Source organism: Molothrus ater, chromosome 4 (assembly GCF_012460135.2).
Source record: "Molothrus ater isolate BHLD 08-10-18 breed brown headed cowbird chromosome 4, BPBGC_Mater_1.1, whole genome shotgun sequence".
Lineage (NCBI taxonomy): Eukaryota > Metazoa > Chordata > Aves > Passeriformes > Icteridae > Molothrus > Molothrus ater.
This window is the reverse complement of record NC_050481.2, coordinates 10,346,716-10,623,385: the sequence shown is the minus strand read 5'-3', so window position 1 is coordinate 10,623,385 and position 276,670 is coordinate 10,346,716. Positions and strand designations below refer to the sequence as shown.

Sequence of the window (276,670 nt, the reverse complement as noted above, 5' to 3'; positions counted from 1 at the left end):
GAGTGTATCCTCATAGCTGAGGGGATCCTTAAATGAAAGCTATGCCTTGGCAAACCTTCACTCTGCCCAAGTTGATGTGCACCACTTACCTGTGAGGATCTTGGTGGATTTGAGATAATTACAGATGGCTCCAAGGAGATTGGCTGTGCTTGATCTGTGTTATATGGAATTTCTCTGCGTTTTATGCCTCTAGTCTCAGTCCCACGATAGAGCAGTGCTTGCCTCTGAGCAGCTGCCTGCCTGCTGGATAACTTGGTCCCCTTGTGGAGCTTATTCCTTTGCCAGCCATGAAAACATCTTCTCTCACACATCCTGGCGAAGTGTTCCTGTGTTCCTTCTGCTGTGTGTGTAAAGGACTGCTTGCTGCCTCTCTTGTTACAAATGCCCATTGTTCCAGTGGACAGGTTGAAATGCAGCATAATCCTCAAATGTTCTGCAGATTTGACACATACCTGGAGCTCTCTGAGCATACAGCTCTGCCAGACACTGTGTTGGGATGAAGAACTTGAGAAGAAGTAGCAGCTAGGGCAAGTCTGGCTCTGGAACTGATGTGGGGGGAATGCACCAAACACAGAGTTAATAGTAGGTTTTGGATCAAGTCCTTGGAATTGTGTGTAAGTCCAAAGAGAATTTTATTATTAGAGGATTTGCTTAATTAGCATCTGGAACATAGCCACTAATATAGGTTTGTGTGTAGAAAGATGGTTGGTACTTTGCTTTAGGAATTGTTGCTTTCTACGTGTAGGTGTTCAAACAATAGTTAGGGTTAATAAAACTTAGCAACAGCCAAAAGGAAAATATTTTTCTCTTGCTTATGTCCTTGTGCTGTACATTTAGACACTGTTCTCATTGTTGGGGTTTTTTGTTGGGTTTTTTTTTTGGTTTGTTTTTTTTTTTTTTTTTTTTGTTTGTTTTTTTTTTTTGTTTGGGCTATGTGTGTCCCTTTTTCTAGGGCAGAAAGAAAATTGTTCACCAACAAAAGCTAAGCTTATGGAAACTACCAGTTGGCTGAAGGTTCAGGGGCTGGAAGCATCTGAACCTGCTGACATGAGGGGACTTGGGAGTCTCACTGGAGCCTCCAAAGCCCTTGCAGTGAGGGAGGAAGGAGGAGAAGGGTGACTGTGTACAGACTGTGTACTGTGCTTTAGTAACAGCCATTGGTGAAGGGGGATGTGGGGAGGTTTTTCCATATGCAGCTGCTTATGCCAGTTTTGCATCTGCCTTTATTTGCATTATTAGGATTACACTAATAAATCTGCTCTAAACCTTTTTGAAATCCCTGATGCTGTGACGCTGCTGTTTGCCAGCACTGTGCATGCTGCCCCTTGCCAGCATCCAGCCCTGGGGTGGAAGCTGTGCTCACACAGCTCAGGAGGCTGCTGCATCCACCCAGCTGTGGCCTCACTGACTTTACAATAAAATCCTGCCTGCACCAATGACATTTTTAATTTTCTTCCCCAGGAATTGCTGCCCCAGTTATAGATGTGTTTGGAAAAGAGGAACCTGCAAAAGAACCTTGCCACATAAGCCTGGTGTTGGGTGTTATTGCTCATAATTGAGGGGAAGATTCTTCCCCAGTGTGTGGAGTTCCCAGGCTCATCTCCTGTGGAAAAACCCTTTTCTTGTAGGGTGATGGTGCTGCCTGAGCTGCCTTGGGAGGCCACCCTGGGCTTTGGATTTCCTTGCTGTTGTTTGCAGGGGAGGCTGGGGATGTGTTCTGGAAAGGACATCCATGGTAAGCTGCTGGAAGGAGTTGGGCTGTGCTGTGTCAGAGACCTTGGTGGCCTGTGCTGGGGCCTTGTTCTGTCACGTCCTTCACACTGGGTTACTTTGTCACCAGCAGCTGGAATGCAAGGAAAGCTTTAGCTCTTGGGGGGGTTGGGCCAGGAGCAAGATAAACTCCAGAACATAGGTGTGGAGCAGCGTGGGACTCCTGATACTTCTGGGACTTGGTTTAAATCTCTGGAATGAAAGGTTTATCTCTGCTTCAGCTCAAAAACTGGAGCTGTCAAGCTAATCCTTGGATTCCTTGTGAGTAGAGAGTTAATCCTTCTGGTGCTGTAAATGTTTGTTTAGCTATGCATTTATGGAGTTCAGACACTTTGGAGTGTATGTTGGGCAACTGCTGGTGTCCTGTCCGGGGACTCTTTATGGCTTAGAGCATCACCAGGATTGTAGTGGCCATCACACCCCTTTGTGGTCCTGCCCCTTAGCAAGTGATGGATATGGAGAGGGCTGTGGGAACATTCCTGGCTGAGGGCTGCATGTGAGAAATCTGTTTTGTCCTGCAGTGTCTATCGACTCCAGAAATGTGAAGCTTCTGTAGCAGTTATCAGTGCAGCAAAACACAAGGAGGATAAAAAACCTGATGTAGGGTGACCTTCTAGTCCCATCTCCTAACAATCCCAGTGTTATGGCTGTGCTGCAGGCCTAGATCAGATGTCCTTTTCTCTGGAGAAACTCTAGCCAAGGAGGTTTTTTGGAAAGACAAAACATGGTCTTTCAAGGTAACCACAAAAATTTGGAGTTAGTGCAGTAGAGGGAAGGAAGTAATTCAGTTGAAATATAGAATTGCTCCTATTCATAAAAATTTTAGTGTTGGCTTTCCCTGTTTAGGGCAGGAAAACCAGGACTTGCTGAAGGCAAGTGGGGAACTTTATTGCTTTGAGGTAGTTGAGAGCTCCAAGTCTATGGACTAGTATTTCCAAAATTGTGGGCCAAATAATTGAGTAAACCTTCACCTTTTCCTCCACATGCAGATTCAGTCTAACTTAATTCCCCTTTCTTCTTGCTGAAGATGAAAAACTGTGTGCTAAGGCAAGCAGTATTTGTGATTTTCAATATTTATTGATTGCTGACCTTTTCTTATTCACGTTGAAGGATTTCTGTGGCGCCTTGGAAGAGCTCTGTGTGCCATGAGGGACTCAGTGTGTTCTGTTTCTCTTTTCAAAACAGATGTGAGGGCTGTGACTCAACACTCAGCATATTAGGCTGTGCCATGAATTCATTCAAAGCCGGTTCTTTTGCTTTGTTGTTTTCTGGTTACTTGGTCAGTATCACACTCGAGTGTGCCTGTTGCTAGTGAGGATGATACACTGGGCTTGGCTAGACACAGGATGTTTTCTCTGGTCTTTTACTTAACAACCTTAGTGCAATATATGCACATACATGTTGCATATGAATTTAAGAAGAGCTGGTCTGAGCCAACTCCTTTCAGTCCAGTTGGTGCTGGATTGACACTTCCTTGGTAATGCTGGACCAGTAAAGTTTGCCTGGGGAATTCCTGTGTGTATCTAGCACTTTTTTTGGGCTCTACAAGCCTTGGTAGGGATTTGTCAAGGAACTGGGTGATGATTAGTTTGATGTTAGGACTGGTTTATACTTGCTGCTGTGGTACCTGGGCATGGGATAAGCCTTGTATGTATGTACATCTGTGTTAGCTCAGGATTTAGGTGTGGGGACAGCTGCTGTGATAGATCTGAGCTCTTTAGTCCAGAATGAAGAGAAGTGGTAAATAAATGATCTGAAGCTGTGTGCATTGGTAGGCACAGCTCCTGTGCCCTGCCTGGGAGCTGTGTCTGTGCAGACACTGGCAGTGTGTCCATGTGCCAGGCAGCTGCAGTGTCCCCCACCTGCCCCTGAGCAGGCCAGCAGGGCACAGTATTAACATGGATCCTGCTTCTGAGTCCCAGGGATCATTCATTATCCAGAGCACGATCTGGGGCACCTTCCAGTCCTGCAGCTTGTTGAATGGGAGCTGACAAAATGTGCTCCTGATGTGTGGCTGCAGCTTTTCAGGAAGGAGCACATGGGGTTAAGGAACTAAGATGCAGCCCTGCTGGGTTGTGCCTTTGCCACCTCAAGGAACGCTGCTGCTTTTTGTGTCCCAGGGGCCCCTAATGTGAGTTAGGTATTAGAACAGTGCTGCCTTGTTACAGCCTTGTAAGCAAGCCCTTTGGGCTGCTTTCTCAAAATCCTTCCTCTGCTCTGGTTGTGCTCACAACCCTAACTGGACTGGAGTTGGTAGAAGGTTGGAGGAAAACCTGGCAATGGGGTCAGGTGCTCTGTTGCCAGGTTTGTCTTAATTCTGCCTTTTTGTGCCTGGGGGCAGTGTCCCAGAGAGCTCCCTCCTCTCTGTGGGTGTAACTGGAATCTTGCTGAGTTCATGTATCACCCTTCCCTCTATGGCGGGTCCCATGTTGGGCTGTGCCTCCAGCTTTGAGCAAAGTATAGATCCAATGACTTAATGGCCCGTGGTGCAGCTGTTTCAAGGCTATTTTAAGAGCATGACAGTGAAATACTTAAGGAAATGGCTGTTGGATTTTCCCTCTCTGCTGCCTTGCTGGACTGTATCTGTGGTGGTGCGGCACTGTGCAGCCAGAAGGGCTGGAAAAGGGCAAAGGACTGGAAGAGAGAGAAGTGTTTCTAATGGCCATATAGCAATGTGCCTTCCTGCTGTCTCCCAGCTGGCTTCTGTCCTTCTGATGGGAGTTGTTTTTCACTCTTAAGGTGGCAGGTTCTCAAGTCTAGCAAAAACTGGGCCTTCTCTGGTCCTGGCTGGTGTCAGCTGGCCTGGAGTCACAGCCTGACTCGTGTGTTATGTCACTGTGCAGTGCTTCAGGGCTCATGTGAAGGAGCCTGCAGCTCTCTGTGCTGTGCCTGGCTGAGGGAATGGTGGGGATGCTCCAAGGGGTAGGTTTGCCCTTCCCTGTGTGTGGCACTGCAGCAGCCTGAGGGCAGGGGCACCGCAATTGAAGCAGGAAGAGAGCAGTGGGTCGGCAGGGGCAGCTGGCAGGAGCAGCAGCTCCCATTTTATCCCTCAGCCCGGCACAGGCGGGCAGAGAGGGAATGTTGCACGTCGTCCTCCTGTCAGGAGAGAGATTGGCCAGAGAGGCACAGAGCATCTGGTTCTCATTGGGCTTTGCCTTTGGATGGTCTTCATTCTTGTTTGTCACATTGTCTTTTTTTTTTTTTTCCCCTTCCTTCCTCTCTCCCTTTTTTTTTTTCCCTTCAGCGAGTTTACAAGCCTTGCTGGAATGCACATATGGTCCTTATCATCCCCAAGTCCAGCTTTTTTTTTCTTTTGCTGGTTAGCAGTTTGTGACATCAGGGGCTGTTAGAAGCATTAGTCAATTTGCCTCCAAATAGAAAGGTCCGTGGTTTTTGGAAACCTATGGAGGAAAATGTCTTTTATGTCAGTCCTTGGCATACATGGAGCTGTGAGTGCTCTGAGCTTGTGCTGACCTTTAGCCAAACTTTTTGCCTGAAGACAAATGCTCGTTCCCACTCTCTGCTGCCCCTCCTGAGTGGTCGGATTTTGCTGACTTCCCTCTTTCCAGAAGAATGCAACTGTATCCTTTTCCCTCCATGCTCCTGCCGAGTTCCAGCCGCTTGCCAATATAAGCAGCTCCCCTCGCTTCCCCGCCGGCGTGCCCGGAGGCGTGGGGCTGGATGGGCCGCGGGAAGCGTGTCCTTGCCGTGTGACAGGGGTAGCTCTCGAAGCTGTGAGCGCTGCAAACCAGGACATTTGGTGCTGCGTGTTCGGGAGGTGGGCCCTGTGCTTCCCACCCCCTGTGGCATCTGTGCTGGGAGAGCTTGGAGCTGCTTGGGCTGGGGCACGCTGGCTCTGTGTGTGTGGGCTGCGCCTAAGCAGGGACCAGCTTGTGGTGCCTGCTCGTTGTCCCCTCTGCCATCCTGCCCCTCGTTCAGGGGGTCAGCCCTGGAGAGAGCATTGCTCCCCTGTGTTACTGCCTGTGGAAGTGTGTCCAGCATCACCAGAGCCTCTGGGGGCATCTGCTCAGGGGAACCCCTTACTTGGTCTCAGTGGCAGCCTCCTCTGGCTGGAAGTTCTGCAGTTCCATGAGATTTTATCTGTAGAGCATTATTTTCTGTAAGGAGGGCAGCATGAGTCCCACACCTGATCTTCCCCATCTGCTGCTGCCCAGTGCTCTGTTGGTCAAGTTGCTTCCAGCCTTCCTTCCACAAAATAACCTTTTCTGCCATCCTGATTCTTTGGGATTAAAAGCAAAATCAGGGAGAGCCTTTTTGTATTCCCTGTGACCTCCCTGTTTAATGAGCAAGGGAGCCAAGTGTGGTGTAGCTCTGCTGACAGCATTCCCTGTTCCTGGGAGCAGAGACCTGGCTCCTTGCTGTTGTGGTTGATGTTGCTGGAGGGCTGGGGCAGGGGCCTGGTGAGGAGCTGTGTGTCCCTGGGCAGCTGCAGCTGGTGCCAGCTTTTATCCAGGAAGATCAAGATGGTTTCCTGCAGTCCATCCCTCAGGGACAATAGCTGCAGCAGTGAGTCACTGGTGGCTTGGTGGAAGGCAGGGAGGCACGGATCTTCATGGCTTGACTGACACATTAATGTACAGAATGAGAGCATGCCTTCCACAGGGGTCTGCTCTCCCTGTTGAGAGAAAAGGGGGGGGGGGGGGGGGGAAAGAAAGCAAGGGGGAAAAAAAACAACCAAGGACCTCCCAGACTTGAGTTACTTGTGCAGACATTTGCCCGAGCCTGCAGCCAGCCAGCAGCAGCAGTGTGGAGCCAGGAACTCCCCCTCCTCTGCTGGTGACACTGATGGTTATCTTACCCTGAAACAACAGCCAAGAAGTCCTTCCTCTCCTTCTGAACTGATTAACTGATTGATTGCTATCAGCCCTCTTCTTCTGGCATCCCTGCATGCCTAGGAGGGGAAGGGAGTTGTTCTTGCTTTCCATGTTCTCCCCGTGCTATTCATAAATCCATTTGTCCAACAGTTAAGGGTTTGGCTGTCCCTTAACTCTGTGTAAGGAAGGGGAGTGGAGTTATGGGTGCTGTTGGGAGGAACAGGGAGCTTGACTCTGGCTTAGACACTGGGAATACTTGGTACCTTCCTGGCAGGGACATCAGCTCTTGGATTTAACTCTGGGAGGGGGATAGATCTTTGTCCTCCTGACTACTCCTTGCTTCTGTGTTCCTGCTCTTGCCTGAGCTGCTTTTTTATCTGAGACTAAACTATCCCTGAGGTCCCTGGCTGTGGATGTAGCGTCTAAGATGATTTGACCTAGTAATGAGTCAAAAATGTTGCTGGTCTGAGCTGCTGACAATAGTAAAAGCTTTTAGAATTTCTTAAAGGTGCCTCCTAAGTCGTGTGGCCTCAAATAACTAAACACTTGCTTCATATTTGGTGTTGAGCTCAATATTTTGCATACCAGCCTTGTTCCCCTCTTGAATTTGAGGCTGGTTTTTGTTTTCTTTAACTCTTGGGAGGCCGTGTGAAGCTGACCCCCAGCCTCCAGCAGCAGTGGGCCGGGAGGGGCCCAAGGGGAATGTTTTGCCAGCAGCCTTAAAGCAAAAGGGGCTCAGCCAGGAGCTTGCTTGGACTGGGGAACAGCCACCATCATGGTTGAGTCCTGAGCGAGGGCACAATAGATGTCCTTGTGGAACTTTCCCTTTGGCCTTTTGGGAGTGGGACTTTTTTCCTGCCTAGGAGAGGAGCAACTTTGCTTTGTTTCCAATCAACTGCCAGGCACTTTTGGAAGCATAAGGACTCAGCTCTGCTTTGTGCTGCCTCTGGAGGAGTGACATGGGACCCACCTTTACCTCCAGCTCCCCATTCACACAGAGATGTGCTGTTCCTGACTCCAGGGAGGAGAAAAAACTTTATTCCTGCTGGCCCTGCCAAGCTGTTGTGGCTTGAGAGGAATGAGCTGACTTGCCTTGCACGTGCCTCATCAGCTGAATTGTTTTATAGGGCTTCACTGATTCCTGTCCAGCCAAACCCACTGTTTGCCACAGACCATCCATTAGAACATTGCCTGACCCGTGAAACCATTTCCACCAGGAGTTTTGTGTTAAGAAAAAGATATCTAAAAGAGCCTTGAGAGGGTTCTGAGACTGCAAACCCATTCTTGTCTTTTGCAGGGCTTTTTTACCCCCTTAAAATTAAGAGCAGTGGGATGTGAGTGCCTGACAATCAATCTTTTTATATAAAGTGATGGGAGGTAGTATTTGCTGTGCCTCTGGGGGCCTGTCTCTGCTCAACTTACCCCTTCCCTTCCCCTGCTGCAGTTAAAGCCAGCAGCTGTGATAACAGCAGCTCCAAGATCATTGTTGATCCAAGAAATATCAACTGTGGGATGCCTTGTAGGGCTTTCTGCAAAGAGAAGTCAGGTGATCAGCATCTTTTCCCAAGAAACAAGCATTTATTTGTTCATGTCACTCCCTAGTTTTTGTAGGGGTTAGCACATAGCTCTGGCTGTTCAGAATCCTTTCTGCTCATGGATGGTATGGGAAGAGGGAGGGAAACAGTGCCCTGTAATGCAGGGTTCAGTACAAGAGACGTGACTGCCTTGAGGAAGAGTTTAAAAATACAGACTGCTTTTGGGATGTCTTAAGCTCTCCAATGTGTGAGAACATCCAGACACCCAAGTCACCCAAGTCTAGCAGCACATCTGGTGCAAGCTGGCTAGTGTCTGCAGGAGTCTGTGGAGCTGCTGTTTCACCCATGCTCATCTTGTCCATGGATCCTGAAGCTGGGAGCAAGGGAGCAGAACACCTGTGGGTTTGATTATGACCCATGGAGCAAATTACCAGCTTTGTGTGAGGACCTGGAAGCTGCAGAAGTTTAAGTAGTGTAATAATAAAATTATCACTGGGTGAAAGGGTGGATTTTGGCGTTTTTTTGGAATGGGGGGTTTTTGGGAACAAGATTGAAGGTCTTGGGCGTGTCCAGCCTTTCTTCTTCTTCTTCTCTGCCTCCATCTTCTGCTGTGATGCTGGCACTTTGGGGTTGGTTTAGAATAGAAGTTCACTGTCTAAGATAGGTGATAGGTATTGGAAAGTCATTGTAAACATGTTATATGTAGTTCATAGTATAAAGAGCCAGCACTGCCCCAAGGGTGGTCAGAGTGCTGCTGGCTGTCCTGCTGAGCAGACCTCGGCTGGACAGGAGAAAATTTTTATAGATAAGATATAATAAACAACTCTGAGACTGAAAACTGAAGAACTCCAACTCATTCTTTGGACACATGGGCCAAAATAGAGATTTTTCACGTATCTTGGGGCTGCAATAACCGGCAAACTCCCGAGAGGTGCACACAGGGCTCTGGGGTGGAGCAGGAGCCATGTCAGCCTTTGACTGCTCTTCAGCCCGAAGTGCCTAGTTCCCAGAGGGGTGGCTCAGCTGGGATCAAACCCAGCCCACTGACTGTGCTCAGGAGCTTGTCATGGCAGTTCACAGCTGGAGAGGCAGGGCCATCTGACTGAGCATCCCCTTGTTGGTACAACAGTTCTGCTCTGCCAGACCTAAAGCGTGAATCGCTTGCCTGCTCTGCTGCTGATACCCTGAGCAATCAGGCTTGTTGCTCTCCAGCAGAGACTTCCTTTCCTTGTGGATGAAGCTATATCCCCTTGAAGGGGTGAAAGCAGGAGCAGAGACCTGGCTGCAGTGGGAAGTGGTTATGCAGCGTGTGCACCTCTTTCCTCTGGGGAAAAGCAGCCTGCAGCTCCCCCCAAAAATGTGTTAGCTTTCCAAGGGCATCTGCCTGCTGCAGAACTGGTTCTGTTTGTGTGTGGAGGAGATATCTAGAAATGTAGTTCCTTTGGCTCTCCTGCCTCCTCCAGAATGTGTATCTGTGGGCCTTGTGCAGAATTGCAGCTATTTTCTGTGTCTGCTTTGCTCAGGGAGATGCGCTGCATCCTGGGAACACTGAGGGAGGTGAATGCTGGGGTTTGTGTTTCATCTCTGCCTGTGCCTCAGGCCTCAGATCTTTTCTTTTGATGTTTTGAGCAGATAGCAGGCTACTCCTGTCTCCTGTTGTGCAGCACAGCCTGTGAAAAATACTTGGCATTGCAAAGTGCTGAGTTAGTTTTTGTTTATTCCATTGTTGATGTTTGCCACTTGCAGATGAAAAAAAAATGGAGAAGGTCTCCAGCAAAAATAACTGACACAGATGCAAGAGATGAGTCTAACTCCTGTTCCTGCTGAGCAACTGATGATAGGCAGTACTTGCTTTCCCAAAATATATCAGGGAAAGAGAATACTGGTGCTGTGCTGAGGGATGTTCAACACCCACTACTTTCTGTGAAGCCTGTGAGTCATGGGCACTTTTTGCTTTTGGGATCTGCTCCACGCTCCCTTCACTTATCATAAACCCAAGCCCACCAATTTTTTTAGAAATACTAATGTTACAAATATTTAATTTCACCCATTCATGTAATACATCAATCCCAAGACCTTTTCCAGGGAAATCCCTGTTGGGGGTGAATGAGATGATGGTCTTTCTGGGTGGTTATTCTTTACCCAGCCTGAGTGAAGGAGATACCATCTCTTAATCACCTTAAGCTTCTGTGGTGTGGTGCTGGTGAGTAGCTCCCAGCTTATAGAGGGATGGAGGTGAGCAGGCTGGTAAATTGGCATTTAGCCGTGGACAAGCCTGGTTTAGATGCTGAGAGAAGGCTCAGGTGCCTAGCACAGGTGCCAGGCTCTGTGTGCCAGCATGGCAGAAAGGATCCCTTTGCCCAGGCTCCTGGCACAGACTGAGGCATTTTCACTTGGAGATGTCGCTTTTCTCAGAGAGTTTTGGTATTTCTTTAGGTCTGAGTTTATTTTCATGACATTCAACCCAAATGTAACTCATTTCTCCCTGCAATTGATGCCTGGTCCATTGTGTTCTGAGGAGAGAAGTGGAGCTGCCCAGCAATTTTGCAGAGAATGGGAAGTCCTCCTCTGCTTTTGATTCTTAACAACCAAAGAGTTGTCTATGTCTAGTCCAAAACCCACTTTGTGGAAAGAAGCTGGAGTTTGCCAGTATCTTTAAACTAGGCTGAGCCTGCCCACGACTGTAATTTATTGTGGCCTTGGGGGAGTGACTCCATTGGAAGGGTTTGGAGAAAGGTTCCAAATTAAGGACAACTAACTTTAGGAGAAAAATGTTGTGAAATAACAGCAGAACTGCTCCAGGTCTACCAACTTGGTGGGGTTTTTTTGCTTGCTTGTTTTACTGGGGACCTTGGCATAACCGTGACTTGCCAGGGAAGGAGGTAACTGGGCCAGGTTGCTTTTCCAAGCCTCTCTGTGGAATGCCATACAGCTGCTGTGGGAAGGGCCCAAACACAAACTGGGGGTTGTGTCAAACCTCCCTTCTGCAAGGTTTGTGCTGCTCCCTTGCCCTCCACAGAGCAGCTTTGGGGTGTTGGATGTTGTCATCTCAAGCCCCGAGGAGGAGAGTGGATCATGAGGGGTGACTGGCACCTCTGGGCTGCCTGGCCTGACTTCTTTTCCTGCTGAGGATGTGCACAGGCAGCACCGGGGGCTCTGTAGGTCACACAGGAAACACTGGGAACGGTGCCCTGCTTCCTCACCTCGTGTCAGATCAGGTTATTTGTAAACCAAGGCATGGCAGAGCAGCTTGCTCATTTTATTCCTGTTCTGTAAAAGCCTGGAAAAGCTGGAAAGAATTTTAGCTGGCTCTGGTGGCACAGTTGCTATCTGAGCTGTGTCCTGCTGTGGCCATGCTGAAGGGTTGCAGGAAAGGGCCAAGAATGTTGGCATTTCCCTTGAAGTTCTGGGAGGACAGAGCAGTGTGAGAGCTGCTCCTTCCCTTTGGCACACTGAGCCAAGCAGAGCACCACCTTGGCTCTCAGCTCGCCTACACAGGTATCTGTCAGGAATAGCTTTTGGAGCTGCAAGCAGTGCCATATCACAACCTGTGTCACTCCTCAGTGTGCTTCTTGAGGGAGCCAGCCTCACTGGGAAGTTTGGGGAGTTTCCCATGCTGCTGGGGAAATTCTGAAGTGGAAGTTGGCTGGTTTCTGCTGTGTAGCTGTGTAGTGGACACGAAGGAGGCAGCCTCAGCTGCTTCACCAGCTGAACAGGAACTGGTCAGCTCACAGCTCTGTGTTCCACTCTGTTTTCCAGGTGTCTGCCAAAATAATATTAGGGTAAAGAATCTGGTTTATTGGTGACAAGCACGGAGAACCAGTGTGGTGATGTTTGGTTTGGGGATGTTTTAGTTCCTGAGCCCCACAGCAGAGATGGATAGAAGGAAAAGGAGAGTGTGTTTGGGAGGGACACCCACACAGATCCTGTGTCCCAAATGCCTCTGTGTCCTTAATGCAGTTCTGACAGGACCTATTCCCTGCCAGGGGTGTTGCAACCCTGCTGAATGCTTTTCTGCTTTTCTCCTGGCTCTTTCAGAACGATGACCTCAGGAACCTGTCCCTGTCCGGCCACGTGGGCTTCGACAGCCTCCCAGACCAGCTGGTCAACAAGTCAACATCACAGGGCTTCTGCTTCAACATCCTGTGTGTGGGTAGGTCACCTACTGGGCCCTCAGGGACCGCAGCCCCACACTCACACCTTCTCCCCCTGCCCAGGGCAGGGCTGAGCCCCTGCAGGCTGTGCTTGTCTTCCCAGAGCTGCTCCATGGTGAAATGGGGTGTTCCTCTTTCCCCTTTCTCTGCCCTGTCCCCTGAGTCAGAGCATGGCAAGTGCTAGCTGTTAAAATCTATCCCTCTGATCATCCAGTGGTTCTGCTTTCCCCAAAGGCTGCCTGTAAGGAAACTGAAGTTGGGAACTAAATGTATTTTTAAAAGGATACTCACTTAAATCTGCTTTTCTCTGGATTGAATGTGGAGGGTGTTTCTCAACAAATTGCATTCCTTCCCTTCCAGGGTTTGCCTGTATCCTTACATTCTTAGTTTCTCCACTTGGAAATGATGCCATTTTTAGTCTCCTAATGATATACTGGAGAACAAAGCTTGTCACCTGTCCTCTGCTGTATTTAATGTGGAAGCTGCTTTTCCCAAATTGTTCAGAGGGTGAAATACAAGGAGGCAGCAACTTCTCTTGGGTGTGGGGAGGTAGCTGCTCTCTTGGTACGCTGTGGCTGCTCCACAGCTGGAAATCCATTGCTCAGCCCCGGGAGCTGTGAGCCAAGCCAGCTTTGGCTTGTCAGTGAACCCAGAATCTGGTTCTGCAAAGAGACAAAACTGCTGGGTTTTTCACTTAGCTTGGCAGTGCAGGCTGCAAACATCATCTTTCCATTCATTGTTCATTCAAGCCTCCAAGAGGGGAGTATTGTCCCTTCTAATTAGTTACATTAATTAGCTGGAAAAACCCCACAACCCTCTGACTGTGATTTTTCTACAGCAAATTGAGAATTTCTGTGAGCTGCCTGAAAAGAAATCTAGCAAACTTGACTCCTCTCTGTAGCTCTGTGTGTGAAAGGAGGAGATAAGAGAGTAGTTGCACTTGTGCACACTCGAGCTCCCAGCCCTCACGTGACTCTCATAGCAGCATGAAACCATTTCAATCCAGCAGGGAACAGCCTGATTAGCAGGCCAGCTCTTTGATCAAAATGGCATAAATTAATTGCCTTTCTCTCTTGAAGTAAATATGCCTTTCTTAGCGTGACTTAATATGTCTCCATTAGCAATTTGATCCACCTCTTTTTTCCCTTGTGAAATGTGCCCATCCACCGATTTTCACCCCATATTAACGTTCCACACAAACTGCTGCAGTTGGCCAAGGAACAGAAATCTCAGCCTTGAAAAAAATTACTGTTAAAAATTGTGATTTGAGAGAGGACACTATTTCACTGTTGTAATGTGAGACTTCTAATTGGGATGTGAAATGCTGCAGAGCTTATCTGGCATAGAACACAGCAGTTCACAGTTAGGAGCTCCCTAAAATTTGCAGCTTCAGCCACAGGCAGTCTGTACCATCAGTTTAGGACTTGGCTTTCTGTGTGAGTTGCCTCAGCTCACCCCTGCTCACAGCATGGGTAGCAATAGCTGTTTGAGAGTGTAATTGCTAAACAAACAGTTTTGACTGAAAAATGGGATTTAGGCTAATACTTTCATCCATGTTGCTAATTGCACTGGGGATTAGTGAAACTGTAATAGTTTTAAAAGTTGGTATTTAACCAGTGTGCCTTTTTCTTCAAGAACTCTGGATATATTTCTCTGTATCAGATTTTTATTGTCTTAAGTTGCACTATGGGTATTGGATGATCTTCTTGAGACAATAAAACTGCCTGAAAAACACTGAAACAAAATGAGGGAATCAGGTGTGGAGTTGAGAGAATTGGCAATTTGATACCATTAAGAAAGTTCCTGGGTCAGTCCTGGGGCAGTGGTCAAGAAGGGGACTGTCTCTGAAGACATCTGTTCCTGCAGGGATTATCTTGCTTAGCGATGTGCATGTAGCCTAATTCCACTGCTGCCCAAGTGGAATAACTCCTTAACCTGGGGAACGTGCCAGAGAAAGAGGTGAGGGAGACCCTGTCCTGACACTTCTGTCACTTCTGTGTGCTCAGGTGAAACTGGCATTGGCAAGTCGACACTGATGGACACACTGTTCAACACCAAGTTCGAGAGCGAGCCTGCCACGCACAACGAGCCTGGCGTCAGGTTGAAAGCGCGCAGTTATGAGCTCCAGGAGAGCAACGTGCGCCTCAAGCTGACCATCGTGGACACCGTGGGCTTTGGTGATCAGATCAACAAGGATGACAGGTAATCTGAGTTCTGCTGGGACACACATCCCCCTGCTGGTGCCCTCTGAGGTGGGCAGCAGGTTCTGGGGGTGTTTCCCATCCCAGATGCTGTTTCTGCCTAACCCCGTGGAGAGAGGGGTGGGCAGCAGGGCTTAGGGAGAGCTTTTGTTCTCCTGCTGTGTCCTGGCACATACGACTGTGGTGGGTGTGATTCCCTCTGTCCTCCAGTTTGAGGCTTCCCAGTCGTCCTTTGCTCTGCTTTTTTTACAGGGTTTTCGCTAACATTTCTCCCAGTGTGAGGCCTTACTGCTTTCTCTGCGCATGTCTCTGAGGTTTTTGGTGTCTCATGGTCAGAGGCAGAATTTCCATAAGCCAGGAAACCAGAGAGACAATCATTTTACAAACCCACCTAGTGATGTCCATGAAGCTGCCCTTGGTGGAGGGGGAACACATGGAGCAATTTTCTTTCCAGAAGCACAAACAGTTAATTTGAATAAGGACATGTTATGCTGCATGAGCTGCCTTTTCTCCAACAAAATGGTCCCACCAATGTCCATGAATGATGCAGTTGTCTTCTGAGCTTTGCTCATAGGCTTTAGTTCCTGACAAGTCCCTCTTATCTTGTGACTCTCCCTTCCCTCTTTTAAGATGATGAGATTTTGGACAAGCTAGAGGGTAGGTCATGTATTCATGATTAAGTTTTTTTGTTAGATGATTTTCAGTGAGATTGGCAGAGCAGCAGCTCAGACTTGAATTGGACTGCCAAAGGCATTGTTCTTCAGGTTAGCAGTCTTGTGTGGTTTCCATGCACCTGAAATTGAGGGCTGTCATATCTGTTGTGCTTTGCCTGTGCACCAAGTGGAAACACACCCTTGTGAAGGAGGGACTGTAGGTTGGTGGGGAGTATCCTAAAGCAGTGCTTGTCCTGTGCCATACAGAGCTCCTGAGTGTCCATCAGTGGCCTGTGTGGTCCCAGCTCCAATTCCCTGCTTTTCTCTGTGCCTTCTCTCCCCAGCTACAAGCCCATAGTGGAATACATCGACGCCCAGTTTGAAGCCTACCTGCAGGAAGAGCTGAAGATCAAGCGGTCCCTGTTCAACTACCACGACACGCGGATCCACGCCTGCCTCTACTTCATTGCTCCTACTGGACACTCGCTCAAGTCCCTGGATCTGGTCACCATGAAGAAGCTGGACAGTAAGGTACTGGCTGCCTGGGTCACCACGGCCCTGTAGTGCTTTCATTATCTTGCCATCTGCTTGGGAAAATCATGTCAGGGTTTAGTAGTGGAGAACTGCAGACAAAAAGTGTGAGAGGTGTACCTGGGGCAAGCTGCTACAATGGGTCATTATTCTGCTTCACATGCTGCACAGATTTATTGAGAGTTTGGACTCCTGCTCTTTTCCAGCTCTACTTTGGGTGGGGAGCTTGGCCACATGCTCCCCAGCTCATCCTTAAAGTCAATAAAGACAGTTGAGGTTGTCTTTCTAGTCAGTTAAAAACAAATGGAGGTGCTGTATCTGCTTGCTCTGACCTCATCCAGCTAGACAAAAACAGTGATTTGATCTGCTATGGCAAATGTAGTGGTGTTCTAGCTGTAAAGTCATAAACAAGAATCTGAATAAATATGTTAGTTGGCATCTTCCTGGTACCCTCTACCTGGCTCTTCCAGGTACCCTCATGGGCTTGGTTTAAACCATGGTTCAAAAGAGATTGCCCCTCTTCTAGGAAAAATAACTGAGGTACAAATGTAGAGCCTGAGTAGCTAAACTGAGCCTTCTCTGTGCTCCTTTCCATCATGATTAAGCAATTTAAATCAGTCCACTGTGCACCTCATTGGCTCCTGATTCTGCAGGACATCAATGATGACAGTGGTTCTTTGTTTCCTAGAGAGGCCAATCGATTGGGTTTTATGTGGGGAGGGAGAAAGTTCCTTGCCTTCTTCAACTGAAAATAAGGTTACGGAGATTTATCCCAAGTGAGCTAATTGACATTCCTGGTCTGTCTTTTGGCCAAGGGGGATTTAATAGCTCCAAACAGAATTAAGTGACGTACTAGAAGAGGATTTTTAAGTACTATAGTTAAGATTCCTCCATATGGGTCGATATTACTGTTATCCTCAGTACAGTTTCTGTCTGCTGTTGCAGGGAAAAGCAAACCTGCAAGATCAAAAGCAGAAACTGTCCCTCTGAAGGGAGGAGACAGGGAAAGAAAGCAGGATCTTTATCCTTGCCAACAGCCTGCCTAGGGAAGAGAGGCAGTAACTCATCTTTCATCTCAGAGCTGTGCAGGGAGGAGTGATCCCTGGTTCTGCAGGGTCCAGGGGCACATAAGGGCACACAGGTGGGGGAAGTGTGCCTGTGTTACTGCCAGCCCCTGTCCTGTGTGTTCCAGGGCTGGATAGGCACCATCTGCTTCCACCTCCTGTGGGGTGACAGCAGCTCTGCTGCCCCTCTGGTGTCTCTGGTGACATTCCCCAAGTGGGGGTCTGTGACAGGCTGTTGTCTGAGCATGGCTCCAGCTGAAATCCAGCCAGCTGCAGTACCAGGGGATGTGCAGATATGGTCATTTCCTTTCTCTTTTTTTTTTTGGAGCAGTTCATAATAATCTATGACAACATTTCCTGTCCAGCCAATTCAGATGAGGAGGGGAGTATGACAGGACAGGAAATAGCATGTTGCCAAATTGCATTTGACTTCTTTCTAAGGCCACCACTGCTGCCTGGAAATCCTGCCTGAGGTGGTGCTGCTGGCAGCAGCAGCCCCAGGGAAGTTCATCTGCTGGGGGTGCTGGCTGGTGGCACTTCAGGGCTGTCACTGTGTGTCCTGCTCTGTCCTCTCCCAGAGACGCAACCTGTGCTGTCCTGTCTTGCAGGTGAACATCATCCCCATCATTGCCAAGGCCGACACCATCGCAAAGAACGAGTTGCACAAGTTCAAGAGCAAAATCATGAGCGAGCTGGTCAGCAACGGCGTCCAGATCTACCAGTTCCCCACCGATGAGGAGACAGTGGCCGAGATCAATGCCACCATGAGTGTATGTTATCTGGGGAGGTGCCTGCCCTTGCCTTGCTTGGTCCTGTCCTTGATGGCCCTGCTGGGTCTTGCTTGGCTTCAAAACTGCAATTTAAGCACGGACATCAGCCTGGCCAGAAGGCTTTTGGGAGCTGGCAGTACCTGGTCTGATACGTTTCCTTGTGTGACAAACCACTTCTCCCCCATTGCAGTTCTCACATCCTTCCCCTGTTGCAGTATTCCCGTCTCAGGAAAGGAAGAGGATGGGAGGCAGGGCCTAAGTGTGGTCAGGGCAGAGAGCTGAGGTTTGGCTTTCCTGTCCCAAACGACCACTGGCTGCTTCGTGGGGGTGATTCATTCGCTGCCGCCTTTGTTTCGGTTTCCGCTGGGAGTGGGGCACCGGCACTGATGTTCCAGCTCTCCACAGCCCATCAGTGGCTCTGGCTGTTGCCTCCTCTAGAGGCAGTGTCCTCCCCTGCCTCTGGACACTGGGTGGGAGGGCACTAAGGGCTAGACTGGACCTAACATTTTAGGGGGGGGTTACCAAGGGAAGCAGCTCTTTGCCAAGGGCCTGACTCAGGGTGCAAAGGGAGAATCTGAGCTCAGGGTTGCTGGCAGTGAGGTGTTGATTGGCCCCAAGAGGATGTGCCAGTCTTAAAGCAAATGCACTCACATTGAGCTATTTCTTTGCTACTTGAAGGCTGCTGTGAGTTTTGCTGCTCAAGGGCTTGTAGATGGGCATTATCTCATCCAGCTGAATGTTAGACCCTCTCCAAAGCTCCTTATTGCCTCTCTTGCTGTTTTGAGCAGGGAGAAGCTGGCACAGAGAAGGCATGTTGTTCTACCAGCGTGCATTGTGTGCAGAGCTCTGCCTTCCTCAGGTGCAGCCTGGCTGCTGGGAAACCCCTTTGCCAAATAATCCCATGTCCTCTGCCCTGACATCTTCCCCTCCCACCCAGGCTGTGACCACAGCTTGGCTGACACAGCTCCCGCTCCCAGAGCTTGCACCCAGCCCCTTTGGATGCTGTTAAGGCAGGGAGAGTTCCGCTGGGCTGGGCTGGGCTGGCAGCTGAGGCGGGCTCCCTCCTGGCAGCAGCCACACTTCTGGGAATAGATCCCAGATTGCTGCCACCACACCCACAGAGAGACCTGGACGGAGCAGAGCTCCATGACTCAGATGTGTCAGCTGGGGGCTGGGTCAGCTCCGCTCTTCCCCTTGCTCACAGCTTTGCCCTGTGTAAGAGGAAGCATTAGCAGTTCTTTGTAGCAGCAAAATCCCCCTGAATTTTGTCTTCCTTGAGAGGATCTAGTGTATTTTCTTTTTTATTGTTTCATGGTTCTTTTTTCTCGGTGTTCAAATTCAGTTCCAGTTTGTAAGACTTGTTCTGTGCTTAAGACAGTAGTGCTTTGTAATTAAATGGAAAACAATGTATGTATCTTGTGTTTTTACGACTTCAGAATTTTGGGCTTTAAGTCTGATCAAGTTTCTCATCCAGATTGTCCTGTTGCTCTTCCTGTAACACCAGACAAATTGTAAAGGCGTTTAAACAACTTAAATTTAGCAGAGCTGCCCCAGTAAACAGCTTTCTTGAGAAACAATCTCTGGCAAGGCAGCAAAGGAAACCCCCGGCCTCATTGTCCCTTTCCTTTTGTAGGTCCACCTTCCTTTTGCCGTGGTTGGCAGCACTGAGGAAGTGAAGATTGGCAACAAGATGGCGAAAGCCAGGCAGTACCCCTGGGGTGTTGTGCAGGGTACGTTACCAAGGGCACGAGCCAGGCCTTCTCACCCTGTCCCCTTCTGATCCAAGAATAACCAGTTCTGTTACTTCCATTTCTGGATGTCCCTTACCAAAATCTGAGAGAGCACAGCTTAGATCTGAGCATGGGCATCTGGACATGCAGCCAAAAGCTCCTTCCTGCAGGAGGGCAGAGTTTGGCCAGGACACTGTTTTCAGCCCAGGCTTTACTGAAGCTGCCAAAAATCCAGAGCTGATCCTTGCTTTCCAACTAGCACTGAGAAGTACAGGATTGAGATGGTGATGGTCTCCTTGTGGCTTCGGTTGTGTATCCCATTGGAGAATGGCCCAGGAAGCTGCAGGGGAGCATTCACAGTGCAGTTCTGTACAACTCTCTGGTTTCTCAGTAATACCAGCTGCCCCTGAAGCAGCTTCAGAGACCTCAGCTGTGTTTACCAGAGGATGGTACTGGGAAAAACAGTTAGGAGAGAAGCTGATGTATTTGGGAGGTCTTGGACTTGACCTGTATACTTCTGGGTTCTTGCTGTTCCCGGAAAACTAGGACCAGATAGCTGGAGATTGAGTTTAGACTTGGCCTCTGCAAGCCCCTGTGAGTGCTAAGATTTTGAGTGGGTTTGGGTGGGAAGTGAAATCCTGTGAGCAAACAGATCATCACCTTGCTGGTGGCAAAATGGGTGGGGAGGTGGGAGCCCTGTGACGGATGGGCAATGCACAGATCTTGCAAATCTTGCAAATCCAGTGCAGGCCTTGAACTCGGGCCCGTGCTGGCGTGGGATGGCTTCAGCCCCAGTTCAGCAGGGCGTTTTGGTGCGAGCTGACGTGGAGTTGTGCTTGTGTGCCTGAAGAGCTCTGAGGTTTGCTGCACTGGGGCCCAGATCCAGGGAAGGGGGGAGCCCAGCTCCCGGGTTTCACATTCTCCCTGTGGATATTGTGTCGTTTTTGCAGTTGAAAATGAAAACCACTGTGACTTTGTGAAGCTGCGGGAGATGCTGATCCGAGTGAACATGGAGGACTTGCGGGAGCAGACGCACACCCGGCACTACGAGCTGTACAGGCGCTGCAAGCTGGAAGAGATGGGCTTCAAGGACACAGATCCAGACAGCAAACCTTTCAGGTAGGGATGTGCAATCCAGGCACTGCTGTGCTCTTTAGTCTGCTTGCTCTGCTGCTGCTCAGGGCTGCCTGAAATTCTGGTTAGGAAAAGTGCAGCCATGTCTGTGTGACAGCAAGGTGGCCCATGTTCTGGGGACATCCTGGGGTAAATGATCTTTTGACCCTCCTGGAGCTCTTCACAGCTGGCCCAAGGTGAGCTATGAAGAGGGTGCCACAGTCTCATGCCTGAGGTTTGGCTGATTACTGAACACATAGTTCATTCTGTCAGACAGCTTTATTGGTCTGCAGCCCAAGCCATTAGCCAGGGACAGCAGCTGTGTGAGAATTTGGGAGGGAGTGTTTGTTTTCTCCCTTTATTTCCTGTTTCCCATTCCTCCCCAGCTTTTCCCCATTAATTGCATCCCCTGCCTCACAGTGTTCCATGTTCCTCTCTGCCTCCTGGGGAAGGCAGTCAGAATTCCAGTGCACCGGTGGAGGCCTGCCCCTGTAACACACATGTGTGTCAGGGGCTGGCATTGGTTTGGGGTCTTGTTTCTGACTTAGTGAGTCGATGCAGCTGCACTTCTTCTGCAGCAGAAGCCTGGCTGGAATCAGTCAAGCCCAGTTCTGTTACTAAGCCCAAGTGTGAAGCTTTATTGGATTTCCTTTCTGGAGAGCAATGGCTTAAGATGGGCTCAGCCCTTCCTTTGGAGGAATCTGAGGAATTTCCATTGCTTCCTGTACATGAGGCCTCTTTTGACCAAGCTATAAGTAGAAAGGAAATGAAAATGTACAGAATTCCTCCATCTGGTACGTGCTAGTTCAGAGCAGCTCACTCTGGGTGCTTTTTCCCTCCAATAAACAAACAAAACCTATGATCCCAAGCTGTTTGGCTCAGGCTGATGTATATCTGAAATGAGGGAGACAATATCTCTGAGCTCAGGGATCAAAAGGATGCTTTTCCCTGCATTTTGGCCCCAGGAGCCACAGGAACTGCTGCCCTTCAGCCAGCTTGCATCAGCCAGGGGCAGGGAGCCTTTGGCAAATCTCAGGGGGAGCAGAGCAGGAGGTCCCAGCAAAGCCTTGGTGCTGTGTAGGAGCTTCTGTGAGGTGTGGAAAAGGGGCACTGGTCATGTCTGAGACCCCCACCTTGCTTGGCCAGGCTGCAAGAGGTCGGGAGGGAGCCCCAGGATCCCAACAGGCATCAGCTCCATGAAATGAGGTCTCTTTGCACAGAGACCCTTCTGCTGTCCTCTGTCTGTTGTGGGCTGGATTCTTTGCTGTTCTGGTTGAGCTTTTCAAAATACTCCTTTTTCAAATAATATTATTTGCCAGGGCATCCTTCAGTGTGTGGGGGCGTGTTGGGAAATCAAGTTACTCTTGTAGTTTAGGTTCATATGGTTGTGTACTTAAAAACCAATTCCCTTGTCATCTTTGCCTGTGAGAAGCAGCAGGGATCCCAGTTGGTTTGGACTGTTATTCCTTAGGGCTGTAATTGTTTTTTTCACATGCAGCCTGGGAGTTGCCAGGCCTGTTTCTCTGAGAACTTGGCTCCTCTGGAAGTCAGAGTCACTGCGGCAGAGAATGAAGCTTTGAACCTGGGACAATTTAACAGGAAGCCCCTGCCCCTCTCGCTCCTGCCAGGCTTTTCCTGCTTGCCCATCACCCAGCACGGTGTTTTTGGAAGTGAGCTTTGGAAGGAGTGGTTTGCAGTCCATGATCCTATGAGCTGCATGCAGAGCTTTCTGTTTCACTCTCTGAGGCTCTGCTGCTCCCTAGGACAGCGTGGCACTAATTGCAGATTCAGTTTGTGCTCACTGAGCAGCCAAGGCTCACCTGCCCTCAGGCTTTGCCACATCCTTCACAAGGAATTGAAGTTTCGGTGTCTACAGTCAAAGCATTAAATCCAGCACTGAATTTTAGGGAGGTTTTGTTTTGAGTCTCCTGAAGACTGTATGCTGTGAGAGGTCTGGTTCTGCATGTAGCTAAAAATCCAAAGATAGCTCTTGCCCTGCTCTCCCACAAAAGGATTTTTGTAGTTTTTAGAATCAGTATTTTTGCTTCCATGTGTAGGAAGCTGGTGTGGTCATGTGGAATGGTGTGATTTCTCTGGGGCGGCCAGTGCTGTGCCAGAACAGCTCTGGGCATCCTGTCTGGAGGGTATTTTAGGAAGTAACTGAAGTGCCTATTAATTAGCAGAGTTAAATACAAGGCTTGAGATAAACTGACAAGTTGTGTTCCCCAGCTCAATATTGCATCCCCTAAAAAAACCCCAACCAATAAAAAAGCCATCAAACCCCCCAACACTGCTAGGAAAAGTAAAAGTTTAACTTTGTTGGAATTAGGATGTTCCACTGGCCCAAGAGTTAATGTGTTCCTTAGGCACATGGATGCAACGTGTCTGTGTGACTTCAGTGGAGTTTTCATTTTAAAAATGCTTTTTCAGAAAAGCCTCTTGGGGGAAATAGTTATCATTCCCACACTATCATTATGGCTGGGCTATCCAAATCCATTTAAGGAATAAAACAAAAGAGGAATTTGGCATCCAGAGTTCCTAAGAGGCTTTAAAAATCTCAGAGGTACATGGACAACGTATTTCATGTCCCAAGTCTTCACTGCCTATCTCAGTGCTGGGGAAGGAATGCCAAGGAGTGGAGGGGGAATGAAGGAATCCAGTCATGTGGTTATTTGGAGTAGGAAGGCTGCTGATGGTTTGCAAAGGCCAAAGGAGAAAGGGAGGTCTCCCAGGATGGTGTTATCTAAATCAAGCTCCCGATGTGACTCTATTAGCAATGAGTAGTGAAAATGAATTCTGCTCTGTGTCAGTGTCGTGCCTAACGAGCTACACAGGGGCAGATTTCTCCCGGTTTGCTACACAAACCTTGCATTTGGAACGCAGAGACTTGGCCCAGACAGAGGGAGAAGGGAGGCGGTGTGGGTCCGAGGGATCATCGGCCTCGTGGGCATCGGGGATTGCTGCAGGCACTTGTGTAGAGGCTGCTTCTCTTCCAGGACAGCCGCCTTGCCTGCTGAGTGATGCACGGGAAGCTGTGCAGGGAGCTCGGCTCCTCCTTTCCATTCGCCTCCCACTGCTGCCACCTAGCAAGCTGGGATGGCTTTCACGGGGGTGATGCTGCCTCTGCTGGAGCCTCTGCCGTGTTTTGTGACACGACAGCCCAAGTGCTGAGGTCTCCGAGGGCTGGAAGCTCCTGGCTGTGCTTGAAACACTGTTCTGACTGGGTTTTGTGTGCTTTTAACAGTCTCCAAGAGACTTATGAAGCAAAGAGGAATGAATTCCTGGGCGAACTCCAGAAGAAGGAGGATGAAATGAGGCAGATGTTTGTCATGCGAGTGAAGGAGAAGGAAGCAGAGTTGAAGGAAGCAGAGAAGGACGTGAGTATATTGTAACTGTGAGGGCAGGGCTGTTAGAGAACATGTCCTGCTGGGGCAGGAAGCTGCTCCTCAGGCCTTGTGCTGCTGCAGAGGTGCAGACAAGAGTACAGCCCTCAGTGCCCAAGTTCCCTTGCTCTGCATGAACCTGATAGAGTACCAAGGTACCAAGCACTGAGGAATGGAATATGGAGGTGTGCAAGTGTCCAGAGGCCTGCTGCTGTGGGAATTCCTGCTCTCTTGAGTGTCAGTGAGTGTTACCTGCAGGGCTTTTCTCACGAGTCAGGCAGACTGGGGACAGGCTCATGGCCTGCAGGCAGTGCAGGGAGGCCTCAGTGCCAGCAGGAACACCTGGGGCATCATTGCCAGTAAATCAGGGTGGAGCATTCCTTCCTCTCTTCCCAGCCAATTCTCACTGTCTCTGTCCCGGCAGCTTCACGAAAAGTTTGACCATCTAAAGAGGACTCACCAAGAAGAGAAGAAAAAGGTGGAAGACAAAAAGAAGGAACTTGAGGAAGAGCTGAACAACTTTCAAAAGAAGAAGGCAGCAGCTCAGCTATTACAGTCACAGGCTCAGCAGGCAGGTTCTCAACAAACCAAGAAAGACAAGGACAAGAAAAAGTAAGCGGATGTCACCCACACCCTTTGTAGAGTTTGTTATCAGTTTTGGGAGGTTGTTTTTTTCTCTCTTGCTGCATGTCTGTATTTGCTTTTCCCCATTACCAGACTGGAAACAGGCCTTTTCTCAGCCTGATCAAATAAAATATTTTTTTTTCTAAAGGGTGGGCCAGGGACATGATCTTAATTTTTCGCTAGAAGAGTACCTTCAAATTTTATCTTCAAGTCTGACTGGTGTGGGAGAGCAATTGGATGGTGGAGTTTTGATTTGTGATCTGTTCAGCATCTTCTGGAACTATGGGATGTTCTGGACTCAGATTTATCTGCCTGAGCCAGAAGTATTAAGGGAGTTGCTACCCTTCCTTTCTTTCACCGGTAGTCTCCAGATCCCATTCCTTAAGGTTGTAGTTGTAAGTAGAAGTAAATTAGAAACCAAAACCACCATGTTTTTTTTACATGGGGAATGCTAGTGCCAAAAGTGATGACTTGGAAGCTTGCTTTAAAGACAAGAAGCTTTTTGGTTTTGTATTTTTTTAGAAAAACAAACTACTACGGTACTGTAATTGCAGTTAAATGGCGTTTGTGGTTGTATCAATTTGACATAATAAGCTAAGAAACCCTTACCTTTTAGTCAAGATCATGGCACTGTTTTTTACTATTTTATATTCGTATCCTAGGAGTGTGATCCTTTGCCCTCCCCTGGCTTTTTCCATTCCTAGTAAAAGGGTGCTCATGCAACTCCTTAGTGAGTCACCTGTGCTAAGGGGGCTTAGTTGGTACTGCCATTGGGAAGGCTGGGGATGCAGCAAATCTCATTGGAAAACACTTGGTTAACCCACACACAAAAACGAAAGTTCCACGCTGCTTTCACTGCCCAGGAGAGAATGGGGTGTTCCTTAGAGTAACCGGGGTGGTGTCACCCCTGGCAGAGCCAAGTGCCAGCAGAGCTGTGCCTCAGACACTTGTGTCTCCTGTGCCAGCCTGGGAGCTGCAGCCTGGCCTGAGCTGTATGGCAGCAGCTGTGCAGCAGATGCCCTGGGGTTTCACAGCTTTCAGCCTCACTGCATGGCCCCTGTCTCCAGTTCTGTGCCTGGCGTTGGTCACTGCTGCCTGGGGCAGGTGGGCAGGGCCCAGGGCCGGCTCCTCAGCTGCTGTAAATTGATGTAGCTCCTATGGAGCCGTGCTGCTCGGTGCTGCCTGAGGACCTGGCCCTGGGCCCTGCCAGGATCCGTGGAGTGCTGCATGCTGCACACTCTGCTCGGGGAGAAATCCTTACAAACCAGACCCAGGGGTGTTGGGCTGAGCACTGGAACCGGCCAGTGTCGGCAGCTAAGGCCCAGGCATGCTGAAACCCCCTGCTGCAGGTAGCTGGGACACTCATCTTCTCTCACCTGAGATCTCAGACATGGTGATGCATTCCCTAAAGAGAATAGAAAGTTTTGAAGACCCTTTTCCTTATCTCTCAGAGTTAGCCTAGTATTTTTAAGAACTGTGCAGTCAGATTTTTTTGTCTCTCAGCTGTAGGACCAGTGCAGTACAGAACGGCCTGGGGAGTTCTGTCCCTTTGGGTGGTCAGTGTGAGCTCCTGTTTGGTTCCAGCCTCATGGGTGAGACAGGGCTGTTCCCAGGGACCGTGACAAACACAGGTTCTGCTTTGCTGCTGCGTTCACAGAAATCCAGCCTCGAGGAACATGCCCGTGTTTTAGTGTGTCCTTTGTGTTGCTCCACACCAGGTGCTGTACCTGCTGCAGGTGTTCTCTAGTGTCAGAGTTACTAACAGAGGCTTTAAAGGGAAATGCTGATGCTCCTGCCTTGTAGCTCGCCTTGGTTTTCTGAAGGCTTTCAGTTTCTCCTTGCACTCTAATGTGGAGCTGCAGTTTGGGTAGTTAAGGCTTCCAACCTCTCTCTCTGCTGCCATGGCCTGTGGTGCTTCTTGTGCAGTTGCCAGAGGAAAGCCTTGCCATGCCTGACCCTTACAGCCTCCCCACAAAGTAATTAATGGGAATGCTTGATTTTTCTCAAGGTGGGATTGGATTTCTCTGATTTAGACAAGAGAGATTTCCCAGTGTGCTGTGCATGCTGGAGGGAAGGCTCAGGGTGAAATCTGCTGCTGGCCTGACTCCATGAGGGAAAGCTCAGCCTTCTTGATTTCCAGACTATTCCTCCAAAAATTCTCTAGCTTGTACTCTTTTTTTATCTAAAAAGTTTGGGGCTGTGGCCTGACAGCAGCAGTGTTTGGGGACAGCACACCTGTGTCCCTCAGGCACCGAAGGGGTGGCTGCAGAGCAGACTCTGGCACTTGCCTGGACGTGGGGCTGAGCCCCTGCTGTAAGGGACTGTGCTTCCAACCTGACCAGTCTGGAGAGAGCTCTTGGCAGCAGGGCCAGTGGGAGAGGCAAGCAGCCTTCTGGTGCTGGCCTGCTGCTGGCTGGATGGCCACATGCCTCAACATGTGCCGTTGTTGCTGCTCATCCGCAGCCCCCCAGGAGCCAGGACCATCTGCTTGGCTTCTGTCTCCAGTTATTAAAAGCTGTCTCTGAAAGCCAAGTGTAAAACCTTTTTTTTTTTTTTTTCCCAGTTCCTTTCCACTTAAGTTTCCAGTCCAATGTGCCTGGTCTGGCCACCAGGGACCATGCTAGTCCCAAAGCAGTCCCTGAGCTACAACACCCCTGTCAGGGCCTGGCCCAACACCCTGTAAAAAGAGGGGTTTGGTGGTGCCTGAAGGATCTGAGCTGACTGTGAAAGCCCTAGTGCTTGGAGACATCATGGTATCCAGGTGTGAGATACCTGAGCTATCCTGCTAGGATGTCCATGGGAAGTACCCCAAGCTGGCCACCTGCACCCGTGTCCCAGCTGGGAACAAATGAGCCCCAAAGCCACCGAGCTCTGTGGTGACAGGCTGTCACCTGGGCTGGCTTACAGGGTTGGTTGGTCAGTACTTCTGTCTCTGCAGTTTTTCTTTTTACTTTTGCTCGTCATAGGCCAGAGTAGAGCCCAGCCTTGAGGTTGAATATCTTTGTAATTCCATAATCCATCTGCATGCCCACCCACCGGAGCGGGTTGCTGGTGTTGGCTCTCCTGGCTTTCTTTAATTTTTTTGCATTTTGAGTTCAATTAGTGCTAACTTTTTTGTTTTTTGTTCTGTTTTTTTAACTTGCAGTGCAAGCTTCACATAAAGCCTGTCGAGCCAAGGATGTTCCTGCATTCACCTGCTTTTGCAGTAATGTGTCTCTGCCATCTGTTTTCTTTTTATATTTTTTTCCATTTTTTAACATGAATAACTATTAACTCATCTAATAACATAGTGGGAACAAGAAAGAAGAGGGATTGGGTGCAGGACTGTGTGCGAGTGGAAGTTCAGGGGTGGGTGGAGGGACGAGGTAATCATGATGACACCGTGCATTTTTCTCACCAAAACCATCAGCAGTAAATTATTTTTGGCCCCCAGTCTGAACCAAGACTCAGAGTTGGCTGTCAGCAGCTCAGGTATTGGCTGGCTCAGGTGCCCTCAGTGCTGCTGGCTGTGCTGTGGGATCCCCAGGGAATGAGTGATTCAGGAATGTCCCAGCCAGCCCAGGCCATGGCTGGAGCTGGAGTTTGGCCTGACCCACGTTCCTTGAGGAGCTGATGTGTTCAGCAGCCCCAGTCCCATCGGGCAGAGGGAGGGGGGTGTGTGTAGATAACCAAGTGTAACTGACCCTGCATGCCGTGACATTTGCATGATAATTTGTGTAGCTCCTGTTGCTTGCTCTCCGCCCTGGCCTGGTTTCCAGCCTCCCTTCCAGCTCAGCCGTCTCGGGGAAGGACCATTCCCAGCACTGTTCCCCCTGCACCATTGCCTCAAACCTTTGGAGCCTCCCTTAAAATCCTGCCTGCTTTCCAAGGGGCAGGATCTTAACAAGGCTTAGCAGCCCTCATGGAATCAAATGCCTGGGCAGGGGGAAGATAGAGCCTTCAGCATCCTCTTGGAGCTTCCAGGAGCATGTGGGATCCACAGTTCCAGGTTAAGGGAGAGAAGGTGCCTGGACACAGTCTCTGTGCTGCCCCCAAGCCCTCCTGCAGCAGGAATAATGTCCCATTCAGGTGTTCCTAGGACATGACAAGGAGCTGTAGGATAAGCCAGGCCCTGCTCTCTGGCCAGCACACAGTGGAAATGGGGCTGTTTCAAGTGTTTTTTCCATGCCATTGCTTGCAGACAGTGTTATTCCCTTCCTTCCCAAGGAGTGGCAAGCCGTGCTTACCCTGTGACTCCTGGATTTCTTCCTCTGCCAGTGCACAGCCAGCACTTCCTAGCTATGCAGTCTCTTAAAAGCCTTCTTTAAACCCTTCTTACACAAAGCTCTTCCTACCTGAGTCTCCCAATGCAGCTGTTTGCCTGCTTCTGGATGGAATTTCTCTGGGGAGAAAAGAAAAGGCAGACTTCTCACTTCTTTTAATCACTTTTTCCTCAGGTGTTGGATTGGGAAGTGCTTGGAGGTTAGCTTATGGGTTGTCCTGCTTTTTAACCCTCACCGCTTAAACATGGCTTTAGGAAGAGAATATCTATGAACCATGTCTTGGTAGACAGCAAAAATGGATAAATAAGCTGGAAATAAAGCAGTTATCCTTTTAAAAATTTTATATTTTTTTTTTTTTAGATTTTTTAAAGTAGTTTTTAAAATTATTATTCTGTTGTTGTTGTTGTTGTTGTTGTTTGGGTTTCATTTTTTTTCCCTCCTGGAGTTGCCAACTATGCACTTTTCATCAGGTTAAATAGGTTTGCTGCGGGGTTAGTTGGAAAAATGAAATTCTGGTTCTTGTGGCTTCTGGCAAACCCAGCTTTAAAATCTTGAGTTATGAAGGAAGAAGTTTGAGTTGTTTGCATGAGTTTTTTAAGTCACATCACATGCCCATCACCGAGTGCTCATGGCAATATGCTTTGCTTCAGCTGCCTCTGTGCATGTCATCTTTTTAATTACCAGTGTTTTGTGCCAAGTAGAAAACTTAATTTTAACATTTATTTCTCCTGCTTCATTTAACAGCCCTTCAAGGGATGTTTAGCAGGGGAAATCAGCTGAGCTGAGCTTTTCCTTTTTGACAGAAAGCTGTGGCCAAGTGCATTAGTGTCTTTTTGGTTGAGTTTTTCTCCAGCAGAAAACCAGCTGTGTTGGAGAAACTGGGAATAAACCACAAACTTGAAGATGTCAAAGGTACTGTTTTGGTTTTTTGCCAAAGGAGATGGAAACTACTTTTTTCCCCATCTTGAACCCCTGGGCCATGTTTAGCTTGTTCCTGCTGCTCTTGTTGCTTTTCCTTTCCCCGTGCCTTTTTTCCAGTAGCCCCTGATGTGCATGGAGTGAATGATAGACTCAGGTCTGGCTGAATGTGCTTTCACCTCTGCATGTAAGTACAGCAGGAAGAGACTGACCCTTCCTGCCTCGCTCCTGATGGGAGAGCAGCTGTGCTTTTCTGGGAGATGCTCCAAGTCCACTTACTTGCAAGTGGGGTGGTTAACACCCCTCTAAAACTGCATGTTCCTCACAAGGTGGATTTCAGTCCTTAGGCTAATACAGAGGAGCATGTCAGCACGCTGAAACGTGCTTTTTCTGGGACGGGGATGTTCCCAGGGCACGAAGCAAACCCCCAGAATGGAAAAGCAAAGACAGTGCAGGTCTCTATGAGGGGCTGTGGCTGCTCTGTAGAGAGGGGGCACACGTGGGTCTGGCAGGCAGTGGGAGAGGAGGAGATGGATTAAGGGTTTGCTCCCCCAGAACCTTCTGGGGATGACACTGTTCCTTGCAGGGAGGGCAGTGAGTAGGAAGGTGCCCTTGGAGCTCGTGGTTGTGAAATGCATCATCTTGAGATGCATCTCCTGTGGTGCTCCAGGAGCCACAGGGGAAAGCAGGCGCTGGCACCCACCCCAGGCTCCTCTCCAGCTGGAGAGCTGCCACTCCTGTCACCCCTCCGCGTGCTTCTGACAGCTTGAAATCCCAGCAGGGAGCTGCGTGTCTCCCTGGAAGACATCCATGTTAAACAGGGCTGATGGTTCTGCAGGCAGCTCTCCTCTGCTTTTCCCAACCCCTCCCAGTGCAGATGGAAGTGTCTTTTTGTGTGTGACCACCTCAGCTGTGTCCGTGTGACTCCAGTCCCCTTCTGTGTCCCTTCTCCCCGGGCCTGGGCTGCATGTGCAGGGTGTGAGATCTGTGGTGCTCTCGCCAGCGTGTGCCAGCACAGAGCTCTACAAATATGAAGGGTTTTTTAATTAATGGGAAACAAAGCTGTGAACAGCAGTAGAAATCTTGTATTTTTAATATCCTGATTGCCTTAAACCATAGATGTAGGACTTTATTACCTTGCTATTGGAAAATAACCCATGTTTGTAACTAAACAATTGTGTAACCTACATACAGTGTTAATGCAAATGATATGTATGCATCTGTTAGATATTGTCACTTTATTTGATGTTAAAATATTTCAGTTTTTGAATTACAGATGGAATAATAACCTTCTAGCATAAGCTCAGTTATTTCTTGTATATGCTTCAAGTCTTGTATAGGCTGCAGATCCACATAGTGCCAACACTTGAAGTGGCGAGAGGAAATATATTTTTACCCAAAGCTTTGGTCTTTGCGTGGCCTCTGTGACATTTGCTGTTGCCGTTCTGTGGCGGGGTGACAGGAGGGTCACCTGTCAGCCTCTGCCTCCCCAGCAGGTTATTCTGTGCCTCTGAGGTGCCTCTGTAGGTTCGTGCTGGTGTTTGTCAGTCGCTTCTTGTGGTGGTCATGAGCCTGGTCCCCACCCCAGCTGGTGTCCCGGGGCGCTCAGGCCGGAGTTGATGTGTGTGACACCTGTCCAGTACATGCCCTCCCCCATGACTGATATTAAAATGTTGTTCCTCCTTTGTTCCACCCTCACTTTTTCATTTCAATTCTGAATCTCTGTTTCTTTTCTCTTCTGTTTTTCTCTTTTTTTTTCTGTAGCTTCTTCTTTATGTAACCGTCACCTTGCCAAAGCCCCCGTACCCTCTCTCCCAGTGGACCATAGGGCACTGGAAGAGCTGCGGATCTGGGCACCCCTGCCAGGAGAAGAGCCATCTCATTCCTCCATCACGTCTGCCCTCCTCTCCTTCCCCCTTTGTTTCCACCCGTGCGTCTGAGGGTGTGCTGTGCTGTGTGTCTGTGCGGGATCTGCCCGCTCCGGCGCGCCTCCAACACCGTCCAGGCTTCCAGCACTGCCAGAGGGAATGGCCGCCGGAGGGAGCTCGGCTGCACTGTGCCTCGTTGCTCTGGGTTAGTTGGATTTTTTTGCCTCCCCCCCCGCTTTCTTTTGCCATATCGTGAACACGCTGCTGGTGACACACACAGTGACAGACTGGGGGGTGAGTGTGCATAGCTGGAGGATTTAATTTCTGCCTCAAGCCTGGCTGCTTTGGACACCACAACTTCATCTCAAGAGCGTCCTGTGCTCCTCTGGCATGGCTGGAAATCTCTCCATAGACCTGTGATGTTCTCAGTGTGTCACCATCTCAGTGTGACGGTGGATGTCCCATCCTGTGGCACTGATGAAGCCTGTCCTGGACAGTCAAGGCCTTATTTTCTGGCTGTGCCTCACTATGGGCAGAGCGGGATTCTGGTTTTGTACAGCTGAGCTGCACTGGCTCGCACGTAGATCCAGGGCTTCATTTTGTTTTCATGAGGCCTAATTAGCGATTATTTTTTTAACAGTCCTGAATGTGGGCAAGTTGTTAAAATTTCTATCTGGTTTACTTTCGAAGTGAACTCAACTGAAAAGTTTGACAAGTGCCAAAGGATTGCTTGAAGGTAAAAACAAAACCTGTAAATGTGTGTAGTGACCTCCAGCTGGTTTGGGATGGAGGGAAGGAGGCAGCCTGAGCCTCTTGGGATGTTGGTTTGTGTAGAGTGATGCACTTTGATTTTTAACCGAATACTAGTGATTTATTCTTTGCATCTGTGAACCTTAATCAAGGACTTCCCCTCCTTTAGCCTGCCAAGGTAAAGCTGCCCTGAGTTGGTCCAGGGCACTCAGTGTGTGACAAGCCAGCTGCTGAGGGGCTCTGCTGAAATCTGCTGGGGTTTTTTTCACAAGCACAGTGTTTTGCAGCACTCTTCAGTGACAAGGGTCAGCTCCCTGCTTGTCCTGGAAACCTCTGCAACCAAATAAGTGACTTTATAGATACACTCAGAAAGGTTATTGAGTGTTGGCCTTGTGTGTGCTGTACCCTGGTATGTAGCTGGACTTGCTGGCTGTTGCCCAGCCTGAAGGGCTGTGAATATTTGCACAAGTGTAGCTTGGGACAGGACTTGCAGTGATACCAAAACCAGAGCCTGCCCTGCTCTCGAGGCAGGTGGTACCCAGTGCCTCCCACCAGATAGCCAGGTTAGAAACCTGTTTAATTCAGCTTTAACTGAGTACAAAGCAGGGTTGAGACCATTGCTGGATTAAACCTTGGCTGTGTCTGTCTCTGTCTTGCTCTGCAGAGCTCTGTGAGTGTTTGTCTTAACTGGGAAGCACAACTTGCAGGATGGCATCCCTGTGTGTCCTGGGCCACCATCCCTACCAAAAAGCCATGGCCTGGGTTCTCTGCACACAAAGCTGCTCACTGTTGACTGAGAACATACTTTGCCCATTAAATGCCCAGTTTAGGCTGGCTTTTCTTCCAGTGGTGGCACCAGTGTGCCAGTCTGCAGTGCCAGTGACCACTGCTGGGGGCCCAAGGCCGTGGCTGTGCAGCCATGACAGCCTGCAGCTTGCCCAGGTACCCTGGTCACTACTTGCCCAGCAGCCACCCCAAGTGCTGGCTGCCTCCTGCAGGCTCTTGTGAGACCTCTTCCAGGGAGGGAATCCTCTCCTTATATTCCCCTCTGTCCTCACACCTCTTTGTTGCTCCTTCTAAACTCCAGATGGAATATTTTAAAAGCCTAATATAAGGAGAAGCAGCTGGGCACACCCTGGATGCCAGTACTAACACGGACTGCCTTTATTTTGTAGCTCTGTAGAGTTGTGCTGTGCTGGTGCCTTGAGTCCTGCTGGCCGCTCTGGAGCTCGTGTCTGCGGGAGGACATAGCGGAGTTAGAGAAAGGCACTAAAGGGAATTGGGATGGAGCAGCAGCGTGCCAGGTGAGGCGGCTCCCTTTGGAGAGCGAAAGGCAGAGGTGAGGGACGATCCAGCCCTGCTGCGAGCTGGAGGTGGCAGCACATGGCCTCTAGAGGTCCCCTGCAGCCCAAACTTATTTGTGACTGTTTCAAAGCTCGATGGCGGTGCGTGCCGAGCTGCTGCTCACCAAATCCTCACAAACTGAACTCAACTCGAAGGGAATGGGCTCAAAACATGGAGTAGCTTTCTTACCGAGCAGGTACTAAACTTCTGGGCTTTTTTTGCCCCAGGTTGTTGAGGTGGACGGTGTCAGCAGAAGGTTTTGGGGTTGGTTGAGGGTTTTTTAAGGGTAGATTCAGGGAGAACATGTCCAGAAGGAAATCAGTCCCACTCCGTTGGTGGTGGATACCGGGCGGAGGGAAGGGAGCGGAAGGCAGAGACGCTGCCAGCAGTGTCTGTGGAACGAAGGGCGGAGCTGCCAGAGGCTGGTGGAAGCTTTCCCACACCCCAGGGCTGGGACAAGGGGTGGGACGTGACGTTCAGCTGCTTCTTGCATGGCTGCAGCTACTGGGGAAGAGGTGTCAGCGAGGGGAGGGGGCGGCTCGGGGAGGTTATTTGTCACCAATTATCCCTCAGCAGAGCTGGGAAAGCCACTTCATCCATTCCCAGTTGAAAAGTTTTGCTTCGTGGTTAACCCTTGTGTGGCTGCTGCAGAGCATCCATGCTCTCATGTCTGGAGGGCAAATCCTTCAGGGGTGCTGGGGAGAGCAGCACCGTGTGTGAGGGTGAGCTGGGATGGCAGCTGCAGGCTTGGGGAACAAGCAGCAGTGCTCTGGTGGGGTGTGGCTGCTGTGCCTGGGGAGCTGCCTGGGCTTGGGGCACTGAGCAAGTGCTTGGACTTGGGAATGCAGTGGTTTTATCCCACTGCTCCTGTGGGAGATGCCGGGCTCTTGGCCTGCACTGCTCTGCTGCTCCACGGGGCACAGACCCCGTGTTGGCATCTTGGGCTGGTCCATGACATGAAGCACTGGGGTGCTGTGAGGTTTGTGGGAAGGTCATGGATGTGAGGAGTGAAGGGCATGAGGGAATGTTTTTCTGTGGGAAACAAGGAGCCCTGGCAGTGCTCCAGTGCAGCCCTGTGCTCCAGGAGTGGGAGCAGCATGGCAACCAGCCTGCTGCTGAAGGTGGTGGGGGCCATGCAGGGTGGAGTTGGAGGGGGCAGCTGCTGCACCTGCTCCAGGGAAGAGCAAAAACAACGAGATGCTGTCAGGTGCCACAGCCAGAGAGGTGCCAAGCATCCAGGGCCCATGCCAGGACAGCAGGACACTGCAGAGATGGCTCATCTGAACCAGGATCAGGGTTTGTGCACAGCACCAAGGAAATAAAACGTGTCTGTCTGTCTCTGCAGCCCACTGGGGCTGGGGCATGCCTGTGTTTGGGACTGGGGAGAGGGAAAGCTGCCTCAGCAGCCAGGGACACTTGAGTCCTGCTTCCCTGGGCTGGCCAAGTCAGCACTGTGGCTTGGCCGGCGCCAGGCAGCACAAGGAGGCCAGGAATGGTTTGGGGCAGTTTTGGGAGAGCCACAGTGATGCTCTTAATTGGGTGTGTTTTGGAAGGCAGAGTCTGCCCTCAAGGCTGGCATGAGCTGGGGCAGTGCATGACCTGCTCCTGTCCTGTGGCTTTGGGAGTGGGAAACAGTGATAAGGACACATTTACCTTCCCAGAGTGACACACAGCCATGGCTGCCACTCACCTGGGACAGCAAACTGCCCCAGAGGCACCCAAATACCTCCTGAGGCCCAGCTCCCGTCCTTGCTGTTCCAACCAGGCCCCTGCCAGCTGGCACGGGCTCCCTGCTCCCACCCTCATGCCAACTCCTCTCCCTGTGTGCATCTGAGTGCCTGTGTGCTGGTGCTGAGAGTGGGGAATGCAGGAACATGCCCTGAAACCTGGGGTGGAAAGAGCATGGGCAGGGGAGAAGCCAATGTAATTTAACTGGGAAAGATGTGTAACATGCCGTGAGCTGGAAGCAGGGAGCCGAGAACTGGGGATAGCCTGCACTGTGCTTTGCTTGGGGGTGTGCTTGTGACACCTTGAGCCTGCTCAGCAGCCTGGCTTTGGAAAACTGAGCCGTGGGATGAGAAGGTCAGGGACTGAAAATTCTGTAAGGATGGCTGGAAGGGCTGGAAGGGACGGAAGACACACACCCTGCTGAGAAATGTGGGCTTGAGGGGGAATTTTTGAGCCATGGCAGGAAAAAGCCAGACCCAAGAGAAGGTATCACAGTGGACTGCTGCAATAAGATGGCACCTTGGAAGGCAAGGAGCAGGAAGGGCTCCAGGACAGGGGACATGGATCAGTGTCCCAGCCAGGCACTCAGCCTGGAATGAGGAGCACCAGAGCCAGGGCCAAAGCTGGAACAGCAGGAGAGGCAGTGAGTTCATGCTGGGTGACTCCCCTGGCTGCCCAGCACCTCTCATGTCACCTTTCCAGGGGTCTGGCACAGAGCAGCTCCCTGGCAACCTCCAGGTAAAGCCAAGCCAGGTCTTGGGTGAAAAGCACAACACCAGAGTGGGAATCCAGGACAACTTTCTTTATTGCTACCAGAAGGCTTTCATCAGTACAATGGCTCTGGTTACAATACCTTCCTCAGGGCTGTGGAGAGAGCTTACAGTCGGGACAGGGTGTTCTGAGAACAGGATGTCACACGGAGGAGACGCGTTACAGCGCAGGCTCTTGGTTAGAAGTTACATGAACACAAAACTCAAGGGTTGGGGTGTTTTGTTTTGGTTCTGTGCCTGATGATGACACACATTCCAAACCTCAGGTGTCCATGGCTGCCCCAGCACCTCACCCAACAGTGCTGGGGAATGTGCAGGGAGAACCGGGCTCTGCACAATTCAAGGGTTACATCTGATGGAGAGAACCAAGCCTTGGTGAGAATCCACACTCAGTGCTACACAGCAAGAAAAAAATGGTTTCATTCTAGCAATGCATAACCCAGTAACTGCTTTCTGTGTTGGGATAGACAAAATGGTTTAACAGGGAGAAGTCTCTGTGCAAGGCACAGAGCACCCTCACGCTCTCTGTGGGAATTACTGAAGTGTGGAGCAGCTTGCAAGCATTGGTTTGGGTTTTTTCCCTGCCTAATCTTTTGTTTAAATCCAGTTTTTCAATATTACCACATTTAAACACCCAGATATTAACGAAAGAGGTTTTCTGTTTAGAAGGGCAAAAGAAAGCTGTGGTGGAGGTGGGGCAGGACAGAATGTCATGCACAAGACTGGCTGAGAACTAAAAGAGGAGCAGGCAGAAAGAGAGCAAGGAGTGGGTGGGAATGGGATCAGAGAGGCATTAGTTGGCTTGGAAACCTGGAACAGCTCCGCAGGGCTGATGTGTGAGCTCTCGGATGTGAAGAATGGGTTACAACACACAGGAGCAGAAAAACAGTGGAACCGACAACACTAGAAAGGAACAGGTTTTTGCTACTTTTTTTGTTCGGTTTTTGGGTCTTTTTTAAAATTTTTATACTTTTTTGTGTTTTTAAGTGCTTAAATAGTGGAACTATAATTAGCCGCACAAGAAATAAAATTCAAAAAAGGGTTGGGATTTTTTTTTTCCTGGTTTTCTTTTGGCTCCCTTCAGTTCAGCCTGACAAGGTACGGCCCCTTCTCGCCCCGCTGAGGCCACAGGTTGCCAGGTCCCGTGGCGGCACCGGCAGCTACATGACAGACACTGGCTGCAGAGGGGGACAGGGGGACACGCTGCCCTCCTGCCGCGAGACGTCAGCGCTGCAAACGGAGCCCATGTTCTCCAGGGCCACTGCCTCCGGAGCCAGCTCTTCATTGTACAGGCGCTTGATGCCATCATAGAAGTCGTCCACTTCCATCTCTTCCACCTTGCGCTTGGCGGAACCTGCCTTGCAGCCGCCGGCGGGGGCGGGCAGGCGCGGGCAGAGCGTGGCTGTAGCTGTGACGGGCGCTTCTGGCCGGCCGTTGTCCTGGGAGAAACCCGGCCCTGGGACAGAGGAGGGCTGGCGGTGGAACGCTCCTCTGTTACAGGTCACCAGGGTCTGCTGGAGGGGACTGTAGACATATACAGAGTTGGGCAGCAGAGAAGGCTGCAGAGTGGAAAGGTGATGTGCCACCAGCTCCCGGCAGTGGATCAGCTGCGAGCTGTCCATCTGGGAAGACAAGCAAAGGTACCGCTGCTGTGGGATCACTGGCAGGGTGAGGAGAAGACATGGGCTCCCATCACCCTGGCCACCTGTGTGCCTCACTTGCCAACTACCACAGTGACATCCCAAGATACACCCCCTGCTCCTTCCTGCACCTTGTGGGACTCGTGGGGAGAGCAGGCACAACTTTGAGATACTGAAGGATTTCACTGCCTCTTGTTAGCAGCTGGAGTGTGCTCCCAACCGGCAACATTCCCTGTATGCTCTGAATGAATGGAAGAGCCACTAACAAGTGGAATTGTTCCCCGATGTGTTTTCTCCCTGGTGCAGTAATGGCCTGTGTGTATCAGGGCACATGGCTCCTGCCCCTGTCACACAGTGGAGGTGGTCAGGACTGAGACCTGGTAGCGCTGTCCCTCCAGGCTAAGGCCCAGCCATCCCCACAGGAGAGGAACAGCAGGCAGCCATCGGCAGCAAGGAACCACAAAGCCCCAGCTAGCCTGGAGCACCGAGCAGGATGTGGCCCTGGTCCCTCCCCGCTCCGTGTGCACTGCCCTCCTCACCTGTGCCTTCTGGAGCAGCTCGATGATGAGAGCCAGCCAGTCGGGGAGCAGCTTCTCCAGCTCCAGGCTGACGATGGCCAGCGCCAGCATGGAGCCCTTGAACTGCAGCAGCTGGAAACAGGCCATGCAGTGCAGCAGCTGCTTGGTCAGTGCCGCCACGTGCTGCGAGGGGCTGGGCGTGGGCAGCAGGGCCAGGAGCTGCGGCCTGCTGGACACCGCCACGGCGTGGAACTGCGGGACACAAGCACAGGGGGCAGCTGGCAGCGCTGGCCAGGCCATGGCACACCTGGAGAACAGTCTGCACACACAGGGATCCTCCAGCCTGATCCTGGAGCCAACTTCTGCCCCATGGAGAAAAACCCAATGTGCCAACCCACCAAAGCTTGGTGCAGCCTTTCTGGTGGGACCTGCCTGGGCACCAGGCTCTAGGGCTCTGCAAAAGGCCTTCCCATACACCCTTCTCTCTCCAGTGCACATGTGGCATTCAGGGGTCCTAGACAAACTCCTCAGGGAAGGAGTGAGGATAAAATTCCACAGAGAACCTCAGGACCTCCCTTGATCTCCTCTCATGCGTGGATCTGGCTCTCGGCCGTGCAGATCTGCAGCAGGCATGGATCCACACTCGCAGCCCACCCTTGGGGCTGTCTCCATGGCTGTACTCCTTGTTTCCCTGCTGCCTGGTGTTTAGCTTTGAGGAAAACCAGTGGCAGTGAAGAGTTAGGGGCACAATTTCCAGGAGCTGTGAATCTGTGGCTGAACACACCCCAGACCAAGACCCAAGGGTCAGACAGCAGGCTAACATTTTGGATATTGCATTTCAAGAGTGACAAGTCTCCTCTGGAATTCTCTGGCAAGGCATTTTCTTTCAGAAACTACAGGTACAGAGGAATTTCAAATATACTCCAAACTCTTTGTTCCCCTACAGGTATAATTTTTGTCTTGGTTCTTCTTGACATATTACCTGCACTGACAGACACCAGGAAGAACACTAATAGCCCTTTACTTACAATATGAAGGAAATCCAGTGGCGTTGCCATGTGAAGATCCCAGTTCAGTTTATCCAGGATGATCTTCTCCATTCTGCGAATTTCAGCTGGAGAACAACCACAAAAGCTATCCCGAGCCAACACCTTCAGTACTGGAATCCTCTGCAAAAGCCAAGGCAAAAAAACAAACAAGAGAACCAGTCATTAGAGAAATCAAACCAAATGCTTGTTCCTGTCCTGGCAAGTGGCAGCTACCAGGAGCAAGCAAAGGCAGGGATAGGAGGGCACAGTCCAACAATGCCACGGTAGGAAGAACAGAGTTACCTCATCTTCCTCAATGGTCTTTGCAGCGAGGAAGAAGCAGCTGATTGCAATACAGTTCAGGTACTTGGGACGGGCCTGTGGGACAGGAGAGCAGAGAGGGCTCTGTGTCAGTGTGATGCAGCAATGATGCCCTGATCCTTCTGCTGGGGCATCCAAAGCCCCAGGTCTCCTTCTGGATGTGCAGGCTGACCTCTGGCTACGCCCTGGCAGTGGTAATCTGTGCCAAGCACAAATCCCAGCTCTGTGACGTCAGGCAGGGCAGAGATCTGCCAGCCCTGTGATCTGAGTGGGCAGCACTGGACTGGAAAGAGCTCGGGTTTAGGCACTGCAGCACAGCAGGCAAAGAGAAAATCCTGAGGGGAGCTCATCCCCTCACAGAAAAGCCACTTCCCCTGCTGCAGCAGAGCTCTGCTCCGAGTGCTGCCGAGGGTCACACACGGAATGGGAAGGGAAATGTGAATTGGAAAACACTATCTTTGCCTGGGAAAGTATAACTCAGGAAAACTTTTTAAAAAACCCTTGTGAAATTACCTCTTGTAATTTCACACTACAGTTCCCAAAACTGTGGCCCAGGGATTAGTGAGGGAGAGCTGGTCCTTTCCACAAGGAGATGTTATTTAGACAAGGTAAGAGGAATTTGGAGGGGAAGGGGGAATTTTTTGTGAGCTTTGTACATGTGACCACCTTGACAAAGAGCTTCACTCCCACTGGCAGTGTAACAACCACTGGCCATGGCCACATCCTCCAGAGTGGCGGGGGCTGGAAAGGCAGAGGCTGTTGCTAAACCCTGGCACAGCTGCAGAGCCATAAGCAGCTCCTGGCAGCTGAGCTCTCCTGCCTGTGGTCAGAGATGCTCAAGGCAAAGGGAAATGAAAATCCTGCACTCGCACCCTGCACTTGTGCATGCAGGTGTCCAAGGGAATGAATTCCCTAAGGGCAGGACTGGGACTGGGCCCTGCCAAGGGTGCTGTGCAGTGAGATACACCAACACTGCTGGCTCTGGTGAACAGCCAGTCCCTGCAATCCCCAAGTCTGTTCCTGGGGAAGGGACTGGTGTTCATAATAACATCCCACAGAGAGGCCCCTGGTGAAACACCAGGAGTTCAGCTGCATCAGAGGAATGAGCTTCGTGGGAGAGGAAAACTGGGGAGGGAACACAAAGCCCCAGAGCTCACCAGGCCAAGCCCCTTTCCCACTTCCCACTCACTGCCCAAAGGACACAGTGGGCTCTGGACTCACAGTCCCACGCTTTCTGTACAGACTCCTTGGCTGCTCCAACTTGCTGGAAGAAAACCTGCACTTGAGGCCATTGGCTCCTGAGTGATCTAAATATTTGCCATCTCAGCATTTCAGTAAATCAGCTTCTTTGGATTCTTAAAAATAATAACTTCCATGGCTTGCATGAAAACACAATCAATATTTATTAATATTTAAGGGCTGAGTTAATGACTGATGTCACTTGTGTTCTACCAAAGTCTCTCACACGGGAAAGCAAGGGCACAGGCTTGGAATGCATCCTCCAGCTGCCACCTCCTGGGGGATATTGCTTACCCAGCAGGGTGGTGGTGTGGGGTGAGACACGTCCAGATGAGACCATGGATTGCTGAGCATGGAATGTAACTCAGCAAACTTGGTAAGACAGAAACTTCCAGAGCCTGACTTCACCGCTGCAGGCCAGGGCTTCCAGCTTGGAGCACACTGTGTTTGGTCACTTGGCAGGTGCAAAGCACAGCCCAGCTAAGGGGGCAGAGGGGCAGCAAGGCCCACTTGCAGAGATCCCAAATGTTTTTCCCCCTTTTTAAAGCAGTTTCTATGGAGGAACAACCTGAAACCCAAAGGGGCTCATCCATTCCAGCTGGGTTCAGCACAGCAGGAGGGCACAGCTGTCACATGGACGCTTGCACCTGTGTCTGCTTCCCTTTTTCCTTCCCACGTCTCAGACATCAGTCCAAGATGGAGTCCATCAGGCTGTAGAGCAGCTTGGTAGGGAACTACTCCTCTGAAAGCCATTGTCTGTATTTCAACCTTCTTCAGCCATTCCCCGCCCCCCCCCCCCCCGCAGTTCCCTGCACCACCCTCCTTGGCAGGCTCAAACCTTTCAGTTTTTTTCCCAGCTGGTTTCCTGCTAGCAGGTCCCTCAGCATTTTGGGGTGGTACAAAGGGGAGGAATGCAGACATGGAGGTGAACAGGGCCTGTCCATGGTGCTGCTGGCCTGGGGCTTGTGGCACTGCCTTTGCCTTCCCAAGGCAGCCCAGGCACTCTGGGGCAGGGACTGCTCTCTGGGTGCCCAAACCCCCCCCAGCTGTGGCTCCAGAGCAGAGCAGGTGCTGCCCACCCACGTGTGAGCAGGGCGGGGGCCAGGGGAAGGAAGCGCTTCCGTCGGGCCACACCGCTCGGACTGCAAACACCAACCATGCGCCGCGTCTGTTCCTGTCCGTGGAGCTGCAAATATTTACCTTTACTGCTGCTAAAAACCTGTCCAAGAGGCTGATGGCCAGGGCGAGCGTTTCTGGGTAAAGGTGGAACTGGTACTTGAGCTTGGCCAGCCACTGGATGACCTCATCCCTCTGCCTTGGAGAAATGGCTACATCCTGGGGGAGAGAAAGGATCAAAGGTTTTACCTCTGCAGGAGTGACTCAGCGCAGAAACAAAGCCTCCTTTGCAAAGGGGGAGCCTGGAGCGAGCCCCAGTCACCACTCTGTCCCTGCAGTTACTTATCCCATCCCAAAAACCTGCCCAGGAAAAGACAACTTTCCTTACAGCAATCTCAAACCTCACTCCAGTGTCACTGTCCTCTCTTCTGGGGAAAAGAGAATGGGTGACTTGTAGTTTGTCAAGCACTGGCAGCCTCAGCTTCAGAGTAGTTCCCAAAACTTTATTATTTATTTATTGTTTTTTAACCTGCTCAGAACCATGTGGGTGCACAGCAACCACAGCTGGAACAAAGCTGCCCTTGCCAGCAGCAGAGTGGAGGGACTCTGTTGGGGTTTTGTGGGGAAAGGTTTATTTTTTTCTTCAAATCATGGGGATTTTTTTAGCTCAGTACTTGTTATAATAAAGAAAACTGCAAACAGCTAACACAAGGCTCTCAGGGAACTGGGAAGGGGGAGGCAGCAGCTACAGCCTCACCTGCAGTTTGGGTTTGGTGTTTGGTTTGGGTGTTTGGCCCATGTCTCCCCATTGATCTATTTGGACAGCAGCTAAATTTCAACCACATGCACAGCTCAGTCACTGACACCAAATCCTTCCCCGTGACCCAGTTCAGAAATATCTCCAGCTTTCCTAGAGCCTTTCACATCACCCAAGAAACTGTCTGGGCTCGCTCACAGCCCAGATGTGTCCAGAAGCACAAAAAGCTGGGCTGTAACTGCCCTCAGTAATGCCATGAGGGCAAAGCAGCAGGAATTTAGGAAAAAACCACCCCAACACTGATACTAAATAAATACTTCAGGCTACATCTGCCACTGGAACACCTATGTGTACCTTCCACCAACAGTAAGAGTGCCCGTGTTCTGCCCTGAGTCCCAGCAGTGCCCCGTGTCGCTGGCACTGTCTGCTGCTGCTCCACATGGGCCCCTGCTCTCAGCTCTGCTCAGCTACAGCCTGGCCCTTGAGGAAGAAGTACCTGCTCTTTTCTCCAAGGAACACTGGTTCTTCCTGATATCACTGATGCAGTTCCAGGGTGAAATGTGAGCCCCCCTGGGGGCAGGAGGGCCCAGGAGCACAATGAACACACCACACACCAGGAGAGTTATTGAACGCTCTGCTGAAGGTGCTCCCGAGAGTGGGAAGGGACCTGGGCTGTACCTGGGGGGAGGAAAGGGGGAATGCTCGAGGAGGGGGTGGAAATGGCACCTGTGGTGTTCCTGCTGGGGAGGGAGGGCTCTGCCTCAGCAGCCTGGGGGGATTCCAACACCACCACCCCCCCCAGTCCTTCTATCCCTGGTAAATCCCATTGCTGCTCGATCCCACCTGAACAGGCAGCAGCTTCCACAGCTCCCAGTGGCCTCTGTCCTGGCTGGGTGCTGTTTCCCTGTGCCTGCCAAGGCTAAAGGTGAGGTCTTCTCCTAAAAACAGCATGGCTGGGAAGAGTTAAGACTCTCTCTCTATGCTGCCTCTCCTCCCTAGCCCTCCAAGACCTGGCCTTGGATCCTGCTGCCCTTTGTGGGCAGCCAAAAGGCACCATTTCACTTAGGGAGCACACAGTGCCTGCAGGGCCCAGCCTTCTGTGGGAAGAGAAGAGCGTTTGACCCAAACCCAGAGCATAGCTGGGATGGGAATTAAACCAAGCACAGCCCCATAGTGCCTGGGGGAGCAAGGAGCAACTGCAAAGCACCCTCAGCTCGGTGCGTGCCCAGCACAAGGCTGGCTCCAAAATTCACCTGGCTCCTTAAGAACTATCTGGGGAAGCAAAGGAAAGGAAGGGAATCTCCATCTCTTTTTGGAACCCTACAAGAGGGGTGTCTAGTTCAGACCCTAGGTGCAGATAAAGGAGCAGGAGGATGGGAGCAGAATCCCCTCACAGGTGAGTTTAAGCACCAGGAGAGGTTGTTACAGCCTGGTTCAGGGAACAGGCAGCAGGAGTGAGAACTGGTCCCCCTGCCCCCACAAACCCTGCTGCTGCTGCTCCACGCAGGGCGAGGAGCTTCCCACACAAACACCAGGCTCTATCCCTGTCTCTCAGAGGTGTGACACCTGTGACACCCTCAGAACACAAATAACAAAATGCAGCACAGGAAAATTAATTAAGCAGCGAGGTCACTGATCCTTAGTTAATTGAAACTAAAAGCAAAACTGAGACACTCTGGGGGCTGAAAGTGAGGAAGTCCCTTTGGGTGGAAAGCGAAGGTTCCTCCTTGGGGCAGAAGTACTTTCTGTGTGTCATCCCTGCTCCAGACAGGAGAACCAGGGGCCAAAACATGGGTGCTCCTGGAGAGCAAGCACAGAGCAAATCATCTCTAGGGATGCTGATCTCTCCCATACCTTGAAACTTATGGAATATGTAGGCTAAAATAAATATTATCTGTGAACTCAAACATGACTCTGTTTTACTGCTGCCTAATTGAGAGAAAACACCTCAGCTGATAATCTTCTCCTTCACGTCTCCTGTCCCAGACAGGTGTTCTGCCCTTTCCCCATGTCTGTTGCTGCCTGGTCCCTGTGGGTCCCTGGGGGCTCCTGGGCAGTGAGCAGGTGACCTTTATTAGGACTGGAAATAAACTGAGCTCTCTGGATTCCTCAGGAGGTACAGAGAACAAACGGGGAGACAGAGTGAGCCAAAACAGGAAAGAAAGGAGGCATGACACAAGTGACACTCTCTTTCTATAAAACATAAATTCAAAAATCTTCACTGACACCCCTCTCAGCCACAAAGTTACTCTGTAACAGGCAAAAATCAACCTTTGACCAGTCTTTATGGCTCCATTTCTCAAGGCTTAATCCCAAGAACACCCTGAATGTCACCTGCATCTCATATAACACATGGGGGAGGGGGGGGAAGGCAAGGGGAACCAGAAGGGAGAAAATCCAATTCCATTCAGAAGCAGGAGGTTCCAGACTCAGCCCACTGGTTTTTTATGCTGAAAAGACCTTTGTGACATCTGGCTTTGGTATGTTGCACATACCCAGAACACTGGCCTGCATTTAATGGAGGGAGTAGGAATTTTTAGACAAGTACAAACAAAACAGAGGAATCAGGTACATTAAATCACCAGGAACCAAGTCCCCAACAGATTCTGCACCCCATCCTAAAATAGAAAGTCTTCCTGCTTCTTCAACTGTGGGTTTCTTTCCTCCTGTCAAAGACCTCACTGTCACATATTTAGAAACTGAGTTTGTTCCGGCTTTAAACACCAGAACCAAAAATGTTTCCTAAAGAGTCAAAACAGAAAGTTTACTCCCCAAAAATACCTCCCTTGAGTCTCCAGTCAGATAACTGGATGTCTGCAGTGGACTCAACGTTTTGCCACTGGCAAAGCAGGTGAGTCCATTAAACCTCCGTGAAGCTGATGAACCCTTAGAGCAGGGAATGGAAAGTTCCACACTCTGGCTCCGGTGTGCCAGATCTGATCCACAGAAGGATGCAGATGTCCCGATTGCCACGGGAAATAAACAACACTGTCATGAAAGGGAGGTTTTAGGCTGCTGCAGCTGCTTTCAGAAGGAGGCAGTGGATGGTAGGGAATGTGACCTTCTCCCAGATATACAGAAAACAGGACAATTCACATTGCACATCAGTGCCTGCACCATGGCCAAAGTGAAGGCTGGGGGAACACGGGACAGTTGGACAAGCTGGGTGTCCTGAACCACAGGAACAGAGGGAAATGTGTGGTTACAGACAGGAGTGATCTCAGCTGCTCCGTGGCCTCCCAAGTCCGGGTTTCCCCCCAGCAGGCAGCTGTGTTTATGCTCTCCTCTCCCTCTGACCTTCCTACACCTCACACTCACACACACAGCTTCCACTCCCAGTTAGTGATCCCGTACTGCTAGAAAACATTTAGTGGCGCAGCACTGATAATGTCAGTGTCTGAGCTGGCATGCAGGAAAACAGAAAGGAAAAGGTTAAATCAAGACAAGAGTTTTGGGGATGGAAATTCAAGGAGCAAGGACAAGCACAGAGGAGGAATTGCTGGGAAGTCTGCCTGAGGCAGGTGGTGGTTTCTGAGCCACCAGAACCAACTTCACCAAGGAAGAAAGGCAGGTGCCTCACCCCTGTGAAATCCTCACCCATCAATCTGGTTTGGTTACACTCGAGTCCCTACCCTATCTTGTTATCCTGTAATCTTATCTCCCTGCAGTATAATCACCCCAGGATTACAGCCAGCAGGGAATGACAGGCTGGTTTACCATAAGCCAGAGTCTTAAGCTGTTCGTGCCTCAAGACAGCCACAGCTACAACACACTCCACACCTCTGACAGCCAGATCACTTGTTTGGAAATCGAAACAGGGATTAACCAAACTAATACTGAGGCCCTTAAAATGTATGTTCTCCTGCCCAGCAGCAGCAGCAGCTCCTTGTTAGCCAGACAGAGAAAACAAACACGACAGGGATTAGGTCTGATGGCAGCTGACTTACCTGTGTGAATATCTCATGTGGTGCAACAACAGCAAGCCTGGATCCCGGCCCTCAGTGTGATTATTTCAGCCCAACCCGGCAACAAATGGCCAGAATTTCTGTGACCATGAGCTCACATTCCACATTTTGTTTCAGACAGAACTTTGTGGTGTGCACAGGTGTTTATGAGTGCTCAGGTGAAACAGAGCCTCCTCCCAAAGGAGCACAAACCCACTTTGGGCTGGGTGAGGCCATGAGCAGCCTGGTCCAACCTCTCTGCAGGCCAAGAGGGAGCCTGGACTATGAGCCCCAGTGGGCTCTTCCAGCCTGAATTTTCCTCTGGTCCTGTGAGAACATTCCTCACTGCAACAGGCCAGTGCCTGGCTCTGCTCCCTTGACATGAGCTTGCACCCTGCTCTATAAATAGCCCTGCTGGACTCAGTGGGGGTCTTCCTGGAGCAGGCATCAGATCAATGCTGCCATTAGAGAATTACTCCAAGAAAATGAAGCTGCTTTTAGGAACTGTTGCAGAGTTGGTGCCCAGCAGACAGAGGCGCTAATAATCCACACAGTTTGCAAAATGAATTTAATCAGGACTATGTGTGTGTGTGTGTGCTGCCACAAACCTGGCAGAGACCTAACCCCATGTGCTGTGCAGTGTGCTCTGCACCCCTGGGCCAGGTGTGTCCATCAAGTAAAGAGGGAATCACTTCTTTCAGAGGCTGATTCCCCAGGTGTCAGGAAATCCAACTGCTCCTGAACACCTCCAGTTACTCCCACACCACCCCTCCATGGACAGTCTCCTGCCTCTGCTAGCATGGATGATGTGAAGGACAGACATTACCTGATTGGGCTGAATTTTCGGCACATGTGCTTTCCACATTTGAGCTTCCCTAGAGATTGCCATCTCCAGAAGGAGAGACAACCTCTGGCTCTCCAGGGGTCCTGAAAACTTCATGGTGACCCTTGGATCCACCTGCCACCCAGCTGGATACAGCTACCTGCAAAACCAAAGACAGCCTGGTGAAACACTGGGCTGTGCCTGTCCAGGCAAAAGGCAGTGAGAGGGGAATAAAGCTGCAGGAAATGGAACTGTTCCCCTGGCCTTGGCACAGCCTCCCTCACAGGAACAGCCTGTCAAAAACCTTGTCCATTACACATGGAAACCAAAGCAGAGACAAGGCTTTTGTCCTTTATTTCTTTAAAGACAACAGATTGCACCACCTGCTCTCAGATGGAGAGGATGATCTGATGAAAAGGTTATTTAGGTAGTAGCTTTGAGACTGCCTACCAGCACTATGGCTGCAGATTTTTGACAGTGTTAACTCACTTAGGCAAAACAGGGAAATGGTAAATGAAGGGTAAATCCATGGGAAAGTTATTGAAACTTCTGATTCTTTGCAGGAGACCTTGTGCAATCCCCCCAAGGTGGATACTGGCCAAACACTAACCAGGCATTTTCATGTGAATACAACCGTCCAGGCTGTACTTACAGGAAATAAGCAAGGTCCTGACTCTGAAAAAATAAACAGAATCCACAGGGAAAACAATCCCTTATTATAAATAACAACAAAAGCAGCTCTGAGCAAATGAAAATTCAAGGTGCCTTCCCAGAGCTAAAGGAAACCTTAAAGATCAAGACTGACAGAGAACAAAAGCTATTCTTTATTCACACAAGCTGCACCAGGTATAAACCACACTCCAGTCCCACTAAAGAGCCCAGAAAGTTTCAAGTGGCAAATAAATGTCAGGGCCCTCTGTCCTGAACAGGGACCCTTCCATATTAGATTTTCATATAACAAATCCTGCTCCATTAACAAGGGACAGCCTGTACTGGCTTGGAGATGTCCAAGTGTCACTGAACAGGCAGAACACTTTGGAACCAGGAGAGCTGAAAAGGACCCCTAAAGCTCCGTGGCATGTCTCTTCTCATCAGCCCCCAAACAGCCACTGTGGGCTGGAAAATCCCTATTAAAAGTTCCTCTCTTGCCCAGAGGGAGACTCTGCCTGGGGAAGTGAAACTCCAGAACCTCCAACCACAGCTTCTTTACATGCATTTACTCAATTTTGCATGTGTTTTTTAAACCTGGGGCTGATCCTGAGGACACTCACTGTAAATGGGGCTGAAGGGGAAACAGGGACACAGAGTCACAGCCTCCCCTCCAGCTCCTGCCCTTGGAGGCTTCATTAGCATCTCGTGAGCCTCCCATCAGAGCCACAGTTTTCCCTGTGGCCAGTTCCCAAAGGCTGGATCCCTCACCACCTCATGGCCAAGCTGTGCCAGGCACTGCACCAGCTGGGCTGTGGCAAAGGTGGGAGCAGACCCACGGCAGAGGCTGAGGCTGGGAGCAGTGCTGAGAGCAGGGGGACCGGGAGCAGCTCACTCCACACTCATCAGGAAAAAAGCAGGAGCTTTATTTAGCCCGGCCATGTCTCCTCCTATGAAATATTGATGGTCCTTCCTTGGTTTTGCTGGAAGGAGAGAGTAATTAGCCAACCCCCAAATCACTGGAGACAACACAGGGAAAAATTTTCCGTTTTCTTCTGTTGTGACTGATAAACATTCCCACCATGTTTACAATACAAATGGGTTTCAGAGCCTCTGGAAGCAGACAAGAGCTCTTAGTTACCTTGATCCCCTCTGAGGTGCTTGTCCCTGTGCTGCCTGGGCTGGACAGCGGTCCCAGCAGAGAGCTCGGGTGTCCCTGGAGCCAGGACACACCCAGGGCCTTGCAAGGGGCATCTTTAGTGAGCGCTGCTGCCAACTGCTCTCCGGTTGCCAAGGGCAAAAGAGAGGGGAAAATAACCTTTCCTTTGTGAACTAGGGACCTCATTCAATTGAGGGCTGAGGCACAATAACCTTTATAAGGGAAAAAAGAAGAGGAATGACGTGCTTGAAAGTTTCCCTTGGAGCAAGAGGGTGCAGTTTTCCAGCAGAGAGCACAGCCGGGAGCCTGGCCAAGCACCCCGGGGCTGAATCCAGTTTGCATTTCCATTTCCATAGCTCTCCATCAGATAAATGCTGCCTTTGGAAAAAAAAACGCCAGCAGGACTGTGTGCAGCCTTCCCAAAACACAAGGGAGCTCAGGCAGAGCAGGCTCTGAGAGCATGAGGAACAGCAGGGCTGGCACAGCTTCCCAAAATCCAGCACAGGGAGCTCCATGGGCTCTGCTCTCCGCCCAGCTCAGGACTTGAGCAGCCCAGAAAAGCGGCGGCAGCTGAACTGGAGAACCCTTCGGTGGGGCAGGACCAGCAAGAGGCCTGAGCCTGCTCCCACACCAAACATTTCCTCCTGCCAGAAACTTCCCGCGTTTTCCTGAAACCCAGCCCGAGTCACCCACAGCTGCAGGAACTGCCCAAGACGGGACAGTAACCATGAACTAACTCACCCCAGCCTCCTGCTTCTTTCCCTGATTTACAATTAACCTTTAGCTCCAGGGTGCTGGATTTTTGGGTCTGGGGCCTTTTCCCTTGTGGTTACTTTGGGAGTTTTTCAACCACTGTTCAAACAGTTCCTAAAGTTCCTGATCTTCACTGGAAGGTCATCTGGCTGAGCTGAAACCTCTTAAAGTTTAACAGTTGGGGAGCTAATAAAGGAGAAGTGAGCCCAGTAAAGGGACTGGCTTTGACGCCTCCTGTGAGGAGCTGCAAGTCAGATCTTGCTCCGAAATTAGAGAGTCAAAACCTTGCTGTGAGGTTTTCACTTGTGAGAGGCATCAAAAAGCACCTCCTTATTCACGGTAAACACCGAGCTGGTCCATAAAATAAAGATCTCTCATCTCCTAAAGATCTCACTTTGGTCCAAGTTTATAGCTACCTTGACTCAAAGAAATGCTTTTCAGTTTCCCAGGGGAGATTTTAGGCTGCCAAGTGCTGCAGGCTACAGTTTCCAAAAGCAGTTTCTGCAGGAATAGGGGCAGATAAGTCCCTGACCAAGTAACACTTCATGGTTTGGGGGGTGCATTTGTGTGGGATGCAAAAGAGAGGTTTTTTATTTTTAGGCTTTGTACTCACTCACAGTGCCTATAAAAAGTGCCTCCTGCACACAAAAGATGATGCTCCAGGAACACACCATCCACTAGAAGAACAAGCTCCTAACACAGCTCCTGATTTTCCTGCCCCCAGTTGCAATTTAACCGTCCTCATACAACTGAATTACAAACAAGATCACTGAAATAATTCAGTAACAAAAACCTCCTTGGTTCTGATTGTGGCTTGTTGTCTTTTTGCTGTATGGGGGTTTGTTTGTTTGCTTTTTTTGCACAGCTCATTTTGTAAACAATGAACAAGACTTCTAGGGCTAGAGACAGGCCAAACCCCACTATGTTTGTTTTGCACATCAATCCAGGTGGGTGCTCTGAACAAGGGGAGTAATTCCCGTAGAGCTGGAGCACCACACAAATTTCTGCAGACCTCGTATTTTCAGGGACCAGCAGCCAAATCTGCTTCAGCTTCAGCAAGCAGCAATAAAGCCTCACAGATGACCTGCACACAGATTTTTCTGGGCAGTGAGGGGAAGGCGAAGCAGAAGGAAGAGAGGAGGAGACTGAATTCCTTGGAGCTCCAGCCAGCCATCTGTGATTTCAAAGGATCCAAGCCTACTGCTAGCAGATATGTCTAACTGCAAGTTGTGATTAGAAATTTCAAAGCTGTGGCCGGGGGCTGGGATGGATGTTAATTTTAGTACCTGGGGCTTTCTCTCAGCTTAACTCTTTCCTCATGCCCTGGCAATGAGGCAGTCTGGGACTCCGTGCTGGCCAGAGGGAAATGCCAAAGCACAGCCTGAGGCGACAGCAATAAATGAGCAGATGACCAGTGTGGGTTCAAATCAACTGGTTTGGGATGTACAAAACAGATGGCCAATGAAAACAGCTCGACAGTGTTGTGAGACAACAACAATTATTCAGGCTGAATGGCTGGGAAAAGTAGGTTTGGGAATATAATTCCAAACGTTAACACCTAAGTGAGCAAGTCAGTTTGAAGGAACAAACTGCCTTCTGGTCAAATAGCAAAAGCAGTCAGAATTCTCCCCACGAGCAGCGTCAGTGGCTGAGGGCCTGCAGGTGATCTCACACCTTTAACCAGCAGCTCCTCTGAGCCGTGCCCAAGCCCAAATTGCGAAAGACGGCAATTTTCTGGAGGCTGGCAGAGGAACAGGGCCCTTGCCACTGTGACTCAGCCCGAGCTGCCTCCCACAACCTGGTACAAAGGCAAGGCTCTGAGGTATTCTGGCAGCATCGTTCAGGCGGGCTCTGTACATCACACGCTCGCCACTGCTTCTCCTCCAACCAGATTTTTCCTGGGAGTGCAAATAAAGCTGACCTCATTTTAGTGCCGGTTTTCCAAACAGATGAATTTTTCCAAACATTTTAAAGGAACCTGCCAGCTAAAACCACGGGTCAAACAGGGAATGCAGAGCAGTGTTTTGATGGGAGGAAGGGGAGGGGTTTTTATGTCTTGTTTTGAAACAGAAATCCCAGGGTCCATTTAGCAGCTAGGAAGGAGGAGCCCTCTGGAAAGGTGCTGCTCCATAAACGGGACCACTTCTAAGAGATCTCTGCTCCCCTTCACTCCCCCAGCCTTGTGACTGACATCAGGGGTTTGCTGTTCACAGGAAACTTAAAATGATATTTCCAAAGTAGGAACTTTTAAAAAACAAGGCAGAAGATGAACTCCTGACTGAACTTTCAGACAATGGCACCATTCTTCCCTCCTGTGAGATGGGTGTGCTACCAGACCCATGCCCACCCCACGCCCTGTGCTAATGGCTCTGGTAGGAAGGGCCAGAGGAGGGTGAGGAGGATGAGGAGGATGAGGTTTGCATTTCCTCTTTTGTCTGGCTACTGCCAAGATGAGCCCATTCAAGCAGCCTTTGCCCAGAAAGGTCTTTGGTCAGTAACAGCTTAAATATTTCATGTCACAGCTTTCAGGTGTGTAAACAGGCTGCTTTAATCCCAGCTCTTTTCCCTGCTGTGGCAGCAACAGACCAAGCAAACTGAGGATAAAAGGGAAACTCAGGATTCAGCCCTAGGAGAACAGTTCCAGCTGCAGAATGTATGTGTTGATACAAAAAAAGGAGATGAAACTCTATAAATTTCTGTGAGTTCAGCTCTGAGATTTTGGTTTATTTGAACCTAAAAATTAACGAAGATGTAAATTCCTCAGAAGGTTTACAGAAATCAGCCATGGGATAGATTTCAGAAGGAATGGGCCCTGCTATTGTTTGGCAGCAGAGTTTGTCCCAAGGCTCAGGAACAGGTCCGGAGTGTGATCCTTTACTGTGTGAACTGGGGTGTCACATCAAGGACAGTCAGCCCTCTCTTGGGACAATCACAAGGGTCACATGGCAAAAAAAGATGGTGCCATCTTCTTGTTCAGAACTGAAGCACCAGACAGAATAAAGCAAAGAGAAAGTAGTGTTTGCTGAAATGACCCCCATTAATTTCATGCTTTTTCCACTGTAAATGACAGATAAATCTGAGACAGCAATGGCTGAGCCTTGTACAAATTCCCTGTGCACCACTGGCAAAGGAATGAGCAGCTCACACAGGCAACTGACCAAGGTTTGCTTGGCAGCCTCTGGGTTCTGCTCAGGGACTCTGGATCTTTTGGGGACAAGGTTCAGGACTACTGGGGAACACCTGTGAACCTCTGAGGAACTTGAGGGTGCTGCTGTTGCTGAGCAACTAAACCGGGGGGCTGAAGGAACCCCAGCAGCTTCCAAGGAGCATCACCAGCTGCCCCGCATTAGGGAGAGCCAAGCACCCTCTAAGCGGCGCCTGGGCTAAGTCTGTGTAAGAGAGCTGAGGCAGCAGCAGCAGCACCTTTTGCCAGAGCTGCTGTGGAGCTGGGCTGCTGTGAAGGGGCAGCCCTGCTCCAGGATAACCAGTCTCAGGCATGGTGGTGGCACCTCACGGGGCCATTTCCCCCCAGGGAGTGCCCAGGGACTTGGTCCTGCAGAAGGTTTGGCTGCCTTGGAAGAGCCATGGTGCTGACTGAAGGAGTTTTGGGAGGAAGTGAGCAGGCTGCACAACATCAGAGTTTCATGGGATACAGACAGGATTTTCTCTGGGACTGGCAGCTTGCAGAGCCTCAGCCCCATCTGCAACAGAGAAGCAGGCAGTGCCCACCCCCAGCATGGAGTTAAGTGAAGTGTCTGGGGACAAGGGGAAGGGTGGAAGTGGGTCATTGCTGGCACTGAAAGGAAACTTTCTGCCCCAGCTCAAGGTTTGTCACTACAAAATAAGTTCAAAGTGCGTGGGGTGAGATGACAGGAAGGCATCAATAAATAACAACAAATGCTGCCTAAGCGGGGTCCCTATCAGCATTTGCATGTAAGCATGGCCATGTCTAAGAGTTTCCATTCTGGAGAAATCCCCCACACGCTTTCTGGTAGGGAGAAAGCACTGAGGTGTGAGTCTGCTTATGAATGGTGTGGGGAGCTAACAAGGGGAGCTGTGTGCAGCTGAAAGAACGCAGGCTTGGATCCAGAGCTGTGGTGGGATGGCTCCCATGACCTGCAAGTGCTGCAGAAGAGGGATACAGGCTCCATTGCAAAGAGCAGATGCTGGTGCCCTGGTCCCTGGTGCCCTGACTCCCCATGACTGTGAGGTGTGCAGGCAGAACAGTGTGGCAGAGCACAGGGAGCCCAGGAGCACCCTGGATACAGGGGTTCCACAGGACCCCCACCCTCCTACAAAGAGGGACTTGTTGGGACTTGTGAGGGTCAGAGGCTGCCTTGGCTGCAGTGACCATGACATAGTGGAGGCAGCTGGGGATGAAGTCACACGACAGCCAAAGCCCAGCTGAATTGTGTCTGGCAAGCTATGGGAGAGACTAAAGGGGCTTGAGTACTTGGGTAGCAAGAGGAAGGCCAAGGAAAGTCTGGGCAGGCTGCTGGCTGGAAGCAGGGTCTGGATAAGCAGACAGTGAGGTGGATTGCAAAGTGGCTGCATGATTGTGTCCAGAGGGTGGCAATCAGTGACCTTTGTTTACTGTGAGGGTGATAGAGCTTTGGCTGGGTGGCTCAGGGAGGCTGTGGAGTTTCCATCCTTGGAGGCATTGAAAGAGTGCTTGGACATGGTGCAGAACAACTGGTTTAAGGAGGCCCTGCTCAAGCTGGAGTATCAGATAAATTGACTTTGAGAGGTACTTTGCAGCCTCAAGCACTTGGGGATCCCAAGGGCTAAAGGCTCAAAGCAGCCCAGAGCAGCTTGTCTGTTCTTCAGGCAGCAGGAAGGCTTTAAAATTTAAAAAAAAAGGGGCAAACCAAATCTGGCATTATGTAATGTCTCACTGGTAGTCTCCTCAAAGCAATACATGCAGGGCATGATTCACTTCTCCCACCACCAATGTAACTTGGTATAAATCACCAGTGACTTGAAGGAAGTCACTCCAAGGAAAACCAGGCTCACAAAGTAGGAGGGAGAGCAGTAGTTTCATAAAATAGGGCCAGAGGCTTTCAAGCCCATAAAAACTAACTCTCTAGAGGCAAGGGCCAACAGGCATTCAGAATTTAAAGCATCGTGCAGCACCTTTTGAGTAATATAATCCCCTGAAACCAAATAAACACAATGCCTCTGTGGGCAGAAACACAGAGCCAGGATTCAGCAGTACCTCTTTCTGTCTGTCGGCAGCAGTCAGTCAGTCATTAACATCAATGAACAGTGATAAAACCAAACAAGTTTATACCCAGTTCAACAGCCACATCCAAAAAATGTCTGACTACCATGGCTTGATTCCTCTTGACAACAACAAAAGAGAATTTCGTCTGAAAGCCTAAGTGCTCACCAAGGCCAATATTTTGCTTTGTAGATTCTGACTGGCTTCAGGATAAATTAGTGATTACAGCTAATATCAGGATACAGTGTGAGGCAGTAAAAAGAGATAATTATGAGGAAATGAGGAATTATCTGCTGTTGAAACAATAGATCAATTACAAGGTACAGCACAGTAGCTGCAGAGCAGCATTCTTGTGCTCTGAGGGTACTGCCTCCTCTTTCTCATCAACCAAGGAGAACCCACAGTTGTAAAGCTTAATTATCCTCCAGGAGCTCGAGCTTGCTGACTAATTAGCCTCTTGTTGAGACAATGCAGGAAAGGATACAATTCCAATTGTCCGCTAAAATGGCACGGCACAGGCACAGTCCTGGCTCTTCCCTGCCTCTTCATCTCTCCTGTCCTATGAGAGCCTTGATATAACCACAGTCCTGGACAACCTAAAACCAGTCCTGAGCCTAAAATAAACTAAAGCCAGACAGGGGAGCTCTGAGAGGGGGATATGGATGAAGGGGAAGGAAGCAGAGTGTCTGAGGCAGGGTGTACGGCAGCTGGAGTTGTGTGAATCCCGCTTTGTTCCTGGCACTGTGTGCATGGACACCCTCACAGGGCTCCCACAAATGGGGACTCAGCTGAGCTTGATGGGTCAGCTGCATGGCTGCAGTTAGGAGAATGTCAACACCAAGATCTACAGTCAGAATTATTTAAAAACCTGAAGGTTTTAGGAGCCAAGTTCTTGCCTAACAGACCGCTGTAGTCAAGTCACCCCAGCCAAGAAACAGGGTCTTGCTGTGTGCAGTGAAAAACCACCAAAAAGGACCAAAAGCCTCTGGCAGATGGGTTCATCCAGCAGCTCCCAGCACTCTGGTAAAGGTGTTTGGTGTCTGGGCTGCTGAGCAATATGGAATATCTGCAGCAACATGTTATTTATGAGTGAGCTTTTAGAGGAGTTTATGGCACAGCAAGTGCAAATACCCACTGTGGTTAATGAATGCGTGTTGATAATATTCGCAGTCAGCAAACACACAGGAAGGGAAAATGTCACACCACATCTGCTTGGTACAGACACTGGAGACACCTGAGATTTCCTTCCATCTCAATGACTTCACTGTGCTTCTCTGGCTTTTCAGAATAGTTTCTTTGAGAATGCAGTGCAATAATAGCTATTCTCAATGTAGCAGAATCCCCCTTAACATCCACTTCCCTGATGGCCAGCTGGCTTTCCTGCTGCTTCCCTGGAGTGTGCTGCTGAAAAGGCTTTTGGTCAGGAGCTCCTCGAGCCCCACAAAGTGATGGGAGCAGAGGAAAAAAGGCAAATACAGGCAGGTTCCTGGGCAAGTCAGTACTGCAGGGGGGGAATTCTGATCCCACAGCTGTGTTACACTCTATCTGGAGATGTAGGTCTTGTTCACTCACAGTCTGGTCCAGGCTCAGGTAGTTGAGTCCTAAGGTTATCTTTGGCACTCAAAATATGATGTTCAGTTTTCCTGAGGCCACTGGTCCAGCCTGACCTTTTTAAAATCCCTCAGTGTGGCATAAACTGCAGATGTTTTAATCTATCCTTCCCATCACCCAGTGCAAATGGATAATTTACACTGGTGTGCTGCTCAACTTTATTTCCTAAATATAAAAAGTGCCTCGTAAAATCATAGTGATTAGACCTGTGCATACAAATGTTCCCCAAAGTTCAGTTCAGCATCAGGTCAGGACTAATTAGTGCTTTAACCATTGCATGGCTGCAGGTGTGCACAGCAAAGAGTCTTCCAGCAGGCCCTGTGGGAAGGCACCATCCACCACAGGGATGCTGCGGGAGGTCTCATTTCAGTCCCTGCATGAGAGGTGCTGAGGCAGGTGAGCACAGAAAGGCTGAGAATGGAAAATCAAAGGGGCAGTAATTACAGGGGAGATGCTCAAAGCTTTACAAAGCTGTAAACACTTGGACAAAAAGCTTCTCGCAGGGCAGTAAAAGGAGCAAAGACAGCAGCACTGAGCAGTGTCCTGCTTGGACTGACCCCTGATTAAACTGATACATGTAGGTAGATATTACCAGAACCACCTGAAAACAGGAAAACAACTCATTCACTCACAGATAATGACTGCACCCAAGGGTCACTATAAGATGGAAGACAGGTCTGGAACCAGGGAAGCACAGCTCCCCAGAGCCAGGCAGAGCAGAGCAGTGCAGCTCCTGCTCCCAGCACGGGCTGCAGCCCTGTGACACCCCAAACATGGAGCAGCAGCACAGCCTGGCCCCGGCTGGCATCCAGGAAGGAGGGCCTTGTGTGGAAGGGACCTCCACAGAGCAGGGCTCTCACCAGAGCCACTATCAGTGTTTTTAGCCAGGGTCCCTGAGCAAATCAAGTGCAGGGCTTGGGAATGCAGAACAGACACAGCAAAAGCAGCAGCTAGGATCAGTCCTGCCACATCAAAATGGGCCTAAATTCTACAGAGGGGTGAAGGATAATTAAAACTCCGTGTGTGTGTATCTATATACACACACCCCCCCATGTGAAAGTTCAGTTCCTGCTGGGGAGAAGCCAAAAAATCAGCTTCCCACACCCCACGCCGAGGTCTGTGTAGGCACTGATGAGAACAAGCCCTCCTCCTGCCCCACGAGCCAGCCAAACTACTTGAAAACCAAATCTGAATTGTGTGCAGGGATCCAAAATCCAACCCTGGAGACAAGGAAAAGATGCCACGATTTGGTTTTTGAGAGGCAGCCTCACCTTGCCTGACCTGGGCTCCAGGCGCATCTACAGTGGGGCAGAGGTGGGGGGCACAGCTGCCACCCCTGCAGCAAAAGGGGAGATGGTCCCCTTTCCCAATTGCGTCATGCATCTTGCTCAGTTTAAACATTTTATTAAAAAAAACCTCACCCTTCTGTCTTTAAAAAGGGCTGTACCATATACGTGCTGGTGCAGCACACCACAGAAAGCAATGTCTAGGAGCAGACAAAGGCTGCTGCTGAAATAATTTTTAAATTCAGGCTTGAATCAGCCTGCCATGTAAGATCCTTACTTTTAAGAGTGGTAAAATTAGGGATTGTTTCTTTTTCCCTCTTTCACAGGAGAGCAGGTTTTTTCTGTGTTCAATGGACAAGTTTTCATTGGAATTTTTTCTGTCACTCTGCTTTCTACCATAGGCACAAAAACCCACCGCAATCTCACTCCCTCCAGTTCCCCCCGCTGAAGATGGATTCAGAGGACACAATGCTGCTCTTCCTTCAAGGAAACTTCATCCATCGCAGCCGGGAGAGCTAAGAGGAAAGCGGGGAGAGAGTGCAGCCCATCTCTGCAAATGAACTACACGGAGACAAGACAACAAAATCCAGAACCAGGAGGCCTACAGGGAAGCAGGAGAGAAACTCTTCTTCAGGTACTGTACTGATACGACAAGGAGTAATGGGTGCAGATTGAAAGAGGGTTAATTTACGTTCGGTATTCTGAAGAAACTCTGTACTATGAGGGTGGTGTGACACTGGAACAGGTTGCCCAAGGGAGGCTGTGAATGTCCGAACCCTGAGAGTTCCAAACCAGGTTGGACAGGGCTTGGAAGAATCTGGTCACCTGGAGGTGTCCTGCCCACGGCATAGGGGCTGCGAATACGTCATCTTTAAGGTGCATTCCGACACCTTAACAATCTCTGATTGTAAATGCCGTGCTTCGCGCTGTGACCAGAGTCACACCTGGGGCAGAGATGCGCTGCTGAGCCCCTGGAGGGGACGGGACAGGGACCCGCCGGGCACCGCACCCGGACGGGCACACCAAGCACCGCTGGCAGGATGCTTCGAGCGCGTTTACTTTGCGCCTGTATAATCATAGCGTTTGCAACTACGGCGTCGCCCAACACATCCCCCACACCCCCGATCCCCCCCGTCCCCTTCCCGGCTCTCACCTCCCCTGCGCGGCGGCGGGGTGCCCGGCGGGGCCCGGCCATCAGCACCCCATGGCGGGGCGGCGGCGCCGGGGCTCCTCGGCGGCGCTTCAGCACCGTGCGGGGCCCATGCCCGGGGCGGCGGCGGCCGGCGGGCTCCTCATGTCGCCATGACGGGAGCGGGAAGGGTGAGGGGGGGGGGGGGGGGGGGGGGGGTTAGGCCGCCGCCGCCGCGCGGGAGGGAGGGAGGGGGGGTTAAATTAAAATAAAATAAAATAAAAACGAAAAGGGAGGGGAGGGGAGCGAGAGGCAGCCCGCAGCCAGCCGCTTCCCGGGGGGTTCGGGGAGGGGAAGGGGGGGGGGGAAAGAAAGAAGCGCCGGTGAGGCGGCGCGAGCACCCCTCAGCGTGTAACCGCCGCGCCGTCGGCCGCGGACAAAGCCCCGCGTCAGGGATGCGGGAGGCCAGCGGCGGCTGAAGGCGGCTCTTCTTTCCCCGTTCTCCCCTCCCGGTTCACCCCTCCCGGTTCTACCCCCGGCCTGGTGGCTGTTAGGGGGAACGGGAGGGCGGGGGGAGGATGGGACAACGGGGACTCTTTTCCCTGGCGGAAGCATCGCGCGGCAGTGTCGGCTCGCGTGTGGGGGGGTCTGCGGCGCGTGCGCGGCTCCATGAGGGCGCTGGGAGGGGGCGGGGGCGCTTCGGGCGGGGCCGGGGGAGGGTCGGTAAAGTGGCGTTTAAAACAGCGGCAAAGCGACGGCAAAAGGTGTTTGTTTATAAATTAATTGCAAGCAAGCCCCGAGTTGTGCCGATCCTCGGCGAAAGTGTCATGGTCTCGCCTGTTCCTTGCGCATGCCGTGTCTCCCAGCCTGTGTGTGCTAGAACAGAGCTGCCTGTGTTATCCCTGGTGATCTCTTGTTTACTGAGCTGCAAAATGTAAATAGGGATTTGCCCTGGACTTCATTTACTTCCTTAGGCCTTCCCCGGCACAGAGGCCTGCAGCACTGTCCTTTTCCTTGTCATTTCCAACCTGAATTCCCGCTGACAGCACAAGATGCCCGAAGTGTGTGGAAGCTGAGCCGTTGTCTCACAGCTCCGTTTATTCCCTGAGACCTGGATAAGCTTTTGAGTGTTTAAATCCTTTTGTAACCTTAGCCTTTTTTTTTTTTTTTAATGGGTTTGGGGCTGTGTTACAATACTGCACAGCAAAGACCAGGAAAAGAATAAATACTTGTCATGCAAATCCTAGTACGGTGATGAGTGTCAGAATCTTGCCGCACCACCAGCGGTTGAAATGAGGAGATAAAAGCAAGAAGTTCAGAGCAAAGGCAAATAGTTTTCTTTAAACTCCTTCCAGTATCTGTAGTTATTGGCTGTTCAGACAGCGCACAAAGGAGGATTTCCTCCCGAGATAATAAGCACAGTGACATAAATCATTGAAAGAGAACATAGATTTTTTTTTCTATTCATTTTCCAGCAAATTAACTCTGAAGCAGTTCGCTAAAAATTCATCCATCTCGATCTTTTTTTAACCCCTTCCCTAGTAACATATAAGACTGAAATTAGAGTGTATTTTTGCTGCAGGAGCTCCTCTATGCTCAGGGTAAACTGTTCTTCACATCCAAGCCTGCCATGTGCTGCTCCCTTCCATTTTTATTAATTTTTATCTTGCAACAGACTATGACTTTTAGAAGGTATAGAGAAGGGCAAGTCCTGGTGGAATTTTATCTCACTTTCATAATCCCATTCTAGGTCTTCTGGGTCTTGTTGCCTAAGAGTCAGTGTTTCAGAAGTCTGTAAAGCGGTGGCAGCTTTCCCAAATCCCAGTGGTAGTTTGTGGCAGTGACCACAACCAAGGGATTCAGCAGCACTGCTGGGAAGGAGATGGAGCATGAACTCCATGTGTTTGCAAGGAGAGATGGAAAGAGGCAATAGGGCTTCGTGCTGACAACAAAGGCAAGGGTTAGATGGGATTTTAGAAGGAATCCTGTGAGGGTGCTGAGGCCCTGGCACAGGTTACCCAGAGCAGCTGTGGCTGCCCCTGGATCCCTGGCAGTGCCCAAGGCCAGGCTGGACAGGGCTTGGAGCAGCCTGGGACAGTGGAAGGTGTCCCTGCCCATGGCAGGGGGTAGGACTGGAATGATCTGTAAGGTCCCTGCCAACAAGGGATGCAAAGGTGATTTTCATACCTACCCAACCTAGGTGCACTCAAAGTTCAGCTCAGGGAGTTCAAATCACACAGCAGCCTCAGAGCAAGGGGAAACTCACCTTGGTGCCAGGCGGGTTGTGAGGCTACATTAAAATAGTTTAAGCTCCAAGAAATGAAGGAGCCATTTGAATATCCCAAGGGGCTGGAAGCATGCAGGCTTACAAAAATAACTTGTAAAAAAATAAAAATAACAGCTGAACTGTTTGGGTTCAGCTGGTCAAGTTCCCTCTGTGACGGAGCACGTCCAGTGATCCTTGCAGTTACCACTGTGTCTGTGCTCTGACTCCAGCCATTACGTAACTTATCTATATTTATTGCCAACCTGTGATCCTTCAAGTAGCAAGCAGGCTTTGATCAGCCCAGAGGAGACAGTTTTGATGTTGGTTTAAGAAACAAAGCCTTAAAAAAAAAAATAAGGGAAACAGACTCTGAGGATTTCTTGATTTTCCAGAAAGAAAGTTAAACTCTGTTTTCTTTGTGAGAGGGACAGCTTGCAAATGTGGAATGCTGGGGAAAGCAGCAGAAGGCAACGAGGAGAACCCTAAAGACATGGTTTGTGGTGAAATTACCTGACAAGGCTTTGCTCAGCTTCCAGGGAGTAAGTGCTTGTCAAGGAAAAATTATCAGCACAGAGGAATTCTCCCAGGGGAATGAAATGGGGCTTGAGCACTGAACTGTCTCGTCTCTGTGAAAACTGAACTATACAAAATCACTAGTAGTTTTTGCAAAACGTTCACTTTTTTTTTTTTTTTTGTGCAATGAATCAATTGATGGAATGCTGATTTTCCAAGTAAGCAGTGTGAAAATCAGTATATACAAATTATTAGGCTCTTCCACCTCATGAGTACATCAGCTGTTCTTGTTCCTACAGGCAATAATTAGCTGCTCTTTGGGGAAAAAAAAAATTAAACCCCCCAAAACTGGTATTCCTGAAGAATGTGGCAAAGGAAAAAAGGAAACTAGATGCAGGCTCCTTCATTTCTTGGAGCTCAAACTTAGCTTTCCAGCACAGCTGTTAAGGAAGGCTGTTGGCCTTGGAAAGCACCATCAGTGGAATGACAGGAGTGTCAGCTCCAGTGGAACATCTCCACAAAGGCCCCTCAGGACTTTGTGTAGCTGTTCCCACCCTGCTCTTCCTACCAGCAGGAATTTAAATTATTTACTCGGAAAACAAACCCTTCTATTTGAGCTGCACAAGATTCTCTTCCTATCTGTTCCCAGCATGAAGCTCCTCAAAACACCAGGACACAGTTCTGCTTTCATCCAGAACAGTCAAATATGTGCTCACATTTAGCAAATGAAGCACCTCTTTCACCTCACTCAGTGATTAATTCTGAGAGGGGAGCTGCAGACACTAAATTAACCATTTTACCTGATTTAGTTTTACTAAATAAACAGCCCCATAATGTAATTTTCTCAACCAGAGCTGCTATTTTCTGCCATTTGCTTTGCTATTTGGAACGTGTTCTGTTCCAGCTCTATTTCATTTAACTTGGTGACAGTGATATCTTCAGACTGTCCCCTTCACCCTGGGGATGCCACCAGTAAATCCATCATTCTTCCTAGAAAATAGATTATTAACTGGAAACACATGTCAGAACATGCAAGAATACCAACAGTGACACAAATGTGCCTCCTCCTTACAGCATTCCCAGTTTTACCTTTTTAGTATTTGCAGAGTGGTGCCATTGAATACAGCTTTTATTCCATTTTTCCCTTCCAAAACATAAAAATTCCTTGATTTTGTCAGTTTTTAAAAGGCAGTTCATGTTAATTACCTGGTTGTAGCTATGCTTTCCTGTCGAGATCAATATTTATAACTGGATGTTTTGTGTCCTGGGGAGTTGATAACCTTACAAAAAGATTAGTGTTGCTGTGATGGGTGTAGATGTGCCTTTCCCAATGGGTAATTTGCACTTCTCTGCGTGGATTAGGATCACGTTTGCTGTTGGTGCCTCTGAGAAAGTCTGTCTGGATGATTTCTTCTGGCAGGGAGCAGCAATATGTGAGTGAGACATGCCTGGATGCAGTATCCTGACACAGAGCTATGCTGGCAATGTTCCTGCAGCTGTTCCTTGGGAAACATCTGTGGGGCTGGGTTGGAGCTTTGTGCATCTCCCTTCACCCCTCTCAGAGCAGCTTGTCTTTGGAAAGCAAGGGGGAAATGGGATATTCCTTACTGGCACAGGGATAAGGGCAGCAGAGTCCTTAAGACTTGCAGAATTCCAGTGCCTGTTATTTCAGTAGGAACAACTGATCCACCTGACTGAAACTTTTCACATTTACAGCTGGGAAAACCCTTCCATCTGTGATAGTCTGTGTTTGTGTTGGCTGATAAAGAGAATTATGTACTGGCTGATGCCATCTCATAATTAGTTATTATCTCTGTGCCAAGTATAGAAGACATTGTCCCAAGATCTCAACTTTAGCAAAGGACATACAAGAATTTAAGACAGCCTGGGAAAGGAGAGAAAGGAGTATTTTGTGAGATAATTAAGGGCTTCTCATCTTTTATGGAAAATGGAAGGTTAAATTAGAAAATAAGTGTAAAATCATAAAATAAATTTACAATACCCAGTCCTTAGAGCTGAATGCTTCCTAGCAGATCATTTTACTCAGCAGTTGCCTAGTTCTACAGGCAGGAAGGTGACTGCCTCTATTTTTTTCCCTGGTTTAACTTTTAATGACTAATTTAAATTCCATTTATGCAGAATCGCTGTGATTTTGAAAACGCCTCCTGAAATTATGCAGAACCACCTTTCTAAAAAAAAAAAAAAAAGCAAAACTTTCCAAAGCCTTAAGTACAACACTGCCTAGAATTACCCTGTCAATTAAATAAAAGAACCCACTTAAAGTAAGTGACAAAAATACACAGTGAATTAAATGCACCTTCCAGTAACAAATGGTTATTAAGGAGGCCTCTGAGCCAACTGCTGGTTCTGTGGTCATGCTTCCACAAGCAGCAGGCTGTTGAAACACACAGCTGCCTTTTAGACAATTGAACTTGCACTGAAGGCAGATTATTGCCATTTGATGGCATTCCCTGGGCTCCTGGAAGGTTCCCTGTGTAGGACTGGGGCTACAGCTCAGATGCAGCTGGAGCAATGAGCTACAAAAGGCAGGAAGTTGGATTTTGTTAGGCCTGGAGATGCAGAGTGGGTTTCTGACAGGAGCTGGAGTGGGAGCCAGCAGGACTAAGACAAAGGGTGCTACCTGTATTCACCTCCCACAGAAATCATCACTAATTGCACTCACTGGGCAAGTCCTGAAATGTGTCACAGATTTGGAGATTTGGAGTCTTTCCTGCTCCCTTCCTGTTTCTCAGTGACCATAGAGTGAGGTTTGAACAAGGTGGGGCAGCCATGGCTCTGCTGAAGTCACCAGGAGTGCCTCCCTTTGTGTTGTCTTTATGTGAGGGTTTCCACTTGGGGCAAGGCTCCTCCTTCCTCTTCTCGTGCCAGAGCCATTTCTAACCCTCTCAAATGAGATTTGATGATCCTAAAAAAATTAGGTTGTGCTGGACTCATGCTGTGTTTGCTCCTGGGCACTTTCTGGATCTTTCCAGCTCTGTGTGTGGAGAGAGGCCTCCATGACAACACAGGCAGAGCATGGGGTTCAGCACACAGCCAGCTCACTCTGCAGCCTTTTCCTCCTGCTCTGCTGGTGTCAGGGATCATGGAATTCTCTGCTTCCCAACATGGTATACATGGGCTCGCTCAGAGCTGTGAAATAATAGCCAGGGCCCTGTCCCTGGTGTTATTTCTGGAACAGAATCCTTTTGTGTCAGTGAAAATTCTCAGTGAAGACTTGGAATTTCCTTCAAGAATCAGGGTTTTAGCACTGCGTGCAATTTAGCTTTTAGCTGTGCTTTACAAGTTTTATGCCAGCTACTGGGAATAAAAACATTTTCCAAGAAAGAAACTGTTTCCCAGTAGATTTTTGGACTTCTCTCTTTTAGGAAACTCTTCCTGGGAGTCTTGTCCCAGGACTGTGTTGCAGCTGTGCTGGTACAGGGGTTCTTATATAAATAAGGCAGTTATTGTCAGTAAACAAACTATGTGCTATCAGTGCATGGTAGATTTATTTAAATTATAACAGAGATTCTGTCTAAAACTTACTAAGTTATCACAGATTTGCATTTGGGTCTTGTCAGCTCAAAATACTTTGTGCTCTGAATTTTCTGAGCAAACAGGCTGGGTTTCTCTTTTCTGCCCCCTCCCTTCCTTTTTCCAGCAGCTGCTTGGAACTTGGGGTGTGGTCTCTGGGAGAGGCACTGTCACTGCTCCTCTCTGGGTTTGTCCAGTGAATCTCTTCCCTAACACCAAGCTCCATTTCATCTCTTATTGGGATGCCTTGCTCTCCTTTGGTCTTGTAGGCAGCAAGCAATAAATCGGAATAAATTAATTTCTTTATGAATGCTGAACTCGATTTCCAGGAGCACCAGGTGAGAGGTGTGGAATTACACTCCTCTGGGCAGACAGGAGCTGGATCAGAGGGAACACCGCTCCCATGGCTACTGGAGGATCAAATGCCACTTTCCCTCAGGGGCTGCTGTCTGGGGAACAATGTTTAAACTCTGACAGATTTATGAATCATTTCATCTCCTAGACTTGTTCCTTCCCAAGGGCCTGGTGAGGGGAAGCCCATGCCAAGGTTTTGATAGCTTTTATCCCCTAGGCACTGATCCCATTGCTCTTGAAGAAACAGCATCTGTGAATTGTTTCTCAGTGTGTGTACAGGTGGAGCCTTGATGGGTGTTTTCTAATATGTGTGTTTTGTATAAAAACACCACTCTGAGACTCCTGCCTTCCAGGTGTCAGCAGTGCTGCTGTCCTCCATACCGGAATAATGGGGTATGGAGCATTATAAGGGACACTTGGCTTAATTAGAGGCTGTAAATCGGTGGAGCTCTTTGCATAAGTGCCTCAAGGGAGCTGTTGTTTCAAGTGACCCCTGTTTTTCCTCCGTGGGTGTCCAGAGTGGGCAGACAATGGCTGTGTCTGGAGTGTTAATTACTCTGTGTCCCTTAATCACCACGGTTTGTAATCCTATTTCAGTGTGGAAATCCACATGCTACAGGGTCCAATCAACACCTCTGTATCATCGCCTGCCACTCAATACACAGCTCTTAGCCACCCAGAACCATTCCTGGGGAGCTGCTTTGGGCATGCCTCGACAAGTTTTGCCAGGCCCTATTGGAAGATAGTTTAGCCAGGCTGGTCACAACAATCCCTGTTCAATAGGATGTGCATCTTTGGGTTCCCAAAGAATGTCAGGAAGGAATTGCTGCTCTGTAAAGCACATTACAGAAGAGGTAAATTGTGTTTCCTCAGAATGCTGGAAACACTTCTTGTTCTCCCCCCACATTCTCACTCCCCTGAATCCCAAATAAATGCCACATTGAAAGAAAATTATTCCTTGCATAAGGGAAAAAATAGAAAAGAACAACAGATTTTGTTCGCTGACCTCAGCATGACTCCTCCTTTGCTTACAACACTCCATTGTTCTGCCAGGTCCAGACAGCACAGGGAGCAGACTCATTTTCCCTGTTTTTAGTCCCAAAGGTGCAGTCCATCACTTATATTAAGGATCCTTGGGGTTTGGTTGTTTTGTTTTCTGGTTGTTTGTTTTTTTTTTTTTTCCCCTTGATCCTACTGAGCTGTTTTCAACAAGTGAGTTAATACTGAGGAACAAAGATGGGGCAGGAATCCCTCTCTCCTAACCTGGGAAATGATCCATGGTCTGATAAGAGATTCCCCCCTTAGGCTACATGAGATATGAGGGATAATTTTTCAGAGTGTTCTATGAGGTTTAAATTAGTAAAGGGAAAGGAATGTATGTGTTCAAGCAGGTATCTGGACTGGTACTTTTGGAGCTGTCATGCTCTGTGCTTACAAAATGAACCCTTTTTGTCCTTTTAGGTAAACTGGAACAAGTGGTGCTTTCCTACAGCAGCTGGAGAAGGAAGAACATCCCTACTCCATCTCTGTGACAGCAAGATACACTTTGGAATGTGGAGAAGAAAAGAAGGGGGCAACTGCTAAGGGGATTTTAATACCAGAGACTAGAGCTGAGACACTCATCCCATAAATATTACCTGAATGATGTCACTGCATGCAGCTGGCTGGAAGTCGGTTCCATTAGCAGCAATTGTTCAATCTGGAGCAGGTCCGTGTCTCAAACAGCTTTTATCCTCCCCAGAAATCAGTCTGTGTGATGGGAGGGATGGTCAGGTAATCTCCTGGTAGCTACAGGAACTCCAGCCCACGTCAGGAACATCCTAAGGAAAAGTCGAGCATGTTTACAGCGATGTCGGAGTCGTTGGCATCAGAATAAACTTGACAGAAGTGTTGGCCGTCATCACTGGCACTGCAGACAGGGACTGTGCCTTGAAATAGAGCTTGGCAGAGCCCAGCACTGCTGATGGCTCGGTGGAGAAGGCGGATTTACTTTTCCAGCCTGTGACATTTCATAAACATTTTCTGTTTGTTGGAACTGTGGAACCTCACCAGGTCAAACCCAGCACTAATCTGTCAGAGTTACCACCCCAGACTTTTGTCTCCAGTGTGTATACACATCCAATTGCTGCACTTTGGGATTGTCCCGGGACATTTATCCCTTTGTGTTTATCCATGAGCACGTTGGAACAGCCCCACAAAGCCTCCAGACGATATTTATTTTGTTTTTTCTGGTCCTGAGGACTCCATTAAGCGGAGAAGCCCTTTGATGCAGCCTTTGACATAGGGGGTTGATCCACCACCTCCTTCCTCACCCACCGGGGCTTCGATTCTTTCCACAGGAAGGGAGGTTTGGAAGTGCACATCCCAAAACCACTGCAACACCGGGCTGCACAGAAATCTGTCGGTCTGAAGTAGGACACGGAGGGGTTTGAAATCCAGACGGGTCTTTGGGAACCCTCAAGGAACAACATGAGGAGAGTCCCACAGAGTTACACGGAGAGTTTGATCCATGAGGGCTGAGCATCCTCAGGCTGCTCCAGTCAGGTCAGTGTTCATCTTTATCTTGTATCAGGACACGGGAGCGCCGTGGGACAGGCGCTGTGGGGACACGGGAGCGCTGTGGGACTGAGGGTGAGCGGTGCCCCCCCCATCGTCTCAGGGCGCGCGCGCGCGGGCTCGTCGCGGTTGCCAGGGCTCGGAGCACTGGGCGGGGTGGAGGCAGAACTCGGCTGGCCAATCAGGACAGACCCGGCCTCAGTCGGTGGCCAATCGCCGCCGGTAAACAACACTCCCCTCCGCGAGGCGGGGAAGGGGCGGGGCGAGCGGCTCCGCCGGCCCATCAGAGGCCGGGAAACGCGGGCCAATCCAAGCGCGGGAGGATTTGGGCGGTCTTTTCAAAACTGATGAGGCGCCGCTGGTGTCCCTTTAAAGGCGTGATACGTCCCTCGCCGTGTTCCTCCGCGCGGCCTCCCCGCCCCGCCGCAGCAGCGCGGTGCCGCTCCGATCCCCGATGTGCTGGAGCTCCGCGGTCCGGCCGCGCCCTTTTCCGGACCTCGGGGAGCAGTTGGGGCGCGCTCGGGCCGCGTGAGTGTGGGGTGGACTATTTGACTTCCGTGTGCCGCCTCACCGGCGGGGATCGCTCCGCGCGGGACAACAGAAGCCGTGGGCGGGGACGCGGCGTCGCCATCTTGCAGCGGGGCCGGGGCCGAGGCGGAGGGGAGCGGCTGGGGATGGTGCCGTGACAGTGCCGTGACTGTGCCGTGACTCCCCGCGGGGGTCCAGGCCGCCCTGCCTGGATGCGGGGTCAGCGGCCGAGCCCACCCCCGTCCGCGCGGTGACGGGAGCCGGGCTCGCCTCCCCCTCCCCGAGCGGTGAAGGGCTGCGGGGGGGGCCCGGTGTCCCCTCGCCCCCGGCCTGCGGGGCCCCTTTGTTTCCCTGCTGCGGAGGGGAAGGAGGCGAAGGGAAGGGAAGATGAGCAGCGAGGCGCTGTGGCTTTTCAAGCAGCTGAACCTTCATCTGGAGCTGGAGGGGAGGTTCCAGCCCCGCGAGAAGGGACTCAGCCTCATCGAGGGGACCGCCGAGGTGGGTGAGGGTGTCGGGGGGCTCCTCTGGGCAGAACGAAAATTTCAGAGAAAATTCCGGCTAATGGAATTTAAAGCGCGCTAACTGCAGAAAGTTAATTATTTTCTCTGTATGCGCCGCTTGCCTTTTGTTTTAATTCTGTATTCGTCTGTAGGTATTAACGTTACCTTATCCAAGCGCTACGACTTGCAGGGCAAGGCGTTTAGTACTTTAGGTGTTTAGTATTTATTGTTTAAACTTGGAGTGAGCACGGGAGCGAGAGGTTGTGTATTGTTTCCATCAGGGGAGCTTCCTGCCGCTGCAGAGGAGGTGGGATGTAACAAACAGGGAAACCACTGGCTTTTCATTGGCCCTGTCTGGGGAAATGAACCCAGAACCGTTCAATGCTGAGCAGCAAAATGTAAATAGACCATAAACATCTCCGCGTTAACGACCAAAGTTCCTTACTGAGTTTGGGGCAGGCTTATTATGTGCCTTCGGGTGCTTATGAGTTCTTTGGGAATAGCCTTAATATTTAACAAAAAAAAAAAATCCCTGAGATAAGTCTGCTTATTTGTTGTGAAAGCAGAGCTGTTGCTTAAATATTGACATGCAAGGAAGAGAGCTGTGTGGTCATTTTTAAGGGCGGGAGTCACTGTGCATGCCTGCAGTTGGTGACTTATTTAAGTCTTAAATGTGTCTTAAAAGAAGCAAGTGGAGAGCAGGAGATGTGGTTGTGCTGGCTGTAGCACCAGTGAGACTCAGGACCTGGCTGTAATCTCTGAACCGTGGGTGTGATTTGAGTCCTAAGTGTCTAAATTTATTTTCTTTTCAATTCAAGTGAAATAGAGTATTTAAGGAAAAATTTGCTCCTGTTTGAGCTAAATAAAAGGGTATTTAGGGAGTGAGGCACGGCAATTGCTGCTGCCACAGAGTAATTCTGAGTTTGCCTCTCTTGCCATAGAATGAGAACACTCTGTGTCCAAGACAAAGGAATGCCAAGGTGGAAGATCTTTGGAGTCTGACCAACTTCTTTGGATTTGCAACGGAAACGTTTGTTTTGGCTGTCAACATTCTGGACAGATTCTTGGCTCTTATGAAGGTATGAGTGTGGCTCTTGATTCAGCAGCAGCTCCAAGGTCTCCTTTGTGAACCTGGAGTTGAGTGCAGTTCCTTTCACCCCTAAAGACAAGTAGCAGCTTGATTTACTTCCTCTAATAAATCTGTAACCATCACCATATAGGTGTCTGAGAAAGGAGGAATTAAGGGAAACAAACCAGTAAGTGTTAGAGGCTGTCTCTGGGCACTCTGCTAAAGCTTAGCTTAGCCTTGGGACCAACACCAAGTGATCATTTCCTGGTTGTTTGTGCTGCTTTAAGGCAGGAAGCTTGGACTGAAACCAGTTCCTCATTATTAGATCAGCAGAAAAAACGAAGTTGCATCACTTCTCTGGTCGGACTGGCCTTGAAGTGTCATGGAATGTACAACGGTAGAGGGGAGAGAAGAGCAGGGGCAGGAACAAGCTGTGGAGGGATGGGGCTGCCCAGAACAGGCTCAGACTGGATTTGTGTGGGCTGGGCGAGCACTGCCGCTCGGAGGAGCAGGGAATTGCAGTTCCCACCGCGATTTATTTGTGTCCCGGTGGGGAACAACCTGAGGAGAGGCTGCTCAGCTGTGTGACTTCAGTTCCTCAGCCCCAGCGGATTGGTGCTGCCTCGTGGCGTTTGCTCCAGCTCAAGTGAGGGGACTGCTTATGGCTGGGGGAGGAGCAGGAGCTGGCCAGCACCAGGTTTGGTGGAGATGATTCCAAACACACTTGGTGTTGAAGCCCAGTGTTGCTGGGGGTGATGCACTCATGGCTCTTACTCTGGTTTTTAGGTGAAACCCAAGCATTTGTCTTGCATTGGAGTTTGCTGCATGCAGCTGGCCGCCCGCGTGGTGGAGGAGGAATGCAATATCCCGTCTGCTCACGAGATCATCCGGATCAGCCAATGTAAATGCACTGTGTCCGACCTGAAACGGATGGAAAAGATAATTTCAGAAAAGTTGCACTTTGAATTTAAAGCTACTACTGCCTTAACCTTCTTGCACTTGTACCATACTATTGTACTCTGTCATACCTCAGAAAGGTGAGCTGGTGGTGTTTGCTGAGCCCCTGTTAATCCCCTCTGAGATGATTGCAGCCTTGGCTGTAGAGGAGGCAGCTCCTCAGTTCTTGCTTCTTGGTGAGGGAATGCTTGTTCATGCAGACCCTTCCTTCTTCTCTTGGATGTCTCACAGGAAAGAAGTGTTGAATCTGGACAAGTTGGAAGCACAGCTAAAAGCTTGCAACTGCCGTCTAGTGTTCTCTAAAGCAAAAGTGAGTAGAAGCAGTTGTTTGTAGCTGCTGAGTGGGTTTGTGGTGGTTGTGGTGCTGAGTGCTGTTTCCTGGTCCTTTCAGCCATCTGTCCTGGCCTTGTGCCTTCTCACTCTGGAAGTTCAGACTCTGAAATCTGTTGAGCTGTTGGAGATCCTTCTGCGTGTTCAAAAGCATTCGAAGGTGAGTGTTCTCAGTGGGTTGTTTGAGCTGACACTGTTAATGATGGGTGATGTTACATTTAGGGGTCCCTTAAATGCATCCCTAAATGTGTCCTTACAGGTTCTGTTTGGCTGAAAGAAGCAATTAAAAAATAAGCTTAAATGTATAAAATCAGAGGAACTGCTGACCCAGTGTGTATTCAATGCATGCTTTAACAGGCAGCTGATGAAACTTCTACAGCTCTGGCTGTGTGGTCTGGGGAAACTTGAGGTCTGTTCTGGGACTGCTGGGCTGCTTATTCTTTTTGCCTGAATAATTAAACCTGGGGGTATTATTATTATTATATTTATTTATTTATTATTATTATTTATTTATTTATTTATTTATTTATTTATTTATTTATTTATTTATTATCACCTAAGGGTCTTCTCCCTGGATGGAGGTCAGGCACTGAACAGGTTTCCCCCCCAGGGAATGGGCACAGCATGAGCCTGGCACAGCTCAAGGAGCATTTGGACAATGCCCTTGGGTACAGGGTGGAATTGGTGGGTTTGTCCTGTGCAGGGCCAGGAGTTGAACTCCATAATGCTTGTGGATCCCTTCCAGCTCAGGATATCCTATGAACTAAAATGGGATTCATGGCCTCTAGCTGTGTGCTGCCTCCCTTGATGGCCTAGAAGCAGCTTTTTACTCTTGCAGTCAGATGGAACAACCCCAGTTTCTAAACGGATACAAGTAGTTCCTTAAAGTACTATATTATTCTATTTTAAAATGATGGTTTAAAGTTTTTTCTTCTATTTTAAAGCAGTTTAAAAAACTTCACTTTGATTTGAAAATGGAATTTTAAAAAAGTTTTATTCCATTTTAAAATAGAATAACCTTTGTTTCATTTTTCCTTTGGAAGTGATAAAGAAAACGGTAACAAGGACTGGCAGGCAAACTGTCAGCCTAACTCCACCTTGAACAGGGGCTTGTCTGGAAGGTGTGTAGGAGTTGGTAGCTCACCTTTAGAAGCAACTTTGACAAAGGTATCACAGTTATGACTCACTTCTGTCTTGACTGATATTTTTTCCCAAGAAGTTAAAATGGAGGCAGGAGTTATCCTTAGAGCCTGTGTGTTATGGACTAACTAACTTCTGGGTTTTGGGTTTTTATTTTCAGATAAGTGATAGTGACCTACTTTACTGGAGGGAGCTGGTCTCTAAATGCCTGGCAGATTATTCTTCTCCTGAATGCTGCAAGCCTGATCACAAAAAACTGGTTTGGATTGTTTCGAGGCGCACAGCCCAAAACCTACAAAACAGTTACTACAGTGTTCCTGAGTTGCCAACGATCCCAGAGGGTGGATGTTTCAATGGAAGTGAGAGGTGGGTAACACTTGGCGGCTTCGTTTGTGGGGAATTCTCCTTTTCCTCTGTATAACTATGGCTTAATCGCTGCTGCTTGGGAAAAAAAAAAGTGCTAGCTCTGACAATATTGCTGAACTTGGAATATGCCTTCAGCGCATGGCGAGAAGGGGGAGCTGTTGTTGTTCAGCAGTTCTTGGCCAGGTGGGGGGAGGCACTGTTGGGTTTAAGGAAGGCTTGCAAAGGTTTTCAGTCTCCTGAAGGAATTGATGCTTGCTGCCTGGAAGACTGGCTTCTTGATCAGTAGGGTGTTGTTGGCATCAGGAGGATTGTGCCTTGTTAGGATTTCAGCTTTAGGAGCCCTAAGGAGCTTTAGGCTGAGCAGCATTTAGATGCAGGATGTTGCTGCTAGCAACACAAAGTGTGCAAGAAACGCCAGGATTGAGGAGTGCTTTTCCACTTTGAAGGGGCTGTGCTTTGTTAAAATTACCTTTCCCACTGTTCCTTCTAGTGAAGACTCCTGTGAAGACATGAGCAGCGGGGAAGAAAGCCTTAGCAGTTCTCCTCCGAGTGATCTGGAAGGCACCTTCTTCTTTGAACTCAAACCTAAACCCAAGTGGCAAACTCTCAGCTGTTGCTCTTAGCACTGAGTCTGGATTGTATTAGGCTGAAGTGTTGAATGCACCATAGAGTCTTTTGGCAATAATAAATGAGGTGGTGATCTGTAAACTGTATTAAGGCAAAACTTGCTGTGGTATATCAATGCTTTGAATGCCTGCCTTGGTTTTTTGTTGTTGTAATTTCAAGGAATTAAAAAAAAAAAAATTCAGGTCCCCAGATCAGCAAAAAAAGAAAAAAAAGTTGTTGTACAGTTCTGTTGTCAACAGCCATGAATGTAGTTCTGTACCTAGTGGTCCAAAACCCTCAGCAGCTCAACACCTGAGCTGATTTCAGGGTCTTGTCTGAGAAGCATGGAGCAAGAGTGAGAAACTTTCCTGAAGGTTAAATGGGAAGCGGAAGCACTTGGTTAATGGAAGAAACTTGCTCCATGGGTGCAGTCAAGCAAGGGAGGGGCCCAAGAGGAACTGTGCAGTTGTTGTCCTGGGATGTTCTCAGGATTCCACATGACAGAATCCCAAGCTTGGCTTGATTTCAGTGTTGACCCTGCTTGGAGCAGGAGATTGGACTGCAGTCCCTCTCGAGGGCACCTCCACTCCTGGAAGTGGTGTTCTGGGATTAGATCCAAGTGGCTGGGTGGGTTACATGGAGCATGTATGTGTGTACATAGTGCCAGGCTGGAATGGTTTACTCTCCAATGGGCCCAACACTGAAACTGCTTTTCCTTTTCAGCAGGGTCTTGAGTTGTGTACTCTAAGTAGCAATTTTTGAAGCTTGGCTTTTATAAACTTCAGGGATCCCTATTTCACACCAGGAGTATGTGTGGTAAGCAGGAGGTTTCTAGTCAATATAGTTTTCACTTTGAGATAGTATAAATTGTGTGGCCAGGAGTAATTCCATGTTTTCTTTAGTACGGATGTTTTTACACTGAAATTCACATAGTATACTTCAGTGTGTTTCAAATCCTAACATGTCAATCCATGCTATTAGCTTAGACTTCTTAACTTGGTAAGCCTTGCTAAGTCTACATTCCTTTGAATATTTAACCCTTGTAGTTGTTTTTCAGTATATTCATGTTATTGATTGAGTCATAATCAGACTTGTTTGCATGCTGATGTAAAGCAGTTAGTGCAGGAGAAGTGGAAATTACGCCGTAAAGTATCAGGTAAATGTGATGGTGAAGTAATTAATGTAATGGTTTTTCTTCTGAACTTTGTTATCAAAGCACAAATTCCAGTCTAATTGTGTTTCTCCCTGGTGAGGACATGGCTAAAGCAGACTAAAGTAGCTCAGATTAACAGTGTGAGGTGTGGTGGTGCCAAAGTAGAAATGAAGGAGCAAACAAGCTAAAAGCTGTTTCCTAGGTGCCAGCGTTGCTTTAGAAAGGTAAGAGTGATGCTGTAAGTCCATAACGGTTACGTGGTTTCAGTTTTCTAAAAACACACAAAAGTTTACAAAGAGTGTATATGAAAATGTAAATTAAAAAAAATGTACAGAAAAAAAATTTAAAACAAAAAAACGAGCAGAAAATACTGTATTTTTTTACATTGTATGTAACTTTTTGTAGGTCTGTGTCATGTAGATAGTAATTTATTGTGTACTCTGTATGATACAAATACTGTACCTCTGAAGACTTCTTGACTTCTTGCTGCAAGTCTCTGCTCACTTCAGGAGTGCTTGGGTAAGGAATCTACTGAGTCTTGTTTCAGTTGAGAATAAAAATAAACCAAGTGCTCTATTTGTTACCTGCTGTGAGTGGCAGTCGATTCCTTGAAGCTTTTGGCTTCCTCCTTTTTTTTTTTTTTTTTTTTTTTTTGGGGAGACTGCAAAGCACTGGATGGAAATCTCACCTCAGCATGAGAAGCTGGGCTGAGGTATCCCATGCTCATTAGCACGTCCAGAGCCCCTGCCAGGGGTTAAGGGTCATTCCAGCTGGATTCTTCTGGGTTCTGCAGGAATTGTCCTTGCTGCTGTGTTTGTGGTGAAGCCTGGTTACCACATCTTGAGGTGCCACTTGGGTTCCCCTCAGCACGGCACCCTCCTGGCTCGGGAGTCAGCCAGAGGGAGTGCACTGTGTGGGTGAGCTCGGGGCAAGGTGGGAAGCCACGGGCTGTGTCCTGGGCTTGCACAGTTTGGGTGTGCCATCCAGCCCCTTTCAAGTCTGTTCCACATGGAGAAATGGGCTTGGGAGAAGGCTGTGGGCTTCACTTCTGTGGTTGGAATGATGTAGGCTCACCTTTGATTCTGCCAGGTCAGGTGGCTGTGGATCTTCCTGAGGAGGTTTGCCTGGCTTCCCCCAGAGAGCGGGGATTTTGGTGGTTGGCTTGTTTAGCAGAGGTGTGCATGGCTTTTAGGTGCTGTTTGGGGCTTGTGGTCACGGGGGTTTAAATGCCTGCTCCTTTTCAGAACTGCTCTGTCAGTAAGACTGGTTTGGGTGGGGGCTGAGGGGGCTCAAAGGCAATAGTTTTGTGGGGAAGCCATCCCCTGAAACCAACTCCTGGCTGTGTCCACTTCCTGGGATGTTGCTTCCTGTGCTGCTGAACCTATTGGAAACATAATGCTGAAAGTTCACACAGGTTTCTGAGAGCATCTTGAAATGTCATCCTGCTGCTCTCCTCCAGCTGGACTGGGCCACAAGGGTTCTGTAGTGGAAGCACTTCTGTTCCTGGTGAGTTGTCATTGCATAATTAAAGAGTTATAACAATGGCCTTTTAAACAGGAAACTTGACTTCCCCACCACTTGATGGCATGTGACAAGTGACATGTAGCAATAAAGCATTCAGAATAAATCAGTGCGTTCAGACCCTGGTCCTTAACAGCTCCCCCTTTTTTTCCTGATGGAATAAGAAGAATATTCCTGTCAGAGCTTAGAGCACTCTGAATTTAGAGCAGCATGCACTAAAGAGCTGAATGGTCTTAGGCCATCTCTTTGCTTGGACTAACAGGTGAGTGAGTTATTCTTGTGATTTCACTTGTCTGTCAGGGCTTTGGAGCTCAGCAAAATGAGAATCAGTAAATGTTTGGCACATATATAGTGTTATTTATCTTAAAATACATGTTGCAGCTGTGAGGTGTCACATGGCTATGCTTTGTGGTGTAAGCCTGTGGCTGGTGTAGTGCATCTCCTGAAAGCAGAAAGTTGCCATAACAACTGAATGAAATCAATTAGAGTAATAAGCAATTAAAATCTCATCCTTAATGTTGCATAAACATGGCATTTCGCTCATGAATTATTAGCGCTCTTGCCTCTAGACCTGTTCTGGTTCTGATTTGCAATCTTGACCATTTTGAATTAATGAAGCATTTAATTTCTCCTTCAAAGAGTGTTGGTGGGGTTTTTTTTGGCCATGGCAAGTAGGTGGTTCATCAGGGATGTGAACACTGTTAAACTCCTAAATGGAGGAAATGTTTGTGATGGGATTTCTGGACTGCTCAGCACTGGCTTTGTTTCCACCCAGTGAAGTCAAGAAGGAGAAGAGTAGCCTGTGGTCTAGAGAAATTTAGGTCCTGGGCCTATGTGGGGGAATAGAATGTAAGAAAATAAAGATAGTGCAGAAGGTAGTCTCACGCCTGAGGAGTTGCAGCTGTACTAATCACCAAAGGTTAGGAACAGGCCTGCCCTTAACAGGCCACAGCTGTGTCCAATGAGAAGACGAGTGCTACAAAAGGGTGGGTGAGCTGGGTGAGGGGAGAGTTGGAGTTTATTGGCTGTGCTGTGAGGAGCTGCCCATGAGAAATCACTGAGAAGGTATGGGACTTTTGGAATAAGATGACAACAGGCCTAGGAAGGCAAAGGCAGATCCTTCTTCTGTTTCCCACTTCCTCCTTGACCTTCTGTGTATTCCTGAGCCTCTTGCTTCCTTTGTTCCCCTTGTAGAACAAAGCTAGGAATAGCCCCTTGCTGTAGTGCTCAGTTGTCAAGGATAAATCAGCTCAAACCAGGGAATGGCAGAGCTGTTGTGGAAAGGTGGGATGTGTGAGGGCCTGTGGGGAAGCAGGGTTTGCTGACTGTTGGCTTTGCAAGGGCCTGTAGGCTTGTTCTGCAAGAATTTGTTGTGGCTGGGGGTCAGATGTTTCAAAGGTCAGAGGGCAGTTTATAATCCAGAGTCTCCAAGGAACTTTGGAAAACATGTCTGCAGTCTAAATAGCGGTCCTGTCATGTGCAGTGGCTGAGTCAGGGATTTAGGAAGACTTTGACATCCAGAGCTCAATTATTAACTGGTAGGGAGCAAAAGCACTGGAGATGATCCCTGGCTTTCTCCTGGCAGGATGACAGAAGCCAAGGCCAGTGGTCTGAGGGTTTGTGCCACAGATGATCTGAAGGTAGGTGTGGCGTCTGTGCCAGCTTCTTGCCCAAGATACTGGCACAGTACATCCACAGGTTATCTGTGTGGTGCCTTGTGCTTTCCTCAGCTTTTATTGTTCCATTAAATGTAATCCTGCCACCTTTATCCTGCCTCGGCAATCAGGAAAGGGCCCACACTGAGTGCTGTAAATGCAGTGTGAGCTGAGAAATTAAACAGGGCCTCCTTGAAGGAATTTGGGTTTTTTCTGGTCCCACGATGTGCACTTGGATTGGTTACCTCCATAGCTTCCAACTGGCACTGGAATAGCTGTTGGAGTATTCTTACAAGCCCAGGCTGGGATTCACTCTTGCGCTGTCTGATTCCCTGTTAGTTTTCAGCATGTTTTCTTTAACCCCAAGCAGGTGATGATGTGTTCTCCTCTGATCCATGTGCAGGGAGACTCCGTGGCTCCTGCTGCCTGTGAAAACACGGATTTATGCTCCAGTGGGAAAAACCTGTGCACTTACTGTGCCAGGCAGTGAGGAGGGCACAGCCATACAATGTGTCCAGTTCTTTTTCCGTAGTTAGCTGACAGCTGTTTTTCCATAGTTAGTGCTGGACAGCTGTTGCAGCTGTAACTAGTGTGTAATTCTCAATGTAAGAGATTGGGATGCTTTGGATTTCAGTAAGAAGCAGCTGAAGGCTTGCTTGACTGTTAAATCAAGTCCTATTTAGGCTCTATTGAGGTACGTTTTAGTGGTGTTCATCTGGAAATCTGCAGTACTGCCCCACTTGTTGGGGAGAGACTTTGTGGAGAATTCACTGACTGTCCTACTCTGTTTAACAGCCTTTGCCCACGGTTGCCATGGAAGCCTTGCCTTCTGTCTCTCCTTGGGATTCATCCCTGAACAAAAGGTCCACCTGGAGTCACAGGGCTGCACTCTTCCTATAAAGCCTTGCCTCCTCAGAGGCTGAGAGCCCTGCTGGCTCTGGTCATAAATCATTTTCTGCTTCACTGGGGTCAAAGCTTTTATGTTCCTCTTCCTTCAGATCCTTCCAGGCCCATCTTTCAGATGCTGCAGCTTGTGGGGCATTTCAGTCTGCACTGGCCACGGCTCAATATTGCTGCTCTGGGATCAGTTTATTTCTTTTGACAGCAGGGAACAACTTATTTTAATAGGCAATAGTAGGTGACAGTACTCTGTCACTCCTCAACTGAATCCCTGAGTGCCTTGTTACATAAAAGGCAGATAAAATGCTTTGTGAAATGTCTTGCTCCTCGGAGGTGTTGGGTCCTCAGCCCTGAGGATCAAAGTCCTTTTTCAAGTGACTGACATCAGCATGCACTTTTGTGTCCTTCCTCTTGTCCCTGCCTCAAGAGAAGTGTGTGTCTGCCATGGAAATTCACCCAGCTCAATAAAGCTGTTTTCCCACCCGCTTGGAAATCCCCTCACACCTGCATGCCAAGTTAGGCCTGGTCATTTGCCAGGCTCAGTCTAGTGCTGTCACCTTGGTTATGGAACAGGGAAAGGGCTGGATTAGTCCTTCTGTTGTTGGGTCACTCAGGGGATAGCAGGCTTCACTTTTTCTGGAAAGGCTGAGATAGGGAGCTACACAGGCAGGCTTTTGCCACAGATCTTTCAACACATTCACACTAAATCTTTAGTCTGGACCACATCCATTCTGTGCTCCAGCTGCCAGTCCACCTCCTGGGATCCTGGAAACACTTCATCCAGGCTGGCTGGTCATCTGTCACCTCCACCAGTAACCTAGGCTGGGGTCCAGTTGTACAGTTGCAGTTGGAGCAGGGATTGCTCCTTCAACAAGATGCATGCAGGTATGGAATTCCTTGAAAAGTACTGCTCAGGTAAGACTGATGAAGTTCCCAGCATAGGGCATTTAGGGAGGCTGTTTGGATGGCCAGACTGGAGCACCATTTTTCCTCCTATGTGCAGAGAGGGTGATATTTCCAGTCACTGCACACCTCCACCTAGCTCTACTTTCTGAAGAGATTTATGAGCTCCAAAATTCATGTCTTGCACATCTTTAGGTAATCCCAAAGGGAAGGCTTTGGATGTGAAATACCTAATCAACACCTGGGTTTTGAAAATGGTAGCTTGAGCAAGTTCTCTTTAGTAACAGGTTTATGGAAACAAGCAATCAAAGCTGTCCTGCCTTCTTATGAAATGAAAATTAAGTCAGAATGCTCCTGAACTTCAGGAAGTCTCAAATTCAAATCTGCACTTGCAGCCTGGGCCTGTGTCTTGATTTCCATTTCAGAAGTGGAAATACCCTGCTGTAGATTGAGCCAGAAGTAATTGGCCAGACCTTGTGTCTTAACAGAAAGTTTTAAGCAGACAAGATAGAAGGAAAGATCACAGAGTGTGAGATGGGGGATCTCTGACCATTTTATCTCTAGTCACAAGCATTTTTAGAGCTGACTGGCAGTGCTGGTTGTACGTGCAGGGAGGAGGATCTAGGCTGGAGCATGATTTCCAGGGAATGGGGGATTAGGAGAAACCACCTCCTCTGCCTTACCAAAGGCAGAGAAAGATAGATTCTCTGAGTGTAGGATTTTCTCATTAAAAGCCTGAAAAGAAACTATTCCAAACACGTTTGGAAAGGTACCTGAGCGTGATGGCTTCTTTGAACCTTGTGAGAGCATTTCCATGCCCTCCTGGGGAAAAGGAACCTCCCTGCCAGATAAATCATCTGGGACAGAGGTTTTCAAGTGCAGCCTGCAGGGTGCTGGAGGTTTGACAAGCCTCTACATGCAGCCTGTCAGGGGATTTGTTTTAAACCAAGGCATTGTATTTATCTGGGGTATTTATGGCACTGTGGGTGGGGGAGATGTGGCCCAGGCCTGGCAGCCCCCTGATGGAGAGGGGGACTGTGAATGGCGACTGTGAATTCTGTGGGAAGGCTTTTCCTAGCAAGAACCTGCTACAACTTTCTTTAGGTGTGAATAAGGACAGGTTGAATATTTCTCAGTGCCTACTGAGAGTCATAATGACATTTCTGAACTCTGTTTCTGGCTGCATCTGTCCTGGGGAACTGCCTCAAAGTGGCTGGAATAGAAAGGAACCCCCTCTTTTGCAGTGTGCATCCTGTTTATCATGGTTAAAGAAAAACAAGCTCGGAGCTGCATCTGTGTGCAAATATGAACAACTCGAAAAAGTCTGGCTGCAGAGCCCCTTCCACCCTCAGGGCTGTGTAAAATGGGTCACTGGAAGTGTGGAAGCAGAATGAAAGGAAAGTAAAGCCTGTTAATCCTGGGATTTTTGGCTCCTTGGGCACAAATTTAATGTTAAAGTGTTTTCTGACTTCAGGGATTGGCATGTGCTGAAAAGCTTTGCTACAAAGAGAGGAGAGAGCAGCAAGGCAGAAATGAAAGGGTACTCCTGTGCCTCTGAAAGCAGCAGTGATTTAGTGATTTTACTAAAACATTTGAGAAAGCATGTCAGAAGCCTCTAGGAAAGGACTCTGAGGCTAAAATGTCAGTAACTTGTCTTCTCATTAGCTCAAATCATTTCCACCTGCCTCCTATCACCAGGTAGTTGAGGAGGGCAGGGAAAGAAGATTGTTCTCAGGTGGGGATGGTTTGCAAGGAATTGGGCAGCATGGTCATTCCCAGCTGCCCTTGCTGTGAGCTTCCTGCTGCTTGTGGGAGCCCCAGGGAGCACAACCACCTCTGTCAGCAGAGAGGCCTGGGGGGCACAGTGTGGCTCCAGAGGTGACAGGGCTCCTCCTCCACTGCTCCTCTCACAGCTGCTGACGTGGCCACACTTCTCTCTGTAAGTACACATGGTTTTTCTAACTGTTTTGCTGTGGTATCTGGTGGCTCCTGTTGAATTGCAACAGGAATTTGTTTGTTTATAGCAATATGTGCCTTGGCCTCACCTTGTTTCAGGGGCAGGCAGCAGTCTCTGTGTGCACAGTGTTTCTCCTGGCCAGGTGTTGTCAGGCAGTGCTTGGAAAAACACATGCTGGTTGGTGTCAGTGCCACTTCTCATGGAAGCAGTTGAGTTGGAATTCACTCTTTGTTAGAGTTCTGTGCCAAGCAGTTTTCCAAATGGTTGAAAAGGTGGTCTTAAGGGAAGGGTTTGTTTTCTCTAATGGATTTGGAATGTGGAGAGCAGTTGTTAACCTGTTGTGAACAGCCTTTTGGGTTTCTTGTGTCTTGTTTTTTCTGGTTTGTTCTTTCTGGGGAGTGGTGTAAGATTTTGTGTGCCTGACCAGTCTTGTCATGCTGGAAGTAGAAGGATAATGAGAGAATGAGTGGAGGAAGGAGCAGCGCCAGGATTCTGCTTTTTCCATGCAAACTTTCCCTTTGTGTTTTTGGAATAGCCTGCCTTTCTCAGTGAAACACTGTCTGCAGAACAGAGGGTTAGGACAGCATTTTTATTTCCATTTTAAATACTTGTAACTTGCTGTGGCTACCTCATCCCTGGAAATGTGCAAAGCTAGGTTGGATGGGGCCTGGAGCTACCTGGGATAGTGGAAGGTGTCCCTGCCCACGGCAGGGGGTGGAAGTGGATGGTGTTTTAAGTCCCTTCCCACACAAACCAGTCTGTGATTCTATGTGCAAGTGGCTGCAGTTGGCCTGCAGTGACCCTGAAACGCAAGAATTTACTCTGGTTACGTGCGCCTCAAGAGAAGGTTTTTTCTGTAGGTGTGGCAGAAATGTGGACTTGAGGCTGGGCAGGAGGGTGACTAACCTTAGGAGAGGCTGGGGAGGGAAGGGGGTGAGTGTGCTGCTGTTCATGCAAACACCCTGATAGCCGAGCACTGAGAAAAGAGTGTAGAAAGGGAGGAAATAGCATCAGGGAATAGCAGCTGGGCAGGGCAGATAGCTGTGGTGTTCCGAGCGAGGAGGAGGGGCTGCTGGCTCGGGAGCTGGCACGGAGGCGGGATTGGATGCGCACCCTCACCTGGATTGCCCCGGTCTCAGGGAGGGGAGGTGGGCAGGGCTGGGAGGACGTGTCAGGAGATTTGCGGGGACTGTGACCTCCTGCACGTCTTCACGTGTCTGGTGGCTTCAAGGCAGGACGCAGCAGCCTTCCTCTCCCTGCCTACAGCTGGAGTAGCAAAAATATCTCGATGGCATTTAGCACCGTGACCTTTGAACACTTCCACAGGCTGACCCAAGAGAGAGACAACGCTTTGGGTGAGGCAGGGCTCGATGGAAATGTGCTGTGAATCACCCTCTTGTGTTGCTGTTGGTCTCTCACTCCCAGGCAGGTGAATTTGGGGCAGATAAACATGATTTCCTTTAGCATGACGAATTTAGCTGGGGAGGGCCCATTGCTGTTGCCTCCAAAGGCTGGATAAGTGTTGAAGCAGTGGGATAGACTTAAAGCATTGGTTTACATTGGCTGTAGTTTCCCAAATATAAAAATTCCCAGCTTTTGAAGGTGTTTGGTTTGGAAATGCATTTTATCCACACTCCCTGCAGAGCTCTGCACTCCCTGGGGAGCAGCTGAATGCCCTCCAGTCCCATGGGATGGCTTTCCCAGTATCACTCCCCTCCAGCTGGAATGATAACCAGTCATACCAGGCAGGAAAAACCAGGCTCAGGGTGGCTGGGACATAACTGTCAGACAGGCTGCTATATCTGCCACTCTCCAGGGCATACGTGAAGCCTGGGGGAAGTGCTCCCCCTTTGCCCAGGCTCTCCATCCTTCATCTTTCCTCTCTGGAGCTCTGACACTGCAGGCTGGCACCCATGTTACCTCTTGGTGTGCGGGGCTGAGTGTGTCTATGGGATACAAAACCCCAGGAAAAATAGCAAAGATGTTTGCCCTGCACTGCCCTAAACTTGGATCCTACTGTTGCTCCTCTTTGGGATTCAGTGGAGAGATCCCAACTGTGTGCTTTGCCAGGATTTAACCACAAACAGAGTGGGATCACAGCCTCACGAGATAGAAGAAGGCAGCCTGTACCCTGCTTGTCCAGCTGCTCCCAGTGGGAAGCACCAGCGGTTGTGTTTGTGGGTTTGTGTGGCACTTAGCAGCTTCCAGCTGTTCCCAGGTGTGCAGCTGGACAGTGTCAAGCTCCTGTCTCAGCTTATCATTGCTTAACCTCCAGCTTTCCAGCTGGGAATAGGGCCAGGGTGCACAGGCTGGAAAGGTACAGCACATCAGCCTGCATCCTCATGCCTCTGGCAAAACTCTAGGTATGCTAACAACTTGTCTCTGACCTTGGGAAAGCAGGAGTGATGTGGATTTCATGCAGTCCCCAGCCATGCAGGAGGAAGCAGGCAGCTCTCTGTGCTCCTCAGCTCTGAGGGTGATCCGTGCAGCAATCTTCCTCAAGGTCCCTTAACATTGCTGCAGGGTCTGCGGGGTCTAACCTGCATTTCTGGATTTCCAGCATGCCTCTCCCCACCCAAAAAACTCCCCTAAACTCTGCTTTGCTGCAGAACATCAAGACAAGCCAGTTCTGCTACTGCTCTTGCCTGGGAATTGAGCAAAGAGCACCAGCCTGTGTGTTTTGGGAGAGGAGGAGGCCCTTCTTTGACTTCAGGTCTTGCCTCGTCTGTCCTTCCCCTGGTCTGTGTTCTGGTGGTTCAGAAATGCTTCTGAAAGCTGCCTTTCGGGAAAAAAAAAAAAAAAAGCCCTCTGAGATGAGAGCGGGCAGGTGTAGCACCTACAAAGATGTTAGTTCCTTTTTTCTGTAGTCAGTTAACTTGGGTTGTGATCCTCTGCCGGGATCTGGGTGCTTGGGCAGATCCAGTTTTTCCTTGCTCGGCTGCTCTCTGTGACAGTGGTGTCTGCTGCTCCCTAGTGGTCCCAGCTCTGAGCCTGCATGCACTGCAAAATGAGAACCTAGCTGGTGTTTTTATATATATATATACGTATATAAATAAATAAAAATGTACATATAAAATATATGTATATATAAATAAAAATGTGTATATATATATATGTATGTATGTTTTAGATTTATTTTTACACAGTATCCTCCTGCCACAGCAAGTCTAAACCTTGTAACATCCACAATACCAGCATTTAAGCTGCCCTCGTTCCCCCAGCCCTAACCTAGAGGCAAGAGGAAAGTCCCTCATTTTGTTGTGCTTAGGTTATATTGGGGAACATCTTTCCAAGTACCTTCCTTGTACTCCACATGGCCAGAACTGCTGGGTGAAATGCTCACTCCTGGCTGCCTCAAAGACCACGGGAATGTGGGGTATGGAAGGGGAGATACCCAAACAGCCTCAGCAATGTTCTGTATCTAAGCCAAGGCTGTGCCCTGGGACAGATCTGAGTCTTGAGGCCTTGCTGGTTTTCAGGGTGTGTGTGGTAGGTGACAGGCGAGATAAAAGCTGAGCAAAGATCAAAGCGGGTTTCATGGGTTTCATGGCTTGGTGCTTCTTGGTTTCACTTTCATGTGTCTCCCGGAGCCTTTCTTCTCTCCCTTTCATCTCCCTCCGTGTTTCCACCTGGCAGGGCGGAGCTTGGTGACTTCCCAGCCTGGGACACGCTCAAGCCACCTTTCTTGCAGCCCCAAAATCTGGGCAATGCTGGATGATTTTTGCCCAAGATGACTCCTTTCAGTATCGGTTCTTTCAGCTGCTGAGATTTACATCTTTTGCAGAAGTTGGGCTGGAGTTTCTCGGTCTCTTCTGGCAGCATCTCTGGGTGTGAGTGCTGATTCAGGGGTGCTGGTTCCAAGAGAAAAGTTGACAAGGGGCTTTCCAAAGGGAGGGCTGCTCATTTCATTGGTATTGTAGCTTCCTTTGCAGTGAAGACCTGGATTTCCCCTCCTTGCTGTGTGCACTTCTACTTGCTGCTGGAGAACAGCATCTCTTGGCTTGTTTGGGGTTTTTCCTAATAGAAAAATCTCTACTCCTATGGTGGCTTGTTGGTGAAATCTTCCCCAAGGAAAAAAAGTGGGGAGGCACTTGGCAAGAAGAGATGGGGCCTCAAAACATTAAGTGGACATTAATGAAAATAACAACCCTAGGTGTAAGCCCAGGATGCATGGTCAAGTTTGGGTCCATTCCTGGTGTGTTTTTACCTTATGTGTGGTTGAAGAGAGAAGCACTGTTTTTTGTGGATGGGCTGCTGTCTTCTGACTTAACCAGTAGAAAATGGGTCAAGGCCATGTTAAGCTCTACCAGATATAATAGTTACGGGTTATTCTGCAAGTAATGTGGAGACAACTAAATTATGGGCTCAACTAAAATGGAAACCACAAATAATTGGAAAAATATAAAATGCTGAACTGGACTCTAACCAAACTTGTAGCTGCATTTATCAAGATGTCAGGCTTCAAGGGGAAGGGGAGGAGACTTTGCCATAACACTCCTGGAGAGCTTGGAGAGCCAGGGCTGTTGCCAAGTGTTTGCCTGAATGTGCTGTCCAATAGGAATAACTCAGCTCTAGCAATTGCAGCCTTTGAGTTCAGCGGAAACTTCCCAGCTCGTGAAGCACGGGCTGGATGTAGCTGGAGGAGTTTTGGTTTTGTGAATAGACCTGGAAAGCTTCTTCACTAGCCCCAGAAGGAAGCGCTCAAAGCCAGAGACCTTCCTCCATCCAGTGGGGATGTGTAGAACACCACATCGTGCCATTGACATGAGGGCAGAAAGGCCAAGTTGCCAGGCACAGCTCACTTAGAACACCCTCAGCTGCTGTTCCTTGGCTCCCTCCTGGCCCAGGATGAAGTTTTCCCTCCTCATCCCCTTGCTCCATGGTTGAGCCCTCGCTGTCCCAAGGTGCCCTGATACAAATGGCCAACGGCGCCTGCAGGCTCAGCGGCACCTGCGGTGTCTAGACTGGTTCCTGCGCCCACATGCAAATTGTGACGAGCCAGCCAGGCCATGTGGCCCTGGTGACATTTTCTGGGAAAGTCCTTGGCTGCCATTCCTGCCTGACATCCTCTGTGCCAGGCAGAAGTGGCACTGAGGAATAATGGTGCTCCTGTGCTCAGTTTTGGGTTCGTTTCAGAGTGACTTGGACAGGAAACCAGTGGAGAGCTCTGGAGCAGCATGGGGGTGATGGGGAGTTCCTCATGGTGCTTTTCTAGCAGCAAGGATGGGCTGCCACAGAGGTCTGGGGGTTTTCTCCTGTGCTTACTCGGTGCCATTTTTGTGTCAAGGGTGGCCAGGACTTCCCAGAAGCTGTCCCCTTGGGTCTGTGCATCCCTAGTTTTGTATTTCTGTTCCTTCAGGAGAAAGCTGCTCCCCAGAGGTCCCCAAGATGGACTGGGGAGGCAGTTTATTCTTAAGTGTTCTGTAATTTCTCTTGTTCTTGCTCCTAGCCTTGCTCCATCTTCCTTATCCAATCCCTTTTGAAGCTCCCTCTTACCATATCCCCCTCTTTAGCCCTCAGCACACCAAATACTTGGAAAGATGCCGGAGCACGTTTCTCACCTGCTTGCAGTGGTGTCATGACACCACTCTGCTGTCTCCAAAAATGGCCCAAACTCACAATTTTGTCCCCTTGCATCAGCAGCAAGTTGTGCATCTTCACTTGAAGGCAGCAAGTAAGAGTGAGCTCAATGTGTTGTTCACCCAATCTAATTTTGGACTGATTTCGTTAGGTTTTGGCTAATTCTGGTGCTCTCGCGTTGACACTGAAATATGTGTGGGTTTCAGGTTTCTCAGGTTTTGGCAGGAAGCATCTTTATCTTTGAAGCAGGTGATGGACCACAAACCACAGTGGTGAAGATTCACTGCAGTTGGGGTTTTTGGGGGATAATTAAAAAAAAACCCCACAGGTTGGGTTTTTTTTTTCTCTCCTGCAAGGAGCCCTGAGTGAGTTGTGGGCAAAGGAGGAGTAAACTGAAAAATCACTTTCTCTAAAGTGATTCTCTTTGAGAGGTTTGTTTACTGCAGATGTTTGTGATGCAGCCTCTTGTGAGTCCTCCCTGAAGGGCTTGAGAGCTGCATCTCCTTGGCACTGATGTCAGGGTTGGGTTTCTGCCCATCTTGGTAAACATGGAAAAGGTTTTCATGTGGCATTTAGGTGCTGTTTGCACCACTTTTTTGGAGGGCTCTGATTTAGGAAGGATTAAAAAGTATTACAGGTGTAAAAAATATTACAAAAATCCAATAAGAATTAGATAAAAAATTACTAAAATCAAAGTCTTGCCTGCACAGGGGCAGCTGCTGCAGAAAACAGAGAAGCTGTGAGGGTGCTTTGGATGTGTTTCAGTTGAGGCTGGCCTGGATGACGCCACACATCCCTACTTGAGGGCCACTCTTCTGAATTCCTGGCATCCAGGAAGCACTCAGCTTAAATGCAGACATGGCTCACATCCTCCCCCTGCTTCTCCCTTTGCAGAATTACCACTTGTGCAGAAATATCTGCCACCACCACGGCTGTGGCGTTTCCTTCTGAGAAACCAGCCCAGTGCTCATCACTTACACCTTTCTCATCCAGCACAGCACTGTGCCTGCTGCCCTGCCCATTCACACACCCTCCCGAAATCCATCCAGCTGATGCTTCTGGAGCTCCTGCTTCTTTCCAGGGCAGGCAGGAGGTGGACACCTGCCCTGTGGCCACAAATCAGGGGCAGGATCTGGCTCATCTTGCTCTGTCAGTTGCATATGTCCAAGGATAATTTTCTTCTTGTACCAATTTCATTAAGCACTGCCAGGAATGCTGCTGGATTCCTCCAGTGCTGGAAGTGCAGCAGCTGAATGCTCCAGCTCCATCTTTTCTGGGGAAAGTTGCTTTCACTTCTCTTGTTTTTTCCCAGTTCTAAAAAGCAGGATAATTTTGTTCTCAGGAACTTCAGAAAGATTTTCAGATGTCTTTTATGCCTTCATAGCAGTTTGCATAGGTGACCAGTCATCTCTCTGCTAAGTTGCTGCCTTTCCCACCATTTTTTCTAAGAGACTCCTGCCACAACCCAGCAAAACCAGTTCTTGGTTGTGTTCCTTCTAATAAGTCTCTGCAAGGAAATTGAAAACTCTGGAAGGGTTAAAGAAAAGCAGTTTTAAGGTCATCTCCTCTTCCACTGCTGTGACAGCAAGGCACCCATTCTTTCTATAGGATTTTGGGAATAGCTCATGGAAATTGTCCCTGGCCTCTCTGTGACGCTGGTGTACAGGGAGTTAAACTTCCCACTCATCTCTTGCACTTCACAAAACTTTTGGACCTATCTCAGAGGAAAAACCCAAGATTTTCAAAGAGAGATGTGTAGCTTGAATGAAAGACTTTTAAAAAAATATTTACTATTTTGGTCACAGCTATATAAAATGCTGATGTGATTTGAAAGCTCCAAATTACAACATTATCACACAACCACATCTCTTTTCTTCTGCCCTCTTCCTTCCTCCTCGCCTCGCCACATATCCCCTTCCCCTTTTGCTTCCCAACTTCACTGAATTTGTTTAGGGCAAAGCTCCCATCCCACCAACACCTGAGGGCACAGGGTGCTCCTGTGGCCATCCTGGGTGAGTTACTTGCCCAGCCAAGTGTGAAATTTGAAGGATTTGAGTGCAAGCATAGAGCAGGGAGATCATGATTGTTTTTCCTTGGCACGACGTGAGGCGTTTTTGCTGATGAGAGAGGCAGCAAAAATAGCATGGGGAAAATATAGCCCCAAGAAAGAAATATGTAAATGTCTGAGTACGATAAAATCCCCCCTGCTTAGTCAGGGGCCTGGGCTCTGCTTTCATTCTGGGCTTTTTTTTTGTGGCTGAGGGGTAAATGCTCAAGGGAGTGAAGGGTCATGTGGGGGAGATGTGTGGGGAATCCAAACGTTGCACTGCGTCCCAATGGCTGGTTTCAGTCCAAAATATTGATCACGGAGCTTCTGGGCTGTCTGTGGGGAGCATCTGAGAAATGACATCACCTCTGTGTGTCTCTGCTGGCCGGGTGTGACTGCTGAGGTGTGAACTCTGTGCCCGTGTCAGGGCGTGACCCTCCCTGATAAATAGGGCTGTTTGTGCTCCTGCAGATCATCTGTGGGGCTGAGCCTTCCCTGAGGATGGGAGCCCCCCTGCTCCCCTGGCTGCTGCTGCTGCTGCTGCTGGTGTCCCACTCTGCCCACACAGGTGAGCTCAGAGTGCCTTTGCTGGCATCATCCTGCACCCAGAGCCATTGGGGAGCTTGAGATCCTCCTGCCTGTTTGGTGAGGGCTTGCCTTGTTGTTTGCCAGGGAAAAAGCAGCACCATCCTTTGCAGGGCTCTGGTTCAGCTTTTGGGAGCGGTGTGGGAGCAGGGAACCGAGCAGGTGCAGGTGGCAGCCTCGCACTGTGGTCCCTGCAGTGAAAACATGGGAAGGAGAACTTTCTTTGGCTCCTGGAGTCGCTGCATCCCTGTCAGCCTGTCTGTGCCTGTAGCTGCCACCTTCTCTGTCTCTCAGCCATCCTGGAGGTGAACGGAAACCTGAGCTGTAGGTGTGCCAAGACAACCTTGGAATACATCAGTCCCAAGAAGTACGAGAGCATTGAGATAAGGCCCGTGGGCAGCAGCTGCAGGCGCACGGAGATCATGTAAGTGCTGGGGGCTCCTCTGCTGCCACCATCCTGCTTCTGGAATCTAAACCTTTCCAAAAGCGCCACCTGCTTCCTCGCTGAAAAATGTCAGAGGCAGAAATGCAGATCCCCAGGGCTTAAAGGAATCTCTCTCCAGCAGGGGAAAGTGTGGTTTCCTCGAGCTGGAGCAGGGGTGTTTGCAGCCTGGAGGATGCACTTCCTCAGACACTGAGGCACCATAAGCCATAACAAGTTTTCCCAGATTTTTCTAGCTGCTTGGTGTTGATACATTTGTAAATCTACAGAAAAAATTCTTTGAGCAATGTTCTGGGCTTCAAGTGTCTGCTCCACCTAGGAATGTGTTGCGTCTTGCTTGTTCCCAGCCATGCTGTGGCTTTCTCTGTCTCTGGCAGCTTTCTACAATTTTTGGTGCTGTGAGCAAAATCTGACTCTTCCCCATCAGCTCTGGCTGCTTGAATCCCTGCTTTTGGAGGGGACAGGAATGCTCAGGAACTCTCCTTGCATTTCAGCATTAAGTTAAGAACCTCAGGGAAGGTGTGTGTGAATCCTGAAGCCCCCTGGGTGAAGAAGCTGCTGAAGCGCATTGCCAGCACGTAAGTTGTTGGATGGAAACTCCTTTGGCTCAGGTGTCCCTGGACAGCATCCCAGTACATCCACAGTTCTGGGAAGCTCTCGTGGGCCCAGGAGCTCTGGGAGAGCTGCTACTGTCCAGCTGAAACTTCCAAAGCAATGAGGGGCAACACTTTACTGTGCAAAGCAGTGTTCAGCCCAACACGACCTATCTGTGGGTCGTGCTACCCCTGGCTTACACACTGCAAGTGCTGCACTTAGATTTGGGGGAGCAGCACGAGGGGAGCAGTGGCAGGAGCAGGGTTTGCTTGTGGCAGGTGCAGCAGTGTGATGATGCTGGGAAAGTTGCCCTGCTGTGTGGTGCCTGTGCTGGGTTTGTGGCCATCCTGGCGAGCAATGCCTGCCCTGGGGAAACAGCAGCGACTTCCCTCGGCTGGGGCAGGAGCTTCCTCTCCCAGACCCCATTTTCTCTGTGTTCACACGTTTCTCCTTGTTCTGCTTTTCACAGGAAGAAAAAATAGGTTTCCTGCTAAGGAAGTTGGTGCCCAGAGCCCTGAGACAGGTTGGCAGATGATGCCCAGGTGTGCAGACCTGGCTGCTCCTCACTTCGCCCTGTCTTCCTCCCCTTCCTAAAAGCCCCACATCTGGCTCTGGTGGCAGTGGCTGTGGGGATGGTGCCTCACTGCTGGCCCCAGCCCCGTGGCAGGTTTGGGGGGGGGATTCTTCCCTGCTTTTGGTCCCTGGATCAGCGTGAATATGAATGCTTCATTTATTTACTTGCCTGTGGACTGTGAAACTGTTCCCTGTCAGGGGCTGCTCCTGCTTCTTTATGAATGACTTTGTGACTTCCTCCATGTGAAGTACTCGGCAACAGAGTGTGTGTCTGAGGGTTGTGTGGCACAGCGTGGCATGTCCTGTTCCAGAAGCTCAAGTCCAATAAAATGCAGGATTTTTTTTTCTCTTGTATTTTCCCTGGATCTCCTAGCTTTGAAGCCATGTATGACATAGAATCATAGGGCAGCTTGGTTTAGAAGTTACCTCAAAGCCCATCCAGTCCCACCTCCTGCCATGGACAGGGCCATCTTCCACTATCACAGGTTGTTTCAGGTCCTGTCCAACCTGGTGTTAGACACTTCCAGGGATCCAGGGGCAGCCACAGCTTGTCTGGGCACCCTGTGCCAGGGCCTCCCCACCCTCACAGGGAAGATTTTCCCCCACTATCCCATCTAACCCTGCCCTCTGGCATTGTGAAGCTATCCCATCTTGTCAGGGGTCCCTCCCATCATAACCTGTTATCTCCCCTGGTGGTGATTTGAGGGTACAATGTTGGTAGTAGGGTGATGGGACAATCCAGCCGAAGTGCCCCACATCCAAGTGATGGAGCTGGGATTTATAGGTGGCTGTTTTAAAAACCAGTCCAGGCCAATAAGGAAATATGTCAGGAGTGGGAGTGAGGTGTCTTGGCAGAGTTTTGGGGTAAAAAAAATTAAAAGCAAATGTCACCAGGGCACTGCTGAATTGTGCCTTGTAGGAGGACAAGATGGCTGTAGGAGAAATGAGTAATACCTGATCGTGCAGGATAGAAAAGCACCCCAGAAAGCCTCCAGGCTGGTGGGGCTGTGTGTGCTAAGAACAAAGTTGGAGGAAACGACCAAGAAAGGAAGGGGAAAGCAGAGCCGGTTTCGGGAAGCCGGGCCCCCTGCCAAGCCCCAAGCCACTTTTATCGGCAGTTGCAAACTCAGCGACCGCCGTCGGCAGCGACCCTGGGGCCTCCCGTGCCCTTTTACTTCTCCTATTTCCCAGCTCAAATAGAGGGATGCTGCGGGGCCCAGGGCTTGGGCCGGCATGGCTGTGTGGGCAGCCCTGCTGCTGGCTGTGCTGCTGCTGTCCCACCGCCCTGGGGACACAGGTGAGCCTCCCCTGCCCCCACGGGTGGCCCTGGGCGTTGTTGGGGCTGTGAGGCTGTCCGAGTTTGGGGTGGGTGATGCTGGTGGTACATGGCAGGAGATGCATTGCCCAGGGAGGCTTTTGGGGTTTTGTGTGAGCCATGGCCGTGTGCCCCTCCAGCAATCCTGGAAGCCAACAGCAACCTGAGCTGCCGCTGCCTCAAGAGCACTCGAGCCTTCATCCCTCCCGAGAGTTACAGTAGCATCGAGGTGTGGCCCGTGGGGAGCAGCTGCCGGCGCCCCGAGGTGGTGTAAGTGCTCCCAGGGCTGTGTGCCCTCTGCCCTGCCTGTCCTCCCTGACCTGCTGTGGTTTGGTGCTCATTGTCCTTGTGACAGGGGTGGGAGGCTTGGCTGTCTGCATGAGGGGAAGTGTAGTGTCTGAAAGGCCGTGTGTTTTCTAGGATTAAGCTCAAGAGCCTGAAGAGGGTCTGTGTGGATCCTGACACGCCGTGGATGAGGAAACTCTTGCAGGACCTCCCTCACCTGTAAGCTCCCCTTTCCCCCTAAGCACCAGGGGCATCCCGTGGGAACCTGTCTTCACACATTGCTCCCCCTTCTGCTTTTGGCAGGAGGAAGAAAAAGACTCCCCACTGAGGAACCTGCCACGAGAGGCATGGCCAGATGTGCTGGGCTCAAAACTGCCTCCCTTCCCCATCCTGCTGTTGCCTTACCCCAGTCCAGAGGGAAGCATGCTGCTGCCTGAGCCCCTTTTAATGCCTTTAAACCCTTAAAAATGCCCATCCCTGCTTCCAGTCTCTCCCATCCTGTAGCCATGCGCTGGGAGTCCCTTTTGGGCATGACCCAGCAGGCCCAATAAAGGTGGCAGCCCTCTGTCACTGTCCCTTGCCTCCCTTCGTGTGGCATGCCAGGGGTTGGGGTGCTCGGGGTGGGAGGCACGGGGGGCAGCAGCCTTTGGCCAAAACCACGGCAGGTTTGAGGAGGTGGCCGCGGCATTTTCTGCTTTTTGTGGCAGGGAGGCAGCACGGGCCACGTGTAGCAGGGGGAAGCGACAGGCAGGGAAGTTGAGGCGTGGAGCTGTCCCTTTGTCCTCCCCCTCCTCCGGCCTTCCCAGCCCCAGAGGGGGTTGTGAAATCCCCCCTGGGGCGAGGGGCTGGCTATAAAGCAGCCCTGGCACAGCTCGGGGTGGGCAGTGAGGATGCAGCTGCTGCCAGCCCTGGCGCTGGCCCTGCTCCTGCTCCTGAGCAGCTCGGTGCCAGTGGGCGGTGAGTCCCTTTGGTGTCTGTCCATCCATGGCCCCTCCAAACGCCTGGACAGGGGCACTGGGTGTCCCAGATGGGGCTGAGTGTGGGTTTTATCTACTAAGCTTTCAGTTTTGGTTCTTGCCTATCTTTGAGCTTGTCTTTTAAACCCTGTGGCTAAGCTGGAGGGGGGTACTGGGGGTGGAGAGGGGGGGTTTGCCTTCTGGGTTTAAACTGCTTCTCTTTCAGACCCCCACAAAATTCGAGTGCTTGGTGGGTGGGCAGTGGGTTTATTTCATAAAATGCTGGCTAAGTTTTCCAACCCTGCAGCTAAACCCCTTCCATATACAGGACAAGAAGCTCTGAGGCTGTGCTGGGAGGGATTAGCCCTGCTGGGTGTCAGGGATGGGATGGGATGGGATGGGATACTGGGGAAGGGGGATAGTGTCCCCACGTGCCTCCCCCTCGGGGGGCCGAGACCTGGTGTGGGCTGCCCTGGGGCACAGGTCTGTCGCTGGAGAGCCTGCTGACCAACATGAGGTGCAAGTGCATCAAATCCACCGCCCACGTCATCAACCTGGGGCTGATCCTCACCATCCACGTTACCCCGCCGGGCATTTACTGCAGGAGGAAGGAGGTCATGTAAGTGCAAAGCCTGGGAACCAATCCCTGCCAATTGCTCCTTTGTGTACTGGTGCAGAAGTATGTGGAGGGGGGAAGCCCATAAATGTTGGGTTGACTCTTGGTCCCAATTTCAATCGTGTCCCTCCCTGCGTGGCTCAGGGTCATCAGGTCAAGGCCCCAAAATGTTCATGCCGAGGGAGGAGGGGGGTTTTCTCTGTGGGTTAGAAAAGCTTTGGGGAAAGAACATGCATGGGGCTGAGGGGCCTCATGGCCTTGCAGCCTCACCCTGAAGAAGAACAGGCAGGTGTGCGTGACCCCTGAGGCGCCCTGGATCCAGCTGCTCATCCACAAACTGATGCAGAGGTAGGCGATGCCCAGAGGCTGGAAAACACATACCCAACACCTTTGCAGGACTATCCCTTTCCCCTGACCCTCCTGGTTTCCTTTCTTTCCCTCCACAAAATCTCCAGGAATGGCATCAAAAAAGCACTGCCACGGCTGCGGCGTGAGGCACCATGCTGCCGGACCCCTTGGAGACCCCCCACCCCATCCCTCCCACTGGCCACATCCCAGGAATCCATGGTTATGAATCCCTCGTGGGACAGGAATGACACAGCCCCTCTGCCCTGAGGCACACTGGGTTGAGTGCCACAACGCTGGCCCTCCTCTGCTCCTGGGTTTTGGCAGAGCAGGAGCCTTTCCCTGCTTTCCGCTCAGGCACCCTCTGCTTCCTTCCCTTTCGGGTGCCTGTGCTGTTCCCGCACAAAATCACAGCCCATCCCGGTGGCAGCAATAAAAGGCTGAATGTGCTCCCTCTCCCTGGCTGTGGTGGCTCTTTCTGCCTGGATTTGGGTATAAATTGGGATTTTTGGGGTGAGGAGTTAGTCTGGACTGTGGCACCGTGAAGCCTTTGGCTGCCCTGCTGAGGACACTTCCTGTGCTCCAGGAGTTGGTGCCTTTTCCTGACAGCTCCTGGCAGGAGCAGGTAATTGCAGGAGTTGGATAGGGTCTGCTGCTGGCTCCTGGCTGTGGAAACACAGCAGTGGGAAAATTTCCCAGTGACTGGCTGAGGCTTTCTGTGGAGTCCCATTTCCCAGCCTGGCACAGCAATCAGTGTGCCTTGGCCACACACACTGAGGTGACACAGGTGTGACTTGTGATCTGTGCAGAATTATCCCTGTTTGCAATCTGGCTTGGCCATTCTGGGAGGAGGTGTGTAAGGTCTGCAAGAATCAAGTTTGTGTTGCCCACCCACCCCCACTTGATGCCAGTAATGTGTCCCTGGGCAGTGGCAAGCTGGGAAACACCCACCCAAGCTCTGTATCCCCCTTCTTCCTGCCCTGTGCTTCTCAGGAACCACAGCAGGGATAAGAATGGTTGCAAAAGGGCTGTTTGTTGACTCCAGAAGGATGTGGAAGTTCACAGGTGGGAAGAAACCGGTGGATGTTTAGCCTTATCCAATGTGAGTGAGCAAAATCCCATCTGCACAGTGAGCAAATAAAAAAAAAGTAATTTTTAAAGGGAAGAAAAATGTAGCAGTTCAGGGCTTTGATGACCTCCCTTTCCCCAGCTGCCCGAAGGTCCAGGGCAAGCAGTGTTTCCTCCTGCCAGAGCCCCCCAGGCCCCCAAAGCTGCTGAAGCAAAGCTGCTATTCCCATGAGGCAGGGTGTAAATCCCCCCAGAACTGTAGTGTGTAAGCATGCCCGGGAGTGACCCTGCAGCTGCCCCTGCTCCATGTGCACTTCCACCTTCTCAGGGATGGGACCTCCCGCCTGCAAAGGCAGCACACAAGAAAAAAATCTGACTTAAAACCCCCTGAGCTCTCAAAGTAACCACTGCAAGGTGGTGTGGGAGCCTCCAAAGAGGATGGATGGACCCCAAGCACTGGGATCACTCTCACCTTCAGCATTCCCACAGGGAGGGGTTGTGCCAAACCTGGATCTCGAGGTTTATGATCTCCACCTAAAATTATTTCTAATTGAAGTGAATTCTTGGCTGATGCTTGGCAGAGAGAATTAATATGTGAGTGGTTCCCACCAGGTTCTCTTGGGATCTGGGTCACCTTGGAACACCAAAGGGTGAGGAAGTGTGTGTGACCAAACTTGTGTAAGGCTCAATCTCCTTGCAGTGAAAGAAGGAAGCAGAAATATTCAGCTGCATTGTACAAAATTCTCTTTTTTTTATATATATGTATATATATACACACACAAACCCCCGTAATCGGACAGATTCACCAGATTGAGATTTTTTTAAAAAGTTGCTTGTAGAAGGGTGTTGGATTTTGTTTTCTCTGCTGGCTTTAGGCAGTGCTGTTGCTGGGGAGTGGACACCAGGCACTGTGTTTTGGGAAGTAAATGGAGGCAGTGAGCAGCAGGGAAGGGCTTGGAGCCTTTTTTCCAGGTATTGCCTGCAACATGCTGGGAACCGAGGCTGGGAAAAAAAGCACCATCCCCTCACTGCTCCTGCTGGGAAGGGAAAACCAGGAGGGAGCCACACAGGAGAGGCAGGCAAACATATGCATTGACTGAAACATGAACAAAACTCGTTTTTTTTGTGCAATGTCTGTTAAAAAACCATTTTTGTGTGTTAAAAACCATGCGGTGTGACTAGCGTAGGCAAGTGTAGCAGAGAAAATCCAGTGGAACGCCTTGGTGCAACGGAACACTTCCATGGCTAGAAACCCAAGGGAAATCCAGCTGGAGCAGCTTACAACGTTTGCCAAGGTTTGGGTTTTCCCATCCCCATCCTCTCCCACCCCCACACTACAAAACATTGGTGCTGGGTTTGGATTTTTATTACTAAATGGGCTCCTCTGCAGTTCATAGACAGTCACGGGCGAATCAGAAATTCCATTTTGTACAAACAGCTCCAAAAATATTGGGAGTGAAGTATGGTTAGGAAACACTGCTCACGCTGGGACCACCGTGCCTGGAGGAACAGGGGGACCAGAGCATCCCCCCCTCCCCAGAAAACATACAGCAGCTGAATACAGAAAGGTAATGTCCACAGAATTAAGTTTTTCATGCTATTCTACTTTCCAGTGCTCTCCAATCCATGTGCCATGGCCAGGTAGGGAATGCTGAGGTATATTCCAACAGAGATACCTGCAGCCAGAGGAAAATCCATCTCTGGAAAGGGATTTTTTTCCCCCCTTTTTGTTTGGTTTTGGTTTTTTTTTGTGGGGTTTTTTTTTTTTTTTGGTTTTTGTTTTGTTTTGTTTAGTTTTGGTTCTGCACAAAGCAAGTGCTATGCAGGACTTTCCCCCAGCTCCCATTGCTTCCAATTGATCCCAGGCCATAGATGACACCCCCATTTTTTAGGCACTTTTCCAAGGGAGTTGTCACTTTGCTGAAACCATTTTTGCCTTCTGGCCCACTCCACCCCCTCCCTGGCTCCTAGTCAGAGTCAGGGAATAGTTTCTCCTCTAAGTCCAATTGATTTTTTTTTCCCCCCTATGGAAAATTTCTTGTGTATAAAATGACAAAGGAAATGTTTAATTAAAGAGGAACAGCCTGACTTGGCAGTTTTGCAAGACAGAAGATGGCTCTTTTGTATTTAAAACTAATTTCACAATTCAAATTGGACTTTTTTTTGAAGTATACGAATGAGACATAAATATAGGCTTATCAATCTGCTTAAAAATTTCATTCACATCATGGAAAATGCTTTTCATTTATTAAAAATATCACATTTGGAGACTAGAAACAGTAAAGTGCATGAAAAGTTTCAAATAGAAATTCAAGAAAATCTTGTAGCAGCAAAAAAGCAGAATAAAGAAAAACTTAAAAACACAGACACGACCTTTTCCTATCACTGTGCCTTTTTTTTTTAAACATTAAGCAGCCAAACAACTTGGTTTTTTTTGTTTTTTTTTTTTTTTTCTCCAGAAAATTGCATCATGTTTAATGCCTCTTGAGGCACAAGGTTTTGAACTGGCCACCCAGAGCATTAAAAGGAAAGAAAACAAGGATTTCCAACACATCCAAAGAGCATTAACATTTGGGAAGGAACCAGCAGCTTTTTACTTCAGCCCTGACTGACAACAGCTCCCAAACAAATTGGAACCAGGAGGATACAGAGCTTGAATTTGATCACAGATACTTGGCTATCTTTGGTTTTCTGATAGTACTGAGATGAGGGGCAGGGCCATGCTGCCAATTGTTTATAGTCAGGTAATTAAGTGCTTTGCTAATGTGCAAAATTTATATTGGATGCAGAGTTGAGTCTCCATTTTGGATTGGAACAAACAGTATTTCTAACATTCTTCCTACAATACAAGCATCTCTAGTTTTGTTTTTCTTTCTCCTAAAAGGTTGGCTCAATTTGCCACGTTCTGGAAAAAAGCATTACCTTGAAATATGTTAAATGCAAGTTTTTTACATCTCTTTTGTCCATTTAGAAGTGCAGCTTCCTACTGAAAAGAAAAAGCCAGTTTAAAGTAAAATAAAAAAAAAACAAAACACAAACAAAAATTAAATTAAAAACCTGGAAAGGGGAATAATACTTTGGTTCCAGCCCTAGTGCCAAATGATACCGATATGCACCAAAATGTGCAAAAATCTCTTCTCAAACACGTAAAGAAAGGAGCTCGAAGAAGCAGCTGAAGGTTGGCCATACTTCACTCCTATCTAGAGGGATTTACAAGTGTACAGGTCCGTGGGGTGGGTGGGAGCTGCACTCACTACCTGCGGGAGGGCAGGTGCACGCCGTTCACCAGCGGCAGCAGCGGCGGCTGCAGCTCCAGCTGCGTCAGCAGCGAGAAGTGGTCCGAGGGGATGTGCGGGTGCGGGCACCCTGTGATGTTGTTGTCCACCAGCCACTGAGGGTCCAAAGGGCCCAGCACTCCCAGCACGTTCATGTGAGTGTTGGAGTAGAAAATGTAGTCAATCACACCCTGCGGAAAGAGGGAGGGAGAGAGCGTGGTGAGGGCAGGACAGGGCCCACCCTCGTTAACCCCGGGGCAGCCGAGGTCAGGGAACCGAGCGGGAATCGGGGCTTACTTTGAAGTCAAAAGTGTAATTGGTGTAAGGCATCAGGTTGTTCTCGTAGGCGCTCTTGAGCTGGAAGCCGTGCGTGATCCTGCCCTCCGAGGCTCCGTTCTTGCCGTTGCCACTGAAGTTCATCAGACACTCGTTGTAACGCAGCTCCTTGAAGTCCTTGTGGTTGTCAGCTACGATGCCATTGCTCAGGTATTCCACTACACCTGTGGGCAAGGGGAAGGGTTTAGGGAGCTGCTTTGAAAGACAGCTTTGGGATATTAAAAACCAGAAGGCCACCAAGGCACCATGAGTTCAGAGTTAGCAAAGCAACCTAAACCCCTCTCCTTAGAAAGCTTTAATCAGGAACTCACTTTCCTACTTCTTATTGCTGCTTCAGGCATGGGTGTTTATGTAATGATTTATTTAAGATCTAACTGTGCCTTTCTACACTTTTGCAGGTGCAGCCAGCTCTCCTGAAGTGTCTAGCTGAGCATGAAGACCAGGTGACTCAGTCGGAGGACTCACAGTCTCTTCAGCCAGATTTCCAAAGGCAGCAGTTCATCCATGCCTTCCCTGGGCAGTGCAAACAACCCCCTCACCTTCAGAGCAGAAAGCGGACCTGAACGTTCTAAGAAGGTAAGTTAAAAGTCAGGCCTAAAAGCCAGCCTTACCTGAGTCAGGCAGTGAGTTGAGATCCGCACACAGCACCAGAGGGATAGAGTTGGGATCTGCTGTTGGGCTACTGGGCCTGCTCGAGGCTTTCTCCAGGATGTTTTTCAGTTCTGAGACGAACATCATGGTCTGGATGAGTTTCACATCTGAGTATTCGGGGTCCCAGTGCATGTGGGCATTGGCCACAATGAGCAGCTGCTTGTCCACGTGAAGCGATTTCATACCTGGACAAACAATGTTAGCAGTGAGAGGTTCTGTGTTCCTGCTTGTTCATACTCGGGGTGTAGCTCCTCAGGGCTCAGACACAGCAGCAGGTGGGTGTGTTTTTGTTGCTTAAACCTGCTGAAATGCCTGTAAATAGCCCAGGGAGCTCCTTCCAGCCTCCTCTGAAGCCATGAAAACCCCAGCCATGGAGACAGAGCAGGATGACAGAGCCATGGAGACCAAGCAGCTACCTGTGTTGGAATTGTCTGCTGCATCTAATCAAATTAATGAAAATGTGACAGTCAGTCAATCAAAAGAGAGGAAAAGATACCCGATAATCTCCCTCTTCCACATCAGTACATTAGCACTGACATCTAATCACTGGGGAGGGTGGAAGGAGTCAATCCAAGGGAGGAAAAGAGAGTTGAAAATAGAAGTTGAACATTGTTGCCAACTACTGGTAAGAGCAAATGTGTGTAAACACAGTGACCTTGGGAAAGCTGAGCTGCTCAAGCAGAAAGTAACAGAGTAAGTAAGCAGGGATAGAAGCCTGAAAGGAGAAAAGCAAATGCTGGGCCTCTTGCTGTGAGCACAACAGACCATGTCATCTCTGCCTGTCTGAGCCACCCATGGGCTGTGTTTGGCTGCACTACCAATGGGAACAGCATGGATTACCTAGGAATAACTCGTGCCTGTCTCTGGAGCTGAGTAGCAGTGAGGACACCACAGTCATACTCACTTGCTCCAAATAATTCCTTGTGCACCTCCAACACCACGGCGACCCCGATGTTGTCCTTGGTCATCACTCTGTTCAACATGGCTTCTGAGCCCTCCGAGTTGGCCATGGCCACCTGGTTGAACTCCACCGTGTGCTTCTGCACCAGAGTGAACCTGGGCAAGGAGGGGAGAAGCACAGTGAGCAACTGTGACACAGTCCCTGTGGCAGTGTCCCCATCTGAAAACCATCCCTATCTGCTCCCACAGGCTCCCTCTCTTCCAAACCACCGGACACAACCTGAGAGCTGCATTTTTCTTTTGCAGTGAAAACTCTGAGAGGCGGCTCAGGCTTTGGGAAGCTTCCATCCTAATGACTGGGAGCTGTTCTGAGGTTTAAGTGTGAATTTTGGAAGCTGCTGCTGCCCCTTACTTTTCTGTTTTGAAGAATATGGCGCAGCCATCCACATGCTTTTTCTCCTGCTCCGACATGATTTTGGCACGTGACTTTGGAGAAAAGAATCCGTCGTATCCCCGTTCTTTCAGGGCTGGCAGGAAAAGGGTGAAGTATTGCTCCGTTTCTACTTCCTGCAATTGTACACAAACACCTCAGGCTAAAGAAGTGAAGGAAACCCTTCCTTGTTACTGCCCAGGCTTGCAGGCAGAAAAGCTGCACAATCCATGTCCCTTCCTAGACCAATGGCCTGCTGGGAATGGATGTGCATTCCTGCATTTCCTGGAATCCCTCCCACAGGCAAAGTGCGAGGTGTATTTTGGATAGCAGCAGACCACACCTGGTGTGTTTTACACTGGAATATGGATATACAGCTTGCATTGGGAAGACCTGGAATTTGCTATTGAGCAGGTGACTATGGTGCTCCCAAGGGAACATTTAATCCTAAAGGTGGAGGTTCATGTTTGCTGTTTCTGATGGAAAATGCAGTTATGTTTTACTACCTGAAGACTGATGATGTCTGCATCACAGTTGACGATTTCTTCCATGATTCCCTTTTTCCTGTACTCCCAATTGAGTGCCCAGGACGGGCAGTAGCCATAGAGCTGCCGGGTGGCGTATTTATCACACAACACATTGTAACACATGACTGTAAATGAAGCTGCAAGGAGAGAGAGAGAAAAGGAAACGTTGTCAGCCTCTGGAGATTGTCTCTTTGGCTTGGACAAAGCCCAACGTGGAAAAGAAATGCCCGGCATCCCATTCAAATGGCAAAAATGGTATTTACAGCACAGCCATATGGTAATTTTTCTAGTACAAATGAACAAATTGCTGTTTTCACTCTGATCCAGGAAAATTAAGCCCAAGGTAAGTTTCCCAGTGTGTCACCTTGTGAACACAGATTTACCTGAGGGCAGAATTTGGTCTCGTTCTTTTAAAGTAATCCATGGCCTTGGAGGCAGCTGCTCTGGGTGAACTGCAAAAAATTAAACCAGTGATTAATTCAGAGTTTCTATTTGTAAGTTACAGTTCCTAAGTCAAAGTGATGACTGAACAATAATGTGTTTTGCATCCCCAACTCCCTGAGTCTTCAGGGGAGGCAAAAATCAAAAAATCATTTAAATGAGTAGCTCTAGTAAGAGAAAAAATGTCATTTGTAAGATTGGTGACTATTTCTGTCTCTTCTTCTCAGATTTAGAAGCACCACCGAAATGCTCCTGCACATTGAATAATCTGCTGAAGAAGGAGGGTAAATTCTGGCATGGTTCAGCCATCCCTTCTCCAAGAACCTTGCCCTGCATCCATCATTCCTGCAGTGCCTGAACCTGGGAGACATCAAGTGGCAAAGCAGAAGGCTCAGTTACAGAACCACAAAGCAGGACTCAGGTCAGGTACATGTTCTTAATGGCTTCCATGTTTCTTGGGCTAAATTTGACATTCTGCTTGCATTCAAATGATTATTTCTGGTGGGGAGAACCAAAATGGCTTCAGCAAGGCAGACTTTGCCCTTGGCTGGTAATTGAAGGGTTTCAAACAGAACAGAGACATCGTTTGGCTGTAACACAGGAGACCCTTAGACACTACAATCAGCCTCTTCCACTGGGGATGAGGGTGTGTTTTGGGATATGACTGGAGCCACCTGACAAAAACACTGTGTCAGGGAAGGAATAGTCTCCCTGCAGTGGTTCAGAGTCTTGTTTTAACAGCAAATGCTACTTTTAAATCCTTTTTGCACCAGATCCCTCGGGCTGTACCTGCTAGATTGTCAAGCATGTAGTTCAGTAGCTTTCGGGTTCCGTCTGGATCCTGGTAGAGGCTGAGAATATCTTGGGATAAAGGATTGCCTGTCAACAGCACAAAACAACAGCAGGGGGATCAGCTGCCTGCCTTTCTTGAGGCTTTCCACCCAAAGAAAATCTCCCAGAATGAGAACAGACAAATTAACTCAGCAGGTTGAAGGGTTTATTTCCCTGACTGCAGATTTGAAATGAGCTCCTAAGGAAGTTTAGCAGCATTAAGAAAGAGGAGCATTGTCCTCCCAACTCCCTGGTCATTTTTGCTACCAACTTAATGCTTAAAATAACCTGTAAGAAAACCTTGAGGTAACAGAGGAAGGTTTTGAGGCCAGCCCCCCTCAGGATTCCCAAGAACTCGTAGGAATATCGAATTGGGAAGAGCTTACCTTTCAAACCCAGGGTTTGCAGCTGGAAGAGCCGTCCAAGTTCATAAGGCAAAACCCGTAACAGATTGTTATTTAAAAGCAATTCCCTGCAGCAAATGCAAAAACACTCTGGGTGAGGATTACTGCAAAACAAACTCCTAAGTGCTGTACACTGCTCGTCCTCAAAGAGAACACTTTTCACCCTGAATTTTATTATGGAAAGATATGCCAATCTTCCCATGTCAAAGATTCATTGGGGGGGAAAAGCCACAAAGCCCAAGATGCAACCAGGGATGGAAACAGTCACATATCAACAATCAGTGAACCCAAAAGTAATTATTAGAACCAAAGCTCTGCACTAGCCTGGAGTTTTTCAGGATTATATGAAATAACAGGCACAGGAAACAAACTGAAACTCTCGGTCCCAATCCCACACCAGAGATTTGCTGGGAAGTGAACCAGAATAATTCCCCTCACCTGAGAGACACCATGTTTCCTAGTTCTGCTGGTAAACTTCTGAGTTTGTTGGATGACAGATCCAGGTAAACCAGATTGTGAAGCTTGGCAATATCAGGTGGAATGCGAGTAAGGTTGTTGTCATTGAGGTGCAGAGCAGTCAGGTGTGTCAGCGACCACAGCGATGTGCTTAAGCTCCGCACTCTCCCTGGAAGAGCAAAGCAAAGAGCTTAAACACCTCTTCAGTCTGGACCCCCTCTGGATCTGGAGTGGCCTGGGCACCAGCTGTGCTGGAATTTAAACCCCAACCAACTCACCCGAGATCTCTAGTTCAGCCCAGTGCGACTTCTTCCCGTTGGCCACCTCTTCCGCCGACATGATGGTGTAAATTCTGCGAGGATCTGGAGGATCATATTTTTCCTTTGGCATCCCTGTTAGTCTGAAACACCATCACAACTGTTACTGCACAGCATTCCTTCCTTTCTGTCCTGCCATGAGCTGACCTTTCCCAGGATAGCCTGCAACACCACAGGGTTTATGCACAATACCAGAGTTTATACCAGTTTACCAATAGCAATAGTAAATACCAGAGTTTATGCACAATAACCGTGGGGCTGCCAAGCAGTGCTCACACCTGGGCAGAATTCCAGGATGGAGAAGAGCATTTCATCCTAGGAAGTTGGGGTTTCTGCAGTCACCTGCTGGGTTTCCCAGTTTATCCCCCATAACCCACAGAGTTTTTTGCTGTGTGCAGAGCCTGCAGACAAGATCAGAAGCATTCTGCTGTTCCTGGATTGCTCCCTCCTGTAGCTTCCACAGGGAACCAAGGATTGAAGGGAAGGCTCTTAACTTCAGCTTACAAAGTCCCACTTCTCCACTGCACTGCACTCTAGTTCACTGCTCGAAATTGCAGTCTGAGGGGGAATTAGCTCAATTTTCCCATTAACTCTCCAGCTTTTGTGTTCTGTGCTTTTTCATCCTCGGGACCAGTGAAGACCTTTGTATTCCTAATGGCCCAGGAGCCACAAAAAGACCTCAGGTAAAGCTCTCATTTAGCTGTTCTGGGGCACAAAGGGCTCCAGCCCAGTGCAAAATGTGAATATCAGAAGCCTAAGGAAGAGCCTGGGCACGCCAAATTCATCCAACTGTCCTGACTGTCAGACAGGAGCTCTGATGTCCCATTTAAGAACCATCCACTTGCCAGGGGACACAGGGAGAGGTTTTATTCTATGCCTCCCTACGCTGTTGTGCTGAGCAGGACTCTGTGTGTGATTTAAAAACACCAGTTTGCTGTTGGCTGACCTTTTCCTCCCGAGACACACAAAATCCACGAGCCTTGATTTCATACAATTCCAAAGCAGCTGCTCCAGAGGATGCAGCTCTTCCCTCATACAGACTCTCCTCCAGCCAGCTGCAGTAGCTGTGAAGCTCTTCAAACAGCTCCAACTTGAATCTGAGGTAACAAGCTGAGGATTCTGTTCAACAAGTCCAGCTAACCCAAGATGCCACTTTTCCTCTCTGGGGTTCAAGTCCTGCAGTGTTCTCCAGCTGATGCTGACAGCCAGACCAGTGTTCTGGCACGGGGCAGGAGCTGGCAGGGCTGTCCCCTGCCAAGGGTCTCACTTACAGGGCTGCTGCTTCCTTCCCTGACCAGGGCCCAAGGGAACTGCAGGGTCATATGTGAGCCCCACATCTATTTATAGCCCCCTGTGATGTCCAGGTGAAGTCACACGGCCAGCAGAGCTATGGGATAAGAGGATTCTGTGCTCACACTGCCTGGCACGGGGCCATGAAGGGAACCAGTTACTTAAGCACAAGGGATTACACCTGGAATCCTTCTATCTTTGCTCCAGAACCCCAAAATCACAACAGCCTTTCACCCCCCCACATGAGCAGGCTGCGCTTTGGGATGCCAAATCTCTGGTGCTTGCATTTTGCTGGATTTATCTTTGCTCTCCAACTGCTGGTGTGAAAGTGGGGAGCACTCAAACAGACTCCTCGCAGCCACAAGAGCCCTATTCCACCTGCCCTTGCTGCTTCATCTGTCAGATCTCAAACTGATCTGTATCTCTACGGCACCTGGACCCAAGACACGGAAAACTTTGCTGTCCAAACCCAGGATTTGGGTGAGTGCTCTGTGATGAAGTCCTTAAAACCATGGTGCTGAGACCACCACCTGAGCCACCCCCTGCCCATCCACACCAGCCCAGAGATGCCTACTGACACCATCTGAAAGCTCCAGGAGTGCTCCCTGGCAGGGCACCCAAAGAAATGATGCTGAAATACAGAAGTGCTCTGCCATTGCAGAGCGATGTGTGGCCATCAGGGGCCTGCAGAGGAGTGAGCCCTGAGCTGGGAGGCAAAGGACATCACATTTTTCAGCTGTTAGTCACTTGAATATTGCTTTGAAATCGTGGTGAGTCAAACAGGCAGCAGTGTCATTGCCACAGTTACAGAAAGGGGAAAACAAACCTAAATCAAATGCACTTTTTTCTCCTCCTTCTTCATCACAGCAACATTGAGCAAGACTTGAAAGTCACCATGTGTAATTTTGTTCTTAGGCAAAAAATGGATTCTGCCCAACTCCTGCCATTCCTATCTCCCACTCTGCTTGTCCTGGAACTGAAACAATATCCAGAAATCCCAACCTGGTTTTGCTCAGTCTTCAGGGAGCTGCACTGAGTTCCCTGGATCTGTTAACTCCAAAATCCAATGTGCATCAGTGCAAATTTTGGCAGGCCTTTCTCCTAAAGGCTCCCCTTGGAAAACTTCTGAAGCTACTAAAACTTGCTCTCTGCTACTGATCCAGCCCCGATTTTGTGTAAATTAAACACAGAATCTCTTCCTCATTTTGTGTAAATTACAGAAAACCTGGAGATGAGGACATCAGTGCATTAGTAAGAACAATATTTATAAACTCTGGGGGTTCCTAATGGAACTCTGTGGGTCCAAAAAAACCCAGAGGGGACTGGCAGAGCAAGATTATTCAGTTGCAACCCTAAGTGTGGTCCTGGGTGAGCCTAAGCTGCTCTCTGAGGTGGATATAAAAAGGGCCAGGGGCAGGTACTGTGTTCCCACCAGTAGGTCTGTGCCTGCCTTTTCCTTGGACTTTTGGGGTTTTATGCTGTTTTATTTGCTGGGCTGTTTTTTAATGTATGTATGAGGCAGGCATGCAAATGACTATCATTTAATGTCTGGAGAAAAGAAATGAGTACTGGAACACTACTGAAGGTGTGAGGAGTGTCAGAGAGCAAAGGCTGAGTTACTGGGTTGCAGCAGAGGCTTTAATATGAAGAAATGTTTATTGGGCAGCAAACAACAGGAACTTCTGGGTTTCAGACACACAGTCCCTTCCCCAAAGGGTGCAGAAGATGCATTTGTTAAATTACAGTGCCCATAAGGTGTTTTGTTCAAGTTGTTTGATACCTCAGTGCCTAAGAGAGGAGGCAAGTGGAGAAAGAGCTGTGCCTGCCTCCTGCTGCAGCCCTGTGTTCATGGATGCTGGGCACAGCTCCACCCTCACCTGCAGCCCAGTGACATCCTTTGTGACTCCTTCCTTTTTCCCCCAGCCTCTGTACATGGGTGAGTCAAGCTGCCAAAGCATTTTGGAAGCAATCCAGCAGGCAGGCCTGAGTGGCTCTTCCTTCCTGTGAGCACAGCTGAGTGTCCATGCCCTCCCATCTGCTGATCCCTCCCAGCAATGAGCCACGCTGTCGGCTGGCAGGCATGCACGTGTGTACACACACATTGTCCAAGGCTGGGCAGCTGGGCTGGAAGCTGGGAACAGCACCCTTTGGATCTCTTCATCCCCATGGCCATTTTTGTGCTTGGGAATCAGGCCTGAGTGGCTGCAAAGGCTGCTTGTCTGCACTGCTCTGCTTTTAGGGGAGTGTGACCAAAGTCTCCCCATTTTGGCCTCCCCAAGGAGAAGAGAAGCACAGCCAATACCACAAACACAAAAACTGGATTTCCTCCTCTCTGGGGCAGGAAAACCAGGTGATTGTTCAAGGGTATGGGAAGGGGATTCAAAGAGACCTGCCAATACTGGGGTATGTACAGATGTGTCAGCTTAAGGTAAACTATTTGCTATATCCCTATATACAGCACCTAGTGTGTATAAATCAGCAAGAAAATATGGGAGAATGGGGAATTCTCATGGTCTTTGGTGTGGATCTGAGCTTTTGTCATGGTGCTTTCCTGCAGGACTGTGTCCAACCATCTCTGTGTACACTGCCTCTCCCAGGAATTCAAAGAGCACCCTGAGTCTGCCCTCCTAGGTACCGTGTCTTTCCAGCTCCTTAATCCAAATACCCTGACTGGGGATAGAGATTAGCAGGGAATCAAATGTAAATGCCTCATCATGTTTTTTTAATTGTAAAAACCCAAACAATTAAAAAAAAACATGTTTGAGGAGATCTGAAAGAATCCCTGAAGGAAATGTGACACAGAGCACAAGGAAATTCAAGTTGAGACTAGGGAAAGGTAAGAGGTAAGCAGGAACCTGCAGCTGGCAGTAAATTTAGTGGTGCTGAGGTCCTAGGGGGTTCCCAGGTTATCCCTCTGAGCCCAGAGAAGCACAGACAAGTCATAGAAGCAAACAGCAAAAGCCAAGGGGAGGAGTGGGAAGGGAGGGAACAAGCCGTATTTGATTAATTCCAGAGCCAACTGGCACTCACTTGATGGAAATGCTAATTGTCCCACTGACATACACCCACTAGTTATTCCCCTCATCTCCTCTAAATGAAGCAGTCTTTTCTTAAATCACAGGTAACACAAGCACATCCAGGTTTCCACCCTTCCTTTTCCTCCATGTCACACCCCCACTTACAGGACTAGCTGAACTATTTACTGCATGGAAATCCTACACAGCATTACACAGCTGCTTTTTATTGCTGTGCTTGGTTAAGAGTCAGTCCTCCCTCCAAAGGAACAGTTCCTCCCTGTTGGAAGCAGCCTGTTACTCTCAGGGTGTGCATGACAACTCCTTGAACACACATCAGATCTGCAGGTGCCTTTTACACTTGGTGCTTCCAGAGCAGCTCTTGGAGCAAGCACAGGGCAGGCTGCTCCCCAAAATAAGGCTCTGCTTACCAGAAATGCATGCAAGGGGCCACTGTAGGGCAAGAAGTGTTCCCAGCAGCCAGCCTGTAAATAAATGTCATCAGAAGCCCCCAAAGGGCTGCTTTAAGCAGTGTGCTTGTTTATTTACACAACTATCTTGCACTGTTTCAGAGAAATGACCCATTTGCAATGTTGCTCCATCCCCTGGGGAGTGCCGGGCTTCTAATGAGATCCAGGACAGAGTGGCTTAAAGGATTAGGAGCTGAAGTCACCAGGAGTCTGGGGAAGGAAGAAGCCAGTGCTGGATCAAGACAAAACACCATCCTGGGCTGTGGGCATGGCAGAGAAGCAGCCAAGGATGGCTGCAGCTCAAAGCAGGAGGTTTTCCTGGGACTGGGGAGACAGAAAACCCCAAAGAGCACGAGCACAGTGAGCTGGCAGTGCCTGGTGTGCCAGTGTCCCTCTGAGCCAGGAGGGGAAGGCTGCTCTACTGACAAGGCTGATCTGACACCCATGCAGTCACTCAAAATGATACAGAGCCTGCTCAGGCTGTGCTGAGAGCCAGCACTGTGCCTCACTCAACTCCTCAGGATCAATACCTGGAGAGGAGTCAGCTATTGACCTGGGTTTTGAGCAAAACTCCACAGGAATTATGAATCCATGCACACTGAGGTCTTCTCAATGAACCAAGCTTAAAATACAGCTGGAATCATCAATACCCTTTCATCCTTCAAAGCAAAGTTTGCGCTAGGAGAAAAGGAATGACATTATTTCCACGGCCAAGGTGTCATCTTCCCTTTTCAGTGGGAGACTACCAGCACTTCCACAAAATAAGCAAAGCCCAGCAACACTTCAGTTACTCTCCCTCAACAATCCAAAGAAAATGTGCCACCAAAAAAACTCAATTCAAACAGCTTTAGGGTTACAAGGCTTGCCTTGTTAAACCACAGGTAAGTCTGGATGAGTCAAAGCTCAAGATTTTAAAAGGAAGGAGCAGAAAAAGGGAAAAAAAAGCCAAAGGAAAAAGCACACACTGATAGTGGAAACTGTTTTGCAATCACTGGCACAATAAATGAGCCTTTTCAGACTGAACAGGCCCCAGGATGCTGCACAGTGCTCAGAGTAGCTGGGCTTGTATGCTCAGAGAAGAGAGAAGGGATCTGTTAAACCCCCACCCCCCCCAGTTTATAGGAATAAACCCTCTTCTCCAGAGGGTGTGTTTAAATGTACTTTGCATTTTTTAAAAAAGTTTGCCTAACAGCCTGAACAAAGCATATTATTTGAATATTGAAAGATAGTGCTTCTGTATCTGATTATCCCAGTCTTTCCCATGAGCATTTCCAACTTAAACTTCCAACCAGAATCCCACACTGGTTTGGGTTGGAAGGGACCTTTAAGCTCATCCAGTTCCACCTCTGCCATGGGCAGGGACACCTTCCACTGTCCCAGGCTGCTCCAGGCCCTGTCCAGCCTGGTCTTGGGCACTGCCAGGGATCCAGGGGCAGGCACAGCTTCCCTGGGTAACCTGCTCCTCAGCTTGTGTGGGCTCTGTTCAGCCATATTAAGGGATTTCACCTAAAGCCAGGGAATACCTTTGGCAAGTTTCGCTGTAGTTTTTCAAACAGGTTGGTTTTCTGGCATTTCTTAACATACTGGCAGGTGAGAGGTTAATTACAGAGCTCTCTGAAAGGAAGCTGAAGAAGACAAATGCAGTCCAAGGCCTGGTGCTACCTCCCCTGCTGTACAGAAGTGGAGAGTAAAGGAAGAGCACAGACACAGTGGGTAGGTCAGGAGGCAGGTAAGGATTCAGGAATGCTGGAGCCTTGTTGACAGCCTGAGGTTTTCAAGCAGGTAATTTTCCAGGCAGAAAATACTTGTGAGTTATGATCATCTCCCCACGTCCAGGGTTGTTTTGTTCAGACCTGCAGCTGCCATGAAATAAATGGCCAATGACTTAAAACTGAATTATTCCCCCTTTACCTGCACAGGAAGCACCTGGGGGTTCCTAGAGCAGGCAGAAAAACACCTAGTCTCAAACCTCCTGGTCTGTCCACAGGTCTCAAAATACCCCATAGATGTGCTTCTCTCATGCACTCCAAACATTCCTAGTTCTCTGGTGCACTCCACTGCTTCCCTGTCTTTTGCTCCAGACTGAGGAGGAGGAGGGGGAAGAGGCTCCTTGCACAGGTACAAACATGTCCCTGGAGACTGACCTGTTCCCAGTGGCAAGATGTGACTTGGATGGAGGAAAAAAAAAGGTAAGCCCAGCTCTTCCTGGCACCTGGGAATGTTCTGGTATGTGAGAAGTCATCTGGCCCTGCTTTCCTTTTGCTTTCTTAACCTTCCAGAACAAAAAGGGATTCAAGGAAAGGCGTTCACAAGTGGGAATTTTGCCTGGGCAGCCGTTCATCCTGTGCTAGCTCCTTCCCACTGCCAGGGCCAGTTGTAAATTAATGCAACACAAGAAGTAGAAATTGAATTTTGAGCTATAGGGGAAGCAGGAAGAGCAAAGGATATTCTCCACATGTCGAGGCTGACTCAGGATAAAGGACTTTTTTTTGGTCTCATACACCCCCCTTGTGATCTCACACAGGATGGGGATACCCAGCAAAGTATACAAAGTATGCTTTCTGCTTTCCCCTTTTCTCAGTTTTCCTGGGAGCATCCTATGGAGAAAAAAGAGCTACAAATCTGCAGAAGGAAGGCTTCAGCCCTCTCTTTAGATGGTCCATAATCCAGAGCCTTTTGAAAGTGCCTTTAGATTGATTTCTTAGGAAGGGAAAAAAAAACAAAAACCAAAACTAATTTGTGATTAGAAGGCACAAAGATGTTCACTCAGATGGAAGCATTCCTGAAAAGCAAGGGGAAAACCACCAAAAGCAATTCATTGAGCTGCCCTAAAGGGTAAACAGCAAACTTGAACACCAGCCACAAATCCTGATTATTATTAACAGCTTGACCAAAAGCTTATGGGTTTTGTACTTTCTTTTGTACTCCTGGAATCTGATGAACTTAAAAAAAATGTGTTTGACACCAGAGCAAGGAGGAGGCTGCCTCTGCAGCAACACAAGGCTAAACATTCCTCCCTCTCCTGCAGCCTGACGAGCTGCCTCAGCCCAGGAACTTTTTCTGCCTTTAAAAAATCATGTAAAATGTTTAATTGGGCCTTCACTTCCAGGCCATTGGAAGCAGCAGTGTGGAGAGCTGTTGACCTGGAGAGCTGATTGTGGAAGGGCCAGGATCAAGGAGCTTTGCTTTGCATTCCTGTTCCCAACACAGCCTCTGCAGAGTACAGGTGGGTGCAGAACCTGGGAAGGGGAAAGGCCCACGGGACAAGAGCTGCCTCCATAAAAATTCCTGCTGCTTCTGGCTGGGGGCACAAGAGGTTTCTCTTTATGCTTTGTTTAGGGTGTAAGGAATAATCCAAATTCAAATCAACAGGGATGGTGGCAGGGTGTTCTGAAGGATTTGTCTCTTCATGTCTGAAATTTCCCAACCCTCCAGCTGCAAGTGGGGGAACCCAAAACCAAACTCCTGCTAAAGGGAAAATTTTAATTTAGAACATGCACTTACACCCCAGCCTTCATAGCCTGCAAATCTGCATTTGGCGTCTCACAGCCCTTTTATTCACATTTTTTCTATCTTTCTCAGAAAAACTACCAAGCTCCTCCCCAGCCAGGCAAGCAGAATAGGGAAGACAGCACACCCCACCCAGGTGAATGCTGAGCATAAATGGTGCTGTGCAGTCCTAAACAGCACTAATGACTGCCCTCAGGAAATGCCAGAGCAGGGGTGAGCACACACCACCTACAAACTGTAGTTAAATTACTCCCAACAGCTCACTGGGCTTCTCTTCTCTCCCCTGGTGTGGGTACAGCTCCCAAAACCCCTGTGCTGGCTCACTGCACCTGACTTGGAGCTACAATTGCTTGGAGCTGCTTTTTGTTGGTCCTGGAGCATTTTTCTAAGTGCTGGTTGAACATCTCCCCCTCCAAGGGATAAAATGTGTTCCTCGTAAGACAGGACACAGAGCACTTCTGCCTGTCTTCAATTCTGTTTGCCATGACCACCTGCCCAGTTGCTTCCTGGTGGCAGCTGAACACTCCTAAAGCTACATCTCTGTAAGGAGATGTCCAAGAGACTGCAAAAATTGTTCTCCTAAACAGGATTGCAGGAAGATTTTCTTCCAGTGCTCCCTTTTACTCAGAGTAACTTCAGTTTGGTTTTTGTTTTGGGCGGAGTGTAGATTTTTTTTTTCTCCTTTTCAACTTGGAGAGAGGAATTTTCTCCCAAATAGCAGCCCCCCAGTCGGGCTCAGCACCTTGCCATTGGAGGTGGGTGTCACGTAGCCCTTTTGTGAATTTACTGAGCTGCCAGCAGAGCCAGTCAGCAAGTTCAGCTAAAGGCCTTCCACGGTGCTCTCCTCATCCAGCCCCGAGATCTGAAGGCACAAATGGGACCAGAAAATCCTCCGCATGTCAAGTTCTTTTTGCCCTTTCCTGCCAGACACTTCAGTTTACTTTAATTTGAACTTTTTGGGGTGGTCTTGTAGTGGGAAGTTTGATGACAGCCCCGAGGTGCACAAAAGACAGGAAAGGAGAGCAGCAGAATTCCAGAAATATTGTCACCACCTAGGGATCTTGATAAATAAACCTCCTTTTTTTGTTGTTTTTTGTTTTTAAATCATTACAGGTGAGATGGAGAAACTGCACAGACAAATCACTGGAAACCCAAAGAATTAATCAGAAGGTGAGATTACACCACACTGTCGCTGTAACAAGCACCCAAGCCTTGATTACAGCCTGCCATCAAGAGAACCACAGAATCTGGACAAAAAAAAATATTACAAGAGGCTTAGCATTTAATGCTCTAAAGCACAAAATCCGCAGCAAATCCTCCTGAATCTAAATATGCCTAAGACATATTTTAACTTATTTTTTTAAAGTTTTCACAAATGCCATCTTATGCTCCCAAAAAACTAAGCTCCACTGTTACTTTTGCTTTCTCAGTAGTCTGCAAATCAGGTTACAGTCCCATGCCTCGAGTGCCCTTTTGGCACTCCCCAAACCTCTTTCCACTAAACAGTAAGCAAGTAAAAAGTAAGCACTTATTTGGATTTATCTCCCCTTTTAAGCCCAAGTAACCCACAAGTGTCCAGCAGATTAGAGCTGATAAAAGCAGAATTTTTGGGGGTGATTCAAGAAAGTTTGCCTGGAAATTATGCAAGTTACTGATGGATAATTTTATCACCTAAAACCTTGGGGAGGGTTTTAATAAGAAGAAACACATCCCTCCATATGTGCACATTGGCTCAAACAAAAAAGCCAGTGGCTGCTGTGATCTACCTAACTCTAAGTTTTAATTCTTGGTGGTTTAGATTTAAATTAAGTAGAGGCTTACCCAGTGTGGAAATTAATTAATTTTTCTCCACTGGTGCTTTTTCATTCTCCTAATAGAGTCCACACACATACCTTGGGATTGCTTTCTGGCTTTTTTTCTCCCCGGACTGGTGTGAAAGCTAAACTTGGTCAAAACCACGGCTGTTAATGGGAAAAAACAAAATGCTCCTAGTTTCTCCCACGGAATGGAAGTTTTATCCCATGGAAAGAGAACAGCCAATAAGAGAGTTCCCACTGCAAATGTGATGGGGCTCCTACAGATTCTGGATGGGAAGAGGATGGTAAATACACCTGGAGCAGCCTTCCATTTCTCTTTCCTTCCTAGGCAGGCAGATCCATGCCAGAGCAGCTCCATCCCTGGAAGGAGCAGTGCTCCCAGGGCTGGGGAGAAGCACCCTCGAGGCAAGGCAAACAAGCTCTATCAGTGAGAGTGCACTTGTGCAGATAACTATGCTCCTCCTGCAGCTGGGCTGCTGCTGGCACAGCTCTGGCAGTCACGGGTCACACTCCGGCACGGCACACACAGAGCTGTGCCAGCAGGAGCTCGTCCTGCTGGGTGGGAAACTCCACAGCCACTGCAAAGTTCTGCCTTCTCCATGCTGCAGCCAGGGTGAGTTTGTCCAGAAGGCTGCTGGTGGGGAGTCTCAGACCTGACACATTAGGGACTGGCCCTCCAAGGGTGCCACAAAACTAAACTTTGCACAGGAACACCTATGGGCTGCTTACACTGAGTTTTGTCCTTCAGTTAAATGCACAAATGAAAGGAGAAAGAGTCCCTGTAGGAAGAGATAAAACGGAATAAATTAAATCGTGCTGTACTTCAGCACTCAGAGCAGCCCCCGCTTTTAATAGTAAGAAGGGAAGAAAACTGAAAGTGTTTAGCAGGGTTTGTTTAGCAGACAGCAGAGCACTGCAGAATTTCCACTGCTCTGTGAAATCCTACAGGCACACTGCAATGGGGCTTTTGGAGTCACCTCCAGTCACCTCGGGAGGAGATTTGGTGTCTGGGCTGGAGCTCAAACACAAGTTGTGTTGTGTTTGACACGATCCTGCAGGTTGGATCACTGTTCCAGAGCACGGAGCAGTGAGGTGCCAGCAGTGCACGCTATCCATCTGCTCCAGAGCCAAATTCTGCAGTCAGGCTGGAAACACCTCCCTTGGTGGGCAGGGAGCAGGGCTCCATTCAGGACACCAGGTCAGGCTGTGGCACAAAGCAAAATTCAGTGTCCTGCCAGCCTGGATCTGCTGGGAGGCACCACAGCCATGTCCATGGATGCTGCCCTCCGGGACAGGGAGTGTGGCAGGACCATTTCCCCGTTTTTCACAGAAATGAAATCCCTGGCAGGCCGTGCTCTGCCTTCACCAGAGCTCTCTGGCCCTCCAAACCGGGATACAGGATGATACAATGATTCTAGGAATTCCCTGGGTTGTGAGGAATAACGTGCAATTTTTTTTTTCTTTTTAAAAATAAGCACGTTGCCATAATTTTCATTATCAGCCATGTCTACACACCATGAACAACTCCTGGGTGGGTGTTTGCCCCTCTGGGTTAGCTCTGAGTTTTGTGGGGGAGCGTCACATTTTAATTGTAAAAAATTCCCTGCTTAACCAAGGCCGTGTAAAATCTTTATCAGCACGGCAACTCAGGAGAAGTTGTACCTCCCCAAAACAAATACTCAGCCAATTCAAAGTTTCCAAAAGGGCCTGATAAAAGCCACTGGTCTAAAGATTTCCAGAAGGTCAGATAAAATGTGGCATGGCTGGGAGCAACAGAGCCCTCCACCACCACATTGAGCAGGAGCACTTCAGTTTAACAAGGGAGCCCCAGACTGGAACCGAACGTTCAAGTGCGTGCTTTCATTTGCGAGCACCACGCCTGGGCTGGCAGCCCAGGTTTTACTGCAGGTGACACTCCTGTCACCCTCCTCCTCCCACGGAACTGCTGCGGACCACGGGGAAAAGGTGGCGAGACCAGCATCTCCCCAAAACACCCTAAGCCCTAAAGTACCCTCACCCCAAAGACACCGTCACCCCAAACACGCTGGCGGTCACCCACAGTGCCAGGCCGAGATGCCATCACGGCACGTGGTGGGGATTGGGGCCAAGCCTTGGCCCCGTGGCCGGGATTCGCTCCACGGCCACGCACCACCCTCCAGCCCCGGTCTCCTCATGGCTGGGATTAGTCCCGGGGCTGAGGTTCACCTCCAGGCTGGGATTCACCCCATAGCTGGGGCTCACCCCATGGCCGGGATTCACCCCATAGCTGGGGCTCACCCCATGGCCGGGGTTTACCCCGTGGCTGGGGCTCATCCCACGGCCGGGATCTGCCCCACGGCTGGGGTTCGTCCCACGGCTGGGGCTCACCTCACGGCCAGGGTTCACACCGGGGCCCGGCTTCACCCCACGACCGGGATTTGCCCCAGGGCCACGGCTCACCCCACGGCCGGGATCCGTCCCCCCGTGCCGGGAATCGGCCCCACGAGTACGGCTCTCCCCACGGCCGCCCCCCGCGGCTCCGAGGCGACCGCGGCATCCCCTCGGGCAGCTCCGGCTCCGGCCGCAGCGCGGCCGCGGCCTCCGGGGCTGCTCGGCGGTGCCGATCGCCATCTCCCCGCGGCGGGGGCTGCGCCCGCACCCCCCGCACCCGCGGCCTGGCCGCGCCGCTGCCAGCGGGGCCCGACATGGCGGCGGGGCCGCTCCCGCCCGCTCTCACCTGCATGCGGCGCGGCGGGGCGGCGGGGCCGGCGGCGGCGCGGCGGGGCGGGCGCACACGACATGCGGGCGGCGGCCCGCGGGCAGCGGGGACGGAGCCGCGGGGCCCGGGCGGCAGCGGCGGAGGCGAGGAGGAGGAAGGAGAGGAGGAGGAGCGGCGGCCGGGCCGCGCAGGGCGGAGGAGACGGGGGCGGGCGCGGGGAGGCGGCGGCGGGCGGTGCCGGGGCCGCGGCGGGGGGAGCGCGGGCACTCGCGGGGCCGTGTCAGCGATCACGGAGCGGCTCCGGCGGGGGCACGAAGGAACCCGCCGCCCCCTTTACCCCTTCCTTTCCCCCTGTTGTTCCCCCTTCGGTTTCACAGCCGCGGTGGGAGAAGGAAGGGACGCCTGGGAATGCGGGGCGAACGGCGGGGATTTGAGTGTGCGGGCATCTGCTCGGTGTCTGACCCCTCTGTTTCTCCTCCTCCAGGCAGTGGGGTTTTATTGGGCGCCCAAGTGTCGGTGGCACGGATCCTCGTGGGCAGCCGGAGCAGGGAAGTGCAGGTAAAAAAAAAAAAAATAGAAAGCACCAGGGAGTATCTGAGGAAGCAACAAGCGGTCGGGGGGAGCACAGGGAGGGACAAGAGATCAGGCTCTGGGGCTTTTAATTGGAATTTGCTTTCTGCTGCAGCTGCCCGAGGTCATGGTGGACCCAAGAAGTTCATTGATGGCCGGAGAGGGGGAAGGGCCTCAGCGACGGATCAGGGGCTGTTGGTAGGAAACAGACTTTGGGGAGAGTGAGGTGTTTGGGATGGGTGAACATTATCTGCGAGCCCGTGTTTCTCCAGAAATCCGTGCTCCATCCATGCTCCAGGCAGAGACCTGCTGGGTAAAAGGCCAGAGGCTCACAGGGGACTGAGGGACAGGGGACAATGCCAAGTGCCTGTCCAAAATAATTTCATTTTACCCCTGGAGCCTTAAAAAATGGCTGTCACTCCTCAGCTGAGGCATTTTAGCCGAGGAGCGTTCCTTTTCCTCCTGTCGCCCTCCCTCCTCCCCATGTCCATCCTTTCCCAGGACACTGAGCCAGGTGTTGGATTGGATGAACACAGTTTTGTTACAGTTTGTTTTAGACAGCCACCCTTGTCTGGTTTAATAATCCTTGCACACAGATCCATTGGGGAGTTTTAGGCAGCCACATATCCCTGATGTAAAAACACTTGGACACACACTGATTGGGGAAGACTAGGGGGTTGGAATGTTTTTAATCAAAAGCACATCAGTGTGGAATAGAAGCCCCCTTTAACCCTTACAGTTTGTGGTGTGGATCTGAACAGCTCAGGAGATGCAAGTGGATGTTTGTAAGTGGATGCTGCTCCAGGACAATGAATTAGGTGTCTCTTTTCCCACCCAATCCACAAGGGAGTAGGGGTGAGATGGCAGCCACAAAATCTCTTTTTGGAATTACACGTGGCTTGCAGCAGGCAATGTTCTCGCACACAGCCGTGGCTGAACAGGTGTCAACGCCCCCATGGCTGAGGGCCACGGCTCTGACTGCCCTCAGGAGCTGCCGCCATGTTGCTTCAGGGAAGGGGGACCAGTTCGGCCAGCAGCGCTACGAGATAACCCCGGGTTCCCCCTGAGGCCCCTCTGAGGCCGCTGAAGAAGCGAGCTGGAGGCTTTTGACCAGCCCTGGGCAATGGGCACCTCTCTCGGGGCAGCGGAACCCGCGCACCCGCGGAACGGCAAGCCCGGGCGCGGCGGGTTGGGGGGACGGCGCTAGATGGCACACCGCTAAAGAACCCGGGCCTGCGGGCCGCCGGAACGCTTCTTTTCGGCCCCGGGGAGAGAGTTCCGCAGGGAACAGTTCCGGTGGCGCACCAGGGCGGCTCGGCAAAATGGCGGCGCCCAGCGCCTGCTGTCTGTGGCGAGGTGAGGGGGCCGCGCTGAGGGAGCTGCGGGCGCTGCCGTGCTCTGCCGCGGCCCTGAGGGGCTGCAGGGGGGCCTGTCCGGGCGGGTCGGGGGTGCGGGCCGCCGCGGCGCATGTCTGAGGTGATGTTTGCTCTCTCCCCGCAGCGCTGGCCCCGCGGTGCGGCTGGGTCCTCCCCGGGCTGGAGCAGCGCCTCGCCGTCCCCGCCGCGGTGAGCCCCGCCACCGCCCGGCCCTACGCAGCCGCAGCAGCCAAGTAAGTGCGGGTCCGGCGTCCCGGGAGGTGTTGGGGGCTGTTTGGCGCGTTTGGTGTCCGGCGCGTTTGGTGTCCGCAGGGGTGGTCCGACAGCCAGCTGACCCTCAGAGGCTCCCGGAGAACAGCCTGCACTCGCAGGGAGTGTTTTCTGTGCTGATGGCACAGGGAAAGCTTGAGGCTGTGGTTTTGGGCTGTGCTTTTGCGGGGTGTTACAGGGTTGCATGTCAGAGTGAAAGCTGGTGAGCTTCTGGAGTTGGTTTGAAACCCTTCCCGTCTTTTAATTGGCTTTTTGTTGTTTAGTTTCCCATCTCTATAATAACACAGCGTGGCTGGGAGAAGCAAGAGTAGACAGGAGAATCAAGTGTTCTCAAGTGCTGCAGACTCTTTACAGAGGGATGGAGGGTCCAGTTATTATTTTAATATTGTTTTCCTTACCTGGAGACCCTCTGAAAATAGGGAGGAAAATGAGAATTGGGTGTTCAACTGAATGCAAAATGCCACGGAAGAGGAAGGAGAAAACCTTGCTTTATAAAATCAGAGTGCTGTGAAAATAAGATAACTGATGACCTCACAACGTGCCTGGGGTTTTTTTTGGTCTTAGAGCTGCCAAAAAAGATGCCAAGAGGAGCAGGCAGGAGAAGGCGAAGGAGGCAGCCAAGGAGAAGCCCCTCCCTCGGAGGCGGCCGCTGATGAGCAAGCCCGTGGACGACGTGTACCTGACGTGGCTCTACAGGAGACCCTCCTATGGGCTGGAGCAGGCCGTGGGCATGCTCAAGAGGTTCCAGGAGCTGGACTTCACCCACCCCAAGCAGTTTGTGTACATCAACGTCTTCCTGGACATGGCGCTGCAGAAGAAGGTGGGGAGGCAGTTCTGGCACTCCTGAAGGCTTTGGGGCTGCTCAGACTGAGGGCAGTCCCTCACCTTTGTTTGCATTTTCTTTTTTTCATTTTTAGGGAACCAACTCCCTGTGGTGATGTAATTTACACTCAAGTCATAATTTCTGTTTGTTTGCTTTAATATTTTTTATTCCTTTGCCAGAAAAAAGTGGATCCTTTCTCCAGCGGTGTTGCTCTCCCCCATCGCTTTACGGATGAGGTGAACAAGGTCTTGGTGTTCACAGAGGTGGGTGAGCCAGAATTCTTTAATTTTCATGGGGTTTTGATGCTCACAGAAGTGGGTGAACCAGAATTCCTTCGTTTTCATGGGGTTTTGGGGTTCCCAGAGGTGGGTGAGGCAGGGTTCCTTCACTTTCATGGGTTTCTGTGCTCACAGAAGTGGGTGAGCCAGAATTCCATAATTTTCACGGGGTTTTGTGCTCACAGAGGTGTTTAAGCCAGGGTTCCTCTGTTTTCATGGGGTTTTGGTGCTCACAGAGGTGGGTGAGCCAGGGTTCCTGTGCTTTAATGGGATTTTTGGTGTTCACAGAGGCGAGTGAGGCAGATTTCCTTCATTTCCATGGGTTTTGGTGTTCAGCACACTCTTGCAGCTGTCCTTTGCCAATTAATCATTTTATCTCTGTGAGATGATCCCAGAGGGCTGCCATGGGTTTATTTGGTGGCTCTTTGGACTGAATTCTTTGGAATTCTCTCCCTGAGCTCCACTGGCAGCAGACCAGCAGCAGCCTAATTGGCAGTCCAGCTGTTTTTAATTAATTTTTTCTCTCGACAGAATGAGCAGGAAGCTGAGGTAGCTCGAGAGCATGGGGCTGCCATCGTGGGAGGAGTTGAATTAATCAAATGGGTATGTATTTTTCTTAAAGAATTACAGAAAAATCCTAATTTAAATTGGAGACTGGAGGGGAGGAAGCATGATGTCCAGTGAGCTCTGGACTGGGAGGCAGAAGGCAGGGAGATGTGTTTCTGTGCTTGTACCCTTTTATAAACCAGCTTGAATGCAAGGAGTGGAACTGTGCTTGTTGCAGATCCTGGAGGATGAAATCCAGGCTGATTTCTACGTGGCTGTCCCTGCCATCATCCCCAAGTTAATCCCCCTGAGGAACAAGCTGAAAAAGAAGTACCCCAGCACCAGGAGAAGTAAGGAGCAGTTCTTGCTTACAACTGTTAGCAATTCCTGAGGGAGCTGGAGCCCTGGGGGTGCCCCTGGAATGGTTTTTGTCAGGATGTGCGGTTACTTTGGGAGTTAGGTTGTGGCTGCACCACTTGTCTTAGTCAAGGGAACTTTAGGGATCCATTTTTTCCTGCAACAGGCAAACCTGGGATAAGAACCCAGATGCATTTGGCTGCTAAGTGCCCTTATGCTTATTAATCCTGCTGAGTGGGGAAGGAGGGAACAGATTGTTTCTGTGATCTCCGTGAGGGCACCATTGTCCTGTCTGTGAAACTGCATTTTGGACTGGTGTTTGCTTTAATTAACAGATTGAACGATCTCTTTCCTGGTGTCACACCCATCTGTGCCAATAAGCATTGCTCAGACAGCTTCTTTTATTTTGTTTTTTAACAGATTCCCTGGGCAGTGACATTCCCAAAATGGTGCAGTTCTTCAGGGAATGTCACGAGTACTCGGTGGAGGATGAGAGTGTCATCAAGACAAGGATAGCCAGAGTAAGTTGTGTGTAGAGCTCTTACATTTTCTGCCCTGAGCAGAACTGTAGTATTCAAAAAGGGGAAAAAACCATCTCGTCAACTTCTTTCTCAAAGTTTTTCACCATTTTTTCACTAACCTCTGGAGAAAATACAACTCTTTGTTGTGTGACGTCTTCAGCTGGTTTTAACTTTTTGGGTTGTTGTTTTTGGGTTTTTTTTTGGTAAGGAATAAACTATGGGTTTGTAAGTCCATGGTCAAGATGCAGGAGAGTCAAAAAGTCTTTGCTTTAACCAAATAATTAAAGACTTCTAATTTTGATAACTGTAGTTCTGGACTAGAGTAGGAAGCAAGAACTGTTTGTGTTACCTGAAATAGAACATTAATTTTGGCTTATTTATTCATTTTTTGTGCCCTAAGCTCTGGTGGTTTTTTTTTTGTTTTCCTTCTGGTTTGCATCTTTGTAATCCTGCCTGATGTTTGGTGTTGCTCTAACTGAGGGTGGCACAGGTAGGAAGGGTAGGAAATGCCTGAAGCTTTGCCTGGCAGTGCTGGAGATAGATGAGTTTATTAATTCTCATTAGCTGCTCTGAGCTGTGCATGGGCATTCCAGGGGCTTCCTTGCCTGTATTTTTGTGGGTAGCTGGAATTCTGGACCTTGCTGTTGGAGGAGTCTGACTTAGTTAAGAAATAAGAAGGGAACTAAAGGATTTACTGTGGGAAGCTGCTTTGGAAGCTGGCAACTTCATTTGGGAGCCATTTTGGAGTGCTTGGAACCCTCTGAGTATGACCTGTCCTTGTCATGGAGCTGATGAGTTGGTTCTTTTGATGGATTTCATTCTGTTCAAGCTCCTGATGCCTCCAGTTCTAGGTGCTGATGCATTTTGTGGCCTTTGACAGCTCCTTCATTTTAATGAGGTTTTTGCAGAAGCACTTGTGTATATGTTGTTTTTTTAAGAGTTTTCAGCCCTTAAAGCTACATTGTTACGCAGCCCTGCGAATTTCATGTCCTGAGTGGAACTAGGGAGAAGAGTGAGCAAATCAGCATTTGGATAAGGCTGTTAATGGGATTTGTCACTCCTTCACAGGGAACGCACACAAAGGAAACCTACCCAAATGTAGAATAAACATCAACACCAGTGCTTTCAGATCCATTCACCTGGGCTCCAGGCATCATCACCATGACTAACTTGGCATTGTCCTTTTGCAGCTGGATATGCCCACTGAGCACATCATTGCCAACCTGAAAACAATTATCCAGGATATCTGCACCTTCAAGCCATCCAATTTTGGTAAGGTTTGTTCAGGCTGCAGCAAACCCAAGTGGGAGATGGGTGTTCTTTACTGGGTAGTCATGCAGTTATCTTGCTGCTCTCCAAGTATCTCTAAAGTTCCTGCTCCTCCACGGGAAAAGTTGATTCTTTGTTTCCTTTTTTTTTTAATGTTAATTCCTTAGCCGAAGGAATAATCAAGTCAGCTTTAAGCAGAGGGCATCTGCTTAGCTGGAGAGGAAATGGTGATTCATGAAATAATTTTAGGCAAGGAGCTTTGTGTAAGCTAAAATCCCATTTTTTTGTGTTGATACTTGCTTAATGTCTGCCAGAAGAATGATCTTGCTTCTCTCCCAGTGATGCTGCTCACAGTAGCTGCAGAGACCAGACCATAAAAAGCCTTGAGAAGCCCAAATAAAAACTATAAGGGGTTGCCTGACTTGAAATATAAAGTAGGTGCAGAAAGGAATGCTTTGGTTTTATTATTTTTTAAATGAATTTAAATCGATGTACATCAGCCCAGTTTAGTGAGGATTAGCTTTTCTGCTCTGAGCAGCTTTTCTACTGATTTGGAGTGTTAAGCCTGATTCTGGTGGTGTTTGTTTACTGCCTTGATGGCAAGGGGTGGAGTGACCAGTTGGGTGGTGCCTCTTGTGTTCCTAGATCCCATTGTGCAGAGGCTGGTTATCAGATCCTCCACCAGTGAAGGCTTGCTGCTGAGCCTCGATGGAATCCTACCTCAGGTGGAGAAAGCAGAGGAAAAAGAAGAAGAAGAAGATGCAGCTGATAAGGATGAGCAAAAACCTGTCCAGGAATCCATTAGTACCTGATGTCTTCTCCTTGTGGGCATGGTGCTCCAGCTGGAGAAGCAGACGTGAAGTATCACTCAAATCATGCTCTGTGAGAACAAAAAATAAATGCAGCTTGTGGGTTTCATGTCAAAATTGGGTGTGACGTTGTCATGAGCAGGAGCCTGTTGTCAGAACCCAGCAAATGTTTTCCCCTAAGGAAGAATCTGACGTGTTTTGTGAGGGGAGTGAGCATGCACCTTGCTCCCGTGTTTTCTGGAATACCAGCTGCGGACCCGGCTCTTTCCCGCTATTTTCCGCTTTCTTTCCAGGAGGTGGCGCTCCCGCCCTTCCCTCCTGTGCAGGCGTTGGAATTTCCTGGAATTTCTCCTGAAGTGTTTTTTTTGGGGCGGGTTCTGTTGCTGAACGCGCGTTCGTAAAGCTGCACTCCGAAATGTAAGATGGTCCCAGAAAGGATTGGCTGTTTACCACAGGGATGAGCTGGTCCAGATCTGGAAAGGTTTAAATCATTCCTATTACTGGAGGTAGGCCTCCTTTTTCCAAGAGCTTACTGGGATCTGGCTGTATGGGAGTTCCTTTAGCTCCCATCGGAAGCATTTGGCTGCTGTCAGTCAGGGTGACCAATTCCTGCCAGGCCACGCTCATTATTTTTGGTTGTGTGGGGTGCTTTGCTCAGAGTTTGATCCAAAAATTCCCTTTGAGGAGTGTATAGGAAGGTTTCACACTGACTTAATAGACTTTGCATGTTGCAAGTGGGAAAAGCAATGCCACTGCCCTGGGATATCTTTATTGCTTAGGAATTACACATGTAAGGGATATTATGAGGCATTCCAGTGGTTGTGTGTTGTTTGTGACCCAAAATTTGAATGTGAGTTACCTGTTGGTGTAGAAAAGCAAAGCCTGTGGTATTATCTGAATAGATTTCTCTTTTCTCTGTTCTTCTGGCTTATTTCGAAGACTTCACTTGTCCATTTTGGGAAAAGATAAAAGGCCTGCTGTCTTTGATGGGTGGATTTAAAAAAAACCCGATGCTTAAGCATAAATGCACAGGTGAGCTTAAATCAGAAGCTCTCAGACTGCTGAGTGTGCTCTCAGAGAATAAAAGCATGGAATAACAAAGGTTCCTGCAGGGATCTGCACTTGGAAAATCCCAGATTTCCCAAGCAATCTGGGCCTCTGGAGGTCAGGTGGGCAAGAGAAGGAGCTGGTGGGCTCAGCAAGTGTTCAGGTGCAGTTCTGAACTCGTGCTACTGATTGCTGAAGGAATAATGCCCCTGGTGTGTGCCATGCTGAAACAGTGCCGTACAAGCTGTTGAGTGCCTTGGGACTTCTTTTTATCCTGGAATGCTGGATTGGCACAGGGAGGGGAGAGATGGAAGGGATGATCAACATGAGATGGTTCCTCTGTAATGAGCAGAGTCCCCAGCCAGGCAGAGTGGGACTTGTACATGTGGTTCTTGGGCCAAGGTGCCTTAGAAATCCCTTTATTGTCACACTGAGCGCGACTGCAGTGGCACTACTGGCTTCTGGAAGTGACTGTGGGATGGAGGGAGGCAGTGCTGCAGCACCTTTAGCATCTGCAGGCAGATGATGTATGATGGCTTTTAGGTTTGTTTTATCTGGACCTGCTGTTAGTTTAACTAAGGAGAAGAGCTGGGATTCAAGCTTAGTGAAACAGAAACATTTGCCCAAAGAAGGAAGAAGTTGTCCTGGGAGCCTGTGTGCAGCTGTGGGGAGTGCAGGGCTGACACTCAGCCTCAACCTGGACTTGTAGGGAATTAGTGGCACTCCAAAAAACCTGGAATCCCTGTGGGTCAAGCTGAGTTCATGGGAGTTGTGCCACGGCTGGAGGAGCAGGGCAGGGATGTTCCAGCTGCCACCAGGGCTGACAGGTTTTTAGTGCTGAGATGGGTGTTCTGAGTGATTAAATAGGATTTTGTTATCCATGTTCTGCAATACCACTGGTCTTGCCAGACTCTGGGAGAGAGGCTAATGCTGTAGCCAAAACTCTGTCCATGTGGGAATAGTTGGATTGACTGAAATAGGACAGAGGAGGGAAAAAAGCTTTTGAGGCTGACAGAAAACACTGTTAGGGATAAACATAATTCTCCAAGCAGTTATTTCTGTCGATACCTCAGCTTGCAGGTGTCTAGAGGCTTCATCCCACCAGGACACGAAGGCAGAAGTGTCAGCATGTCTCCTGCTTGGAAAACAAGAGGAAAATGCCAGTCTTCCCAAATTGCCAGGTACTGGGAGATGCTGGGTGAAGGTCACATGTGGTAACACTGCCATGCTGCGTTGTTTTTGTGGGCTAATCTCATGGATTTTAAAAAGGATTATTAATAAAATTGTAAAAAACCCAGTTAAAAGCTGGAAAAACATTTTAGTGTCAGGGATTCTGGAAGTGGGGAATGCACATGACAACAACTTCACTTGGCAGAGATGGATCCTTCTCAGAGCCATGTTTGTCCAGCTGTTCTGTGCAAGTCTGAGCCAGCACGTGGCCAACTCTCTGGGAACACAAGGTATGTCTGGCTCCAATCTCTTCAGCCAGGGATTTGCTAAGTGGAGGAATGGCTCTTTCACACCAACTTGCAGAAAACTGACCTCTGCCTAGAGATTTGGTAAAAGGGAGGCTAAAAGAGGTTAATTTCTACAACCCTAGTGACTTTTTGTGCCATCATTTCAAAGATCTGTGGCAGCAGCTGACAGCTGCATCAGTGCTTTGCAAGTTGTACCCTTCATACCCTTCAAGCTTTCAGCCTTTGAACTATCTCATATTTCTCCTGAGAGAGTCTGAAGCTTATTTGATAATTTTATTTGCTGCTAATGTGTAAGACTCAAAACAGAAGTGCTGCTTTTGTGTTCAATAGGATGTGAAGGACAAAACTTTAGCAAACTTTGAATTTGTGAAAATTTCGAGTCTTTTGCACTGAGTGTTAAACTTAAGAAATGCTGGAAATGAGTGTTTGCTAGAGGGAAAATCTGAAAAATCTAAGTTATGGGTCTGGAGCTCTCCTGACTTTTAAGAGGGTCTTTGGAGTAGTGTTCTGGGAAAAGTAGGAAGGAAGGTAGAAATAGGGAGGAGTAAGCAGTAGCTGAACTAGGGAAACAAGTTGTCAAAGCCTAAAGATTAAGAACAAAAATGGTTAAAAAATGGACTGGACACATTTATATGAAATTCTTGAACTCTATTCTTGGCTTTAATTATTTTTACCTGTTCTATATGAAGTTGTTGAACACTCTGTGTGCTTGATTTTAATTATTTGCACCTGTTCTTTCTTGCTGGTGTTTCTTTGAGTTTGGTCAAGTTGTCCAGAGTTTCACCTGAGGAATTAGAAGGGATCTGGGGCTTGTGTGTTTTTTGCTGTGGGAATTCCGGCACAGTGATTAAAGGCATACAGTCCTGAGGAGGAAAAAAAACCCCAAAAAATCATTAGGAAGTGAATCAAAAGTGAGCAGATGGAGTGACCGTGGGGAATTGTTATCAAATTGAGCTGCCATCGCTGCATTTAATCAGGTAAGCAGGAGATGAAGGCAGCAGCAGCAGCCCAGCCCTGTGCAACCGACTGCTGTGTGGGAACTGGGGTACTGCTATGAAGCAGGAGCACTGAAATTGGCAGGGGGAAAAAAAAAACCAACAACATTTCATTCACAGACTAGTAAAACTCACTTTCCGAGTTCATTTTAATTTGGGGCTTGGAATGGCTGTAACTTCAAATTAGGACTCTTTTTCTTTATCCTGTGACTTGTAGGAGCCAAATGTTCATTTGGAAACGTTGGCTCTGAGATGTGTTGAGTGTGCAGTGCTGGAGGAAGCTTTTCTGAATGGACGTGGTACTGTGTGTGTGCAAGCCAAGAAGAAATGGACATGGAAATAGACCAGGCTTTGCTATTTCTTGTTATAATCCTACAACCCAAACTGACACCCAAAACACAGCAAATCAGAAGCTTCCAACCCGGGTGAGAGGGTGACCTCTCCCTTCCAGCCACCGGGATGGATCGAGTCACTGGGGTCAGGTCCAACACAAACACGTTTGCCTTGCCTAATCCTGGCACTGCTGCGGCTGGGACGGGCTGCGGGATCACCGGGGACTGCTCCATCCCCAGGTAGCCGGTGTGAGGGGGAGGAGAAGCCGGAATCCTCTGCCCCCCCGGCACCTTGTGCCGGGGAGTAGGAAGGGGAGGAGGAGGAGAGGCTCGGGTGCCGGGAGGAAGGAGGGCGCAGCGCTGCCCGGGGCGGGGCGGGGGGCGGGCGGGCTGCGGCGCGGAGCTGCCCCTTTGTCTGCGGGCGAAGTTTGGCGGCGGGGCGGGGGCCGAGGCGCTGCCCCGGCACCTGCCGCGGGCCCAGCGGGCACTCCCCGCTCGCTGCTCGCCGCCAGGGGCCATGGGCGCCCCGAGCGCCGCCGGGGCCACCGTGCTGCTGCTGCTGCTCCGAGCCGCTCTGGCCGATGCCGCCTCAGGTGAGTCCCGCGCCGAGCGCGTCCCGGTCCCGCGGGCGGGGGATCCCTGAGGGGAAAGCCAGCTCTGGGCGCCTTTTCCCCTGGCACACGGGACGGCTCTGCCTCCCTGCCTCCCTGATCGCGCTGCCGGCCCGGGCGGGGGTCCGCCTCCTCCCCCCGCCATTTTGGCGGCTCCTCCACAGGCGAGGTGAGGGGCACCGGGCGAAGCCGTGCTCGGCTGGCGGGCACGGGGGAACGCCAGTCCCGCTCCGGGCTGCCCCTCACGGCGGGCGGGAGGGAAGGCGGCGGCGCTCGGCCGTGCCCAGGTGAGGGGGGATGCAGGGTGTGAGGGCCGGGGCGGGCAGTGGCAGCCGCAGCCCTCAGGCAGCCCGCGGGTGGCGGGGCCGTGGGGAGCGGAGCGCTCGGGAATGCGGCGCTGGGAGCCGGGAAGGGCCGGGAAAGCGTGAGGGGAGCCGGCAGCAGCCCTGCTCCGCTCATTGCGGCTGGAGCCAACTTGGGAGCGCTCGGGGACGCACACCGGGATTTGTCTCGGGGTGCTGGACTCGTGGCTAGCGCAAGGTTGTGCCGTGCTGATGTTTGGAGTTTGGGGGTGCGGGTTGGACGCGTTCGTGCTCCTGGGTGGTTTTCCAGCCTGTCCTTTGGCTGTAGGTTGTTTGTTTCTGAAGTGGCAGTCTCCCCGAGTCCTGCTCCCACCGTAATTCCCGATTTTAAGTGCTGCTATTCCTAGTGAACAGCAGCGGTTCAAACCAGCGATTTGCGTGCGAGCTGAGGCGCTGCTAGGTGTGGGTTTGGACATTTGCTACCCAGTGGTAACTCGTTGGGTAGCTCCGACGGACCTCACTTTTTCTGATTTGAGAGCTTTTATTTTTGGTAAATTACGCTACCAACAACTTGCATCCAAGATGTCCCCCACAAAAATACCACAGCAATAAGTCTGGGGGTTTCCTTCTTGGGTGCTTCAGTATGTGCAAGTCATAATTTGCAGAATGCTTTTCGGTTGTGCTTTGCAACAGGTGGTGATCACACCTGGGGCTTTGAGTTTCATGGAAAATCAGGGTCACTGTTGCATGGCAACCTTAATTAATTAATGTGTGTGGTGTGTTTGGCTCACCCATAACTGGGGACAAAAGTAAAATTTATTTGTAACTAAGGATTGTCCAAGTCCTGCTGAGCTGGGTTGTATCTTAGTCTCCCTTGGTAACTTGTCAAGGAGGGAGCTGTGTCTTTGCCCTTTGTGGCGAAGAAGGATCAGAGTTGGTGAATTTGCTTTATATTCCTACATGGTCCCTATTCCCTGCTCTTGCCCCAGAGGGGATGAGCACACTGGTATTTTAAGGAACTCTAGCTGTCAGTGAGCTAAAAATGAAAGGCAGCCAGCCCTGGAGGGGTAAAACAGATAGGTTGTGCTGGTCTTAACTAAATGATGTTAAATTTTTGGGGTTTTTCCCCCCCCCCACCCCATGCCTCCCAATAATGTGTGACCTTGTGTTTTGCACTGAATTTTGAGGTGGAGCTGGATGATGAACCTTGAAATTATTTTCTCTTGCCAAAAGAACAGCTATTTGCTGAATTTGAGAGAAATGTGGCTGGGCTCCTGTGGCTCATCTTCTTGGCAAGGGAAAATAATTCCCGGGGGTGCCTCCACAGCCACTTGCAGCTGAGCTGAAGACGAGCTCAAAGGAGGAGCTTTTGATTCCAAGAAGTGTAGCTCCCAGGTTTTCTGTACAGATTGGTCTAATCTGCATTTCTCAGAAAACTCCACTCTTTGGCAGGAAAATTCTGACTTTTCTGGGTGGTCCCTCGAGGCAGCCTTTCCGTGGTCTCTTTCCCTTTCATCCCGGAGCTCCTTGGGTTGTTTCGGATTGTGCATTCCCCTCACTCTTTTGGGAGACAGATCATGTGCAGTTGCTCTAGGGCGACCATTTCCCAGAAAATTGATAGAAGAGCTGTCATTCAGCTTATTCCTGGTTTTACTTCCTAACCTCTTATTTGATTATTGGGGTGAAATATGTGAATATATTTGAATATATTGGTTGGGCCCCTGTCCCTGCCTGGGACAAGCTTTCTCTCAGTCAGCAAGGCCAGGACAGCTGAAGCAGGAGGAGCCCTGTGAGCCTGTCCTATTGTCCATGCAGGAGTGGTTTAGGAATGAGGATTCACACTGGCTCTTCTCACACTGTTATTTTGGCAGGTCCCCTCTTTTCTCCCTGCCTTTTTGAGATGGCCAGAGGTCCTTCCCTTACCCAGAGGTTGCCCAGCTGCCCCAAAACTGTATTTTTTTGTGGCTGCCCAGTTCAGAGCAGGCTCACTGGAGGATGTATTGCTGCTCTTACTCATTCCTAACCTGATTTTTTTTTTCCTGCTCCCTCAGGTGCCTGTGTTTCCCACGGCTTCTTATTTGAGGTAGGTGAGCTCGAACGTGTCATGCTGGGGAAGGGTTGGAGAGGGTGCTGTTCAATGAACTTGACTCCAATTCCTGCTTTTTGTCACCCCTGTGTAGGCTGCAGGTCTGGCAGCTTCCAGTCTGCTGGGGAACACACATCCCTCTCCTTGGAGAGGTTGGGAATTCTCCCTGTGCCTTTGGACCCAGCCAGTCTAACTGGGTGAAAAGATGTGAGAGATTTCTGGGGTGTTGGAAGCCACAGATGTGCAGTGCTGGGCAGGATGGAGGTGGTGCTTTGTAAAACATGAGTGAAATGCCAGGATATGTTCTTTCTATGTATTTCTTTCCCTGAATTAATGAGCTGTAATGACAGCAGCTTAACACTTTTTGCCCTCAGCTGGTCACGGTGAGTCTGGTGTACCCTGACTGATCCTTACAAACCCAACACATTTTCTTTTCTGGTGCCTCTAGAAATGTAATCCGTGAGTGACTCGGTACAAGAATCGGAGTTTTTAAGTATTCATGAACAGTGTTTCGCTCGGTAACACTGGTCTGCCTTGCTCTGGCACTACTCTGGGCTAAAAGGAGGTGCCTGAGCTACTTTGTGTCTCTGGAATGCTTCTAAATGTGTTTGTTCCTCTTCCTGATGCACTGTGGAGGGTCCTGGCAGCCCCCAGTAGAAACCTGTAGTGACTTTTTATTGTGTTTTAAACGGTGGTTGGAAACACTGTTTCCTTCCAGTGTCTGGTTAGGATTTTTGTCCGTGTCTGGCGCAGAGGAGGATGATGAGAGGGATGGAGCACCCATTCCATGGGGAGAGGCTGAGAGAGTTGGGATTGTCCAGCCTGGAGAGGAGAAGCCTTGGGGTCGCCCTTACCTGAAAGGAGCATGAAGGAGAGATGGAGAGAGGCTGTTTCAAAGGGATGGGGTGACAGGACAGAGGGGAATGAATGGATTCAAACCAACAGAGAGGGGGGGTTCGGATTGGATATTGGGAAGGAATTCTTGGCTGTGGGGGGGTGAGGCCCTGGCACAGGCTGCCCAGAGAAGCTGTGGCTGCCCCTGGATCCTGGAAGTGTCCAAGGCCAGGAGCTTAAAGCACCCTGGGGTTGGGGGAGGTGTCCCTGCCCATGGCAGGAGTGGCATTGGATGAGCTTTAGGCGCCTGCCAAGCCATTGTGTGATTGCATGTGGAAGTGGCCGTTGGTGAGCTGCTCTTGGGTGATTGTGGGAATGCTGTTTGCTGCAGAAGTCTCTGAAGTCACCTGGAAAACCCTTGGTGCATAAATCAAACCTTGAAGTGCAGCGATGCAGGCACTGCAGGGTTGCTGCAATTGTTAATGCTGCACAAGTCCTGCCTCTTGCTTGGCTGACTTAGCTCCAGGGTCAGCTGGTGTTTGTGGCTTTGCTCTGAGGGAAAACACTTCCCTGAGCATGATTCCCAGCTGAGCTGCTTGGTGTTCCTCCCTCTGGCTTCCCCTGTCAGCGAGCTTTCAGCTCCCTTTACTTAGAAAGAGGAAAATCCACTTTATTTGTTCTTAGCTGCAGGCCATGAGGAGACACACTGATGTCACTCTGGAAGTCAGGGTGTGTGGGAGGTGTGGAGCAAATCCAAAAAGCTGGAGTCTTTCTGCCAGCTAGTTTGTGCCAAGGGGGAGGGGAAGGACAGGGCTGTGCCTTGAGGTGATTTGAATGGTGAGTGTGACTTGAAAAATGAGTTTGTGTCTGGTAGAGGTTGCAGCACAGAAGGACAAGTCCAGCTGAGCAACATCAATTTCTATTTTGTCCTCTTTAAAACATGGATGTTATCTGTGGCACCAGCTGCTGGTAGTGCACCTAGGGATGGGTTTCTGGGCTGGATTGTTTTGGAAGTTTCCTGAGACACAAATGGGCTGCTTGGTTTTAACACCAGAAAGCACTAAAGAAGCATTTTTTTGAAAGAAAATGTTTGTAGTCTTTGGGTCAAAAATTGTGAAGAGAATAAAAAGCCTTAGCTTAATTGTACTTGTGCTTCTACCAAAAATTTTGCTTTCTTTTGTAACATCTCTGTGCATTTTGTTGTCAGAAGTTTAAACAAATCCTGATTTTATGCTTTTTAAATCAGATTTCTGTTTCTAGCAGTAGTTTGTGCTGGACAGAATGAGAGTGGAAAGGTAATAAATAAAAAATGCTGGGGGTCTCTTCTCCCCCAAATTTCCAATCTCCTATTCCAGAGAGCTTCTACTCCGAATAAATTCAGTGACCTTTAAAATAAATGTTAGTCAGTGCAAAGCACTTCTGGTTAGGGAATATGTCAAATTAGCAGTGGAAAATGGGCTTCATTTTAATTTCTTTAGAAAGGTAAGAAGTTACTACTGAAAAATGAGATCAGAATTGAATATTTCAGTTGAAAGGTTTGCTTGTTAACTCTTACAATGGTGAAGATATTTTTGTTTATAAATTATGTGATTTAAATGGCACTACTTAGCCTGGGGCTGCATCCTCTGGATGTACATGAATGTTTTGCAGTTAAGATTTATGAATACAGTAATGCAATGCCTCTCATGGAGCAAATCCCATCTGCTTGTGGGTTTCAGAAAGCTGGGATCAACTGAGGGTGAAAAATAAAAGTGATTTTTGAATCAAGTCTGTGCTCTATGTGTGTCCCTTCTTTGTGTTCCTTGAAAACAGCAGTGAAATACAGAGGGATGGGCATAGGCTCTTGATTTCATGGTATGAGGTAAAAGAACCTTAGATGTAAGAGTTTTCCTCTGAGGATGAAGTGAGGTTTTCCCTTCATCAGCAAATGAAGGGGACAGAGGAAGACATTTTCATACAAAATAATATTTCTGTTTTATCTTAGTGGGTCTAAATGTCACCTCCTTGCCCAACCAAATGCACCCTCATGCAGCAGCAGCATCTCTCCATTCCCCCTGAGCCTGGAGCTGGGCAGGGGTTCAGATCCACAGCCCTGCTGTCTGGGAGCAGCAGTGGAACCTGGAGAGCCACATCCCTTTTCCATGAGGTGTCTAGGCAGGGCTGAGGCCCTTCCCTGCACCAGGCACACTTGCCCTGCTGCCAGAGGAGCATCCAGCCACTGTCTGCTCACCCTGAGGTGATTTATCTCACCAGGTATTCCACAGTGGGCTGCAGGTGCATGGGATTCATCACCCCCTTCCCTCCCCTCCAACCTCTCTGAGCATCTGGACGTGTCTGTGTTTTTTCTTAGTTCCTTCACTGCTCACAAGTTGTTCTTTCTCCTTCTTTTTCTTCTTTTTGGATCTTGTATTCCAGTAGTCCGGAGCCCAGCAGTGAGGTTGTGCCCCTCTTCAGTTGTCTGTGCATGTCTTTGGCCCCCCCTGCCAGGTACAGGCAAGGTTTTTTTTGGCAAGAAGGGACTTTTAAAAAGACTCCTCTTTGCTTTGGATAGGAGGAATTCATAAATCTGGAGAAATTCATAAACTGCAGAAGAATTCTGGGAGTTGTGGGGCTTTTGAGCTTTAATCTGACACTATGGTCTGTTCTCCTTGGAGCTCTGAGTGTCTGCTAGCTGTGATGTTCTCCTCCAGAGGCCTTTCTTCTCCATCCTGCTGGGTGCAAGACTCATATGCCTTAATCTTCTCTGTGTTGGTTGTGGGAGTCATCTGGCATCAGCTTTATTTGGAGATCAGGGTCTGTACAAGAGCTGCCTTCTTCCACCTTTTCCATCTGTCTTGGTTTGGAAAGACAGGAGTCTGCTAAGGAAGGCAGAAGCCTCCCCTGAAATGGAGAATGTAAACCCTCCCCACCCTTCTGAATTGCTGTAAATTTTAAATTAAGGGGCTCTCAGGCAAAAATATGGGAGCAGGAAATAACAGTTCTTTAATAGGGAAGAAAAAAATAAAAGGATAAAATAAACAATGCAGTACACTAGAACAACGCTGCCAGAGTCAGAACCCAACCTGACACCCTGTGGGGTGTTGGTGGCAGTCCCATTGGAATTGTGGCTGCAGCCCTCCTGGAGTGTCAGGTGTGGTTCTGCTGGAGCAGGGGGTCCTGTAGAGAAGGATGTGTTCTTCCTCCGAAGATCCAGTGGAAGAAGAGGCAGCTGCTCTTCCTCTGGGGAATCCAGTGGAGAAGGCTGTGCTGGTGTCTCAAAACCTCTGGATTCTATCTGGGTAGCAATGCTTGGCTCCTCCCTCTGGGCGGAGCATCTCACAATGGGATGTTATAGTTCTTATCAGTCATGCAGTGACATTCAATAGTCTGTTATCAGCAGATGTCCTCTCCCGAGGGAGCAGTGATTGTGGTCACTCAGAGAGAGAGATAAAGCAAACTGTCCTCTTGACAAAAGACAACTGCCATACAGATGGTAATAGGATGCATCTTGCCTTGCAATCTGGAACACCATCCCAGTGAGCTCCTGGGACAGCAGCTGTTGGTGCACGGGCACTGACTGAAGTAGATGATGCACATTTAATAGCACAGTGCTGGGAGCTGTGGGCCAGAGCCTTGGCAGGAGATAGCAGCTTTCCCGTGGTTTCATTCAGCAAGACAAGAATTCAGCAAGTACCCAGCATTTAGACTTTTTCCAAGTCATTGTGCTTTCCATCTTTCAGGATCCATTTGAGCAGCTCTGTTTATCACACCTTATAATTCATCATTTACTTCTTCTTCTTAATTCCCCACCATACAAAATGCCTTTTTCCTTTGCAGGGTCTCTTCCTCATTCCTTCCCTTTCCTCAACCCCTTCAAAACCTTGGTCAGGATTCCCATTAGCATCTTCTCATTAGAGGAGGGGTTGCAGTGTCCAACTAATTGGTAAGAGAAATTTTAGAACTTTGCTGTACATTTTCAGTGACTTCCAAAGAGCTTAGGGACACTGCAACATGGCTGAGGGAAGTGGATGCAACATGGCTGAGGGAAGTGGATGCCCACTTGGCTGACAAATTGAACATCTGGAGTGAAGAAATTAAAAGGAACTGAATGTCTTCTCAGGCTTTTGAAATAGATTGTTGGTGGTTTAATCCATCGTAAACCTTAGGCAAAACTGGACTACTGTGTCTGGACAGTGGTCCCATGTGGAATTTCTCATCTCTAGGGTGGTTTCATTGTGTTCCTGTTTCCCTTTCTTTTTTCCCCTTGAATAATCCCCATCAAAAATGCCATGATAGTTAAATTAGCTCGTTCAGTGTTGTCCAGGATAAATCATTCCCTGTGCCTTTTCAGCAGACATTACCTCTCCATTGTTGCTGTTTTAACCACTGAATTCACCTGAGGTACTCCTTGACACTTTCAGGAAGACAAAAACTCCCAAATCTGAAGTTATTCCCAGCTGGGTGCATTGATTTTATGTCAGCCACACAGTGCTCTGAGGTTGGTGATGCCAGGATGCCAATATTTCTGCCAGGTATATTGAATAGCTCCCAGTAGGAATGCAGGCAGCAGGCTTGCCTGGGAAGGCTGCTGTATTTCTCCTTGTGCTGTGGTTTATTGCTCAGCCACAGATTAAGGAGGCCCTTTAGGAAAAAAGACTTGATTTTGTAATCTTTGTATCTACTCCAGAGTCATTCTGTAATGAATCCTCTCACTAACCCCAGGAGCACAGCAGCCAAAGGATCTTAATATTACCAGCTGCTGTGCTGCAGCTAAGGAGAGTCCCAGGATCTGTGTTTCTGAGGATCAGCCAGGGGGAAAAAATCCTCTCCCTCCTCCCCCAAAAGATAAATCCTGAACATGATTTATCTTCTTCCCAGATTAATTTGAATAATTTAAAGCCAGATGTTTTGTTACTCAAAAAAAAAAAAAAGTTTCCTAACCTGCTTTGCTCGTGTTTTATGGAGATGAAAATGAAACTTCTTGCAGGCTGAAAACTGGGAAATTTTAGTTTAAGTATAATACAGTTTTGGAGACATCTACAGGAGCTGAAAGATTGCAAAGATAAGAAACTTTGAACCCTTTGGTTATCAAACTAGAAATCTTGTTTCTAACAGAATGGCTCTCCTTGAAAATCTGAAACTTTTCCTTTCCTGGGACTTCACCTGTTGTCCTGCCTGAATAGATTTGGTTATGGTCATGTGGGATTAATTCCTGTTGGGTGCTCAGCCAGCTCAAGACTGACATGCCATACATCAGGTGTCGTGGTTCATGGCTATTTATGTGTTCAGAGGAAACACAGGGTTGGTTGTTTAATTGTGAAAAGCTCCTGCTGCTGGAGACACAGTTGTCATTACTGACATGCCAGGAGACAGTTCTGAGTTAGTGGATGCTGTAAATCCTTTTATGCATCGAGCCTGGAAAAGTGGTTCCAGGGGAAAACATGAGCAAACTTGTTAGCAATTTCTTTCCCACATTTTTTTGCACTTTTATGGATTCTTCTGTGTATGTGAAAAGCCTGATTTTCTTGAGTGCCTAAGGAATTCTCAGTGTTGCAGAGTAGAAGTAACTTGCTATGCTTTTATTGCAGTGGGTTAAATTTTTGTTGTTATTTTAAAAAATCAGAATTCTAAGAGTGTTCCATTTTGAAATCCCGGGTTTGGTTTTAAATTGAAGGCACTTAAAAATTGCATTTACTCTTTTCTGTCTTGATTTCTCTGTGAAATTGTGAGACCATTGTGGTTATGGAAAGGGAACCCTCAAAGTGTCTCAATCTGCTGTTAAATGGAAATATTCCAAACCAAAGACGAATTATGTGCTTCCATGGAGTGACATGATTTATTTAAAACAAAAATTCCCTCAATGAAACAATAAACTTAATGAAAACCTGTTTAAATTTTAATGAAATCCTTAGGACAAAGCAAAGTCGAATATGTTACTTCCAAGGACGTTGGGAGACTTCATATTAGATAAAGTGGAACCAATTGAGATACAGTTGATTAAAAATTGAGGAGAATTTGTCCCAGAATTTAGGCTTTAAAGCCTTGTTACCTAAGAGGAGTCTGGCCATGACTGCAGGGCAGTGTTTTGCAGTATTCTTTTTTTATTTCCATGTTGTAATTTTACTTTCTGAGAGGTTTTTGGAGGCTTGAATGCAATCCAGGGAGGGATGCTATGGATGTGTGGTGTGTGATTAACAGGTGTATCTGTGGTGGCACAGGATAACTGAGACCCATCAGCATGGGAAAAGCAGAATGGATTTTAAAGCCATTTACCTCTGTAACGTTGGGGGTTCCTTTTCTGTCTGGTCCCTTAATACTTTGATTTTTCTGAGCAGACTTAATTAATTAAACAGTGGTCCTGCTGTTTGTTTTGGAAGGTGATGTGGCTTTAACCACCATGTGTACATCCTGCTGTGCACCTCAGAGTTCCTCTAGTCACAGGATCCTTTGCAGGGGGCTTCAGAAGGATTTGCTGGCTTTAGAAGAGTGGTAAGGCTTCACTCTTTGGAGAGGAGTGTGCTGGAGTTACCACAGATCCTTTCCTCTCCTCTGACCTCGTTTTGTGGGGGAAGATCTAAGCTCACAAGATATAAGACTGTCAGTTCTTCTTCTTGCTTCAGGCAGAGAAATATCTATCTGTGAGATCAGAGGCAAACCTCTTGAAATCCCTAGGAAAAGGCATGATCCATGATACACTGCAGCCTAGGAGGGAGCTGTGCAGTTCAGCTGCTTGTTCTGCTGGGATCAGCAGCCTGTGTTGCCCACTTATCCCCTTGGATGGCATTTCTGTCTGGGCAGAGCTACCTGTGGGCACCTGGTGTGTCCAGGCTGCCAGGAGCACTGATTTGTGACATGGAGCCCTCTCATCACCAGTTTGTGAATGATTATGGTGATGCTGATTTCCCTCATTAAAATAGGAAGTATTAGTAGCAAGAATAAACTGGGTATGATGCTCTCTAAGCAAAATGTTTTTGCTGGTCTTTCACTGCTTATCAGGAAGCAGTGCTTGATGCTGTTGAGCCTGTGGCTTTGTGAAGAAAATGCAGGATTGGAATCTAGCACAGGGAACCTGCAGTTTGTTCACGTGTGATGGTTTCCCTCCTTTTAGTTTAGCATGGGAACAGGCATTTTGTTCTGCAGGTCTACCTGATGTGATCTTCAAGGTCAAATCTTCTCCTCAGCATCCTGTTTATACAGATGCCTTCATTAGCTTCTGCAAATAGCTGCTAAATCCACATGTTCAGGCCGAGGAGATGATAATTCCTCATCTGGCAGCCTCAGTAAGTAACCTTCTTGTTAAAATCAGCTGTAGGGCTACGTAAAAGGTTCTGTGAGGTCTCTACACTCAATATTTTTAGTGCATTCTGCATGGTGCCAGCGTGTTTCTAACCTTACTGAAGTCATTTCATGCTTCTGTAATTCATTGGGTTTTTAGTTTATTTATAGATGCTATTTTATCAAGCGCTGCAGTAGAAATGATGAGAGCATCTGGTGAAATCCATCACATCTCATGCAACAACCTCTGAAAAAATAACCTTGGTAATCAAGCCTTTCCCCCTTTGGATGGTTCCACTAATGTTTTAAAGGCTTTAGATATTTAATGTCACTGGGGTGCCCTAAGTGTCACTTTCTGTGACATCAGCTAGCAGTGACACCTGAAACAGCAGAGCCACCTTTCAGCTGGCATCCAGACCCTCAACTATGACCATGTGGAAACCACAAAGCTCTGATTTGCTGGGATTCCTCTTGGGAAACCTCCCTGAGGTGGTGTTGGCAGCAGCATCTGTGTGGGGTGATAGAGCAGGGTTGTGCCAGGAGTGTTGGGCAGGCCAGAGAAATGAGAAATATTCCCCTGTGCTGGCAGGGAGAGCTGTTCCCCTGCTGCATCTTCCAGTCTCTGGAAAGTGATGCCTGAGTTATTTAGGTGGGGATTGCAGCCCTGCCAGCCTGCAGCCTTGCAGAGAAGCTGGAGGGGAGGCTCATGGAAACATGATCAACACGTTTCTATTTGGGGAGCCCGCATTCCTGGGCTCCTGTGAGTGCTGCAGCTGCTTTGATGTCAGTGGAGCTGGGCACTTTCCCAGCTGAGCACTTGACCCTGGTGCTGGCAGTCAGCCTTCCAGGCACTGAGCTCATTTCATGAAGCAGGGCTGCAGGCTGGCCACAGCCTTGCCAGTTGGTGTTTTCCAGAGAGAGCATGGATTTGCCTTCTCATTTCCTTTCAAGGGATTTGCAGCAAGCCCAGCTGTGCCCTGTCTCTTTTTCGTACCTTGTCTTGGCCCTATATGTGAAATTTTGGCTCTTGTGAGCCAAGCTCTCACCTACACACATAAAAAATGATTTGGCCTTGGATCTGGAAGTTTACAGAGGAAGCTGGCTTTGGGGGATGAGGTAAAGGTGGGATGGAGATTCCCTTCACATGGCTGCCTTTAGACACCCTAATGCTCAGCTGCCCTGGATGGGAATGCAGTTCCTTGTGTGCAGTTCCTCCTGTGCTTCTGGACCACTTCTGTGAGGGGCAGCGTGCTCTGGCATCCAGAGGCTGCAGTCCAGGCTGGAATACCAGAGGTGTTGGGGGGTTGGCAAGGTCTTTGCTGCACCCATTGTGGCGTCCTGGGTGTGGCTACAGTGTCCAGGTGATGTTCTCATGGCTGAGCTGGGCAGTAGGGGCTGTGCTTTGTGCTCTGTGCATGTTCCTGCAGTAATTCCAGCAGAGTTACTCTTACTCCAGTCAAACAGGATTATCCTTGCCCTCCCAGGCACTTGGAGTGCTGGAAATCCATCCCTGCTTTGCCTCTGGCTTCCCTGGGAGCAGCTCCCGGCTGTAGTTTGTGTTCCTGTCTCTGTTTCCTGGCAAGGCTCTTGCTGTGGCTGCTGAGAAGTCAAATGGGGTTTTTTTTCCCCTCTTTGCACAGTCAGTTTGGTCACTGTGAAGGTGATGATCCCTACGTGTCTGAAGGAGTTGCAAAATGGTATTGTAGGATTCCAACCAAAACTGCGTTTCTCTCTTGCCTCCCCTCATTTCCCCTTTCTCCTAGTCACCACTTGACACAGACTTCCAGAGGGTTTTCTGATGAGCTTTTGGCCGCCTTGTGTTCCAAATGCTGCTTTATTGACCCTGTTGTCAATGTGGGGACCTCAAAATGAGAGCAGTGCAGTGGGACTGGTGTGCAGGAATCTTTTGGTATCCTCTACACAGAGAGTAAATTTTCAATTTTATCAGTGACAAGGGTTCTTTCTATAGAGTGTTTTCCCTGGCATTTCAATGTGAGCATGTTAATGAATAAATAAAAGTTCCTGCAGGCATCTTACTTTTTTTTTCTTTTCTTTTTTTTTTTTTTTTTGCATTGTACTTTTAAATAGCTGCACTTACAGGAGCCTGTTTCCAATTTCATCTGATTTTTTACAGGCCTAGGGAAAGAAAAAACCTTTCCTGTGGACTTTACACTTCCAGAGTTTAAGTCCTGTAGGCCAAGATCAGCAAGGGGCAACCACCCTGGCCCTTTGAAGTGTTAAAAGCAGGTGTGCACCTCCTGTATCCAACTTTGGGCAAGGTGTACCCTTAAAAAAAATGGCAACTTGGAAGCTGAACTAAGCAGTGGTTGATTGTATTTCTGTGCCCTTGGGTTTGCTGGAGGTTTGTTTTCTGCCAGATGTTTTGCTGTTTATTTTGTGCATACTACATCTGAAGGGTCGCTGTAGGTAAGGCAGTATTTTGGGTAGTTCCTTGGAATAGCATTAAAAAAAAAAAAACCAACCAAAAAAACCTGCAGAATCTACCAAGCAGAAGAGGCTGTGCATCAAGGGGTTTGTTTGTTTTCAAAATACGTTTTTTTGAAAGTTTTTGATTCAGGATTTAGGGCAGCTGTGATAAACCTGTAAACCTGTCACCTTTGCTGGGGTTTTAGATGAAGGTATTTGGGAGGGAAAAAAGCCCTTCTGGTGTGTCTTGGATCTTAATTTTCCATCTTAATTTCCTCGGAGCAGGACATGTCCCAGCCCCAAGGAGAGGAAGAGGTTCAGAAGCTCAGGACTTGCTCCTCGTTGTCTGTCTATACCAGATTTGTGCACAAAACAAACACAAAGCTGGATTTGCTTTGGGAAGCAGTGATTTATGGTGTGGAGTCACTAAACATGTTTGCACATGAGTCCTTTGGGCATGCATAACAGCTTAGCTGGGGAACCTACCACAGAAGCATTCATTCCTTCTTATCTTGCCCTAGAGGCCAGGGCCAGTGCTGTTTTTGTTTCTGGTCCCAAAGAACTGGCTGCGGGCAGGGGTGAATTAGAGGGGAGTCTCCAGGCTTTCTGAAAGGGGGAAAAAGAGCTACACTTCAGTATTTTTTACAACCCCCCGCCCCCACATTATGATATATTACATCTGAATACAAGATACAAATATCCTGGCTTGTACTGGAAATAATGGAACAGCAGGACCAGAGCAGGGACTGTCCCTGTGTGCTGGCCACTGGTGAGGCACCACCTTGCACCCTTGGGGACAATTTTGGGCTCCTGGCTCCAAGGAAGACACAGAGGGGCTGGGACATGTCCAGGGAACAGAATGGATCTTGGAGCACAGGTCTGATGAGGAGCAGTTGAGGGGGAAAATAGGAGGTTCAGGGGGGACCTTCTTGGTCCTACAACTCCCTGACAGGAGGTGAGAATGACAGGACAAGAGTAAATAGCCTCAAATTGTACCAGGGGTGTTTCCATTGAATTTTAGGGGAAATTTCTTCAGTGAAACAGTGGCCAGTCATGGAAACAACCTGCCCAGTGCAGTGGAGGAGTCCCCATCGTGGAGGGGTTTAAAAGCCCTATGGATGTGGCACCTGGGGACTTGGGTTAGTGGTGGCCTTGGCAGAGCTGGGTTGATGGTTGGACTCCATGGTCTTGAAGGTCTTTTCCACCCTGAGGGATTCCATGGTTCTGTGATTCTGGGAAGCATTCGGGGGCTCCTGGTGTGTTCAGACTTGAGTGTTAAGGTGTGATAAAATTCCTCTGTGAGTATTAGGGGCTTACAGTTCAGGGGGAGCAGTGTTACATGAGCTGGGTGTTTGGCACTGCTGTCACAGCTGGTAGAACATTAGTCTGATTTTTCACTATTCATTTGTGCTGAGCTGTGGGGGGGATGCACAGGGATGGAAGAGATCCAGAAGAGGGTCATGATTCCTCATTACAAAGGACTTGAGCTCTGTCTGCACCAGTTCTCAAAGGGAAAGTTAAGGAGTAATTTGTAGAATGCTACAGAGGGAACAGAAATTATTATAAATAAACCTCTTCTATCCATAAGAGAATGGAGGAGCCAGAAAATGAAAGCTAGATTAATTCAGCCTAGGAACTAGGTAGACTTTTAATGTGGAGATTGGAAATCGTTGGAACTGTTTCCTGGTGTGTGCTATGAATTATTCTGTATCACTAGAAATCTTTAAATCATGGTTGGCTTTTTTCCCCCCCTGAAAGTTACTCTTTTGTTAAATTGCAGTTTTTGGCCCAGAGTCAAGAACTAATTTATTTATTGGCAGAGTCAAGCAGCACAGCCCCCCTGCATTGCAAACCAGGCAGTTTTGGGGTGGGATCTGTGGAAGTGCAGTGGCACAGGGACAGCCTTGTGGGGAAGGTGCAGTGTTCATCTCTCCTGCCTTTTTTTCACATCACAACTAAGTGGAAGCTGAGGGAACTCTGTCTTGCTCCATTGATACTCCTTGTGTGTGAGTGGAAGGTAAAGCCCCCTCCTGCCCCAGGATTAAAAGCTGTGTCTTGCTTGCACGTAACTCTTGCTGAATAACAGCAATATGCACAGAAATGGCGAAATCACTGTGTGCTACTTTATTCCTTGCTCTGGGAAAAGGGAAAGGAAGGAGGCAAAGGCGTCCTTCCCACCTGCTGGTAACATCCAGCTGATTTACACCCTGTCCCTGTGGCTCTTGTTCTCCGCCAGCTGGGCTGAGTGGCCAAATGAATGCCTGGGAGTTATGATGGCATAAAACTGATGGGAGACCGGAATTATGGAGGGCATAAGCCTGTTCCACATTAGAAACCAAGGCTGCAGGAACAAGCTGTGCAGCGCCCTGGCTCCTGGGAGGATTAATTACAGATGGTGGCTGTGGCAGCTAAATCAAGTGCCTCTAATTTTGTGTAAACTTCATTAAACAAATGCTGAAGCAGGGCTGTAATCTGTGCCAAATGGGATAGGATGACGAGAGTAGAAAAGGAAAATACTCTGTGGGAAGTTAAAAACAAGAATCCTCAGTGTCTAAATCCACTGAAGCAATTTCTTCTACCTCTTGTGCTTTAGTGGTAGAATTTTAAACCACAAGCTTTTAAACTTATTATCTGGTAAAGCCTTGGTAGCTTGAATTAATAACAACTTTCTGCTAATGCCTTGCTGAATTCCTCTTAGTCAGCAAATCCTGGTTTATCTGATACGCTCAATCCTTCCTGATATTCTGCCACCACGTGCATTTGGCCATTTCTTTTCCAATTGTGGCAATGGCAGAGGAGGAAGCACTGACCACCAGCTTGGCTGTGGCCGCTGTGGTTGCTGGACTGATGTGGTGCAGGGATTATGGGAGCCCTGGATTCTCATTTTGGCTGCAGGTTTGTGTTTTAATCTGAAAGTTAAGAGCTTCTGCATGTTGATGTAATATTCCAAGCAATGTTATCTGATTTAAAGTCCGAGAAATGCAAGTTCATCCAGCTGTCACCTGTGATGTGCACAGTTTCATTCTGCTCTGAATCGCAGGGACTCGTGTGCTGCTGCAGAAAGGGGTGCTGGCATTCCCCTGCCTCCCTCAGAGGAGGCAGCAGCCTGGATCAGGGAAAGGTGAATAAATCTCTGCTGACTTAGCAAGTGAAAATCTGCTCAGCAGAGAGCCCCACGGATGGCAGCGCTGGGGCTGGGAATCAGGGCATGGAGGAGGGCTGCTCTGGGGAAAGAGTCCATGACATAATCCCACAGTGGGATTAATTCATTGGCAACCTGTGATTTCACCCCTGGCAGCTCAGGTATTGACGTGGTGAGGGACTGAAAGGCCACTTAAATGAACTGAGCTTTTCCAGACAGGGAGAATTGACTGGGGAGGAAAAGCCAAGAGTCTACTTTGAAGTGCTTTTGGTGGCCAGTGACAGAGTTTTTGTGCTTGTTTAGTTCAGCTGTTTGTTTGAAGTTGGACAGTTGGGGTTGTGTTAGACATTTGTCACTACAGACACTCTCAGTGTGACCCTGTGCCTGGCTGAACAATCAAGTGGATAGTAGCTTGTCCTTAAAGGAACTACAGGAGATCTAATACCCAAGGGAGTGCTTTTTTAAACTATTATTTTCTCTCAAAATAATATTTTTTGAATTATTTCCCCTGCTGTCTCTCTATCCTCTCCCAGATCCCTGTCCATGTAGGGTGCTTTAAGGTGACTTGGGCAGCTCCTTCAAGATCAGGAGCCTAAAGTCAGGCTGTGGATTTAGAGATCCTGCCTGTGATTTGATTCTTTCCTCTGCTGTTTTAGTTGTGTGGTGGCTCCACAGGACTTGTGAATGGTCAGCTGAACACGGGACTTTTGGAGAGGAGCACTGAACACTTTGATGCATAAATTTAGGCTGAGGAGCTTGACTTAGCTGGTTTGGAAAATGCTGACTTGAAAATGTAATCTTTCTCTTGCAGTTTAGGGGGGCTTAAAAGGAAACCAGTCTTGCCCAGTGTCTCTTTTTGATGTAGGAAGCAAGTTAAAAAGTTGTACCATTTAAATGAAGGTAGATTTCAAGCAGCAAAAATATTTCAACTTTTATGTTGGCATTAAGTCAGTTTTGGTTTTGAAATGCATTTTTAAGTCTTCTCTAAGGGATCCAGGACTAAAAGCCTGGCCCTGCACTGCCCTGCAGGTAAGTGCTCAGAGGAATTGCTTTTGGTTACCCACGGTTTAGATGCAGCTGAAGAGAAATATTTTGGCCTTTGGGCTTCATCAGATAACACAGCACAGGCTCTGTGATCAGTGGGAACAGCACATGTTCTTAGAGGAAGTGCTGGAATTTTTATATTCGTCATAAAATGCTGCAAAATGTCTTTTTCTTTTCCTTTCCAAGCTGTTCTGCTAAAGGGAATCCTCATTCCTCCTCTAAAGCTGCTCCTTGCAGTAGGAAAAGCAACACAACAACCAAATGTTCTTCGCTCCCTTGTCCTTGGGAGCAGCTCAGGAGTGCACGTGTGTTTTGTGCTCAGGGTGATTAATGCTGAGGAGTTTTACAGAGTTGATGAGTGCAGTGTCAATGGGATCTCTGCCAACTTGTTTTTCAGGAAGGAGGGATGTGGCTTTCCTCAAACTGGGAGTTGGGCAAGCAGCCAATGGGGTACCAAAAATAAGAAAATCGTGCAAGTCCAGACCCAGCCGAATTGCAAAAGGCTTTGAATGGGCCTGCCTGGACAATCCTGGAGCCACAATGATGGAAAGGTCTTAATTGCTTTTTTTTAAAGAAGCATGTCCAATTCTGACAGTCCAGAAGTCCACATGGGCAGGGGGGAGGAAGGACTGATAGATCCATATGTGCAAACATTTAGTAATTGCATTTATTTTTTGGATGCTTTATACCTAAAATGAGGGGAAATTGGAATTAAAAAGTAGTTTACTGCTGGGTAACACCTGTACATTTCTATTTACCAAGGCATTTATTTTGTGTGTGAGATCTGTGTCAAGCCTGGGAAATACTTTTCTGCAGGTGCCTTGAAAAGGAACATTCCTGAAACAGTCTTGGGTTTGTGTTCATCTATTTCACCCCATTTACTTCCTGCTAATTGCTGCTGCTTGGATTTATCTGTATCACTGTGAGTTTGCTTGTTTGGATTTATCTGTTGTTTGGATTTATCTGTATCACTGTGAGTTGTCCTTGCTCAGGAAAGGTATTTTCCAAGAAGAGCATTTTTATGTATTGAGGATAATTAGTTTATTTGTTTCTCCTTGAGGCGTCTGTTAAGTATATTTTCTTTTTTAAAAAAAAATCATTATTTTTAAGTCTTCTTAGCCCTGTTGTGGTGCACTGATGGGAAGTGTAAAAAAAACCCTATAAATCATGGATCCTTTGGGAGGATTTCCAAAAAAATCTCATGTCAGGACAGTTGGGTGGTGCTTTGGAGCCGGGTCTTTTTTTTTCCTCCCTTTAAAAAAAGACTACAGTAGGTTTTCTGGCCTTCTGGGTAATCCTTGTCCTAATTTGCATCCCTCTTACCTGCCTCGGTCTACGTGAAGCTCCAAAATGCCTCTAATTAGGGAAAACGTGGAAATGAAAAGCAATTAAAAAAGAGTTGTTTCTAATGAGGCTTTGACACTGATGCTGGTGCTGAGGGTGAGTTTCCAGGAAGGTGGAATTGCACGGGGAGCAGTGACTGACATCCAGGGTTTGATGGATCTGGTTAGCCACTGGAACACATTTTGCTGCTTTGGGCAACACTGAATTTACTGTTGACTCTGCCTTATTTTTTGCCAGCTCTACCTGGAGGGAGGCAACAAGCCATAGCTGCTTGGAAAAAGCAGCCTGGGAAGCCCCGGAATTGCTGCTTGGCCGGGGATAAAGGGCTTGCTGCAGAGTTGGGCTGGCCTGTGGCAGCGTGAGCAGTGTCCTTTCAGCGGGGTTTGATGGAGAGATGTTCCTGCAGCTTCTCCTTTCTTTCCCTACCCAGGGCCCAGCGCCCTGGGATGGAATTCCAGGTGCCCGTTTGGCACTGACAGACAGGAATGGGAATGAGCACGGCTCAGCAGCTGTGCCTGGCTCTTAATTGCAGGTTCCTACAAGAAAATGGCTGTTGGATGCGGTGTAAAGGAATGAAATCCTAATGGCCCGAGCAGATGATAGAAAAGGCCTGTGACAACTGGATGGATAGTAATGGTTCCCTCAGTCACTGGAGATGTGAACAGGCACTTCACACCCCATTTTCCCTGCTTTAACTCCGCTCCTAACAGAAGGATGGGCTGCCTTGAATTTAAGCAGATGTGAAGCGGCAAGGAGGGGAGAGGAAGCCTGTGCTTGCTCATGTGTCTGTAAAATGCTGAACACACAAAGATGGGGTAATTGAGACAAGCCAAATGTTTATACAAGGGCATTTCTAGTGCACCCATCCTTAGCAGGACCGGAGTTCAACTTGCCTGCGGGAGAGGATGAAATGAGACCAGAGACTTGTTTTATTTTGTTTATCTGCAGGAGAATCAAAGCAGGGCAAGGGACAGCTTTGATGCAGGTCAGACGTGGGTTTTGTTAAGTGCAGGGTTTGGTTTGGATTCATTAGCCGGCTGCAGAGGGAGGAGACCTCACCCGGACGAACACCAGCAGGAATAATTGCTTTGCTGGGAGAGGAAGAAAATCTAACAGTGGAGTCAGGGTGGGTTTCTGCTGACTTGGCTGCACTGCAGCATTTGGGCAGTGAGGAACCATGGCTTTATTTCTGGATTGCCCAGTGGCAAGGTACTGAAATGGCCTTCTGCCTTTAGCTGGTCCCTTTTAAAGAATTTATTGTGGAGCATCTCCTCTTACTCCTTTTTACAGTCTTTCTCTCGGGTTTTTGTGAAGGGACATACTTCTCCTGATGAGGAAGGTGGTTTTGCTCACTGTCATAAATTCCTTCCGGGCTAATAGCTCTTGGATGAGTTTCAGTGTGGCACCCTGCTCATGCCCAGAACAGCCAGGGTTCTCAAGTTGGCAGCAAATGTTCCTGGCTCCCACAGACAGAGATTTTGGAGAGATCAAGCAAGTTCCGTTATCCTACACAAGCAAATTATTGGTGCTTAATACTTGTGTTGAAAAAATTGCGAACAAAGGGCATATCACAGCCAAAACTTGCACAGGTTTCGGCTGCTCCTGGCTGTGTGATCAAAGTGCTTTGGGGGGATCAAAGATCACTCCACCCTCTTAATGGGGGTTTGGCTCTAGGGCTGGAATTGCCATTCGAGGGGACACTTGTATCCCAATGGGACTTAGACCTGTGACCGTGCAGGGGTAGAGCTGACACTGCCAGCTCGTTTTGTGAAGGTCACCAAGCCGGAGTGGCCATCATTCATTAACAGCTTTCTGAAACAGAAAGCTCTGCTTTCCTGCCAGTTTCCTGAGAGGTTCCCTGCTCTCTTCTTCCTTGGAATTCGTGCAGTTTGCTGTTACACTGGAGCAGTGGACAAAGCATGAGTACTGTGTGTGACAGGCTGCTCCTCCTAGGACTTCCATCTTGCATAAATCACTTCTCTTATGCCTCTCTATAAAATTTAAATGACATCTGAAAGGAAGGGACTTGCCAGCCCCGTCCAGCTGAAATATTCAAGTTGTTTTGCATTACATTGGTATTGCTCAAATCAGAATCTCAGCCTTTGGGATGGGACTTGTGACCACCTAAAAATTAGGGCACAGCATCCACAGGAGAGATTTTGGAGAGAAAATGTGATATTGTTTCTTACCCTAAGGGTGTGTGGGCTTTTGATTTTCTTCTGGTATCGCACTGGCTGCTGTGTCTTTTCATTGAAAGCAATAATTGCTTGCGGTCCTTGGGTTTTGGGTCAGCAAAAAGGGCAGGTTTGGGTCTACTTTACATTCTGGTCCATGAAGAAATTGTCCCTTGTCTAAAGTGATTTTCCTTCAAACTGTTAGGTCTAGAAAGCAAGTGTTTTTTTGAGACAAGGTGGTTCACTGGAATACTTCACCCTGTTTTTCCTCAGAGGTATTTCAAAGCACCAGTAAAATGTCATCTCCTTTCAGAGTCTCTTTATGTTCTGGGAAGGTTTAAAAACTTAAATATTGAAAGAGAAGCAAAAAATTGTAAAGAGATTTGAATGATGAGATGGTAACACAATGGCAAAATTTGGTCAATGCCACAATGGCACAGTGGTGAAGCTGGTGAAGTTTTGGGAAGTTACAGCAATTAGCAGAGCCCGCCCCCAAAACAAGCAGGGAAAGGTGAATGATATGAAAGGGGCTGAATATTAAGAATGTAATGGATGATGTCTGTAAGAAGTGGAAAAATATCAGGGAGAAGAAAGGAGAAATGACAGGAAAGAAGGACATTCTAGGAAGATGTAGAGAATGCTTCCCTCCCCTGTAGGGAAAGCATTTTGAAATAACTCCTGCCATCACGGATTTTCTGAAGGTCCTTGGTGCTTTCCCAAATCAGCCCTTTGCCAGGCGTGGGGATTTCAGTTCTCTGCCCTGAGTGCACGTAGCAGGGCTGCTGGGGGTCATGGCAGGAGGCTGGATTAACATTCCCAGCAGGCTCTGGGGTTTGGTTAGTCTCTGTGATCTTTCCTTATCCCCTGCTATGTGGGGGGAACCATGTGCTGATGATTCCGAGCAGGTGATGTGGCTGGAGGGGATTATTGGAAATACAACTCCCTCTTCTTTCCCATGGCCACAGCTTGGAGGTCCATCAAGGAGCCTGGGGGCCTGTCTGCTGTCCTTCTGCCCCAGGTTTTCCTCCTTTTTCCTCCTGGAGATAGAGATGCTCACTTTAGCATGGCAACACGAGGAAAACCCCATCCTTTCCCTGCCATCGTGGATGACATTTTCCTTACACCTGCAGACCCAAGATGGAAATGCAGCTGTGATCATGTCTGGATAAGCTTGCTACAAAACCTCCAGTGGGGTGGCTACTCCTTGTTCCTGAGAGGAGAGCTCTCTTTAGGTACAAACCTCTATTTTTCCAGTGCAGATGCTGGGGTGGGGAAGGTGGGGTGGACACGACAGGACTTGTGCACGTAGCTCATGGGCACTTCAGTCTCACTGTGCTCTGTCTGCAGATGTGGGAGTGGTGCCCAGGTTAATCATCCAGGCAAGGGGAGGGAAAAACATCCATGGGTTGGCTTCTTTTCAAGTCAAGTGTGCTCCGAGCTAGGCTCTGAAATTCTGCCTCTCTCTGTTCCTCATCGTGGGGAGGGAAAGTTCTGCACATTAACAGGGGGTGATGCAATTCTTTCTGCCTTTGTACATCCTCATTTCCAAGAACACAGTGTCTTGGCTGTCTCAGTGTCTCAGCCCTGTGGGAGCTGTTATGGGCTGAGGGATTTGGGATTTCCCTGGAGCAATCTGCTTTTGCAGGGAGGGCCCTGACTGTCCTGAGGCTTTCATCAAACATCTTCCACTGGCCTCTTGAAGGTGAGGGGAAGCTGGAGGATCTTTAGCGTGCTGTGTTAAAAAGAGCTGCAGGCTTGCTTTCCTCTTTGTTTTTAGGAGCCTCCCCTCAGTGTGAGGCTCTCTGGTGTGTGTTTTGAGGAGAGGATGCTGGATGGCTGCAATTCCTGCTGGGTTTGGCTGCTGTTTTAGCAGGTTTGTCCTGGAAGGTGATAATGCAGCCACTTCCCACTCACCTGTCACTGCACATCCTCTGTTCAACATCCCCTTGTGCAAGGACTTCTGTGTTTTCCTAGAAATAGGAAACAGCCATAAATGACATCAGTGATCTAAAGCTCAGCCATTTCCAGCCCCTTGCCATGGGCAGGGACACCTTCCACTAGACCAGGTTGCTCCAAGTCCCATCCAACCTGGCTTTGAACACTTCCAGGGCTGGGGCAGGGACAGCTGTAGTTCCCAGAAGCTGAAGGTTGCATTCCTAGCAGGACTTAAGCAGCTGTCAGGTGGATTCCAAGTGCAATATTTACTGCACTGTAGAAAAGAACACTGAAATACTTTGTGTTCCCATGCTCCTGAAAAATGGGCTATCTCACCAGGGCTGCACATGATGGCAGTTTCTTTCCAGAGCCTGAAACAACATTCCTCATGGCCCTGAGAGGGGAACATCAGGCGTAAGGTGAAGGCTGTGTTTTGGGGCAGGCTCTCCTCTGGGTTGGTGCAGTGCAGGAGCTGTGGCTGAGCCAGGCACCACTGACCCAGGCAGCCAGGGATGTTACCCTGCAGGCAGGAAGGGAGGGAGCCTGCTGCCAGCTTCACTCTGGTGACCCACATTGCTTTCCTTTTTTTCTTTTTAAGATAAAAGTAACTAAAGATGCAGGGAAGAATGTGGCCTCTGGAGGTCAAATGAAATGATGGATGCAGGTGTTTGGAAAAGCCATCCATCCATGCTGGTGTGCACAGACCTCTGGGAAGGGTGCCAGTGCAGAGGAGTGGAAGAGCTGTGCAGGAAAGAAAGTTAATTCATAGTATCCAATCTCCCAGCTCAGTTTTTTTATTTTGCTGAGGGGGAAAAAAAGAGGGAAAGGGGAGGAAGGAAAAATACAGTAGAGTATTTTTCTAAATCCCCTACTCTTTTTTGGTATCAGGTTGTGCTTTGTTTACGTGCTGCTGGTTTTGAAAGCCTAGGGAGTAACAGGTAGGGAGACACCTGAAAGTGTTGGAAGCACCAAGGCCTTGCTGATGGGAATTCCCACCACTAAGATCTTCAGGAGAGATGGGTGTACTGAAACCAGGACTGTGATTGGAGCTGCTCTAAGTACTTGTAGTTCTGGGAATGTTCCTTTGTGCTTTGCTGCAATGTTCTTAGAAGTAAGTCTTGTGCAGCAAGGGGGATTACCCTGCTTTTGCTCTGGAGGGCTTCTTCCTTAGAACTGAGTTGATCCCTGCAATCAGATGGATCCCATTCATCCCTGGTGTGGGATTGCTGTAGCTCTAGGAAGGTGCCAGGCTGGTGATGGCATCAGCTACAGTCATGGCACAGAGGGGGTTAAGGTGGGGAAAGGAGAGTGTGGAATCATCTCCCAGGTTTTACAGCTGTGTTACAGGGGAACCTCTCCCTCTCCATCCAGGGCTTTTCCTTCCTGACCCATTCAGTAGAGAGGACACTTCCCTCAGGAGTGTTTCCTGTGCCACTTCTCCTAAATCTCTGCATTCTTCAGGGAAGCTGTGAATCGTTCAGGGAACAGGCAAGCCCTCAAGTGTGGGACTCTTCTACTTTGAGACCTTCTCCAAGTAGATGCAGATGAATAAAAACTTAAAACCCAAGGATCCTGCAGGAACCTGGAGTTAAAGGCATTGTGATATGTTTCTGAAGCCATGTAGAACTGCATGAACAAAATGTTGAAAAATGGGATTTCCTTCTTTGAGGAGGTAAAAAAAATAAAATTAAAAATACCTAAGCTACGTAGTGGTCAATTTGTTTCACATCATCTTCAAGAAGGAAGAGAAGGAGATTGCAAGGAAGAGTTCTGCCATATCACAGTGTCATGATTAAATTTGTAATGAGGCAGCAATTATTTCTAACCAAGCGTGAAGCAGCCTAACAGGAATTGGCTCACACCATGTCAGGGAGCAATCTTCAGCCTGGCAAATATCCATGGCATGGAGAGGGATGTGAGCAGAGCCCTGTGCTCCTCCTCTCACTGAATCTGTGTGGACAGTGATCCCTGAGGCTTCATGTGAGCCAGAAAACACATTACCAAGCACTGCTGCAAGCTTATTAAAGAGGGAGAGTTAAAATGGTTAACAAAAGCACTTTCTCAGGTATTACCTGGTGTACCCAGCCCATTCTTGCTGCCTCAGGATGGAGGGAAGATGCATTTTCTTCCTCAGCCTGAACTTAAGGGATGCATATGCTTTGCCTCTGCTAAATATTTCATGGAGCAGCTTCTGTAGATTAAGACATCACTACAGTGAAGGAGCCAAGTGCTTTGATATAAAACTGTCCCTGTTTTACACGATGAGCACTGGAGAGATTTAGGAACCCCCCAGTCTGCTTTCAAGAGTCTAAATAAATGCTTCTGCATGTGCTCCCGCTTAGCCTTGCTGCTGCAGCCCCCATGACGGGCTTGCTGTGTAAATTGTTCCAAGATTTATTCTGAGAGAGATGTTCAGTACTGAGAAGGGGGTGAGAGACAAAAATTCATGTGCAGGAGCTCTAGAGGTTATGGCAATCTTGGTCCTTGAGCTTGCTTCTCCTGTGGACAGTCAAATTTTGGAAAATCAGTTTTTCTGTAGAAGGGTAAAGGGAACAAATTGGAGAGATGCTCCAGGTATGGATCATGGTAATTTCCAGAGCACCTCCTGACTTCTCCCTGGCACTGTGTTGGAAATCAGGTCCAGATTCATGGTGGTGTGCATTGAAAAAATAAATATGCTTTAGAGAGGATTACAGGGCTTCAATTTTAAATAAATATTTTTTTTTGCCATGACCTTACACACAGTGCTTCTGAATAATGAAAGCAAAAGGAACTGTTCCAACATGAGCTCAGAGACATGTGCAATTTGTTTCCTGCTGAATGCTGCCACTTAGCAATGGATAATATGATTTATTTCTGACTGATGGCCAATCGTGCTAATTAATAGACTGGTACTTCTCCTGGTGAGGCCAACCCATGCTCTGTTTATCTGTCCATCTTTTATCTGCCTCATGGGAGGGAGTTTCAATGCCTCACAGAGCTGCTTTTTATGCCTTCTTCTGTGGAAAGCCATGGTTTGTGATTAATCTGACCAGCCTTTCCAGCCCTGGAATTACTTTTTCCTCCCCTGCACCTTCTGGCCATGGCTGCTTCCCTGTTGGTGTTATTCCACAAGTTTTGCCTCCTCTCCCTCAGTCTGCTCACCACTCTTGGACAGGATAAGCTTTTGTAGCCCTGGCATTTTCATTTCATAGAGAGAGGGGCAATTAGCTGTAGTTCTCCTCATCTGTTTGGTGGGCTTTTGTTGTCACTGTAAAAAAATAATGATAATTTTTAAAGCACGTGTGACCCAGTGAATGCCAAGGACTGTGCTGCTTAACTTCTTCCCTCCTTCCCCCCCTGCTGTCCCTCTTGATCCCGATGAACTTGATCCCACTTCACAGCACTGAAGCACACAAACACATCTATCATCTTTGCCCTCTTCAGGATGTTTTGAGCCTGATTTTGTTTTTTGGGCCTGTAGTTTCTATGTGCCAGAGTCAATTAATTGACTCATTTGTAAGAGAAGGCAGCAAGGAGCATGTGTTTGAGTCAAGCACTGAGATGTCACCCACTTTCTGCTGCCATTATTTCCATTTGGTTTTGGACATTCAACATGTCACCTTGTTGAATCTCAGCAGCTCCCAGTGAACCAGAGCAATACTGGAAACAATTCTGGAGGACGTGAGGACACTCTGCACATTTCCTTGTTCTACAGGCTTTTCTTCATCATTTTTGCTCTTTAGTGAAGCCTTTGCTCTCCAAGATTAATGACTGTGCAGGGGTCCTCTTTCCCTTTGGAAGGGAAGGGAGAACCACTTTATTAATCTGCTGCCCAGGGAGCTGAGATGAAAGATAAGGACATAAAGGGCTGTATTTTCTGGGGGCTGGAAGGGACATTACTGTCCTTGGACCCACAGTGACAACAGTAGGATTTGAGGTGTATAATTCCTTGCTTGGAAAGGACACTTCCCTAAATATCCAGCCTGGAACTGGAGATAGCTCTACATTTGCTGACATGGCTCGCAGAATTGCTCAGGAGTGGATTGTTGCCTTCAAGAAGTAGAATTAGAGTTACCTTTCACCTGGTGCAGAGCTTCTGAGGGCCATGACTGGTACTGAAGGAAATTTCCTTCCTCTGCTGAATCAGCTGCAAGGATTTTCATGGCCTGATGGGATTTTTTTTTTTTTTTTTTTTTTTTTTTTTTTTTTTTTTTTTTTTTTTTGTTATTGTTGTTACAAAAGGGATAAAAGGGTTAGTCTGTCTTGTTCACTCTGCCCTGGCTGAGATGATGCAGTTGACATGGCAGCATTTGTCCCCCCATAACCTGCATTTCTAATTGAAATCCCCCATCCCCCTGGCAGTCTCACTTCACCATTTGACACATCTGTCACTGGCTGTTGGCTGCTGGTGTCCTGGTGGCTCTCCCAGGTTCAAGTTTGGAGCAAGCAGCATCACTTGAAGGGGACAGAACATCCAGAGCATCACAGAGCAGAGATGGGCACCCCTGCTGCTCCAGAAGTAGCCATTATGCTGTAATAAATGCTATCATTAAAGCTGTGATCTAGTTTAGATTAAATTAATCCTTTGCCTCTCTTCTTTTCCACAGCTGTTCAGTAAAGCACTTTGGGTTTGACATCCATTAACAGTTTGATATCCACTCAGAAGTCATTTTGGGGGCAGGATGTTTGAAATTTGCCAGTTGGCAGGTTAGGTGCTACTTGGGCAAAGGGGAGAAAAACCAGTAGGAGGACCCCAAATGTTATTCCTGCATGCTGAGGAGAATTTCTGGTGTGTGCTGTTCATCAAAACACACAACTGGGCATGGAAAAAAATCTGCAGCATAAGAAGATGATAAGAAAATAGTAATTGTTTTAGTTATCTAGTCCATTATAGATTGATTTAATGTGAGAATAAAGTTTGCAAAGAGGCTGCAAGTTGTTTTGGGTAAATCTAATAGTGGCAAATCAAAAGACATTAACCTTTCTACAGGAACACTGCTGCTCCCAAAATATTGAACAAAGAGCTCTGTGTGCTGATTTAAATCCTGGTTAGAACCAATAATTTGAAACCATAGTTTTACATAGTGCATTTGGTTCATTTGGAGCCCTTTCCTGGTGTCTGTGTGAAAGATAGGATGAAGATTACAACAGTACCTAAGTATTTGAAGAATATTTTGGAATATCATATCCCTAAAATATCTCAGGGCTGGTGGGAAATGTTATTTTTAGACTCTTGATTTTTACGAGGTACAACTGGTGAAAGATTTTCACAGTTGGAAAACGTGGCAGACTGTTGAACTGTGAAAACAGTACCTTGTTTTACTTTATGTAACTTCTTAATTCCCTGACTGGAAGAAGGGGAGAGCTGGTTCCCATTCCTGGAACAGTGTGTTCGTGTTGCTGTGCTGTTAATCAAGCCCTGTGCTTTACCTTAGCTGCTCTGTGCTCTCCTAGGACATAGGACTGAAGCTGTTTCCACTGAGAGGAGCTGAATTTCCGTGAGATTCCCGAGCCCTGTTGTTCCCGTGTTGCTCTCTGGCTGTGGGCACTCTGGAACTAGCCCATTAAAACCCCCTTGTCAAGGAATTTCTATTATCTGCCAGCAGATACCAGATCTAAAAAACACACTCAGCAGAGCAACAGCTCCCCGTTGCCAGAGATAAAACATCAAATCCAAACCCAGTGAACATTGGGAATCCTTTATGTGTCTCTGAATTGCTTTCATCTCCTCATTGCTCCACTAATGGGTATCCCCATAGACCATGCAGTGCTCTCTGTGCTTCCCCCTCCTTGGGGCTTCTCCTGCCAATTTTCTGGCATTGTCAGGTAATGGAAGTGGAAATGACAAATGAAAGCGGTGCTACCAGGGCTCCTCGCCTGGCAGCCGGTGGGTGATGCTGGTAATTGTTACCAAAAGTGTAATTGCTCCAGGCTCTGCCTGCCGTTTCAACAGAGCAGCCTGGAATTCCTCCTCTGAGACACTCGATCCCTGCCTGTTCTCAGTTGTCTCTGGCACAGGAACGACTTGGAAGGTAAATCCCACCTGGCACTCGGACTTGGACCTCCCTCTCGGGGGTTTCTCCCCGTGGTTTCTCTCCCAGGGGTTTCTCAGCTCCCTGCTCCCCAAAGCAGAGTCTGGGGCAGAGCAGCCTCTGAGAGAGTTAACCACAGAATCCCAGAATAGCTGGGGGTGGAAGGGAGCTCTGCAGGTCACCCAGTCCAACCCCCCAGCCCAGGCAGGGTCACCTGGAACAGGTGACACAGGGATGGGTCTGGGTGAGTTTCGTCCCTGGGCAGCTGTTCCAGTGCTCTGCCACTCTCATGGAAAGAAGCTCTTCCTCATGGTGAGGTGGGACTCCTTGTGTTTTAGTTTATGGCTTCTGCTTCTTCTCCTGTCACTGGGCACACCAAAAATTGGCACACCTTGGAGATACTTGTATGGATTGATGAGATCCCCTCTCAGTCTTCTCCAGGCTAACCAGGCCCAGCTCCCACAGTCTCTCCTCGTGGGAGAGGTGTTCCAGACCCCTCATCACCATCAGGTGATTGGTGGGGTACAGGACAAGCAGCAACCCCCTCGTTTTTGCTGTGACAGCACAAATCGGCAGCTCAACCCCTGGCTGGCACAAAGGCTGCAGCTGTGCTCTGCTGCCTTCACCCTGCTTAGCAACTGCAGCGATGCCAGCAGCCCAGTGACCGGCTTCACAGGTCCTGCATGCTGCAGGGGACACCCCAGCACCCAAGGACATTTTAGGCATGGACTGGATGTTTCCAGGGAGCCATAAGAGGATGCAAACCAGCTGTTGTGTGCTTCTTATTTCCCCTGTCGCTGCACCAGAATAGCTCACACATTGTTATCTGGTGTGACAATATCCTGAATAAATTACTGAGGCTTTTCACATATTAATAGCAGACTGGTTATTTGTGATTTGTTGGGTGGGGTGGGTTGTTTTTGTTGTTGAGGTCGAGGAGGGACAGGTGCAGTTGTCTGAAGTTCCGATCGCCAGTTGAAAAAGCAGTGGTCCAAGAGATTTAGGTCTTTCTGTGCTCTGGTTAATGTGACAGGGTGACAGCAGCAAACCAGGAGCACTCACAGCTGCTCTGGGCTCCGTTTGCTCCATGTCTGCTCTTTGTAGCTTTTTCTTTGCTTTTACTGCTTGTTGTGTTCTTGCCTCCTTCTTTTATCTTTTCTAAATCCTCATCAGTATTCTCCAAACCCAGGACACTGTGCTCATGTGTCTCCAGTTTTATCTCATTTTGTCTTGGTCTGGCTATCTGCAGGCTCAAAAGGTTTGGGAGCATTTCTTGGTTTTTTGGCCCCTGTTCTGCAGGCTTGCCCAAGTAATGTAGATGTATCTCTTCTTGCAGCGTGGTGTTTTAAAATTCAGTTGAATTAGGTATCGTTTCTTCTTTTGATGTAGGGAAATCCAGGGAATTAATAAATTATAATGGCACTGCTTGGCGTTTAAGGAATCCTTTCCATCTTCAAAGCACTCTCTGCATGGTATTTCATTATTTATACTGTTAATTATATTAGTACTGGTAAGGAAAAAGCCCCTGAAATTGTCATTGAGAAAAATACACTCTCAACAGGATAGGAATCCAGCACTTAGATTGCAGCAGATAATTTGTCCACTGAGGTGCAGGGCCTTGGAGAAGATGCCAGGCAGGTTTCCAGCAGTTCTTTGGGTGTCTACTGCAAAGTCTTGCTCTATATTTGGAACTGTATTGCCTGGGAGCTTTGAGGTGTACTTGTGCCTGCTGGGTGAGCACCAACAAAGCCTCACAACAGGACAGGTGGGATCCAGACTTTCTGAATTGGACACTTTAGGTCTGCTGCCAGGAATCCTAAGCTAAATGTTGAATTGTCCAAAGACCTGGACACTGAGACCCGTGAAGTGCTTGGAAGACTCTCATATCCCAACAGATCAGGTGGTACTTTCCTGACTATTAACTAGATAATGAATTTTTTAAAACTCTGCAGGGAAGTGTTGGTTTTGATCCTGTACCTGGCAAAAGGAATTTAGAAGCAGCTGATTTGAGCCCACAGACAGGAGTCAGCCTGCTTGGGCAATGATAGAAACCAGGGGAGGAAGAAGAGCAAAGAGGGGTTTTCTTACCACAAACCTGAGTATTTAAGTCTCAAAATGTGAATAAGGGTGGCTCTGTGCTGACATTGTGCCATGAGGCTCCTTTGGTTATTATTCCACGGTGAAAATTATTTTCCTTTTTTAAAAGTTTTACTAAGCAGGAGAGATCAGAGATGAAGGTTTAGGAGAACCAAAGGATGGAGCACTGAGTCTGTCCCCTCCCTTCCCACTCCTGGTTACCCTGTGGCTGCCTTCCCTGCCAGCTTTCCAGCACAGAGCTCTGCTGAAGCCAGCAGGATGAGTTAACTCCAGTGTGTGTGTTAGCTACAGCTTGGCACACACATCACTTAACCTTCATTTCTTCCCTAACTGCACCATCAATCTGCTGGCAGAGATGGTGTCAGGGTTTCTGTTCTGCAGCCCTATGTGAGCCAGGGGAGAGCCAGCTGTGTTCCTGAGCAGGAATTACCATCCCTCTTTGCCTTGCCCAGGGGCTGTGCACCTTCTAAGGTCAGCATTGCCACTGATGTGGGAGAAATGCTTTTGGAAAGCAGGGCAGAGACCCAAGGATTTTTTTTTTTTTCAATATTTTTTGGCCATCCCACTATTTGCAGATTGATGTTCTTGAAGTGCCTGAGCAAGTGGTCTGGTTTTTCAGGATATTTTTTCTCTCATTAAGTGTCCTAATGGGCCTTTAAGGCACATTTCAGTATTTTATCATTATGCTTAACAGTTTTAGTAGTTAGCTGTAAATGTGCTCGTGGCAGTCAACTGTTAATCATCCTTCCAAAGTCCTGCTTAGCACTGTGAGTATATTGAGGTAAATCGCTACATGGTGTAAATGAACAGCAAGGTCTGGTCTCCTTAAAAAAGAGGCTGGATGACTGGGCTAGGGGCTGTCCATCCTACCCAGAACATCCTGTGTGGTGCCAGTTTAGCCCAGTGTTTGTCTATACAACAGGGACAGGGATTGTCTAGCTGCAAACAGTGTTTCAGCTGAGAAACTGATCCTCCTCTTCCCCTTTTCTTGTGGAGGCAGCGTGGGATCGTGACCTCAGCGGGGAGGGAATGGAAGGGGTCAAGCACGGCTGGTGGAAACCCTTGTGAATTAGCTGTGGGTGTTCCAGCTGGGTGCAATGATGGAGTGGTGGTGACAGCTGTTTCCAGATGTGTCAGGCTCTCTGCTTGGCCAGAGTCTCCTCCGTGGTGTTTGGGAATACACGTGCCCAGGTAGAGCAAACCCCAGGAGTGGCTTTGCCTCAAAGCTACCTCTGCTGCCTCAGCACCACCTGGGATCCACCCTGCAGTGTGGCCAGTGTGAGCCTGATCACAGGGAAGTTTTCCAGAGATGTTGTACTCACCTGGGGCTCTTGGAGGTTGGATTGTGTTGCTGTTGGAGCTGATGACTGGCCCTGCATGGCCTTGTCTTTCAGCTGTGTTTTGGAAGCTGTTGAGTGACAAGTGCCAACACAGGGCCTGAGAAGCGTGTGGGAGGGAGGGGGCTCTGTTGCAGTCCGTCTCTGTGGAGCTATTTGAGATGTGCTGTCAAGACAGGACGTGCCCTGTGCTGCATGGGCCTGGTTTCTAACTTCCTTTGCAGAATAACACCTCCTGGAAGCCGGATTCCTGCCAAGACTGCCGGTGCCGGAGCGGTGTTGTCACCTGCCAGCCTACAGTCTGCAGAGCCCCTCAGTGTGACTTCCAGAAGGTAAGGGCTGAGTTCCTGTGGCTGCCCAGAGCCAGGCACGGGCTCTGAGTCCCTGTACTCCTCCTTGGAGTGACAACACGTGGTGTGGGAAGCCTTTGTCCCCTTGCCTGCAGCCAGAGGCTGGGTGTTGGAGCAGCTTGATCCCAAAGGAAGCCCATGAACTGGGCTGCAGCCTCCCAGCATGAGCCCCCCTTCTTTTGGAGGTGGGGCTGGGGCTCCCTGGGAGGTGCAGATGGGCACTTTCCACTCTGCTGAGCAACAACAGAGCTGAGATTGTCTGTCCTCCAGTTTCTTCTTCCTCGTGATGGTTGCTGAGCTTTCCTTGTCTCCTGCTTGTCTTTGTCTGGATCTTCATTAATTGGCCATGGGACTGGTCTTGCATTAACATCTGGATTGCTGGGGTAGAGTGCACAAATAGCAGTGAAAAAGAGTGTTTTAAAGAGGCTGTCAGGATAATTATATGGCTTTGTGAAGCAGGTTAAAATGTTTCCCAATATGACAGCACTAATGAGGAAATAATTTTGATTCTTACTGGTTTTCCCCATTATTATTGCTGTGTATTGATTAAAGCTAGACTGAACTAGTAGGAATTTTTGTGCTAAAGAGGAGGGAGATCAAGTGCTGTCATGGCACATGTAATAATGAGTGCACTAGATAAAATTATAAAAATCAGATAAATGAAAAGGTAGCTACTTTAAAGCTCATAAAGGGAAATAGGTTTATAGTGTCAAGTGAATCTGTGTGACTCCTTGACATGGGCAATCTCCAAGATAAAATGTTTAAGTGTTCCAAAAACATCTGGTCATTTAAACATTGAAAAGGATCACCAAGGATCTCAGAAGAAAAAAATCCTTTCATGCTTCAAGGCTAAACCACCAACAGAAAAGCAAGGTCAGAAATCATCATCTTTCTCTATGGTTTATTTCTTATCTACTCATTATGAGATTTATGCAAATATGGCCGATCTTATTTCAGCAACATCTGTCCCATGTTTCTCAGTGGCCTTTCAGTGAAGAACCTTGAGTTTTGTTTTTTATTCTTTAAAAACTGGTTCACCTGAAGAATTCCCAACTGTACTCTTGGGGGTGTAAATTCCGCTGTTATTTTGAGGGCACAATGTCAAACACACAAAGTGCTGTGCCACCTCTCAGCAAGGCAATGTAGTGTAGCAGCATTCTGTATTTCACCTGAAACCTTTCCTTTCTGAGCTAAGAGGACCAGGTCCAGCCAGGCCTCATGGCTTCACTTGCATTTTAGAGTCCCTGTTTGATGTCAGCTGTTTATTGAAATCCTGTCTCTTTTCAGGGAGAAGTGCTCCAAATAGCCTCCAACAAGTGCTGCCCCCAGTGTGCCTCCCGAGCTGAAGGATTCTGCCAGCACGAGGGACAGATCCACAGCGTGAGTGCCCTGTCCACTGTCTCAGCAGGGACCATCCTTACCTGGTTTTAGCTCCCTGTTTGCTGCAGCCAGTGGAGGCTACTGAGCTGGTGTGCAGGAGAAGGATGGATCTCTGCATGTATATCCTGTCACTGCCAGAGAGTGGAATTTAGCAGGAGTTTGGTCAGCAGGGTTTGCAGTTGCTGAGCAGTTGTGTGTCCTGCGTGGCTTAATGGGAGAAATTTCCCCACTTATTCCTTCCCTTTGCTGTTTCTGTGCTTGGCTGAAGCAGTGCAGTAACATCAGAAGGGGAGCAAAACACAGAGAGATTGACATCTTAGCTGTGCTCAGAGGAGCTTTCCTCTCAGCAGCCACCTATGCTGCCAGAGATTGATTGCTGCTCTGCCACCTGGGTTCTGTGTTCTGTAATCCTGAATCATTCACAGAGCAGGTTCTGGGATGTAGCTTCACCCAGGGGGGCTGAAAGGCCAAAACAATCAGAATAAGTGTCTGGAGATGAGGAAAAAAATCAAGATTCATGGGTAGTAGTTAATGAATCATGTCAAACAACTGGCAAATGTAGAAAAATGGCTTAACAGCAAACTCAAGTCCTATGTGTGGTCTCTCACAGACTTTTCTGTTTGACAAGAGGCAAGTCAGGTCCAAGTCTCAAGAAATATGCTAAAATGCCCAGACATATTTGCAGGGCTGTGCATATTGGAGGGCTGTGCTCTCCACACCTGAGATGGATGTTGAAACCCTCTGTTCCAGCATGAGGCATGGCCAGCATGAAGCTGGTACAAGCTAAACAAAAGCTGGAACAGGAGGGGTAGCACACCCATCCTCTTCTCATGTTTCTTTGGGCCTGTCATTTGGTGGCACTATGTTTTATCATAATACATTAAATTTCTTCATGTGCTATCTCTGCATTTTCCTGTGCTGTTCTCCTGCTGCAGCTTTTGTCTTTTGGCTCTTTTTGAGCCTGTTCTTTGGACAGGCATCCCCACAAAAAAGATATGGATGTATTCGTACCTCAATTGCATTTCACATCCCAGTCCTGCTGCCATGTGGTCAGAAAACCACTTTTTATCAGTGCCAAGCCTCATCCTGGAGAGAGGAGGAACTTGAAAAGGGACAAGGCTTATTTCTAGCTCTCACTGTGCCCTTGGTTGTGTTGTGTGCAGCACGGCACGCAGTGGGCCAGCTCGGGATGTGTACGGTGCTCCTGTGCCCATGGGAAGGTGACCTGCAGCCCCAGGACCTGCCCAGCCCGCACCTGTGGCCGAGGGGAGCTGCAGGACACTGCCCAGGGCTCCTGCTGTCCCAGATGTGTGGGCCCTGGTGGTGAGTACTGTCTGAGCTCAGAACCTCCTTTTAGCCCCAAATCTGGAAAGCTTTTCTGTTCTTGTGCAGTTTTGTTGGGGACACACTGGAGGCATGTCTTGTAATTCCCTTTCTCTCCTGCTGCCATCTTTACATTTTTAATGGCTTCACCCATGGGCCAAGAGGTGGGGGCAAGCTTTAAGCAGGGAGCAGATGTGCCTAATGTTGTCCTCCTTTTGGAGATTAAAATTGGGAAAGACACCTCAGGTATTTCCTGTGCACTTGGACTGCAAGTTCCAGAAATGCTTCTTCAGCTGTTGGGTGCCTTTCCTTGTAGAGTCCCAGTGGGAGTAGTGCATCCAGAGCTCTTAACTCACAAACCCCTTGGAAACTGGGGGAATTGTTGCCCTCTTAACCTGCTTTGGCAAACTGCAGTTTGGAATTCTGAGATGCACAGGAGCTGTGTTTTAACTATGGGTGACAGAAAGCGATGAAAGGGCATTGGAAAATAAACCTCCTCCTTGTTTTCCTGTCCCTAAGAGCCTTGCTCCTTTGATGGCCACGTGTTCCAGGATGGAGAGGGCTGGAGCCTGGGTCGGTGCTCCAGGTGTGTCTGCAGGGATGGTGCAGCTCAGTGCTCCACAGCTTCCTGCCAGCCTCTGCTCTGCAGCCAGGTCAGGACCCTCCAGCCTTCTGGGAATGTTCCTCAGCACCTCCTTTTCTGTGGGCAGCATGCATTTCTCATGCTGGGGAACAAATTAGCAAGCAAAGCTTCTGGGTGACAAGTGGGTGGTTTGGAAAAGAGATATTTGACCTGCAGAAATGGTGTGGAGTGATGGTGAAGCCTGTGTGTCTGTTCCCTAATACTTTCTTTCCCCATCATTTCATTTTTATCATCCCCTTACTGGTTAATTAGGCAAAAATTCTGTCTAAAGCAACTGCTTTTTGTTTTCCACTCAAAAAAAATTGATTTGGAGTTGATCAGGAAGTGTTTTTATTTCTGTTGAGTGAAGGAATGAAAACACAAGATTTATAATGGGGTTTAACTTTACAAATTTCAATGTTTGGTTTGCAGCTGGAAAGCTTGATCTGCAGATCTTGTTACTGTTTTTTTTGTACAAGAACTCTAGAAGTGCATTTGAGAGTAGTCAACTTGGATTAAATTCCCCTTTTGCCTTCAGAAATGCAAGGCAATTTGAGCTGAAAGAAAAGTCTCAGAGCAGTGTTCCTTCTGTCTGTTTGTGTTTAGAAAACAACAAAACTGGGAAGAGGAGTTAGGCAAGCTCATGGTTTTAGTCCAGTTAGGAGAACAGGGAAACTGCTGTCTCCACGGTCTTTGCTGTGGACAAGTGATGAGTTTTTAGCATTTATGCAGGGATCACCACAGCCAAAACCCTACAAGACTCTACAGAGCATTAACACAGGGTTAGGAAAAGCAGCAAACTGTTCACAGTACTCCAGACTCTGGGCAAATCACTCAGATTTTGGAATTCTTGTTGTTGTGTTGAAGGGTGTGACTGTGCTCTTTGGATGTTTTTCATGGGGCCCATTGTACCCTGGTTTTGGGCCCCTTGGTGTACTCCTTTGCAGCAGCATGCCTGGAACTGGTTCCCTGGAAATCCTTGTCTCTGACCTTGACTTTATGTTTTAGGGACTGCCATTTTCCAAGTATTTTTGATATATCCAATGATGAATCCAGGAGCTCCCTGAATGAGAACACTTCACTGAGAAAATCAAAAGCAGTACTCACAAACCTTTTTCTCTGTTGATGCTTTCCCAGCTTTCTGTTACTGGACAGATGTTTGGACAATTAACACTTTTTTTTTGGTCGATGAAACCCCACCTGTTAGAGAGTGTGTGTGTGTTAATTGTGTTTTGCTTTGTCCTGAGATATTCCACTAGTATTCATTTACTAAGTACTCTACATTAAAAGGAATTTATGCCTGCTTTAGATCCCTCCTTTCCCACTCCAAGTGGACTGGCGTTACCTGCTGAGCCATTGCACTAATGTTTAATCAGCTAATCATTAGGATCTAATTTATGGAATCAGGAGTGACTGCGTTGTTGCTGGGATGTATTTGAGAGTAATTGGGTGGCAGCATCCAAGTTAATGCAGCAGAAAGCCAGTTCTGATGGTGTTCCAGGCATTTCCTACCAAGGACATGTCCCACTGGAAGGGACATTAGCAGGATGTGCAAAGAACCTGTTCTGATCTCAGCCAAACCAAAGATTTTCTTGCATGGGCCTTTATCTCTGTCCCTTCCTTTGTTCTCCACTCCACAAAAGCCAAGACAAAAATTCTCCCAGGATTAAACTCTCATCTTCCATCTTTCTGATAACTTTGCTCTTCCCTAGGAGCTGAGGGGGAAGAATACCAAAAATTCCTGTTGCATGCCACCAAAATACACAAAGAAGGTCTTTTAACTCTGCTGGGAAATTTTGCTTGGTAACTTTTGTGAAAAGTCTTCCACTGTTTCTTTGGGAGATCAGGGTTTGACTGATGAACAGTGCTATTCCCAGCTGTAGGATGTACATGGACTGGGAGCTGTGGAATTAGCCAGGTTTTGGATGGTTGGAGTTGAGGCACACAGGAAAAGTAATACTGGTGTGAAGTGCCAGCATTTTCCAACATGATTTAAATCCATCATAAAAAACAATTGAAATTGGAAAAATCCAGTTTTAAGCATAATTTAGCATTTGCACAGACAGTATGGATAGATTTAACTAAAACAGTGCAGATGCCTGAGAGGTGGTGAGTGTAAATCACACCTTCAAAACCTCAAAATGTGGCAATTCCAGAAAAAAACTTCTCTCATCCAGCTCCTGCTTTATTGTGCTTCCCTGCACAGCTGTATAATTATTTTTTCCTCTGTATACCTGAATGTAAGCACTTTATGTCATGTGTATGAATTTATCTGCATCTCTCCATGTATTCACACCTCAGTTGCCATCTAAATAAGCCCAGAAAATGAGGTGGAGAAACCATCTTTAAAGCCTTTTATTCTGCTCCTGTGCTGCTTTTTGGGCCAAAATGAAGCCCTGAGTGGCAGAGGGTTATCCCATGGATGCTAAATGCCTGGAATTCCAAGCAATAATGTTCATGCTTTCTTTTCCTTGTCTCTGCCTGCTGTTTAGGAGGAAGTCATGGTTCTGCCTCCTGGAAAATGCTGCCCAGAATGTGTCCCCAAGCCCTGCTCAGTGTCGGGAAGAACATTCCAGGTGACTTGTGACAAACCACACCAAAACCACTCCCAATTTTTAGCACATCTCTCTTTCCCTTTTCCCCAGCCTCTGACTTTTTGCCAGCACTGATAGCTTACTGCAAACACTGCTCTTTTCCCTCCTGGCAAGGCAGGAGAGCTGAAAGAAATCAGGACTTGATAAGAATTTGCTGGCCAAAGCAGATGAGGCGCTTTCTTTCCACAATTGTTTTGAAGGAGGAAAGCAGAAAGCACTGGTGGTCAAAGTATTTATAGCTTTCATTGTGTCATCTGGAATTAATTGAGTGCATTATTTAATGAATGTGGGATTTTCTGTCAATGAGGTTTTTTTTGGCTAATAATAGTATTTTAGGCCTCCCCAATGCCACTAGCTTGCAATTAATGAGAAATACACACCCACAGTATGATCGAGACCTCAGCCCCTCTTCTTCCTGTTTGCTGAGCATGTAGAGATCAGCATTTTTTAAGGAAAGTTTATTATCTGATACAGACATGCAGAAGGAGCCATCATATTCCATAAGCAGCTCAGGTTTCTGAAAGGAATTTGGTTGTTTTCCAAGAGTGTTTAACAGCTCTATCCATGTTCTTTTTCAACAGCACGGAGAGCAGTGGCAAAAAAATGCCTGCATTACATGTGTGTGTCAGAGAGGGGAAGTCAGGTGTCTGAGGGAGACCTGTGGCTCTGTCACCTGTGAGGAGGTACTGAAAAATCACCCACTCTGACAGCCCAGCTGCACTTCTGCTGTGCCAGGGGCCTCAGAGAGCCCTGCTCACTGCTGGGTGCTGTTTCCAGGGGCAGAGCAAGGTGCAGCGTCCTGGGAAGTGCTGTGAGGAGTGTGTGTCTTCCAAAGGGAGCTGCTCAGATGGTGGCACCATCAGGTACCACGGGGAGATGTGGAACAGCACCCTCTGTGACTTCTGCATGTGCCAGGAGGGAGAAGTCACCTGCCAGGGAGCTGAGTGTGCCAAAGTGGAGTGTGCCAAGGTGAGAAAGGCTTTCTTCTCAAGGCTTGGTATTTTATTTTTTCCCCTCCCTTTTTCTTGTTTCTCAGCTTGAGGCACTCGAAGAACCAGCCCTTGTTTTGTGCAATCCCCTCAAAAATATTTCACAGAGAAGGAGAGCAAACCTGGAATTTCCCATGCAAGTTTGCACAGTGGGCTTCCACTGTGAAGCAAATCCAGTTAATTTAACTTGGATTCTCTCCCATGCTGTGTCTGTCTGCTGTAGTGGAGGGTCAGACACACAGGGGATTCAGTGGTGATCACTGGACTTACCAGGAGCTGAACACGGGGAAAATGTGCAGGTCAGAGATGGTTAAAAGCCTAAGAAATGTTCCTTTTATCCTCATTCTGTGTGCTGCAGTGGCCTTCAGGAAGGTAGTTGGATATGGAAGTCAGTGTTCTACTTTTCTTCAGTTTTTCCATGTCACTCTCAGCATGGAAGTGAGGCTGGCAAGGTGTTTTATTCCCAGTGCTTTTTACTCCAAAACTAATACCGTCCCTGCCAGGTTACATTATATTTGCTCTGCAGTGGATGTGCAAAATGCATTAGATAGGGTTGAGTGCTTCCCCCACATGCTTTGAATTGGCTTTTTTTGCAGTGGGATAAGACTTCTGTGTTGTCTGTCACTGCACAGGCTGAGAGGATTGGGATTGGTCATCCTGGAGAAGAGAATGCTTTGGGGTGACCTAATTGTAGTTTCCAGTACCTGAGGGGCTCCAAGAAACATAGAGAGACTTTTTGCAAGGGTCTGGAGTGACACAATAAGAGGTCATGGCTTCACACTGACAGAAAGTAGGTTTAAATTGGATATTGGGAACAAATCCTTCCTGTGAGGGTGGTGAGGCCCTGGCACAGGTTGCCCACAGAAGCTGTGGCTGCCCCATTCCTGGAAGTATCCAAGACCACTTGTCCCTTCCAGCCCAAACCTTTCTGTGTGTTTCTGTGATCTGTTTCAATTGGTGGGTTCTTACCTGTTTTATACCCACTGCTCCACAGTGTCAGTGAGGAAAAGGGAAAGAATTGTGGCCTCCTGGGTTTTCTGCTTCAGTGGAGATGCTCTTCTGGTGACCCTGCCTGTGTGTGCTAACTCTTGAGCAGCAGCACCCTTGTGGTGTGTCTGAGGTCCAGCCAAAACCCAGCATAATGGTTTCACTGGATTAGCTTGTTCTAATGAGTGTTCAAAGGAGTTAAAACCCACACGTGGGCTCCTAAATGGGACACAAAAGGGTGCATCAAGGCATAAAAGTGGATGTTCACCTGTGCTTGTGTCTTTGAAAGAGCCAAAATGCACTGAGTGTGGGACCCAAAGTCACCCCTGGTGTGGTGCAGCTGCTGATCACAGGAGCCGAAACTGCTCAGAGAGATTTTGCTGGATGAAAAGTCGTGGTTGCCATAAAATCGCATGCAGCTGTCTGAGCAAGCTGCCTGCGTGCTCCTGGCTGTAAATTGGATCATTTACACTAATGATGATGGCCTGCTGTCATGGCTCAGTGGGGAGGATTAGTTAATATTCATGCTCACATCTTGGGTACTGACAAAAAAAATCCACTGTTCAGAAAAGCCAGGGGTGTCTTCCAGAACAACAGCTGGAGATGTTAACGTGTAGGGTTCAAAACCCCTCAAGTCATGTTCAGTCCTGGTTTGCCTCAGTAGTGCAAGGTGTGCATTAATTAATTACAAGAAAATGTTTGCTCAGAAAGCAAATGCCATGTTTTCTTTCTCCTTTGTATTTTCGTTCTAAAGTTGCAGATCTGTTTACTCAGGCATCTGCCTCAAGAAACCAGAGCCAGTGTGAAGCCAGGAGCTCTTGGATTTCTCTCCTCACAAGGCACTATTAATTTCCTGGTCACATCCTCCTACTGGAAGTGTAATGAAGCCACAGATAGGAACTGCAAGAGGTTCAGCTCCAAACCCTTTCAAACAAACTCGCCCAGCAAAGTGTCTGTGGTGATTCTGACCTGATCCTCAAAAAGCCATTTTCAGCAGGCTGTGAGCATGTTCTCCACCTGGAATATGATCAATCTCTCTGCAGCAAAGCCACAAGTTATCTCTCACAGCCTCTCCCTTTTCTGAGCCTTGGCAGAGCAGCATAGCTGCATTTTTCTGGGGCTAGGCAAGCCGTGTTCCATGGATAGCTGCTCCCAGTTCTATAGCCTCTGTTTATGGATGTGGGTGGGGATGGCAGAGTTTACAGTACACAGCAGTGACATGAGATCCAAACCCTGCCAAAGGCATTTTGGAGTAATTGAAGAGCAGAGATGTATAGAAGCAGCAGGGAGAGATTTGGGCTGTGTGTGGTCCTCGGAGACTAGGAACCAGGTGGTTTTTCCTCTGTTCCCCTGCTGAGGAATGCACCAGGGATGCCAGAGTGTGGCCTGGCTTAGGTGTTCTTCCTTGGTGACCCTAGCAATGACCAGTGCTGCTGCTGCCCTGTCTATGTCTTTAATAATTCCCACACAAAGATTGAGTGTGCCAGTGTGGCACAGGGAAAATGATCCTGGAACAAACACCCAATTGGCATAAATCAGAAAAACTTACTGGTAATCTTGGAAACCAAAGCTGTTTCTTGTGAGCTGTGTCCTGGTTCCCTGGGAAAAAGAAATCTCTCTCTTTTCTAAATATTCAGCTTCCACTTGGGCACAAAGAGTAGTAGTGAATTGGGGCACTTTATTCCTTTCTCCTGCCGCTAAATTCTTATCTTCAAACTGAAGTTATTTAAGTGGAATCTGCGGAGCTGTACACTTGTGACAAAGAACAGGCTTTTTCCATCTGGGATAAATAGAGCATGAGCTTTGAAATTCTCTTGGGGAAGTAAAAGTAGAACATTGAAAAGGAAGGTAAGCCTCTATGCATTGAAGTCCTAAGGTTGGCCTGGTGAAATCCCAGTGATCCATGGTAAAAAGGGGGTGTATTTTTCTGTGGGATTTGGGGATGAGGTAATGGCCTTAGCGCTGAATTCCGAGGCCTTTCCTGGGGTTTATTCTGCAGCTGCAATATTGGCCAAGAACGTTTTCCAACCTCTGCCTACAGAGGTGAAGTGGGATAGGGAGAAGATAAGGTGAAATTAGATATTGGAGATTGCATTCCAGGGCAAGAGCTGTTCTGCCTCGGCATTCCACAGTGGTTTTGGCAGTGTTGATTCCGTTGGAATTGCTACAACCTTTCTCTTCTTCACAGGGTGAAGAATTAATTCACTTAGAGGGGAAGTGCTGTCCTGAATGTATCTCCAGCCATAGTGACTGTGTTTACAAAGAGTATACCAAAGCTGTGAGTACCCTTGTACAGGATTGCAGCAGGGTATAGTGAGTTCTGCTTACAAAGGTTTGGAGGGGCTGGCTCTCCCCCTCTGGCTCTGAGAAGGATATTATTTGCAAGTGTGGTAGCAAAATAATCATTAATACAGTCTGCAGATTGCTTTTGCAGTTTGCAGAAACACTTGTGTGCATCTGCTGCAGAATTTCAGTTTTCCTTGGTCTCCTCTGTGCAGCTCAATCAATCATTTTCCTTTAATATTTAATATCCCTACTCAGAGGTTTCCTGCACATTTCATAATGATAGTTGATTTTAATCCTATCAAGCAGAAGCTGCAGAGCTGGGGCAGTCTGTAGCTTTCTACCAATGTATCCCACTGATTATAATCTTTTCTGCAGCAGGAGCCCATTATTAATATTTTCAAGGAACTTCCCTCTGAAGTTAAAGAGAAAAGAGGGAACATTGATTATCTCGGTTTAAATATTCCAGTAGTGGACTTTTCATTGCCCTCACTGATGAGGGCTGGAGCTGATAGCTGCTCCTTGCCAACAAAAGTGGGAAATGAGAAATTTAATGTTGTATGGGGCTATTTTTTTCGATGCTGAGCCTTTCTTTGCTCAGATCCCTTTCTCTGTCCTAGGTGAGGTAAAACACTGAGGTGTGAGTTTTTTTCCAGTTGGTCCTTTCTGAAAGAGAAACTGGCAGAAAAGCTTTGTGAGCGTTTGAAATGCCTGCTGTCTCTTTTATGTACCGTTTCACCCGCCTGCCTGGCAAAGGAGGCTTCCTGAAGGCATGTTCCTCCCGCAGGACGGGCAGAGCTGGGCAGAGGGGCCGTGCCGGGAGTGTGAGTGCCGGGATGCGACGGTGACCTGCTTCCAGCGCTCCTGCCCACCCTGCCCGCGGGGCAGCCGGCCCCAGGAGGCCAAGGGACACTGCTGCCCCCGCTGCCAGCCAGGTACAGAGCCAGGGCAGCCCTTGCCTGCTTCTGGAACCCCTGCAGCCCTCCTTCCCCCTTCACCACTCTTATCTAGCCCCCAGTCTGCAGTTGCTGATTAACTCTATAGTTTAGCTCTTAGATAAGTTTGATGCTCCCAGTGACTTCCCCTGAAGCGTTTTGTCTTTTTTCTTCTGCTGCTCCTTTCTTGAATCCCAGCATGAGTTTTGGAGTTTATAGGCTCCTGATTATTTCTTGGGAGTGGGAAGAAGAAAGACTGCACACACTGTTAATGCCACAAGCTCACCTGAGGCTGACTGGCTGCCAGTTAATAATTGTTTGGAAAGACTAGCCTAGCCTTGGCTTATATGATAATTTTGCCTATAAATTCCTTTTTCTCCAGGATATTGTCACTCCCCTGGATTTACATTTCATGGTTGGGAGGCTTTAGCTGTGGGTTGCTCGTTCTTTTTGGTAGCTCTTCTTGTTGCAGTCACATAACTTTGGTTTTATCAGGGTGCTCCAGTTAATGCTTTATCTCAGTAAAAAAGAAAATAGCTTCACAGTTTAATTGTGCTGGAGTGCCCAGGCACATTTGCCATCTTCTTGTTTTAAAGCTTGTTATTTGCTGCATGCTAATGGAAATGCAAAGCACTAGAGATAGAAAAGTGAAGGAAACAGGCTTTAGAAAGTTCTGATGGAATTGTCCTGGATTTTTGAGATGGAACAGCATCTGCATAGGCTGCTGAGGAAGGGATAGATGATACAGTATTCTCAGCACCTCTACCTTCTCCTTATCAAGAATTGCCTCTGTCTGTTATCCTTGAAAAAGTTGGTCATTTAGCTTCCATCATGGTAACATTTTGGAAAACCCAAGCTTTGGAGTCGTGGTATTGGACATCCAGAGCCAAGCCTGCATTTTTTGTTTCCTGAAATGTAACTGACCATTTCCCTCACCCAAACCTACTCTTTTCCCTCTGTGTTTTTTCTGTCTTGCAGTGGTGGGGGGATGAGAAACAAATGCAAAGTGCAGCCTGCAGCAGTTCGATCTGTGAGCCCAGAACACCAGCCCCTGCTGCATCTGCTTCCATAAAGCCAGCAAAAATTGATTGCTGCTTCTCAGAGATGTGCTGGAGGGAAGCTGGCAGAGAGAACCCACTCCTTTTCAGCCAAGGGAAAGCAAAAAGCCCTGGGCACTGCTGTATTTATGTTAAAACCAGCAAGTATTCCCTCTCACTGAGAACCTTTGGCTTGGAGCCTCGCTGAGAACACTTGGCTGGGAGCAGAGGGGCTTTTTTTGTAGCTAGAGAAAAATTGTTCTGTTCTGAATTTCTCCATGTACCTGTGACCAGGAGATCCTTCTGTGGTGCTGTGGCATCAAGGTTTTTATGTAGGGGGAGCAGTCTGCCAGCTGTGCTCTGACCTGGCATGGACACAGAGTCATGACTTACTGCAGGGTTTGGCTTTAGGAATCTCAAATTCAGGTTGCTTTGGGCCATTAATTCCTGATGACTTACAATTTCACTGCTGAGAAACCATGTGGACAGTGAATACCCCTTTAATCAATTGCCTAGAAAATCTGGGTCTTTATAATGGCTTCTCACATACTGAATAGAGCAATAAAACATTTAGCCGCTTTGAAATAATCTAGTGTATAAAAACCCACTCCAAAGCTAGCACACCTTGCACCACCCAGGGAAAAAAGCCGTGAATTTCACTCCGGTTTCGGAGTTGCTTTGGTTTGCTCCTTCCTGGCTGCCAACAGTGCTCTGTGTGTTGCCCCTGTGCCAGGTGAGTGCCACCCAGACTGTGTGAGCTGCTCCCAGGCCTCTGATCACTGTGACTCCTGCCGGGACCCCAGGAAGCTGCTGCAGGACGGGCGCTGTGTGGAGATGTGTGGAAGAGGCTTCTACCTCCATGGGGGGGCCTGCCTGGGTGAGTTCTGCAAGGGGCTGGACCCCCCTCCTCTGCTGCATGCTGTGCTTTGGGCTGTGGGATCCCATGGGCTCATCCTGAAGAGATTGGGAAAGCATCCAGGCACGTGCTGTGCTGTAACCATGAGACTTTGGGAGGTTTCAGATGGAAGCAGAAGCAAGTTCTGGAACTCTTGAGCTAAAATGAGGCAAAATAATCTCATTTTGTCAGACGGGGGGGGGGGTCCTTCTGCATCAGGGATTTGGGATTGATTTTCCTTCTCTCTTTCCTTTCTCCTGGCAGCCTGCAATGAAACCTGCTCAGCCTGCAGCAATGGATTTGAGTGCTCCTCATGCCAGGCACCCCTGCTGCTGAAGGACGGGCAGTGTGTGCCTTCCTGTGGGGAGGGCTACGTCCAGGATCAGGTCCTCTGCACAGGTACCTCCAAGGACAAGGGGCTTCAGCCCTCTGGGATGGCAAAGCAGCAGGCAAAACTTTACCTGGGCTATGAGAACCCTCTCTCTTGAGGCATCTGCTGTTGACATAGGTGTTAATGTTCACCCTTGATTAAAGGAAGGAGTGAGTGAACAGAGAAACCAAGCCATGCAGGGTAACATTGATCACTGCTTGGGGAAATATTTGTGACAATTCCTCAGTGGATCAGTTCTGTTGTGTGATTCTTTGACTTGAGTGCAGACTGCCTGCAAGTGCTCAGGATATGGTACTTTGAGGTGTATAGAAAATTGCCTGGAGGGGTGGGGGATTGATAGAACTCAGGAAATACTTTCTGGGGAAGTTTCCTGCTTGGTTTTGCCATTCATTCAGTCCATACCATGTGCTCTTCCTAGAAGTGCACTGAGCTCGCTGCTCTCAGGAAGCATTCTTACAAAGTAAATTGGTAATTCTATAAAACACGGAGTGGTGTCTAAATCCTTTATCTTAGTAGTTGGAAAGACTGAGAGTAAGATTGGAAAGTTAGCTTTCTCTTTGATGGGACTCTGACAGTGCTTTTATGAGCTTCCCCTGCTCATCTGAAATACTTTAAACTCTTCCCAAAGTGTAAAGCAGCTGCTTTTTCATCATGGCAGTTTAATTGTTTTCTCTAAAATTAACACTTTTCTCATCTTCATGTTGGCCTTTTTAGAAGGCTTCTAATTATTTCTGCAGCTCTTATTCAGCAGAGGGGTGGAGCAAATGCTTAACTTCTGAGCCATCGCTTTAATTTCTTTGGAGCTAACCCTCTTCTCAGAGTTAAATACAGGCTGAGGGCTTCTGGCACATTTCAGGGCAAAGCACTTTAGAGGGTTAGTCCAGCTTCCTTTTCTGAAGTGGCTTCCCTTGAAGAGCTGACTACTTGTTTCAGGTTGTGAAAGTCTGAAAAACCTCTGTCCTCCAGCAGCCACTACAGCCCAGGGCATCATTGTGGATGTATAAACAGACAAGAGAGACCCAGTCCAAAAGAATTTGTAGGCTTAAGTATCAAATAATCTTCTCCTTCATTTGGTTTTATTTTATCATTTCCTTTCCACCTGCTGGTGGTGGTTTAATTGGCAGTGTCCATGCACTGCTGAAGGGGTAGGGAAAGGCTAATGTTTCATTTTATTGCTGGTTTGTAGATTACTGATTGTACACTCCATCCAAATTTGCAGTCACGCATGCTTGTGGCTGAATGTTGCTGGGAAAATTTGTTCCTCTTTCCTCAAGGGAATTGAACCAATTTGCTTTAGTTCTGCCTGGCTGCATTTTCTGCATAAAGTCCAACCAGTGGAGAAAGTCTTAAGTTTCAGATGCTGTCTGTAAAAAAATGGCCATTCAATCTTTTCCTTGTATCCTCTTTATTGCTGCAAATCTCTAATCAGATTGTCAAGATGGGCCTCAGACTGCTCCAAAAGATTTTCCTCATAATGGTTTTAACATCTACAATAAGCATGTTCCAAAAGCACAGAAAGGATGAACTAGACTGTGTTAATTGCTGTAGCTCCAGTAAACTCCCTCTTGAGGAATTTGCTCTGGACTTGAAAGAGACTTAACACCAGGTTTCTTGCTCTAGCCGCTTGTTGGAACACTGTTGTCTGCATTGTAGAAAAACACAGTGAATTAGCCTTTCCTTTTGTTCATGTTTTATAACAGCTGGTTTAATTGAGTCTCTTTTGAATTTTTGATTACAGTTGTTTGATCTCTGCCCTATTTGAATCCTGCACTGGGGTTGTTTCCTGCCCCCATCCCTCCACTTGCTTTTGTGAAGAATTAAAACCATTAAGAGAAAGTAGAATTGAGAATAAAAGGTAATAAGTTCAGTTATGTAGCAGTGGATTTAAAGTTCATGGTTGAGTTCGTGTCAGGCAGAGTGGTGGGTTCTCCCTTGGCAGAAACAGAACTCCCTCACCAAAGGCAAAGCAAAGAGAAGCAAAAATAAACTATGTTAGCATGGTAGAATGGAAGGGCTCGAAGGACTCACAGTGTTCAATGCTCTCACTGCATTTTTTTTACTTAATTATTTATGTTTTCAGGATTATTCAAAAGCCCAGGCAGAACTGGAGTGTACCTGCTTTCATCTCCCAAAATGCCAATGTTGAAGTGTGTAACTTGACACTAACAGACCCTGCTCGCTCTGGAGCAAAGCACTTGGATTCCTGCTGCCTACATGTTCCTTTTTCCTGCTGTCCCTGGGCTGTGGAGGATCCTCCAGGATCCAGCACAGCTGAGCTGAGCTTGCCCAGCTCCCAGAGAGGAGTGCAGGGCAGAGGTGGCACAGATCCATGGGACCCCAAAGCCCAGCAGTGCCTTCTGTGTTCTTACTGGAATACCACTGGCATTGCCCTGCTGCTGTGGTCAGACCTGGGAGGGTTTCAGATGTTTGCAGAAGTTGGTGAGCAACAAAAGAATCCCCTACAAATCCCAACTGGGAATAGCCAGGGGGGTGGAATTAGCTTCCTGGCTGTGCAGTCACTTCTGTTGTTTATTTTCACACGGCCACTTGGTTGCTGCAGGCAAAGATGTTTGAGCTGACAGTGGCTCATGGAATGCTTCCATTTCTCCCGTTCTTTCTGTGGAGCTGGTGCCTGGCTGCTTGGGTGAGGAGCAGCTGCTGAGCCTGGCAGGGATCCAGTGCTGAGGGAGCCAGGGATTCTGGAGTTAGGGTGTGTAATCACAGAATCAGGGAATCACAGAATGGTTTGGGTTGGAAGAGACTGTAAAGATTATTGTGTTCCAACTCCTCTGCTGTGGACACTTTTCTCTATCCCAGGTTGTTCAGAGCTCCATCCAATCTGGCCTTAAACACTTCCAGGGATGGGGCAGCCACAGCTTCTCTGGGCAACCTGTGCCACAGCCTCACCCCCTCACAGGGCTTTGCCAAGGGCCAGCAAGAGCCAACTGGTAACTGTTTAAAAACACAGCCAGGCTGCCAGCAGGGAAAAGTGTCTCCTGGAAAGGAGCAGCACCTCTAGGGAGGAATTGAGAACTTTGCAAATGACTGTGAATGTTCAGATGTGCTGACATACTGAGGCAGGTTAACAGGCAGGGGTCCCAGCTGTGCAGTGGAAGTCTGCAATTAAAGGATCCAAGTCCTGGCACCCACTCTTAAAAAAACATGTTGAAAGTTAGAGTGAGCTCAGAGAGGAGCAACACAGGTCTGGAAGGTGAAGTGAGGACATTTCACTGCTTAGAAATTTACAGCATGAACTCGTACTCTGCAGTCAACTTTGAGAAATCATCCAAGCTGGAATGAGATGCAGGTTTTGTATCAGCAAGGGAAATTATCGACTGGAGCAGGAAACTGTGCTCAAGCTCTGCCTTGGGATGGGATGGTTGGTGTTTGGTGTCTTGGGATTGTGAGGGGAGGATCCTACCCAGTACAGGATGCCCAGGGTCCTTTTGAGACACCTCTCACATTGGGGTGCTCAGGAAGGCAAGGAGCCACAGCATTCCGGAAAGATCAGGAAGGAGGTGGAGGGAAAGAAGATGCAGGAGGGTGAGAAGGAGGAGAGCAAGCAGCTAATCAGGACAAGGAAAGGGAAAATAAACCAGGGTGGAAGTGTGGAGAAGGAGCATCCAGAATGCCCACGGACCAAGGGCATGAGCTCAAATGTCCTGTGTCTTGCCCCCTGAACACTCCCTGTTCTAACCCCAAGTGTTCAGTTTCCTCTGTGTGAGATGGAGCTGATAGCTCTCCCCTGCCTAGGGCAGCAGGGAAATCCCCTGGGATGGGATGCTGTGCCCCTCTCTGCCATACGACTAGTGTATAATGCACTCTCAGTGCTGTGGATGAGCTGCTGTGCCTGCAGGTCCCTGCATTGCACTGATGCTGCTCACACATGAGTTTTTCTTGGGTGGCTGCAACACTCAGGGCAGTGTTGGCAGGGCAAACATCAAGAAGTTCCCTTTTCTCCCACCTGCCACGGACTGGGAGCACAAGCATTGGAACATAGTTGGGTGTAATTGAGGAAAAGAAAAACCAACCTTAACAGCTTCAAGAACTGTAATTTGCACCGTTCCCGTAATACTGGTAGCAGAGGATTTGATAGGAGTCTGTGTCCCATATTTTCCCCAGGAATTACTCAGGCTGAGCACGTGAGGTTTCCTCATAAGTCAGTTCCTTCTGCACCTGGAAGGACAGGAGGAGTTGTTTCTAGAAGCAGGCTGGCTTGTTTTTCTTTCTGCCAAACCTTGACTGCAGCACAATTCTGTGTTTGTGCCTGGAGCTTGGTTACTGTCAGCAGCCACCCCGAGCATCTGAGTTTTAAGGAGCCTCTGATGGGATCTCTTCCTGTTTCCCTTTGTGCTCCAGGGACTTTAGAGTGTTCCAGCACTCCTCCTGGGGTGGGAACAGCTACACCATCTTGTCTGTGCTGCTGCCACATTCCAAAACATGCAAAACGCAGCTTGGAGTTGTCCTGCTGGGATGGCTTGGATGAAAGATTCCAACCTAAGAGCAGCAGTGGGTTGTGTTGGTTATTTTTCATCTTCTGTAGCAGTGAAAGCCTGAGCACACCTGAGAAGAAGTGCAGTGGTGCAGGCCCTGGGCTGTAAGGAGCTGCTTGGAAGGAGGTTGTCGGCTAATCCTGCACTTTTCTCCCCTGCAGCCTGCCATGAGTCCTGCTCCTCGTGCTGGGGAGCTGCTGAGAGCCACTGCCTGTCCTGCAGGGACCCATCACACGTGCTCCAAGCTGGACTCTGCCTGGCCAGCTGTGCCCAGGGGTTCTTCCCAAAGGATGGTGTCTGCACTGGTAAATACCTGTGAGAGGAGTGCTCTGCACAAGCAGCAATCAATATTTCATTTTGCTGTGCAGCAGCTGGGGGTTTATTCATGTCTGACAAGCCAGCTGCACCCTGAGCATTCATAGGGGATGAGGGAAGCTGCTGTTTGTTTGTGAGATTATTAATTCATTTACACTAATCAGATGCTGAAAGGTTTGAGGGGTTTTTCCTTGCTGAACAGCTTGAAAAACTGGGCTGTTTCTGAGGGCTTGACAAATCCATTTGTCTGTGGAAAGAAAAATGGCCTTTGCTAGCAGCTTTCTGTAAATTTAATTATAATTCAGCATCACAGTAACTAATACCTGCACAGCAGATGTGCCTTGGGAAATGGGAAGGTTTGCTGGGAAAAAGGGGGAAGAGGTGGCTAGAGGGGATTAAAAGACATAAGTCAAAGAGATCCTGAAAGGGAGAAAAAAGATCTCAAATAAGGAATCTGGCATTTGCTACATGGATTCTAGTCTAATCTGGATTGCTGTTGGCAGCAACCTCCAGCTGCTGGGAGGACTGTCCATGGTCAGTCAGGGCTTGTTTGGCTTCAGGCGTGTGGCTCACACAGGTGTGTCTGGGCTACAGCTTGATAGAGAGAGCTTAAAAGCTGGAACGTGGTGGCAAAATTGTTGGTATTTGTGCTTATTCTCAAGGACCAGGTTCCCCTTCATTTTGGTCAGTGTCTGTACCAGGCAGCTTTATTCACTTATGTTTTAAGTGTGCAGGCTTGAAATCTTACAGCTGAAAATAATTTAAGCTGAAAAGGAAATTTAACTTAGGTTTGGTTCTTATTGCCAGTGGTTTCTCAAAACCTCATAGCTGTTCCTTGAAGCCTCTGGGAGTCAGATCTTTCACCAAAAACCATGCATTTTGATACCCAGCTGGAGAGCTGCTTTGTCTAGTGAAAAGAAACAGAAATTGGTTAAGTAAAATGCCTGACTCTTCTAAAACTCCAGCATCATATTGCCTTAGGAAAGCCAGAGTTCCATGGACAACAGGTCAGTTCACTTCAGAGCTGATTGCCTGGGGTAATATGGACCACAGGAATTGATAAGAAAAATTATCATGCTTGAGTTAAGCTGCATTTTCCCACTTTGAAGAGAAGGTGGAGGGGGGAAATTACCATTTTTTGAAATCACCTTTTCCCCCCGCTTCCTTTCTGAACAGTCTGGTAACTGCTGCTTGTGAAAATTTATGGGGTGCTTTCCATCCATGGGGAGAGGCTGATGGCTCTGCTGTTCTTCTTCTCGTGGCAGCTTGTGGCCAGTTCTGTGAGAGATGCTCTCCAGAGGCAGGCAGGTGTGTGAGCTGTGCTGCAGGGAAGCTGCTGCACCAGGGGAAGTGCCTCCACAGTGCCCACACGGACATTTCCTGAGCAGCACTGGAAGGTGCACAGGTAAGAGGGGTATTTTTGCCCTTTCCTAAGCTCTCAGGGCACCCCCCTTGTGTTGTCTGCTCTTCCTCAGTCGTGGGGAAGGAATTTTGAGGGCACAGAAATGGGAGTGCGGACAGGGAATTTGACTTTTTTTGTTGTTTTCTTTGGTTCACTTGTGATGGATTGTCTCAAATAACCTCTCTTCCTTGCCAAACATGCTGAGGTACACATCCAAAACATCGTGTGAGCCAGAGTAATTACTGGTAGTACTTATTAATACATGGGCACTTCTGCTCTCATTAGTTCACCTAGCTGAGTCTGGCTCCAGCTGGGAGTTTTCCACAGCTGGAGAAGGCTGTAGTCAGCAGCAGCGCCACTCTGAAGGAGTAGAAATGGGATGTTTCAGCTCTGTGTTCTCTGTTTCTCTGTCAGCTTGTCACGCTTCATGCTCCACGTGCCAGGGACCTCTGGCCACTCACTGCACCTCCTGTTCCTTCCCTCTGGCCCTGCGCCAGGGCCAGTGCCTGGAAAGCTGTGGAGAGGGCTTTTACCAGGATCACAACATCTGCAAGGGTAAGCTCTGCGCTTGGGATAAGTTCCCCAGCTGCTGTAAACCAGGTTTTGTTTTTCCTGTATCCTGTGCTGAACCAGTCAATGCTTAATTCCTGCCTTTCCTGCTGATTGTTTTCTGCTTTGAAAAAAGTGAATTTTCCCACATACTTTCTGATTTCACATCCCCAGGATTTAGTAATTTCTGGGACTTTTTTTTTTTCCCTTCTCTGTGTACATTGCTGAAATAAATGTACGTTGCTCCCAGGTTTTTCTCAACACGACTTAAGAGGTGGGTGAAATTCCACATATACCTGGTATGAAATTCCATATATACCTAGTATGAAATTCCACACACATCTGGCAGATTTGCAAAGATGGAGGTCATCTTTGCAGTAGTGGGAAAAGCAAAAATTGGAAAGGTGAATTTCTGTTTTGTGTGAATTGTGAATTTCACACAAAGGGCTTTTCTCCTGTCATTTCTTGCTGTCCCTCCTAATGAGATTGAACTCACTGTTGCAGTTCCAGAAATTAAAGGAGAATTGGCTGTCTGTGGCCCAGGGCTGCAGTTTTTTTTTGTTCACCAGCTTTACTCAGGAAAAGAGCTGCTCCTTGGGGGCGGGGGAGAACAATGTCAAAGTATTTTTCTTAAGTCCCTGTTCTGTTGTAGAGAGCAGCACCACATGCTGCTGAGACTGGTCTGTTGGGTCTCTGGGAAGCTGTCCATTGTCCTTCTCCCTGGGAAAGCTGTGGCTCTGATGGCTCTGTCCCCCTGTGCCCAGGTTGCCACCCATCCTGCCGCTCCTGCACCGGCCCGGGGACCGCGCAGTGCCTGCAGTGCCGGGAACCCCAGGATGTCCTGCAGCCTCACCTGCCTGGGGAAGGAGCTCTCCATGGCCTTTGCCTCCCCCTCTGCCCATCCCATTTCCATGTGGACAGCACAGGAGTCTGCAGAGGTGAGAAGAGCTGGTCAGAGCCCTGGGGTTTGGGTGTTATCGGGGAGCTTGTAGAGCATTTGATTTGTACAGCCCTGTGCTTGCCTCGTGCCTGCCATGAGTGTTTAAACTCTGTAACTTTCAAAATGACACATCCTAGTGCTTTTGAGGGAAAATGTAATCTACATAAGACTCCTGACTAAAAGACTCAGGTACTTTCTTTTTGAATGCCTCTGTTCAAGCCTGCACAGCTCAGCTCCTTTCCATTGAAGCTGAGTACGTGATTTTTAGCACTGACTTACTTTGAAGCAGGATCAACCCTTAAATCCTTTTGAAAAAAGACTGAGCTTTCTCCTTCTTAGCCCTTGGAGCAGGTCAAGACATCCCACAGCAGTCTTTTCTTTTGAGGAAGCTCTTCTGCTACATGCCCTGCAGGACAGCTGCCATTTCAGCCACTCTCCTGAAATACCAACTAGGAAGCTTTTCCATGAAGGCTGGAGTTTGGAAAAGGGAGTAATGGGATGTACACTGGGGATGTGTGTGGTATCCCACCAGTCAGAGAGATAGTGACTGAAGTAAAGTAGTAGTAATAACAATAGTAACAACTCTACAGGTGGCTATTTCTTCCTGTTAGGAAAAAACTATCTGTAAAAGTGGACATAATTTAAAATCCAGGGTTTTTTGTTTTATAGTGCTTTGAAAAGCAAACCCACAACATTGTGCAGAACAGAAGCATGTTCATATGTAGGCAAAATACTGGTTTTGTAGAGTCATAGAATGGCCTGGGTTGGAAGGGAACCCTAAAGATCTCCCTGGCTGCCAGCTAAGTGTAATTGTATAAATTACTTTATTTCATTTAATTTCCTCTGTCCAGCCCTGTGTAGTTGTATAAATTACTTTATTTCATTTAATTTCCTCTGTCCAGCCCTGTGTCTTGTCTCCCCAGAGTCCAGAGGTCTGCGTTCAACTCATACAGTGGAACCTGTGGCCTCCAGCCACTCTAATAAGTATAAGGTTTTTGGCTAGTGAGTTTATGTATTTATTTAATCAGATGGCTTAGCTGAAGATAGATCGGTTTAGGGCCAGTTCCAGGAAAGAAATGCAGTTTTTAACTGCACTCCTCCTTCTTGCTGGGCCATCCTTGTGGTGAGTGTTTGTTTCAGGTGGTCAGTCCACCTCTGTGGGTGTTTGCTCCAGAATGGATGATAATTGTGCAGAGATAGGAAACCCTGCCTGGAGTGGCTGCAGGGTGATAACAGAAGGTGACTTCAGCAGCCGGTGAGTTTGCAGAACCCCAGAGCTCTTCCAGGGAGGACAAGAGCATCACATGGTGTTGGGCAGCTCAGCTTTGCATTTCAGCAATGAACTGTGTGGGTGCAAAGAGATATTAAATCTGCAGCTGTCTCTGCATGCCCCTTATCTTCAGGAACTGCTCTCTACTTTGCACTCCTTCCTACCTCTCCCAAGCATATTTTGAGGCAGTAAGGAGCAAAATAAGGCAGAATTAACGTGGCTTTCTGTGTGTTCTTGTGTCTCCCTGTGCTGCAGAGTGCCACTCCTCCTGTGCAGGCTGCGTGGGGAATTCCTCCCAGGACTGCACGGCTTGCCTGGCTCCTCGCGTGCTGCTGTTGGGCAGATGCCTCCCCTCGTGTCCTGAGGGGCTCTTCAGCCACAGGAACCGCTGCTCCCGTGAGTGCACCTGCAATTACAGAGGCTGTAATTTCTCTGAGGGTGTTTAGGTATTTTCAGTCCAATTTCAGGGAATGGAATCTCCTCCTAATGGGAGAGAGATGTGTGTAGCACATGCTATTTCATAGCACATGAAATAAAACAACGTGGACACGCAGCTCTCCAAGGTTAAAAAGAGGGAAGTTTAATTTCTGACTCCAACATTTATAGATTTCTAAAAGTGACAGTGGGTTGGGGGATGACAGCGCCACCTCTCCAATGGCACTGGACAAACCCGCAGTCTATCAAATTTCTTCTCCATAAAAGAATGCAAAACAATAAGTTATTTACATAAAGTGTGTGAGAAAGTTCATTTCAAGAATGTAAACATCAGAAGGCTTAGAAAATCCAAAAAACCAGGGCAACAGACACGCACTTGGAATCATAAATTGCACTATGTTTTGCTCCTCAGGACTGTTTCCCTGAAGATATTTTGTGCTTGATTTCAGGGTGGTGTTCCTAGCTTGTGTGCTGTGGAAAAAAACTCTTTAATGGACAACACCAAAAAAATAAAATGCTTTTATTTGGCAATGTCTCAGATTTAGAGAGAAAAACCTTTCCTAAAAAGTCCATTGCTCTATTTATTCAATTTATTCAACCAAGGAACAACTCTATAAATAGATTTATTTGGCAGGCCATTGTAAAGATTCATCAGTTCTGAGGTGTGCACTGCCACCTTAGAGCTGAGGTAACTGCTGAGTGCTGCTTTACGCTGCTTCAGGTTTATAAAAATGTCTTAGAAACAAAATTTCAGTGTCAGGAAAGTGCCATCTTGCAAGCTGTGTCCTTTCATTCCTAAAGAGCTTTGAAAGTAGTTTTTAAGAATTTTTTACTGACTGGTAGCCGTAGTATTTTTATCTCCCTCAGCTCTGTAGCATGGAAATCTGACATCTGTCATTAAAGCTGGGAGGATACAAAAGCAGCCCATGAAATATTTCTGAGTGCTCTTAAGCCACTTTCTCTGCCATGTCTTTGTTGAGCTTTTGGCAGACAGAAGTGGCTAATGAGCTGGCAGGGCATTCCTGCTTCAGAGGTTTCAGTTTGGGAGGGCTTGGTGGAAAAACCATTCCCCGGTTTTCCTCTCATGCATATCAAGCTCCACAATGATGTTGACAGAGTCCCAAGAGAAGTTTAATTTATCTCCCCTGGGCATCCCACTCTGGTTTTTTATATGCACAAGCGTATGCTGGAGGGAGGAATAACAGGGCCAACCTATCTCTCTCTCTTTTATATTGTGTCTAGATCTATACCTTGATTAATGCAGGGAACAAATCACTGACAACCCATTTCCTCACCTTGTTTATTCAAAATGAGCCTTCCAAGCCACAACCCTGCAGTCCCTGGTGCCATGAGACCACTTTGTGCCCATGTTTTGTGGGCGTAAATGATGGTGGGAGCTGGTTTTTGGGAAGGGAGGGGAGAGGGTGCACCAGGAGCCTAACCAGGAGTGTTGATTCTCTCCCTCAGCCTGTCACCCATCCTGCAAGACATGCCATGGCCCCTTTGACTGGGAATGCTCAACCTGCCACCCCCATGCCACTCTGGATGGTGGCAAGTGCAGGACAGGCTGCAAGGAGGAGCAGTACCTCAACCTGGTGGGCTACTGTGTGGGTGAGTCAGGACAGCTTCTGGGGCATGAGCTGTCTGTGCCATTGAACTGCTGCTTCACACTGCCAGCAAAGCTGCTTGGGTGCTGCTCAGAGCTTCAGGAAAAGGAGCTAAGTTGGAATTTGCGATCCAAAGAAGCAGTTGATGGGGCCCTAAAGAAAAGCTGGCACAGCAAGAGTTGCTGTGTGCATTTTTGGGAGGTAATAGGATTTCTGGATGGGGATTGTGCTGTGTGGGTGCTCACTGCCTGCACTTAAGCCAATCTTCTGAAACCACTGATTGCATTTATCTGTTTAAAAAGAAATATCGCTTTTAATCCGTCCCACAGACACGTATAAACATATCCTGGGAACAGCTTCAACCATTTCTAAGCTTTATCAAGCCTTTTTTTTTTTTTTTCTTTATCAGAAAAAGCTACGGTGTGTGAGGCTTAATCCAGGCTGAACAGTTCCAAATGAGATAAGGAATCCTAAGAAAAGGGAAAAATGCATTAGGAGTAATAAATATATCCATTGAGAGGCTATTGTTCTCAGTTTAATATGATTTCCCTTCACAGAGCCTTCTCTTTGCTGAACATCTATGTCCTGTATGTTTTTTAATGAAAGACTTGTTTCTTTGCTCTCAACAGCTTAATTCTATGAACCGTCTCTTCATCTCCCTTTTAAACAACAGTGACTGTTTTGTCTGCAGGGACAAAAAGAACAGGGAAAGAAGGTGTGTGAGGAGTAGGAAAATATCCTAAAAGTACTGTACAGCTCCTTAGGAATTCAGGTTGGGGAATCAAGATAGAGCCAGATAACTGCAAACTGGAAATAATTCAGCATTTCCGTGTAAAGAGGTGTCTCTGTCCTCTACAATTTTGGGGGATACAGTGGTACTAACTAATGTCCTGGCATGTGAGAGCTCTGTGCATTTTAATTCTTCCACCTTATTTCCCCGTTAATTTGCATTATGCTTCCTATGAAAGAAGTCCTGTGGAAAAGTGGCCTTCCCCTGTGAATTGCGTTGGGAAAACCTTAGTACCATTTATCATCAGTCAGCACTCTTTCTGAGGAGGGTTTATTCTTTAATTATCCCTTTCTTTGGTGTCATGGACCAGTTCTCCTGCTCCCCAATCCCAGTGATCATCAGGGAGATGTCCCAGGAACTGAAAGCAGTGTGGAGGGCATTCCTTGTGGCATGGGACCCTCAGTGTCCAGGTGTTTCCTTGTCCCACAGAAGCTGTGAGAACCCTTGCAGAGCAACATAACTGAGGTTTTTCACCTTGACCAAAAAGCTGTGCTTTGGCCCAGGATCTGCAGTCTGAAGTGTGTTGCTCTTTGTGCTAAATTTATGTCTGGTGTTTAAGCAAAAGAGGTTTGTGGCCAGTTCTCCTGGAGGTAAAGTGCTCCACATCCACGTTGTTAAGTTTCACTCATTCTTCTCATTGAACACTGATTGAAATGCTGAATTTGCCCTTGCAAGTTATTAATTACCAGTTAAAGAGCAGCTGTCCCATAAAAGAGCACATTAAAACTCCTGACACCCTCATAAGATATGATTTGCAACGGAATCTAACAAAGCTTTTTCCTTCACCTCCCAAAGCAATATATTCTTACAATTATCTTCCCATTTATCTTTAATTCCCCACCCTGCAGGCAGAATTGTGTTATGGCTTATAGGGCCTGCTGTGCATCAGTCATCTGCCATCCTTTATGGACCTGGAGGGGGAAATCTTTCACAGAGGCTGGAGAAAAGCAACTGTCACTCCAAACGATTGCCTGGGAATTAATGGTGTTATTGTGCATGTTACCTGAATGAGGATTGGAACATTTGCCTTGTTAATAGGAACAAAAAAAAGGTCTTGTTTTCAGCAGTTAATCAAATAAGCATTTCACATTTAAGCAGAGGAAAGATAAAATGTCCTCAACTTTCAGAAAATCAATGAGTCCCTAAGCTCTGTTTTGGGCACACAGAATTTGTGCCAACTCTCCCCTGAGAGTGCTCAATTGATTAATTTCACTTTATAGCCCAAATGTACAGGAATGTGCTTGAGACTTGAGCCATTCCCCGTTGGATCTCACAGCTTCTGTGGTGTTTGTTTTCCCAGTTCCCAGATGTCCCTCTCCCTCTTGTTCAGCTTGACCTCAGCTTCAGGAAACTTTGCAATCAGCACTCTAAAAATCCCAATCACTGGTGAAAGCCTTGTCCTGCCCTTGCTTTTCTGATTTGAGGTTTCCCTGTTGATCGGGAAGCTTCCCTGACTTTTCCTGACTTTTCCTGACTGCATGGAAGGGCAGTTAGACAAATGCAGAGGGACTGGTGTGGAAGAAAACTGAGCACCCCAACTGATAGAGAATCCCTTTCAGTCTGTTTTTAACTCCAGCTGCAAGGGAGCTCCCACTCCCTGTGTTCCTCAGGCCCTTGCTTTCTTAGCCTGTGTGCAGTTGGGAAAACCTTCAAAGCTAAACCAGAACAGCTCGCTCAGGAGGAGGCCTGTAACAAGCTTTGCTGCCTTGCTCTTAAAATTCCAGAAGGGACACTCTGACAACAAGAAATATCCTCAGCTCCTTGTAAAATTAATGAGCTGTTGCTGTCCGTTTAGAGAGACACTGATATCATCACAGAGAGCTGGAGCAAGAGGGGCTCAGCTCCACTCCCTCACTGCTCTACAGCCTCCTACAGAGCCAGCAGCTGAGCTGCCAGAGGAGGGAAAACTGCTTTGGTCTGGGCTTCTTTGTGCCAGGGACCTTCCAGCTGGGTCTCCCACCTCACACTGCCTGGGGAAGCTCTCCCAAAGCAGGCAGATCCCTGCAAACCTGGTTGCACTTCATCAGGAATTCACTTGGCTTCTTTCAATGACAGATTCCCTCTCAGGTCTTGGAAAAGAGAGACAAGAAAAACATTCCAACAACCAAAGCAAGCCAAAAATCCTGGTCAGTGTTGCATATCCTTCTAAACCAAACACACTGACTTGCTTTCTGGAGTTACTGTAAGACCAGAGGCTTTTTTGCCCATTGAGGTGACTATAAAGTGTGTGGTGTTTTCAGTGCTGATTTTAAGTCATGCTCTGTTGTAAACCTCAAGTCTCATCTTAGAGCACAGCACAAAACTTGCGTCAGGAAATACTTTCCTCGAGAGCCCCTAAGAGGGGTGCTGTGTTTAAACAATATATGCTTAGCAAGTGGTGGAGCTGAGAGGCAGAAATGCCACTGGTTTCCTTTGTGAGCATTCACAAACACTTCAGAGATGGTTTTGTCTCCCCAACAGCCTCTTTTGTCTTAGAACAACCTGTAACAGATAATTTCCATATAGGAAGGGCACATTTTTCTTGCTTTATTTGCTAAGAGAAAGCTAAAGAGGTTGTGGAAGTCAAGTAACTCTGGAAATCCATGTAAGTACTTCCATTCTGCTTTGCAATGGAAGTAACTTCATAGGAAGATCAGTGATGGGGGTTATTTTTGCATAGAGGTGAGGAAGAGAGAAATCAGAGCCAGCTGGAAAGGGAGCAGGAAAACATTTTGCTTGGAGAGTGGGAGGAAAGTCAGGAGTCTCAGAAAGATGGGGAGGGAGGCATTGGGACTACCAGTAAAGGGGTGACAGAATTCCTAAGAATTCAGTTGGAAGGGGTCTAAGGAAATTAACTAACTAGTGTGGCACTGACCTGCAGCCAGCTGGGGATGTGAAGGCTCCAGAAAACCCAAATTCTGCAGGCTGTGCTCGCTGGCTGAGCTGGAGGCAGGACTGACAGGGAGAAGGCAGAAGCAGGAAACAAGTAAGGCTGGGGGATGACTGAGAAGCACAAGGAAAACATCCCCCTTCTGTTAGTCCTGGCTTCAAAGGGAGCCTGCTGTGAAAAAGTGAAATCATCTCTCCCTAAACAAAGCCCTTCAGTTCTTCCCTCGCTCTCTCACTCACTCCCCAATGTCCCTGAAATTCACCACGAGTGGCAGCCCTGGGTTTTTTGTTGGTGCTGTGTGTGCTTTGATCTCCAGGCTTGCAAAGGAACAAGAGAGTTATGGGGCTGATTCATCCTAAAACAGTAACTGAGAAAACTCTTGCCACTCACTGGAGTGAAAATAGAGTCTTGTGAAGGGAAAACTCTGCTGCAGCAGCACTGAGTTTTGTAGATACTTGGATTTTTAAGTGTTAGTTTGTGAGAAGCTAGGTTTTTGCTGCAGATACTGACTGTGTGGATACCCTGCATTTTCTCAGCCTCATTTTTATGCTCTGTGTATGAAACCTTTTGAGCAGATTTGTTACTCATTATACCCTGCCAAAGGTCTTTATTAGAGACTACTGGCTCCAGCAAGAGATTCAACTGGAGGAGTATTATTTTAGCAGTAAGGAGAGTCAACATATTACCAGGTAAATGTAGAAGTACAAAAAACTAATTGGATTTTTGGTAATTTTATTGGTTATAAGTACATAAACCTCATCACCCCACCTCCAGCCCATACAGATCACAGGTACTCAGGGCCTTTGGAATGATCTCTCAGTCCTTGCTCCCTAAGGTGGGCTGCATGTGGTCCTTTCTCCCTGGCTCCAGGGACTCCACCTCTGTACCCCAACTCTGGCTGGCCATTTCCCAGCTCCAAGGCTGAGAGCACGGGGCAGAAACTTCATGGGTTCTGCACCCTGTAAAAGCAGGACCTGAAGGAGGCAGCTCTGTAAGAAGCTTGGATCCCTGCCTGCAGTCAGGGCTGGATCAGTTTCTGAGCTGCTTCTGGGCTTTTGCAGCAGTGTGGGGTGAGAATCTCCTGTGTGTGACATGCAGGAGATGTCAGCTGGGGCCAGGCTCCTGCAGCTATGGATGCAGAATTCCTCCAGGCTCCCATGTGAGCCTGTGCTCAGCTTGTAAATCTAGATTGCCTGACAATCTGTAGTAGTGCTGTCACAGGAGACAAAAGACAGAAAGGTGAACCTGCAGCAGAAATCTGACAAGAAGCCAGGCACTCCAATCAAGCCTCATTGTTACATATCTTTCAAGACAGTCGTCATTTCCTTTACAATTTTCTCGATTACCATAATGAGGATTAATTTGGCTTCCAGGTTGCCTTACACTGCACCTTTGTGCACACAAAAGCCTTGTTGTCAAACCTTGTGAAGCACCTAAGTTCAGGCAGAGGTCAGGAAACGCTTGCGTTCTGCTGGGGAGAAATGGAAAAAGGAAAAGGTTTTGAGGCACTCTGATGCCACTCTTGGCCTGGCTTGGAGGGCTGCTGTGGCTGTTTCAGGGTGTGGGTGTCTCATTTGTGTGGGAAAATGGGAGCAGCAGGAACTACAGAAGGTCATGAAGCTGTACAGGTCCTGCTCCTCGTTTTGCCATGGTGGGAGCAGAGGGAGATGGGTGCCCGAGGCCTCCAGTGGGGCTAAAGAGGAACCTTAGGCAGAGGCACTCAGAATCAGAGAAGGGGCTTGGGAAGCAGAGGCCTTTGAGCTGGCTTTGTGCAAAACTTTCCCAAGCTCACTTAAGGATGGAAAGTGGATGCTTCAATGGGGCAGGAGGGGTGCAGAGGGAAAGTGAAAATGCTGTGGTGCTCAGGAAGAGCACAAGATGAGGATGAGGCAAGAGGAAGGGATGCGGGAGTTTTGGGTAGGGGGATTTGCTCTCCAAGTTCCATCCCTGCTGCCCTCCTGCAGTTCTCACGCATGCTCTGTGCTGTCCCTCCGTGCTCAGTGTCCCTTGTTCCCTCCAGACTGCCACCCCCTGTGCCAGCGGTGCGTGGCCGACCTGCGGGACAGCGGCAGCGTGTGCCTCAAGTGCCAGCACGGGCGGCACCTGCTGCTGGGGGATCGCTGCCTGCCCGACTGCCCCCCGGGACACTACACCGAGCATGGAGCCTGCAAACGTGAGTGCCTCCTGCAGAAACCTCGGGCAGCTGCCTGCACCCCCGGGAGGAGTCCCATCAAGTGGCTCCTGTCTAGTGGAGAGGCTTTGTCCAGCTGGCAGGACACTGCGCTGGAGCAGTTCTGGTTTTGTGCTGTAGGAGTTTTTTCAGGATGTTTTGCAGCCTAAGGTCTCTTGCTGAGGCTTGTCTTGCTGCAATAATGGCCCTGAAGGTGATGGCTTGTAGCAGCTCCCAAAACAGAAAGCCAATTCCATTCAGCTTTCTAGGCTGGTGCAATGGATGCAGCACCCAGGGCACATTTCATTTTCTGACATGTGCCTGCATCTCCTCCACTTGTTGTTGTTGATGTGGTTTCATGTTCCAGTCATTGTCTGAGCTGCTTTCTACTCCCTGGGCTCTTAGAAGGAAGCAGATTCTTTTTCTTGTTCTGAGCCTGACAAGAAGTAGTAAAGCTCCAAGCTGAGCAGAGGGTATTGCACTTCAGTTTGAGAGAAAAGAACCAAGAGCAGAAATTCAGCACAATGGAGATGCTCCTTTTGCAGGAAGTGGCATTTCCTAATCTAGTTGAGGGTGGGTAATATTTCAAAGCTTCTCTCCAGCATTCTGGGAGCTTATTTTTTTATTGTGTGTTTATTTACCTAGTTTTGACAAATGAGATCTCAGAGCTATGAAACATACTCTGTGTCACTTGATTAGAAAGGCCCCTGAGAGAGAGAGAGAGAGGTTTTGCCTTCCTGGCAGTGTAAGCCTAGGGATAACATTTCTTCCCTTTGGTTTGAAGGTTTGATTTAAAAGGAGTTGTGCATTTTTCAGACTGTGTCACAGCCTGTAGGATATTTTGTTCTGCCTTTTAAGATCCCCAGCACAGCTTCTGATCCCTTTGTCCCACTCTTTCTCATGATTAATTTTACACCTATCATGATAAGTGTAATGATGGTATCAATCTTTAAATAAAGGCCTGTCAAGAAGCAAAACAGATTATTCATTTTGTATGTAACCTCTCTGGAGAAAGTAATAGGGTACATTGGCCTCAGCCCCTGTGATATTTTAAATCCCTTTGGTCAGACTAAGAAATGAGCCTGAAAAGTCATGAGGGAAATGTGGAGAGGGTGCATGGAGGTAGTCTGGTCTTCATCAGTGTAATTCCTGCTGAAGGGATGGATGTGAATCTTCAGGGAAGTATGGAGCTGTCAGAAAAGCACTAGATGGTTCCTGCACAGACAAAGAGGATCTAACCTGAAGCTAGCTGGGAGAAAGCATGAGAGGGAGGTATGCGCTAGCCCTTTTTTCACTCTTCTCTGTTAGACAGGTCCTGGACACATCCTGCAAGGGTTTTTCTTAAGAAGGGAAGGCTGAAGAGAAGAGGGTAAAAAGAAGGAAAGGAAAGGATCCTTTCTTGGGTGGGGGGCACTGTGCACCACTGAGGGCTTAGACTTGGCAGGAACTTCTGGTGCTCACCACCCCTGCTGCCAGTCTCAGAGTGTTTCTGCTGAAGCCTGTGACACTTGCCCTGAGACCTGTTTTTCCTTGACCAGAGCCTTGTTTTTGCTGTCCCTGCAGGGTGCCATCCTTCCTGTAAGAGCTGCACTGGCGAGGGTCCCTTGTCCTGCTCGTCCTGCAGTGCCGGCCTGGTGCTGTCCCACATGGGCGCGTGTGCTCCACTCTGCTCCCTGGGCTACTACAGGGATGACAGCAACACCTGCAGACGTGAGTGCCTCTCCCACAGCCCCCTCTCCTTCCCACAGTGCATTTTCCAACCTGGCTTTTCTTGCTTCTTTGCTCACCATGGCTGTGGCCTGGAAAAAAAAGGGTTCAGGTGCCTAAAAACGTGATGTGAGTTGACAGAGGTGATGAGCTGCCTCAGGAGCAGAGCCTAGAGCAGGGTTGAAATTTCAAAACAGTTGCAGTTTTGTTATTGATCTCAAAAGACAAGAGGCTTTGTGTCCTGCTGTAAAAATCTTCAGGAGCATTTGTGTAGGTTTCCCTGTGATGGATTCTGGCTTGATGAAAACTTGGCAAGTTGAGACCAGTTTTAATGAGTCCTTACTAAGGCAAACCCCCTCCCCACTGCACTGCCTGCCAGTACATGCCATGGAAGCTGCACTGGAGCTTTTATGTCCATTTCTTCTCATGGGAAACCCCAGGAGAATCAAGACATAGTTTGGCAGACACAGACCTGAGCTGATCCTAATGATCTGGTGGAATTGATCTGGTGTTAGGCTATGTTTTATCCCACTATTGCTATCCTTTGTCCCTCTCTCAGGGCCTCTCTTTTCCTGTATTATTTTGTGTTCACTCCGACCCTGGGTTATTCCTCTCAAAAATTATTTGGCTTGATGTTCTAAAATTCAAAATTATATGGCCTAAAGATACAAAAACTGGAAAAAGCCCTGCTTGAATTGTCCCACTATAATACACATACCTAAAAGTGAGTGACTGCTGATGTGGTTTGGTCACTGTGAACCTGAACACTCAGGTTCAGATTAGTGAAGTCCTGCATTACTCTGATTTAAATTCTCCCAGTTTATGATAAAATAACTCTGTTGCACTGAGTCCAGGTATCAGTGTCATCCTACCTAGACCCAATTTTGTCGCTGATGAGGTCCTGTAGGAGGAAACTGAAGTGGTTGTCAGCTTTACCTGCCTGTTGTTGAAATAGATGGTTCTCCTGAAACTATTATTTCCATCTGATCAGCAGAAATGGAGACACCTTACGTAAGTTCAAGGAAATAGCTGGAAGGACTTGTACCATTCTTCTGTTGTGGAAAAAAAAATGAAAAAGGGCATTCAATAATAATAACAAAAAAAGGGGGAAGTAATAAAAAATAGGAATTAAAAAAATGTTCTGGCTGGTTTCTTACAAGCTCAATAAAATACTCAGTTTACTCCAGCAGTAGGGATTCTCTTCTTGCTTGCTGCACCAAAATATCTCCCTTCCTAATTAACATGTCCCTTTCTAATGAAAGCTTTCCTGTTGATAGCTTCTGCCTCAGGATATCAACCTAGACTGGGAATGTTCATGAGGCCTGCACCCTTCCTGAATTTGGTTCAGGGGCTCAAATAGATTTTTTTTTTGCAAGCCAATTTAGCTACTCTAATCTCCTTATTGCAAATGGCTTTTTAAGAAGTGTTTGTAATCCTTGGAGCAGGGGGTTCAAGGCCAAGTGTGTTGGATTTTTGTCATTCCAAGTGTCACTTGTGCCTTTTCAAGTGCTGCTGATAAGCCAGGGAGATACAAATTGTCCCAGGCTGCTGGGAAACTGCCACTTGGAGGGAATGAAGATTGTTTAATCGGAGGTTGGCTGCCAGGCTGAGAAAATCTGGTCCCTTTTCAACGTTTATTTTAGTCTCTTTGCACTTTTGAGGAACTCAGGGTTGGAATGAGGTTCAGAGAGATGCTGAGTGCACGTATGGGCCCTGGGAGATATTTTTAAACTCAATGACATCCTGGCCCAGGAACAGTGAGAAGCTTAACAGGCTTAAAAATGCAGATAGGGAGTCGTGCTGATAAAACAAGCAGACAGGTTTGCTTCCAGATACAGTTTTTGCTTACTCTTCTGGCATGCCTCCATGGGTAGCCAGATTCCCGTGGATTTAGACCCCATGTAGAATGTTTTACTGTATTTTTAATAGTTGGTTCTTTGGAGCACTTGAAAAAAATATTTTTTTCATGTAGTGTTCTTAAGTGAAGAAAAATCAGAGTGGCACCAGAGCACCTAAAAGCAGCTACTTGATTCTTTAGGTAAACATTTTGCTAGAAATCATTTGTACATCAATAAAATGCAGACGTTCTGTGACATTTTTTAGAGAACTGTTTTGAAAAACACTGTGTTCCTGCTTCAGGGAGAGCAACATGGGTAAATTTTCACATTTACTTTGGAGGTTTTTTGGTTATAAAACTGTGCTTTGAATGAACATGTCAGTATTTATCACCCAAACTGTTAGTACAGCCTCCTGCAAAGTTTAGTTCCTGGACATCAAAGAGGTGAGTTGAAATATTCTGAACCTCTGGACTTTGATCCTAGATTCAGTAAATCCCTGAATTAATTTTTTTTCCTGGCATCTTTTTTGCTCCCTGCAGCTCCAGAATTTCACACTGTGCGCAGATAAAAAGGTACAAACGTTAAGTGAAATTAAATGGGCCTTTGGTCCCACCAAGGATCACAGCAGTCTACTCTGCTCTCCAAATTTGTGTTTCAGTTGTATGAAAAAGGAAATTAAAAAAAAAAAAAACAGAGGCAGGGAAAGCTCTTATTTGGGGATTTGGATTCAGAGTCCATGTTTTACCCTGACCTGTCCAGAGGAAAGTAAGAAGCAGCGTGAGGGAACATTCCAGCCTACTCCAAATGGAACGAGGCTCTTTACACTTTGGAGGTTGTGAAAAGGAGCAAAACAAGCAAAAACCCTGGAGTGTCCACAGAGGACAAGAGGGGTAGAAGGCTGCAGGGTAACCAGCATGAGGAATGAGCCTGTTTTATCTTGTGTTCCCACAGCTTGCAGCAGCCAGTGCCGGAGCTGCGACTCGGCCACCGGCTGCACGTCATGCAGAGATGCAGCCAAGGTCCTGCTCTTTGGGGAGTGCCAGTACAACAGCTGTGCTCAGCAGTATTACCTGGACTTTTCCACCAACACTTGCAGAGGTGAAAAATGCCTTGCTGGTTTCAAGGGAAAAAAAAAAGGAAAGAGAAAAAGGAATAAATGCAAGTGGCCTTGGCTAAGAATCCATTAGATGGCAGCGAGAGCTGTGCAGGTGGCCTGCTTTAAAAAGGGCGCAGGAAGGGGAAAATTGTTCAGTGACAGGTTGTTTGCGAGGTTTCTGCAGGTTTTTTTTTGCTTTTTCGGGCAGCCTGCTGTCACATACTTGAGCCTTTCAGTGGAACAAGATGATTGCAAATCGCTCTCTTGTAAATGATTTTGTAACTGAGCCAGCAAAGTTTTCAGGGGTCAGGTCCAGCAATTCATTTAGTCACGGGTCAGCTGATAAGGAGTGAGCTTGCCAGGCTAAGTCTCTTTCCAGGGACTTATCTGGCCTCCTGTACTTACCTGTCTCTCTCTCTGTCTTACTAAATCCTGCATCACTGGATGGCTGCAGAAACAGCAGTTTGGAGGGATTTAAAAGACACATGACTTGAAAGATTTCCAGAACTCCCCAGCAGAGTGTTCCATGATGGAAATAAGTCCACAGCTTGTAGACCCCAAGTGCTAAGCCCTTGTGCAGGGTGAGCCCCCCAGAAAGGACTGCCCTGAACTGATTTCTGTTTTCTTCCAGAGTGTGACTGGAGCTGTAACGCCTGCAAAGGTCCCCAGAGGACTGACTGCCTGCAGTGCATGGAAGGCCATGTTCTCCACGAAGGAGCTTGTGTGGAACAGTGCCCTCCAGCTTTCTACCAGGAATCAGACACGTGCCAGAGTGAGTTTTCATGGAGCATTCCCTCCAACATGTTCCCCTGCTTGTCTTCCAAGAGCTGCCAGGCTGAGCTCTTTGCCTGTGTCTCTTCAGGGTGTGACCAGCCCTGCCTTCGGTGCCACCAAGCAGATGAGTGCAGCCTCTGCCCAGCCCCGTTCTTCCTCCTGGGCAGTGCCTGTGTTCCCAAATGTGGGCAGGGATACCACGCAGACGAGGCACAGCGCCAGTGCACAGGTGAGCACCATGAGCTTGGTGCAGGCACAGTGGGCAAATGAGGAAGGAACTGCTTGCCAACTTTTATCATAGCTCTTTGCCCGCTATCTTGACTCTTTTTGTCAGGTAGGTAAGACACACATAGTTGTGTTTCTGCTCTGAGCCTGGGGACAGCTCTGTGTGCCAGTGGATGTGCTGGTTTTGAGACTGAGACTGGTTTTGTCTCAGTGGGGTTGTGCTTTCCATCCCATGCAGCTTGTCCTCCTGGATGCCTGGAGTGTGACAGTGGCAGCCTGTGCCACCTCTGTGACCGCAGCACGTTTCTGAAGAATAAGATCTGTGTTTCTGCCTGTGGCCAGGGTTTCTATGGCAATCTACAGACCAGAGAGTGTGAAGAAGGTGAGTGCCTCTCAAGAGACAGTGCCATTTATCATCAGTGTAAAGCCAGTGTCAAAATGTCTTGGGGGAAATCCCTTTCTGAATCAAGTTGAGTGGTTACTTATCCATTCTTTATTCTTAATGAAGATTTACTAGTCTGTCTGCAGCTGGCTTTCAGTTCTGTGATGGGGAAATCAAGGTGGGAAGTGATTTGCCCAAGTCGTGGTGGAGATTGGGATGGATTGCAGTTCACCTGAGTCAGGAATGAACAGGCCACCCAAAAACCAGTGCTGACAGGCATGATGTCAGCACAGCCCGTGGTGGTCCCTGCAGTAACACCTCTCCCTCCTTTCCCTTCAGGCAGCAGGCATCCCCGGGGCTCCCGTGTGAGCAGCACCCTGACGGTGGGCATTGACGGGGTGCAGCCCCTAGACCCGGCCCTGCTGGGCTGTGATCCGGCCGGTTCCTGGGGCCAGGCGCAGTTCCAGGTGGACAGCATTCCCTCCACCGGCCGGCTGGTGATGCTGCAGGCCGGGCGGGAGGTGCCGCTGAGCCCCGGCCGGCGCTTCAGCTGCGCGGACGTGCGGGACAGGAGGGTCCGCTTCGTGCACGGCACACAGGAGCCCAGGTGACTCGGGGGAGGCTTCTTTACTGAGCTCTTGCCTCACAAAAAAATTGCTGTATCTTGAGAACGGGTATTTCCTTTTCCCTTGGAAGCATTCCTACGGGGAGGCACACTTCCCACTGCTGCTAAATCGACTTGCAGCTTCTTACACTGTACCGTAGTGTAACTGGTGCTGCAAAACTTCTCAGTTCGTGGTGGAAGAGCTCACTGTGACCCAATCCCAAACCTTCTGTGCTTTTGGGGTGCAGGAATATGTCCCATCTTCAGGGCACTCAGCTGAGAGCTAAAACTGGCATATTAATCTGATTGTTACCACAGTTTGTTGACATTGTTAGGAAGATGCTCAAGTGATGTCATTGCTGTGCTCCCTGGCATAGTTTGCCTTCAGCCATTCCTTGTTTGCCTCCAGTGAGAGCTCTGTTAGTACCCTGGAATAATTAGTGGTGATTAGTAGCTGGCAAAGCTTGCACTGTGAGGGTGTTGCAGGGAAGCAGATTTTTTCTGCAGCCAGGCAATAAGCTAGCCACCCTGCCAAATCTCACACTTGATTTGCATCACCATAAAGCCTTGGCTCCAGAGTGACATGGGTGGAACTGTTCTAAATTTCTGGCTGTATAAATCAGGGGTGTCTTCCATCTAAATCAGATCTGAAGAAGACTTTCAGGGTGTCCTGATGCCAAGGGTTAGCTGGTGTTCACCAGACTTCAGGCATACGTTCCTGTATTTCCTGTATCCTGCTTTTTTTTTTTTTTAGTGTACCTGGTAGTCACCATGAAATGTCAGCATCTTGTCTTGAGAAACAAAGCTGCTTTATTACCATATATTACTCTATTTATTATTTATACTGTTACTTTAAACTTCAAGGTGTTTGGGGTGGCATCATTGAAAAGTCAATGGGAAGGAAAATTCCTGGCAAGTCCTGAAGCCAGAGAAGTGAGGTTTTTCTTTAGCAGCATTTAGAATTGGCACTTTATCTTGGGGATGCCATCTGATGTTACTCAAAGGAAGATGAGGGTATATTATCACAATGCTAAAGGTGCTTTATTGTCTGTTGTGACTGTTGTGAATCTTCAGGAAAAAATACTATAAAAATGTAATTGAAGGAAACTTGAGCTAAAGCTTCTGTCACTGAGCCAGTCACTTTTGCTGAATATGTAATGTGCTTATCATTGCTGAGTCCTGGAAGAGTACTTCATTAATTTATATTATCCTGTATTTTGGCTTGCTGGGGACCTGTTTAGGAAAGGACAGTTTTCCTTGAAGGTCAGTGACCAAGAGTCATTCTCCCACCTTGAGGTGATCAACATTCAAGCCTTCTCAACACAGGTAAGAAAGCCTGGAAACAACCCCAAATTTGGTACCATTTGAAGCCCTGGTTTCTTGCAGGGGTAACAGAGGAGCTGGGCAGAACTTGAGCAGAGGTTCAGATCAGGCAAATTTGGCTCAGCTCTCCCTTAGGGCAGCAGCCAGGAGTCACATGGAGGAAAAGAACTTGGGGAATTGACTGGAGAGGTTGGCCTGTGTCGTTTTGCTTGTGCAGGGAGTGGCAGCTGTGCAATCACAGAGCAATTATCAGTAAGGGCTGAGGAATCCCTACTGCTCCAATCGTCCTCTGGATCTGCTGATGCTCCAGTTCAGCCTCTTGCTGCAGGCCAAATGGGCCAGGATTGATCCTGACAGCAGGAGAGCTTTGACACTCAGGTTCAGTGCTCTGTTCTTGGACAGCTGGGAATTAAATCAGCATGAGCTAGTTAAAGTGTGTCTCTTAAACTTCTCACCACTTCTGGGCAAGGTGATGGTACTGCCAAGTGTCTCCTGTATTGTTTTTATTTAAAGTCTGTGGCACAATCTATGGGTCTCACCCCAGGGAGGGTACAGGCACCTGAACAGGTTCCAGGTTTCCAGGGGGGCTTAGCAGCTTACACTGAGCTTTTTCCAGTGTGGAAAGCTCTGTCAGGAGTTGTGACTACTTGGCATATTCTTACAAATAGACACCCTAAAATGCAAAAGAGAATCTGCTACTCTTAAGGCCCATTTACATCCTAAGAGGGGCACCAAATGACTTGACAGAACTGTTCTAGTGCTGGCTCCTTCCTGCCTACAAGCCTGGCTCAGCCTCCACCCTCCCCATGGGTAATTTATATTCCATAGTAGTCATTCCCATAACTTCTGGAAATTAGAAGTGCTCTAGTTTGTCCTTTAGAATAAGACAAACTGTGGGTTTTGATCCTGCAGTGTTTATATTGATTCTGGCTGGTGCTGAGATCTTGGCTCAGCCTAATCTCTTGTTTGCCTCAGTAGGACGTTCACCTAAGTAAGAGCTGCAGTCACTGCCCCAGAATACATAAGTGAGGTTTAATGATAGGAATTCTGACTGCTGTTCCCTAATAACCCTGGGAAGCTGTGCACAGGTGAGGGGGTTCCCTGGTGGATGTTCTCAGGGCTTTGCCTTTGTCTCTGTGGGAACGCCTCCCTCCCAAGGCAGTGCATTACCCATGGCAAATGGTGTTTGTTGGGATCAATAGACACTGCAGATTGAAACTTTTCTTGATGACAAAGAACTGGAGAACTAATTTAAACCAGCAGAAATATGGCCTCTAGCAGGTTTTTGGTATAAGTTGAGTATGGCTGTGGGGAGTGTTGGAAATGAAATAAATACTGATGATGAAGACACCCGGTTTTGCTGTCGTCTCAAAAGGCTCATGAGGATCAGCTAGAGTCAGGTGCTTGCTATATAAATGTCCCAAGTTTTTGCCTTTCCTAAGCCAAATGTGGCATGAGAATCTTCTTTTAAAGGGACTAATTCAGTTTAAATGCTAAATATTCTTAGATCTGCCCATTGGGGAAAAGGTGTGGAGAGCGATTCTCTGCTGCTAAGAAATAGGAGATTTCCAGGGATGAAGTGAGCTGATGTCCTTATCCCCAAACTTTTAATTCCACCCTTTGATCATGATCCAGCCTCCCAGGCTCAGAAGACACCTCAGAGCTGCTTTTGTGTTCTAGGCACCGTTCGTGTTCAGGAACGAGCCCCTCCTCGTCGGCAGGGGGCAAACCGGGACCATATCAGAGCTGGTGCTCGGCGTGGGGGACAGTGACAACCCTCAGGACGTGGTGCTGATGGTCCTGGAGCCCCCAAGGCACGGCAGGCTGCTTGGGGCCCCTGGGGACCCTGCCACCTTGCCCCTGGGTGACTTGGCAGGAGGGCGGCTGCGCTACGCCCACGACGGCTCCGACAGCCAGCAGGACGCGGCTCTGCTGCAAGTGAGCGACGGGTACCACTTCCAGAACATCCTGCTCCTCATCAGGATTGCTCCCGAGGTATGTGCTGGCACATGAACCCTGGCAGGCATGCTGGGAGTCTGGAGAAGTGCCACTCTGTCCCTGAGGTGTCACTAATCCTGAGTAACCAGCCGGAGGAAGTAGTGGGTTGAGTGGGTTTTGGAGGTTGCCTGAATTTTTGGTTTGCCACAGCTCCAATTGTGCAGCTTTGCTGATTCAAAGTCCATAGTTACTTGATAAAAGGTAATAAACTGTAATAAAGCAGAAGGAAAATAGCTGAAGATATGTTCATTCCTTACTAAAGTGAAGGAGTAGCAACAAGTAGAGCTGTCATTAGAGGTCACAGTTTGCAGTCTTTTATGTAGAGATATGACACACTGTCTTGGAGTTCCCCCCCTTGGGAAGGAGCTAGGAGGAGATGACATTGCCCCTCTTTGGCCCTCTCTGCAGTTTGAGATGTCTTTCACAGCAACTTGGGGAGGACAATTTAAGGGAACTTGGTGAGTGTTCCGTGTGGCCGTGGAGCTCTGCAAAAGGAGGCCCTGATCCCATTTGGACCCTGCAGGTTCCCCTAAAGTTATGGTAGTAATTAATGTTAATTAGTGCTGTGACTCATACAGCAGCCTGGGGATGAAAAAGGCATTGTTTTCAAGGCTGGTGCTGCTATTAGACTCCTGGAATAAGAGGAGCCCTGCCTGTGGTTTTCACCAGACCACTTCCATGGCCCTAAGGAGCCTGACCAGGATCACAAGGGCTGTGGAAATGCTTGGGCACCACTCTGTGTTCTTTGTAACACCTTTTTTCCCCCACTTCTGATTTAGCAGGTTCCTGTAAATGCCAATGAGGGTGAATTGTTGAGAGTGGTTTCTTTTATTATCCTGTTTTGTGCTCCCTTGTCTCTCCTTATCATTCCACATTTCTCTGTGCAGCACTTGGCTACACAGGAGAATGAAGGTGGTGACAGAGGCGAGAGCAGGGCAGCTTTTAGGGCTTTTTCCAGTCCCTTTAGTTGCTAATGGCTGCTTTTTCCATCCAGACCCTTTGCTGGAACTGTTGCAGTTCCAAGGGACATGGAAGCCTTTCTTTTCTGAGAGGCCAGGGGGAACACAAAAAAAAAAGGCAAAAGATGTTTATTTTAGGGGTACTCCAGACCTCTAGAGATCCAGCTAAGGGAGGCTTCCAAGGTATTTGCAAGGCAGCTGACCTTGCCCTGCCTGGGAGCAGGTAGATGAAAACACTTTTACATTTTAAAAATATTTTTAACATAGATTACCAAGCAAAAAGTGCTGTCTCATGAGTCTGTTCTTATTAACATGCAGCATCAAAGCCATGTGGGAATGGTATCACAACGTGCTGGGTGGGTTTGATGTGGCCAGTGAAGGAACATTCAGTTATTTAGTGACCTCAGAGCTGAAGGTTTCCATGTTTATAACAAACACACAGTGTAAGTGCAGTACAAAATAGGTGGGTGCACAGCAGACATGCCAAAAAGGAGGTGAGGAATCATCCTGTAATGTGGTTCCTTTTCACAAACATCTTTTTAGCTCTCTCTCCTGTCTTAGTGGCAGATCCAGAAGAACAGAGCAGTGAGTCATTTTTCAGTTTGGGGGCTGATTATGTGGAGTAGCAAGTGAGGAGGGAGGTGATCCCTTAGATGGAGCAGTCAGGATTTTGACTGATCACACAGTTCAAGGCGAAGTGCAGCCACAGCCAGTTTCAAGGTGAATGTGCAGAAATCCACAAAAGAAGTCACATTTACAGCAGCTGGGCTTATAAGAAAGAGCCATGGCATGGAAGAGGTCACAGGGATTTTGGTGACCTGTCCAACAAAGCAAATTAGAGCCAAAAAGGGCTGATCTAATCCTTGAATGCCAGAGTAGCGTTACTGAAATAAATGGAAACTGTAGTGAAACTATTATTGCAATCCAGTGCTGACATCCACATTTCAGGAAGCTTAAATTAATATTGGAAAAAAATTTTAAAAGCCACAGGAATAGTTTGAAGGTGAGGAAACCCACAAAGTAACTAAAGACTTGGGTGGATGCTCAGAGAGAATGAGCATGGTGGTAAAAGAAAAAATTATGGAGGGAGGCTTGAGTTTAGGGTCAGCAGCAGGAAATTAGGAATTAGAGGATGAGGTCAGTTCTACAGGCTAGGAATGGGGTCTGAGGGATACAGCAGAAGATTTCTTCAAGCAGACAACCAGGGTAGAATGCCTAAGAAATTCCAGAATACTCTCCTTGATCCTCTCTTTTCCCTTGGAAGTGCCATTGCTGACATTGCAATCAGTCTTTCCCTGCTGTCCCCTGCCTGCAGGGTGCCAGGAGTCCCCGGCTGGTGAGCAATTCCCTGGTGTGGGTGCCCCAGGGAGGAATGCTGCAGATCTCCAGGACAATCCTGCACGCCGAGCTGCCCGGTGCCAGGGACTCTGACATCACTTACACCATCACTGAGGAGCAGCCCAGACATGGTAAATCCCCTGCAGTCCTGCTGCCCCACAGCAGCACCCTTCCAGGCTGTTACATGCACGTTTGGGGGAATATTTCCTTCGGATGGTAGGGTGGCTGAGTGTGCTAACCTCATCTTTTTCCACTCCTAATGGCTGTGCAGAGGAACAAAGCACTTTTGCCCTTCCTGATCATCTGTGTTCCTCCAGTTGTGGTGGAATCCTGGTGTGTTTACAGCCCTGAGAGAGCAGAATGTTAGTGCCAAAAGATAATCCTCCATGGTGAATGCCTGCCTTGAGAAGCACAGAGCAGTATCTGCATCTAGAAACTGCTGAGCAGAAATTTACCTTGAAGAATTCCCTACATTCTGTGACATTTTATTTAATTTGGCCCAGAGGAAGGGATTGCTACCGAAACAGGATTTCTGGTGTTGTTTGGATCTGTAGATAATTCTTGTCTCCAGATTCCTTCTGAAAGGCTCTGAGCTCAGCTCTCAGAGCAGTGACTTTCACCAGAAACCCCATGCTTATGGAGGATCTTCTGGGCACAGGGTAAGGGGGGTGTGGAAGGTTCTGGGATTTGTGACTGAGCCATAAATGGAGAAACACGGGATGAAAAAGAGATGTCATGTGGAGGGAATTGAAATATGGAAAGAAAAGAAAAATGCTCCTTTCTTTCTCAGCATCACTACTTTCTTCACAAAATCCATGTCTTCAAATAACATGTTTTGCACTTCTAAGAAATGATACTGCATTTAATTTGCCGATCTGGGAAAATTAGAGGATCCCTCTAGCAACATCCATGTGTTTTTTTTATTTCCTTTTGCTGGGAGGACAGGCTGGTTTCCATCAGCTGCCAGCACCTGATGGAAACAGAGATAATGCGAGTTTTGCAGTTTAGAAGAGAAGTAATTAATTTGTATTCCCCCTTTTGCTTTCTGCAGATGAAGGTCTGTCTTCCAATTTTTAATAAGCATTTACATGAAACAGGAGTTTTTCCCTGAGGAGCTTGTCTCCTGCTGCCGAAGCCTAACTAAAATTTATAATCCCGTATTTGTATCACCATAATTATTGCTGCTGTGATTAATTGCAGTAATATAAGCAGGTTTGTAGCTGCAGGAAGAAGCAGCAGAAAGGGAGGGAAGAAGTAAGAGAGAGAAATGTGGAAAATTGGTCCTGAATCCAGGAGGCCTTATCTGCCTAACTTAGTCTGTGAATAATGGGAAAGATATTCATACCTATAGAAAATATAGAATTTGATTTTTAGGTTTTTAGAGGAACTCCCATAAGCAAAACCATAAGATCTGGAATGTAATTAGGGTACTGAAAAAGGAATTTTAGCCCAGAGTTTGATGATGGAATGGAAGTGTGATACTGCATCTTGCTGGATTACTTTTTTTTGTTGCTCCAACTTTTCAAGGGTGGTTTGGGGAAATGAAATGGGAGAGCTTATGATGGATGATTCACATAACAGAGCGATTAATTATCAATCAGCAGAATTATCAACCCATTTAATGGAGTAAATTAACAAGATTGCCCAATGTCACCGGGATGTCTCAATGTCTGCTGATGGCTTTTGGCAGCTCTGCTGGCATTTCTGTCACTTGACACTGCGTGGAAAAAAGCTCTGAGTGGGTGGGCATTTACCTTGGCTGTTCTTGGCTTGCTGCCTGTGTTCTCCCAAGCTCCTGCTTACCTTTCCCAGGGGAAGTGGTGCTGCTGGTGCCCATGGCGGCGGACAGCCCGGCGGGCTCCTGGCAGCTCTTACCCGATGGAAGAGCAGCCTCCCCCACCACCTCCTTCACCCAGCAGGACATCAGCGATGGCATCGTGTGGTACAGGCACTCAGGGGCTGAAGTGGAGAGTGACTCCTTCCAGTTCCAGGTATTCCTTGTCCTTTCCCTAGAAATACCACCTGGCAGCTCTCTGAGGTGACTCCACTCGTGTCCTCTGGAGTCAGGACACAGCACCCTCTCATAAAACCTAGAATATTGACACCAAGTGAAAAACGTTCCAAGTGACTTTTTAAAAATTGGTGAGCCCCAGAGTCACACAGCCCTTGGTTTCTAAGCTAATAATTTCATTTTGGCTTCCCAGTCCTCTGTCTTGCGAACAGGCCAAAAGGTAAAAATACTCCCCAGCAGCTGGGAAACTGAAATAAATCCCCACTCCCCAGAGGTTTAAGAGCCATAAAATTGCTCAGACAGGCCCTTGCTGTTTGCTGGGAGGGTTTCACAGCCTGCCCTCAATAAGCTTACATGAACACTGGCACGCAGTGTTTGTTACATCTGGTTTACAAGACAGGAGCAATTACTGTAGCACCGCAGAGGCAATTAAGGTAATTTCTAAAGTAATTAACATAAGTGATAACGAGGAATTTGTGAGCGTCAGTGTTGAACAAGCTAATCTTTGGCTTAATTGCTGCATTCCTCTTAGAGACTAAGCATTTTGCATGAGTGGAGTGTTTGGGTTCAGTATCTCAGAGCAGTAGCAATGACTGCACAGAGAGCTCAGAAGGGGAGCTGGGAATACCTGGTCACATCAGGACACCATGGCACCCCTGTCCAAGCCCAGGCCTTGAACTTTGGCTTGGGACATTTCATTGATTTTAGGACAGAGCAGGTGCAGCAAATGGCTAAAATGACATTGTTCCTTTCATCAGAGCTTACATTTTTATGCATTTTCTAAAAATTAAGGCTTCAGGATGTTCACTTATGTGAACACCTGAACACCACTGTCCTGTGGCCTTTCCTTCCCAGGTGTCCAGCTCTGCCAGTCCACAAGCCAGCCTGGAAAGCCACGTGTTCAACGTTGCTGTTCTGCCCCAGACACCCAAGGCCCCTCAGCTTTCCCTTGGCTCCTCTCTGCACATGGCTGTAAGTGACTCCACCAACATATGGCTGGAGTAGGAAGGGGAAAAAAACAGATTAGAAGAGTAACTGGGCTGGGGGGTGCAGATATATCCATGAAAAGCTGAAAAACTCAGTATTAAAAGTAATGAATGTACAGACTGGAAAGGAGAGGGGGAAAGAGAAGCAACATCAACGTTTTATGCAATTCTTACCCTTTCCTGAGAAGCCAGGAGGAATGGCAAGAGAGAAAAACTGTGGCTTAGACCATAATGAATGGGGTTTGCCAGTAGTTCCACTGTAAACTTGATCCCACCTGCTGCTCTGGGAATGACTATTTGAATGAGAATTGTCTCTCCAAGCTGGTTCCTTCCCCAGCTGTGTTGATTGGAAAGATAATCATAGAGTTTCAAGTCAGTTTTGTGGGCTCTCAGGCTGTGGTGCAAGCCTTCCCTGTGTGTCCCCACCACCTGCGGCTGATTCCTCTACTTTTCCTGGCCTGCATGCCAGGCATGGGGCCAGGAAAGGCACAGGAAGCAATGGGAGAGGGATTAGTGGGAAGCCCATGGCACAACGCCTTGTCAAGGTTTGAAATAGTGGCAACCTTTCCTGGGTGATAATGAAACATGGTCAGACTGCTACTTGGAGCCATTCATCTTCCCACTCCTGACTTTTTGTTGTTGTCATTATTGACAGAATTGATGGGAGAGATGTCTGGCAGAGCCACACAGCACTGGGTTTTATAGCTAATTACTCCCCACAAAATTCAATAGGGCCATAAAACACCTTTTACTTCACCACCTGCAAGTCCCACCTTTGGGAGAGACAAATAGGCCTTGGAGGCAGCAAGGAAGAAACATAACCTTAAATCTTTCTGTCAGATAATCCCACTTCCCTGCCCCAGTGTGATGGAGTTCTGTTCATTCATCTTCAGACTCCTTCAGAATGAGACTTCTAAAGCTGAGAGGAAAGCACAATACTGTGAGTCCTCCCATCCCTCTAGTCTTGACTTGGACTTGCACTGCTGGGAAAGGTCCAGGGAAGTTTGATGACTCTTTTGTTAAACTGGACACAACGTCTATATTGGTTTTTCTTCACTCTAGTAAACCTCATTCCCCCATATTGGTAACCTTTCATGTTCCAAAGCAGGTTATTTAAGTGCCCAAATCCTTAACTTAGCTTGTTCTCTCCCTATTTTTGCTCAAGATTATGAAATGAGCTGGATGCTTTTCATACCCAGATGAGCAGTTTAATTTGTTAATTCTGCAGGATTAAGGTTCATGAACACGTGGAAATTAACTGGTTTTGGGCACTTAAGTCTCTTCAAGCAGCACTGTAATTCCTTTAGGGCCCTGCCTGCCTTTGGTTCGTGATAATCTTGTTATGGAAGGATCGGAGCAATTTTAGTCAGGTTTAAAATAAAAGGGAGAGCTTTGCTTCCTCTATATTCCAATTGAAAGGGCTGAGTCATTTTCAGTCATTTTCTTTTGAAAGAGAATGAAGTCCAGCCACATCAGACTATATGAGAAAACTACACAGACAATGAACTATTTGTTCATTCCAGGGGGTTCTTGATCAAACTAGGTTTTCCTTTCTCTCTTTTTAATTGCTGTAGGCCAAAAGAGAAACCTGGCCACCTGTGAGTGTGGAGGTTGTGCATCTGCAGGGGACAGGGGGTCAGGGTCAGGTTTCAGAACTGGGCCTTTACATCTCAAGAGTGTCTTATGTTTACTAGAGCAAAGCAAATTCTCTTTCAATGCATTTTTGGGTGAATCTTTCCCTGTCTCTGGCCTTGATGCTCATGGTCTGATGTGTTTATTGAGGTGCTGGAGGACCGTGTGACAGTGATTGAGCCCCATCACCTCTCCTTTGTAGACCCGGAGGTTCCCAGTGAGAAAATCCTGTACAACGTGACTGTGCCTCTCCTTCCTGGGCAAGGCAAGTGAACCTGCTGCATGCCACATTTTCTGAGCACATCTCCTCCTTCCCTCGGAGTATCACTCTGTGGAGGCACCTGTTAATCCATTTGGCCTCTTTCCTTGGCTTTTAAACACCTTGTTCCTTAACCCAGCTTCTTTGGCTTCTTTAGGAATGTGCTGCAGGGTTCAGACAGTTTTTGCTACTGTATGATTAATACTGAATGTTGTGTCCCATGGCTTTCTGCTTCCCACCTCTCGAGTGAGAGGTTCTGTGAAGAAATGCCTCAGTGAGGAATCTCTGTTTCATTTCTCTTGTCCCTAGAGCCCATCCTCCATGCAGTTGCATCCGTGTGACTTGTTCAGGAAGCAGTACGAAGAAGTACCCAAAGGGGAAAAAGCAAAGGAAGCTGTGGGATCAGATGGAGTGATGGAGTAATTAACCCCTCCTGATAATGCTGGTGTCTCTGCATCCACAGGTATTGTGGAGCACAGGGACAGGCCTCTGTCCCCAGCCAGGTACTTCAGCCAGGCCGACATCAACCACGGCAGGATCGCTTATCGCCCGCCAACCGCCGCTCCTCACCTCCGGGAGATCATGGCCTTCTCCTTTGCAGGTGAGGTCCCAGTGCTCCTGCAGGGCTGGGACACCAGCTGCACTGCTGCTGCTCCTCCTTGCTGAGGAAAGGCTCTGCCCAGTTCAACATCAGCACTTCAAATTTCTCCCAAATTCCTCCAAGTCCACGTCAAGGCGTGCTTTCCTGTCCTGACCATAGTCGCTCTGTGCTTGTGTTTGTCCCGCCAGGTCTCCCAGAGTCCGTGAGCTTCCGATTCACAGGTATGTCAGCCACTTTTTCTTTCCTGGCCACAGCAGTTTTCATCCTTCTTTTGCCCTTCCCATTGCCTGTTGCCCCTTGGCCTTTGTTCTGCTGCAGGCACACCTGTGGGCACTCAGTAGGAATTCCTGGAAATGCACGTGCCTGGGGAATATTAATTTGTCAGGTTCCCAGCAGTGCTTTACAGAAGCTGAGCTGCAGCTTGCTAGAGACATCTTTTTCCTGATTCCAGGCTGCCTGGAATCAGTCCTAAAGGCCTGATTTATCCCTGTTGTCCTCCCAGTGTGAACAAGGAGTTTTACGCTCTCATTTTCTTTAATACAGCATGGAGACATCTCTGCAATTAAATTGCCATAGATAAGCTGCTTGCTTGTTTAACACATCCTTCTGTTTCCATGTGCTTTCTGGCTTCCACTAGCAAGGAGAAGTCCATGTTCTGAGTTAGGGGCAGAGAGAAATGCTCTTGGCCTGGGTGAAGTGTGTGTATGCTCACAGATAAAGGTGGGAGATGAGTCAGCAATGTGGAATGGTGATTTTTGTACAGACAGGTGAATTTCCCAGGTGAAGGGTCCCTGCAAACCCATTCCTGCACTCAGGCATGGTTTCTGTCTGTGCCTAGTGTCTGGTGGGGAGCACACGAGCCCGGAGATGGTGTTTGTCATCCACCTGCTCTCTGCTGAGCAGCAGCCTCCAGTCTTCCAGATTGCAGCTCCCTTCCTGGAGGTCAGCCAGGGGGGAAGAGCCACCATCGGTGAGTTGGGTGCATGGGGCACGGGCTGGGCCTCAGTTCTCTGCCAGGAGGCCCAGCTTCATTTGCCCAGGGGTCACTTGAGAGCCAGTCTAGGAGAGAATTCCCTGACACAGCCTGAGCATCATCAGGGCACAAACTATTTCCATGGAACTTGTAGCTCTCAGGCTGGGGGAGCTCCAGAATTATTTACTTTTCTTGTACTGACTGAATTACACGTTTTTTTTTTGGCTCCATTCACATCAGCTATGCTCTCTTTCCCTGGCACAGGGATCCAGTTGGCTGTAAGTGACACGGATACAGCTCCTGAGGGCCTTTTCTTTGAGCTGGTGAAACCTCCCCATCATGGCATCGTGCTCAAGTACAGCGCAGATGTGCAGGAGCTCATGAGAGCAGGTGAGTGGAGCAAGAGTTTCCCTCAGTGCAGGAGAGGGTTCAGCCTGGCTGGTTTATAGCCAGAGGAGACAGATGCTCCTGGCACATCAGGATACATCCATAGCGAAGCCTTATCTAGCTGTGAGCTCAGGAAGCAGCTGGGAAGAAAAGGAGGGTTGGTGCCCTCCTTGAGTTACTGGCACTGGGAAGGTCACAGCTTTTCCTCTGCCCTGCCAGCTCCTTAATGAACGTCCTCATAACCCACAGCCCTGGCAGGATGGGATGAAATGCCAGTTTAGTTCTTGATTAAAGTCATTTGAGTTGGATTCCTGCTCTGAGCAGAGTCTTTCTGACTCCTGTGTCTCCTCCCTGGGCAGGCGACACCTTCACCTACGAGGACGTCACCCGGAATGCTCTGCAGTACGTGCACGATGGCTCAGCAGCGGCAGAGGACAGCATGGAAATCTCTGTCACCGACGGTGTCACCACGGTCACCACAGTGCTGAGGGTGGACGTGTCCCAGCTGGACACCCACGGCCCCCAGCTGGCCCCAGGCTGCCTGTTGGCTGTCACCTTGGCCAGCAAAAGCTCTGTGACCCTGTCCCGACAGCACCTGGCTTACACGGTGGGTTTGCATCTCCTCCTAAGCCCAGGGAATGCTGCCAGGCTCCCTTTCCTTATCCCCCACACACCTCCCTGCTGTCAACATGGATTCTGGCTAGAGAGCTCAAGTTTTGGCTGCTGCCAAAGAGGGGATAACAGACTCTTTCATCCCACAGGGATTTAAGGTTATCCCCATTTGACTGTACCAGAGGTGAACTGCCATGCTAAACATGAGAACCTAGTTAATCCCAGATTTTTCTGTCTAACAGACTTGCTAGTAAAGCACGTGGATTTGTCAAGTGTTAATCCCTTGAAAACTTCAGCCCCCTCACCCACCTTTTTCTGGGCAGATCAGAAGGGGGAAGGAGTAAACCACCCCAGGATGCTGCAGAGCTTGGTGGATTGAGTTGTCCCAGGGCCTGTGGGCTGTGCAAGAGTTATCCTGCTGGTGACATTCCCAGGAAAGCTCTGTACTCCTTGCAGATGATGTAGCATCCTCCTGAGGGAGGAGAGATCACAGTACAGATACAAGGCTGGAGAGACCTGAGCTGAGAGAGGCTGGCTGTCAGATGATTGGGAATGTTTTTTTTTTTAAGGGATCAGTCTGGATACAAGTCTGGAATCTGTCCTGTCCTCCTCTTAAGGAGGAAGGCTGACAAGGGAGATGCTCATGTTTAATCTGAATAAGAGCACAGATAGGGAAAAGATTTCACTTCTGACCCATATGCTCAGGATATGTTGATTTCTGCTCTGGGTCTTATTTTTCAATAACCTAACAAAACTCTTCTAAGAAAGATGACATCTGAGTTGTGATACCACAGTGTGGTTGTACTTAATGTGGTTGAAAAGAGACAAAATCAGATTTTAGTTCATTGTGAAGTACTTTGAAAATGAAAATATCACATTTATGTCTGGGAGACTGTGTTAATGTGATACAAGGACATAGAGAAAGCCTTGCTGAGCTGAGAGAAAATGAAAATAGATGTTGTGGTATGCTTTGAAAATGTCAACCCTCCTGACTCTCATCAGTAGAGTTTCATTTAATATTCATCTGTGGGTCTGACCCTACTAGGCAGGTATAAAACCATAAAACTCTTATTCTTTCTTCTTTTAGTGGAACACAGCAATGGCTAATTCTGCCTTGTTTTCATTTGGTTTGTTTCTTCATGCTTAGGACAACAACTCTCCTGACTCAGAGATCAAGATCCAGCTGATATCTCTGCCAGCCTATGGAACCCTCCTCAGGATGTCAGGCTCCCACAATGAAGACCTTTCCAAGGTTTACAATTTCACCATGGAAGACATCAACAGCCAGAGGATCAGGTAGCAAAGAACACTGTTCTCCCTCAAGCCATACCAGTTAAAAGCTCACTGAGCTTTTCCCCAGGGATCTCTGGGCTACTTAAAAGAATTCAGGGAATGAAAGTGACAGAGGGTTGGGAACTGAGACACCACCTCTCTTCCAAGAGGATGGGATAGATGTGCCTGGGGGTCAGTGAGGCTCCCTGACTCCTCATGTCCTCATCCCACAGCTACTCCACCACGTTTGAGACCAGCAATCAGCCCGTGACTGACATCTTTCACTTCTCAGTGCTGGATGCTGACAACAACAGGCTGGACAGACAGATGTTCACCGTCACCATCACCTCCGCCCCGACGCTCATTGCCTTCGCTGACCACGTCACCGTGAGTGCCTGGGCACAGGGACATGGCTCTGAGTGCCTGGGCACAGGGGCAGCCATGGCTCTGAGTGCCTGGGGACAGGGACATGGCTCTGAGTGCCTGGGCACAGGGACAGACAGCCATGGCTCTGAGTGCCTGGGGACAGGGGCAGCCACGGCTCAGATGGGAGTAGCTGAACAGTTTTCCTGGACTGGGGGGAAGTGACTGAATAAAGCATAGTGTTCCTTGTGCCACCCAAAAGGTGAACAAAGCACTTGGAGGCTGGAGGAGTCTGACAGTCCATCTGCATCCCCAAACCTCATCTGTCCATTCAGGAGCTGCTTGTCCCGAGGGTGTCTTCTTGATATCAGTGGAGCAAGTCACTTTTAGCCCTACTCAATATTTCATCCCTAATTTCACCAGTGTGTGTGTAAGAGACTCTTCAAGTCTGAAGACACCTGGTGCTTTGGGCTGACACAGAGCATTTCACACTCCTTATCAAGGCCTTTGGAAGTCATCTCCCTCCTTTCCAGCTGTGCATTCCCCCTCCCTTGCCTTCAAAAGGCTCTCCACAACAAGAACTGCAGGTCTTGCCTTCCAAGAGGTCACCATGACACTGCCAGTTCCCTTCCTGTCCTGTCCAGGCTCCTCTTGGAGGCCAGATGGGTTTTGTTCTTCCCATCCCACCTCACCTCACCTCACCTCACCTCACCTCACCTCACCTCACCTCCCTGCTGAATTCCTGATTAACAGACCTAGGGGAGAGTGGGACAGCACTCCAGCGCCTGGGCAAGCCTCTCCCATGGAGGCAGCCTTGTTCAGTAAGGATTTGTGTTGTCTGCTGTTGCTTCCTAGGTGGATGAGGGGGGCAGGGTCCCACTGCTGGCTCATCACCACTTGACTGCTGACTATGACACTGCTGCCAAGGAGGACCTGAGGGTCACCATGGTCACTCTGCCTGTGTATGGCTGTGTCGAGAACACCAGGACAGGTAAACTGCTGGGTTCTCCCTTCTTCCCTCCTTTGGGCTCCCCAACAGGATCACATCTGTCATATCCCATGGAGGGGATGGCTTGTGCTGCAACAAAAACTGCAGCTTCCCCAGGGCCCACTCTAATACAGCAGATGTTTTCTCCCTCAAAGGCCACAAGGTGTGGGAAGCCAAGCTGTAGAAAGGAGCATCCCTTCTTCTGCGTCCTTCACAATGTGCTGGGTCTCTGTTGAGTTTATCAGCCATTTGATCATCCTTTCACCAGTGGTATTCTGGTTTGCAGGAGAGAGCTTTGGCCCGCAGAGTGAGTCTGTGGGGAGCACAGATGCATCCTTTTCCCTTCATGATGTCCTGGAGAAGAACATTTACTACTTCCAGAGTGTCCATGAGAGCATTGAGCCCACAAGTGACGCTTTCAGCTTCTATGTGAGTGATGGCTTCAGCCAGTCAGAGGTGCAGCGCATCAACATCACAATCCAGGTACGCCAGCTGCCAGAGCCCTCTCCTTTCACACAAACTCTTTTCAAGGCTTTACTCCTTCCTTTTTAGTATGTGGGAAGGGGGATTAAATGGAGATTCCTTCCCCTAGCACAGGCACGTAATTTACCTGTGATGCCCAGGGACAGTTGTGCATTGTAGCCTCTTCCCCAGGGCTTACTGCTCTGGTGTCTCCTCCGTCTTGGAAGCAGCTGTGGTGCTGGATAGATTTGGAGGGACTGGTGATGCCAGCACCAGTTCTGTCATTTGGGAGCTTGTGTTTCAATCAGGTGGGCCTTTCCCTGTGCTCATGTTCCTTCTTCTGGCTGTGTGCAGCGGCAGAATGACGAGCCCCCCAGGATGGTGCTGGAGCCTGTCTGGGTGCAGGAGGGCTCAGCCGTGGTCGTGACCAACGCCTCCCTCAGCCTACAGGACTTGGACACCCAGAGCAGCGAGCTGGTCATGGTGGTCAGCCAAAGCCCTGAGCATGGTATGTCCTGACAGGCTAGGGCTGAGGGACAGGGAGTCTGTCTGTCTGTGTGTCTGTAAGAGCCTCTGCTGCAAGATGGAAGCTTGGCATGTGGGAAGAAGCACAATCTCGACCAGGACTATGCTTGAGGACAGCCCTGTTCTTGGCGGGCTGTCCCTGCTCTTTGCTGGGGAGCAGCAGGGGTGGTGCAGGTGTTTCCCTGGGGATTCCCTGCTGGCAGGTGCCTGTCCCTGCAGTGCCCAGGGCAGGCAGGGTGCCAGGTGAAGGCAGGCTCTGTCCCCAGCTGGCTGTGCTGAGCCCTGTGTGGTTTGGCAGGCCAGCTGCGCAGAAGGCAGAGCGCGGCAGAGGCGCCGGAGCAGGGCCGGCCACTGTCCCGGGGCTCCTCCTTCACCTACCAGGATGTCCTGGAGCAGCTGATCGTTTACACCCGGAGCGGGGCTGCCGCACACACCGACACCGATGGCTTCGGCTTCTCCCTCACTGATGGGCTCCACACGCAGGCAGGGAGGCTGGAGTTCTCCATGGAGCTGCCCAGGAAGCTGCCACCCACGGTGGCTGTCAGCAGGGACCTGCAGCTGCCAGCTGGTACGGGGACAGGTGTGAGAGTGGCATTGCTGGGTGCTGCTGTCGCTTGGCCAGGCTGCCTGAGGCTGACTGAAGCTGATTGTGGGTTTTGCTCTCTCTGGTGCAGGCTCTGCAGCTCGGCTCACGGCTCAGCACCTGAAAGCAGCAGCTGGACATTCAGGGGACACGGCCATCAGATTTGTCCTGAGGAGGGACCCCAGCAGGGGCCAGCTGCAGCTGACCACAGCTGATAGCCCAGTCCAGATCTCTGCCAAAGGACCCCTCAGAAGTTTCACCCAGGCTGATATAAACAAAGGTGAGAGTGCTTGATTTTAGGTAGTCACAGCAAGTATATAAACCAAGGCTGGTTTAAGGTAGTCCTGAGAGGAGCAGGGAGTTGGACCTGATGACCTTTATGGGTCCCTTCCAGTTTGAGATATTCCATGACTCTCATCTTTATGAGGGGGGAGTGATGAGCTGAAGTAGGGAAGGGAGAGGGAAAGAAGTAAGCTCAGGTTGTTAAGTTAGAGCAGAACCATGTATCATTAAATATATGTTAAAAAGTCTCTCTCAGCAGAAGAAAGAGAATAAAGAGGAAAAAAAAATTTTGAAACCCAAATCCAGGAGCCCTGCCAAGCCCCAGGTGCCTCAGCTGATGGTGCCAGCCTGCTTCCAAAGTAAGGATTAAAAGCTGCAGCCTGTACTAAAGCATCTCTTTTCTGCTTTCCCTCTCCCCAGGACACGTGGTGTATAGCCATGGCAAAGGGGATCCCGGTGGAAACTTCCCCTTTACCTTTGATGTGATGGATGCAGATGGCAACAAGCTGATGGACCAGGTTTTTCACATCCATGTAATAGGTAAAAAGGAGTGCTGAAGTTGTGTTTTCTTTGCTGCAGAGCTTGAGCCTGCCCAGAGATTCCCATCCCATATGTACTGCAAGGCAAAATGGAATTTTTGAGCTGAGGTTTTGGTGAGCTGTCAATTCAAAGGCCTTTGATGTGAGCGGCATAGGGAGATTTTGCAGATGCAAGGATTCATTCTTTGGCTTCTGACAAACTCACTGAAAAGGTAGAAAAATTCCCCTTAATGCCTTCATGCTGTTTAGATAGTCTTTAGGACATTATAATGTTACCATCCCTGATAAATGGGATGGCCCCAAGTTCCTGTTTTGGAATTATCAAAATGTTTGTGCGTGTGCTGTCTTTTGCTTGAGCACAAGTACCTGAGGGATGCAGTGTGACTGTCTCCTAACTCAGCTTTGTGTTTAACCCTTCCAGACGACAGATTTCCCCCCTCCATCATCACCAACAAGGGGCTAGTGTTGGATGAGAACTCAGCCAAGGCCATCACAACCCTCCAGCTCTCAGCCACTGATCAGGACAGCAAGGCCTCCCAGCTGCAGTACAAGGTGACCCAGCAGCCACAGCTGGGCCACCTGGAGTACGTGGCCTCCCCAGGTGAGCAGGGAGGTGTTGGGTCCTTGGAGCATCAAAACACTGGAGCCTCTTGAGCCCTAAACATTCACTGCAGGAAAAACGTGCCCAGAGGCAGCAGCACGGAATTCCCAGAAATTGTTAGAAATCAATTCACAGAACAATTCACAGAATTGTTAGGAACCAAAGGGCCATTAGCCCAGAGGGTTGGGGAATAAGGTGAGTGGAGGCAGAGCAGCCCAATAATCCCAGTTGAGGATTTATATGAGTTTATGGCCCTACTGCTGCTTCTGCATGACAGAAAAACCTTTGGACTTTGCTGTGAACAGTGCCCCAAAGAATCCATCCCTTAATGTCCTTGGAAACAGCCCATCTTGGTAAACAGATGACTTGTCCTGCACATGTGATCTGAATTTCAGAGCTGCCTTTCATGCCTGCTGACAGTGTGAGTGTGCTGTCCCTCTGATGAATTAATCTAAATCTGTGGTGTCACATTATATGCTCTTCTGATTTTATTATACTCATCCAAGATTATATTTCTTCTTAGCTTTAGATTTCTCATTTACATGAGATTAAAGTGGAAATATCTGCTGTGTGTTTTCAAGATGCAGACAGTCCCTGTACAGCTCAGTTTGAGTGTGGGGCTTGCCTCATCTTCTCACCAAAAACATGTTGAAAGGGCAGGAATAATGAATGAGTTATAATAACTCACTGCTGAGAGTAAATTAAAAACATGCACTGTTTTTGCCTAAATTGCAAACTAACCAGTGAATCTTGTACTTTGGAGACTTCAATTAAGGACTTTATTCCTCCTGTTATTTAAAATCTGATGATGATTCTGACTTCTGTGCTTTTTCATGTCTGTGAGGGACTAATAAGGATACAGAGTCACAGACTGAGAAGTAGTTGTAATCATGATTTAAACGACCTAAACCTAAGAAGAGAATACTGAAGTGTTCAAAAGAGAACCCAAACCTTTACAGCTGATGAGCTCTGAAGAAATATTAGCTGAACATTCCATTTTGGCTCATTTATTTAAATCAGATCCTGGTGTCTTCTGTAGTGTGGCCAGCATCTGCCAGCAGCCATTTAGTGTGATATATTGGTAGCAAACTTCTTGTCGGGGTGTTTGTTGACAACAGCAGTAAAACTGTTGAACACAGCAGCAAGATTTAAAAAGCTCAAGTGCTTTTTGAAATGCTTGTCAGGTACCTTTCTGTGGCTGTGTCACACCTAATGGCCTGTAAAGATGTCACCATAAATCAGTGCTGAAAAAGGGACTTGGTATGAAATGCAGGGGTACAAGGAGGGGTAGAGAGAAGAGACACTTGGAAGGCATTTTGGAAAACTGCTGTGAGGCCAGGAGGCCTTTAGCTCATCCTCAGTGATGCCTTGGCTGGGTTAGTCCTGCCCAGCAGTGACAATCCAAGTGTTACATGGGCCATTTTTCTCCCAGCTTCTCTCCCCCTCTGCCCCAGGAGGCCCACTCCCAACAGAATGAGGTCAAAAGAAGCCTGGACTTCTTTTGGAGAAGGAGATTTTAGGAGGCTCTGTGCCAGCTTAAATCCCTGGCTCCACTGAGATTCATGGGGCAGCCTGACTTGGATCAGAACCAGCCAAAACTGAGTCCTTATGGCTAAATATGTCCTGCTTCCTGTGGTTTTTCCTTGCCTTGCTCTTTCTGTTGCACATTCCCCCCCGTTGTTCATTTCCCAGGGACAAGAATTAGTTCCTTCAGCCAGACAGACTTGGCCTCTGGCAGCATCCAGTACATCCACACCAGTGACACGGAAAAGCACAGGGACACCTTCACCTTCTCTGTGTCTGATGGGACAAACGAGGTCAGTCCCAGCCTGACCTCTGCCTGAGAAGGAGCCTGGGCAGAGCTGGCTGTTCCTCCTCCTCCTGCTGTGAGATTCCCCACATCCCTCAGGGCAGGGAGCAAGCCCTGTGCAGGGAACAGGGAGCAAGCCCTGTGCAGGGAGCAGGGAGCCACCTGACGACAGTGGAAATGCCTCTTTGGAAATGCCTCCACCTGACCTGGAGAAATGCCTCTTTGCTGCTTTCTGAAAGAGCTGCACATAGAGGGAGAGGGGCAACACAGACAGAGAGGGAGGGAGAGTGCATGCCCATAAATATCACAGAAAGAGGGAGAATTAATTAGTGGGGAGGGATAAAGAAGGTCATGTTCATGTGATCTGGGCTTAGCAGCTCAGATTTACTCACCAGACAAGGCTGAAATGAAATGACCCAACCTGAAGATTGCTGTGCTCTTGCCATGAAGTTGCACTCTTGGAAGGCTGAGTTTATCAAGAGAGGTTTTTCCTCCTGTCCCAGGTGAGCCAGACCTTTGACATCACCATAAACCCTGTGGATGACTCCTTACCCGTAGTGCAAATCTTTGGGATGACGGTTCAGGAAGGGGTGAGAAAAACCATCACTGAGTTTGAGCTCAAAGCAACAGATGCTGACACAGAGGTAAGGCAGGACCCCCCAGCCTCCTCCCTCCCCTCTTCTGCTGCACATCTGGGCTGTTGGAAAATGGGATTGTGTTTTAGGACTCATAAACACTGAGTTTATGCTTAGCATGGATGAGAATGGCACTTCCTCTTCTTGCTGGGTCTGGCCAGAGGCTGAGCTGTCTGACCCTGGCTCTACCTCACCACTGCTTCCCCTGCAGCAAGAGATCCGGCTGCCTGAGCCAAAATCTTCCCCCAAAGGTTTTTGCTGCTTCTGCCCTGGCAGAGTGGCAAGGGACACATTGCCCAGCATGGCTGCAGGGCTGGGGACTGCTCTTGTGTTCCTGGAGCTGTCACAGGGTGGGAGCTGTCTCCGACCAGCTGAACCAGGAGTTGGGTGGGACGTGCCTTGCTTTGTAGGGAGACACCTTGGGAGAGGGATAAGGCCAGGGTGGGGCTCAGGGGGAAGCAGGAATGTGCTGGCCCTGAGGTGGTGTGCCAGCTTTGCCCCTCCCTGTCCGGGCACAGGTGGAGTCCATCACATTCCGGGTGGTGCAGCCGCCCCGGCACGGGCTGCTGGAGCGTGGCGGCCGCGGGCAGCGTCCCCTCCAGGCCAGCACCTTCACCATGGCTGACATCTACCAGAACCTCATCAGCTACAGCCACCATGGCAGTGGCGGCAGCGCGCTCAGGGACCGCTTCACCTTCACCGTGTCCGATGGCACCAACGCCCTCTTCGTGGTGCAGGAGGGCCAAAGGAAGGTCAGGGGGCACAGGGGATGGGAAGGGGCCTTGAGAGCCCATAGGGAGCTGCCTCTTCTCGGGGCAGGGGGCTGAGCTGCTGTGGCTGCACGCAAGGGCTGAGTGCTCTCCTTTATGTGATCCCTTTGCTCCTTCCCTTTGTTCCTTCCCCTCCCTGCCCTCTGGGTGTGCAAACTCGCCCCAGGACCTCGATGGCAGCAGAGCTGAAGGGAGCAGAGCTGATAATGTGTTGGGTGAGGCTCTGCCTCCCAGAGTCACCCCCTTTTATCTTGAACTGTTGTCAGGTGGTGACCACAGCACCGCAGCGCTTCCAGGTGGACATCCTCCCTGTGGATGATGGGACACCCAGGGTTGTCACCAACCTGGGCCTGCAGTGGCTGGAGTACATGGATGGCAAGGTAACACGTGCCTGGCCTCAGCCTGGGCTGCTTCTCAGGCTGCTCCAGGAGAAGGGGCTTCTCAGGAAAACATCCTCATCCTTCAGCACTTCTGTTTTTGTGAGGGAGAATGCCCAGGGTACATTTTTAGCTTTGCTGATGGTGGAGATGGCTTGATGATGTGCTGTAGCAGCCATGGCAGAGATATGTGGCTTTCCAAGGATATGGTGCAGGAATTTCTTGTTGTAACATGCCTTTGTTGTGCTGAAGTCCAAACAGAACCCCAGGAAACTCTTGGCTTGTTTTTGAGGAGCCAGCATTAACTGTAAAGAAACACTTTGGTTCCTCCCAGAAAAAAAATGAGTGGAAGATGCTGTAGTAAATAATTGTATTATGAAATGGCTATCTCAGCTCAAACTCCTCACTTCCAGGCAAAGCACTCCTGCAGCCTCAAGCAGCTCAATTTTCTCTCTTTCTCCTGCTGTTAAAAACATTTTGTTTTTGAAGAGGAAGCAAAATGTGGTGGAACTGAATCAGATCCCTGTGAGGGCATTTGAAAGAGGCTCTCATGGAGACTCAGCAGAGCTGTGTGAACAGTCTTGAGTGAGTCCTTCAATCTGAGGCTGTTTGCAGAGTTGGTTTTTTTTGCCAAGGAGGGCCTCACCTGAGCATCAGCACAGCTCATGGAATAGAGGTGTCTAAGAGAAACTCAAAGATTTGTCCTAGCTTTTAGCTCTGGCTAAATAAGGCTGGGCAGCTGCTTTGGAATTTGCTTTTCTTTGACCCACATTTGTCTTTTTAATTCAAGTAACCAGATGTGAGACAAAATTTGAATCCTTCTTGTGTTGTCAAACACGTTGTGGGATATCTCTGTTCAAGGCTGCTTTGTACTTCCACATCCTTAGATCTTCCCTCATGGAGAGCTGTTTTGACAGAGGGATGGCTGGGCTTTTTGTGTGAACAGTCAATCAGACTTGCACTGCTGGAGCCTCAGTTTTACTCCCTTGATTTGGCTTTAATCCAGGCCACCAATCTCATCACTAAGAAGGAATTACTGACGACAGATCCTGACACAGATGACAAACAGCTGATCTATGAGATAACAACTGGTCCCAGAAATGGTCATGTGGAGAACAAGCTGAAGCCAGGGACAGCTGTGACCACCTTTACACAGGGTATGGAGCTGGGCTGTGCGCTGCTGCTTTTTTTTCCATCAGTTGATTCAGTTTGTTAAAATAAGGAAAAAAAAGGTGTGAGGGGAGAAAGCCAAGGGGCAGCATGTTGAAAATAAGCATTGAACTTTGCTGTCAGTTGCAGAAATCCTACAATTTCTTAGAGACAACAACCTGTGTCCCGTAGGTTGTCCCAGGTTCTCCAGGCTTGTTAGAGCTGGAGATGTGACTTGGGACAGTAAAGAGGGGTTGCAGATCTTGCAAGTGCATCTGATCATCACAGTCTGGCAGAGGTCTAGCTGTGCAGAGTCAGCACTGTGGGGGAAGCTCACTCTTGCAGGGCTGAGGGAAGGGGAGCTGAGGGGGTAACTGCTTCCTGTGCCACTGGGATCCCCAGTCCCAGCAGATCCACACTGCTCATCCACAAAGCTGCCTTTGGATTCCTGTGTTGACTCACTGGCTGTTCCCTCCTGGCAGAGGATGTGAACCGGGGCCTCATTCGGTACATGATGCACGAGAAGAAGGTTCAGGAGACCACTGACAGCTTCCAGTTCCTGGTGAAGGACAGCAAACCCACCGTGGTCAGTGGCAACGTCTTCCACATCCAGTGGTCCCTCCTCAGCTTTACTCACTCCAGGTAAGTGCCATGAGGGTCACAGCACTTGCCTGGCAGCTGGGCTCTTACCTGAGCTCCCTACAGTGTGGGAAGGAAATCCTGCCAGTGAGGAGAGGGCCCTGCCAGGCTGAACCACAGAGTAACTGCCCGGTTATTGCCTTGCCTCGGATTTTCCACGGAACCTCACCCTCAGTGTCACACAAACATGCAGGGTTTGCTCCCCAGCCTGTTCCTCGTGTGTGCTTGATCCCTTTCCAGCTACAAGGTCAGGGAGAGCGCTGGCTCCGTGAGCGTCACCGTGAGGCGGCTGGGGAACCTCAACCAGTACAGCATCGTCCTGTGCCGCACCGAGCAGGGAACGGCCGCCGCTGGATCGGGATCACGGCCCGGAGAGCAGGACTACGTAGAGTACGCGGGGCAGGTGGGTGGCACACAGCAAAGGGACGGCCTCACCATGCCTGCCACCAAGCCTGGAGCAAAGAATGGGTGGGAAGTGACCAAAACACCAAGGAGGGTGTGTTCTATTAGTAAAGTCAGGTGGGTTGTTTGCTGTTGGAAGAGGGAACAACTCAGGGCAGGGTGAGACAGGAAGGACGGGGAGCTCCAGGCGGCACTCCAAGGACAGCGGCCATCTTGCTGCCTTGTAGGTACAGTTTGAGGAGAGGGAGGACACCAAGGCCTGCACCATCGCCATCCACGACGACGACGTGTTCGAGGGCACAGAGAGCTTTTCCGTGGAGCTCAGCATGCCAGCCTACGCCCTGCTGGGCAACATCACCCGTGCCACCATCACCATCGCCGACCCCGAGGACGAGCCCATGCTGCAGTTCGACAGGAGCACCTTCCACGTCAGCGAGAGCGCCGGCTTCCTCTCAGCTCCTGTGCAAAGGAAAGGTGGGTTGGGCCGTGCTGAGCCCCGTGGGAGGGACACATGCAGAGGGGGAACCCCTGGGCTTTGCCTGCTTATGGTTTTGTGGCCTTCTCCAATGTTTTGGAAGAGGTTCTGCGGCACAATGCAATGGCACGTAACGCATGGGGCAGCGTTGTTTATTTTTTTAACCTTTCCTGTCTCTGCTGTTAAAGCCTCTTGGGTTTGGATTTGTTTCAGCTCCCGGCATGAGCAGGAGCAAACCTTTGTATTTGTTTGCTGCTTCTCTGTGAGCTAGACAGTGCTTTATATGGTGCCTGTCAGTGGCTGTGTGTTCTTTAATAGGCAAGTGCCACCTCTCAGCTTCCTAAGTGTGGGTTAGAAGTTTGCCTGGAAGTCACATCTAAGCCAGCTGCTATCCAAGTTCAGCATTTCATTCCTCATCCTCTTTTCCAAATGCTGCTTTATTATTTAAGTGAAAGGTGTCTCCACCAAGTAGATTTAAAGTATTTCCACTATGGAGTTTTCCTGTTGCTTCATAGGGGATGCCAGCAGCACTGTGTCTGCCATCTGCTACACCATCCCCAAATCAGCCAGGGGCAGCAGCCTTTACATGCTGGAATCCGGCTCCGACTTCAAGTCCCGGGGCCTGTCGGATGAGAGCCGCCTCGTGTTGGGGCCGGGTGTCACCGTGGTCACCTGTGATGTCACTCTGATCGATGACAGCGAGTATGAAGAGGAGGAGGAGTTTGAGGTGGTGCTGGCCGACGCCTCGGACAACGCGCGCCTTGGCAGCCGGGCTTCGGCCAACGTGGTCATTGCCGGTCCCAATGACGCCTCCACGGTGTCCCTGGGGAATGCCACCTTTACTGTCAGCGAGGCTGCAGGTGAGGAGCAGGGGGCTGTGTTGCGATGCTCCCTGTAGAAGCTTTCACCATGAAGAGGTGTCAGAAGGAGCAATTCAGGGCACAGCAGAACTGCAAAGATGTGCTGCAGAGGGGCTCTGTGCTTCCCTCTGCGCCAAGGGGGAGGCTGGGGGCAGGAGCAGTGCTGAAGGGAAAGGGGTGGGCTTTTGGAATGTGGCTGCTCTCTCAGTTTGTTCTCTCTCATGTGCATCTGGTGCTGCAGGACACATTGAGATCCCAGTCCTGCGGCAGGGACCCGACCTCTCCACTCCCACGTCGGTGTGGTGTGCCACTCGGACATCAGATCCGCCCTCGGCCAGCCCGGGAGTCGATTATGTGCCCAGCTCCAGGAAAATAGAGTTCAGGCCAGGCAAGACAGAAGAGGTGAGGAGCCACTTGGACTCCTGCTGAGTCTGCTTTGCCTGGCGACACCTGTCTTGTGTTTCTGTGCATATCTGCCATTTGTTTTGAAAATCGTCTCAGGGCCACTTGAGAACTGTTAATAATTCTGCTAGGCACAGATTCTCCATGCCATCAGCACTCCAGCCTGGAGAGATTTGGTCATGCCACCTCTTCCAGGGCAAGGATGGCTGCCTGTTCTCTGAAATGATAGGCTGAGTTTATGTAGAACATTCTTTACATTGATTAATGGACTCAGAAAACATAATGACATAATGGCTTTACACTAGACTCCCAAATGTGAGTGCTGGGAAAGATGAAAGCTTTGTACGTCTAACAGCAGGAATTCCACTTTCCTCCCAGTTCTGCCCCCTGACAATCCTGGATGATGCCCAGTACCCACTGATAGAAGGGCTGGAGACATTTGTTGTTTACCTCAGCTCCCCCCACGGAGCCGAGCTGGCAAAGCCCTTCCAAGCCATCGTGGCCATCAATGACATCTTCCAGGACGGTAAGTCATCCCTGGCAGCTGTGACTGCTCCCTCCTGGCCCCTTGGCTCCCTGTGCATCCCCAGCACTGCTTGGCTCTGTTTCTGCCCCCCTGCAGTGCCCAGCATGCAGTTCACCAAGGACACCTACACGGCCAGGGAGAAGGAGGGCGCCCTGCACATCCCCATCTTCCGCGCGGGGGACCTGAGCTACGAGTCCTCCGTCAGGTGCTACACCCGGAGCCTGACAGCGCAGGTCATGGAGGACTTCACCGAGAGGAGGGATGCAGAGGAGTCTCGTATCACCTTCCTCAAAGGGGAGAAGGTGAGCTGCACCTGCCTCCTGGGGGAGTGAAGAACCAGTGCTGGGAGAGGTTCACATCTCCTCCTCGGCCCTCTCTCACCAGAGGGAGCTGGCAGACTGGTCCAGGCTGGTTTCAGATGATGCAAATTCTTGTCCTGGCAACATGACCCACTCTGAAGGGGTTGGGTGTTCCAGGATGGAACTGGTTAAATTGTGAAATGCAAATCTGATACATCAGGAGGACCCAGGATTGTTGTACAGAGAGCTGTGGATTTGTGGAAGGAGATGCTTTTGCTGCTGTGTCTCATCATGTGACAGTGTGGTTGGTCCACACTGAAGGAGCAGCCCTAAAAATGGAAGGGCTTCTTCCAGGATGGACAGCACTCCAATGTGCAGCCCTAGATAGGGAAGTACAGCCTGGCCTTTATGTGGCTTTATCAGATTTACCAGAGTTTGCTGCTTTCTCCTCTTCACTTGGCTTTAGGTGAAGAACTGCAGTGTTCACATCAGTGATGACTCTGCCTTCGAACCAGAAGAGCAGTTCCAGGTCTATCTGGGGAGCCCCCTTGGAAACCACTGGAGTGGAGCTAGGATTGGGAAGATGGATGTGGCAACCATAACTGTCACCAACGATGAGGATGGTGAGTGAGGCTGCTCAGCAAGGGTGGCTGGGGGCTCCCAGGGAGTCAGCACAGCCCCATCAATGTGGATGCCTTCGGTGCCATGGTCACAGCCCTGTGCGCAGGTCACTGCTGTGCACTGGGCTGGGCTGAAGGGAGAGGCTGGACAGGAGTGCTTGGACCCCCCACCTCTCCTATTTCCCATTCCCCTGCAGCTGGAGTTGCTGTGCTTCCCTTGGGAGATGTTCCTCTCCCTCCACAGCAGCACAGCCTGGAGAGATCTGTGGGGGAGAAGAGGGATTCCAGGCTGGATCACCAGCACGTGGCAGGGATTTGGGGACATGTGGGAGGCAGGGATGGGAGAATCATTTGCCATTCTCTGTAGCCCAACACCCTCCTTAGGTTTTACCCTAAGTCACATCCACACCCAAGCCTTTTTGGCCCCCGCTTTGAGGAGCTCCTTGCCCTGAAGGTGTGTGGATGAGCCTGAGGGGAGCCAGGGGTGCAAATCCGGGGCTTTTCCCTCCCTACTGTGCCTGCAGCCCCCACCATCGAGTTCGAGGAGGCGGCATACCAGGTGCGGGAGCCGGCGGGCCCCGAGGGCGTGGCGGTGCTGAGCATCCCGGTGGTGCGCAGGGGCGACCACAACCGCACCTCCCGGGTGCGCTGCAGCACCCGCGATGGCTCGGCGCAGGCCGGCGTGGATTACTACCCCAAGAGCCGCATGCTCAAGTTCAGCCCAGGTAAAGGGGCCTCGAGGGGAGGGTTAGAGGTGGGGGCGTGGCCAGAACGCCCAGGGGATGCTTGTCGCAGGAATTTTAGCTGATGTGTTAAACGAAGGGTGATGGGACCAGAGGAAGGAGCACTGGCACCTGGCAGAGTGAAGTCCTCCTCGGGGAATGTAGGGCTGTGAACACCTCAGACCATGTTGCTGGACCCTCACTAAACAGCTCTGCATACCAGTCTGAGGGAGAGGAGGGATGGGAATGTGCTTTGCATCCCAGGTTTTTCCTTCAGACAGCTAATACAAGACAGTCATTATTAATCCTCAGTCGGCATCTGCCAGTAATCTATCACCGGATCGATTGGATCAGTTGTCATAGCTGGAGTTTTATGTTGATAGTAGACTCCTCTGGGTAAATTATTAGCAGCAATGAGTGGAAATAAAATTTATAATGTGCATTTTATCCTAATGTCTCTGTGGTCACAGCCTGGAGCAGCTGTGCAGGGCTCAGATGAGAACTTGAGAGCAGTCTCTGGTGATGAATCAACTTCCCTCTGTTTCTCTTGCACTTGCTCCCCCAGGTGTGGCCCACATCATGTTCAAGGTGGAGATCATGTCCAACGAGGACCGGGAATGGCATGAGTCCTTTTCTCTGGTGCTGGGCCCAGATGATCCAGTGGAAGCAGTCCTGGGAGACATCAGCACTGCCACAGTGACTATTTTGGATCAGGAGGCAGCAGGGAGCCTGATTCTCCCAGCACCTCCCGTGGTGAGTGGATGTGATTTAGTGCCCTGCAAGTAAAGATTGGAAACCGCAGTGGGATTTTGGAAATAAAATGTAGAGCTGCAGTGACAATATGGGAGGGAAGGATGGCATTTTCCACCATCTCCCTCAGCCCCTCTTGCCTCCACACAGGTTGTCACCCTGGCTGACTACGACCGCGTGGAAGAAGTGACCAAGGAGGGCGCTAGGAAATCCCCCTCCCCAGGCTACCCCCTGGTCTGTGTGACTCCCTGTGACCCTCACTTCCCCAAGTACGCCCTGATGAGGGAGCGCTGTGCTGAGGCTGGCATCAACCAGTCCTCCATCCAGTTCAGCTGGGAAGTGGCCGCCCCCATGGACGGCAACGGAGCCCGGTCGCCTTTCGAGACCATCACAGACAACACCCCCTTCACCAGCGTCAACCACAGGGTACACAGACATTCCAGACTAAAGTCTCCTTGGATCTGAGGCCTGGAGGTTTGGGTTTTCTAAACGCTGTTTTCCCTTAGCCTGCTGGAAGCACCAGTGGTTTCCCCCTCTTTGTTCCCTCAGGTGCTGGACAGCATCTACTTCAGCCGGCGGTTCCACGTGCGCTGCGTGGCCAAGGCTGTGGACAGGGCCGGCCACGTGGGGACCCCCCTGAGGAGCAGCGCGGTCACCATAGGCACAGACAGTGCCATCTGCCACACGCCCGTGGTGGCAGGGACAGCCCGAGGGTTCCAGGCACAGTCCTTCATTGCCACGCTCAAGTACCTGGATGTGAAGCACAAGGAGCATCCCAACAGGTATGAGGCTGGAGAAAGGGGAGTGCAGCCCTTCCCCAGCCCCCCTGGGCTTACAGGGGTGCCCGGGCTCACAAGCACGATGTGCGTGTATAAAACCACATCCCTCAGGCAGCATGGGCTGCTCAGGTTCCTGCTCCCACTCTCTGCTCACAGCCTGCCCAGCTGAGGGGGTGCCCTTCCCCTCAGCAGTGGGGAGCTGGGGGGACACAGCTTAAGGATGTGCTGCTGTGGGGATCCTGTGCCTGCCAGGCTGCTCTGTTCTGCTGTCTCACGTGCTGCTTGTTCCAGGATCCACATCTCGGTGCAGATCCCCCACCAGGATGGGATGCTGCCCCTGATCTCCACGCTGCCGCTGCACAACCTTCATTTCCTGCTCTCCGAGTCCATCTACAGGCACCAGCACGTCTGCTCCAACCTGGTCACTGCCAGGGACCTCAGAGGCATCTCAGGTAACCTTCAAAGCCAGCCTTTGCTTCCTGAAGATGGAAGCCTGGAAAGAAATCAGAGAAGGGGTCTTTGTCTTCCTCTGGGCTCTCTTGACATGATGTAAATAGCAATGAATCTTCCTGGTCTCACAGCAGTGACCAGAGGTGCCCCATTGGAGATGGGATTCCAGGCATGGGAACATTTGGGGTTGTAGGTTCATGTTGAGCTAGTGATTTTCTGCTTTTTAAATCGTTTTTGTGATATCCTCCCAGTAAGAGAGGGGTCTGCAGGGCTGGATCACTGTGTCTGGATCACTGAGGTCTCCCATGACGCAACAAAATCTATTCACTGCTGAAAGAAATGTCAGAGCTGAAAAGAACAGGCAGATTGTGTCTTTGACACTCCAGGGAATGAAGTCCATGCTAGATCCAGGCAGGATCTTGTACTTCATTCTGATAATTCCATACTGAACCCATTCCTCTTTTCTTAAAGGTTAACTTCAGCCTTGAATCAGTCAGTCCCTAAGTTTGATTTTTAGGATGCTTGCCCCATTCCTGTAACAGTTTCCCCTGTGAAGACCTGAGTGTGTCCTCCAGGATAAGGAAGGGAGAGGAGCTCTGGTGATTCAAGAGTGAAGCAAGCATGTGGCCTGGGGCAGTTTAAAGTCGGGAGGGGGCATTGTCCTGGTTTGTGTCCTTCAGAGGCAGGGTTCCTGGCCGAGGTGGCCCCGGAGAGCTCGGTGCTGGGCCCGGGCTATGACCGGCCCTACCAGCTGGACCCTGCAGTGAGGGAGCCCCGGAGCATCCAGCTGTACCAGCACCTCAACCTCAAGAGCTGCATCTGGACCTTCGACGCCTATTACGACATGACCGAGTTAATCGATGTCTGTGGAGGCTCTGTCACTGCTGACTTCCAGGTGAGAGGTCCATCCCCAGCTCTCCCACCTATCCCAGATCTCAGTTCTCAGGCACAGCTCTGCCTTGCACTTGAGTGTAGCTGCTGCTCTGCTCTGTACAGGTGGAGTCTGGCTTTCCCCCCCATCACCTGGAAGAGAACAGTGCATTTATTTCATTTATTTTCCTAGGAGTATCACAGGTTTTATTCTTTTAATATTCAGAGCACCAGGAAAATATTTGTTTTTTTAATGTATAGCCATACTGGAAATATAAAACATTCTCAGCTGGGCTCTCTTTTATAATTTTGGCTGTTTTCTCAGCCAATAGAAATGAACCAAGGACAGAGCAGAGGCAGCTCAGTCCATGCCCCACAACAGAGCGAGGCCATGGGATATTTTAACTCATTTCCTAATTAACAGGCTGGCAGACCAAAACCCAGAAATGTTCCTCCATAAATGAGTGGCTTCCACTATGTGAGGTGTCTCACCGCCCTCTCGTGGCTACATTATCCATGTGCAGCCCACTCCACCTCCCCTAAGCTCCGGCATTAAATTCCCAGGCACATTGCTAGGACCAGTATCATCTCTTTTGATTCCTGCCAGCCTGGACTACTTCATTGTTTCCTTTTATAGCTCCAATTGTTTGCACAAGCCCAGAGAAGCTACTTGGCCTGAACAACTACCCGGTGGAGCATGTGGAGCCTGGCACCAGCCAGGCTGGAACATCTCCCTGAATTCTCCAGGGCCTGCAAAGTGCAGCTGCACTCTGCAGATAATAAATGGAGAGCTCTGGGAGGCCTGAGCAAGCAGAATTGCTGATTTTTAATTTCCAGCCTTGGAAATTGGGGGGTTTTGAGGTGAAATTGCACCTAGAGCTCCTCTGTCCCATGGTCCCAGCGAGCCTCAGCACTGCCCCTGAATTAAAACTCAGGTTTGTCTGAGGTAAAGAATACCCAGAGTCACCTCTGACCTCCCTTGAAGGTGCCTAACCCCCTTTTTGGGGTTTTATTGCCAGGTGAGGGACTCTGCCCAGTCCTTCCTGACAGTCCACGTGCCTCTGTACGTGTCCTACATCTACGTGACGGCCCCGAGGGGCTGGGCTTCCCTGGAGCACCACACGGAGATGGAGTTCTCCTTCTTCTACGACACCGTGCTCTGGAGGACAGGTGAGCTTGGGGCACTCCAAGGGCTGTGGAATAAGTGGCTCCTTCATGTTTCCCCTTAGCTCCTGCACTGCCACCAGCGTCCTGAGGGAGTGGACACTCGGATATTCCTTCCTTTATGCCTGCGGGGGGCTTAGGCAGCTGGGGAGGAGGGAGGAAGTGTGCAGCTGGCCCAGGGGAGGATGATGCCAAGGAAACCCTGCCTTTGGGAGGTCTCCCAGAGCTCCTGGGGCTGGCAGAGCCCAGCTGAGCAGCGAGCGTGGCCCCGCTGTGCTTGCAGGGATCCAGACGGACAGCGTGCTCTCAGCCCGGCTGCAGATCATCCGCATCTACATCCGTGATGACGGCCGCCTCGTCATCGAGTTCAGGACACAGGCCAAGTTCAGAGGTGAGGGCGCTGATCCTGGCAGGGACACACAGTAGGGTCACACACAGCTCTGCTCTGGCACCACAGGCAGCAGAGCAAGTCCCTGTCCCTGCCAGGAGCCCCTCTGTGCTGACAACATGGGATCTCTGTGCCCTGTCACCTCCTTGTCCCCCCCCCCAGGGCTGTTTGTCATGGAGCACCACAGCCTGCCAGATGTCAGGTCCTCCTTGATGACTCCAGAGCACCTGGGAGGGATCGAGTTTGACCTGCAGCTGCTGTGGAGTGCTCAGACTTTTGACTCTCCCTACCAGCTCTGGAGAGCAACCAGCTCCTACAACAGGTGAGGGCTGGGGGTCCAGTCCCCTTCAGCAGCTTCCCACAGCACCAGGCTCTCCCTGGCACCCCTCCAGCAGCCACTGCAGTAGTGTGGAATGCTCAGGAGCTTGGCCAGAGCTTGGAACACTGTTCTACTGAGAGGAAAATCAGCTCAGCCTCTTGTAAAGGAATTTTTCCAGCAATGAAGCCTGTGGACAGGCTGATCCCAGAGGTGACGTTGCATTTCAGAAGGTCACGTTTGTCCCTCAGGGAATGCTGGATGACATTGCCGGGGCAAGAGAGAGCTGCTGCCCTGGGCGAAGAGCTCAGAGCTCTGCTTGGTGACTGCTCCTGTCTGTTCCCAGGAAGGATTACTCTGGAGAATACACTATCCTGCTGATCCCCTGCACGGTGCAGCCCACGCAGCCATGGACAGAGCCTGGAGACAAGCCCCTGCCCTGCACAGCTCACGCTCCCGAGCGGTAAGGAGGCCCCGGCCCCAGGGCAGCAGGGCAGGGCCAGCCCCTTTGGGCTGCACAAACCTCATCTCCCCTTTCTTTCCTTCCTTGTCCCAATTCCAGGTTTTTGATCCCGATTGCCTTCCAGCAGACAAACCGCCCGGTTCCAGTTGTTTACTCCCTGAACACAGAGTTTCAGCTCTGCAACAACGAGAAGGTTTTTCTCATGGACCCCACCAAGTCAGAAATATCTCTGGCAGAAATGGATTACAAAGGGGCTTTTTCCAAGGGTAGGATTTACCTCTCCTCTTCTGCTTGTTCCCACTGTTTTTCCCTGCACAGCTTCCATTTCCTGGAGAGGAAAGGGCAAAACCCAGATGTGGCTTTGCCTCTTCCACAGCAATAAATGGCATTTTGAGCATCTTACAGCCCTGTAAAACAACAACATGCTCTGGCACCTTGTTTTGCCACTCGCACCCCCCCAAGCCCTTCCCAAACAACCCAAACCCTTCTCAGCACAGACTCACCTGTGGTCTGGCACACTTGGCTCTGGCAGTGTTCCCCTGGCTGGGAGCTTCCACCTGCCCCACTTTGTTCCCAGGGCAAATCCTGTATGGGCGCGTGCTCTGGCACCCGGAGCAGAACCTGAATGCGGCGTACAGGCTGCAGCTGGAGAAGGTCTACCTGTGCACGGGCAGGGATGGCTACGTGCCCTTCTTCGACCCCACGGGCACCGTCTACAACGAGGGGCCCCAGTATGGCTGCATCCAGCCCAACAAGTACCTGAAGCACCGATTCCTGCTCCTGGTGAGTGCTCTGCTCCTGCTTCCCCTCTGGGATTTCCTCTGGCAGCAAGCAGATCCTGACTGCAGAGGGATGAGGAAAGGAGCTCACTGGATGTTTTGTACTGCTGGTGCAAAGTGTGAACACAGGACCGGTTTTTTCCCCGCCCTTTGTCCATGAGTGTCCCTTAATCTGTGCCTGCATGTAGGTGTGGAGATGGAGCATTTGTATTAGAACCCTTACCCAGGTAGTGCCCTGCCTTCCAGCCCCTCTTTTGGGAAAGCAGACAGCATCCCTCAGGACACTTCTCTGCCTTCCAGGACCGAAACCAGCCGGAAGTGACGGATAAGTATTTCCACGATGTGCCTTTTGATGCCCACTTTGCTTCCGAGCTGTCCGAGTTCCACTCAGTCAGCAGCATGCCTGGAGTTGATGGATTCACTCTCAAGGTGGATGCTCTCTACAAGGTATATACCCAGTGCTTTTGGTAGCCCAACACTGACTTGTCTGTCCACGACCTCCCAAACACTTGGTGAATTGCAAGCTCTGGGCCCTCAGAATTCAACTCTGACACAGGAAATGGAGATTAGGATATTATTCTGGTGATTTTATTTTTTTTTCCTGAAGCATTAATGAAAAAGCTCTTTAAAAATATGTTATTCATTTTCCTGAATAAATTACTGCCTCCGGCAAAGGCTGGACACCCCACTAGGTGGTCAGTGTTACTGCTTAGAAAAACCCACTGAGATGACTGTCAGACACAGGACACAAAACACACCAGCTCTTTAACAGAATCACTTGATGTAAAACTCGACAGATGTTAATGACATCTCTCCATGCCTTCTCTTTGGGAAAGGTGGAAGCTGGGCACCAGTGGTACCTCCAGGTGATCTACGTGATCGGCCCGGAAGGCACGGCCGGGCCCCGTGTGCAGCGCTCCCTGGCTCGCCGCTGGCAGCGCGGCCGCAGGGACCTGCCCGAGGCGCTGGATGACTCCCTCATCTACGACAACGAGGGCGACCAGCTGAAGAATGGCACCAACATGAAGTCACTGCTCTTGGAGAGGGAGGAAGCTTCCACTGCAGCCTCCTTGTCCCAAGCGGGTGCCTCCCTGGGCAGTGCCTTCGCCGCCCTCACCCTGCTGCTGCTGGTGCTGTCCGGAATTTGCCTCCTGGCCAGGGAGTGCCGCAAGCTGCGGAGGAAGCGGGAGGCTGCCGGGGGCACTCCTGAGGAGCACCCCTTGAACACCAAGGTGGAGCTGCCTCGGGGCGGCCCGCAGGCCGTGGGCAGCCGGTGTTGCACCGTCAGGAACGTTCATCCCCCGCGGGACTACGGCGGTGGCTGCCAGGGGCACGGCAGGAAGGTGAAGCAGGTGAACTTGGAAGTCAAAGTCCATAGCAATTTGCACGACGGCACGGAAGTTTAACGGAGCACACGCGTTGGGAAAAGCTTTTTATAAACTGTAAAATAAAGATAACCCCAAACTGAAAAGCCACATGGGTGTTTTTTTAGTCTGCTGAGGAGGAGCAGCTGTCAATTCCCGCTGCTCCTGTCCTAGCGACTTCGCCGCATGGCATCGCTGTCCTCTCTCGGTGCTGCTCCAGCTCAGCGGGCTCCAGCTCTCCCCGGCACTGGGCAGCGTGGGGAAATAATCCCTCACCCCCGGCATGTGGGAGCTCTCAGGCAGTCTCTGTGTCCTCTAGAAGAGAGTAAAGCTGAAATAAAAACTTCCACCCGGGTGCCCGGGCTGTCCTGTCCTCTGCCACCCCTACGGTCCCGCTCATTCCCCTGGGGTGCAGCGGGAGCCCCTCGGAGCTGCGGCGCCAGGGAAGGGAAGGAGGGAGTCACGGGCTGCTCTGGCCCGAGGGCGCCGCGGTCTCAGGGGCGGCCTCGGGGAGCACCGGGCCGGGAGAGCTCCGGGGTGCGGTCCCGGCCCTGCGGGGCCCCAGCCCCACACGGCGGCTTCGCGCCCGCACCGGGGAACGGCCGCGATCCCGCACCCGGCAGCGCCCCGTGCCCGCGGCCATCCCGGGCCCGATCCAGAGCCCGATGCCGCCTCGATCCTCCCGACGAGGGAGAGGCGGCACAGCCCGGGACCCCTCGGCAGACCCCGGCAGCTCCACAGCTCCATCCCGGCTCCGGCTGTGGGCTCCATCGCCCGCTTACGGTCAACCTCGTCCCGGCATCGTAGCAGGAGCGGGCATCGAGTCCAGGCTGGGCTTTGCCCAGTCCTCAGCCCAGTCTCAACCCCAGTCCGGCCGAGAGCCGCAACCCTCCCGCCGGGGCAGAGGCAGCCCCGCCCCGCGAGCGGGCACCGGCAGGACTCGGTCTCACAGCCCCGTCCCCAGTCGCGGCCCCGCCGCAGCGCTCCGGGCTCCGAGCGGTCCCCGCCACACGGGGCCGGGGCTCACACAGCGCCGAGCGAGGGTCCCGGGACAGCGGTACGGGGGGGCGGGGCCACAGAGTGCGGGCATGGGATGCTCCAGCGGGACCGCGACGGCGGCCGGAGGTCCGGATGCCGAGCACTGCTGGGGTCTGCCGAGGTCCCGGGCGGTGCCGCCTCTCCCCCGTCGGGAGGATGGAGGCGGCAGCGGGCCCGGGATCGGTTTCGGGCCCGGGATGGCCGCAGGCACGGGGCGCTGCCGGGTGCGTGGCCGCGGGACAGAGTTGCGGGGGGCGGGGCCGGACGGCACAGGGGGCGGGCCCAGCTCAGGTGTGCAGGGCGGGCCCAGCTCAGGTGCGCGGGGCCCCAGGGCGGCTGCACGGGGCGGGGCCGAAGTGATTTAGACCCCAGAAATCGCCTCGACCGGCATTTGCTCACTCAGAGCACGGTGCGAACGGGACCTCCCTGTGCGGGCTCCGCAGGTAAGGTGCGGAGGCTTCGGCCTCCCCTTCTGTCCCTCTCTGTCCCTCCTTCCTTCTCCGCGTATTCCCTTTCTTTCTCCCCCTTCCCTCTCCCCCTGAAACGCTCCTTTCCTCTCCTCCCAAACCCGACCCCTCCCCCTCACTCCTTCCCGTCCGGTCCCTTCCCCGCTACTTCCTTCTATTCCTCGTCTCTCCACCGTCCCTCTTCTCCCACCTCGGCCTTTCCCTTCCTCTCCCGCTTCCCTCCTAACTCCGACCCCTCTCCCTCCCCGTCCTCACCTCCCCCATCTCTCCTGTCTCCCCATCCTCCCCTCTCCTTCTTTCCTCGCAGCCGCGGGGCTCGGGGTGCCAGACAATAATAAAGCCCTGAGGGCCGGAGCCCGGCGCCCCCACCCTCGCTGGGGACCCGCTCTGCGGGTGCCCCCATTGCAGTGCAATGCACCGCCCCACACCGCCAGGGCTCCGGCTTTCCCAACATCACACGGGGGGGGGTGGGTCTTGGCGTGGGGGGGCCGAATTACAGGGGCCCCCTCAATAGGGGGAGTCACGGGGGAGGAGGGATTAGGAGGCGCCCCCTCCGGAGGAGGGGGTCCCTGGGGGGGAGGTCGGGAAGGGCCCCCTCCAAAGGAGGGAGTCGAAGGGAGGGAGCAGAGCCTGAGAGGTAACTCGCCCTCCAGGCCCCGCCCCCTCCCCTGGACCCCTCCTCCGCACCGGGGCCTGGGGGGAGGGACGGGAGGAAGCAGAGGGGGGCAGGTCACTGCAGTGTGAGCCCATATTAAAAAAAAAAAAAAAGGGGGGGAATGGAGAACGAGACTAGGGGAGTGGAGGGGTAGGTGGAGAGAGGTCGGGGTGTGCAGGGCAGCAGGGGACAGGGCTGGGGGGAAGGCAAGGTGGAGGAAGGAGCAGGACTGAGGGTGGGTGGGGAGCGACTGGGGGTGGGGGGGAAAGGAAGCAGGAAAAAGGGGCAGGGGGGAGCCCGATCGGGGAGGGAAGGAAGAGCATGAGGAGTAGGGTAGGGGAATAGAGAGGGGGGGCGGGGGACGGTCACAGGGGAGGAGGGAGGGGGGGTTTGAGAGGAGGAGGAAGAGAGGAACAAAAGCAGAGGTAAAGGGAAAAAGATATACAAAAGGAAAGAAACGCAGAAGTAAAGAAACGTAGAGAAAAAGAGATATAGGGCCCCGGCCGGCAGAAACCGCCCTCACCCAACGCCGAGGAGCAAATGGCGCCGCCAGCTCTTCCCCGCGCCTTAAATCCCCCAATGCCCCGCCCCGTGCAGCCACACTGGGGTCCTTCACACCTGTGCAGGCCCCGCCCCTCGCACCTGTGCCGGCCCCGCCCCCGGGGCCCCGCCTCCCCCCCGCCCACCCAAAAAACCCGGCGGATCCGCCCCTGTCCCGCTTTCTGTGTGGGATGCTCGTCTCGGGATGCCGCGGGAGCATCGGTTGGAGCGCTGTACGGAGATCCGGATCGGGGTCTGCTGCTGGTACTGCGCAGGGTCCAAGGTGCTCAGGTAGGACTGGGATCTGGGCCCAGGGATTTGGGCTCTGATTTTGTTGGTATTTCCTGTGGGAGCCGGGCTGAGCAGTTTCTTCCTTGGCGAGCCGAGTATGGGTGCCGGGGCGGGAGGATCGAGGGGGGACTGGGGCTGGGATCGGGACCGGCATCGCCGCGGTCGGGAAGAGCCGCTCCGGGACAGGTGCTGCCACTCCGGCTGCAGCCAGTGCAGGGCTGGGTCCCGCTGGGGCTCCAGGCATGCTCTGGCAGTAAGGAACCGGTGCTGTGCCACTACTATGCCCGCCAGGAGGATGACGCTTCCCGGGAGTAACCTCTGGATCGTGGCAGGAAGCAGGAAGGACACGGAGACCGCCCGTACCGGCCCCAGGACCCCATCGGCATCGCCGCTCGCTCAGCGACACCGCCCGCCCCGCGGGGCGCCCCCTGGCGGACACGGCGCCGCCCCGCAGCCCCCCCGGTCCGGTAACCCCACGAGCACCGCGCTCCCCTACGAGCCACAGCGCCCGCAGCCCCTGCTCCGTGTCCACACCCCCGGGGGCTGCAGCGCCCCGCCGGGAGCAGCCGCTCTGGGACGGCCGCTGGGGCCGAGGTGTTGCTGCCCCTGCTCTGATTGTGCCTGGTGTGGGACTGGAGCCCCGGGGAAACACAAGGGAAAAACCCCCAGTGTTAAAAAACCAGTGGAAACTATTTGTTCTTTATTTCCAGAGCCATGAGGATCATTGAGTTAAATGCTGAGAAGTGACTGGCCCAGCTGCACCTGGAACACGGAATTCTGGCCTTCTCAGCACCCTGCTCCAAACACCTGAGCCAATCCCAGGGTTGTTCCAAAGGTCCTGTGTGGGATGGGAATGACTGCTGCCAGTAAGAGAACTCCTCTACAAATGCAGCTCCTTCCCTCCTGCTAATGCTGCTTTACACACCAGCCCCTGCAATGGCTGTAGGGCAGAACTGGCTGGCACTCAACATGTCAGCACCAAACTCTTCCCCATAACCCTGATTTTTCTGCCCTTTCCAGGATTTACCCAGCAGCTGTAAATGTGCTCCCACAATGTCCCTTTGTTTCCCCAGGAACAAGACAAGTCCTGAGGGTTACCTTGCTCTGTGGCAGGGGGGTGTTTCCTGCAGGTGAGTGTTGCCAGGTCAAAACGATGCTGGCTGCTGAGGCCAGGGTTGTTTTTCTGGCCCAGAGGCCTCGGGGTCTCCTGCTTGCTGCCAGCAATGCTCCTTGGTGTTCCCTCAGTGTGTCCCAGCTGGCTGGGAGCGCAGGGCAGGAGGAGGCCAGAAGCTCCTGAAAGGCAAGCAGCACCTCGTGTCTTTGGGATCTGCAGGGGAGGAGCTGTGCCTGCACCGTGGCTCCTCGGCCAGGGGCTGCTCTGACCAGGCACGTGGAAATGCTTCAGCCTGGACAGAGACCACCAACAGCCCAGAAGGACCCCAAGGAGCAGCTGGCATTACTGGGAATGGAGGCAAGGGCCCTTTGCAGAGGGGCTCACACAGCAATTCCTGGTTCAGAGCTCCCACACAGCTGCCAGCTATGTCCCAGCCACCCCAAATCCCTTCCCTCCTCCCCAGCCTGAGGCCATCATCCATCAGCAGCATTAAAGCCAAGGCAATCTTCCCCCACAGATATTAAATCCCAGGCAGCAGCCCTCAGAGATACCTGAAAATCAGTGGGATGGAGTTTGGAGTTTTCCAGGGATCCAGCTGGAAGTGCAGATGTCATGGAAAGCTTTCACAGGTAGGTCCCACTGGAGGTGTGCTGAAGACAGAGATGCACATCCCTTTCCTGAGAGAAAAGAATTTGTAGAGGCCACTGCTGAGGCTCTGAAAGGAGCTGAGCTTCTGCAGGGAGAGATGTCCCCACCTGGGCACAGGGGCTGCCTCAGCACAGGCTGGGAGCACATCTGGCCACTGCCTTCTCCTGCTTTAAAACACCAACTGCATCTTCTCCATCCTGGAGCTCAGGGGGGTGAAATCAGCTCCATTCCAGGCAGCTCTGTCCAGTGAGCCCAGGGACACCATTGGGGTGAGGGTTCTAAATAGCCAGTTCTATGGAAGATAACCCTGTCCTTGTCCCTGTGCTGCTGAGCCTCCTTGGAAGCTCTGCTGGCTCCTGACACAGCTGCTGTCCAAGGCAGCAGCTCTGCATGGGAATACCCACACTCCATGGGGCACTGTGAGGTTACTGCAGTGGGAATGGAGCAGGGAAGTTGGGGCTATGGGTATAATTCATCAGATCTAGCACAGCTGACAGGGAACCCCAAATCTGGGCACCACACAGAGAACAATCTTTGTCCTGCCCTGTCAGCTCAAACCCCTGGGCTGGGAAGTTTTGGGAATAAAATGAACAGAATTATACAAACCACAGCAAGTGGCATCACCCAGAGGGACAATCCAGGTCCCAGACAATTCCTCCACAATCCACTATGGGGGAAAGCATCTCTGTGCCTGCCAGGAGCTCTGACTCTGCTTTTCCTACCAGCTCCTGAGCAGTGTCAGGGCCACCATGAGGGCTTTAAAGTCCAAATAAACTCCATATCTCACACAGTGAATAATCCAAATAAAGAAATGCATTCTTGTCATCAAAGCTCAAAACTGTGTCAGGAGTTTTGACAACAAGTTAATGGGATTCCCAGGATTCTCATTAATGCTCTTGGTTTCATTTTTATGTATTTTTAATCCCTCAGCCTGTACAACTTATCCTGGGATTTAGAGGCTGAGCAGGGCTGGCTTTGGATTGACCTTCACCTCTGGCCCCAGCCTGTGCAAACACACCTTGTGCCAGGCTGGGTGAACTCATCACCTCAGCTTTTCCCTCATAATATCCCATACTTATTTCCCTGTAGATTAACTCACATTTTGCCCCAAACCATCCACTCCTCACCTCCATGTGGCCTCCAAGTGTCCATTCTGTTCCTCACAGGTGCCCTGGTGACACCATGTTGGTCCCTTTGCCTTTCTCTAGCCCGAGGCTGCTCCTCTGCTCACTCTCTCCAGCTCATTGCCACAGGGATCCTCTTCTCCCTTCCCTGCTGGCTGCTGCCAAGGAAGGAGGACACAGTGAGTCTCCAGTGCTGACCCCTTAGCCCTGGAGAGTCCTGGCTGTGGGCCCCAGGGGCCTCGGATTTCCCAGGGAAACTGTCTGCTGGTCTCCCTTCAATTACCTCAGCAATTCCCTCAAAAATGCCACCTCACTCCCCCTGACATCCCCTCACATTTTCCTACACAAACAGTTCTTGTATCCCCTCTAGATTACACCAGGTTTTCAGCTACATGAATGGCATCATCTATGCCCACTGCTCGTTATTCACCCAACCAAAATCAAGAGCAAATGTTGGTTAGGCTTTAATAACAACTCGAAATAACTTTAGAGCAAAATAAATCACCTTTTTCTTCTGTTTTTTGGTGGTTTTTTGCTCCTTCAGCTGCTGGACTTACCTCTGAGGATGTGTGCTGAGCTCTGGGTGGAGGGGACTGTCAGGCTGAATGGCTGTGAGTTTGTGTTCTTCTCACTGGGGCATCAGCAACTCCCCCAGTCCCTTTTCCAGGCTGTTCCATGTGGCTGTGGTCAGGCTGTGGCAGCACAGGCAGACACAGCTCTCAGCACTCCCTGCTCCAAACACAACTCTGGCCTCCATTGCAATCTGTCTCTGCTGGGAGGTTTTCTCCTAGAGAAATCCAAGAATTGCTCATGGCAATTTGGAGAATGAATTTCCACAAAGGGAAGTAAGGGATAAAATCCTGCTCTAGGAGCCCTTGGGATCTGCAGGGCTGGTTAGGGAAGGGGACATTCGCTCCCTGCAGTGCACACACACCCACCTGCAGCACCCAGCCCAGCCTGCCAGCTGGGCTCTGCCAGCCCCTCTCTGAGCACCCTCCCTGTGCTGCTCCCTCTCAGGGCCTTTGGCAATCCAACCCTGAGCCTGAGCAGCCCAAAGCTCTGTCTGGCAGCCCAGGGACAAAGGGACACTCCCAGGGTTGAGGCACATTCCCAGCAAACGCTCCCAACAGAGCACAGAGGCACCCCTGGAGCTCCTGTGTGGGGCTGGCAGGAGGGCACAGCCCACAGGTGGGATGGCAGTGGCAGTGACAGCAGCAAAGTGCCACGGTCTGATGGCACAACACAGACACCAAGGCCAGCAATGCCCGTGGGAGGTGCACAATTAATTCTGCTCCCTGTGCTGCCCCATCCCAGCAGGAAAGCTCCAGGGGGGTGGAAACTCCTCCCCCTTCCCCCCAGCCCCAGATAAGCACTCCTCAGTTTCAAGCACCCAGTTCTCACCTCCAGCCTGCTCCCGGGGCTGCTGCCACATTCCTGACAAGGTGCCAAAGGCCACTTGGGACAGGGCTCCCTCTGTGTCTCAGGGCTTGGGGATGGCAGGGACCAGGCTGCTCCAGCAAGGACAGCCTGAAACCAGAGCAGATGTCTCAGGGTTAGCAACGGGCTGGGGACAGGAGTTCTGAAACCCAGAGTTCTGAAAACAGCCCCCAAAATGTTCTATGATCATACCTTTAAAATGGCTCCAAAGGGCAGCAGCTCCGGTGCCAGATCAGTACCTGCACGATTCCCTGTGCCAGCCCTGGCTCACTGAAAAACAAAACAAATCAACAATCACCCAGGCCTTGTTTGCAGAATTCCTGATCCAAACCCTCACCTTTCCTGCCCAGCACTGAGGGAAATCTGACACAGCATTAATAAGTGACCTTTGCTGAGAGCAGCCATCATCCCAGTCCTCCAGCCTTGGCAAGATTTTGCACTGAATGGACCTAAGTTCTAATCCTAAACCTAAATTTCTGTCAGTTTTTGTTAGAAAGATACTGGATAATAAATCATGCAACAGAATTGAAAAATTGCACAAGGAATAACAAGGCCCAGAGCAAACCCAACCACCCCCATCACTGCTCCATCCCAATGTTGGGAGAAATGCTGATATCATTTCTAAATACTCCCCTTCCCTCCCACTCAGTCCTTCACTGCACATCCCTGGAGAGGACTGACTCCATCTTTTGTTGCCAACAGCACCTCTCCAGCCCAAAGCCCACTTCTCACAGACACAAACTAAGCAAGCCTAAGGCATTGTTCCCAGCAGCAGATGCAATTCCTGAACTCCTTTTTCCCTGGATTCTAAGCACTTGCAGGAAACTCACCTCAGCCCAGAGACTGTTCTGTTTCCCAGAGGGAAACACAGCCTGATGGGATGGGCCACAGCTCTGGCACCACATTGCCCTTGTTCCTGCTGACCTGGAAAGCCACAGGTAAACCCAGTCCCTCAGAGCCCATCCCTGGGCACCAGGAGAGCTGGAGCTGTTCCCAGATGCCAGGGCCCTGCAGGGCTGTGCTGACACAAGCACAGGCTGACCCCTGTGCCCAGCACCATCCCTCATTCTCCTCCCATTGCTCCCAAATCCTCCCAGCCCTGCCCCTGCATCTGTGCCAGGGCCAGTGCCTGCCCCCAGCCCGAGCAGAGGCTGTCACCCAGCCCTGCACCGGCTGCCAGCCCTGGCAGAGCTGGGAATGCACTGAGAGCTCCCGAACCCCCAGAGCAGTCCTTGGGTGCACAGATAATGCCCAACCTGCCCCTCAGGGCACAGCCAACACCACAACTCCAGCATCCCCAGGGAACTCTGGCATTTGTCTCTTCACCTCTGCCCTTCTCCAGCAGACACAGCTGGGGCTGGGCTGTCAGCAATAGCATTCCCATGGCAGTTAATCCCAGCAGAGAGGAAAAGAGGAGCCCTGTGTCCCTCTGACTCACCCCACAGCATGGGCAGGACCAGAGCCCTCCAGCGCAGACCCCTGGTGCTGAGGCCTCTTGCCTTGGCTGCTTAAACACCAAAGCTTTTGGCAAAGATGGGAGGAGTTTGATGATTTTTCCTGCCTTGAAAGAGAGGAGAAAAAGAAAATTAAGTCCACTGTGGAAGTCAAAGGATCCCAGCTCTCATACTTCTGCTCTGATTGCTCACTATGGGGTTTTATCCATGAGAGGTGACACCAATTCAAACATAAACGTGTCCTTTTCCAGCACTTTTATTCCTGAGTATTTCAGACATTGAAAGGATGCTCATTTTTCTTATTGCATTCTCTGCCCAATTTTAACAGAACCATTTTTATCCCAGACCCCACGTGTCAGCCATTCCATCCTTTACCATTGGACTTTGCACAAAGGAAGGGACACCCAGGATGCTGCATCACAAGAAATCCCAAAGAGAATCCCCTCCAAAACCTCACAGAGAAAGGGTTTTTGCTTTTGGGACACAAGAAAGGCCTTTGACCATTTGCATCCACATGGAAAGCCCACACTGAGCACTTGGTTTTAAAGATGTTGCACTTGAAGTTACAGACATGGAATTGCCTTGGGATTTGGCATTTCCTGCACCCACACAAACACATTCAAGGAATTAAGTGCAGAGTCCTGAAGTTTGGTTATTCCAATGCTGTTTTGGTAGTGCCACTTGACACACCAAAATCCACAGCAACACTTCAAAAAATGAAAAGCAACTTTCACCCCCACATCCCCCTTCCTTTCGATTTTGCAGTTTTGGGGTCCTCTTAAGAACAGGTTAAAGAGAAGAAGAAGAAAAGCCCAGGACCTACTACCAGCTAGTGCACCAACCACCTGTTTTCCATAGATTCTCCTTACAGCTGATGGCTTTTCTAAGAAAGCTTCAGCTCAACCTTATCACAATCACCTGGCAGCACTCACTATTAGCCCCAAAGGCCAGTGCACATCTGTGTGCTACCTCAGGAAGCTCAGTCGCTCTCTGTGGGACATAACCTGGTTTGGGCCCAAGAGCTGACTCTGCTCCCTGCGAGCTGAACTATGCAGCTGTAGGATGCAGCTGGATGCTGAAGGGCAGAGTGTGTAACCCTCTGTGAAAGCCAGGCTCCAAAGGCAGCCCTTGATGCCCCAGCAGTGCTGCTGGAAGCGCTGGCAGCACTTGGTACAGATGGGATGGAGCCTCCCCACAGCTCTGTCCCCTGGCACCGAGGGTGGCACAGCACAGAGGCTGATGGAAGTAAAACAAACGCTGGATTTCAATGGACGCTGATGGGACTGAAAGCCCCAGGCCAGAGCTGCTCCCTGCCCAGCACAGGAGCTCCCAGTGCTGCTGCAGGGCACAGGCTCTGAGGGAACCCTGCAGCTGGGACAGGAACGCAGCAACAACAATTCCCAGGCACAAAGAGATCCCCAGCTGCTCCAACAACTGAACCTCTGTGGCTCAGCCTCACGGGGTGTCCCTGCTCCAGGCAGGATGAGCCACACAGCCCCCGAGGCTGGGCTCACACCCTGCCCTACCAGCAGAAAACAAGGGGTTAATGAAGCTTTGGGGACACCTTCTGTCCCCAGAGTGCTCTGACAAAACATCCAGCAGTGTGGATCTTTAATAAAGACAGCTTGTACCTATCCTTGCAACAGACTCACCGATGTTATTTCCTCAAAGTCTCTGTTTTAAAATATTTTGCTATTGCAAGGGTTTAAACAAGACTGACCATGAGCCCTGCACCCTTGCCATGCTCCAAGCCCTAAGGAAGCGCTGGATATCCTCACACTCATCCAAGCTGAGGGAGCTGCTGCAGCATTTAAAACATTTCAAAACCACCCCTGCCCTGAGGGTGTCCAGACCTGGGAGGTGCCTGGGTGCCAGCCCAGCATCAGAGATGGGACATCGGGAGACCGAGCAGACAACACCCACTGCAGCCTCTGCACTCTCAGCACTCCAGCTGCACCATCCTCATTGCTCAGGGACTCTCAGCTCTGTTTCCAGGGCTCCCATCAGGAAACTGAGGGCCCTTTCCAGATGCAAATCCCCAAAGAGCCACTGCTCTCCTCTCCACCCACCCTTCTGCTCCAACTTTTACCCCTTTGATAGCCACCACCCCACCCAGGACACAGAAGGAGGCTCTCAGGTGCCAACTGAGACCCAAATCGTTCCAGGTGGCTCAGGAAATAAACACAAACAAACTCGTCCCTTCTAGGCTAACAAAATGTCTTGGTGCCCAGTTCCTGTTTCCTAAGGCAAAACACACGGATCAGGGGAAAATGGCAAGTCCCAAACCCAACAAAACCTGGTTTTGCATCGGTTTCCATCAGGACTGTTCAGGTTTCCCAGTGCCCCTCAGCTGCAGCCACAGGAGCAGCTTCTCTCTGGGACCCAGGGGGGTGGGCACAGGGACACCCATCCCACTGCTTCCTGGAAAACAGAGCTCAGCCCACCCCAGAAATATAAATAACAAATGCAGTTATTGCCTTTGGCACTTATCTATTAGCTCTGGCACGGTATTATTGACCACAAAAATCCTGAGAGAGTACAATCTGTAACTACTGCTCTTGATAAAGTATAATCTGTCAGTTCATGTATGCCCTGCATAGCTTTTATAAATAGCAGTGTAATAGATACTATTTTAGACTGTAGCATAATAGAGACTGTGAAATGTTAAAATGCTTTTACATGCAAGTAACTCAGAAAATGGTGTAAGATAATTAGGTGATTTCCCACATTTGGGGACAATCTTATCTGAAACACAAGATAACAGAAACAGAAACCAGAGCACTGAAATAAAGGAAAAAATTATTGACCCTCGTTATCAAATAACGAGGGAGTGAAAATAAAACAGGATGGCACCACAGGAAGAAATAAAATATATTGGTTTAATCCACAAGATGGCACGAAGGTTAAAACCAAGCAAAAGAACATCTAAACTCAAAGGACTGTTTGAATATGTATAAACTATAATGAATATGCTCACACCACTGCAATGTAACACAATATAGAGAACACGGTTTAAGGTAACCGGGTGCTCCCGGCAAACAGCCAAGCACCCCAGCGCTGCCTTTTATCCCTTAACAAACGTGTAAAAATTCTAAAGAGTGAACTTTGTTTCTCACACAATAAAGCAGCTCGCCCCGCAGCTGGGACGAGCCCCAGCTTTATTCCACGGAACACGATCCCAGAGAGCCGCAAGGCCCGGGACAGACCCGTCCCACCCACAGCGGGTCCCACGCAGCAGCGCCCGAAGCAGCCCCGGCCCCCTGTGGGTGCCCCGGCCCCGGTGCCCCCGGCCCAGCTCCCTCCCCTCCGGCCGCTCACCTGAGGGCACCGCCCGCTGTCCTCCCGGCGCTGCTGCCGAGCCAAGGGCATTGTCCCCGCTCCTGGCCCAAAGGCCGCGTTCTGCGCTGCAGGGCGCGCTCCGGGGGACGCGGGGCCGGGCAGGGACAGGGTGACCCGGGCTGAGGCGGCTGTCCCAGCGCTCTGTCCCCTCACGGGGCTCAGGCCGGGGAGCGGGGCCCCGCCACCGACCGCCACTGCACCGCGGAGCAGAGTCAGGTAGGGCCGAAGAGCCGAGTGTGGCCGAGTGGAGCCGCCAACAGCCGAGTGTGGCCGAGAACAGCCGAGCGTACCCGAAGGGCCGACTCTGGCCGCGATTTGCCGAATCGATCCGAGCTTAGCTGAGGTGAACTGAACGGAACGGGACGGAACCGCGTTCAGCCGAACCGAACTAGATAAGCCCAACCGAACTGGATAAGCCCAACCGAACTAGATAAGCCGAACCAACCTGAACATTACGGGGTCGGTCGAACCGAGCTGAGCTCCGAATGCAGCGAGCGGCTCCGAGTTCAGCCGAACCGAGCCGAGCTCGGCCGAACCCGGCCTGCTGCTCTCGTGCTCATTAATTAGCGCCAGTGCAGTCACAGCTTAATGAGCACTGAACGTGTCACAGACACATCAGCCACCCTCCTGACACTGATGCTCCCAGGGATTTTCCTTTTTCCAGGGTCCAGAACTCATCCGAAGGAGTGAGAAAATGCTGTCGGCGTAAGGAGCTGCACAGTTCATGGGAAGGTCCTCGCTGGACAAATGACACAAAGGGCACAGGGAGCATTTAAAGCAAACCAAGTGACAAAAAGCCACCTTTAGGTCAGAGAGAGGCTGAATCCCCATAAGGAAATCCACTGAAACAATAAGCTAAGTGATGGAAATTCAGGGTTTGGCTGTGGCCACCACCTTCTGGTATGAAATGTTATCATATTATCCCAAATAGTCACAGAACAAAACAAATAAAAGCATTTTAAATCCTAAGCTTATGAAGTGGAAGTGCAAATGAGATCAAATGCACAAATTCAGGTAAGATATGGACTGTAATCACTGTTTCTGTGGTTAATGGCTTCATGTTCGAACCTCAGTGACCCCCCTCCTCTGTCACCTGTGTGTCCTTGCTGTGTTTCCTTGAGTGTCCCAGAATACCTTGGAAGAGATTCTTCCCCTGCTCCTGCCTCTATTTGTCAGAAATGGTTCATTTAGACAGCACAGCACTCACAAAGAACCAGCCCCACAGGAGTCACAGCACCATTGCACTCACCCTGAAATCCTGGCCTGTTGGATCGGCGGAAGAAATGCGGCACTCAATATGAGTGATCAGCAAGTCTCGAACTTTATTGATAGTTCACACATATTTATCTTGGTGTTAATGAAGCTTATACATATTGCAAAGCTGAGCTCATTATTGGTTAATTACTCATCGGTCAACCACACCTACTTCTATATTCTTATGTTTTTTTTGTTACTACTTCTACATTCTTGTGATTATTCTGCTGAAACTATCCTCATATTTTTGGCAAAAGATCTCTCCTCTATCCTGTTGTTGCACCAAGGGCACAATGTCCTTGCCCATCATTGGACACTGACTGCTGACTCCTAGACTTGCTTTCTTCTATCTTAACCAGTGGTATCATGTCTACGTGACCTTTCTCAGCTAGCCAACTGTCCACAAAGCTCTCCACACTTCCCCCGTTTTTCTGTTGAACAAGCATGGTCTGATTAAATGCAGCAGATATCATTTTTTGTACCATGTTCTGTAGGCACATGCAAAAACACGGCAAAATTATTAGTACTAACAAAGCTATAATGCCCACTATAAGCTGACCCTAACAATAGAGCGTAACCATGATCCCAGGCCTAAAGATTTGAGCCATTCATCAATACCAAAACCCGATTCTACCTGTAAGTTTCCAGTTAACCTCTGCAAGTCAGAGAGTTGGGAGTGGATGGACTGTGAATGATCAGAAAGATTCATGCAACACATGCCCTCAAATTCTTCACAACCATGGCCTTGTGCAAGTAAAAGAAAATCAATTGCAGCTCTATTTTGAAGCGTTGCATGGCGAATAGAATCAACACCAAGCAAAAGACTAGAAAGTGCCAAAAAGGTGGCATTGGTTTGCTTAGCCAGCCAACATCCCAACTTGTTTAAAATGGCATGAGCACCTGCTGCCGATACCCCTGGAGCCAAGAAAGATGCTGCAACTATAGCCCCTGGGGACCAAAATTTTACATTGTCCTTGCAGTCTGCAGCAAATGCATGAGCCATTCGTTTATTTTGATGATGGTGGCAGCTCATGTTCAGTATCATGGACGTGTTGGGTGTAAGTAGAGACAGCCATACAATTGTACACGGTCCCCCGTGCAGCATTGATGGGATACCAGGCCAAGCACAGTCCCCACATACCAGGAAGTAACCTGCTGGCAATTGAATAGGGTCATTTGATGAGATTGATACTTTCTTAGTGGTATAATTGCACCAGGCTGTTGCATTTTGGTAGACAGCCATGCTGGAGGTTACAATAGTGGAATGGTTCTTGGCTGGCAGCTGGCTTCTATGGTTGAAATTAAGACATGCGTCTGCCATCACTGAACCTGACAGCTCCAATTCTCGAGGTTCCTGCGGTGCTATGGGAAAAAAGGAAACCCATTGGTCTCAATTATCTACACTTGCCCTAGCATTGTTGGTCCTACATGTGAGGGGCATGGCCAGGGATCCACTGGTAACCCAATCAAACAGGTTGTAAATGGATTACCGGGAGAGGATAATGACAGGCAAATAGCCTCCTGGTTAGTTAAGTTTGCCAGGGTGACCCAGATGTTAGTCTTGGACTGAAGTGGGGCCCATACTTGAAGGGCTTCCACTCCTCCAGCAATGTCTGTACTGTCTATTAAGAGGGTGAAGATTACTAAAACAGCAGCATAAGTTCGCCACGTCACCCTGATCTTCTCTGGCACTGCTTTTTAATAACAAAGATAGGGGTATTCCATGGACTTGTTGACAACTGTAAATGACCTTGCTTATATTGTTCATGTACTAGTACATGAACTTGTTCCAGACTTTCCCTTTTTAACGGCCATTGCTTAACCCACACTGGAAGTCCGTGGTCCAAGTTAATGGGATTGGGAAAGTCCACACAATGGCCATTAGCCCAAAGGGTGCTCATTTGTCAGCACTACTCCCATTTGAGCCAAAATATCCCGACCAATGAGGCACTGCACAGTAGGGGGCAAAGGTACAATTGAGAAAACACTCCGCAAAGTTTTTCCATCAATAGTTACGGATAACATGGGTGATTTTCTTGCAAGTGTTAGGCCTCCAACCCTGGTAACTGTCACTGTGGTTGGCTGTAATGGCCAGTTGTGGGGCCAGAAATCTGGACTAACAATGCTGGAGTCCATGCCACTATCTAATAAACCTTCCAAGGTTTGCCTCCCACCCCGATACTCCATTATTACAGTGCGCTTAGGTCGATCATTCAGGTTCATTGTTAATAAAGTAACTCCTCCAGTGGAACCAAACCCTCGCTCCCCTCTCGACTGTGATTGTTGAGGGGGTAAAGTTTTAGCCATTTGTTCCAAAGGAACCAATTGAGCTATCCTTTGTCCTTTCTCGATTTGTATAGGTGGAAAAGGAGTATGCACCATGACACAAATTTCCCCCGTATAATCAGCGTCTATTACCCCGGCTAAAACAAACAATCCCATCATGGTGGCCGATGATTGTCCCAGGAGCAAAGCTCCCATAGGTAATCCATCAATAATGATTGGTCCCTTTATTCCAGTCGGAACCTTTTCCGGTTGGGTGGTCATCAATGTTACTGCTACTGAGGCTGCCACATCCAGCCCGAGGCTCCCGGCGGTGGCTGGTTGAAGGGAAGCTGTGCTGAGGTGTTGACAGCAGCTACTTGTGTCTGGGCGCGGCGACTGGTGGACGCGCTGGCCTTCCTGTTTCCCAAACAGCGTCGGCAAGCTCCGGTGTTGTGGGTATCCAAGCGACAATTTTGGCACCAGACGCTAGCTGCTTGACAAGCCCGTCGCGTATGCCCTAGACCTCCACATTGGTAACATTTGAATCGGCCAGGAGATGGAGCCCGTGGAGTATTTATTGCCGCTGCTTGTAGGAGTGCAAGAGCAGCTAACACCTGACTCTGTGAGGCTGCTGCTTGTTTTTGTAATCCTACTCCTAACTCCTTAATAGCTTCTACTAACATCGCTTGATTTCCTACGGGCACATTTGCCAATCGTTCTAAAGCTTCTTCTATAGACCAATTAGCTCCTAGGGTATTTAATATGTTCTTTGTAACCTGATTACTGTTCTGGAGTGCACATTGTTTTAACAAAGTACCCTTCATGAAATCAGGGACTCCTGCCCGCTCAATAGCGTTGGCCGCCTTATCTATAAAAGCTCCAAATGACTCATCTCTTCCTTGCTTTATTCCCATATAAGAAGGAATCTCCCCTGGCTCTTTTATCCTATCTATAGCTAATCGCACCAGGCGCATAGCCTCCCGACATTTATCAGGACCAATTAACGCCTGTGCTTCTGTCCGAAGAAAAGGCCCTAGACCCATTAGCTCCTCTAGGGTTATCCCATGTAACGGGTCGCCTGGCTGCTGTGCTACTGCTATACATTCCTGGCAGAGTGACTGCCAGTGTGCATTAAACAAGAGCTGCTGATGCTGAGTGAAGATAAGCTTTGCTATTCCTCTACAATCAGCCAGCAGCAAAACCTGAGTCCCCCAGATATAATCAAGCATTTGTTTTGTGGGCTCACTGGTTACCCTGAATTGACTAACTGTGGACCGTAATTGTGACAACAGCTTCCAGTCTAGAGCAGTTTGCTTGAAACCCGCCCCCTGCCACAGGGTGAATATATCACCGGACAAGCAACATCCATAGCTGCTGCTATAGCCTCTCTATCCCCCGAGTCCATGATATCTTTTGCTACCGCTGCCCATGCCTTCCTTCGCTCCTGTGCAATGGCCCCCGCTAGGTCACTCTCTGGCCCAGGGATCGGCTCATTACTAGGAGGAGGAGATGGAGGGTCTGGCCATGGTACAGGCAGTGCAGACGGTGCTGCTGTGGCACACACAGGGGGTGAGTTGCTGCTTGAAGCAGGAGCTGATGTTGGTGGCAAGATAACTGTAGATGTGGCAGGGGGTAAAGGACAATTAAATCAGTCCCCATAACCCTTATTCTTATCATGTGCTATGCTAGCTTGTTTAGCAGCCTTTTCTTCTGCCTGGTATTGTAATAACTCATCATGCACAACTCGCCATTGCTTTCCCAACTTTTTTTGCAGTTTTATCTTCATCTATAGCTGCCTACCACATCTTGTCCCCAAATTTATACCACTCTGTTAATTCATGTACTGTATGAGGATTTTGAAAAACTCCCTGTGCATACCCGCAAGCTGACAACCCGTGAAGCTCTTTCTGCAATTCTATGCCCTTAACCTGACGCTTTTGTAAAAAGCAAGTAAATAAATCATATGCTGCTTGCCTTTCTCTTTCCATTTTAAGAACGTCAGCGCTGTTGCAGCCCCACATGGTCTTGGCAGCATGTATCAGCCAGGCTCTCCGTTGAGGTCACCTAGGGCACGGCACTTTTCCCTTTTTCAGCGGTGCTTATTGGCCGTCCGTGCTGCGACAGGACTCGAACTCCTACACCGATCCACCGTGGTTGCCATTACAGGAATCACGTCACTGGGGTCACCATTTTGTTGGATCAGCGGGAGAAAAGCAGCACTCAATATGAGTGATCAGCAAGTCTCGGACTTTATTGATAGTCACACATATTTATCTTGGTGTTAATGAAGCTTATACATATTGCAAAGCTGAGCTCATTATTGGTTAATTACTCATCGGTCAACCACGCCTACTTCTATATTCTTATGGTTATTTTGTTACTACTTCTACATTCTTGTGATTATTCTGCTGAAACTATCCTCATATTTTTGGCAAAAGATCCTCTCCTCTATCCTGTTGTTGCACCAAGGGCACAATGTCCTTGCCCATCACTGGACACTGACTGCTGACTCCTAGACTTGTCTCCTTCTAACTTGACCAGTGGTATCATGTCTACGTGACCTTTCTCAGCTAGCCAACTGTCCACAAGCTCTTCACACTGACCAACAGCACCAGCTCTGTGCCCTATCTCCAAACTTCTGTCTGCCCAAAGTTTTCAGTCCCAATTCAGCAAGACAAGAGAATTGAAAAGGATTCAAGTCTTGAACATCAGATAGTGACAAAAATGGCCTTTTAATTTCTACCTCTTAACCATGAATTAAGCTCTTAACCATGAAACTGTGACTTCCTGACCCTTGGAATGAGCTTCCCAAGGCCAAGGGATGCCTCAAGCAGAGCAGGGAGGCTCTGCAATGGAACATAGCCCAGAAACTCTTGCAGCCGGGCACCCCCCAAAGCCCCGGGGCTTGGCGCCTGGCTTTGGGCTGGGCTCTCGGCTCCCTCCTTCCTCCTGTCCCTCCTCCCTGCCTGAGGCAGGAGCCGCAGGGGCTGCGGGAGCAGAGGCTGCAGCCTCTCCTCGCTGCTGCCTGCGGAGCCAGCGGCGGCGGCGGCGGAGCTGTAAGCGGGGTAGGTACCCCGGGGGGATCGGGCTGGGGCTGCCTTCCCCCGGGGCTGGGCTGCTCCTGCCTCCCTGCTGCAGCTGGGAGCTGGGGAAAACCGCGGGAGCTCGGCGAGCAACAGGTCTGTGTGTGTGTGTGTGTGTGTGTGTGAGAGAGAGAGAGAGCTGGAATGCTGCTGCCACCGCTGGAGGTGCCCTGGTTGGCAGGGGGGCACAGCACTGCCTGCCCCGGAATCCCGGTGATGCCAGGGACCTGCCGGCTGGAAACAGCCCTCCTTGGGCTGCCCGGGGTGGGCAGGGCTGGGATAAGGAGCAGTTTGGGATGGGGGTGGCAGCAGGTGCCCTGAGCCTCTGCCTTTGGGGTTCCAGCCCCTGAATTGCAGGAGGGCCTGGGCTGGGACCTGGAGCATTCTGCAGAGCTCCAGAATTGGGGAAAGAAGATCCTGGGGCTGATTGTTTTGTTTTGGTTTTTTTCAGTGGTTAAGACAAGTTCACATCATTTTATTTTGCTCTTATATCAGTAGCAGGTACCTCCAGTAGGAGGAAAGTGTCTGGAGCTTGAAGTAGCTCATGTTAGCATTGAAATCTGAACCTTGTCAGGGGCTGCAAAGTCTGAAATGCAGTGAGATCAGTTTGGGGTGTTTTGCTGGGGAAAGGGGTGTAAACAAGTGTAACTCTGAGCATTTCCTGAGGCTGGCAGGTAAGATGGCACCTCATCCCAAAAGAAAGGATCTGTGCTGCTGGGGTTTTTTTCCAAAAGAAAATCCTAGCAAGGAAAACTTCCTTGCAGTCCTTGCTGTTTGGACTGCTGTGGGTTGCAGCTGTCATTTACTGAGCAGAATTGGCTTCAACTGGAGTCCAACCAGGAGGTTTCTCAGGTAACCTCTCAGCGTGTCAAATTCCTGACATCAATCAGAGGTACCTATCCATGTTATCCAGGTAAGGCTTAGAATTTGGTGTTAATTAAAACTGAGTCACTGAGGCAGCAGCAAATGGAAATTCAAGAGCAGGTCACAGGAAAAAAAAAAATCAATGATTACCTAAAACCCCTGTGTGGATGTGGATGGTGATGTAAAGGGAGCAGTCAGAAGGCAGGAAGGTACAGGGAGAGTTCAGCCCTTCCACAACCATCATCTTTCTGCAGAGGTGACACTGCATTTAAACCTCTGCTGTCACCCCCACAGCCAGTTCTTCTCCTGTGCACTTATTTAAGACTAAAGGCATTGCCTCGGGGCAAATCCAGCGTGGGCTGAGGTGGAGTGTTAAGGATCCAACCCCAGGGTGCTGCACAGGGAGCTCACCTGTCCTGCCCTTGGGCCAGGCAGGCTGCTCTGCCCAATTCCTAGTGAGGCATAATCCAATATTCTGCAGCCCAGGAGCTTGGGTGGGGGTAAAATGGTGTTTATTGTGACAGGCTGTAAGTCATGGTGCCCTGTGTGACCAGGTCATGGGCTGTCTGCTCTCATGCCTGTCTCAGAGAGGGCAATGGCACTTCTGTGCCAAAAGAGATGGAAATCAAACATTTCCGTGGCTCTGGCTGGTGCAAAGAACGCCTGTGGTGTGCTCTGTGCCTTGGGATAGGTTTGGGTTTTCTGGTCTTTCACTTGGCAGTGATTACAGGATCCTCTGTGCCCCCATTCTGGGGGGACACAAACTGCCTGCTGGCAGAGCTGTCTCCTGTACCTGCTGCGTTAGCCCTCACTGGCTGATGGGCCCCTAAGCACTTCTGTTCTTTGCCAATCCTGTCCTCCACTGAGACTCTCCCATGACTGTCCCACTTTCCAGGGGTGTTTTTTACCTCTATCTACCTGCTCCCCAATTACTCCCCTCAGTCTCAGTGCCCCAAATGACAGGGCTGTCAGGGAGTGACTCATGAGCACAGGCTGAGCTGAAAGGTGCAATTTAGGAGGCTCATGTCCCATTTGTGGGGAGTTTAGTGCTGCCAAGAGCCCAGCAAGGATCATTGATTTAGCTCTTCCTATAGATCAAACCCCAGCACTCACTGCTGAACTGCTGGAGCATCTCTCCAGGGAAAAAGCTGTGGCCAGTCCAGATATTCTGTGGGGTCCCTGCCCAGTTTCCAGTGATGGATGGGAAACTGCTACTTGGAGACTGAATCCCAGGGAACTTGAGTAATTTCCTACTGAAAGCTTTTAAAACGGGGACTTGCTTCCAAGGTAAGGCAGCTAAAATCTTATTGCTTGCCAGGCTTCTCAATAAAGTGGTGGCATAAGTGTGCCTGGGTGTGGAATTCTTACTTTAACCTGATTTCAGCGAGCAGTTGGCTGAGATTTTAGTTAAGATTTAAAACTGCCTGTGATGCATCAAATAAAAAAATAAAAAAATATATTTAGAAGCTTAAAGGTTGACTAAACATGAAGTAAAGGGAAAAAAAGGGATCATAATGATAAGAAATAGGTAAGCAGCCTTGGCTCTAATGAAGTAGGGTGGAAATTATATAAAAATATATATGTATAAAAATACAGAGCCATTACCAACTTGCTGTGAATGCCTCACCTGCCATTTACATCTCCTGATTTACAGTTACAATTTGGCTTTGGAGTGAAATGCTTTCTATTCCCAGCTCAAGTGGATGAGTAATCTGCAGCTAAGTCTGGTGTTTATTCCAGTCATCCTGCTGATAGCCTTGTTCTCCATCATTTGAAGTTTGAGATCTTTTAGAAAGAAATACCTATTTCAAAAAGAAATACCTACAAACTATTTCCTGTGGCCCCAGCTCAGACTATGCAGATAAATGACTCTGAGGGGAGGAATAAGCAGTTTAAGCTCATTGAGAGGAGATGTGTGTGCAGCTCTGAGATTGGCACATCTGCCTGGGATTGCCCATTTCAAAATGAGAAATTTGCTTCTCAAGGTGCACTTGTTTTTCTTTATGAAAGTCAATGTCAGTAAGAAAGAATGATTTGATTGCAACTGGCTATTTTTAAGGGTGTGTTTTCTTCCACAGCTCCTTTCTCCTTTCCAGCTGAAAACCTGCTGGGATATTTGGGCTTATTTGGAGATGAACCACTCAGAGGTATGTCCTATAAAATAGGATGGAAATATTGATGGATGAAAAAGTTAAATACTTAAAGAGTAAGTTCTATTACCTTAATTCACAAGTATCCCCAGAGTCCCCAGCTCAAGCCCTGCATGGCCCAGACCAAACACCTCCTGCACCACTCCCTGTGGAACTGGGAATGGGGGGTTTGGGGTGGCTGCAGCTCCCCCTTGCTCTGAAAGAGAAGCCAAGAGGACCCCAGAATCCCATGGGCTGTGCACAGGGTCCCTGTGGAACAGCATTTCAGGTTTTTAGTCAGTGGCTCCCTTCCTGGTTCCCTGAGGCAGAGGATGATCCATAAATTTCTCTCTCCCTTATTTCTCAGACAATCACAGACGAATGTCCTGTTCTTTTTGCCATCCTTCAGGGGCTGTGTTTTGCCCCTGGGAATTTCTCACTTTTCAGCAGACCAGGGATCATTTTCCAAAGTGGGAAACCTTGGGAACTGGGAGCCCTGGGAAGTCTCTGTTCTTGTGCCATTACTGAGCTCAGGACAAGGGAAGAACAGGTTTTTTAGCACTTACCACATTGAATGTTCTTCATGTACAGCTACATGCTCCTGCTGTTCCTCCCATCTCTGAAGTCTCCCTATTTTTGTTTCAGCCTCAGAGGATCCTGTGAGGGTATTTCACACATAAAAATGAAGATATCAAGATGACAAACCCAGCAGGTTGTGCACGGGGGTGAGGCAGTGGTGGCTGCTCCAGGGGATTTCTTCCACGTGCCCAACATAAAAACAATGGCATCACTTCATAATGGCTTGGAACTGCTGCTCTAACGAGGGAAAACTGTTTTTCTCTAGCCAGAGGTACACAATTGTCCTGGTCAGGCTGTGAGGTGTTATACTGTGTATTTGTCTATGGAGGCTGTGTCTGGGATTCCAGCAGGGAATGAGCCTCCTGTGTTTGGGAGCCCACTGTGGGTTGGGGCAGTTTGCACTCTGGGAGCCTCCTTCCCACTTTATTCCTTTGCAGATTTTCTCTGGTGTATTAAATGAAGGAGGGAGGCCTTGCTCTTATCAAGTTACCACGTGGAAGCAGATTACTGTTATTCATCATCTTATACCAATTAGGTATTGCATAATTTTTCCCTTTTCTTAGATGATTTATGTTTCTGTCCTCTGTGCCTCTCTCAATTATTTATCACCCCTTGTTTTAGCAGGCAAGGTCCCTGTGAAAACACAAGGCACTGGCTTAATTTCTCCTTCCAGCCAATCCTCCTCCCCCTCAGCTTCAGGATAATAGAAATCCATGGAGCTTTTCCATTTCCTGTCATCTGCAGTGTTTGCACAACCACTTCCCTATGCCTGCCACAACCAAAATTTCATTAGTGCAACTGGGAAGAGACTCAGCTCCAGTTTTGCCTCAAGGCTGTTTACAACTTCTTGTTTACCAGCTATGGAAAAAACTATTCCAGAGATCATTACTGAGGAGATTAGAAACTGCTGCCTCACAGCACAGTGTCAGAAACAGAGAGAAAAAACAAAATATGTATCCAAAATAACCATTATTTCTCCTCTTTTTAGTGTGATAAGGGACAGCCCTGTCATGGCATGACCAAGAACTTGTGCCTCAGATCATCAGAGACCCCTGGAAAAGCCAAACTCCAGCAAGTAAGGGAGGAAAGGCACCTCTGGGGACAGCACAGGGACAGCTGGGCATGGGGACTGGGAATGTGGTGAGAGCCAAAAGCCACCTTCCCCTGGCCACAGTGTCTCCCTAAAGCAACTCCTTTGGGAGGCAGAAGATTATGGCAGAAAATTAGTGGGCAATAGTAATAATAATAATAATAGTAATAGTAATGTGGGGAAGAGCAGCAAAGGGAGCAACAGGAATGCTGCTTTTTAATGGTGAGAGCATCTCCTGGGATTTATAAAGCCCAGCTCCAGGTCTGGGATTAAAGGAGCAGTGTGAACTCGTGTTGTCAAATATCCGTGTTGGCATTCTGTCAGAGCTCTCCACCTTGAGCCCAGGTTGGGGTGCAAGAGCACCAGTGCTGCTTCCTTGAGGGATCAGGAAAATGGGCATTAAAGCATTTCTCACAAGGCTGACTCTGAGCTCTGGCTGGAGAAAGCATCTGGCTCATCAGATATCTCAATAAGATCACCTCCAATGATTTTGAAAGCATATTGAGTAAAAACTAATCAAGATAAATAAGCCTTTGTCTGTAAGGACATCCCCACAGAATGTACAACTATTCCTACACTTGTTCAAACCTACAAGCAGCTGATTTTGGGTGAGGGACTCCAGATTTTTGTCTCCCTGCCTTGCTGTGAAGGCATTTAATAAGTCTGTAAAATACAGACCCATTAAGACACTGCACTGCTGCTGATTTCTGAACAGGCACAAGAGAGCAGAACATGATGGGTTTTCACTGCTCTGCTTGTTCCAAACCTGAGGCACAGCAGAATAAATACTTTTTTTTTACTGCACTTACTTCTTGAGAGTAAAGCACTTGCAGAGGCTTTGCTGAGCTTTCATACAAGCTCATCAGGATTCAGATAACTTGTGCCTAAATTTAAATCCCATTTCTATTAAGGAATTTGAAGCATCTTGAAAGCACCTGTGCTCACACTTTAATTTCATGCCTGCTGCCACCAATTAATTTTGCCCCCTGCTTCTTTAGGCATCCTCATCTGGGAGACAAAATATATGTGGGAAAGAGTTTGAAATGCTGCCTCCAAGTCAAGTTAGCTGCTTGGAAATGAACCCAGCTCTCTTGAAGCTCAGCATGTTTCAGACACTGCATGGTCCTTCTTGATTGCAGCCTTGGAGTTGGGTAGCTTGTGAGCAGGGAATTAAATCATCCAGCTGCACACAAAACCATCTCATGTCCATGAAATGGGGCTGGATTTGGTTACTTGCAGGCAGAAGGCTTGTGCCACTTGAGAAAGCTTTAATCCCTGTTTTTCAGTGCTGGAATTAGTGACTTTTTAGTGATTATTGCTCAGCCACCTCACTGCTGCCAGGGTGCATGTGAGTTTCACACTAATTTCAGCACATAGTGCACCCAAAAGAGATGACAATGCTATAATAATAATAATAATAATAATAATAATAATAATATCATCACATTGCTTCAGATCAATTGCAAGCAGACTAAAATGGCCTCTTTACAAATATCTTTTAGGGCACATTGGAACACAAGGAGGAGAATGGACTCAAACTCCTCGTTGGATTGGCCTCACTTGGATTTGCTGAATTACAACAGGACGTACAAGTACCTTTACCTGGAAGGAAATGTCTCCTATGTGGACTTCTACCTCCACCAGCCTTGGGTGGCTGCTGTCTTCATCACCTCCTACCTGCTCATCTTCCTCCTGTGCATGGTGGGCAACGGGGGGGTTTGTTTCATTGTGCTGTGGAGCAGGCACATGCGCACGGTCACCAACCTGTTCATCCTGAACCTGGCCGTCAGTGACTTGCTGGTGGGGCTCTTCTGCATGCCCACCACCCTCCTGGACAACATCATTGCAGGTGGGCTGGCTGCCCGTGGGGTGGGGAGAGCCAGGGGCGTGTGTCCAGGGGGCTCTGTGGGCATTCTGAGTCAGTGGAAGGTGTCCCTGCCCATGGCACAGTGTTCCTGGCCATGGCTGGAATTCCATGATCTTCCCTTCCATCCAAACCACCCCATGAGTCTATAATTGTACTCAGGAAATGGAAGATGAGAGCGAATGATTTTAAGCAGAGTCCTGCAGTGAGATGGCAGCAATTCCAAAATGCATGTTTCCTTGCAGGGTGGCCCTTTGGGAGCCTGGTGTGCAAGATGAGCGGGATGGTCCAAGGCATCTCTGTTTCTGCCTCTGTCTTCACTCTGGTTGCTATTGCCATGGACAGGTAAGATGCTGCAGTCTGTAACCACCACTGTCATCTCCCCTGGCCCCCTGACCACCCTGAGCCCAGTCATTAACCCTCCCAACACCACAACAAATCCTAAGCAAAATAAAATCTGGGCAGGTCTAAAGAGCAATCTGCTCCTCCACCGGTGTCTCTTAAAGAGGGTGGAACTGGGCTATCCCAGCTTGCCAGGAATTGGTTTGTTTCTCAGCCATGAAGCTGGATTGCACAGGCAGCAACTGACAGGGAGGATGAAAGACAGGCAGTTTAAAATGTGTGTGCATCCCTGCCCGGGATAGGAGGCGTTCCTCACACGGCTTCCCCGGTGCCCTTGCCGCAGGTTCCGGTGCATCGTGCACCCCTTCAAGCCGAAGCTGACCGTCCCCGCCGCCGTGGCCACCATCGCGGTGATCTGGGCGCTGGCCGTGGCCATCATGTGTCCCTCGGCGGCGCTGCTGCGGCTGCGGCAGGAGAAGCGCTTCCAGCTGCTCCTGGGCACGGGCAACGCCACCCGCCCGGTGTTCTGGTGCCGGGAGGAGTGGCCCGAGCCGGCCATGAGGAAGGCCTACACCACGGTGCTCTTTGCCAACATCTACCTGGCTCCGCTGGCGCTCATCGCGCTCCTGTACGCCAGGATCGGCGTTTCCCTGTGCCACGCCGCCGTGCCCGCGGCCGGGAAGCGCGGCCGGGAGCAGCAGCGGGGAGCGTGGAGGAGGAAGCGGAAAGCCATCCACACGCTCGTCCTTGTCACCCTGCTCTTCGCCCTGTCCTGGCTTCCCCTGTGGAGCCTGATGCTGCTGTCGGACTACGGCAGCCTGTCGGACGTGCAGCTGCGGCTGATCAATGTGTACATCTATCCCTTGGCTCACTGGCTGGCCTTCTCCAACAGCAGCGTCAACCCCATCATCTACGACTTCTGCAACCGGAGCTTCCGCCGCGGCTTCCAGGCCGCGCTCTGGCTCCAGGTCTGCTCCAGGCCCGCCTGTGCCCAGCCAGCCCCGGGCCAGGCCGCCCTGCCCGCCGCCCCCTGCCCGCCGGCCCAGGATCCCCCTCCCCACACAGCCAAGGGAGGAAACTGGGTCCATAAGCAGCGGGATTTGCTGATGGAGGAGCTCAAAGGCAATGGGACGGAGTGAAAGGCACTGTGATTCTGGCAATCTCTCTGTTCCCCATGGAACAGGGCTGCTTGAACCCTGTTTGTGGTCACATTTCATTCCTGTGAGGAATCCCTCATCCTGTAACTCTCATGGACTGAAATACTGCAGACCCAGTCTGGCACCCAGCAACCCCTGGATTATCTCATGGTTGTGCTTCTTCCTGGACATTGTGAGCGCTGGGTCCTGCTCAAATGACAAAATTTAGCATTTTCCATCACATTCCATTTATTCCCCTTGGTTGCTGTTATTTCTGTCACGTCCATTATTATTGCAGCTAGAGAAACAAGTGGAAATGGAAATTCAAGAAATAAAGGATAAAAAAATTGGTTCAGTGGTGTGTTTTTTGGGGAACTCAATTTGATGTTGCAGGGGCATAGAAGTCACCCAAAAAGACTGAAATTTAAATATGAGCAGGAGAGAAAACACTTGAGAGCCCAGTGGATGGGACAAACCTCAGCAGGGACAAGAGTGACACTGGAGGAATAGTGAGGAATAGAATTTGTGCAAGGAGCAGCACAAGATCACAGAGCGCTAAGGCTTATTCTGTAAGGCCCTACAGGAGCCAAATCCCAGGTAAAGCCATTCCCTAGGGCAGTCCTCCCTCACATAAATAGGAGTGACTTCCACATTATGACATTCCCTGCTGCTCACTGTCTCAAAATGCTCATTCTCTTCCCTACCTATTACCTAAGTTTTATCCTCAAACCTTTACCTCCATGTGCCTCAGTTTACCTCAAAATGTTCATTTTCTGCACTACAGCCTACCTCAAATTTGCTCCAAATTTTTTTCCCTGTCTGTCCCCTGCTTGTTAACTCATTTTCTCCTCACAATGTCTCTTTGGACTTTATGGAGGAGCATTTCTCCCTCATTTTAGGAGGAACATTTCTCCCACAAGCACGCACTTTCTTTCACTCCATATCCAGCTGAGAAAACACCAAATCAGTGCTTGGTTCTGCCATAAAAGAGAGGAAAAGGGGATTTTGCTGGGATTTGGGACATGGGGTCTGTCCCCCCTCACACGATCCCAGGGTTTGGCTGCGGGAGGCGGGAATGGGAGAGGGTGAGGCGAGAGCAAGGCCATGGCAAGGGTGAGAATCTCTGATCTCTGAGTTTGCCTTGGCATCCCAGAGCCTCTCCCCGTGCAGATTATGAGGGGAACATTTTCTGAATTGGTTGTTTACTGATCTTTTTCATGTTGAATTAATGCATTTTGCTCATTTTGTGTCATTTAAGCTTTAGGTGGCATTTCCTGTGGGGCTGGTGGTGTGCTGAGGGTGGATATTGATGCTGGGAGAGGCAATTTCCCTGCAAAGCTCTTCTATAAAACATAACTATGAAATAATGGAGTTTCTATGATAAGAACAGGACTTAGGCTCCCAATAGAGAACTGGGGTGTGCTGGGCAGGGACTGGGAAGCACGCAGTTATTTCTGTGTTAATTTCTCCAAACATTGATTTCTGTCTGTTTGCTTCAAAACTTCAAAACTTGTTTGTAACTTCAAAAACTAGAGCTGGATCACAGATGATATCCAAGCTCTTCTTTAGGACAGGGAGTGGAACCCAGGTTCAAGTATATGGAAACAATGCCAGGAAAACATAAATCTCTCAGAAAATAGCAGAAAATAATGCATTATAAACGTCTTTATTTCAGCCAAGTGCCTGCCACTATAGTGGGTGAATATTCAGCTGTACTTACTGAGATAGCACACAGGTGATGCACTGGCACTCCTGGATTAATGTGAGTTGCTGCCAGGTGTTTTCCATTAGGTTCAGTTGCAGTACTGGAGCTGTACTGACAAGCTGGAGCCCTGAAGCACAAGAATCTGTGCTGTCCATAGTGAGTGTTGTCTAGTGTGTGTCCTGAGGTCCCTGAGCTAGTGCTGGTCTGTCACTGAGTCAGCTCATTCTCGTTTAAACTCTCTTGAAAAGTGCTGGAAGTGCACATGGGAGTATAAAACACGTGGAAAAGCTTTAGGGCTGTGCAGCTTCTGAAATATGCACACATTTCAGGTTCCCACAGCCCCTCCTGCTGTATCCTTTCCTCTCTGGCAAGAGGAAAACCCACTTGGCTTTCCCATGCAGGGCTACCTGAGGCTGTGAACTGCAGTCCCCAGAGCATCCTCAGGCTCCTGGTTGTCAGGGGATGAGTGGCAGCTTCAGGCAAGCCCTGCCTTAGCCTCAAATTTTTGTCAACTCTTAAAATTTAAGAAATCACTCTGGCCCAGTGCCCAGGCTGTGGGGTAGGTCAGAGGGACACACTTCCCTTTTCCTGGCTGTTGGGATTTGCTCACTGGGAAATGTCAGTACAGCTCTGCTGTTCACTGGGCTCTGGATACAGCTGCATTTGCCCTTGTGTTCAGGGATGTGATGTCCAAGGGCCTGTATAGAACTGAGCATTCCAAGGAGGCCACAAATAGGAGGGTGTGCGGTGCCAGGGCTGTGTCCCATCGGGTTGTGTTTCCCTCTGAGGACAGAGTCTCTGAGAAACCCATGCCAGCAATTTTTACAGAGGGAAAATTATTAGCAGTTACTTTTGATCCATGGTTAAGTTTCTTTGGAATTAGCAACCAGAGAGGGTAGTGATGGAGAGCATTTCTTTTGGCTCTTTTTCTGCTTTGTCATTTCATTTCTAGTGTAAAATAATTTTATGTGCTCCTGTTAGGGAATCAACATGTCTTTATTTTGAAATGTGAGGTGGTTTTATTTGTTTGGGTTGTTTTTTCCCTCCCCATGGAATCAGGCCTTGTGAGGCTGTGAACTGCAGTCTCCAGAGCATCCTCAGGCTCCTGATTGTCACAGGATGAGTGACAGCTCCAGGCAAGCCCTGCCTTAGCCTCAGATTTTTGTTAGCACTTAAAATTTAAGAAAGCACTCTGGCCCACAAATTTAAAGGATGGTAAATCAGGTCTGTTCACAAAATGAATTATTTATTAAGCAGAGAGGAGATAAGAGACAGAATTTGCGAAACGAGCCATTTTACTTGTGTTGTTACCAGTCTGTGTACAGCAGGATGTTCCCCAGTCCTTGAGCCTCAAACTGTAGGAAAGATGAGATGGAAATCAGGATCAAAGGGAAGTTCTCAGAGTTAATTTTTCATTTGCAGTGACTGGAGGAGTTCAACAGATGGGCCAGGGACTCCCTTCAGGTCCATTCAGGCTTCTCAGTCCAGGGTTGTCCTCCAGTGAATTTCAGCATTTCACATTTCCTGGCTCAACCTCTCAAGCATTAGGCAATTCTACAAACTACCCCAAAAATATACATGTACTGGTTTCCTCAAAGGTGTGATGTGACTCAAAGTGCTCCTTCATTTTCCAGTCAGGATTTGCATCCCTTAGCCTGAGGAGGGAGGAAGAGGTGCACAAAACTGCTTCCATTACTGCCCTGATGTTTTCTGTCCCTGTTTGTTCCTGCAGGGAGGAAAAGCATCCCAGCTTGGCTGGTGTTTCCCTGCAGGCAGAAGAGCCCAGGGCTGAGGCTGCTCGGCGCTGCTGTGACCCCCTGGTGGTGTCACCTGCCCTGGCACAGCCACCACAGCTGCCCAGAGCCAGGAGATGCAGCTGAGGGAGCCAGGAGGATGCAGGTCTTGTTTCCAAGGAGGTGAGAGTGCAGGATGAGGAAGAGCTGTTTTCCAGGCAGGGAAGGAGAGGTGGCAGGGAGAATTCCAGCTGGCAGTTCATCAAAAGATGAACTGGTTCTCAACAAACTCAACTGTCAAAATTATTTTTCAGGATGAAGAAAGAATGAAATGAGGTTGGCAGGAAAGCCCCTGTGAAGCAAAGCACAATTAAAATGCCTGTGAGCAGGAACTTTAAGGAATTCTGTTGCTTCTGCTGTCCTGGTCTTTCCCAGGTAGGTATGGAATGGAAAGGCAGTTTCATTGCCTCTGCTGAGCTGCAGCCACATCCCCCTTGAAGGAGAGAATGTGGAGGGAGTGGCAGGCAGGAAGGTGGCTTTTAGAGCACCACACCAATTGCTGCAAAAGAAGGAAAAGGAAGCCAGTAGCCTGGAATTGAATGCCAAGCACAGGGGCTGCTGCTTGGTGTTTTTTCTCCAAATGTTTGTCCTGTACTGTCCTTTCAGGGCTTTCTTCTCACTGTTCCATGCAATAAAAAAAACCTGGAGAAGGACATTTATGTATTTAATATGGCTGCCACCTCTCCTTTTTTTAAATGAAAAGCTCTATCAGAAACAATGAGAACAAATATGTGATAGCCAGGAGCTTTTGCCTTGCCACAGCAGACTTAATTTTCCTTTTCTTCTCTCTTTCAGGTCAGGAAAAATCATTTAATTCGACCCAGCTCTGGCAAAACCTTTGGTTTTGTGTGGGATTGAGCAGCCAAAGGCCAGAGCCTGCAGCCCTGGTGGCCTGCACTGGAGGAGACCTGGTCCTGCCCAGGCTGTGGGGTAGGTCAGAGGGAGACACTTCCCTTTTCCTGGCTGTTGGGATTTGCTCACTGGGAAATGTCAGCACAGCTCTGCTGTTCACTGAGTTCTGGGTAAATCTCCATTTGCCCTTGTGTTCAGGGATGTGCTGTCCAAGGGTCAGAGAAGGAAGGGAAATTACATTTTATTATCTAATATTTTCCCAAACATAAAATGGGATGTTGTCCTGCCACTCCCCAGACCACTCCAGGTACATGGGAGTAGCTCAGAGCTGTCAGGGTTGCAATGAAATTTAAAATAAACTGAAGGAGTCAGTAGGGAACAGACGGGGGAAATTTTGGGGGGTAAAACTTGAAATAACCTTTAGGGCAGAGAATGAACAATTTTGAGGTAAAAATGAAGTAATTACTAGTGGAAAGATAGGGAAAATATTGTGAGGAAAGCTTTAGTTAATCTGTAAGGGGAAGAATGAACATTTTGAGGTGAAGTGGGGTAATCCATAGTGAAGTAGTTGTATTTTCCATAAGTAGGGAAAATTTTCAGTGTAAATTTGAGGTAGCGCACTGGGCAGAGAATGGAAAACTAGAAGTAAACAGAGGAAATCAGGAATGCACAGGTAGGCAAATTTTGTCAGTAAAGTCTGAGGTAACATCTAGGGGAGAGCAGGAACATTTTGAGGTCAGCTCAGGCAATCAGCAGTGTCCAGGTAGGGGAGTTTTTGGATTTGCTCCCAAGTAAGGTACAATGAATACTCTGGAGGTGAAACCCTAGGTAAAATCTCTGTTTACAGGTATTCCCTGATATCATTTCACCTGCCTGAATTCCTTGCAGCTCCAAGCTGGGAAAACCTGGCATAACTTAGAGGGGACACTTTGGCAGAAAACTTGTGTAATTTAGAGGGGACCCAACATGTGTTTGTGTAGGAAAATGTGAGAGGATGTGGAGGGGAGAGAGATGGCATTTTCAGGGAATAGCTATGGGGAGAGAATGCACATTTTGGGTTCAAAATGAGGAAATCAGTAGTGCACAGAAACGTACATTCGTGAGGTAAAACATGGGGTAATCTTGAGGGTAGAGAATGATCAATTTATTGAAAAAATGAGGTAATAAGTAACAAAGGAAAATTTATAGGGGAAAAGATTGAGGTACTTTCTGGGGGAGAGAATGAATATTTTGAGGGAAAGATGATGGAATCAGAAGTGGCATGCAGGGAATAATTTGGGAGTAAACTTGAGGTACTCTGTATTGGCAGAAAATGGAGATTTTGAGGAGAAAATGAGCTGATCAGAAGTGGACAGAGAGGGAATATTTGGGGGGCAAAAACTGGGGTAATCTCTTGGGGAAAAAAAGAACATTATGAGGTAAACTGAGGTAATAAATAGTGCAAAGGTAGTGATATACTGGAGGCTAAAACTTGAGATAATCTCCAGGATAGAGAATAAATACTTTAAGGTAAAACTGAGGTAAATCAGTAGTAGCCAGGTAGGGAAAATCTTGGTGAAATTTGTGATAACCTCTAGCAGAGTAAATGAAAATGTTAAGAGTTAGGTAATCAGTAGCACACATTAGGGAAATACTTGTGGCTAAAAACTGAGATAACCTCCAGGATAGAGAATGAACTTTTTGAGGTAAACAAACTGGAAACAGCAGTGGACAGGCACAGAAAATTTTAGGGGTAAAATTGAGTTAATGTGTAGAGGAGAGAAAGCAACATTTTGAGGTAAATATGAGGTAAAAAGAACTGGACAGGTAGGGAAAATTTCAGGGGAAAACCTTGAGGTGATCTATAATGTAATGAATAGTTGGGACAGGATAGAGGTAATTGGTGAGGGGTTTTGGTGGGAAAATGGAAGTAATCTATAGGGACAAAATTAATGTTTTGGAGTTCAAATATGAGTTAACCTGTAGAGAAGAGAGACTGAAAATCCTGAGGTAAAAATTAGGTGATCATTAGCAGATAGGCATGGAAAAATTTGGGATTAAAACTTGGGGTTGTGTAAGGGAGAGAATGAGCATTGTGAGGTAAGATGAGATAATTAATAGTAACAGGTAGTAAAAATCTTGGATTCTGAGTCTGTAAATAAAGACAATTTTGAGGTGAACTGAGGTAATCAGTAGTGTACTGGTAAAATAAAATTTTGCCTTTAAAATTTGAGATAATCTGTAAGAAACAAAGAACATTTGGGTGAATAACCTGAAGTAATCTGTAAGGGACAGAATGAATATTTTAGGGATTAGATAGAGATAAATAGTGGAGGGTTTTGGTGCTAAAATCCAAGTCATCCACAGGGGACAAGATTAACAATTTGAGGGTAAAACTTGAGGCAATTTGTAATGGACTGAATGAACATTTTGAGGTAAAAAGGAGGTTGTCAGGATAATTTTGGGGCAAAAGTTGAGCTGCTCTGTGAGTAAAATGAATATTTTGGGGGGATAATGTCAGGCCATCTGTAGAGGTTCCTGGGAATCCATTACATTATTTTCACAGAATTTTTAACAGGTTTTGAAGCTTTTTATGACAACAATGGATTTCTTCCTTTGGATTATTCATTCTGTAGGACTTGGGGTTTATTGGGGTTTTTAACTCCCTCGTGGTGGCCCTGACACTGCTCAGGAGCTGGTAGGAAAAGCAGTCAATCTGCTGGAACTGGAGAAGCATAACCCCAAATCTCCACACTGTGGGTGGAGTCGTGGAATCTGAACCAGCACAAATGGATGCTCCAAAATAATCCATGAGAGGACAGGACCAAATGAGGGTCACTGTCACTATGGAGAGGCAAAAGAAATTGTACCTCTAGCCCAGAATTCCACACTGAGACTGGGATAGCCTCACAGTGCCTCATGGAGCATGGGTATTCCCAGGCAGAGCTGCTGCTTTTACCCCAGGAACCAGCAAGGGTTCTGAGGAAGCTCAGCAGGATCAGGACAAGGACATGTCTATATTCCATAGGATTTGCTATTTATAATCTTCTTGACAGTATTTTGTGTACTAAATATGTATGCTGGGGGCAGGTGACTCTTCCTTTTGGCAAGATCAAATCTGGAGATGGAATTAGATGCTGTGTCATATGCATATTGAAGCTGCTCAACTGCTGTGGAGAAATTGTTGATCTTATTCTTTAAAAAAAGGTTTTTTATCACAGGTCTCTCTCGTTTCTCAGTGGCCATCAAGGTTTCATGTGCAATTGCTGCTTCCCTGGAAGAAGTGCCCAGGATGGAGCCATTTAATGCTGTGAGGGGATTGGGGCCCCAAAGATACAATTCTGGCAACATCCTGGCAGCCCTGGGAGAGAGGGAGAGAAAGAGAGAGAAAGAGAGAAAAAAATGGGAGAGGGAGAGAGGAAGGGAGAGAGAGAAGAGAGAAAGAGAAGAGAGAAAGAGAAAAAAACAGAAGAGAGAGGGAGAGGATGAGAGAAAAAAAACAGGAGAGGGAGGGAGAGAGAGAAAGGAAGGGAGAAAGAAAAAACCCCTTGGGCAAGTTCCCCAGTGGCCTCTCCCTTTACTGGACTAAGGTTGCAGGACTCTCTCCTTTCTGGTATAAACCTGTGGCATTTCCTAACAAGTGGAGGCTTGTCTGGGGTCCTTTTACTGCCCAGGTCCAGCATGTGGCTGGAGGGGCTGGAGGTGCCTGGCCCAGTTTGGTGCCCCCAGTTTTGGGTGCCCAGCTCCCTTGGGTGCTGGCTGGCACCTGGAGTGCATGGGGCACCTGAGACTGCCCAGGACAGAGGAGAGGGGACATGGGGGGCCAGGGGGAGTGCACAGAAAGGACCACAGAAAGGGCACTGAGGGAAAGTCAGGAAGGATTTTGGCAAATATCACTGATGAGTGCTTTAAGAGCTGAAATGAGGGATGCAGGACCCCAGGCAGCTCTCCAAAATGCAGTTTGTTGTGTCCAAGAGGTTACAGCAGTCCAGGGTTGTGGGTGACAGAGCTGTGCCTACAGCTGTGCTGCAGGCGGGCCTGGAGACCCTTTGGTTTTGGTTACAGTGCATTATATACTTTTCTTTGCTTAGCATCTTAATGCAGTAGAACCAATCTACACCTTAACTTCTATCTATAGCCTATCATAACTACTATAATTACCATATTCATGTTACTATTCTCCAATCACTAAAAGTTAGTACATTACAGTTTAAGCTAGAAGTTGTTTTTCAGTTTTCTTGCAGTGGAAAATTCGGAGACTTTTTTCCTACTTGCAACATTTACTGACTTGTTTGCCTGTGCTATCTTTCTGCTTGGTAAAACCATCTTGTTTGAGGTGGGTTTATCCTTTTCTCTAAGCCATAAAAACCTCTTCCAACTAATACACCCTTTGCCTCCTTGGTTAGCCAGTAAGACTGGCTCAGCAATTCTTTTCTTCTATATCAAAATTTGCTTTCATTTCTATTCCTTCTTCAGATTCTACATTCAAAAATCTTTCTGCCAAGCACACATATCTGTGAGACTTTCTTGTCAAACTTTCATCCTTCCCAACAAGTGCAACCTTGGGGAATAAAACATGACAGGATACATTGCAGCAAAGTCAGAAATAGGGTCTGGACAGTGGGGATGATGATCAAAAATACCCCTGAAGGGGCCTTTAGGAAAATGGGATGTTTGCACATTCTCCCAGAGGTAGTTGAGCACATGGACGCCCAGAGGGGACAATAAGAGGTGCCGGGAAAGGATCTTGGCAATCCACACCCAGAGGGAGCAATATGGTGTTGGTTTGGGAAAGGATTGGTCAAAGGGGAATGTGGGGAAATATGGCTAAGGCAAATGGAAATGGGAGGCTGTGTGATCAGGAAAGACTGGATATGCAGCGTGAGGTACAGGGACAGGCTGTGGTGTATGGCACAGGGACCACTTTTTGTGTACCCTGTAAGAGATAATGTGTCACCAAAGCCTGGCCTGGTAAACAAAGGGATTTTTTTGGAGTCCTTGAGAAGATGAGTGATTTTACAAAGAGTTTGGTGGCTGTGGGAGGGTGACAGCCCATGTGCAGGTGGAGAGGGGGCTGGAATTGGTTAGAAAGAGATCTCAGGCATATGAAAGGTGTGGAAGAAGGGCTGAGGAAAAGGTAAGGGTACAGGCGAGGATAATGGCACAGTTTTTACACCCCCCAATGGGAAAAAGCACAGGGAGCCCCAAGAGCAAAGGGAAGGGGGCAGCCACCAGGATAGTGACTGGGAAGGAGTCAGTGTGCCATTTGTAAAAAAGACCATTAGAAATGGATTGTTCAGGGTGTCAGGATCTGCTGTTGTACCCGAGCTCCCCACACTGGAGCCCTTGCTGGGCCAAAAAGTGTTCCTGGCAGGCACAGGAACTTCTCTGTCTGATGTGAATTTTGTGCCAAAGGGGGAAGAGTTGTTCAGATGTTCTTTAGTGAAGTGGGGAAGATGAGGTGTATTCAAGCACTGTTGGTGAATGTGTGTGTGGATGGGAATTAGCACTGTGTGTGTAATATCCACAGCTGCCATTCCCTTCAAATACGTTGTACAGGGCTGGGAGAGGCCAGGAAGAATGAGACATGGGCAGTCTTGTGTCCACTGAGTTGTTTTACACTTTTTCTCTGTGGAACAATATTCATCCCTGCAGCAGTGCGGCTGTGAGAAAGACGTCTGGCTAGCTGACCAGCACAGCTAGCAGCACAGGGGGCACTTGTCTCAATAGCAGGCTTCAGGACAGCGCCTAAGGCCAACGCCCAGCTTGCGGCTGTAAGCGTTGCCTTGTGCAGGATGAGACTGGATTGAAGCTGCGGCCAGCAGAATGAGAGGGCAGACTCCAACTGCAGTTTTATCCAGAGTTTAATAACTCCCAGGGGAACCAGCAGAAGAAGACAGGGAGGAGGGGACTACAGCAGTTTTTAAAGGGTGGAGGAGGTAAGGGAGGTGCCAGACCTTGGACCAATAGAGACACAGTGGGGGAGTGGGATCCGAAGGACTGACACAGGGAAAACACCAATGAGGATAATACTGAGGAGGGGCCCCGGTCCCTGGACCAATCATCCAACTCTCCAGCTAGAAACTTCTAGCAATAAAGGTGGGGATGGAGAGTGACTGGCAGGGCACTGGGGAGGGGTTGAGAAAGGGATACATTGGTTCTTGGGGAAACTGGGGAGGAGTTTCAAAGGATACAATACCAACTGGGGTGGAGTTAGGGTGACAGACATTAACAGGGATGGGAGGGAGAACCGGGGCAGAACCATTATTGAACAAAGGGGGGAACAGAACAGTCCAACAGAACATAATACAACATCTCCCCCTTTTTTGTTTTAAAAAAGAAAAATAAATGAAGGCCTAAAAGGATTCAAACTGTTCTTGATTGTCAAGTTCTGAGTCGGCATAGAGGTCTCTAAACCAGGGGCGGCTCATCAGGACTGACGCCCACTGTTCTTCTTCAGCATCTTGTAGCTCAGCTGACTGTCCATCCTCTAAGGCCATCACTTGATTAACGTTTGGGGAGGATGCCAACTTTACAAAATGTCTCTTAACTAACTTCCAAATAATGGACACAGCAACCAAGACTACAAATAAAATTAAAAGAACTAACAGAACAGTCCTTAAGATCGAACCAACCCAACCAGAAATCCCTTTTGGGTTTTTTGAACCCAGTTTAAGAGCCTGTACTGACTGTGTGCAGCAGAACTGAAGGGCTGCCATGAGCCAGGTGAGTTCTCTGGCTTGCTCAGATCCTGCTGCTGAAGAGCCAACTCCTTGGGAAGAACAGATGGATGGAGAGACCAGGCAGGGAGGGAAAGCTGTGAGAGAGCCTGCCTGGCACCCCTGCCCCTGCCAGCCTGGTTCTGATGGGCTGCTCCTCCCCAGGAGCTGAGGGTGCCAAACCCCAGGGGCTGCTTGAGGTCACAGGGGTTTCTTGAGGTCATTTGGGGGTTCTTGGTGTCATTGCAGTCCCTGGGTGGGGTTATGTCTTAGGTTAGAATAAAAAATGAAACTGAAAGTATGCATGCTATCCCCATCTCCATAAGCTGTTAAAACAGCTGGGACAGTGTTTTTTCTCTCTTCCATGACTCATCTCCAGTAAGTCTCTCCAAGGGATATTTCTGTGCAGGTGGCCCCCAAAATCTCTCTGGATGACTCCTAAGTGACATCACCCCGTTGTGAGACACTCTGCCCAGGGGGAGGAGCCAAGCAGTCCCACCTGCATGTAAGCCAAGACTTGGAGCACCACGAGCCCTTTGCCTGGAGAGTTCCCAGAGGAGAAGAGGTCCAGGATCACCAGGGGACCCTCAGAGGAGGACCAGGCCCTTCTGCAGGATCAGTGCTGTGACAGAACCACATCCATCCCTCCCAGAGAGCCACAGCCACCACTGGGGTGCCAGATTGTATTCTCACTCTGTCACTTTAAGCTGGTGCTTTCTGCCTTTATTTTATTTCTCCTATTAAATTGTAGTTCTGACTTGGGATCTCCCACTGGTTTGCTTTCAAACTGGTACATATTTTGGCACCTATATTGAGCCAGTCCTGAGAGAAGTCAGAATGACAATTTTGTGTTACAGAAACCTCCTGTTCACTGTGGTGCTCACCATGCTTACATGGCTCTTACACCTTGCTCTCTGTCTGTTTCCACACATGGGGAGCTGCCTGTCTTCTGCAGTGCTCCTGTTGAGCTCAGGGAATGGTATGAAAATTGCTTTGTTGGTTTATTGTGTCTATTGCCTGATAACCTCTGGGGAAGTGAACATAACTTGGAATAGAAATTCACTTTTGTTCACTTGTCCTAGTCTGGGCTGCTGCATCTGCATCCTCCTCAACAATCACAGCCAGCCCCTGACATTCAGACTTGACAGAGCAGTTTTTGAAAATCTCGAGTTCCCTCTGGGTGTCAAAGATGGCATCATCTCTTGGTGTTAGTTCTGCTTTGTCTTCTCTCTGTAGCTTGCACCCTCTGCACCCTCTACAGCATGCTTAGATACAGAGAAGTGCTCCGTGTGGTACAGTGGCATCTTGAGGAGGAGGAGGAGGATGGAAGGACAGAGTCAGCAAGTACCATGTCTGCACAGCCTGCCATGGAGGGAAAAGAAACCAAGAGCAAAGGAACAGGCACCACATCTGCACAGCCTGCTACACATGGAAAAGAAACCAAAAGCAAAGCACATCTGAACTTGGAAGAGAAAATGAAAGAGGGCTATCAGAAACTGAGAAAGGAGCTGAGGAAGGGATTTACCACATCTCAGCAGAAGCACTAAGTCTCTGCATTAGGAGCAGATGTCCCCCAGCCAGGCAGAGAGGATACACTCCACAAGGTAATCTCTGTTTTTTCTTTCAGGAACATGGGATGGAGAACCTCCCTCCTCCTTAGCAGCCTGGGTACCTGAACTGAGAAGAGGAACACCCACCACAAGAAGCTCATCTAGAGTCAATATTGCTCTGGTCTCTTGTGGACTGAACTCCTGTTGAAATAGGAATGATAACATGACTGGTTCTCATGAAGAAGCAGTTGTTCTCAGGAACACATTTACAGCAGGAGACCAGCTGTACTTTGACCAGGATTAGAGGGGCCCTGCTGCTAGCCAGGTGGAGGAGAAGGAGAATTGGATCTACTGGACTGTGTGGGTCCATGGCCTGGCACATCTGACCCACACAGAGGGACAGCTTTGGTGCACACTGGCACTCAGTGCACCCTGATGCCACCAGGGTGTGTGGGAGTGGAATCCATTTCCCTTTCTGGCGTCACAGGAGGATCCCAGCACTGGGAACAAGTGGCACAAACACCCCATGGTGGCTGGCCCAGAGGCTCTGCATCTTCAGCACAGACCAGCTCAGAAGTGAGTATTTCTAAGACCCAAAGGACAGTGTTGGGCTTTTGGGATTGCTGCTGTACAGACAGAAGACAGAACACTGAATACCCTGCCTGGTCTCTCAGGCGAGCACTTTGCTGTGGGACTGCTGAGAATTGAAGAAGAACAAGTACCAATCACCACAGCAACTCTGCATCATCAACAAATCTTCATCATAACATAAACTTGCTGTACAACATCTCAACAAGGCCAAAGTGCTTTTTTTTTTCTTTTTTTTTTCCCCCTTAATTAAAACAAAATAAAACACCAAATAAGAGTTGTCTCCACGTGTCTGTGATTTCCATTCCCATGAGATTATTTGGGAACTGGGGAGCCAAGGGGTGGGTACCAAGGCCTGTTCAACCCTACAGGGCCAGTGCCTGAGTCTAGTGGACATTTTGGATTAATTTCAAACCAGTAGAGGATACTGAAAGTCATTTAAGTCCCTACTCGGGGTTATTTTAGGTCACAGGGGTCACAAGAGGTCACAATTGAGGTTACTTCAGGTCATAGGGGTCATTTGAGATCACAATCGAGGTTACTCCAGGTCATAGGGGGTCATTTGAGGACACAGAGGTTACTTGAGATCCTTTGAGAATTTTTTTGTTTCTCCAGGGGTTACTTCAGGTCATTTGAGACCCTGCTCAGGGTCATTTTGAGGTCACAATCGGGGTTACTCTAGGTCATAGGGGTCATGAGAGGTCACAATTGAGGTTACTTGAAGTCACAGGGGTCGTTTGAGGTCACAATCAGGGTTACTTTAGGTCACAGGGGTTACTTGAGGTCATTTGAGTATTTTAAAATTTATTTCATAATTTAGTTTATTTTCCTTAAAATCTTTCCTTGAGTTAGTGTGGGATGACTTGAACAGGAAGCTCAGTCCGCAGAGACTCTGCCTGTCGCCTTTGGTGTCCTTAACATCCAGCCAGGACAGCAGGACAGCAGCCAGGACAGCAGGACACGAGTGGACATCCCACGCTCAGGTCAGGGTCTCCACCCTCCCCAGGGCCCCCCTCCTAACGAGGGGGCCCATGCGGGACCCCCCCCGGCCTGGGACCCCTCCTGAGGAGGGCCCGCCCTGATCCCGGTGTGATGCGGGGACAGCCCAGGGCGGGCAGTGTGGGGCCGTGTTGGCATCTGCAAGGGGGGACCGCCCCAGAGGGGGCCCCGACCCTTTTGAACCAAGACAGGGGCGCCGGCTCCGGACCTCGGGGCTTTATTGTGAGGCACCCCGAACGCCGCGGCTGCGGGGACACACACAGGGACAGAGACAGACGGGGGGACACGGGAGAGAGAGAGGGACAAGGGAGAGATAGGGGGATAAGGGAGAGAGACAGGGGGATAAGGAAAGGGGACAGAAGAGGGGAAGGGAAAGGGGACAGGACAGGACGAAGGGAGGAGAAAAGCAAGGCAAGGCAAGGAAAGGAGTAGGGGGGTCGAGGTGCATAGAGGGGCAGGGAGAGGAGGGAATGGGGAACTAGGAAGGAAAGCGGTAAGAGGTAGGAGGAGGAGGGGAAAGGGGGACAGAGAGGACCTCACATGGGCTCCGCCTGGGGAGCCCATAGCGGCCGCGTCCAGCATTTTCCGCGCTGGGGTCAAAATGGCATCTGAAGCGGTTTCCGGAATTTAAATGCCCTCGGCCCCGCTCCGCGCAGTCGCTCTGGAGACCCGCGCACCTGCGCACGCGCTCTGCTGTCCCGAGCTACGCACGCGCTCTCTGGCACCGCCTCGAACTCCGTGGCATCGCCCCTCACACCTGTGCCGGCCCCGCCCCCCGCACCGCTGTCCCGCGGCCACGCGGGGGCGCCGCGCTCGCACCGCGCTCCGTGTCCGCCAGAAGGCGCCCTGTGGGGTCCCGGCCCCACACGGCGGCGCCTCGCCCGCACCGGGGAACGGCCGCGATCCCGCACCCGGTAGCGCCCCGTGCCCGCGGCCATCCCGGGCCCGAAACCGATCCCGGGCCCGCTGCCGCCTCCATCCTCCCGACGGAGGAGAGGCGGCACCGCCCGGGACCTCGGCAGACCCCAGCAGTGCTCGGCATCCGGACCTCCGGCCGCCGTCGCGGTCTCGCTGGAGCATCCCATGCCCGCACTCTGTGGCCCCGCCCCCCCGTACCGCTGTCCCGGGACCCTCGCTCGGCGCTGTGTGAGCCCCGGCCCCGTGTGGCGGGGACCGCTCGGAGCCCGGAGCGCTGCGGCGGGGCCGCGACTGGGGACGGGGCTGTGAGACCGAGTCCTGCCGGTGCCCGCTCGCGGGGCGGGGCTGCCTCTGCCCCGGCGGGAGGGTTGCGGCTCTCGGCCGGACTGGGGTTGAGACTGGGCTGAGGACTGGGCAAAGCCCAGCCTGGACTCGATGCCCGCTCCTGCTACGATGCCGGGACGAGGTTGACCGTAAGCGGGCGATGGAGCCCACAGCCGGAGCCGGGATGGGGCGTTCGGGTCCTGCCGGGGTCTGCCGAGGGGTCCCGGGCTGTGCCGCCCCTTCCTCGTCGGGAGGATGGAGGCGGCATCGGGCTCTGGATCGGGCCCGGGACCCCGCAGGGCGCCCTCTGGCGGACACGGAGCGCGGTGCGAGCGCGGCGCTCCCGCCGGGGATCCGGGCACGGTGCACCGAGCCCGCTCGCGGGGAGCCGGGGCTCTGCCGGGAGAACGGCGGCAGCAGCGGTGTTTTGCGGGTTCCCCCGGTGTTCTGGAAGCCAGAGCGGCCGCCTGTGTGTTCCTCCACGTGCCCGTCCTCGGGCGGCTCCACGAGCGCCCCTGGCCTAGGA

At 49.2% G+C, this 276,670-nt stretch overlaps 10 protein-coding genes and 2 long non-coding RNA genes across 22 annotated transcripts in view; 8 read left to right on the top strand and 4 right to left on the bottom strand.

Annotated features, from left to right (window-relative positions):
- Positions 1-32,050, top strand: part of SEPTIN11 (septin 11) — a 43,073-nt gene extending 11,023 nt beyond the window's left edge. The window contains exons 2-10 of one of the 2 annotated variants that reach the window (XM_036381620.2): positions 12,179-12,293; positions 14,301-14,496; positions 15,493-15,679; positions 17,352-17,513; positions 19,147-19,243; positions 20,194-20,362; positions 23,601-23,733; positions 24,164-24,351; positions 31,308-32,050. In XM_036381620.2, the coding sequence (XP_036237513.1) occupies positions 12,179-12,293; positions 14,301-14,496; positions 15,493-15,679; positions 17,352-17,513; positions 19,147-19,243; positions 20,194-20,362; positions 23,601-23,733; positions 24,164-24,351; positions 31,308-31,323 (1,263 nt within the window). In that variant the 3' untranslated portion in view covers positions 31,324-32,050. Of the gene's footprint in view, positions 1-12,178; positions 12,294-14,300; positions 14,497-15,492; positions 15,680-17,351; positions 17,514-19,146; positions 19,244-20,193; positions 20,363-23,600; positions 23,734-24,163; positions 24,352-27,508; positions 30,945-31,307 lie in introns of those variants that run through there. The other variant, XM_036381618.2, reaches the window with a different exon arrangement.
- A 3,970-nt stretch (positions 32,051-36,020) lies between these two features.
- On the bottom strand, positions 36,021-59,576 carry CCNI (cyclin I). Of its 2 annotated transcripts, XM_036381623.2 has the most exons (7): positions 59,221-59,575; positions 47,393-47,549; positions 41,950-42,084; positions 39,493-39,567; positions 39,190-39,330; positions 38,183-38,413; positions 36,021-37,625 (listed from the first exon to the last, which is right to left on the bottom strand). In XM_036381623.2, exons 2-7 carry the CDS (start codon positions 47,504-47,506, stop codon positions 37,164-37,166), a joined length of 1,158 nt encoding a protein of 385 aa, XP_036237516.1. In that variant the 5' UTR covers positions 47,507-47,549; positions 59,221-59,575; the 3' UTR covers positions 36,021-37,163. The 2 variants fall into 2 exon arrangements, with proteins under 2 accessions (XP_036237516.1, XP_054370629.1); XM_054514654.1 differs by lacking the exon at positions 47,393-47,549 and having other exon boundaries at positions 59,221-59,576.
- A 9,499-nt stretch (positions 59,577-69,075) lies between these two features.
- On the top strand, positions 69,076-75,651 carry CCNG2 (cyclin G2). Its single transcript, XM_036381630.2, has 7 exons — positions 69,076-69,445; positions 70,389-70,526; positions 71,303-71,553; positions 71,705-71,783; positions 71,865-71,963; positions 73,104-73,309; positions 73,800-75,651. The coding sequence occupies exons 1-7, from the start codon at positions 69,335-69,337 to the stop codon at positions 73,930-73,932; spliced, it is 1,017 nt and encodes a 338-aa protein (XP_036237523.1). The 5' UTR covers positions 69,076-69,334; the 3' UTR covers positions 73,933-75,651.
- Positions 75,652-90,132: 14,481 nt separating this feature from the next.
- Positions 90,133-91,836, top strand: LOC118685886 (growth-regulated alpha protein-like). Its single transcript, XM_036381639.2, has 4 exons — positions 90,133-90,199; positions 90,511-90,640; positions 91,153-91,236; positions 91,722-91,836. Exons 1-4 carry the CDS (start codon positions 90,133-90,135, stop codon positions 91,732-91,734), a joined length of 294 nt encoding a protein of 97 aa, XP_036237532.1. The 3' UTR covers positions 91,735-91,836.
- A 1,222-nt stretch (positions 91,837-93,058) lies between these two features.
- On the top strand, positions 93,059-93,984 carry LOC118685885 (C-X-C motif chemokine 6-like). Its single transcript, XM_036381637.1, has 4 exons — positions 93,059-93,122; positions 93,281-93,410; positions 93,561-93,644; positions 93,729-93,984. Exons 1-4 carry the CDS (start codon positions 93,059-93,061, stop codon positions 93,751-93,753), a joined length of 303 nt encoding a protein of 100 aa, XP_036237530.1. The 3' UTR covers positions 93,754-93,984.
- Positions 93,985-94,315: 331 nt separating this feature from the next.
- LOC118686486 (interleukin-8-like) lies at positions 94,316-95,612 on the top strand. Its single transcript, XM_036382714.1, has 4 exons — positions 94,316-94,382; positions 94,865-95,000; positions 95,262-95,345; positions 95,453-95,612. The coding sequence occupies exons 1-4, from the start codon at positions 94,316-94,318 to the stop codon at positions 95,610-95,612; spliced, it is 447 nt and encodes a 148-aa protein (XP_036238607.1).
- A 1,525-nt stretch (positions 95,613-97,137) lies between these two features.
- On the bottom strand, positions 97,138-117,964 carry CNOT6L (CCR4-NOT transcription complex subunit 6 like). The gene is made up of 12 exons (XM_036381601.2): positions 117,796-117,964; positions 104,940-105,061; positions 104,644-104,830; positions 104,188-104,273; positions 103,760-103,849; positions 102,913-102,981; positions 102,509-102,666; positions 101,985-102,139; positions 101,577-101,728; positions 100,633-100,857; positions 99,983-100,185; positions 97,138-99,876 (listed from the first exon to the last, which is right to left on the bottom strand). Exons 2-12 carry the CDS (start codon positions 105,049-105,051, stop codon positions 99,664-99,666), a joined length of 1,650 nt encoding a protein of 549 aa, XP_036237494.1. The 5' UTR covers positions 105,052-105,061; positions 117,796-117,964; the 3' UTR covers positions 97,138-99,663.
- Positions 117,965-118,024: 60 nt separating this feature from the next.
- On the top strand, positions 118,025-127,860 carry MRPL1 (mitochondrial ribosomal protein L1). 4 transcript variants are annotated; one of them, XR_004980059.1, is made up of 11 exons: positions 118,025-118,335; positions 118,463-119,703; positions 119,848-119,956; positions 120,558-120,813; positions 120,996-121,079; positions 121,626-121,697; positions 121,879-121,990; positions 122,418-122,518; positions 123,709-123,790; positions 124,433-125,102; positions 125,536-127,860. XR_004980059.1 is itself a non-coding variant. In XM_036381629.2 (11 exons), exons 3-11 carry the CDS (start codon positions 119,670-119,672, stop codon positions 124,597-124,599), a joined length of 1,017 nt encoding a protein of 338 aa, XP_036237522.1. In that variant the 5' UTR covers positions 118,025-118,335; positions 118,463-118,545; positions 119,336-119,669; the 3' UTR covers positions 124,600-125,516. The 4 variants fall into 4 exon arrangements, 3 of the variants coding, with proteins under 3 accessions (XP_036237522.1, XP_036237521.1, XP_036237519.1); XM_036381629.2 differs by lacking the exon at positions 125,536-127,860 and having other exon boundaries at positions 118,463-118,545; positions 119,336-119,703; positions 124,433-125,516; XM_036381628.2 differs by lacking the exon at positions 125,536-127,860 and having other exon boundaries at positions 118,463-118,545; positions 119,275-119,703; positions 124,433-125,516.
- Positions 127,861-128,965: 1,105 nt separating this feature from the next.
- FRAS1 (Fraser extracellular matrix complex subunit 1) lies at positions 128,966-234,115 on the top strand. Its single transcript, XM_036382715.2, is given in 76 exon segments — positions 128,966-129,041; positions 129,224-129,346; positions 131,413-131,444; positions 131,822-131,830; positions 161,274-161,381; positions 162,687-162,779; positions 163,943-164,102; positions 164,622-164,755; positions 167,217-167,300; positions 167,900-168,001; positions 168,096-168,287; positions 171,483-171,572; positions 172,365-172,512; positions 174,283-174,426; positions 174,709-174,843; positions 179,490-179,633; positions 180,909-180,995; positions 180,998-181,048; positions 181,460-181,600; positions 182,359-182,532; positions 184,060-184,200; positions 185,707-185,850; positions 191,526-191,678; positions 193,239-193,385; positions 196,172-196,318; positions 196,948-197,088; positions 197,179-197,319; positions 197,554-197,697; positions 198,037-198,304; positions 199,543-199,627; positions 201,305-201,619; positions 203,897-204,050; positions 205,732-205,910; positions 206,786-206,902; positions 208,699-208,813; positions 209,271-209,408; positions 209,597-209,629; positions 210,247-210,378; positions 210,646-210,771; positions 211,128-211,375; positions 212,528-212,676; positions 212,886-213,039; positions 213,871-214,006; positions 214,290-214,486; positions 214,820-214,973; positions 215,289-215,558; positions 215,665-215,853; positions 216,276-216,395; positions 216,816-216,995; positions 218,688-218,812; positions 219,309-219,449; positions 219,959-220,192; positions 220,477-220,590; positions 221,594-221,744; positions 222,219-222,378; positions 222,616-222,778; positions 223,005-223,251; positions 223,768-224,112; positions 224,354-224,514; positions 224,893-225,040; positions 225,137-225,342; positions 225,806-225,962; positions 226,484-226,684; positions 227,247-227,434; positions 227,582-227,857; positions 227,981-228,213; positions 228,502-228,662; positions 229,341-229,555; positions 230,550-230,700; positions 230,978-231,085; positions 231,245-231,404; positions 231,745-231,861; positions 231,961-232,127; positions 232,439-232,644; positions 232,941-233,087; positions 233,477-234,115. Coding segments are annotated over 76 exon segments (12,096 nt in total). The 3' UTR covers positions 234,047-234,115.
- A 4,076-nt stretch (positions 234,116-238,191) lies between these two features.
- LOC118685888 (uncharacterized) lies at positions 238,192-239,983 on the bottom strand. The gene is made up of 3 exons (XR_004980063.1): positions 239,885-239,983; positions 238,661-238,786; positions 238,192-238,288 (listed from the first exon to the last, which is right to left on the bottom strand). It is a non-coding gene; the product is annotated as an uncharacterized LOC118685888 (long non-coding RNA).
- A 21-nt stretch (positions 239,984-240,004) lies between these two features.
- On the bottom strand, positions 240,005-246,323 carry LOC118685887 (uncharacterized). 2 transcript variants are annotated; one of them, XR_004980061.2, is made up of 6 exons: positions 246,091-246,323; positions 242,757-242,879; positions 241,511-241,588; positions 241,283-241,408; positions 240,439-240,668; positions 240,005-240,039 (listed from the first exon to the last, which is right to left on the bottom strand). It is a non-coding gene; the product is annotated as an uncharacterized LOC118685887 (long non-coding RNA). The 2 variants fall into 2 exon arrangements; XR_004980062.2 differs by having other exon boundaries at positions 240,007-240,036.
- A 6,893-nt stretch (positions 246,324-253,216) lies between these two features.
- LOC118685870 (neuropeptide FF receptor 2-like) lies at positions 253,217-261,093 on the top strand. Of its 5 annotated transcripts, XM_036381617.1 has the most exons (7): positions 255,603-255,724; positions 256,352-256,556; positions 256,723-256,820; positions 257,274-257,360; positions 258,878-259,076; positions 259,485-259,584; positions 259,925-261,093. In XM_036381617.1, exons 4-7 carry the CDS (start codon positions 257,301-257,303, stop codon positions 260,718-260,720), a joined length of 1,155 nt encoding a protein of 384 aa, XP_036237510.1. In that variant the 5' UTR covers positions 255,603-255,724; positions 256,352-256,556; positions 256,723-256,820; positions 257,274-257,300; the 3' UTR covers positions 260,721-261,093. The 5 variants fall into 5 exon arrangements, with proteins under 5 accessions (XP_036237506.1, XP_036237510.1, XP_036237508.1 ...); XM_036381613.2 differs by lacking the exons at positions 256,723-256,820; positions 257,274-257,360 and adding an exon at positions 253,217-254,864 and having other exon boundaries at positions 255,656-255,724; positions 258,878-259,224; positions 259,925-261,090; XM_036381615.2 differs by lacking the exon at positions 257,274-257,360 and having other exon boundaries at positions 258,878-259,224; positions 259,925-261,090.
- Positions 261,094-276,670: the final 15,577 nt, after the last annotated feature.

What these genes read in the sequence shown, in the direction of transcription:
- CCNI (XM_036381623.2), bottom strand. Translation starts at nt 47,506, where the DNA reads ATGAAGTTTTCAGGACCCCTGGAGAGCCAGAGGTTGTCTCTCCTTCTG. An exon ending in AGACCATTGAGGAAGATGAG is followed by an intron (nt 39,331 to 39,492) that starts GTAACTCTGTTC and finishes TGGCTTTTGCAG; the next exon opens with AGGATTCCAGTACTGAAGGT. An exon ending in AGCTGCTCCAGAAGGCACAG is followed by an intron (nt 37,626 to 38,182) that starts GTGAGGAGGGCA and finishes TTGTCTTCCCAG; the next exon opens with ATGGACAGCTCGCAGCTGAT.
- CCNG2 (XM_036381630.2), top strand. Translation starts at nt 69,335, where the DNA reads ATGAGCAGCGAGGCGCTGTGGCTTTTCAAGCAGCTGAACCTTCATCTG. An exon ending in CTCTGTCATACCTCAGAAAG is followed by an intron (nt 71,554 to 71,704) that starts GTGAGCTGGTGG and finishes GATGTCTCACAG; the next exon opens with GAAAGAAGTGTTGAATCTGG. An exon ending in TAGTGTTCTCTAAAGCAAAA is followed by an intron (nt 71,784 to 71,864) that starts GTGAGTAGAAGC and finishes TGGTCCTTTCAG; the next exon opens with CCATCTGTCCTGGCCTTGTG.
- LOC118685886 (XM_036381639.2), top strand. Translation starts at nt 90,133, where the DNA reads ATGGGAGCCCCCCTGCTCCCCTGGCTGCTGCTGCTGCTGCTGCTGGTG. An exon ending in GTCCCACTCTGCCCACACAG is followed by an intron (nt 90,200 to 90,510) that starts GTGAGCTCAGAG and finishes TCTGTCTCTCAG; the next exon opens with CCATCCTGGAGGTGAACGGA. An exon ending in TGCAGGCGCACGGAGATCAT is followed by an intron (nt 90,641 to 91,152) that starts GTAAGTGCTGGG and finishes CTTGCATTTCAG; the next exon opens with CATTAAGTTAAGAACCTCAG.
- LOC118685885 (XM_036381637.1), top strand. Translation starts at nt 93,059, where the DNA reads ATGGCTGTGTGGGCAGCCCTGCTGCTGGCTGTGCTGCTGCTGTCCCAC. An exon ending in CCACCGCCCTGGGGACACAG is followed by an intron (nt 93,123 to 93,280) that starts GTGAGCCTCCCC and finishes GTGCCCCTCCAG; the next exon opens with CAATCCTGGAAGCCAACAGC. An exon ending in TGCCGGCGCCCCGAGGTGGT is followed by an intron (nt 93,411 to 93,560) that starts GTAAGTGCTCCC and finishes TGTGTTTTCTAG; the next exon opens with GATTAAGCTCAAGAGCCTGA.
- LOC118686486 (XM_036382714.1), top strand. Translation starts at nt 94,316, where the DNA reads ATGCAGCTGCTGCCAGCCCTGGCGCTGGCCCTGCTCCTGCTCCTGAGC. An exon ending in TGCAGGAGGAAGGAGGTCAT is followed by an intron (nt 95,001 to 95,261) that starts GTAAGTGCAAAG and finishes ATGGCCTTGCAG; the next exon opens with CCTCACCCTGAAGAAGAACA. An exon ending in ATCCACAAACTGATGCAGAG is followed by an intron (nt 95,346 to 95,452) that starts GTAGGCGATGCC and finishes CAAAATCTCCAG; the next exon opens with GAATGGCATCAAAAAAGCAC.
- CNOT6L (XM_036381601.2), bottom strand. Translation starts at nt 105,051, where the DNA reads ATGCCAAAGGAAAAATATGATCCTCCAGATCCTCGCAGAATTTACACC. An exon ending in GGAAACATGGTGTCTCTCAG is followed by an intron (nt 104,274 to 104,643) that starts GTGAGGGGAATT and finishes CATTTGCTGCAG; the next exon opens with GGAATTGCTTTTAAATAACA. An exon ending in CAGACATCATCAGTCTTCAG is followed by an intron (nt 102,140 to 102,508) that starts GTAGTAAAACAT and finishes GTACAATTGCAG; the next exon opens with GAAGTAGAAACGGAGCAATA.
- MRPL1 (XM_036381629.2), top strand. Translation starts at nt 119,670, where the DNA reads ATGGCGGCGCCCAGCGCCTGCTGTCTGTGGCGAG. An exon ending in ACATGGCGCTGCAGAAGAAG is followed by an intron (nt 120,814 to 120,995) that starts GTGGGGAGGCAG and finishes TTCCTTTGCCAG; the next exon opens with AAAAAAGTGGATCCTTTCTC. An exon ending in CTTCAAGCCATCCAATTTTG is followed by an intron (nt 123,791 to 124,432) that starts GTAAGGTTTGTT and finishes TTGTGTTCCTAG; the next exon opens with ATCCCATTGTGCAGAGGCTG.
- LOC118685870 (XM_036381613.2), top strand. Translation starts at nt 256,504, where the DNA reads ATGGCTTGGAACTGCTGCTCTAACGAGGGAAAACTGTTTTTCTCTAGC. An exon ending in CTGTTTTTCTCTAGCCAGAG is followed by an intron (nt 256,557 to 258,877) that starts GTACACAATTGT and finishes AATATCTTTTAG; the next exon opens with GGCACATTGGAACACAAGGA. An exon ending in CCTGGACAACATCATTGCAG is followed by an intron (nt 259,225 to 259,484) that starts GTGGGCTGGCTG and finishes GTTTCCTTGCAG; the next exon opens with GGTGGCCCTTTGGGAGCCTG.